Here is a 213,376-nt window from a genome sequence, read left to right on the forward strand (position 1 = left end):
GTATTAACCTGAATGGAAGTGTAAGACATTATTCTTAGTAAAGCATCACAAGAATGGAGAAGCATGAATCCTATGTACTCAATCTTGATATGAGGACAATTAATGACAATTAAGTTTATGGGGGGGGGAAGCAGAAAGAGGGATGGAGGGAGGAGGGTGGGGCCTTAGTGTGTGTCACACTTTATGGGGGCAAGACATGATTGCAAGAGGGACTTTACCTAACAATTGCAATCAGTGTAACTGGCTTATTGTACCCTCAATGAATCCCCAACAATAAAAAAAAAAAAAGAGGGACTTTACCTAACAAATGCAATCAGTGTAACCTGGCTTATTGTACCCTCAATGAATCCCCAACAATAAAAAAATAAATTAATTAATAAATAAATTTAAAAAATTTTAAAGAAAGAGGAAATCCTCCCTAACTCATTGAATAAAGTCAGTATTACCCTGATACCAAAGTCAAGAAAGGATGAAACAAAAAAAATAAAATAAAGTAAAACTATTTAATACAAGGCTGGGCCCAGTGACTCTCATCTGTAATCCCAGCATTTTGGATGGCCAAAACAGGAGGATTTCTGAGGCAGGGAATTTAAGACCAGCTGACTGATATAGTGAAACTCTACTTCTACAAAAAATAAAAATAGAGATTGGGCATGGTGGCTAGCACCTATAATCCTAGCATCTTGGAAGATAAGACAGAAAAACTGCCTGTCCTCAGGAGTTCAAGACCAGCCTGAGCAAAGAGCAAGACCCCATGTCTACTAGGTGTAAAAATAAAAAATTAGCTGGGCATTCTGGTGCATACCTGTAGTCTCTGTTGCTCAAGAGGCTGAGGCAGGAAAATTGCTTGAGCAAGACTCTGTCTCAAAATTAAATAAATAAATAATAACCAAGTGTGCTGGCACAAACCTGTATCTATAGCTACTCAGAAGGTAGAAGCAGGAGGATCACTTCAGCTCAGGAATTTGAGGTTATAATGAGCTATGATGGTGCCACTGCACCTTGAACCTGAGCAACACAGCAAGAATCTATCTCAAAAAATAATAAAAAAAGAAGAGGAGGAGGAAGAAGGAGGAGGAGGAAAAGGAGGAGGAAGAGGAGAGGGACAAGGAGAAGAAGAAAAGAAAAAATGCTGGGCACAGTGGCTCACGCCTATAAACCTAGCTATCTAGGAGGCCTAGGTGGGTAGATTGCTTGAGCTCAGGAGTTCAAGACCAGTCTGAGCAAGAGCAAGACCCCCATCTCTAAAAATAGCCCAGCATTGGGGTAGGTACCTGTAGTTCCAGCTACTAGGGGGACTGAGTCAAGAGGATCTCTTGAACCCAAGAGTTTGAGGTTGCTGTGAGCTATAAAGGAAGGAAGGAAGGAAGGAAGGAAGGAAGGAAGGAAGGAAGGAAGGAAGGAAGGAAGGAAGGAAGGAAGGAAACCACAGACCAATTTCTCTGATGAACATAGATGCAAAATTCCTCAAGAAAATACTGGCAAACCAAATCCAATGGTATATCAAAAAGATAATTCACCACAATCAAATGGTTTTCTATCCCAGGGATACACATGGTTCAGCATACAGAAATCAATTGATTCACCACTTAAACAGAATTACAAACAAAAACAATGTAATCATGTTCCTCAAAGCAAAAAATCATTCAGTAAAATTCACCATGACTTCATGATGAAAAAACCCTTAACAAACCAGGCAGAAAAGGAACATATCTCACAATATAAAATCCATATATTACAAAACCAGTCAACACCATTGTGAAGAGGCAAAAACTGAAATCACTCTCCCTATGAACTAGAACGAAACAACAAGGCCCAATTTCACCATTTTTATTTAACATAGTATTGGAAGTTCTAGCCAGAGCAATCAGACAAGAGAAGGAAATAATTGGCATCCAAATTGAAAAGAGGAAGTAAAATTTTCTCTGTTTGGTGATTATGATCTTATACCTAGAACACCTCTGCAGACTCCTCCAAAAGATTCACAGATTTGAAAAATGAGTTCAGTAAATTCTCCACTTAGAAAATCCATGTAAAAATCTGCACTTTAATGCATCAATAATGATCAAGCACAGAACTAACTCATGAACTCAATCCTATTCACAGTAACTGGAAAAAAAATAAAATACAGTAGAACCTTTGTAAGTTGACAACCCAAGGGACTGTAACAAATTAGTAAATGTATGGAGGTGGTCAAAATAAGATAAGAAACTAAGCCTACTGTACTGATATGTACATGGGATAAATATCTGATTTATGAAAATTAGGTGAATTTAAGGAGGGGGTCAGTGTAGGGAGGTGGTCAACTAAGGAGGTTCTACTGTATTTAGAAAAATATTTAACTGAAGAAGTAAAGGATCTTTATGAGAAAAACAACAAAACACTGATGAAAGAGGTAGCAGATGACACCAAAAAAATGGAAAAATAACCCATGCTCATGGATTGGAAGGCTCAAGATAATGAAAATGACCAAAGCAAACTACATAATGAAATTAAATGCAATTACTATAAAATGCTGAAGTCATTTTTCACAGGTTTAGGGAAAAAATCCTAAAATTATATGGAACCAAGAAAGATAACCAAATAACCAAAACAATCATATGCAAAAAGAACAAAATGGGAGGCATCACATTACCTGACTTTAAATTATACTAAAAAGGCTATGATAACCAAAACAGCATAAAATAGACACATACATCAATAGAACAGAAAGAAACACAGAAATAAAGCAATATTCCTATAGCCAACTGATCTTCGACAAAACAGACAAAAATATACTCTGGGGAACGGATGATCTATTCGTTAAATGGCTCTGAGAATATTGAATATCCACATGCAGAAGAAAGAAACTGGAGTTCTGTCACTCACCAAATTAACTCAAAATAGATTAAAGACTTCAATGTAAGACCTGAAACACAAAAATTCTAGAAGAAAATCTAGGAAAAACTCTTCTGGATATTGGCCTAGGCAAAGAATTTATGAATAAGACCTCAAAAGCACATACAACAAAAAGAGAAATAAGCAAATGTGACTTAATTAAACTAAAGAGGTTCTCACAGCAAAAGAAATAATCAAAGGAGTAAATAGACAACCTACAGAATAGAAGAAATATTTGCGAACTATGTGTCCAAAAAAGGACTAATATCCAGAATCTACAAGGAAGCCAGACAACTAAACAATGGCAACGTGTTTGTTTTTATTGAACAACCCCATTAGAAAGAGGGCAAAGGACACAAACAAGCACTTTCCAAAAGAAGATATACTTATGGCTGACAAACATATGAAGAGAGCAACACTTATCATTTTTTTTGCTTTTTAGTATTATATTAATAATAGCCATTCTGATTAGAGTAGATGATATCTATTGCAGTTTTAATTTGCATTTCTCTGATGATTAGAGATGTTGAGCCTCTCTTCATATCAAAATAAGATAAGTGCAGTGTGCATAGGAATTTGTTCATAGTTTTTTTTTAAACTATAGTCTGGCCCTCCAACGGTCTCAGGGACAGTGAACTGGCCCCCTGTTTAAAAAGTTTGAGGACCCCTGATTATTGCAACTAACTATCCATGTGCCTATCTATAGATATACACTGGATTACAAATTGCTGCTTCAATGTTAGGAACTATGCAATATATTTACCATAATTTCACCAATATATTTTACTTTCTAAAATCCAAGTGTTTCATGTAAGAGAGGCATTGTGCTAGGTACAAACAACAAAAAGTCAATCAAGAGGTCCCAAGCCTTATGTAACTCACATATATGCATAACTATATTACAATATAGAAATCTCATCATAGAAGGCACACGTGCAGAAACACAGATAAGCCTAGACAGCTGCAACTTGCACGGATGAATCAGAAAGCATGCTGTTGACTGTGTTTCGTGGAAGTGAAATAATGGACCATAACGTAGCCTGTCTCAAAACTTTCGTAGTGACCCACATATAAAGTTCTCTGTGAATTTGAATGAGAACACAATGACCTCTTGAGTAAGATGAGGGGAGAAGTCATGGAAGAGGTGCCATTTGCAGTAGATGAGCTAATGCAAGGGATGGGATAGGGAAATGGGGGGCAGGGAGGGGGGGTCAGTGTATGACGCATTTCTTGGGGGCAGGATGCAATTATAAGAGGGACTTTATCTAACAAATGCAATCAGTGTAACCTAATTCTTTGTACCCTCAATAAATCCCAAACAATAAAAAAGAGGTACCATGTGAGCCAGGTCTTAGAGAATGAGTGAGGTTTGCCAGGTTGAGACCCTCCAGCCACAGGCAACTACTCAGACAAAGCCTTTATTTCAGGAGACATTTATTAAGTGGAAGGTATGGGGAACAGTGCTAGAAAGGGAGTTGGAATAAGGGAAGCCCCAGGTTCTTAAGGATGCTTCAAAGCAAAGATTTTTACACTGATTCTAAAACTTTCATGTGCGTTGGAATCCCTAGGGAATCTTGTTAAGGTTTGGATTCAGGAGTTTTGAGATACAGCTGGAGATTCTACCTTTCCAACAAGCTCCAGGTGACACAGATGCTGCTGTTCTCAGCAGCACACTTTGGGACAAAAGCTACCAAAACGGAGCTACCCAATATACACCTAGTAGCCACCACCCATATGTGCTAGTTCAATTAAATCAGAATTATTTATAATTAAGTAAAAGTAAAAACCAAGTTCCTCGGTTGCACTACACATCACTTCAAATGCTCAATAGCTATATGAGGCTAGTGGCTACTATGTATACAGGGCAATGCAGAAACAGAGCATGTGGAACTTCCACCATCACAGGAAGTTCCTTAGTCAAGGCTGATTCTAGAAGACAGCATGGCACCATCAAGCATTTTCAGGCAGGGATATGACATTAGCTAGTAAAAATAGTTAATGTTTAACACGTGGCTTACCATGAGCCAAAAATGGTTTGTGGTAGTTTTCAGACATGTCCACAATCTATGTCCATAATGCTATGCCCCCCATTAAGAGGTACAGCCTGTCTTCTAATGAATAAAGTGTGAGAAATGTGTGACCTGAATCTTGGTCACAAAAAGCCATTGTGATTTCTCCTTATTTTTCCTTCTCTTTCCATTCATTCACTCCAAGAAAAGTCACCTGCTGTGTTGTGAAGACATTTAAGCAGCCTTATAAAGGTGCCTATGTGGTGACAAACTGAAGAGTCAGCAACAGCTACATGATTGGGTTATTTTGGATACAGGTAATCCTCCAGCCCCTGTCAAGGTCAGGGTATCCCCAGCTGACATCTTGACATGTCCAGATGCCCTTCAGCCAATTTCCTTTCAGTGCCATTGACAAGAATTGGGTCACATTCCATTCTTAAATCACTCATGGGAAATGAGAATAAAACTACTACAGTTGGCTTGAGTGTACTAAGATGTAGCTCTAGGACTAGAATGAACTGAAGCCTACATACAGGACACATGAATAAGGTGTGTTCTCATAAAAGGGTGAGGAAGCAGTGACTGCTGATAGGCAACCAACACATTATGTGCAATAAAGGCTATTTGCCCTACCACGTCAAAAGAGGTGATGTCTCAGGTCAAGATTCTAGAAGCAGGACAGCACATGTGGCTCAAAGGAGTAGGGCGCCAGCCCCATATGCCAGAGGTGGGGGGTTCAAACCCAGCCCTGGCCAAAAACTGCAAAAATTAATTAATTAATTAATTAAAAAGATATTAGCCCAACTTATAAAATAATCTTTAAAAAAAAGATTCTAGAAGCAGAGCTTGAAACACAATTTATTGCAGGAGGTTTCTCAGGGAAAGAAGAGTGAAGAAAGAAGTTTGGAGCAGGGAAAGGTATTGAGAAGAAAGGAGGTGGTCTCTCCTGAACTGGACCTTCAGCCTGATTCCATGGGGAGACTGGAGTGTGAGTCAAGCCACAAAATTGATTTCTACCTTGAGGCACAGGAGCCAGCCATTTGTACCTCATTTTGAATAAGTCATGGTACGTGAAATGCTGGTTAGGTCATAAACTCTGAGGCAGGTGACTCCCTTCAAAGGGGGTACAATTGTCTGGAGAAGGGAGCAGCTATGGGTTATTGGCAGCCAAAAGTCATAACATCTAGGGATGTGTGCACCAGTCCAGTAAAGGGGAGTTGGGTAGGGCGCTAACAACATCCACCAGTGATGCCGTCCCTGGAAATAGAGCTAAGAACTGATAGAGTTACCCAACATCCAGAATGGCAGTCTCAAGATGCCTGGCATGCTGCACCACTCTGGACTCTTCCATACCAGGACAATTACAAAAAATGTGGTCTCCCACGCCACTGAGCAAGCACACATGTGTCCTCTGGAGGAGCCCAATCCTACTAGTATGCTCCAAGGTGCAGCACTTAGTTCCCCAAGGTGCAGTCTGAGTTTCAGGTTCTACTTCTAAGCCTTTTACAGGACATGGAACCTAAGATAGAAAGCATCCCATATTCGTTCCTGCCTAGGTCACCCGCCTGTCCCCCTGCCAGAAAGTGCTGCAAGCCACACTAGGTATATCAAAGTTATAAGCTTTTTAAATTGCTGATTCTGGTACTCTTTGTGGGTCTGATGGTCTCATCCTTGAGGCAGAAAAAGCAGCAAACTTGAGAGTCACTTGTTCTCATCTGGGCATACTGGGCTAAAGTGAGGTCAAGATGAATCTCCCAGAGCCTGCGGCTCAGTCTCAGGTCTATGGAGCATCATCAGCCACACACTTCCAGTAAACCTTCTGCAGCCACCACTCTGCTCAAGAAAGTTTAAGCAACTCTGCCACTTTTCAAACTTCACTCCAGATTTCCTCTGGGCTGAGAAGAGCTGAGTTAACAATAATTTCTCTTTTTTAACTAGAAATGGAAAGACTTTAGAGCAATGGTTCTCAACATGTGGGTCGTGACCCACAGGAACTGTATTAAATGGCCATGGCATTAGGAAGGTTGAGAACCACTCCTTTAGAGGATACCAAGACAATGAACAAGTCTTTGCAAATAACCCACCTTAAAAATTTTGGGTAGAATTGCAATGTACAGATGAATTTCCTCTTAAAATACTGCTGGATGTTGTAAATAGGAAGAAAGGAAGCCTGAACAAATCGATTTTGGCAGAAGCTAAAACATTTGAAAACAGCTTGAATATTCTGGCTGCCATCTAAAAGGAAATGGAAAAAAAAATTCTGAAGCCTACCAGCAATTAATATTAGAAAAGTTATGCTCCTAATAGGCAAACATGAAGCAAAAATAAATGTATTTTGTCTTGTGTTTCCATTTCCTGCATTTATGTCTTATCCTCTTTATCGTAAGCTCTTTTTCAGGAAGGTTTGATTCAGTCTCACCTTTGTCTATCCACCCCACCCTGTAACTTGTACACAGAAGGCACTCAATTGGTATTTGTTGAATTTATGAATAAATAATATCAGATAATAATCAAATAAATAATCAGCAGAATTTAAACTATTTTATGATCTGTTACCACCATCATTAATAGTACAACTTATCACTTACCCAACTAAAAACATATATATTGAAACAAGTCTTCTTAACACTTTAGCACCTTGTGTATAAATGACTTGCCAAAAACAAGCTAAACTGCAAAGCCTTTAGTAGCAAAAGCCATTCCCCAATGCACTTCAGTATCTGCAAATAATTCTGAGGGTAAAGAGAAATTCATTACATAAGGATGCCCTCTGCTGGGAAACACAAACTCTTGCTTTGTGGACTCACTTTGCATTCACACTTCTCACCAAAGAAGAGAGCCTACCTAATGTGTAGAAAGTCTTTCCTAGAAAGCCCAGAAAGAGCAATCCTAGAACGCCATCACTCTCTTCTTGGGTAGGATCATTTCAAATGAATGCATACAGGGATAGAGACCTTGAAAGATCAACTTTGGAAAGAATGGTGCTGAGGTCATAGCCACTATGAGAACATTTTATATGCAACCAATTTTATCCTATCCCCGCTTCTAGCTTCTAAGACTGCCTGATATTTGCAGGATTTTTTTTAGGGTCAAAAGCACTAAATCAAGTCTCTTGGCTGAATTTTATCTACAGAAATTATATCCTGATATTTTTCCTTGCATTTCAACTGAAAAGGAGATTTCTCACTTACTGGACGATCTTAGAAATGCTAAAAGACTGATCATTGGGTTTTTTAAGTCTAGGTAGCCCCTTCATTCTTTCTTCTCTCTCTCTTCCTTGCCCTTCTCTCTTTATTCTAGCTGAATGTTTTATTGTCTCATAAACAAATGTTTCTTACAGGCCTTTTGGGGGAAGCTATTCATCTTTCACTTTCTCTCTCAGAAATTCTTTCTTTCCATTAGACAGCAAATTTAGGGGGTTGGAGCCACAGAAAGTGCTGGCATACCTTGGAAATGTCAGAAGAGGCTGGAATGGATGGTTTCTTACTTAAAAAGTGGTTCTTGAGGTTCAGCAAAACTTTCATGCAGATAATTACCAGTTTAATTTCTAGAGAAGATGAAGTTGGGAGAGTTCAAGTCTACAGAACTTGAACTGGTTGGTGAGTTCAAGTCTATAGAAAAAAGAACAACAGTCCTGGCTCTCCCCCCTTCTAGGCAACAAGGTTCAGGCCTATTTATATCCTCTTGGGCAGAAGAACTGAGATTTATTTTTTACTGAAAAAACCAGATTTAAATTTATTGATTTAAAAAAATAACACAATTTTTAGAAAATAAACCAGCTAAAGAGGAAAAACAAATGTAGATATTCTGAGATATAGGGATTCTCTGGTGCAATAGCCTAATCCGATCACCCCACAGTGAAGGTCACCAGTCAACAACCCTTGGCATGCCCAGCTTCACTCTCAATATAACCAACAGTCACCAGGCATTTGAGGGAAACTTCCAACATGAAAATGAGGTAAAAATAAGCTAATAGAATAAAAGAGTATTGGATGAAACATAGACAAAAGAAGGTGGGGATCAGGAAAAACAAATGGGTTTTTAAATAAATTATATTGAAAATCCTTGTAAATAAGGAATGAGATAAGGCATAGTGGTTCATGCTTGTAATCCTAGCACTCTGGGAGGAGGAGGTGAGTGGATTGCCTGAGCTCAGGAATGCGAGACCAGCCTGAGCAAGAGCAAGACCCTGTCTCTACTAATGAGAGAAAAATTAGCCATGCATTGTGGTAGACACCTGCAGTCCCAGCTACTTGGGAGGCTGAGGCAGGAGGATCACTTGAACCCGGGAATTTGAGGTGGCTATGAGCCAGGCTGAAGTCTCTAGACTGAGATTCTGTCTTAATAAATAAATAAATAAATATATTACAGCATCCATGATAACCAGAAGCCTATAAGAAGAAACACTTGGGGACAAAAGAAAAGATAAAGGCTAAGCAGAAATTTTAAAAGCCAGTAAAGTACTTGAGAAGTAAAGATGAGGAACTCAACCAGGAAAAAAAAAGAGAAAAAACTTTTAAGTAGATAAAATGTAAGGAAATCCATTTCTCTTTTCAGAAGGTGGAAGAAAATTATTAAGTAAATTATTGAGGAAATGTCTCAGAACCTAGAGACACAAGTTTCCAGATGGAAAGGGTCCCCTGAGTGCCCAGTACAATAGAAGAAAATAGACCAACGCCAAGGTGAACCACCACAAATTTTCAGAACTCTAAGAACAAAGAGAAGCTTCCAGAGGAAAATAACAAAGGGCTATATATGAAAGATTAGAATTAAGGTGGCATTAGGCTTATCAATAGCAACAGTGAAATCTGAAAACCAATCAGCATTTTTCTATCTAGAATTTTATACCCAACTGGAAGTAGACACCCTCTAAAATGACTGCCACAAATCTTTGCCTCCTGGCGTTTATGACAACACGTAATCTTCTCCATTTGAAATATAGGTAGGACCCTATGCTCTTAGATTGAAGTGTGTCCCTACAAAAGTCGCATATAAAAGCCCTAACCCCCAGTGTGGCTACATTTGGAGCAAGAAGTCATTAAATGAGGTCATAAGACTGAGTCCTGAGATAATGGGATTAACGTCCTTATCAGAAGAAACATCAGAGAAGGTTGGGGGTGCGAGATGAAAAATGATCTATTAGGTACAATGCACACTATTCAGGTGAAGGCTATATTTAAAAGCCTAGACTTCGCCATTGTGCCATTTGCATCCATGTAGCAAAAAACCACTTGTACCCTCTAAATCCATTAAGTGAGAAATGGAAAGAAAGAGATGCTAGAGAGCTCTCTCCCTCTCTATATACCACATAAGGACACAGCAAGAAGGTGGCCACCTGCAAGCCAGGAAGAGAGCCCTCCCTGGAGCCCACCCATGCTCAGATTTACAACCTCCAGAACTGCAAGAAAACAAATTTCTGTCGTTTAAGCCTCCCAGTATGTGATTTTCTGCTACAGCAGCCCAAGCTATCTTACTATGATACACAATGACTCACTTCTTTTTTTTTAATCTACTGTCCAGAATGTTACTTTATTTATCTTTTTAAATTTTTATTTCAGAATATTAGGGGATGCACATGTTTTGTTTACATACTTTTTTTATTGATTGAGTCTAAGTTACACATTGAAGTGTGCCCTTCACCCAGACAGTGTGCACTGTACCCAATAGCCATGAATTTACCCATCCCCTACCCCCACAGCTTGATTTTCATTGAGATTTACTCCTATATGTGCACTTAAGTATTGATTGATTAGTTCAAATTTGGTATTGAGTACATGTATTTGTTTCTCCATTCTTTTTTTTTTTTTTTTTTTTTTTTTGGCCTGGGCTGGGTTTGAACCCGCCACCTCCGGCATATGGGACCGGCGCCCTACTCCTTGAGCCACAGACGCCGCCCTGTTTCTCCATTCTTGTGATGTTTCACTTAGAAGAATGGTTTCCAGTTCCCTCCATGATGTCCAGAATTTACCAGATCACCATTTCTCTATGGTCAATTAGTAGTCAATAGTATGCACACACTACACTTGGTTAATTTATTCATACACTAGTGGGCACTTGGGTTGCTTCCACCTCTTTGCAATTGTGAACTGTGCTGCTATAAATATTTGGGTGCAGATGTAGTGACTTGCTTCTCATGAATCAAAGACCGTGAAAGTGTAGAGCTATCACTTCTGAGATTAGGCTCTTCCTCTTGCTCATACTCTCTTCCTCTCACTTCCTCACTCTGATGAAAGTCAGTTGCTATGTTGTCAGCTGCCCTGTGGAAGTGTTCAAGTACTCAGAAAGACCTCCAGTCAATACAGTGAGAAACTGAGTCCCTCAGCCCAACAACTCATAAAGAACTGAATCCTGAAAACAGGCCCGTGAGTGAGCTTGAAAACACACCTGGAGATGACTGCAGCCCTTACTGACACCTTGAGTGCAGCATGGGGGACTTCATGAGCAGAGGTGTCCAAATCCCTGATCACAAAAAAACATAAAATAAAATAATAAACGTTTGTTGTTTTAAGCCACTAAGTTTTGCGGTAATTTATTATACAGCAATAATTAATGCAAAACCCCAACTATCAATCTAGTCCAGGTGTCCTCAAACATTTTTCCTTTTTTGGAGTTTCTTTTATTAACTCATATACACATATATCATGAATACATTTATGCATATGTGGGGTACAATGTGTTGTTGTTTTTTTTTTATTGTTGGGGATTCATTGAGGGTACAATAAGCCAGGTTACACTGATTGCAATTATTAGGTAAAGTCCCTCTTGCAATAATGTCTTGCCCCCATAAAGTGTGACACACACCAAGGCCCCACCCCCCTCCCTCTGTCCCTCTTTCTGCTCCCCCCCATAAACTTAATTGTCATTAATTGTCCTCATATCAAAATTGAGTACATAGGATTCATGCATCTCCATTCTTGTGATGCTTTACTAAGAATAATGTCTTCCACGTCCATCCAGGTTAATACGAAGGATGTAAAGTCTCCATTTTTTTTAATGGCTGAATAGTATTCCATGGTATACATATACCACAGCTTGTTAATCCATTCCTGGGTTGGTGGGCATTTAGGCTGTTTCCACATTTTGGTGATTGTAAATTGAGCTGCAATAAACAGTCTAGTACAAGTGTCCTTATGATAAAAGGATTTTTTTCCTTCTGGGTAGATGCCCAGTAATGGGATTGCAGGATCAAATGGGAGGTCTAGCTTGAGTGCTTTGATGTTTCTCCATACTTCCTTCCAGAAAGGTTGTACTAGTTTGCAGTCCCACCAGCAGTGTAAAAGTGTTCCCTTCTCTCCACATCCACGCCAGCATCTGCAGTTTTGAGATTTTGTGATGTGGGCCATTCTCACTGGGGTTAGATGATATCTCAGGGTTGTTTTGATTTGCATTTCTCTAATATATAGAGATGATGAACATTTTTTCATGTATTTGTTAGCCATTCGTCTGTCATCTTTAGAGAAAGTTCTATTCATGTCTCTTGCCCATTGATATATGGGATTGTTGGCTTTTTTCATGTGGATTAATTTGAGTTCTCTATAGATCCTAGTTATCAAGCTTTTGTCTGATTGAAAATATGCAAATATCCTTTCCTATTGTGTAGGTTGTCTCTTTGCTTTAGTTACTGTCTCCTTAGCTGTACAGAAGCTTTTCTTAATGAAGTCCCATTTGTTTACTTTCGTTGTTGTTGCAATTGCCATGGCAGTCTTCTTCATGAAGTCTTTCCCCGGGCCAATATCTTCCAGTGTTTTTCCTATGCTTTCTTTGAGGATTTTTATTGTTTCATGCCTTAAATTTAAGTCCTTTATCCATCTTGAATCAATTTTTGTGAATGGGGAAAGGTGTGGGCCCAGTTTCAGTCTTTTACATGTAGACATCCACTTCGCCCAACACCATTTATTGAATAGGGAGTCTTTCCCCCAAGGTATGTTCTTGTTTGGTTTATCGAAGATTAGGTGGTTGTAAAATGTTACTTTCATTTCTTGGTTTTCAATTCGAGTCCAAGTGTCCATGTGTCTATTTTTGTGCCAGTACCATGCTATATTGACCACTATGGCTTTGTAGTACAGACTAAAATCTGGTATGCTGATGCCCCCAGGTTTATTTTTATTACTAAGAACTGCCTTAGCTATATGGGGTTTTTTCCGGTTCCATACAAAACGCAGAATCTTTTTTTCCAAATCTTGAAAATATGATGTTGGTATGTTGATAGGAATGGCATTGAATAGGTAGATTGCTTTGGGAAGTATAGACATTTTAACAATGTTCATTCTTCCCATCCATGAGCACGGTATGTTCTTCCATTTGTTAATATCCTCTGCTATTTCCTTTCTGAGGAGTTCCTACTTTTCTTTATAGAGGTCCTTCACCTCCTTCTTAGGTATATTCCTAGGTATTTCATTTTCTTTGAAACTATGGTGAAGGGAGTTGTGTCCTTAATTAGCTTCTCATCTTCACTGTTATTGGTGTACACAAAGGCTACTGACTTGTGGACATTGATTTTATATCCTGAAACATTACTGTATTTTTTGATGACTTCTAGAAGTCTTGTGGTTGAGTCTTTGGGGTTCTCTAAGTATAAGATCATGTCATCAGCAAAGAGGGAGAGTTTGACCTCCTCGGCTCCCATTTGGATTCCCTTTATTTCCTTGTCTTGCCTAATTGTATTGGCTAGAACTTCCAGCACTACGTTGAATAGTAAAGGTGACAGAGGACAACCTTGTCTGGTTCCAGTTCTAAGAGGAAAAGCTTTGAGTTTTACTCCATTCAGTAAAATATTGGCTGTGGGTTTGTCACAGATAGCTTCAATCAGTTTTAGAAATGTGCCACCTATGCCTATACTCTTCAGTGTTCTAATTAGAAAAGGATGCTGGAATTTATCAAATGCTTTTTCTGCATCTTTTGAGAAGATCATGTGATCTTTATTTTTGCCTCTGTTAATATGGCGGATAACATTTATAGACTTGCATATGTTCAACCAGCCTTGCATCCCTGGGATGAAGCCTACTTGATCATGATGAATGACTTTTTTGATGATAAGCTGTAATCTATTGGCTAGGATTTTGTTGAGAATTTTTGCATCTATATTCATGAGTGAGATTGGTGTGAAATTCTCCTTTTTGTTTGGGTCTTTTCCTGGTTTTGGTATCAGGGTGATGTTTGCTTCATAGAATGTGTTGGGGAAGATTCCTTCTTCCTCAATTTTTTGGAATAATTTCTGCAGTACAGAAATAAGCTCTTCCTTGAAGGTTTGATAGAATTCTGGAGTGAAGCCATCTGGACCAGGGCATTTTTTGGTTGGAAGCTTTTTTATTGTTTCTTTGATCTCAGTGCTTGAAATTGGTCTGTTCAGGAGCTCTATTTCTTCCTGGCTGAGTCTAGGGAGAGGGTGTGATTCCAAATATTTATCTATTTCCTTCACATTGTCAAATTTCTGGGCATAGAGTTTCAGGTAGTATTCAGAGATGATATCTTGCATCTCTGTGGGATCAGTTGTTATTTCCCCTTTATCATTTCTGATTTAGGTTACTAGAGATCTTACTTTTCTATTCCTCGTTAGTCTGGCCAATGGTTTATCTATTTTATTTATTTTTTCAAAAAACCAACTCTTTGTTTCATTAATTTTCTGAATGATTCTTTAGTTTTCAATTTCATTGATCTCTGATTTGATTTTGTATATTTCTTTTCTTCTACTGAGTTTAGGCTTAGATTGTTCTTCTGTTTCCAATTCCATAAGATGGCTTGTGAGTTTGTTGATGCGCTCTCTTTCTGTTTTTTGAATGTAGGCATCGAAAGCGATGAATTTTCTTCTCAAAACTGCTTTTGCAGTATCCCACAGGTTTTGGTAGCTTGTGTCTTCATTGTTGTTATGCTCAAGGAAGTTAATGATTTCCTGTTTTATTTCTTCCTGCACCCATCTGTTATTCAACAGAAGATTGTTTAATTTCCTTGCCTTTGGGTGGGGTTGAGCATTTTTGTTCGAGTTGAGTTCCACCTTTAGTACCTTATGGTCTGAGAAGATACAAGGTAAAATTTCAATTCTTTTGATTCTGTTGATATTTGTTTTGTGTCCCAGGATATGATCAATTTTGGAGAATGTTCCATGGGGTTATGAGAAGAATGTATAGTCTTTATCTTTGGGGTGGAGTGTTCTATATGCGTCTATCAAGCACAGTTGTTCTAGGTTCTCATTTAAATCTCTTATATCTTTGTTTAATTTCTTTTTTTTTTTTTGACACTGGACTAAACTTTTATTAATAATATAAAGGAACAAAACGATTTTCTCCAAGTGTTCAAAGCTAACCAATAAGGCGTTATTCTTTCTACTTTTAATCAGGAAGGGAATTATGATGAAAATCTTTAATCTGTAGAAAAGATGTGATTTGGACGTATTTGGAGTGATGTTATCTTCTTAATTTGGCAACGCAGACCACACCAAACTTAATTCATTTACACATTATTTTGTCCTGGGGTCAAATCATGCCACATTGAGTATCATTGCTCTAATTCTCCTTGGAAATATCCTCACCAACATGTGTTTCGAGGGATACTTCCTTCAGTTATTTGCAGACAATTCTCGATTGTTGAGCAGCTGCTTTGACATGGATTCCAGTTGCAGATGAAGGGCAGCATTAGGGGATGTCCAGTTCTTCTCTTATTATCATATTAAGATAAAAAGCATAAAGGGAAATAGACACCAATGTTATAAGGATAATAATAACTTCCATTTTTCTAGAATTTTATAATTTCCAATGTGCTCACAGCAGTTACGTTGCCCTCCATGGGTTTAAAACTCAGTATATAAACTCTGCAAGTGGAAAATAATAAATATTGAAGATTGAGTGGTCTCTCCCCATTTTATTTTATTTTTTTATTTATTTATTTTTTTTATTAAATCATAACTGTATACAATGATATGATTATGGGGCATCATACACTCACTTCATAAACCACTGGACACATTTTTATCACAGTGGTTAACATAGCCTTTCCGGCGTTATCTCAGTTACTGGGCCAAAACATTTACATTCTACATTTACCAAGTTTCGCAAATACCCCTGTAATATGCACCACAGGTGTGATCCCTCCGATTCCCCTCCCTCTACCCACCCACCCCCTTTCCCACTTCCCCCTATTGTTAAGTTGTAGCTGGGTTATAGCTTTCATGTGAGAGTCCCAAATTAGTTTCATAGTAGGGCTGTGTACATTGGGTATTTTTTCTTCCATTCTTGGGATACTTTACTAAGAAGAATATGTTCCAGCTCAATCCATGTAAACATGAAAGAGGTAAAGTCTCCATCTTTCTTTAAGGCTGCATAGTATTCCATGGTATACATATACCACAATTTATTAATCCATTCGTGGATCGATGGGCACTTGGGCTTTTTCCATGACTTAGCTATTATGAATTGGGCTGCAATAAACATTCTGGTACAAATATCTTTGTTATGTTGTGATTTTTGGTCTTCTGGGTATATGCCCAGCAGAGGGATTACAGGATTGAATGGCAGATCTATTTTTAGATCTCTGAGTGTTCTCCATATATCTTTCCAAAAGGAATGTATTAATTTGCATTCCCACCAGCAGTGCAGAAGTGTTCCCTTTTCTCCGCATCCACGCCAACATCTCTGGTCTTGAGATTTTGTGATATAGGCTAGTCTCACTGGAGTTAGATGATATCTCAAAGTAGTTTTGATTTGCATTTCTCTGTTGATTAAAGATGATGAGCATTTTTTCATATGTCTGAAGGCCGTGCGCCTGTATTCTTCAGAGAAGTTTCTCTTCAAGTCCCTTGCCCAGCCTGCGATGGGATCCCTTGTTTTTTTCTTGCTGATGCGTTTGAGTTCTCTGTGGATTCTGGTTATTAAACCTTTGTCAGAGATATACCCTGCAAATATCTTCTCCCATTCTGAGGGCTGTCTGCTTACTCTGCTTACTGTGTTCTTAGCTGTGCAGAAGCTTTTTAGTTTGATCAAGTCCCAGTAGTGTATTTTTGAAGCTGCTTCAATTGCCCGGGGGGTTCTCCTCATGAAATACTCACCCAGACCAATTTCTTCAAGGGTTTTCCCTGCATTCTCCTCTAGTATTTTTATAGTTTCATGTCTTGAGTTTAAATCTTTAATCCAATGAGAGTCTATCTTAGTTAATGGTGAAAGGTGTGGGTCCAATTTCAGTCTTCTGCAGGTTGCCAGCCAGTTCACCCAGCACCATTTGTTAAATAGGGAATCTTTTCCCCACTGAATGTTTTTAATTGGCTTGTCAAAAATCAAATAGCGGTAAGTAGCTGGATTCATCTCTTGGTTCGCTATTCTGTTCCAGATATCTACTTCTCTGTTTTTGTGCCAATACCATGCTGTTTTGATCACTATCAATTTGTAGTAAAGTCTGAGGTCTGGTAGTGTGATTCCTCCTGTTTTGTTTTTCTTTCTGAGTAATGTCTTGGCTATTCGAGGTTTTTTCTGATTCCATATAAAACGAAGTAATGTTTTTTCAAGATCTTTAAAATATGACAGTGGAGCTTTGATAGGGAGTGCGTTGAAATTATATATTGCTTTGGGTAGTATGGACATTTTGATAATGTTGATTCTTCCTAGCCATGAGCATGGTATGTTTTTCCATTTGTTAACATTTTCAGCTATTTCTTTCCTTAGAGTTTCATAGTTCTCTTTATAGAGATCTTTCACGTCTTTTGTTAGGTAAATTCCCAAATATTTCATCTTCTTTGGCACTACTGTGAATGGGATAGAGTCCTTAACTGCTTTTTCAATTTGACTATTGTTGGTGTATATAAAGGCTACCGATTTATGAATGTTGATTTTGTAACCTGAGACGCTGCTGTATTCCTTGATCACTTCTAGGAGTTTTGTAGTAGAGTCCCTAGTGTTTTCCAGATACACAATCATATCATCTGCGAAGAGCGAGAGTTTGATCTCTTCTGACCCTATATGGATACCCTTGATGGCCTTTTCTTCCCTAATTGCGGTGGCTAAAACTTCCATTACAATGTTGAAAAGCAATGGAGACAATGGGCAGCCTTGTCTGGTTCCTGATCTGAGTGGAAATGATTCCAATTTACCTCCATTCAATATGATATTGGCTGTGGGTTTGCTGTAGATAGCCTCTATCAGTTTAAGAAAAGTCCCTTCTAGACCAATTTTCTTGAGTGTTCTGATCATGAAGGGATGCTGGATATTATCAAAAGCTTTTTCTGCATCAATTGAGAGAATCATATGGTCTTTGTTTTTTAATTTGTTTATGTGCTGAATTACATTTATAGATTTACGTATATTGAACCAGCCTTGAGACCCTGGGATAAAACCAACTTGGTCATGATGTATAATTTGTTTGATGTGTTCCTGGATTCTGTTTGTTAGGATCTTGTTGAATATTTTTGCATCTATATTCATTAGTGATATTGGTCTATAATTTTCTTTTCTTGTTGGGTCTTTTCCTGGTTTGGGGATCAGGGTGATGTTTGCTTCATAGAACGTGTTGGGTAGTCTTCCTTCTTTTTCTACATTTTGGAACAGGTTGAGTAATATAGGTACTAATTCCTCTTTAAAGTTTTGGTAGAATTCTGACGTGAAACCATCTGGTCCCGGGCTTTTCTTTTTAGGGAGGTTTTGTATAGTTGATGCTATTTCTGAACTTGATATGGGTCTGTTCAACATTTCCACTTGATTCTGGTTAAGTCTTGGAAGTTGGCGTGCTTCCAAGTATCGGTCTATTTCCTTCAGATTTTCATATTTCTGAGAATAAAGTTTCTTGTAATATTCATTAAGGATTTTTTGGATTTCTGATGAGTCTGTGGTTATTTTGTCTTTGTTGTTTCTGATTGATGATATTAGAGATTTTACTCTTTTTTTCCTGATTAGGTTGGCCAGAGGTTTATCTATTTTATTGACCTTTTCAAAAAACCAGCTTTTTGATTTATTGATCTGTTGTATTATTCTTTAGTTTTCAATTTCATTTAATTCTGCTCTAATTTTGGTTATTTATTTTCTTCGACTGGGTTTGGGGTTGGAATGTTCTTCCTTTTCCAGTTGCTTGAGATGTCCCATTAAGTTGTTAACTTCCTCTCTTTCCGTTCTCTTGAGGAAGGCTTGCAGTGCTATAAATTTCCCTCTTAGAACTGCCTTTGCAGTGTCCCAGAGGTTCTGATAGTTTGTGTCTTCATTGTCATTTTGTTCCAAAAAATTGGTGATTTCTTTCTTAATCTCATCTCTGACCCAGCTATCATTCAGCATAAGGTTATTTAACTTCCATGTTTTTGTATGGGTATGCAGATTCCTGTTGTTACTCAATTCAAGTTTTATTCCATGATGGTCCGAGAAGATGCATGGAATAATTTCTATTCCTTTAAATTTACTGAGGTTAGACTTGTGACCTAAAATGTGATCAATTTTGGAGTAAGTTCCGTGGGCTGATGAGAAGTATGTGTATTCAGTTTTGTTGGGATGAAATGTTCTGTAGATGTCTGCTAAATCTAAATATTGGATGGTTAGGTTTAAATCTAAGGTTTCTTTGCTCAGCTTCTTTCTGGAGGATCGATCCAACACTGCCAAGGGAGTGTTGAAATCTCCAACGATTATGGAGTTGGAGGAAATCAAGTTACTCATGTCTGTTAGAGTTTCTCTTATAAATTGAGGTGCATTCTGGTTGGGTGCATAGATATTAATAATTGAGATCTCGTCATATTGAGTATTACCCTTAACAAATATGAAGTGACCATTCTTGTCCTTCCTTACTTTTGATGGTTTAAAGCCTACTGTATCTGCAAATAAAATTGCAACACCTGCTTTTTTCTGATTACCATTTGCCTGAAATATGGATGACCATCCTTTCACCCTGAGTCTGTATTTGTCTTTTAAGTTGAGATGTGACTCTTGTATGCAACAAATATCTGGCTTGAGTTTTTGTATCCAGTCAGCTAACCTATGCCTCTTTAGAGGACAGTTTAAGCCATTCATATTGATGGAGAGTATTGATAAGTCTGGTGGAACTTTCGGTATCGAGTTTTTCAAAGGTCCAGTGGACATTTTTAATCCTTTCGCCAGTGTGGAAGTTGGAGTTTGATCCGAAGTTTCTGAGTGAGTTTACTTTTGTGGTATAGGATTGGGTTGGTCATTGTGGAGGATAGGTCTGAGAACATCCTGAAGAGCTGGTTTACTTATGGCAAATTTTTTCAACATATGAATGTCATTGAAGTATTTAATTTCTCCATCATAGATGAAACTCAGTTTAGCTGAATACAAGATCCTGGGTTGAAAGTTTTTTTGCTTTAGGAGATTAAAAGTTGATGACCAGCCTCTTCTTGCTTGAAAAGTTTCAGCAGAGAGATCTGCAGTTATTCTAATATTCTTACCTTTGTACGTTATAGTTTTCTTTCGCCGGGCTGCTTTGAGAATCTTCTCTTTCATGTTAACTTTAGTGAAGCTAATTATGATATGTCTGGGAGATGGCTTATTGGGGTTGAATCGTGCTGGGGTTCTGAAGCTGTCTGCTATCTGAATTTCAGATTCTCTAGGCATGTCTGGAAAATTTTCTTTCATAATTTCATGTAGAAGGGCCTCTGTGCCCTTGGCAGCCACTTCATCGTTCTCCGAAATTCCTATAACCCTTATGTTGTGTTTTTTCGAATTATCTGAGAGTTCTCTGAGTGAGTGATCCGTTTTTGCTCTCCATTTCTCTTCCTCTTTGAGAGATTGGGAGCGTTCGAAGACTTTATCTTCAATGTCAGAAATCCTTTCTTCTGCTTGCTCCATTCTGTTACTGAGGGATTCTACTGTATTTTTCATATCTTTGAGGGCTGTAAGTTCTTGTTTCAGTGTGTCTAAGTCTTTGGTGGTTTTGTCTTTAAATTCGTTAAATTCTTGAGACAATTTTTGAATTTCTCCTCGAATTCCTAATTCCATTTTATTAATCTTGTCTGCAAACCAAATTCTGCATTCGACTTCTGACATCTCAGCCAGTTGTTTATGAATGGGATCTTCAATCACATCTGCCGTATCTTTTCTTGGGGGGGTTGATCTATTCTGGTTATTCATGTTACCAGAGTTTTTCCGCTGATTCCGCCCCATGGTTTACTCCCTTTGGTTTTCCCCTGGGGTTTTATCGAGGGCCCGTACAGTGTTGTGGCCTGAGAAACTGGGGCCCTGTCTGGTGTGGTGGAGCAAAGTGGTTCTGTCTTGTTTTCAGCTGGTTTCTGTTCGATCCTATTGCAACTTCTACTCTGGCTTGAAGTCTCAGCTGTGTGGAAAAATCAGCAATTAAGTCACCCCGCCTGCCCACCTCTGGCCCCAGTTGGAAAAGGAGAATCAAACCTTCCTACAATCGCACACCCAGGGCACCGCCTGAAAAGTCCTCAGTCTATTAGCCCAGTTCAAAAGGTCCGAATCAACTGTCTCAATCGGCACTTGTCTCGGGTGGAAGGGTTCAAGAGGTCTCTGGGAACTGGATCACAGGGGCCTGGTGACTCCTCTGACACAGCTCACCCCAGTGCAGCGTGGAGTCAGGAGGAGCCACCCCGCAAACAGAGCAGTCTGGGAAGGTTGACGTCTCCTTCCCCACTTTGCCCCTCCATCGGACCCAGTCACTGGTATCTCTGCAGATGGCTAACCCAGTTGCCTGCAGTGAACAGACACTCCAGATGTTTGCACCTGTCTGAATCGCAAGGAAGTCTGCCAGGCCCCCGCAGACTGCCGCTATCTAGCAGGAGGAGATGGGGCCTGACATCTTTGAGTGTTTGATGCAGGTGATGGGAAGGAGGTGTTCACTCAGGCTTAGCCCCGTCCCTGATGGATGCTGCTAACAGAACAGAACAGAACAGACAACTTTGTGAGGTTCTGTCTCTGTTCCTGTCGTCGCCTACAGAAGACGGGCTGTTTTGAGTTCAAACGTCTTTGCTGTTGGAGAATTGCGTCTGAACACCTCTCTGGGTCGGCCCCGCCCTGGAAGCTTCCCAGGTTTGTGAGCTGAGTGGCCGGTGGCCTCCTCCGGTTGCCCAGGAAGACAGGGGGTGTGGCCTCAGAATATCCAGAAGTGAGCGTTCTGCCGTTAAAGAAAAAACGGCTGGTGATCTACCTCCAGGGAACTGCTGCTCTGGTGTGGGCACTCAGGCGACCCTTTTCTCCTCTGTCCCGCGCCCCAGAGTCAGCACTGAGCGGCCGCAGTTTGTGCTGGGTCCACACCTCTTAAGAGATCCCCCAAGAATCAGAACTCTTGGGGGATGGGCCCCCAGACCCCGATTGGGAGTGGGGCGGGGGGAAGCTAGAGTTTCATTCAGTTTCACGCAATACTACGGTCCGGGGAGGGCTCCTGCACAGCACCGCAGGGAAGTGCCGCCAAGGCTTGATTTCCCCTCAGCAGAGTGCCCTCTCCTCGCTCACGTATCCCAGAGTCAGCGCTGACCTGACGCTGCTCAGGCACCGTGCACTCCCCTCGAGAAATCACCCAAGGAGCTGAACTCCTGGGGGATAGGCCCTCAGACCCCGAGTGAGAGTAGGGCTTCTCAGCTCTCAGCGGGGAGGCCAGAGTCTTATTCAGTCTTGGGCCCCGTATGCCCGGGGAGGGTTGGTGCACTGCACCACAGGGAAGTGCCGCGAGGCGTGACTCCCCTTCAGCCCGGTGCCCTCTCCTCAGTCGCACGCCTCAGAGTCAATGCTGACCAGTCGCAACTCGGGGACTGTCCACTCCCCTTGAGAAATCACCCAAGGATCCGAAGTCCTGGGGGACAGGCCTCCAGACCTCAGTGGGCGGGAGGGGAGCGCCGGGGATTCAGGGTTGCCGGCAAAGGATTCCCAAAGTTTTATTCAGCCCTATGTCTGGCAGGAGAACGCCACGGCACCCCAGTAGGGGAGGTAGGTCCAGTTTTTAGAAGGTCTCTCCCGTGGAGTGTAGTGGGAGGGCCTTTAATTTCTGCCCGTTTGTTCAATTGTGGGGCTCAAGAGCCGGTCTCATGGGGGAGGGGGACTCCCGTCCGCTTGGTGGTGGATTTTGTACCTTGTGTTTGCGTCCTTGTGATCACAGCTTGCCTCAGCGGTGTTGATGTGCGTTCTTCAGCCTTCTCTCTTGGTGAGGCTCAAGTCCACCAGGATACTTACTAAATTCCTGTCCCTTAACTCTCCTTCTGGATGGGAGCCTTTGTTGAAAGCTGGCTTCAGTCCGCCATCTTGTCTCTATCCCCGGTCTCTCCCCATTTTAGCTTGTCAATTTATTTTATAAGGAATAAGAGTCTTTTTTTTTTTATACTAAACTCCAGAGTATCCACATTTTTTTTAAATGTTTTTTTTTCTTTTTTCTTTTTTTTTTATTGTTGGGGATTCATAGAGGGTACAATAAGCCAGGTTACACTGATTGCAATTGTTAGGTAAAGTCCCTCTTGCAATCATGTCTTGCCCCCATAAAGTGTGACACACACCAAGGCCCCACCCACCTCCCTCCTTCCCTCTTTCTGTTTCCCCCCCCATAACCATAATTGTCATTAATTGTCCTCATATCAAAATTGAGTACATAGGATTCATGCTTCTCCATTCTTGTGATGCTTTACTAAGAATAATGTCTTCCACGTCCATCCAGGTTAATACGAAGGATGTAAAGTCTCCATTTTTTTTAATGGCTGAATAGTATTCCATGGTATACATATGTCACAGCTTGTTAATCCATTCCTGGGTTGGTGGGCATTTAGGCTGTTTCCACATTTTGGCGATTGTAAATTGAGCTGCAATAAACAGTCTAGTACAAGTGTCCTTATGATAAAAGGATTTTTTTCCTTCTGGGTAGATGCCCAGTAATGAGATTGCAGGATCAAATGGGAGGTCTAGCTTGAGTGCTTTGATGTTTCTCCATACTTCCTTCCAGAAAGGTTGTACTAGTTTGCAGTCCCACCAGCAGTGTTAAAGTGTTCCCCTCTCCACATCCACGCCAGCATCTGCAGTTTTGAGATTTTGTGATGTGGGCCATTCTCACTGGGGTTAGATGATATCTCAGGGTTGTTTTGATTTGCATTTCTCTAATATATAGAGATGATGAACATTTTTCCATGTGTTTGTTAGCCATTCGTCTGTCGTCTTTAGAGAAAGTTCTATTCATGTCTCTTGCCCATTGATATAAGGGATTGTTGGTTTTTTTCATGTGGATTAATTTGAGTTCTCTATAGATCCTAGTTATCAAGCTTTTGTCTGATTGAAAATATGCAAATATCCTTTCCCATTGTGTAGGTTGTCTCTGTGCTTTGGTTATTGTCTCCTTAGCTGTACAGAACCTTTTCAGTTTAATGAAGTCCCATTTGTTTATTTTTGTTGTTGCAATTGCCATGGCAGTCTTCTTCATGAAGTCTTTCCCCAGGCCAATATCTTCCAGTGTTTTTCCTATGCTTTCTTCGAGGATTTTTATTGTTTCATGCCTTAAGTTTAAGTCCTTTATCCATCTTGAATCAATTTTCGTGAGTGCGGAAAGGTGTGGGTCCAGTTTCAGTCTTTTACATATAGACATCCAGTTCTCCCACAACCATTTATTGAATAGGGAGCCTTTCCCCCAAGGTATGTTCTTGTTTGGTTTATCAAAGTTTAGGTGGTTGTAAAATGTTAGTTTCATTTCTTGGTTTTCAATTCGATTCCAAGTGTCTATGTCTCTGTTTTTGTGCCAGTACCATACTGTCTTGAGCACTATGGCTTTGTAGTACAGACTAAAATCTGGTATGCTGATGCCCCCAGCTTTATTTTTGTTACATAGAACTGCCTTAGCTATACGGGGTTTTTTCCGGTTCCGTACAAAACGCAGAATCATTTTTTCCAAATCTTGAAAGTACAATGTTGGTATTTTGATAGGAATGGCATTGAATAGGTAGATTGCTTTGGGAAGTATAGACATTTTCACAATGTTGATTCTTGCCATCCATGAGCATGGTATGTTCTTCCATTTGTTAATATCCTCTGCTATTTCCTTTCTGAGGATTTCATACTTTTCTTTATAGAGGTCCTTCACCTCCTTCTTTAGGTATATTCCTAGGTGTTTCATTTGCTTTGAGACTATGATCAAGAGAGTTGTGTCCTTAATTAGCTTCTCATCTTGACTGTTATTGGTGTACACAAAGGCTACTGACTTGTGGACATTGATTTTATATCCTGAAACATTACTGTATTTTTTGATGACTTCTAGAAGTCTTGTGGTTGAGTCTTTGGGGTTCTCTAAGTATAAGATCATGTCATCAGCAAAGAGGGAGAGTTTGACGTCTTCTGCTCCCATTTGGATTCCCTTTATTTCCTTATCTTGCCTAATTGTATTGGCTAGAACTTCCAGCACTACGTTGAATAGTAAAGGTGACAGAGGACAACCTTGTCTGGTTCCAGTTCTAAGAGGAAAAGCTTTCAGTTTTATTCCATTCTGTAAAATATTGGCTGTGGGTTTGTCACAGATAGCTTCAATCAGTTTTAGAAATGTGCCACCTATGCCTATACTCTTCAGTGTTCTAATTAGAAAAGGATGCTGTATTTTATCAAATGCTTTTACTGCATCTATTGAGAGGATCATGTGATCTTTATTTTTGCCTCTGTTAATATGGTGGATAACGTTTATAGACTTGCATATGTTCAACCAGCCTTGCATCCCTGGGATGAAGCCTACTTGATCATGATGAATGACTTTTTTGATGATAAGCTGTAATCTATTGGCTAGGATTTTGTTGAGAATTTTTGCGTCTATCTTCATGAGTGAGATTGGTGTGAAATTCTCCTTTTTGTTTGGGTCTTTTCCTGGTTTTGGTATCAGGGTGATGTTTGCGTCATAGAATGTGTTGGGGAAGATTCCTTCTTCCTCAATTTTTTGGAATAATTTCTGCAGTACAGGAATAAGCTCTTCCTTGAAGGTTTGATAGAATTCTGGAGTGAAGCCATCTGGACCAGGGCATTTTTTGGTTGGAAGCTTTTTTATTGTTTCTTTGATCTCAGTGCTTGAAATTGGTCTGTTCAGGAGCTCTATTTCTTCCTGGCTGAGTCTAGGGAGAAGGTGTCACTCCAAATATTGATCCATTTCTTTCACATTGTCAAATTTCTGGGCATAGAGTTTCTGGTAGTATTCAGAGATGATATCTTGCATCTCTGTGGGATCAGTTGTTATTTCCCCTTTATCATTTCTGATTTAGGTTACTAGAGATCTTACTTTTCTATTCCTCGTTAGTCTGGCCAATGGTTTATCTATTTTATTTATTTTTTAAAAAAACCAACTCCTTGTTTCATTAATTTTCTGAATGATTCTTTTGTTTTCAATTTCATTGATCTCTGATTTGATTTTGGATATTTCTTTTCTTCTACTGAGTTTAGGCTTAGATTGTTCTTCTTTTTCCAATTCCATAAGATCTCTTGTGAGATTGTTGATGTGTTCTCTTTCTGTTTTTCGAATGTAGGCATCTAAAGCGATGAATTTTCCTCTCAAAACTGCTTTTGCAGTATCCCAGATGTTTTGGTAGCTTGTGTCTTCATTGTTGTTATGTTCAAGGAAGTTAATGATTTCCCGTTTTATTTCTTCCTTCACCCATCAGATATCATATTGCTCAGACTGAGTAAGGTCTGTTTCAATAATCTGGGAGCATTTAAATAGGGTGCATAAATATTTAGAATTGAAATGTGTTCTTGTTGTATTTGTCCCTTGACCAATATAAAGTGACCATCTTTGTCTTTTTTGACTTTAGTTGCTTTAAACCCACATGTATCTGAAAATAAGATTGCAATTCCTTTTTTCTTCTGAATTCCATTTGCCTGAAAAATTGTCTTCCAACCCTTGACTTGGAGCTTTAATTTGTCTTTTGAAGCCAGGTGTGTTTCTTGCAGACAGCAAATGGATGGCTTGTGTTTTTTAATCCAGTCAGCCAATCTATGTCTCTTCAGTGGGGAATTCAAGCCATTAACATTTATTGAGATACTTGATAAGTGTGGTAGTATTCTATTCGTCTTATTTTGTGAGAGTCCATTGCTTAGTTTTATCTTTTGCATCAGTGTGGAGGTTAGGTTCTGTCCTTTAATTTCTGAGTTCTTACTTTGCTGCTGATCCATTGTGGTGGTCAGTGTGCAGAACAGGTTGAAGTATTTCCTGTAGAGCTGGTCTTGTTGTGGCGAATTTCCTCAATGTTTGTATGTCTATAAATGATTTGATTTCTCTGTCAATTTTTAAGCTTAGCTTAGCAGGAAATGGAATTCTGGGTTGGAAATTGTTCTGTTTAAGTAGATTAAAGGTAGATGACCATTGTCGTCTTTTATTAGAGAAGTCTGTGGTCACTCTGATGGATTTGCCTCTGTAGGTCAACTGGTGCTTGCTCCTGGCAGCTTGCAGAATCTTTTCTTTTGTCTTGACTTTGGACAGGTTCATCACAATGTGTCTTGGAGAAGCTCAGTTAAGAGTTGAGGCGACCTGGGGTCCGATATCCCTCTGAAAGCAGTGTGTCAGAACCTTTGGTGATATTTGGGAAAGTTTCTTTTATAATATTCTCTAGTATGGCTTCCATTCCTCTGGGGCATTCTTCTTCCCCTTCTGGAATTCCTATAACTCGTATTTTGGAACACTTCATAAAGTCCCATAGTTCTGACAGTGAACGTTCTGCTTTCTCTCTCTTCTTTCTGCCTCTTTTACTATCTGAGTTATCTCAAGAACTTTGTCTGTCCTCAAACTTTTTAAACAGGGGGCCAATTCACTGTCCCTCAGACCATTGGAGTTCAGGACTATAGTTTAAAACAAAAAAAAACTATAAATAAATTCCTATGCACACTGCACATATCTTATTTTGAAGTAAAAAACAAAATGAGAACAAATACAATTCACATCGCTTCATGTGGCCCACGCAGTTTGAGGACGCCTGGTCTAGTCTATAGTTAAAGACAATTTCAAATATTCAAAGTCATGAAGAATTTACCTCCCTTGTTGTACTTGTTCTTAGAAACAAGAAAAGAAACACCTGGGATCAGGAAAATAAGGAACTAACACAAGAAAGGGAAGACAGAATCCCTGGAAGGATTATAGGAGGGAGAAAAAGTAGGTAGGAGTCAGGTGAGGTGATTCCAGGACATGAGCTGAATAAGTAGTGATAACCATTTGTCAGTATACCAAATCTCACCCAGGACCACATACAATAACATTAATACTTTCAGAGGATTAGGAAGCAACTTCTTAAAACATACCATAGTGTCTTTATTGACAACAGGCAACATTTGATTTAACAGAAATGGGAAATACTGTTCTACTATAACCTGTTCATAAATAATAGTGTACCACCTATCAGTTTAAGGACTCTCAGCTCCAAATTCATCCTTTATGTTCTGCTTTGCAAAAATGGGGCTGGACCCTGTAAACATTTCTCTTTTGCCAGCTGGTGTGCTATTAAGTTTTTTCAGTAGAGAGCACAGAGGTGGGAGAGGTGGGGCACTGTAAGAACAAAGAATTTTTCTCTTCCAGGTCTGCTGTGCTGCTCTCACCCAGCTCCTGCAGCATGAGGTAACTCTAGTGTCTGGCTTCTGAAGAAAATGATTTCTTCAATACACTACACTCAGCAGCTCCCAGCAGCCAGCAGCTTCCTTGGCACTGCCAAGGCACCTCTCTGTGGATACCTTGCATCTCAGAGGGCAAATTTCCAGTCAGTCCCCTGGCACACCCCTCAGCTAACTTATTCACCATTCAGAAAGTCATGGCCTTGTGTTCCCAAGAAATCACATCCTCCCTAAGGAGAGGAAAGACACTTTCTCCAAGGTGTTATCTCAGACCCAGGAGCCACAGCTACTCCTTACATCTGCTTTCCTTAAATTCTTCAGATTTCTCTTTACTTTTTACTGGACAATCCTGATTCCCTCTATTCCCTGTTATAGTTAATAATTACACTAAACTTTCCAGGTTCTAATTAATTGTGCTTTTTGTCTCCTGGCTGGACAGGACTCTGATGGATACAAGTAGTTTTCGTTTGTTTTCAAGTAGTTAACACTAAAGACTGGGCAGGAAAGACTTGGATTTAAAGCAAATGTCTGTGAAGAAGCAGCATTGCAATTCCAATTCCAAGTACACACCTGATAGAAACACCTAAATGAGTTCACCCAGATTTGTACAGGATTGCTCATTTCAGCACTCTTTCTTATAACTAAAAGCTGGGAAGTACAGTAAGAGTAAAAATGGATGAATAAATAAATGGAAGAGTAAAAATGGATTGTGGTTTGGTCACACAATCAAATATTGTGCAGTGATGATAATAAGTAAGTGAATTAAACTGAATTAATTTCACAAACATAATGTTCAGAAAAAGAAGCTCATATTAAAGAATACATCATGTATGATTTCAACACATATCTTCTGGTTAGTATGATTGTTTCGTGAACAGGCAAAAGTAATCTAAAGTGGTAAAAGTCAGATAGTGGTTAGCCTCGGGGAGGTGGGAAACCACTGGAAGGGACCATGTCCTGTTTCATAATCTTGGTGTTAGCTTCATGGGTAGGCTCAGTTGGTCACATTCTTTGAGCCACTTATGTATGACATGTGCACTTCTTTTATATACAAGAGGTCTTTCTGGAAAGTATCCAGCCATGTTATATGGAAAACAGGGTTAAAACCCTGGCTGGACACTTTCCCGACAAGCCTCCAATCAAAAGGCTGAGAGCAGCCTGGTGCCAGTGTGGCCTGGCTGTGATAGATCCAGAGGTATGGCAGCTGGAACTGTCAATCACCACTACTCCCACATAAAAATCTCTCTAAGGGAAATGGCCACCCCCAGAGATGGGGGCAAAGAATATTCTTTGTACCAGCAAAGCAGTAAACAATTTCAATGGTCCGGTGATAAAAAGGTAACAAAATAACTACATATCGGGCAGCACCTGTGACTCAAAGGAGTAGGGTGCTGGCCCCATATACCGGAGGTGGCTGGTTCAAACCCAGCCCCGACCAAAAACTGCAAAAAAAAAAAAATAACTACATATCCACACTGCTACTATTGAACAGTAGTTAAAAGGAATCAGCCAAATGGATACAGACTAACATTAACACAAGTTCAAGACATCACAGTGTAAAAAAAAAAAAAAGAAAAGAAAAGAAAGAAGAAAAAGAAATTGCAGAATTCTCTTTCTTCAGTGGCTGCAAAAGCACCTGATTTAATTATGTTTATATATATATATATATATATATTTATTTTTTTTTTTTTTTTTTTTTTTTTTGTAGAGACAGAGAAAAGCATTATTGCTTAGGACAACACATGAATTCTATCTGATAAAATTTCTATCATTTTTTTCTGCTCTGGTTGTGTTTTTTAATATTTTACATTTTAACCAAGTATACATACAAAACATTAAGCCTTAGCTGCCTTTGATTAAACCCATGAATTGATGTGCTAATTTATTTTTTATAATTACCTCTCTATTGTTCCTTTCATATCCACTGTTCAATTCAGGCCTTTGAAAATATATTTCAATAGAAATTTGTATCTTTCAGGGGGAAAAAAAGTACCTTTGTTCTCTGTCCATGGCCTGGTTTCTACCTCTGAAATCTTATTCTTTCCCTTTGTCTATTTTTTCCTTAGGAACAAGATATTCATATTAGGGCATCACCTGTGGCTCAGTGGGTAGAGCACCAGCCCCATATACCAAGGGTGGTGTGTTCAAACCCAGCCCCCACCAAACTGCAACAAAAGATAGCTGGGCATTGTGGTGGGTACCTGTAGTCCCAGCTGCTTGGGAGGCTGGGGCAAGAGAATTGCCTAAGCTCAGGAGTTGGAGGTTGCTGTGAGCTGTGACACCATGGCACTCTCCCAAGGGCAATAAAGTGAGGCTCTGTCTCAAAAAGAAAAAAAAAGGTATTCATATTACTTGGGGTCTTTGAATCCCAATGTTCTGTATTTGTCTTCAAAAATCCTGCTAGATATTGGTGAGTTCACCCTGATTTTTTAATTTGTTTGTTTGTTTCCAATAACTTGAAAGAACTTGCTCCCTTCCCCCATCAGACGGTCCCTGCCACACCTTCCATCTCTGTAACTGGGACCACTTTTACACATCTCCAGGTGGCTTTCTGATGTAAGTGGCCAAGAACTAGAGTCATTTTAAGTTGGAATGAGTCATGGATAATAATAACACGAGCCCTGGTGTCAGACCTCCCAGGGTTCATACATTAGCTATGCCATTTGCTAAATGGCTTCAGCCAAGTTAGCTAACCAGGCCACACCCAAAAATGGAACCAGTAATGGCAATTACCTGCAAATGGCATTGTAGGATTTACATGAAAACAAAAAGTCATATAAAGTTTTCAGAGGTCAACTAGCCTCAGAACTGATCTTTAATAATAGTACTGGACATGAAACACCTAAATTATCATAAGTGGGACCTTGGTGGGAGAGAAGAGACTACTTTGCATTTCCTTAGAGCTAAATTTTACAGTTGGTCTTTTTACTTAGCAATAGGCATTGGGAACAGTTCCAGACACCTGCAAAGTGACCAAATTCTAGTTCTTAGATTTGTGGAGACCTGGACAGAGTTAAGAGAACTGTGATTCAGCAGAGTGGCTCTCACTCTGCCAAGTCAGAATGTCACCATTACCAAATCTCAGCAGGAAACAGAATCCAGGGTGCCTCCAGCTCAATGAATTCCAAGTAATTAGAATCGAGAGCAAAGGATTGGGATTTTAACACAACATGTTTATAACGTTTGTCACTGAAGTAGGTCAGCTGCTGACGGAGACCATAAATAGTTCTGTCATTTCCCAATTTCCAGCTCTCACATTTTAAAAAGTTTCTTTTTTGAGATCAAAACAATAAAAACAGAGAGATCAGAAGATGATATATGACAAGATGTTAGGCAACTATGAATGACCTTTTAATACATGCACTCACTTAGTTATGGCTCTCAGATGGTCAGTCTTTCAAGTTGGGATTACAAATAACTCCCCCTGTCAGCAAGTCACAAACAACCCACTGATCAAAAATTGTCAAATAAATCTGTCGCTCAAGAAGGGGTTACAAGGCATTTGTAAATGTGGAGGAATTCCCAAAGTCCCGCAATACCCTTAACTGTCTCTTCAGAGAAGAAAAAGCAAACGATTTAACAGTTGCTGGAGACTCAAAGGAGCCAAAGACTGATGAGACAGCCAAGGGGCCGACAGAAGCCAGAAAGGCCAGCTGCAGGCTTGCAGGCTCAGCACTTGGCCAGTGCACACAGAAGCTGTTCATTCTCAGAGCCCACCTGTCAGCCAGGCCCTGCAGGTGTTAGTTCAACAGTGGCTTCACCTCTGTGGCCCTTCCATTATTCCTAAAGAGAAAGAGCTTATAAAAGAGGGACCAGAAAACTCATCTGGAGTCAGGGACTCTCTGAACTTTTAACCCAGAAGATTGCTTAAAGATGATTTAGCCCAAACCCCTTCATTTAACTCAGAAGAAAATGGTGCTCTAGGAAGATCACAGGGTCTACCCAGAATTGGCAGAGGCAAGACCCAGAATATATCTTGACCTTCCAAACCCAGCCATTTATTGAGTGCTGTAGGAGATAGTTAAACAAGGGAAGAGAGAATCTGTCTTCAAAGATATGCTCATGTGGTTCAATGTGAAGGGCATAGTATATAATGCATGCTCAAAAAAATGACAGTACCCACCCTTCCCTCAAATAAAAAATTAAATTCTAGCTAATGAAGTTTGGTTTTAACAATTGCCATGTCAGATATATTTGATATAGATTTTTACCCCACATTTTTAATCAAGAAAAAATCATTTAACTGAAATAAACTGTCACATCTTTAGGTCTAAATATAGAATTTTTTTTTTTAATTCCAAAGACTTGCTGGTGGAAGCGTTTCTAGCTCTGATTCAACAAAACAAATATTAACATGATTGATCTGACCAAAAGCTTTTTAGAGCCAGTGCTCACCATTTGAAATAGTCTTCCAGAGAGTGCTTGCCTGAAGCATAATTTTTAGGCTTTTGTTTTTCCAGATCCCTCAAGCACACTTCATCTTTGTCTTCCTGTTAAGTTCCCAGAGATATTATGGTGCGTTCATTTTCTTTCTCACTCACTCACTTAGCTGAAGGATTTATAGTGTGTAAGTGTGGGCTTAAGAATCAAATTACATCTAGATTTCCAGTTGGAGGACTTGAATGAGTCATTCAGTCTTACAGTCTTAGTTTCTTCATCACTAAAACAGAGATAGGCTCTATTAAATTGCATGAGGATTAATTATTAATAAAATAATGCCACTGAGGAATTCAAGAGTTTATTATGTGGCTGGCACTGTACTAGGCCCTAAGGATGCAGTACTGGTACGTTATCAATGCCCTTATTGAAGCCTAGCACAAGAGAGACACAAGCTGTAAACCAGTGGTTGTCAACCTTCCTAATGCCACAACCCTTTAATACAGTTCCTGTGGGTCGCAACTCACAGGTTGAGAACCACTCTCTAAACAAATAATCACATAAAGAAATACATAGGCTGGGCACTGTGGCTGATACCAGTAATTCTAGCCCTTTGGGAGGCCCAGCCAGGAGGATCACTTGAGGCCAAGAGTTTGAGGCCACCAAGGAAGACTGAGGCTCTATCTCTACAAAAAAATTAAAAATTAGCAGAGTATGGTGGTGTTCACCTGTAGTCCCAGCTACTCAGGAGTCTGAGGCAGGAGGATCACTTGAGCCCAGGAGTTTGAAGTTACTGTGAGCTATGATGACACCATTGTATTCTAACTAGGGTGACAAAGTGAAACACTGCCTCAGAGGAAGGAAGGGGAAGAAGAAAGGAAGGAAGGGAGTGAGGAAGGAAGAAAGGAAGAAAGGGAGGGAGGAAGGAAGGACAAATGATGATGACGCCACTGATTTCTAACTAGGGTGACAAAGTGAAACAATGCCTCAGAGGAAGGAAGGAAGGGGAGGAAGAAAGGAAGGAAAGGAGGGAGGGAAGAAGAAAGGAGAAAATGGAGGGAAGGAGGGGAAGGGAAGAGAGGGAAGGGAGGGAGGAAGGGAAGGAAGAGAGGGGAGAGGGAAGAGAGGGGAGGGGAGGGAGAGGAGGAAGGAAGGGGAGGAAGGGAGGGAGGGGAGGGGAAAGGGAAGGGAGAGGAGAGGAAGGGAGGGAAAAAGGAAAGAAGGAAGAGGAGGAAGGGAAGGAAGGAAGGGGAGGAAGGGAGGGAGGGAAGAGAAAGAGAGGAGATTATCTCCATAAGAAGCAAAGTGACTGAAAAGGAGGAAGATGCCGAAGGGGATTTTTAGAATATGTGTGTAAAGTAGAGGGAGCGAGAGAACCACAGGTCCTTCCTTGTGATTCTTCCTCTGGAGCAGGCAGCAAGCTGGTAGGATCTATAATTATGGATGGATCATATCAGCATCTTACCCCAACCCCACATAGGAAATTGAGTAAAGGTCCCTCCAAAATGGAAAAAGAGGCCATACCTATACCAAAACCACGTGAAGGAGCAATCCCATGGTGTCACCTGGATGCAAAGGAACTCTACTGTTGACCTAAGTGACACCAATGAAAGCATTCTTGAGCCCTTTTTCTGCCTTGGCATGGCTAAAGTGGGATAATGACACAAAGCCAGAAAATGAGGAGGTGGGGTGATTGGGTTGTCTGGGGCCCTAAAATCCCTTTGGTTTTGGAAAGGTGGTCCAAGCAGAGTTATAAGAAACTCCGTAAGTGCTTCAAGGAACAACCTCAGCAGAAGGGTTCAGGAGAAAAAAAAACACTTGCAGTGAGTTTTTGGGGATTTTTTTCTGTTTTTTTAAACAAATTTCTGGATTATTCTACTTTGTTTTTAAAAACTACTAAATTAAACTTTTAAAAATAAAATATTTCAGATTGTATATGAAACCCTCACATTGTACCCCTTGATTGCACTAATGTATACAGCTATGACTTAACAAAAAAATAAATTAATTAAAAAATAAATAAATAAATAAAAATAAAATATGTGCAAATGAAAGAGAACTTTATTCAACTGCCAGGGAAGAAAGAGGGCCTTCTCTTGAGCAGAATATCTTTCCATGCCTTTTTCTGCTTCAGGACCAGGAAATGTGTCCATCTCTTGGATCCCTCCCTCCCCATTCTAGAAAATTCCCTGGCAACTGGCTTAAGGAGCTGATTTTGGAGGTCAACCAGACCTCTGTAGCTGCTCCCCAAGGCCCACAAGCAGGGAGCGAGGAAAGGTCAGGCAAAGAGGGGCCACTTGTGGCCTTGCCTTATGTTGGCACCACTCTGGGGCCAGGGAATGTGCAGCCAGAGCAGATTTCATGAGCATGCATTCCAGAATTCGTATGTTTTCCCAATGATTGCTGTCAACTCCCCTTTAAACTGATAGAATGAATGTTTCTGATGGTCAGAGGCCAGTCAATGCTGGACAGGATGTGTGTATGACCAAGGGAGAGGAGACAGGGGAGAAGAGACAGGGGAGAGGAGGGAGGGGAGAGGAGAGAGGGAGAAGACAGAGGGGAGGGCAGAGAGGAGAAAAAAATCTGACAGAAACCAGGTACCAAGCTACTGTTTTTATAAATGTACAGCTGACTATATGAAAAGGGGGCAAGCCAGAAGAGACACAGAAGGACATCAGAGAAAGTAAGTGCCATAGATAGCTGAAGTCTCCTCTCTACCATCCCAGAGGCTCTAATTCCAGGCTGTGCCAACAGTGACAAACTTCACACGTCACATCTGTTCTCCTGCAACACTCTGGGTGGGATGCAAAAGCTCCCTTTTAACAAAGAAAGACGGGGATGTGTCTTGAGGCAGTGAGAGTTCCCTCCAGCTATACCCAAGTCTCCTGACATCATGCCCAAGTGATCCCTCAGATTACCCTCATTCTAGGACTTATGCCTCTAACCTCCTGAACTGATGAACTTGGAAGTGGCTCCAGTTTCAGCCCCGACATGTAAAAAGCTTGAAATACATCATTTCTATTCTTATAAGACAAAGCTAGAAAAGCTAAAGACCAAGACTTCCTGGGATCTATCAGAAAACTAAGGTCACAGAGCCAACCTCCACCTCAAAATACAAAGAGACAGCCACACTCAGAGAACACAGCAAACTGAAACTTGTTTTCAGAAATCAGAAGCCACTGGAGGCAGAAATGGGGAGTATTTCCACAGTGACTTTGATGAATTGCTAGAGACAGAGTGTGGACAAGTAAGAGCATGAGGATATCCCAGGACTTCATCCATGGAGACTCCACACTTTCTCTCTAGGAAGCCCACCAGGATCTCAGACTAAGGATCTGAGAATTAAGAAAGACCTCTTTGTGGCCCTGGTCATGGGGAGGAGAAGGGTAATGATGGTGAACCATGCTCAGAGACTTCTCCATAGCAAGAACCTGCTCTCCAGGAGAAAGAGACTTTGCCAGAGTCTTATCCCACCTGAGAGAAGGAAATTTCTCCCACTCTAGTCCCCTCCAGCTCCTATCTCACCTATGGGGAAAAATATGTCGTCAAAGGGGGATGGGGCTTCAAGGAAACAGATTGGGAACACAGCAATGGGCAGAGCACAGGTAGGTGGGGGGGGATTGTACCTCTTGAGGAGACACAGAAACACTTGCCAAGGTGACAGACCTAGGACATAGGCCCACTAAAAGAGACTTAATCACAGTATTATAGGAAACCTATAACCTACCACAACCTACCACAGCAAGGCTCCAGTATGAAAACAATGGGTTACAGAGAAAAGCACTTCAAGACACAGACTCTCTCTGAAAAAAAGGAGAAGCGTGAGAGCCAAAAGAGGAAACAAAAATAGTCACTAGAAGAACTTGAAGTCTCTGGTGCCGACAGCTGCAGCAGACATTAAACACAGCTCAAGTGATAGCCAGATGAACGTATAACCTCACACTAAAGCCTACTTACTTCAGTTCTTGTTACCAAGTAGCACATGTCAAGCTTGAGACAAAAAACTACAATGCATGTAAAAGGTGAGGAAAAAACACAGTCTAAATAGACCAAGCCCTCATGAGAGGGACACTCGGATAAGAAGCAGACACTGGAATTGTCAGAGAGGGAATTTTAAATAACATTGACTAATATGCTAAGAGCTGTAATGGAAAAAGCAAATAATATGCAAGATGGATAAGGTAAGCACAGAGATAGAAGCTCTCAAGTAAAAGTCAAAAGGAAATGCTAAAAATCAAAAACATAGTAACAGAAATGAAGATTGTTTTTGATAGTATCATCAGCAGACTCAACAATGCCAAAAAACAAAAATCAGTGAATGAGAAATTTATCAAACTGAAATGCAAAGAGAAAAAAATAATAATAATAGAAATGAAAGAACAAACTATCCAAGAACTGTGGACAATTTTTTAAAAGTATAATGTTTATGCAATTAGCATAAAAGAAGGAAAAGAAAGAATTGAGCAGGAAAAACTCTTACAATGGCTGAAAACATTCTACAAACTTAATGTCAAACACCAAACCACAAATCGTGGATAGGATAAATTACACACACACGTGCTCCTAAACCTACTATGTGGTTTTGTCCTAATAAACCCATCATAAACTGAAAATATTGTAAGTCAAAAATGCATTTAATACACTTAATCTACCAAACATCATAGCTTAGCCTACTACACCTTAAATGCATTCAGAACACTTACATTAGCCTATAGATAGGGAAAATTGTCTAACACAAAGCCTATTTTATAATAAAGTGTTGAATATCTCAGGTAATTTATTTTCTATACTGAAAGAGAAAAACAGAATGATTGTGTGGCTACTTGAGGTATTTTTTCTAATGACCGCATACCACACTACCACCATTTTAAAGCCAAAAAATTGTAAGTTAAATTATCATAAGTCAAGGAACATCTATTGTATTATATAATAATTTAAAAGTACATTTAAAAAATAATCATATTTAACTTACTATTTAATATTATGTAATTAATAATTTATATTAAGTAAAATATTTAATATTATTTAATAACATATTGTTAAATAATTACATAATACAGGGTAGCCATAAAGTTCATGGCAATTTACACATAAATTTTATGGCCATCTTGTATGTTTTATATATATATATATATATATTTATATCACACACACACACATACACACACATACGCACACACACACACACACATATATATATAATTCAACCTACAGGAAAACCAAAGACAGAGAAAATTTTGGAAGAAGACAGAGAGGAAAAAGAAAAACTGAACCAATATAGAAACATGGATGAGAATTACCATGGAACAGTCCAGTCCATAAAATATAACCTCAACAAAGTCAAAAGAATAGAAGTCGTAAAAAGCATGTTATTATACCATAAAAGAATTAATTCCAGAAAGATAGCTGGACAATCCCCAAATATTTGAAAGTTATGTAATGCATACTTAAATTAGTCATGGATCAAAGAAGAATTCCCAATTCCCCAGGGGTGGAGGCAAGATGGCTGACTGGAGCCAGCTTTCCACAGAGGCTCCAGTCCAGAAGGAGAGTTAAAGGACAGAAGTTTAGCAAGTAAGCTGATGGTTTGGAGCTGAGTCAAGACAGAAAGTTGAAGAATGCACATCAACCCTGCTGAGGCAAGCTGCAACCCCAAGGATACAAACAAAAGGTATAAAATCCAGCACCAAGCAGGCGGGAGTCCCCTCCCCCATGAGAATGGCTCACAGTATACTTTCTACAAGCAAGCGAGCACAGTTCAAATGCTTCCCATTTTATCCCACAGGAGAGAACCTCTAAAAAACATACCTCCTTCCCTTACTAGAGTGACACTCTCCTGCCAGGCATAAAACTGTGTAAAACTATATATTCTCTACCTGCAATTCTGAACTCCCAGCACTCCCCTTCACTCTCACAGGCTTCCAAAGTCTGGAAGCCTGTCCCCCATGGAGTCCAGATTCTTGGGTATTTTCTCAAGAGATGTGTACAGGGCATGGACTGCTACTGGTCAGTGCTAATTCTGCTGCAAGGGAGTAAGGAGAGGATGGTCAACTGAGAGGGAACCATACAGGAGAAGTGGTCCCCTGAGGCACAGAGCAGTAGCTGCAGTGGCAAAAACAATAGGGCTCACACCCCTGGAGATATTCTGGAATCACACTGGGCAACCAGAGGAGGTGTATAAAATTGTATATATTCTCTACCTGCAATTCTGAACTCCCAGCACTCCCCTCCACTCTTACCCCGAGGTCTGGAAGCCGGTCCCCCATGGAGTCCAGATTCTTGGGCATTTTCTCAAGAGTTGTGGACAGGGCATGGGCTGTTGCAGTTCTGTGTTGATTCTGAAGCATAGGGGTAAGGAGAAAACAGTGGACTGCAGGAACTGGGAAAGGGAGAGCTGATGCCCCCTGGCACAGAGCAGTGGCAGCAGCAGTGGAAACATTAGGGCTCACACAACTGGGGATATACTGGAAGGACACTCCCTGTCTCTCTGGGAAAACAGAGAAAGCCAGGCATCTTCTCTGGTGACAGATGCTGGCAGAATAGATCTGAAACAGTAATGCAAACCACATGAGCAAAGGATATGCCTGAGGCAGTACTGGCCTGGGGTAGAGTGCTGCAGGACAGAGAACTGAAGATGCATCTGCAGAGATGTCATATTCCCAGGGTGGAGCTGAGCCGGAGGACTGCTTTATTGAGCCTAAGAAACACCCGGCCCTCATAGCTGAGACAAAGGCAGGCAGGAAACCAAAAGCTGAGTGTAAGCTCTAACCACGCCTGCACCAACACAGACTGCAGGGGAAACAGAAAAACCAGCTCTGGGCATCGGCACAGACCGGTGTTGAGTCACAGTTTCTGTAAACTCAAATGGGGCCTAGTCCTCAGGGGAATATAGCCAGGAAAGAATCACAAATTCGGTGCAAATATAAGTATCAGCAACATCAACCAGGGGCGGGGCTGGAACTGAACGAACTGCCTAGCTTCCATTAACCACCTGAGTTTGTTAGGCCTCAGCTTCCCCTGTTAGATGGTGACATAGTGTCGAGGCCTGGCCGAGGAGACATAAGGTCTCTCTGTGACTCAGGCAGGCTCAAATCCCTGGAACATCTGTGCATTGGAGGGAACTGGGTCATAGCCCTGTGTGGTTACCAGTGACTGGGTGTGACAGAGGTGCAAGGTGGAGAAGGAGGCATCAACCTTCCCAGACTAATTTCCCATTTGCTGGGGGGATCCTTCTGACTCCATGGAGCACCAGAATGAGTCATACTCGAGCTACCAGCAGACCCCTGCCTTCTAGTTGCTAGAGACCTTTTTAAGTACTTCACTTGAGACCGGGTACTGACTGGAACAATTGATTTGGATCTCTCGAAATGGACCAATCACCCGAGGACCATCCAAAGTGGTACCTTGGGTGTATGGTTGTGGAAAGGTTTGATTTTCCTTTTCCAGTTGTTGCCCATGGGGGAAGGGGTGAATTAATTGCTGGTATTTCTCCATAGCTGAGACTTCAACACAGAGTAATTGATTCACTGGGGTAGGACAGAGATCAGCTGAAAACAAGACAGACCCACTTAGCCCCACCACACCAAGTAAGTCCCCAGTGTCTCAAGCCGTAGCACTGTATGGGTCCTTTGCAAAGCTCTAAGGGAAAAAGGACAGACACCAGTCATAGTTCTTGGGTAAAGAGCTGGTTAATCACTACTCCAGGAGCCCCCCCCAACCCAACTTCACCATATCTGCTCATCTAGCCAAACAGTGTAAAATAATCATGGAGTGGAATCAGTGAAAAACTCTGGTAACATGAATAACCAGAGTAGATCAACTCTCCAAAGGAAAGATACAGTGAACAAAACTGAAGATCTCATTCATAGACAAATGGCTAAGATGTCAGAAATTGAATTCAGAGTGTGGATTCCAAATAAGATTAATAGAATGGAGATAACGTTGGAATTAGAAATTCAAGGGGCATTTCAAAAGTTGTCACAAGAATTCAATGAATTCAAATAAAAAAAATCACCAAAGATTTTGACACATTGAGACAAGAATTTGCAGCCCTCAAAGATCTGAGAAATACAGTAGAATCCCTCAGTAACAGAATGGAGCAAGGAGAAGAAAGGATTTTCATATTGAAGACAAAGCTTTTGAATGCTCCCAAGCACTCAAAGAGGAAGAGAAATGGAGAGCAAAAATGGATCATTCTCTCAGAGAGCATTGGGATAATTTGAAGAAAACTAATATTTGCCTTATAGGAATTCCTAAAGGCAACAGAGTTGCTTCACAAAGCACAGAGGCCATTTTTCATGAGATTATGAAGGAGAACTTTCAAGACATGCCAAGAGATTCTGAAATGCAGATAGCAGACACTTTCAGAACCCCAGCATGCCTCAACCAGAATAAGACAACCCCAGACACATCATAATTAACTTCACTAAAGTTAAGATGGACGAGAAAATTCTGAAAGCAGCCAGACGTAAGAAAACCATAACCTACAGGGGAAGAATATTAGAATGACTGAAGATCTCTCTGCTGAAATCTTTCAAGCTAGAAGAGGGTGGTCATCGACTTTTAATCTCTTAAAACAAAATAACTTTCAACCCAGGATCCTGTATCCAGTGTAACTAAGTTTCATTTATAATGGAGAAATTAAATACTTTAATGACATTCACATGTTGAAGAAATTTGCCATAACTAAACCAGCTCTCCAGGATATTCTCAGACGTATCCTCCATAAAGACCAGTGCAATCCTCCACCACAAAAGTAAACTCACTCAGAAACTTTTGATCAAATTCCAACTTCCACAGTGGTGAAAGGATTAAAAATGTCCACTGGACTTTCAAAAAACTTGATACCCAAAATTCTACCAGGCTTATCAATATTTTTGAATAATGTCAATGGCTTAAATTGTCCTCTAAAGAGGCACAGGTTGGCTGACTGGATACAAAAACTCAGGCCAGATATCAGCTGCATACAAGAATCTCATCTTACCTTAAAAGATAAATATAGACTTAGGGTGAAGGGATGGTCATCTATATTTCAGGCAAATGGAAAGTAGAAAAAAAGCAGGTGTTGCAATTTTATTCGCAGATACAATAGGCTTTAAACCAATTAAAGTAAGGAAAGATAAGGATGGTCACTTCATACTTAAGGGTAATAATCAATATGATGAGATTCCAATTATTAATATTTATGCACCCAACCAGAATGTGCCTCAATTTATAAGAGAGATTCTAACAGACATGAGCAACTTGATTTCCTCCAGCTCCAAAATAGCCGGAGATTTTAACACTCCTTTGGCAGTGCTGGATAGATCCTCCAATAAGAAGCTAAGCAAAGAAATTTTAGATTTAAACTTAACCATTCAACATTTTATTTAACAGACATCTACAGAACATTTTATCCTAACAAAACTAAATACACATTCTTCTCATCAGCCCACGGAACATACTCCAAAATTGATCACATCTTAGGTCACAAGTCTAACCTCAGCAAATTTAAATGAATAAATATTATTCCTTGCATCTTCTCAGACCATCATGAAATAAAAGTTGAACTCAGCAACAACAGGAATCTGCATACTAATACAAAAACATAGAAGCTAAATAACCTTATGCTGCATGATAGCTGGATCATAGATGAGATTAAGAAGGAAATTACCAAATTTTTGGAACAAAACAATCATGAAGACATGAATTATCAGAACTTCTGGGATACCACAAAAGCAGTACTAAGAGGGAAATTGATAGCACTGCAAGCCTTCCTCAAGAAAATGGAAAGACAGGAAGTTAACAACTTAATGGGACATCTCAAACAACTGCAAAAGGAAGAACATTCCAATCCCAAACCCAGCAGAAGAAAAAAATGACCAAAATTAAAGCAGAATTAAATAAAATTGAAAACAAAAGGATTATACAATAGATCGATAAATCAAAAAGTTGGTTTTTTGAAAAAGTCAATAAAATAGATAAACCTTTGGCTAACTTAACCAGGAAAAAAAGAGTAAAATCTCTAATTTCATCAATCAGAAATGGTAAAGACGAAATAACAACAGACCCCTCAGAAATTCAAAAAATCCTTAATGAATATTATAAGAAACGTTATTCTCGGAAATATGAAAATCTGAAGAAATTGACCAACACTCTGAAGCGTGTAACCTTCCAAGACCTAGCCAGAATCAAGTGGAAATGTTGAACAGGCCTATATCAAGTTCTGAAATAGCATCAACCACACAAAACCTCCCTAAAAGGAAAAGCCGGGGACCAAATGGCTTCACGTCAGAATTCTACCAAACCTTTAAAGAGGAACAAGTACCTATATTATTCAACCTTTTCCAAAATATAGAAGAAGAAGGAAGACTACCCAACATATTCTACGAAGCAAACATCACCTTGATCCCCAAACCAGGAAAAGACCCAACAAGAAAAGAAAATTATAGACCAATATCACTAATGAATATTGATGCAAAAATATTCAATAAGATCCTAACAAACAAAATCCAGCAAAACATCAAACAAATTATACACTATGACCAAGTGGCCTTTATTCCAGGGTCTCAAGGCTGGTTTAATATACATAAATCTATAAATATAATTCAGCACATAAACAAATTAGAAAACAAAGACCATATGATTCTCTCAATTGATGCAGAAAAAGCTTTTGATAATATCCAGCATCCATTCATGATCAGAACACTTAAGAAAATTGGTATAGAGAGGGAGACAAGATGGCGGACTGAAGCCAGCTTTCAACAGAGGCTCCCGTCCAGAAGGAGAGTTAAGGGACAGGAATTTAGTAAGTATCCTGGTGGACTTGAGCCTCACCAAGAGAGAAGGTTGAAGAACGCACATCAACACCACTGAGGCAAGCTGTGATCACAAGGACGCAAACAAAACGTACAAAATCCACCACCAAGCGGACGGGAGTCCCCCTCCCCCGTGAGACCGGCTCAAGAGCCCCACAATTAACCAAGTGGGCAGAAATTAAAGGCCCTCCCACTACACTCCACAGGAGAGACCTTCTAAAAACTGGACCTACCTCCCCTACTGGGGTGCCGTGGCGTTCTCCTGCCAGGCATAAAACTGAATAAAACTTTGGGAATCCTTCGCCAGCAACCCTCCCGGCGCTCCCCTCCCGCCCACTGAGGTCTGGAGGCCTGTCCCCCAGGAGTTCGGATCCTTGGGTGATTTCTCAAGGGGAGTGGACAGTCCCTGAGTTGCGACTGGTCAGCATTGACTCTGAGGCGTGCGAGTGAGGAGAGGCACCGGGCTGAGGGGGAGTCACGCCTCGCGGCACTTCCCTGCAGTGCACTGCAGCAACCCTCCCTGGGCAACATTACGGGGCACAAGACTGAATAAGACTCTAGCTTCCCCGCTGAGAGCTGAGAGCCCCTACTCTCACTCGGGGTCTGAGGGCCTATCCCCCAGGAGTTTGGATCCTTGGGTGATTTCTCGAGGGGAGTGCACAGTGCCTGAGCTGCGTCAGGTCAGTGCTGACTCCGGGACACGTGAGCGAGGAGAGGGCACTCTGCTGAGGGGAAATCAAGCCTTGGCGGCACTTCCCTGCGGTGTAGTGCAAGAGCCCTCCCCGGGCGGTAGTGTTGCGTAAAACTGAATGAAACTCTAGCTTCCCCCCCCACACTCCCAATCGGGGTCTGGGGGCCCATCCCCCAAGAGTTCTGATTCTTGGGAGATCTCTTGAGGGGTGTGGACCCAGCACAAACTGCGGCCGCTCAGTGCTGACTCTGGGGCGCGGGACAGAGGAGAAAAGGGTCGTCTGAGCTCCCACACCAGAGCAGCAGTTCCCTGGAGGTAGATCAACAGCCGTTTTTTTCTTTAACGGCAGAACGCTCACTTCTGGATATTCTGAGGCCACACCCCCTGTCTCCCTGGGCAACCAGCGGAGGCCACCGGTGAGCGGGGGATTTCCTGACACGGCTCAAAAACCGGGGAAGCTTCCAGGGCAGGGCCGACCCAGAGAGGTGTTCGGACGCAAATCTCCAGCTGCAAAGAAGTTTGAACTCAAAACAGCCCGTCTTCTGTAGGCGATTTCGACAGGAACAGAGACAGAACCCCGCAAAGTTGTCCGTTCTGTTCTGTTCTGTTCTGTTAGCAGCATCCATCAGGGACGGGGCTAAGCCTGAGTGAACACCTCCTTCCCATCACCTGCATCAAACACTCAAAGATGTCAGGCCCCATCTCCTCCTGCTAGATAGCGGCAGTCTACGGGGGCCTGGCAGACTTCCTTGTGATTCAGGCAGGTGAAAACCCCTGGAGTGTCTGTTCACTGCAGGCAACTGGGTTAGCCATCTGCAGAGATACCAGTGACTGGGTCCGACGGAGGGGCAAAGTGGGGAAGGAGACGTCAACCTTGCTAGACTGCTCTGTTTGCTGGGTGGCTCCTCCTGACTCCACGCTGCACTGGGGTGAGCTGTGTCAGAGGAGTCACCAGGCCCCTGTGATCCAGTTCCCAGAGACCTCTTGAACTCTCCCACCCGAGACAAGTGCTGATTGAGACAGGTGATTTGGACCTTTTGAACTGGGCTAATAGACTGAGGACTTTTCTTATTTTCTTTTTTTTTTTTTTTTAGGTATAAATTCTTACATTTATTTTCTAACAGCTATTTACAAACCCACATTAATACACTAATGTTCACAAAAACCAGGAGATGAAAGCAATCCAAACTACCCTTACTAAGAAATACAATTTGGAATATAATGTATTATTTTTGAGGTTTTCAGAAGCAGATAAACTTATCATAGATGCAATAGAGATATATACCTTGATGACATTATGCATCTTTAAATATAAGTCAAAAATATACAGATGTAGCATATCTGATTACACTTATATAATACTATTTCTGATGTAGTTACACGATTGGAAACAAAATAAAATAATGATATTTTTCAGGGTTTAGGCAATGGTGAAATGGGTTTTTGTTTTTTTTGTTTTGTTTTGTTTTATATCTTAAAATTTCTTTTTTTTTTTTTTTATTGTTGGGGATTCATTGAGGGTACAATAAGCCAGTTACACTGATTGCAATTGTTAGGTAAAGTCCCTCTTGCAATCATGTCTTGCCCCTATAAAGTGTGACACACACAAAGGCCCCAACCCCCTCCCTCCATCCCTCGGCTTCCCCCCCCATAACCTTAATTGTCATTAATTGTCCTCATATCAAGATTGAGTACATAGGATTCATGCTTCTCCATTCTTGTGATGCTTTACTAAGAATAATGTCTTCCACTTCCATCCAGGTTAATACGAAGGATGTAAAGTCTCCATTTTTTTTAATGGCTGAATAGTATTCCATGGTATACATATGCCACAGCTTGTTAATCCATTCCTGGGTTGGTGGGCATTTAGGCTGTTTCCACATTTTGGCGATTGTAAATTGAGCTGCAATAAACAGTCTAGTACAAGTGTCCTTATGATAAAAGGATTTTTTTCCTTCTGGGTAGATGCCCAGTAATGGGATTGCAGGATCAAATGGGAGGTCTAGCTTGAGTGCTTTGAGGTTTCTCCATACTTCCTTCCAGAAAGGTTGTACTAGTTTGCAGTCCCACCAGCAGTGTAAAAGTGTTCCCTTCTCTCCACATCCACGCCAGCATCTGCAGTTTTGAGATTTTGTGATGTGGGCCATTCTCACTGGGGTTAGATGATATCTCAGGGATGTTTTGATTTACATTTCTCTAATACATAGAGATGATGAACATTTTTTCATGTGTTTGTTAGCCATTCGTCTGTCGTCTCTAGAGAAAGTTCTCTTCATGTCTCTTGCCCATTGATATAAGGGATTGTTGGTTTTTTCACGTGGATTAATTTGAGTTCTCTATAGATTCTGATTATCAAGCTTTTGTATGACTGAAAATATGCAAATATCCTTTCCCATTGTGTGGGTTGTCTCTTTGCTTTGGTTATTGTCTCCTTAGCTGTACAGAAGCTTTTCAGTTTAATGAAGTCCCATTTGTTTATTTTTGTTGTTGTTGCAATTGCCATGGCAGTCTTCTTCATGAAGTCTTCCCCCAGGCCAATATCTTCCAGTGTTTTTCCTATGCTTTCTTGGAGGATTTTTATTGTTTCATGCCTTAAATTTAAGTCCTTTATCCATCTTGAATCAATTTCTGTGAGTAGGGAAAGGTGTGGGTCCAGTTTCAGTCTTTTACATGTAGACATCCAATTCTCCCAACACCATTTATTGAATGCGGAGTCTTTCCCCCAAGGAATGTTCTTCTTTGGTTTATCGAAGATTAGGTGGTTGTAAGATGTTAGTTTCATTTCTTGGTTTTCAAATCGATTCCAAGTGTCTATGTCTCTGTTTTTGTGCCAGTACCATGCTGTCTTGACCACTATGGCTTTGTAGTACAGACTAAAATCTGGTATGCTGATGCCCCCGGCTTTATTTTTGTTACTAAGAACTGCCTTAGCTATACGGGGTTTTTTCCGGTTCCATACAAAACGCAGAATCATTTTTTCCAAATCTTGAAAGTACGATGTAGGTACTTTGATAGGAATGACACTGAATAGGTAGATTGCTTTGGGAAGTATAGACATTTTAACAATGTTGATTCTTCCCAGCCATGAGCATGGTATGTTCTTCCATTTGTTAATATCCTCTGCTATTTCCTTTCTGAGGAGTTCCTAGTTTTCTTTATAGAGGTCCTTCACCTCCATCGTTAGGTATATTCCTAGGTATTTCATTTTCTTTGAAACTATGGTGAAGGGAGTTGTGTCCTTAATTAGCTTCCCATCTTGACTTTATTGGTGTATACAAAGGCTACTGACTTGTGTACATTGATTTTATATCCTGAAACATTACTGTATTTTTTGATGACTTCTAGAAGTCTTGTGGTTGAGTCTTTGGGGTTCTCTAAGTATAACATCATGTCATCAGCAAAGAGGGAGAGTTTGAACTCCTCTACTCCCATTTGGATTCCCTGTATTTCCTTGTCTTGCCTAATTGTGTTGGCTAGAACTTCCAGCACTATGTTGAATACTAAAGGTGACAGAGGACAACCTTGTCTGGTTCCAGTTCTAAGAGGAAAAGCTTTGAGTTTTACTCCATTCAGTAAAATATTGGCTGTGGGTTTGTCATAGATAGCTTCAATCAGTTATAGAAATGTGCCACCTATGCCTATACTCTTCAGTGTTCTAATTAGAAAAGGATGCTGGATTTTATCAAATGCTTTTTCTGCATCTATTGAGAGGATCATGTGATCTTTATTTTTGCCTCTGTTAATATGGTGGATAACGTTTATGGACTTGCGTATGTTAAACCAGCCTTGCATCCCTGGGATGAAGCCTACTTGATCATGATGAATGACTTTTTTGATGATAAGCTGTAATCTATTGGCTAGGATTTTGTTGAGAATTTTTCCATCTATATTCATGAGTGAGATTGGTCTGAAATTCTCCTTTTTGTTTGGGTCTTTTCCTGGTTTTGGTATCAGGGTGATGTTTGCTTCATAGAATGTGTTGGGGAAGATTCCTTCTTCCTCAATTTTTTGGAATAATTTCTGCAGTACGGGAATAAGCTATTCCTTGAAGGTTTGATAGAATTCTGGAGTGAAGCCATCTGGACCAGGGCATTTTTTGGTTGGAAGCTTTTTTATTGTTTCTTTGATCTCAGTGCTTGAAATTGGTCTGTTCAGGAGGTCTATTTCATCCTGGCTAAGTCTAGGGAGAGGGTGTGATTCCAAATATTGATCCATTTCCTTCACATTGTCAAATTTCTGGGCATAGAGTTTCTGGTAGTATTCAGAGATGATCTCTTGTATCTCTGTGGTATCAGTTGTTATTTCCCCTTTATCGTTTCTGATTGAGGTTACTAGAGATTTTACTTTTCTATTTCTAGTTAGTCTGGCCAATGGTTTATCTATTTTATTTATTTTTTCGAAAAACCAACTCCTTCTTTCATTAATTTTCTGAATGATTCTTTTGTTTTCAATTTCATTGATCTCTGATTTGATTTTGGATACTTCTTTTCTTCTACTGAGTTTAGGCTTAGATTGTTCTTCTTTTTCCAATTCCATAAGATCTCTTGTGAGATTGTTGATGTGTTCTCTTTCTGTTTTTCGAATGTAGGAATCTAAAGCGATGAATTTTCCTCTCAAAACTGCTTTTGCAGTATCCCACAGGTTTTGGTAGCTTGTGTCTTCATTGTTGTTAACCGCAAGGAAGTTAATGATTTCCTGTTTTATTTCCTCCTGCACCCATCTGTTGTTCAACAGAAGATTGTTTAATTTCCATGCCTTTGGGTGGGTTTGAGCATTTTTGTTAGAGTTGAGTTCCACCTTTAGTGCCTTATGGTCTGAAAAGATACAAGGTAAAATTTCAATTCTTTTGATTCTGTTGATATTCGTTTTGTGTCCCAGGATATGATCAATTTTGGAGAATGTTCCATGGGGTGATGAGAAGAATGTATATTCTTTATCTTTGGGGTGGAGTGTTCTATATGTGTCTATCAAGCATAGTTGTTCTAGGGTTTCATTTAAATCTCTGACATCTTTGTTTAATTTCTGTTTAGAGGATCTGTCCAGCTCTGTAAGAGGTGTGTTAAAGTCCCCTGTTATGATGGTATTATCAGATATCATATTGCTCAGACTGAGTAAGGTCTGCTTCAAGAATCTGGGAGCATTTAAATTGGGTGCATTAATATTTAGAATTGGAATGTCTTCTTGTTGTAGTTTTCCCTTGACCAATATAAAGTGACCATCTTTGTCTTTTTTGACTTTAGTTACTTTAAATCCACATGTATCTGAAAATAAGATTGCAACTCCTCTTTTCTTCTGAATTCCATTTGCCTGAAAAATTGTCTTCCAACCCTTGACTCGGAGCTTTAATTTGTCTTTTGAAGCCAGGTGTGTTTCTTGCAGACAGCAAATGGATGGCTTGTGTTTTTTAATCCAGTCAGCCAATCTATGTCTCTTCAGTGGGGAATTCAAGCCATTAACATTTATTGAGATACTTGATAAGTGTGGTAGTATTCTATTCGTCTTATTTTGTGAGAGTCCATTGCTTAGTTTTATCTTTTGCATCAGTGTGGAGGTTAGGTTCTGTCCTTTAATTTCTGAGTTCTTACTTTGCTGCTGATCCATTGTGGTGGTCAGTGTGCAGAACAGGTTGAAGTATTTCCTGTAGAGCTGGTCTTGTTTTGGCAAATTTCCTCAATGTTTGTATATCCGTAAGTGATTTGATTTCTCCGTCAATTTTAAAGCTTAGCTTAGCAGAGTACAGAATTCTGGGCTGAAAATTGTTCTGTTTAAGTAGATTAAAGGTAGATGACCATTGTCTTCTTGCTTGGAAAGTTTCATTAGAGAAGTCTGCGGTCACGCTGATGGATTTGCCGCTGTAGGTCAACTGGCGCTTACTCCTGGCAGCTTGCAGAATCTTTTCTTTTGTCTTGACTTTGGACAGGTTCATCACAATGTGTCTTGGAGAAGCTCGGTTAGAGTTGAGGCGACCTGGGGTCCGATAGCCCTCTGAAAGCAGTGTGTCAGAATCTTTGGTGATGTTTGGGAAATTTTCTTTTATAATATTCTCTAATATGGCTTCCATTCCTCTGGGGCATTCTTCTTCCCCTTCTGGAATTCCTATAACTCGTATGTTGGAACGCTTCATAAAGTCCCATAATTCTGACAATGAACGTTCTGCTTTATCTCTCTTCTTTTATGCCTCTTTTACTATCTGAGTTATCTCAAAAACTTTGTCTTCTACCTCTGAAATTCTTTCTTCTGCATGGTCTAACCTGTTGCTGATACTTTCCATTGCGTCTTTAAGTTCCCTGATTGACTGTTTCATTTCCTTCACTTCTGCTATATCCTTTCTGTATTCTTCATTTCGTTCATCTCTGATTTGATTCTGTTTTTGGATTTCCTTTTGGTTATTTTCCACTTTATTAGCAGTTTCCTTCATTGTTTCCATCATTTCTTTCATTGTTTTCAACATGTGTATTCTAAATTCCCTTTCTGTCATTCCTAACATTTCTGTATAGGTGGAATCCTCTGCAGTAGCTACCTCATGGCCCCTTGGCGGGGTTGTTCTGGACTGGTTCTTCATGTTGCCTGCAGTTTTCTGCTGATTCTTCCTCACGAGTGATTTCTTTTGTCTGTTTCCTTGCCCTAATTTTCCTTTCACTTCCTCTTGCTCTTTAAGTTCTTGTGCCTGTGGACTAAGGGTTACAAAACCAGATGGGTGAGAAGGTTGAAGAGCAAAAAAGGGATGAAAGAAAGGAGGACCGAGTGATAAGAAAAAAAAGAAAGATAGAGAAAGGAGAGGGGGTGGGGGTAAGGAATATTGACAAAAAGAAGAGAGGCACAGAAAGAGGGAGACAAGGCAATATAGGTGTACAGTAGGGTACTTTGACACAACCTTAAAAAACCCCGCCTTCTGGGTGTGGCCAGTGGGCTGGTTCCCTTGAGGTCAGCAGCTCTTTGCTAACCTGATCAGACACAGTACCCCACCTCCACCAAGTAGAGAGGAAAGACAAAAATGCTATAAATCAAACCAAAACAAGCAAACAGAAAACTTTATGGGGATACAATTGGGTGAAAAACCAAATGATAGTGGTAGAAACACTAGCGAAAATGAAGTTCTAGTTATTAAAAAAGGCAGCAATGGGAAATTATAATTAAACTAGAAAAGTTGAGAAAGAAAAGGGATCTGTATGGAAAAGATTGAAGTTAAAAAACAAAAGAACATCAACAACGTCAAAATAAACAAAAAAAAAAACAACCAAACAAAAAAAAAGAAAAAAATACACAACCAAAAACAAAGCAGTTTGTATATGTTATTGAATATTGTCTGGGCAACACGTGGTCTTCTGGGGTATGAGATGTTAGTCACAGTTCTGATACGACTGGAGGCTGCTGATTTCTCAAACCCCAGCAGGTAGACACCCTAAATCTCTCTTCAGCCCACTTAAAAGGCACTTTGAACTTGTAAACTTGCTGAGCAGAAGCTTTCCCAGCTTTCTCGCTGGAATCACTGCTGAAGTGGCTATCCGCTTACCCAGTGTGCCAAAACCCGTCTCACTCTGCCCCTGAGGGTTAGGGCTGCAAGGCGGCTCAGACCCCACCCTTAGGCTACTTGGTTGCTAGGTTACAAGCTCCCACCCGTTTCTAGCTCTGCGATCCTGAGGGCGGAGCTTGCTGGGGCAGATCACTGGCAATGGTTCCGTGTGACCCACCGCCAAACACTATTAGCTCCATCTGGCTCAGCGGCACAGACTGGGGCCCTAGACAACGGCCAAAGTTCTCCGCACTCCCGCTCAGGCCTTCCCCAGGGCAGTTCAACTCAGTGCCAAGCCCAAGGACATGAAAACAGTTCACAGGTAAGGCCTTTCTGGTTTGCAGTCTCGCTGCTACTGAACTTACAGTTGTGGGCGGGTTTAGACGGATTGAACACACGCAACCACTTGCCAGTTTTCCACTGTTTTAGTCCTCCTCTTGGGGTCCAGAAGTCTCTCGCTGACTCCCTGTATCCTCATAGGAGTGATGATAGGCAGTTCCCACCAGCTGGAGATGCCTGGAGTCCTATCTCCCCAGACTCACGGTGCCCAGATGCAAGGAAGCTGTTACTCGGCTGCCATCTTGCTTCTGTAACCCTCCCGGACTGCCAGGGTTACAACCTCTGCGGCTCCCCCGCGCCTCGCCGCCTCCGCCTCCATCAGCCCCCTAGACTGAGGACTTTTCAGGCGGTGCCCTGGGTGTGCAATTGTAGAAAGGTTTGATTCTCCTTTTCCAACTGGGGCCAGAGGTGGGCGGGCGGGGTGACTTAATTGCTGATTTTTCCACACAGCTGAGACTTCAAGCCAGAGTAGAAGTTGCAATAGGATCGAACAGAAACCAGCTGAAAGCAAGACAGAACCACTTTGCTCACCACACCAGACAGGGCCCCAGTTTCTCAGGGCACAACACTGTACCCTGGGCCCTCGATAAAACCCCAGGGGAAAACACTGGGCCCTCGATAAAACCCCAGGGGAAAAACCAAAGGGAGTAAAATAACCATGGGGCGGAATCAGCGGAAAAACTCTGGTAACATGAATAACCAGAATAGATCAACCCCCCCAAGAAAAGATACGGCAGATGTGATTGAAGATCCCATTCATAAACAACTGGCTGAGATGTCAGAAATCGAATTCAGAATTTGGATTGCAGACAAGATTAATAAAATGGAATTAGGAATTCGAGGAGAAATTCAAAAATTGTCTCAAGAATTTAACGAATTTAAAGACAAAACCACCAAAGACTTAGACACACTGAAACACGAACTTACAGCCCTCAAAGATATGAAAAATACAGTAGAATCCCTCAGTAACAGAATGGAGCAAGCAGAAGAAAGGATTTCTGACATTGAAGATAAAGTCTTCGAACGCTCCCAATCTCTCAAAGAGGAAGAGAAATGGAGAGCAAAAACGGATCACTCACTCAGAGAACTCTCAGATAATTCAAAAAAAAGCAACATAAGAATTATAGGGATTTCTGAGAACGATGAAGGGGCCTCCAGGGGCACAGAGGCCCTTCTGCATGAAATTATGAAAGAAAATTTTCCAGATATGCCTAGAGAATCTGAAATTCAGATAGCAGACAGCTTCAGAACCCCAGCACAATTCAACCCCAATAAGTCATCCCCCAGACATATCATAATTAGCTTCACTAAAGTTAACATGAAAGAGAAGATTCTCAAAGCAGCCCGGCAAAAGAAAACTATAACGTACAAAGGTAACAATATTAGAATAACTGCAGATCTCTCTGCTGAAACTTTTCAAGCCAGAAGAGGCTGGTCATCAACTTTTAATCTCCTAAAACAAAAAAACTTTCAACCCAGGATCTTGTATCCAGCTAAAATGAGTTTCATCTATGATGGAGAAATTAAATACTTCAATGACATTCATATGTTGAAAAAATTTGCCATAAGTAAACCAGCTCTTCAGGATATTCTCAGACCTATCCTCCACAATGACCAACCCAATCCTATACCACAAAAGTAAACTCACTCAGAAACTTCGGATCAAACTCCAACTTCCACACTGACGAAAGGATTAAAAATGTCCACTGGACCTTTGAAAAACTCGATACCCAAAATTCCACCAGACTTATCAATACTCTCCATCAATGTGAATGGCTTAAACTGTCCTCTAAAGAGGCATAGGTTAGCTGACTGGATACAAAAACTCAAGCCAGATATTTGTTGCACACAAGAGTCACATCTCAACTTAAAAGACAAATACAGACTCAGGGTGAAAGGATGGTCATCCATATTTCAGGCAAATGGTAATCAGAAAAAAGCAGGTGTTGCAATTTTATTTGCAGATACAGTAGGCTTTAAGCCATCAAAAGAAGGAAGGACAAGAATGGTCACTTCATATTTGTTAAGGGTAATACTCAATATGATGAGATCTCAATTATTAATATCTACGCACCCAACCAGAATGCACCTCAATTTATAAGAGAAACTCTAACAGACATGAGTAACTTGATTTCCTCCAGCTCCATAATCGTCGGAGATTTCAACACTCCCTTGGCAGTGTTGGATCGATCCTCCAGAAAGAAGCTGAGCAAAGAAATCTTAGATTTAAACCTAACCATCCAATATTTAGATTTAGCAGACATCTACAGAACATTTCATCCCAACAAAACTGAATACACATACTTCTCCTCAGCCCACGGAACTTACTCCAAAATTGACCACATTTTAGGTCACAAGTCTAACCTCAGTAAATTTAAAAGAACAGAAATTATTCCATGCATCTTCTCGGACCATCATGGAATAAAACTTGAATAGAGTAACAACAGGAATCTGCATACCCATACAAAAACATGGAAGTTAAATAACCTTATGCTGAATGATAGCTGGGTCAGAGATGAGATTAAGAAGGAAATCGCCAATTTTTTGGAACAAAATGACAATGAAGACACAAACTATCAGAACCTCTGGGACACCGCAAAGGCAGTTCTAAAAGGGAAATTTATAGCACTGCAAGCCTTCCTCAAGAGAACGGAAAGAGAGGAAGTTAACAACTTAATGGGACATCTCACGCAACTGGAAAAGGAAGAACATTCCAACCCCAAACCCAGTCGAAGAAAATAAATAACCAAAATTAGAGCAGAATTAAATGAAATTGAAAACAAAAGAATAATACAACAGATCAATAAATCAAAAAGCTGGTTTTTTGAAAAGGTCAATAAAATAGATAAACCTCTGGCCAACCTAATCAGGAAAAAAAGAGTAAAATCTCTAATATCATCAATCAGAAACAACAAAGACAAAATAACCACAGACTCATCAGAAATCCAAAAAACCCTTAATGAATATTACAAGAAACTTTATTCTCAGAAATATGAAAATCTGAAGGAAATAGACCGATACTTGGAAGCACGCCACCTTCCAAGACTTAACCAGAATCAAGTGGAAATGTTGAACAGACCCATATCAAGTTCAGAAATAGCATCAACTATACAAAACCTCCCTAAAAAGAAAAGCCCGGGACCAGACGGTTTCACGTCAGAATTCTACCAAACCTTTAAAGAGGAATTAGTACCTATATTACTCAACCTGTTCCAAAATGTAGAAAAAGAAGGAAGACTACCCAACACGTTCTATGAAGCAAACATCACCCTGATCCCCAAACCAGGAAAAGACCCAACAAGAAAAGAAAATTATAGACCAATATCACTAATGAATATAGATGCAAAAATATTCAACAAGATCCTAACAAACAGAATCCAGCAACACATCAAACAAATTATACATCATGACCAAGTTGGTTTTATCCCAAGGTCTCAAGGCTGGTTCAATATACGTAAATCTATAAATGTAATAAAGCACATAAACAAATTAAAAAACAAAGACCATATGATTCTCTCAATTGATGCAGAAAAAGCTTTCGATAATATCCAGCATCCCTTCATGATCAGAACACTCAAGAAAATTGGTCTAGAAGGGACTTTTCTTAAACTGATAGAGGCTATCTACAGCAAACCCACAGCCAATATCATATTGAATGGAGTTAAATTGGAATCATTTCCACTCAGATCAGGAACCAGACAAGGCTGCCCATTGTCTCCATTGCTTTTCAACATTGTAATGGAAGTTTTAGCCACCGCAATTAGGGAAGAAAAGGCCATCAAGGGTATCCATATAGGGTCAGAAGAGATCAAACTCTCGCTCTTCGCAGATGATATGATTGTGTATCTGGAAAACACTAGGAACTCTACTACAAAACTCCTAGAAGTGATCAAGGAATACAGCAGCATCTCAGGTTACAAAATCAACATTCATAAATCGGTAGCCTTTATATACACCAACAACAGTCAAATTGAAAAAGCAGTTAAGGACTCTATCCCATTCACAGTAGTGCCAAAGAAGATGAAATATTTGGGAATTTACCTAACAAAAGATGTGAAAGATCTCTATAAAGAGAACTATGAAACTCTAAGAAAAGAAATAGCTGAAAATGTTAACAAATGGAAAAACATACCATGCTCATGGCTGGGAAGAATCAACATTATCAAAACGTCCATACTACCCAAAGCAATATATAATTTCAACGCACTCCCTATTAAAGCTCCACTGTCATATTTTAAAGATCTTGAAAAAACATTACTTCGTTTTATATGGAATCAGAAAAAACCTCGAATAGCCAAGACATTACTCAGAAATAAAAACAAAACAGGAGGAATCACACTACCAGACCTCAGACTTTACTACAAATCGATAGTGATCAAAACAGCATGGTATTGGCACAAAAACAGAGAAGTAGATATCTGGAACAGAATAGCGAACCAAGAGATGAATCCAGCTACTTACCGCTATTTGATTTTTGACAAGCCAATTAAAAACATTCAGTGGGGAAAAGATTCCCTATTTAACAAATGGTGCTGGGTGAACTGGCTGGCAACCTGCAGAAGACTGAAATTGGACCCACACCTTTCACCATTAACTAAGATAGACTCTCATTGGATTAAAGATTTAAACTTAAAACATGAAACTATAAAAATACTAGAGGAGAATGCAGGGAAAACCCTTGAAGAAATTGGTCTGGGTGAGTATTTCATGAGGAGAACCCCCCGGGCAATTGAAGCAGCTTCAAAAATACACTACTGGGACTTGATCAAACTAAAAAGCTTCTGCACAGCTAAGAACACAGTAAGCAGAGCAAGCAGACAGCCCTCAGAATGGGAGAAGATATTTGCAGGGTATATCTCTGACAAAGGTTTAATAACCAGAATCCACAGAGAACTCAAACGCATCAGCAAGAAAAAAACAAGGGATCCCATCGCAGGCTGGGCAAGGGACTTGAAGAGAAACTTCTCTGAAGAAGACAGGCGCACGGCCTTCAGACATATCAAAAAATGCTCATCATCTTTAATCATCAGAGAAATGCAAATCAAAACTACTTTGAGATATCATCTAACTCCAGTGAGACTAGCCTATATCACAAAAATCTCAAGACCAGAGATGTTGGCGTGGATGCGGAGAAAAGGGAACACTTCTGCACTGCTGGTGGGAATGCAAATTAATACATTCCTTTTGGAAAGATATATGGAGAACACTCAGAGATCTAAAAATAGATCTGCCATTCAATCCTGTAATTCCTCTGCTGGGCATATACCCAGAAGACCAAAAATCACAACATAACAAAGATATTTGTACCAGAATGTTTATTGCAGCCCAATTCATAATAGCTAAGTCATGGAAAAAGCCCAAGTGCCCATCGATCCACGAATGGATTAATAAATTGTAGTATATGTATACCATGGAATATATGCAGCCTTAAAGAAAGATGGAGACTTTACCTCTTTCATGTTTACATGGATGGAGCTGGAACATATTCTTCTTAGTAAAGTATCTCAAGAATGGAAGAAAAAGTACCCAATGTACACAGCCCTACTATGAAACTAATTTGGGACTCTCACATGAAAGCTATAACCCAGCTACAACTTAACAATAGGGGGAATTGGGAAAGGGGTGGGGGTGGGTAGAGGGAGGGGGATCGGTGGGATCACACCTGTGGTGCATATTACAGGGGTATTTGCGAAACTTGGTAAATGTAGAATGTAAATGTTTTGGCACAGTAACTGAAATAACGCCGGAAAGGCTATTTTAACCACTGTGATAAAAATCTGTCAAATGGTTTATGAAGCTAGTGTATGATGCCCCATGATCATATCAATGTATACAGTTATGATTTAATAAAAAAAAAAAAGAAAATTGGTATAGAAGGGACATTTCTTAAACGGATAGAGGCCCTCTACAACAAACCCACAGCCAATATCATGTTGAATGGAGTTAAAGTAAAATCATTTCCACCCAGATCAGGAACCAGACAAGGTTGCCCATTGTCTCCACTGCTCATTAACATTGTAATGGAAGTTTTAGCCATCGCAATTGAGGAAGAAAAGGTGATAAAGGGTATCCATTTAGGGTCAGAAGAGATCAAACTTCCACTCTTCGCAGATGATATGATTGTATATCTGGAAAACACCTGGGATTGTACTACAAAACTCTGAAAAGTGATCAAGGAATACAGCAGCCTCTGAGGTTACAAAAAAACTCATAAATCGGTAGCCTTTATATATACCAACAACAGTCATGCTGATAAAACAGTCAAGGGCTCTATTCCATTCACAGTAGTGCCAAAGAAGATGAAATATTTGGGAGTTTGTCTAACGAAGAACATGAAAGATCTCTATAAAAAGAACTATGAAACTCTAAGAAAAGAAATAGCTGAAGAAGTTATCAAATGGAAAATCATACCATGCTTATGGCTGGGAAGAATCAACATTGTTAAAATGTCCGTACTACCCAAAGCAATATACAATTTTAATGCAATCCCTATTAAAGCTCCACTGTCATACTTTAAAGATCTTGAAAAAATAACACTTTGTTTTATATGGAATCAGAAAAACCCTCAAATAGCCAAGACATTACTCAGAAATAAAAACAAAGCAGAAGGAATCACGCTACCAGAACTCAGACTATACTATAAAACGATAGTGATCAAAACAGCATGGTACTGGCACAAAAACAGAGAGGTAGATGTCTGGAACAGAATAGAGAACCAAGAGATGAACCCAGCTACTACCATTATTTTATCTTTGACAAGCCAATTAAAAACATTCAGTGGGGAATAGATTTAATAAATGGTGCTGGGTGACCTGACTGGTGACCTGTAGAAGACTGAAACTGGACCCACACCTCTCACCATTAACTAAGATAGACTCTCACTGGATTGTGGATTTAAACTTAAGTCATGAAACTATAAAAATACTAGGAGAATGTGCAGGTAAAACTCTTGAAAAAATAGGCCTGAGTGAATATATTATGAGGAGGACCCCCCCTCCCAGGCAATTAAAACATCAAAAATACACTACTGGGACATGATGAAACTAAAAAGCTTCTGCACAGCCAAGAACACAGTAAGTAAAGCAAGCAGACAGCCCTCAGAATGGAAGAAGATATTTGCAGGTATGTCTCTGACAAAGGTTTAATAACCAGAATCCACAGAGAACTCAAACGTATAAGCAAGAAAAGAACAAGTGGTCCCATTTCAGAGTGGGCAACGGACTTGAAGAGAAACTTCTCTGAAGAAGACAGGCGCACGGCCTACAGACACATGAAAAAAATGCTCAGCATCCTTAATCATCAGAGAAATGCAAATCAAAACTACTTTGAGATATCATCTAACTCCAGTAAGATTAGTCCACATCACAAAATCCCAAAACCAGAGATGTTGGTGTAGATATGGAGAAAAAGGAACACTTCTACTTTTCTGGTGGGAAAGCAAACTAATACGTTCCTTTTGGAAAGATGTTTGGAGAACACTTAGAGATCTAAAAATAGACCTGCCATTTGATTCTACAATTCCTCTACTAGGTATATACCCAGAAAAAAAAAAATCACATTACAACAAAGATATTTGTACCAGAATGTTTCTTGCAGCCCAGTTCATAATTGCTAAGTCCATGGAAGATGCCAAGTGCCCATCGACCCATGAATGGATCAATATAAATATGTACACCATATGTACACCATATACACCATGGAATATTATGCAGCCTTAAAGAAAGATGGAGACTTTACCTCTCACATGTTTACATGGATGGAGCTGGAACATATTCTTCTTAGCAAAGTATCTCAATAATGGAAGAAAAAGTATCCAATGTAGTCAGTCTTTATATGAAACCAATTAACCCAATTATATCCCAAGAAGAAGGGGAAAGGGGAGATGAAGAGGAGTGGAGGGCAGAGGATAGGAGGAGGGAGGGTAATTGGTGGGACCACACCTACTGTGCATCTTACAAGGGTACATGTGAAATTTACTAGGTGTAGAATATCAATGTCTTAAACAATAACTAAGAAAAGGACATGAAGGGTATGTTAACCAGTTTGATGAAAACATTTCAAATTGTATATAAAACCAGCACATTGTATCCCATGATTGCATTAATGTACACAGCTATGATTCAATAAAAAAAAAAAAAGCAAAATAAGGACATTTTACCATAAAGACACTTGTACCCCAACGTTTATAGAAGTACAATTCACAACTGCAAAGATATGAAAACAACCCAAATGCTCATCAATACATGAGAGAATTAATAAAATATTGTATTTGTGTACCATCAAGAACAACTCAGCCATTAAAAAAAAAAATGGTGATCTAATATCTTTTCTAACAAACCTGGATGGACCTGGAGACTCTTCTAGGTATCAAAATCTATCACAAGTACTCAATACTAAATTGGAACTAGTCAACCAACACTTATGTGCACACAGAGAAGTAAAAGTCAACAGGAATCAAGTAGATGGAAGGGAGAAAGGTTGGATCAATCCACACCTAATAATACAGTATAATGCACACATTCTGGGTCAAGGGCACATGTATAACTTTGACCAAAATGCAAAATGTTCAAAACTATATAACCAAAACCTATATATCCCTGTAATATTATGAGATAAAGAAACAGAAAACCATATATATATATACATATATTTAACTAAATTAAAATGAAACTACAACTTAATAAGCTTTGTGAGATGCACTAACCCAGTGCTTACAGAGAAATTATTTTTGTTCTTGTTATTTGTTATAATAGCTATAGGAAACTAAAACAGGTAAGAATACAGTCCTGGTCCTCATTAACTCCTTCATTAACTTAAGAAATACAGTAGAACCTCTGTACATTGACCACCCAAGGGACTGTAACAAACTAGTCACATACAAAGGGGGTCAACATAAGGCACTAGGCTGTTATACTGACATGTACATGTGGTGCTTGTCCAGTCTATGAACATTAGGTCAACTTAAGGAAGTTGTCAACTATAGAGGTTCTACTATATTTATTGAAAGCTTTTCTGTGCTTGTCACTGTTTTTAGGCCCTAGAGATACAACAGTGAAATAGAGACATAAAGCCCATGACCCCTTGGAGCCTACATTATACTGACAGCAGACAGACAATAAACAAATAAATGTGCAATGTGTCTGATAAGTCCATGACTAAAATAAATTAAAATATGAGAGATTGGGAGTAATATTGGTAGGAGGGAGAAATGCTGCTTTATATAAAATTTTCAAAGAATGCTATTCTGACACTGTAACCTTTGAGACCTTTGTATCTGCTGCAAAAGCAGTCCATGCAGCAGCAAGTGCAAAGGCCCTGCGGCAGCAATTGCTTGGCCTATTCCAAGAGCAAAGAGGAGCATATAGCCAAAATAAGTAAAGTGGGAATGGGGAAAGATGAGCTCAGAATTGAAGAGGGTGAAGAGTAACGACCATGGGACCTTGCAGGCCACTATCTGGGCACTGAAGTTTCTCCTGATATGAGAAGCTAAGGTGGACTTTAAAAGAGAACAGTGACATGATCTTGTTTTAAGAAGATCTCTCTAGCTTCAGAGTAAAAGAAACCCTGAAGGGGACAAAGATGGAAACAGAAACAGACCAGTGAGAAGTAGATTGAAATATTATATATATAAAAAAAGAAATATTATATGTAAGAAACCATCATGGCTCAGACCAGGGTGGGAACAGTGAAGATGGTGTGAGCTAGTGGATTCTACACATATTTGGAAGGTACAGCTTTCAAGGTTTCCTAGTCAAATAGTCACCCTAGATTAAGGAGTAGATTGAGTTTCAGAATTCATCGCATAGGTTTCCAAGCTATTCTACAAAAGCCCTTTCATGGAAGATCCACGTTACTAGATGCTGAGCCTACACCTAACCAATATTTTAGACATCATTTCTAAGGCCAAGTTCATTTCCTGTTCACAGCTGCACATCTCCATATAACAGCTGTGTGGAGAAGGCTGGTTGCACTGAGACCCAGGGCACTTACAGGGATGTGTTGATGTGCTCAGTATCTTCCTAAAGCAGGATCACTTATGATCTACAAGGTCAAGCTCTATAGATCAATAAGTGTATTTGGAATGATATCATGAACTGAAATTACTCTGTATTTTAACACTACCTCACCAGCCTCAAATACAGTGAATGATGTAAGTCAGGGACTGCCCCTCCCCCTCACTAAAGCCGTGATAACAACATGACTCTAAAAACCAAGCAACAAATTTAAAAGACACAATATTTGCATCACCTTCTCTATATTACGAGCTGTGATAATCCCCTTATATACCTCATCTCAATTTGTCTTCATAAAGACCATACATTATACCCATTTGAATAAATGATCTACATTCTCTATTTAGAGATATTTTTCAAAACAATGAAGGACAGAATGGGTACACAGATGGCCCTGAAAAGAGAATTTGCTGGTTAACATTCGGCTCATCAGAAAATGACCTGGAACACCACTTTCCCTGATTATTTAGTTTTCCATGTTTTTCCTATAGTGTATAGTAATACAATTTAGAATGTTAAAAAAGAGGGTGGCACCTGTGGCTCAGTGAGTTGGGCGGTGGCCCCCTATACTGAGGGTGGTGGTTCAAACCCGGCCCCAGCCAAACTGCCACAAAAAATAGCCAGGCTTTGTGGCAGGTCCTGTAGTCCCAGCTACTCGGGAGACCGAGGCAAGAGAACCACCTAAGCCCAAGAGCTGGAGGTTGCTGTGAGCTGTGACGCCACAGAGTGAGATTCTATCTCTAAAAAAAAGAAAGAAACATTTTTGCCCAAGTATTTTTCAAGAGAAGGCTTAGCTGAAATCCTTCTCAGCAAGATTAACTTTCAGGAGGGAAACAGAAAATTATACAATAAGATTAGAAGCTAAGATTTTGAATTGCATGGGAAAGATTGTGGTAATGTAGGGCAGCTTATAAACAGCAACTTTTAAAAAAGAGTTTTATTCTAAATTTCACTCCCTCACTGATTTTTAGATATATAGTTCTAATATATCCCTTACAGACAATGAAAAGTAAATATATATTGTTTGTAGGTTTCATGGGGGGAAAGTTTGTCAGGGAATTTATTTCTTGCTTTGAAAAATCTATAAGCAGGAAGTGATAGGTTTCAGTGGGCTTCCTCATCATTAAGGAAGAACATAAGATTGACAAAGTGTGATAGGAAAATAATATTTTTTATAAAAGAAGGGGAGATTAACATTAAGATATCAAATATTAAGTTAATTAAATACATTTCTAAATACAAATAAAATGTCTCCTTACCCTTAGAAAGAAAAATTAAAATTTGAAAATAATCAGTAAGCTTTCTTAAAATATTTCACAAGAAAACTTGATAAGACCATCTCTCTCTGCTTTTAATGCAAAATTAAGCATTAAGATGGCATTTTTGTTCTGATAAAAATCTTTTCTTTGTCTCTTTATGTGATCTTCCTCAGATTTGTTTAGCTAATGCGATAAAGTAGGTTCTTTCTATAATTTAATTTATTTCCAAGGAAAACCCCATAGTCTCACCCTTGTTTGATGAACTATATTCGACCTCAGCATAAAGTCTCTGCATTTCATTTTGCTCTATGTCTAGGCTGCTGGAAATGGTTTAGAATTGTCCTGCTGTGATCTCTCTGATGAAGCAGCTACTGCTGCTGGCTTTACAGACTCTTACTGTAGACCAGGCAAAGCTGTCGCCTACGGTTTTGCGAATTTAGGTCAGGAGTGTTAAGACCTAAAATCACTAGTGTATGAGTCTTTCCTGCCTCTTTCCTGCTGTGTTTGTCAGAGTAAGCGAAGCAGCCTCTAAATAGCAGTTTGTCATTCATACAAATTTCAAATCAAGTATACCCCATTGTTAGGTGTCTCCCCCCAAAGCAACAATTCAGAGGTGGAAGTGGAAGGGTCAGACTCCTTCACTCTCTGCCTCCTTCACCATCCTGCCTCTAAGAGTACTTCATGGGTGGTAGCCATTCCAGCCAACCTTCAAGAAGGAAAAAGAACAGGAGGTACAGGGGAGGTGCTACAGGCCTGGGAGTGGCACTCATTTCTTCTATCCCCTTCCATTGGCCAAAACTCAGTCATATGGCCATACCCAACTTCAAAGGAGGCTGAGCCATGTGCCTAGGAGAGGAGGCAATTTGGAAAACAAAATAGCTAAGCAGTCAGTGCCACATTAGTCTCTGTCCCCACACCATTCACTCCTCATTTGAAACTCATGAATGATTCTGTTAACAATCTTCTTTTTTGGCTTTTTATACGTTATTACCCTAAATACCTCTGCAGTGCTTTGAAAAGGGTCCCCCGACCACAAAGTTCATGTCCACCCAGAGCCTCAACTCCGTATGACCTTACGTGGAAATAAGGTCTTTACTTACGTGATTAGTTGAGAGCTAGGATGGGCTCTATATCCCAGAACCAGTATATTGTAAGAAGAGGAAAGAACACAGAGACACAGAGATGAAGGCCGTGTGAAAAGGCAGAGGCTGGAGTTGTGCTGCCCCAAGCTCGGAAGCCCCAGAAGCCATCTGAAGCTGGAAAGGCAAAGAGGAATTTTTCCCTAAAATAATTTTTCCCCTAGAATTTTTCAGAGAGAGCATGGCCCTGCTGACCCTGGATTTCAGACTCCAGCGTCTAGAACTGCGAGAGAATAAATTTCTGTTGTTTGAAGCCACCAAGTTTGTAGTAATTTGTTATGGAAACCCTAGGAAACTAATGCAGTCTCCCTATGCACTACTTCCTGTGCTCCACCTGGTCTGGCTAATTTTACCCACTGGATATGTCTCCTCTCATGACCAATGTTCAGTTCCTCCCTGCCTTTCACCAGAGGGCCTAGCTCTGATTTGCTTGCCGTCAAATCCATAGCAACAAGACCCTGATCTGACGTGGGTCGTTCCCCTGCTCGCTCCGCATCACCCACAGGAAGGGGTAAAGACCACATTCCCCACCACAGCCTGAGGGCCTCCCCTCACCCAGCTCCTCTGCAGTGAATTTTGATCGCTGTGTGTTGTCTCGTCATTTAGAGTGTACGGTGGACTTTCTCATCCCAAGAGCAGGGCTGTCACCCTAGACACAGTTTCCACTTCTCCACCTCAGTTCCTCAGTTCCTCAGTGGGGTCAATCCAGATATCTGCCTTATGCCACCACCTCCTGGTGACCACCCTCCTGTGAGACAGCTGTTTACAACCTACTTGCCCCAAAGACCTCCATACCTTACATGGACCGTGCAGATGACCCCAGTGACCTACTCTCAGTCATAGGGTGACCCCACAGATCTTGTACCTGCTTACTCCAAACCCACCCATTAGAACTCCCCATGGGAAACCTGCCAATGTCTCAGATCCATTAACCAAAAAGACTTAAGAACCCTGATGTAATCAAGGCCTTTACTTACTTTTTTAAAAGTAAATAATACTGAAGCAAGTTAAAATATAAGGACACTATCTTCCTTAAATCCCTACAAACTTCCCTTTTTCACATTTTAAGTACCTACTGTGTACAGACATTTTTCATATGCCCAATTTCTGGGAGAAAAACAACAAAAGTAATGGGAAGTCACTGACAACATGGAAATAAATCAAAGATTCCAAGAATTTATGGGGAGAAATCTGTCCTCTAACTTAAAAAATGGATATATTTGTGTTCTGAATCTAATAAAATCGAACTAAGGTGGGGGAGGGTTGGGAGGTGAGGGGGAAATAGGATCTGCAAACACAACAACATTGACATCTAGTGGCGATCATTGGGGAAGACAGCCGAGTTCACTGGATACTTACTGAGCGCCAGTTAGAAACATCACCTCGGGCCCTGGCTGGCAGCGCACACTTGCTCTCCTGACCTCCGGCTCCATCCCACACGTGAGCGACCTCATGCACATGCACCTCAGCCAAGTCCCAGATACAAAGTAGGTAAAGGAAATGGTTCTGGCTGTTTTTCTCTTTCTATGATTCAATTTGATTTGGGTTTTTATTTTATTTTATTTTATTTTATTTATTTTATTTTATTTCTGCCCAGAATCTTATATTTTGGGAGAACCCAGCCCACCCCCATTTCACAGGAAGCCTGCTCAGTTCATATGGTTTGCTTGAGACTGGTTCTGCCCTCCCAAGAGTGGGCACATGCCTCAGGCCAGGCTTCCAAAAAGCCTTTCCAGGCTGAGGAAGCAAAAAGCCTTTCCTAAACTAGTCTGAAATGAGTCTCTTCACTTGCCCTGAACCTTCTTCCTGGTTTCACTCTTGATGCTAATGAAAGTTGGGGACAGCAGTTGATTCCAAAGCATTGAATCTTACTGTTCCCCTTTCAGAGTTCCTCCCCTCCCAAAAGCTTCCCTAACCCCTCAACCCTCCTGCATGGAAGCCAGTCACTCTCACTTCCGGGTCCTCTCATTTAGAACTTTTTATTTGCAGCAATAACAAATTAAAACCCCATTTAATATAGAATTTTCCAGTTTCAAAACCTTTTTCAGATCCATAGTCAAAACAAGAGTTAAACTGCCTGGGTATAAATTTCAACTGCTGATTTTTAGCTGTACAATGCTGGCCTAGTTACTTAGCTTCTCAGTGCTCCCATTGCCTTGTCTGTAAAATGAGGATAATTATAGGTCCTTCCTTACTCATGAGGCTGCCACGATGTTAGGTTAGTTAATGTATATGCCTTCTTAGAAGAATGCCCAACACATGGCAAGACCTGTGTGTCTGCTATTACTATGACAATCATGACTACTATTATTATTTTATCCCCAAGACAAGCCCTCAAAGTCAGTATTTTTATTTTTATCCTTATTTCCATTTTGTAGATGAGGAGGTTAAAAATGATTGTAAGACAAACTCATTTAAGGAAAAACATTGCTGAGAAAATTTCAAGTCTTCTGATTCTTTGTCCCTTGCAACAATCTTCCCAAATCCTATAGACTCTTATAATGCCAGTAGTTACTTTACTGCTGTACCAATTTTAACGTGTCTCCTCTCATTAGTTAAGTTGTAATCTCCTTGACAGGAGGAACTCTGATTAACACATCTATAAATCTCTCAGCAAATAACAGCAAATAAACAAATACCTGCTAACTAATAATATTTAATGTGATAAAAATATACTATAAATTTATAGTATACTATACTATTTAATGGGATAAAATATACTATAAATTAATCCTTTAAATAATAAGAGCAGTTTACAAAACAATATGTTAGGTAGGGATGGGGGGGACAGATGCTTTCTCTAGGGGTTTTCATTGAGAAATAGATGACTTTGGGAGGTGCTTTGTGTATTAGGAGGAGCAAGCCGACCAGAACAGGGGGGCTTCCAAGAAAGAACAGTTGACATGTCCAGAGGGTCTCCAAGGCCTGACCAAATGTTTGGTCTACAATAAGGGGTCTCCAAGGACTGACCAAGCAGAAACAGGTAGAGAAACCACAAAGTGGAGATATATGATTAAGGCCACAAAAGAGAGTCTTTGAAGCTTGCACACAGTTGAGGTGACAGTGTCCCTAAGTGACCTACCCTCATTAGTATAGTGAAAATCACAGCCACCCTCACCATGACTATTTACAAATACCATGGCAACCCCCAGAAATTGCCACATAAGGTTAAAAGGGGGGAGGATTTGCCATTCCAGGAATTCTCCATCCATTTCCAGGAAAAAAACACGAAATTCTACCCCCTCCCCCCACCCACTTAACATAAAATTAGGAAACCAGCATAAAAGGGAAAATCTTGTTAAACTCAGGGTCTCCTCCACTCTCAGGGGATGACCCATTCCTTCTCTGGAATGTCCTGTGCTTTATGAACCTTGGCACTTTGCCTGCTTGCATCTGCCTGCTCTGCTCATTGACTCAGTGCCAGTAATCATTTTTCCACACCGGGAACCAAGAACCAGGGAACACAGGACCTGACATCTTATCCTCACACCTGGTAAGTATATATGTGAAACCCTACGACTGTCAAAAATATTTGGCTGAAAAAAATTCTATCAAAATATTAACAAGGTTATAACTTCTGAATAGCGAGCAATGGGTAACTTGCTTTGGCATGTCTGGAAATTTATTTAAGAGACTTCCAAAGATTCAATGGCTAGCAGGTATTTACCTACCTCCCTGCTGCTACCTGAGGGTTGCAGCATCCCAGCAATCACCTTACCTGGAACTGGACCCAAGGGATCTTCTAAAAGCTGGGGCTCATATTTGTCAGTATCCCCTGCATGTGGCCATCTGCCCTAGTGTCTCTCAATAGCGTCCTAAGCTAAACATTCTTCTGTTTCCCTTTGATGTCTTCTCAGTTAAAGATTATCAGAGGGACATAAAAACAGCTTGGGGTTCCTTTGGGAGCTCTGTCTAGAAGAGGGTAGAAGAATCCAGGTGGTCCTCGGAGGAGAGGAATGAGTTTCCACACAGGGCTACTCCGGCTGGGCATGTGGGCATTCTACATTTGCCCCCACTGACATGCACCTTACACATAAGAAAATACATTTCAAGAGCAAATATTTGTTCAATAAAAGCATTGAAACATGTTGAAAAGAAGTTATTTTTTGACTGTCTCAGTCCTGCCACGCTTGATGGTGTTGAGAATATTCTTTTCCTAGTTCTCGTTTACTATATACTAGTATTTCTTATGTCCTTTTCTAGTATCAGTACATATTTCTTTGGGAGTTCTTAAAACTCAATCAACCCATATTTATTCTGGATTCTGTAGTGAATACATTCTCTCAGTTTCCTGGGCTGGTTTCCTACCTCCACTATGGCTGGCACAGAACAGCTATAAGATTCTGTAAAAATATTACTTATACAGTCTTAATGCCTTTTACAAAAAGGATTTTCTTTAATCATTTCAGTGAATCTAATCTGAGGAAAGTGCTAAGTACAGTGGCTCACGCCAATCCCAGCACTCTAGGAGGCAAGGTGGGAGGACTGCTCAACCTCAGTTCAAGATGAGCCTGAGCAAGACTGAGAGACCCTGTCTTTACCAAAACAGAAAAACTAGCTTGGCATGTTGGCATGTGCCTGTAGTCCCAGCTACTCAGGAGGCTGAGGCAGGAGGACCACCTGAGCATCAGGAGTGTGGGGTTACAGTGAGCTATGGTGATACCAATGTCCTCATGCCTGGGTAATGGAGGAAGTCCTTACCCCCCCACACACCCTCCACAAAGAAAAATACCTGAGGAAAGTGAGTCAGACTCCTCTTTATTATTTAGCAAATATTTGTTCTGTGCCTACTGGGTGACAAGCTCTGGGGACAAAGTGACAAATTAAGGGCCTGCCCTTGAGGAGCTTGGACTCTGGTAGACGTAAATCCCTCTCACCTCTGGAGGTAGTGTTCTTTTTCTCCAATCCAGTCATCTTTCTGTGCTAATTGCTCTGTAATTTTTCAAATCAAATCTTTTGAAGCACACTGAAGAGAAAGGGGTCTCAAGGGAAAAGGATATTAGGAGAGGGGGAGAAATTGCCTCACATTTTACCTTTCTAATACTGATTTAATGTCTGCTTTTACACATGTATTGCAAAGCCCATGAGGGCAAGGAATATTACAGATTTATTGATCATTTTATCTCTAGCACCCAGAACACTGTCTGGAATTTAGAAGACAGTCAAAAAGTATTGACTGATTGAACAAATAAGTTTGATGAGAGCTTTCTCATATATCCCCAATCATCCACCCACCCATTGACCTATCCACATTTCCACCCAATTCTCTAGTATCCAGACCCTGATAATTCATTTATGTGCTTTAACCAGGGGGTCCCATTTCTGTCTCCTGGAATAGCAACATCACCCAATGAAGAAATGAACTAGAAATATTGCCTAATGGGTAGTAGGTGTTCATTATGGATGGTTCAATGGAAGAACAGGTGACAAAACAGATGAGTGCGCCAATGTAGAGGAGGGCTCATCATGAATGCAGGTCGAGCTGAAGCACAGATAGGTCTGGTGGTTGGATGCTTGTGGCCAATGTGGGTAGTTGGGCAAGTGCATTGTGGTAAGTAAGTGGATGGTTGGGGTGACACATGTGTGGATGGGTGATTTGAAAATTGGAAGACTCAGTAAAGTGAACTGGATCCTTATAATAATGTTCAATCTATAAAGAAACTTTAATTTGTTCCAATCAGGAATAAATCACAAAAACTAGGGTTTGGCATGTCTGTGGCACAGTGCCTGGCACACAAGAAGGTGATCAATAAATGTTTTCTCAATGAAGGAGTGAATGAGATCAAATGAATAAAAGAATAAAGATGACTTCTGTCTTGTTTTTCTCTTTAATCCATTTTCTTAACTACAAATAAGGGTAAGGAGGAGAGAAGGAAATAATTGAGGAAGCTGTTGTGTCCTCAGTAGCAGAACAGAAACCACCAATCACCTGCACCCCATGCTCACTGCACTGTTCACAGTGTCCAAGACATGAAATCAGAGAAGGTGGCCAACAACAGACAGGCAGATAAAGAAAGTCTGGTCCATGTACACAATAGAATGCTCTTCAGCCACAAAAAAAGAATGAAATCTTGTCATTCACAGCAACTTAGGTGGAACTGGAGGACATGATGTTAAGTGAAATAAGCTAGGAATAGAAAGTTAAACACTGCCTATTCTCATTCATATGTGGAAGCCAAGAACAAATTGATCTCATAGAAGTAAAAAGAAGTAGAACAGAGGATACTAGAGGCTAAGAAGGGTAGGGGGAAGAGAGGAATGTGGGGATTTGTTAAAGGATATAAAATTGCAGCTAGATATAGGAGGAGTGAGTGCTAGTGCTCTTTACCACCTTAGAATGACTGTAGTTAATAATAATATAGTTTGCAATAGCTAGAAGGAGAATATCGAATGTTCCCAACACAAAGAAATGGTACATGTTGGGGATGATGGAGATGCCAATTCCCCCTAATCTGATCAGTATGCATTGTACATATGAAACATCACTAAGTATCCTATGAATGTGTACAATTATTTTGTCAATTTAAAAAATAAAATAAATAAAAAGAGACCACTAACTACCAGATCTCTCTCTCTCACACACACACACACACACACACACACACTGTTACAAACACTCATTGTGACCTGCCCACATCCCCTTCCCAAGCTGGCACAGCATCCCCCAGGTTCTTGGTGTGTTGCCTGCCAATAGCTCATAGCTGCACCCTTTCTCCAAGAAGGGCCCTTGACTGATGGCATGACCTTGCCATAAGTTATCATCTCCCTCCCTGCTGGAGGTGCCACATAACCAACGATGGACTGATGTTGGGGCATAACAGGCCAGCCCACTTGCCTCAAGGAGGAACATCTCTATAGGCCAAGACTAGACTGTACATAAGCTAAACCTTTCCTTGGTTCCTGACAATGACTGTCCTTCTCTCCTGTTCTCTCTCTCAAGAGAGCCCACCATCAAAAAATAATGCATCCCTGAATCCCTGTCTCACCCCTAAGTGAGTGCACCCCTAAGTGACTACACCTCTAAGCCAGTCTGTAACCCCAGGACCGTTATCTGCATAATGTTTCTCAGACACAGAATAAAGCTCAGGCCTTTGTCACCATTCTTGTGATGAGGGCTTTCTCATATATCCCGAATCACTGACCCACCTACTGACCTATCCACACTTCCACCCAATTTTCTAGCATCCAAACCCTGATAGAGTTGTGTGCTCTAACCAGGGGTCCCATTTCTCTCTCCTAGAATAGCTACATCCAATATTCCAGAGTGGGATATTTTAAGAAAAGGAAAATGGGAATAACATGGCAAAGGTTGCCACCTGGGCCTTAAAAGTAGAACATTACATCCAAACGACCTGAGCCAGTATCCAGAGATGGGAACATCAAGGTATCTCTCCAGCTAGTAGACGGGGCTCGCTACTTTCCTGTGCTTCCTTTAATTGAACCGTTCAGACATTTGTGTGCTTGTTCTCTCCCTCTCCCCCATCTCCCTCTCTCCCTCCCTTCTTCTGCCTCCTCTTCATTCCTGCCTCACATGACCCAGGCACTCAAAACTGCCCTCTCAATTCATGGGAGCCTTCTGCTCAGGATCTGTAAGTAATAAATCTTTGAACCATCCCATTGTAATACTATATTGATTTTTTTGCCTTCGATATGAGGAATCTGGGGTTTCTCCAGGCTGGGTTTTCCCTGGGATGCCAGAAAAACACAAGGGCTGGCTCCCAGGCCAGAGTGGTGGTCAGGTAGGCATAAACCAGATGTGGGTCAGACAAAAGTCATAGCACATCTACCAATATGAACAAGTCTCCCAAGTGAGAGACACCCTGGCCACAGGTCAGATGAGGCATTAAGCTGCCCATCATGTAAAAGAAGTGTCCTGTGAAAGCTATACTATAAACAACCAGGTCCAGCCCCCCCGCAAGGCTGCCAGCTGCTCTAGAATTAATGCCTCACCAAGACCAAAGGCTTTTGCTACCTGTCCATATCCAGGTCCATTGCTGTGCTGGCCCCTGTCCAGGAGGAAAGTCAGTGCTTAGGGGAGTGGAAGGTGGGGAGAGCAGAGTACTCTGAAGCGCCTTTCCAGCACATCTGAATGTTTTCTCTTGTGCTTTTCAGCAGTTATGGCAAAGCCCACCAGCTCAAGTGCCATATGTGAAGGTTGATCCCAGGGAGCACTTACAGGGAGTCAGGGAAGTGTGATAGGAAAGGGAGAAGCCAGTAATTAGTGTGTTCATGAACCGGTTACTGCTGTGGGCAGCTGGGGTCCCATCTCTCTGGGAACTTTGCAGAACTGTGTAGAAGTAATGTTAGGATTGTCTCACCTGATGACAAGGAAGTGGGGACATTTATCCACCTATTGCTGTCCCTCATGGTTGAAGGCTGCTCCTGGGGGGGGGTGAGGGGGGGTATTAATTTTCCCCAGCATTTTGGCCTGCTCTGCCTTTAGGCCAAGAAAAATCATCACTAGACCCCCCACACACACACACCTTTCAGACAGATGGCCACAAACGTTCACAGTTGAAAGCTGTGGGCACACAGGGAATGGTGGGTGTCCAGGGAATACGGCCAATCACACTCACCCACAGTATCCCTGTGGTGACACACAACAGCATCTTCTTTATTCATACACCTTAGTGACGGTACAAGTGCAGGATGAGAGCTGTCAGGAGTCGAGATGGGGAGAGGAGGAGGGAAACTCCTCAGTATAGATCAGGCCAGAGTTAGGGTGGTTGACAAGGAGCCAGGAAATGCTTCTAAGACACAGCACCCATCTCACCTATACTCCCAGTCGAAGGGGACTTAGTCACCCTATTTCCAAATTAAGACACATTCATGGGTACTGGGAGTTCAGACTTCAACATATCATTCTATGAAACACAACAGACATGAGGCTTGAAACCATGTGGGGGCCAGTCATTCCAAGAGAGGGCCCTCAGGGGACTCTCTAGATTCCCAATTTGCTTTTCAAAGTCTACTCAGAAGATTTTCCTTGATTTTGTGAACAGTATCCCCAGATCCTTACCATAAATTCCAAAACCTCCGTGGTTAAGTTATTATAGGAATTAAGGTGAACTAAGCCTAGCTATTCAAAATGTAGTCTACAGGCCAGCTATTCAAAATGTAGTCTACACCCACATCACCTAGGACTGTACTGGAATGCAGAGTCTCAGGCCCCAAACCAAACCCACGGAATCAGACTCTACATTTCAACAAGGTCCTTGAATGCTTCGCATGCACAATATAGTTTGAAAACCTTGAACTAAGGTATATGGAAATGTTTTATAAACTGTAAAGCAATAAACACATATATTATCTACTTTATTTTCAGTTGTTTGTTATATGACCCACCCAACTTCACCTATGTGTCAAAAGCAGTATCCCAAGGGCCTGGTGAAGTACTTAACACAGTCCAAAGACTTTATATAATACAGTGCCTGATAATAATAAATAATAATCTCAGAGAAGCTCTAACATGTAGGAGACAATATTAATAGGTATAATCTCCTTGGCAAGAAATTTGGTAATCATACAAAATCTCTTTAACTACACATAACCTTAAATCAAGTAACCCTACTTGTAAGAATTTGCCTTAAGGAAGTCATTAAGCATGTGTTCAAGGATTTGCACAGCCTTATATCAAGGGGAAAAACGGAGATAATTCAAAATAGTAGATTCAATGGATTAAAATAAATTACGTTATCTAAATAAGACAAAGCCCCATAATCACAGCAAGTATTATGGAAATATATTTATCACCAGTGCATTGGCCAAGCAGGATTCATGCAGTACAATTAAAAAAAAAAAAAAAAGTTTTACTTGTTTCTCCTTCTGCTGTTTGAGACAGGAAAAGGGGTATTTATTTTCCTCTCCTTGGATGAAAACCAGGGCAGCTTCCATGAGACATCTGGGCCCTCTTAGATCATGAAAAGTACTCCAGACACTGGTGGTCATTAAAAAAAAAAGAAAAAGTAAAAAATATATCAGTAATGGTAATGAATAGTCCAGTTCAATGTAATAATTAAAATGTCAACCTCCATTCAAAGTTAAATTTCTTCTTCCTTTAGTTGATGTTGCCACAGCCTCACCACCTCCAGTGCCAGCTGTGAAAGGATGGGTAGGAATCATATATGGAAAAAGGAAGGCAGGGGCAGTCCAGATGGAAGGAACAATCTAAACAACAAGGAGTACATTGCCCTTGGTGGATGCTGAGTATAGCTTCCTGGAGCGACAGAGCCTCATGATGGCAATAAAGTTTCTGAAGCCGCCAGAAACTCCGCTTATTAAAATAAAATCGAATTGGAAATTTGCAAAAGAGACATTGCATATGTGTGTGGGGACAGTGTTGTGAGCTGTCAAAAGGATTGTCTGGGAAGTTAAATAGGGTTAAATTTAGATCTTAAATATGCCATTTAATAGCTGGGTGACCTCAGGCAAATTGCTTAAGCTCCCTAACTAAGCTTCAGATGCTTCATCTGTGCAATGATATTCTCCTAGGTCATGAGAATTAAATGAGATAATTCATGCAGAGAACCAGGCACTGTAACGTGCTCACAAATGGCAGCTGCTAAAAGGCTGCCTGGGTGGCCCAGGAAATGACAGGCTTGAGCTCAGGCCCCAGTGGTCAAGGACTAGAAGCCACTGGGCCATCTGCAATTCCTACTGTGGAGTTAGGTGGCCCCCACTCCCCATCCCCACCCCATCCCAGAAACCAGCCCCTTCCCAGAACAAAGATGCTTATGGAGGTGTTCACTGTGGCCTTGGAGGCCACAGGGAAAGACCCAGATCCAAACTGGGCTCAGAAGAAAAAATACACTTCCCTCAACTAAGTGCTTAGGGACAACTGACTTGCACAGACCAGCGGGAACTAGAGCCAGAGAGCCCTTTCAGAAAGCTCTGATTTTGCTAAACTAAAATTGGGATCTTCATGAGATGCTGCAGGCAAAGCCAGATCTAATAATGTCAGATTAAATTTCTCACCAGTCCAGTGGGACAAGGAGAGGGAATGGGAGAAGAAGTGATATAAAATACTGTTTTCATTTTTTAAAAATGTTCATGTTAAATTTTTTGACCAATCAAAACCTGTACTTGATTAAAAACAACAGTCCCATGCCTCTGCTCTCCCCATCCAGCTTCTTGCTCCCCAAGCAACCATTTCTAATTCTTTAGCTTTTTCTTCTGGGTGTTAAATTCGTATTTCCAACACACGTACGGTCCATTCTCATTACTCGCAAATTTTGTATTTATTAATTAGCCTACTAGCTAAAACGTATTTGAAAGTCCAAAATCAATAATCATGGATCTTTTGAAAAAATATTGAATCTTCTCCAACGTGCTTTTACCCAACTGAGACGGAGCAAGTCACTCCTGACTTCTCTGTTTCAGCTCACACATAGAGATGACCAGAGGATGAGGCCTCGGGGCAGTGTATTGCAAAAGCCACCGAAGTTTGAGGCTGCAGTGAGCTATGATGATGCCTGAGCAACAGGGCAAAACTCTGTATCTAAAAAGAGTAATCCTCTCCAAGCAACTGTAAGGGGAAAAAAGGAAAGAGAAAACATAGGATTTACTTATGATCAATTTTATTCTATGGGCTATAATCCCTTATTACTATTATTTATTCTGTTGCTCCCATCATTCCAGACTGGCCCTTATATGCTTTTCCGATGCCTCCTGTGTCCGTTGGCCCCCTTTGGTTCTCAAGGACTTCTTCACTGTCTGGCAACACAAGCTGTCCCAGGCTCATCGTGAATTTTTCTGCCCCAGCTTTAGAATCAACCATCTCCTCGAGGCAGAGTTCCCCTTGCAGTGAATGGCTAAGTATCAGAGAGCAAACAGCCACCACACAGGTCCTCTTCAAGCTTTTGCTTGCATCCCACATGCTCATTGGCCAAAGCAAGTGATGTGGCCAAGCCTAAAATCAAGATGCAGGGAGAAACCACAGCAAAGGGTGTGCATGTGTATCTGATTTAGAGAGGGCCTGAGGAACTAGGGAACAACGATCCCACATTCACCTTATTCCAAGGCCTTCCTATAAAGCATATTGAATTCTTTCAGGCTACAAGAAGTACAGACCTGACTCCCCCCACCCCCAAAAAATCAATAATCTTGGCAGCTGTGTCCTTATCCTAAACCTAGCAGTCAGTTAGAAATAGAGACGGCAGCAGATATGCTTAATAATTATAATAACTTGTTACTATAAATCATAACATCTTCTGAACACATATGCAAGTGAAAGGGCTCTTTCACTTACTCTCATATTAGTGCTATTACAAGAGTTCTACTCTTCCTTTCCCTTCAACAGCTACTACGCCAGTTTTTGTTTGAGAGTGGTGGTTTGTTAGTTTTTCATTAAAGTGGTAGTTTGTTTTTTTAGTCCAAATTATGAGACTGTCAGTCAGTCTGGAGTCCCAGGTACAACAGAGAGAGCTTCCCCTGGCAAAGCAACATCCTTCCATCTCCCGTGCCTGCTGGTTACCTCTGGCCTGGCTGCAGCCACTCTATCAAGTCTGCTAAAAGAGCAAGAGGGCATCAATGTAAACTAACATTCTAAATATTCCCTGCTCTTTTCCCCAATACTGCAGCCTCACCCAATATACAGTCGGTATATTGCAACCTTTTTGGCACCAGAGACCACATTCATAAAAGATAATTTTTTCATGGATAGAAGTGGCAGTGGGGAGGACATTAGATTCTCATAAGGAGCAAGCAACCTAGATCCCTCAAATGTGTGGTTTACAGTGGGGTTTGCACTCCTAAGAGACTCTAAGGCCGCTGCTGATGTGATGGGAGGCAGGAGCTCAGGGAGTGGAGCAAATGATGGGGAGCAGCTGTAAATACAGATGAAGCTTTCTGGCCAGCTGTTCACCTCCTCCTGTGCAGCTGATTCCTGATAGGCCACAAACCAGTCCCAGTCCATGGCCTGAGTGTTAAAGTATTGTATATGGTAATTAGAGCAAACATTTTGCCACTGCACAACAAGAGTCACCAGCTCTCCCACCTGCAATGTTTGTCACCTCCTCACCTTACAAAACCTTGCATGCGCACTCAGCCAATTCCACTTTTCTGTGTTGTTACCTGCAGAACCCTCCTTCCGGGTGCCAAATTCTGTGTGAGTCAGGGTTTTTAGGTACAAACAACAAAATCCACTATGACTAGCTTAAGCAGACACACACACACACAAAAATAATAATTAAGCAAATAATAGTAATCACAGAATCTTAGCTCCAAGTCAGCAAATTCTTCTGCTGACTTGGAGCTAAGCACTAAGAAAGGTGTCAGAAGTGATGCTGTAGAACATGATGAGGGAATCACCCCTGCAGCACCTGAACTTTTTACTGCACTTGCTACTGCTGCCAACCACACTGATATCAGTTCTGCTTCAAAATTTTAGCCTTGCAGCCTCCAGGAAACCATTGCCACCTGCCACCACCACCACCAGAGTCACCCCTGCCACCACCCACATCAGGAAAAATGGACACTCTAAGTACATACTGTCTCCTCACCTCACTCCAAGTAAAAGTCATACCTAGGTCATAGGCCTGTGGCCTGGCTGTAAGGGAAAGTGGGAATTTGAGATGCTGGTATAAATTTTATATGGGATAAAAATCTAGGACTTTCCAAAGATGGCGGACAGCCTGAATATGACTGACGTATACTGCATTCACCAGGGTATTTTAAAGTAAGAAAAGCAAAAGGCAGAATAATATGCATAAAATACTATCACTTGCATAAGATGTATGCATAGTCTATGTGCATGGGTGCCTCTGGAAGGTTCCGCAGGAAATGAGTAACTATTATCTCTGGAGATGGGAACTCAGTAATCAGGGGTAGGAAGAAGACTTAATTATTATCACTGTAAACTTTCCTGTACCCTTGGTCAAGATGGATGCAATGTAAGGAAGGAGAAAAAGGGAAGGGGGAAGAAAGGAACGGAGGAAAGAAGGTGCCATGTTTCTTGCTTCTTCCATTCTCAAAGGTGAGCATCAGTATGGCCCCAGGGAAGGCCTTTTTATTGTTCTTTGCTCCTCCTCATCCTTCTTCATCCAGCCCTGTAGAAATAGCAGGATACTGTCTTTCACCCTGGCAAGGAGAAAATTTTAGAACTTGCCTGGGCATAGAAAGTGCTTGTTATCCACCCAGCTGGAAAGGAGGGTGTAGTTATAATAGGCACATTCTGTTTCTTTGCACTGAACAAAAGATGTTCTCCAAGCACATGAACACAGCTCCCAAGTCCTATTTTCAAAGCACTCAATGAAAGTAAAAAATACATTATAGGTGTCTACTGCCATTTCTTAGTCACCTGATTTTTAGATTTATAAGCTGAAGATTCAATAAAGAAACTGATATTGGGTAATACCCTGTTTGTTTTGTCAAATGAAACCATCAACTAAACAAAAATTCCATTTCTTTTCTCCTTCAAGCAGCTTTCTTATTCTCTCTAAATTAATTACATAGAATTTTTTTTTAACTTTGAAGGTTCATCTAGTGGAAATGGGAAGGTGCTACAGGTAGGAAATCACTTGTGTTGAAAAGTTAGTCAGGTGCAGTGGCTCATGCCTGTAATGCTAGAACTTGGGGAGGCCAAGGTAGGAGGATGGCTAGAGGCCAGGAGTTCAGTGTATGGGGAATTAACAACAGACTTTCAGAGGCCCTCCACTCAGTTATTTCCCTTTGTGTTCAATGTACATGGAATATGGCCACATTTCTCATCCAGCCCAATCTACCCATTGGATGACACAGATATGACCTACCTTTTTGAAGGTAGTAATGCACAGACCAGTATGTCAGTGTATAGGTAATTAATAACAGATATTATTTAAACATTTGCACTATTATCCTGTAAGATTTTGAGATCAGGAGATACTGCTTCTCATTATCCTCCACGCTTCTGCTACCTGAAGCACAGTAACTATCTGCTCACTAAAAATTAATGAATACCTTCTGACAGTTCTCTACAAACTACAGGTTGTTATGGGCAACTATGAAGCTCTTATTCAGTGTTTCAAATTCCATCTCAAAAATCACCTCCTATTTGAAGCCTGTTCTCACACTCCCCAACACTCAAACACCTGGAGAAGCAGACACCCTCCTCTGTGTTCATTAGCACCATACTTACCATTTGAAGATAGTCTCTGCCTGGCTAATCTGGGTCATTTCAGCCCGCAATACAGTGTCTAGTTTACCACAATACAGTGGCTGAAGGAATAAATAGGGTAACTAATTCATTGCTGATGAATATGTCTGAATTAATTAAATAACCGACTCCAGGTGTTGGTTCTGCTTGTTTTTTAAGGGAGCTAAGGGTGAACTCCATTTGTTTGTATGTCTATAAAATTGTTAAGTCTAACATACACTTTTTCATCCATTTCTAACCCAGGACCCTTGGAGATGGGTCAGATCTGTGACAGTAACCGAATAATACATAAAAAATTAAAAGCCTGGAACACATAATATGGATGAAAGGCACAAACATAATGTTGAACAAAAGAAGCCAGACAAGAAGGCATGTGGTCTAATTCTATTTATGTAAAGTACAAAAACTGGCAAAACCCATCCAAAGAGTAGAAATCAGGACAGTGGCTTAGCCTGGGCAGTGCAGTTAATATGTTAAAAGGGGCATTAAGGGACTTCTGGGGACTGTTGATGTCCTGTTTCTTGATCTGTGCACTCTTTATACATAGTTGAGTTTGTAAAAATTCATCAGCTATATATTCATGATTTGTGCTCTTGTCTGTATATAATATACTGTATATACATGTATACATATATATTTATAATGCCAATTAAAAGTTTAAAAAATAACCTAGGCCACAAAGAAAGATTAAAATTAGTTGAATTGTTAGCAAAATCCAGGTTATTTTCAACCTAAACGAAATAACATATTGGTATAAACGGAGCCATTAATACTTCAGGGTCACACAGAAGATCTTGAACACCACCTGAGTTCTAATTGGCAGTAAGTAGTCTCCAGAAAGCAAGGAGAGCGTGTTTACTCAGTTGGTTTTGGCATGGAGGGAGGTGGGACCAGATAGCTGTTGACCTCATTCCTATAGTTGACAAAGTGGACCAAATTAGGAAATTCCATTTCAAGTTTTTAAAGATTTTAAGTACAAAACCCTTTATTTGCTGACAATGTTCAACTGAGCTTTTTAAATTAAAAATAACTTACAAAAGGTAACAATTTCTAAATAGGATAATGTTCAAGTGAAAACACAGATTCAACTTCTAAATTTTATAATCTTTTTTATTAAAATTTAAGTTATCTCACGCTTTGTGTGCTGGATGCAAATCTCTAAAGCCCGTATTATTCTGCGTGAAATCCCAGCACGGAACGGTGGGCATTCCATCCCTCTACCCATTTTATGGATGAGGAAATCATGAATTCATCCTCAGAGCCCAGTCTCAGGCTCAGCATGCAGGAAGCATTCAACAAGGGCATGTTATATGACCTTTTATGATCGAAGGAGGCTTGGAAAGTTAGTGTGAATTGCCCACGGACACCCACCCTTCCTGGGTGGCCCAGCTCTCTTTGATATAAATCCAACAGCAAAGTCCCAGCGGAACTGGGTGGTGATCCCCAGGTAAGCCATTCCAGGTGTGGCCCAGACTTTGCCATCGGGCCTGGCCCTAGATCACCCAGAATCTTCTATTGTAGAATGTCTCACCCTTCTTGGGATTTCCATTACCCTCTTACTCAGGGATGACTCTCTTTGGCTTCAGCCCCCTTGCTGATCATACAGGCTCCTGGACAAGTGAGACGGTTGTTCTTACCGGAAGGCAGAAGTCTCCCCGGCTGGACCACGTGGCGGTGGGAGTAATGGATATACCTGGAGGGCTGGGGAAGTGGCGCGGCTTAATCATCTGGACTAGTCCTGGGCGGGTCTGGAGGAACAGGAAAACCACCCGCAGCCCAAGAATCCCAAGCTGAGAGAGAGGTAGCCAGAGGGACCGTAGTGGTTGAACAAGCATCGGTGTTTGCCCCATCTCCCAGCTCAGAGTAGCCTTTCTGCCACCTGCTGGCCCTTAACAAATCAGCTCCCCGCGGTGGCCCACACCTGTAGTCCCAGAGACTGTGAAGGCGGAGGCAGGAGGATCGCTTGAGCGCAGGACTTGGAGGCTGCAGGAGCCAGGATGACACCGCTGCACTCCAGCCTGGGTGACAGGGCAAGACCCTACTTCTAAAAAAAAAAAAAAAAAATCTGCTGCGGACTGCGACTCTTCTCTGCGGGAGCAAGACCTAGCAGGCCTGGGCAGGCGTGCCCTCGCCTGCCCCGCAGCTTGCTGGCCGGAGCCCACCGGGCCGCTGGGGGGCCGCGCAGGGCGGGGACGGCGCACCCGGCGCAGCGCGCGGCTGGGGGCGGGCGCGCAGCCTCGGCGGGAGTTCCCAGCGCCGCTGCGCCCGCGCAGCCTAGACGAGAGTCGGCTGCGACTCGGCGCCCCACGTCGCCGGCGTCCGCCCCCTGGCACGGCCTGCGGTGGTCTCTAGGCGCGCAGTTCTGCAAGTCTGCGAGGCTGGACGCATCAGGCTCCGCGAAAGGAGGTGAGTGACGAGGCACTGCGGCCGGGGAGCTAGAGTTGGGAGGCTGCGATGGGCTCCAGTACTTCCTGAACCCCCCGCCCGCTTTCTTTCTGCAGCCCCCTGCCCTTAAATAGCTGTTACATTGAACATAATTTCTTACGGTTGAGACCACCTTCTCCAGCACGCAAAACTAACTTTCAGTCCAGCCTAATAGGGATAAGGGACAGATTACTGTCCACCCACCATCTGACTCGGGCCCCTGCAGAGCTGGCAAAAAAACAGACCGAGTGGCCTTCGGACACCGAGTTCACTCAGATCCTCCAGGGGAAGAAGCATTGGGGACTATTGCCCCCACTTTTTCCTTCCTTCCTTTCCTTCTTTTTCTTCCTTTTTGCTTGTATGTTTTTTTCATTTTCTGTGAAGGGCTGCTGAGGTTCTTGTTCTCCGCTGAAGTTTGCTGCTCTGTTACTCAACAAGTAACAGCTTGTTGCAGATGAGTTCACTCAAAAATGAAGGCGCAGAAAGATAGGAGAGGAATGCGGGGAAACCAGATTGTCTAATTTTCGCTGTAAAGGAATCACCAGGTATTGCCTAAAGGAGTACTGTTTTGACCGCTCAGGTTAGGAAAGAACAAGACCTTTCCTCTGATTGCCCCCTGAAACCATAAAAGAAGAAAGATTACTTTCTTTATGTACAAAACGTTTTAAATAACAACCTTCAGTCCTGGCACTGGAGAAATTCTTCAAGTCAAGCAGTTCAATGCCACATTATGAGTTTGAAGGGGAGGTACTCGTTGTCTTTTTTTTTTTTTTTTTTTTGAGGCAGAGTCTCACTATGTCACCCTTGGTTGACTGCTGTGGCGTCACAGCTAACAGCAACCTCAAACTCTTGGACTTAAGTGATTCTCTTGTCTCAGCCTTCCAGGTAGCTGGGACTACAGGTGCCCGCCACAACGCCAGGCTATTTTTGTTGTTGTTGCAATTGCATCCTTAGCTGGCCAGGGCCGGTTAACCCGCCACCCTCTGGGCGGGGCCCTGTTGACTGAGCTAGAGTCACCACCCCCTTATTGTCTTTTTGCTAGGAAAGATTTATGTTAATAGATATGCTTAGTCGAAGGAATCTAATTTCCTTCCTGTCGTTTTAGTTTTCATTCATATTGGTGTTGCAACATCATCAAGATCATTTCCCAGTGTGGTGAATTAGAGTTTGGAGTTAGACTTGAATTTCTATCTGGGCTCCCACCATCTAATTTGCTGTGTGACTTTAGACAAGTTGCCTAAACTTCCTGAACCTGGGTGTCCATATTTCTAAGTAAGGCTGCAAAAAGGATGAAGGGGATAACAGAAGTCTGTAGGTAATAAAGAGCACATCACCCAAGGACTGTCTCATAGATGAAGCTGATGGTGACAGAGGCAAGCAGTTAGGCCTAATGCATGCCTCGTGCCAGAGGGCTCTGTGTGAGCCTCTGTGCCTGGAGAGTAGATACAGTGCATCAGTGTATGCTTCTGTCTATGAAAATGTAAGGAGCTACTTTTGAACTCTTGAATTTGGTTAGAACACATAAAATGTTCTCTTCAGACTTACAGTATTCAACTTATCTGTGTAGTGTGTTTTGAGATTCTCTTATGCTTACAAATGCACGCTTTGTAAGCTCACGCTTTGTGGGCTTCAAATGGACACAGAACAGATATGACATTGATTGTTTAATTATTGTTTGTTATTAAAAAGAGTGGTCCTCAGATGTCACCAGAGTCCTCAGTTTAGTATTGATTTGGGTAGGTGGAAGGGAGGAACCGAGGCTTGGAGTTCACTTTTCTTTTGGCAGCATGAGCCGTAGACCAGCATCATCTGGTGCTTGTAGAAATGCAGGGCCCACCCCAGACCTGCTGGATAGAACGTGCATCTTAACAAGATCCTGAGGGATCTGTGTGTACTGTCAGAAGAGCCCTTTCTTGGGAGTGTGAGCACACTGATATTTCCCAAAAATGGGCCTTATGGAAACACAGATTTCTCATAAGCTTTCCTTGCACAGAAAAGTGGAAAAGATTCATTCTAATCATTCAAATGATCTTTATTTTAACTGTTTAAAATAGCGAAGAGCAGAAAGTAAACGAGAGCTGACATTGCAAACTTTGTTTAAATTCTGCCAATTTGGGGTTCTGGTATTCCTGTTATCCTCTGAAACATTTTGCTTAGCTTCTTTCCTTCTAGTTCCTCCAATGAAGAGAAAACCATGGGTTTGAAGTTCACACCCACATCTGTACTTTAAAGAATAAGCTTTTTATGTCTGTCACTCCTCTTTTAAAATCTTTTGCCAAAGGTGTATCCATGGAATAGCATCTTCCACTTGATTCAAACTGGCCAATGAGAAAGGGTACCTGTGGGGTGGAACTTTTTGACTGTCAATAGAAAAGGGAAAGATCAAGCCAGTTGGGGAGTGTAGCCATTTGGAATTCTTCTATGCCGTAAGCTCCAGCTGGTGAATAAAGCCTTTCCTCTTATAAAAAAAAAAAAAAAAAAAAAAGGTGTATCCAAAAAACTGATGCATTTATCTATTGATTTGTATATGATATAAAACAATGACTTCAGTAAATCAAATCCATGACAGTGATTATTAATGACTTGTTTTATTATATGCATTTAAGATAAAAAACGGTATACAATAATGACTTAAATAGAAATTATTCTGCTTTGTTTTATTTTGTGAGCTTTCATACAAGAAAATGTCATCAATATTTATAAAAGAAATATAATAATTTATATGTATTAGGGATAGGGAAAGGTTTTTTTTATTTGTTCTGTTTGTTTGGTTTTTGTTTTGTTTTGTTTTGTTTTTTGAGACAGAGTCTCAAGCTATTGCTCTCGGTAGAATCCGTGGTGTCACAGCTCACAGCAACCTCAAACTCTTGGGCTTAAGCCATTCTCTTGCCTCAGCCTCCCAAGTAGCTGGGACTACAGGCACCCACCACAACACCTGGCTAGCTTTTGGTTGTAGTTGTCATTGTTGTTTGGCAGGTCCAGGTTGGATTCGAACCCACCAGCTCCGGTGTATGTGGTTGGCACCCTAGCCACTGAGCTACAGGCACTGAGCCCAGACAGGGAAAGGTTTTAATGACATCCTTTTAAAAAATACAACTTTATTAAGGCATAATTTTAATACAATAGAATGTATAACTATATATTTAAAATCTGTGTATTTAATTATAGGCAATTATGCCTCGATAAAGTCAATTTTAAAAAGATAACATGAAGGATTGCCCATTGCTCAAATAGTCCAGACACAGTCAAGAAAAGTAGTAAAGAGGAAAAATTAAAATTGGTACATCAGGCTGACAAAGAAAATACATAGCCAAGTGATCCTGGAGGAGTGGGTGAATGGAGAAATAATGTATGTAAATTTAGATAGTCTGACCATTTTTATAAGACTAAGTTAAGATGATGAATTTAGTGTCTGGGGCATTCCTGCAGTTTTTTTTGTAAGAGAAGGCTAAAATGAAAAATAAAAGAAAACACAGTTTTCCTCTGAGGGATCTACTGGCACATTCTGGTTTTCCTTCTCACATTCCTCTCTACGTCTGCCTTTGTATTCTGCAGACACCTGCTTTTCCCACAATGCTGTCATCCAGTGACTTTGCATCTGCTTCCTGGGAGCTGGTGGTCCGTGTTGACCATCCCAGTGTAGAAGAGCAGAAAGACGTGACGCTGAGAGTGTCTGGAGACCTGCACATTGGGGGCGTGATGCTCAAGTTAGTAGAAAAAATCAGTAAGTTTCTCTTCTTTATGGTTTCTCTGTATCTAAAACTCTGCCTGTTGCTTCACCACTAAATGAGTTGCCTAGGTTGTCTGACCATCTTGGTTTTTCTGATCATTCATTTTGTAATGGCCCAGAGAGCAATCCCCACTCCTCTCCCAGGGGAGAGAAAGAAATAGAGCAAGAGCCTCAGACTGAATTCCAATGACACTTTTAAAAACTTGAGTCTTGGGCAGCGCCTGTGGCTCAGTGAGTAGGGCGCCGGCCCCATATGCCGAGGGTGGCGGGTTCAAACCCAGCCCCGGCCAAATTGCAACAACAACAACAAAAAAAAAATAGCCGGGCGTTGTGGCGGGCGCCTGTAGTCCCAGCTGCTCAGGAGGCTGAGGCAAGAGAATCACGTAAGCCCAAGAGTTAGAAGTTGCTGTGAGCCGTGTGACGCCATGGCACTCTACCGAGGGCGGTACAGTGAGACTCGGTCTCTACAAAAAAAAAAAAAAAAAAACAAAACTTGAGTCTTTGGTGACAAACTCAAGTTCCCCAGTAGACATAATGCTGTACTTGCACAAGAACAGGAAAAATTCGTTGGTGACATCTAACTTTAGATGACTTTAAGTGGCATGGCTGTAGACTACTGTCAATTCTCTATCAATACTTGATTGCTGAATGATAAAGTCAGCTTGAAGCCAACTTGTCTTTTAAGGCTTATCTACCATTTGCTCCTCCCCATTTATATAAAGAAAAAAGACGTCTTCAGGGTCAGATTCCTCACATCAGGACTCAACACTATCAACTCAGAATTTAAAAACATTCTGTTTTCTTTGTATTTATTTTACCTTCTACTTAAGGCTTTTCATTGACTCTAGCAAGATAAAGTTGTTGTTTTTTTTAAGTATTTATTGAAGTATATTATACAAACCCAAATTGCACTTATAATAAGGGTACAGTTCAGTGAATTGTCATAAAGCCATGTAACCACCACCCAGATCAAGAAATAGATCTGTTCCTGGCTTAGCGTTCATAGCACAGTGGTTACGGTGCTAGCCACATGTGCCAAGGGTGTCAGGTTCAAACCTGGCCTGGGCCAGCTAAACAATGACAACTGCAACAAAAAAATAGCCTGGTGTTGCGGTGGGCGCCTATAGTCCCAGCTACTTGGGAGGCTGAGGCAAGAGAATCGCTTAAGCCCAAGAGTTTGAGGTTGCTGTGTGCTGTGACTCTATGGCACTCTACCGAGGGCAACATAATAAGACTCTGTCTCAAAAAGAAAAAGAAAGAAAGAAAGAAATAGATCCATTCCAAGCCCCATACCTGACCCACTTTGTGTTCCACCTAGAGCAAGCAGTATCCTGACTTCTAACACCAGCGGAATAATTTGTATAGGATAGGATTTATATAGGATAGGCACAGTCTTAGACTGTTTACATTGCTAGAAAGAAAATACCTGAGGTTGAGTAATTTATAAAGAAAAGAGGTTTATCTGGTTCACAGTTCTTCAGGCTCTCCAAGGAACATGGTGCCAGCATCTGCTTCTGGTGGGAAATCAGGAAACGTCTACTTGTGGCCAGAAGGGAAGGAGAGCAACATTGTGTGGAAAAAAGGAAGGAAGCAAGAGAGAGAGGAGGAAGGGCAAGACTCTTTTCAACGAGTTGCATTCAGCCATTCATGAGGGACCCAACACCCTGACCCAAACACCTTCCCCCAGGCCCAACCTCCGACTTTAAGGATCAGATTTCAACATGAGATTTGGAGGAGACAAACATCCAAACTATAGCGCGCTCTTGCACATCTACTTTCTTTCATGAAATATACTAATATATTAGGTCTGTGAGATGTATCCATATTGTGGCATATAGTTCTTATTAATTTTCATTGCTGTACAAGATTCCATTGCATGAATATGCCACAGTTTTATTTCTCCATTTATCTCTTGATGAACATTTGAGTTATTTTCATGTTTAGGCTTTCACAGATAGGGCTGCTATAACATGTGACTTTTACTGATCATTTCTGTTGGAAGTGTAGCTCAGAAAGGACACGCTCATTCATAGGGTTTTCTAAAACAGTTGTACAAATTTATACTTCTACTAACTGCATTAAACAGGTTTCTCTGATTTGAAAAGAGGAAAACCTGTTTATAAAAGAACAAGTAAATAGACTGGTGGCTCTTACTTTTGCAAGATAAAAGATTGAATATGAACACCAACATAGATACGAAAAAAGATTCTATTTTCATGCCAGCATGAAAGGAGGGGAAGGATTAAAAGTTGATGCTAACATTGAGAGGAGACTGATTTCAATGTAGACGGTTTGGAAATTGGGGGTACGGTGGTACTGATAAGAGTTGTGCATTACTGAGAAGCATGAAATGCCAGTTTTATCACACCTGTGTGGACTTTGATTAGGGGCTATCGATACTCTCCTGTGATACAGTGTGATATAAGGATATATCATGAGAGAAATAATCTGGACTGAATAACATCAAATGATTTTGGCCTTCCCAGAAAAAACCATGGCCTAGGGGAATTTTTATGGATGAGAATTTTAGCATTTGTCATGAACAAAAATTTCATGTTTCTGCTCCTTCCACGGTATTTACTTGTAAATGATGGTAAGGTTCAATCACTGTTTTCTCCCCGCCCCACCTTGGAAACTTTGGAGAGAGGCCAAGAGCTGTTGGATTGAATTGTAAAAGGAGATGGGGAGCTGAAGACCAGTTGCTGCTCTCAGTTTTTGCACATGGTGAAACTGACTCTGGAGCACCTAGACCCTCCATGCCAGGATGTGTCTCATTTTATTTAACTGTGTTTTCAATTCTGCAGACATATCTCAAGACTGGTCAGACTTTGCTCTTTGGTGGGAACAGAAGCATTGCTGGCTTCTGAAAACCCACTGGACCCTGGACAAATGTGGGGTCCAGGCAGATGCAAAGCTGCTCTTCACTCCTCAGCATAAAATGCTTCGTCTTCGCCTGCCCAACATGAAGACCGTGAGATTGCGAGTCAGTTTCTCAGCTGTGGTCTTTAAAGCTGTCAGTGACATCTGCAGAGCCCTAAGTGAGTACCCTGGAGAGGGCCCTGTGCCCTTTACACTCTTTGCAAAGGAGGACATGTGTGCCTTCTGCCTACTTCAAGCAATTGGCTACAGAACACTCCCTTATTCCAGCCCAGACCTGGGCAAAATAACCATGTACGTGAAGTGAAACCAAATAGAACACTATTGGCATAAATCAGATTCATTTCTACAAAGTGTGAAACTATAGTAGAACCTCCATAGTTGACCACCTCCCTCCATTGACCACCTCCTTAAGTTGACCTAATTTTCACAGATGGGACATGCACCACAGGGACATATCTGTACAGTAGGCCTGCTTCCTTCCCCTCTGCATGTTGACCCATTTGTTCCAGTCTCTTCGGTGGTCAACTTATAGAGGTTCTACTGTATTTCAAAAGAGAATTGTAAATAGACTAGATAAAACCCCCTGTTTGAAGATGAACCCCCAAATTTATTTCTCCAAGCTATACTTTAATCACTATTATACAGTATTTAAAATAAACAATAAAAGAGTTTACTAAATCCTTCATCACCATAGAGCTGTTTTTACTGTTTTTTAGATAATGGTGTTAAAATGCTTTATTGCTTCATTAACACCTGATAAATAAATACAGTAGATAAATAAATAATAAATACACCTGGTTTATTGTACCCTCAATGAATTCCCCAACAAGTAAAAAAAATTAAAAATTAATAATAATAATAAATACAGTGGAACCTCCAGTTGACCACCCAAGGAACTATAACAAACTAGTCAACATACAGAGGTGTTCAACATAAGGAACTAGGCTTATGGGTATGTACATGTGGTGCATGTCTGGTCTATAAAAATTAGATCAACTTAGGGCGGCGCCTGTGGCTCAAGGAGTAGGGCGCTGGCCCCATATACTGGAGGTGGTGGGTTTAAACCTGGCCCCAGCCAAAAACTGCAACAAAAAAAAAAAAGAAAGAAAAGAAAAAAATTAGATCAACTTAAAGAGGTAGTCAGTGGAGGAAGGTGAGCAACTGTAGAGGTTCTGTCGTAACTCTGTTTACAAAAATCACCCATGAAATTTATTTTAAGCAAAAAAATATACTTAAATGTGAATTTACACCTAATTCCTTATGGATTTGTATCCTGTAGCTTAACAGTTGTAAGTACCCAAACCATTTTTTCATGAAGGTGTTCTCATTTTATATGTATTTTTAAATTTACATGTATATTCTTTGGTTAAAAAGCCAAAAGTCCACATTTGAATACAGAATAGATCATATGTAAGCAAGCAATCTATTTTTCCCACTAAACTGTAGACTGCTTCATTCACTCATTCAACAAATATTTATTGAGCACCTACTATGAGCCAGGCATTGTGGTGAGTGCTAAGGATACATTAGAGATGGTGACAGCTAAAGTCCCTGCCTTCCTGGAGCTTTTACGCTGGCAAGCAGAGACAGATAATAACAATAAAAATAATAAATAAGAAAAGAATATAGGATGTTAAAAGCACTTCACAGAAAAAGTGAAGATGTGTCAACAGGATTGGGAATGCCAGCATTGGCCAGCAACTCTGTCACAATACCTGGCACACAGTATCTGCAATATAACTGTTTGCTGAGTGTACAAATGAATGGCACACGAATTATAGTCGTGTCCCCATGCATGGTAAACAGATGGCAAGCACAAGGACATCTTGTTTTCAGTAATATTCTAAGGAGGATTTGAAAACAAAGTAATGATTAAATAAAATGGGATATTCCACACATCACTGTAGACTGGAATTATGTATTATACCCTGAGGCCCAAAACTTGAGATTTCAAAATAAAAGCAGTCAAATGCTCTTTTCCTGATTATATCTTCACAGTAGTTGTAAGGTCTTAATTTGGCATTTCTAATCATTGTTTTTTTATATCTAGTCAACTTAAGTGACATCAAATTTAGCAGTATAATGGCTTTTCCCTTGAAACACAGAAAAGACACCAATATTAAGCATTTTGGTTTTTGTTTGTAGTGCTTATCCTGAAACTTTTGTTTCCTTACCAACTTTTGTACATAAATGACACATTTGGGATGGTCATCAGCGCGTGTTACAGCCTGATAATCAGACATCCTTGTTATTGGGTAGAGAGTCAAACTGAACTACCAGGCTGCGTCTTGACACTCAGCAGTGTGTAGACCAAGTGTGGGGAGGGGCTAATGCAATCAATACACTTAACTCCAGTAAAGCTGCCCAGAGGCCCTAAACCAGTGTTTTTCAGCCTTTTTTTATCTCTCCGCACTCTTGAACCTATTGTTAAACTTCAGTAGCACACTTAAATTATGTTCATAAAAGAAAAAGAGAGTAAAACAAATAACACTTACTGCGTGCTTTGAATTTCTTTCAAAAATAATTTAATTAATGATCTTTAAAAATTTTCAGGCATTGGGCGGTGCCTGTGGCTCAAGGAGTAGGGCGCCAGTCCCATATGCCGGAGGTGGCGGGTTCAAACCCAGCCCTGGCCAAAAAACCACAAAAAAAATAAAAATAAAAAAAAAAATTTTCAGGCACACTGGTTGAAAATCACTACCCTGAAATATTCCAATGCTTTTGTTTCTTCTTGGGATGAGAGCTGCTCAGTGCAGTTAATATTTACCTGCAGTTCTGATCAGCAATTATAAATATAGTCAATGAATGGGGCAATGGGAATTATCATAGCTTAGGTTTCCAGAAGCAGAACCTGAGATAAGGATTAAAGTACAAGTAGTCTATTTAAGAGGTGATGCCAGGGGCAGCGCCTGTGGCTCAGTCGGTAAGGCGCCGGCCCCATATACCGAGGGTGGTGGGTTCAAACCCGGCCCCGGCTGAACTGCAACCAAAAAAAAAAAATAGCTGGGCGTTGTGGCGGCCCCCTGTAGTCCCAGCTACTCAGGAGGCTGAGGCAAGAGAATCGCTTAAGCCCGGGAGTTGGAGGTTGCTGTGAGCTGTGTGATGCCATGGCACTCTACCGAGGGCCATAAAGTGAGACTCTGTCTCTACAAAAAAAAAAAAAAGAGGTGATGCCAGGAAAAACTGGTGGAGATGGAGAAATGAGACTGCGAAGAGAAGGCCACCAATAAGAGTGTGTCCCCATCAAGTCACGCTTCAGCAGTTGAGGACCTCTGGGAGACAGTGTAGACACAGCTTCAGGACAGTGTTCATGCACCACTCTCATCAGTCTCTGAGGGCTGCTCTTGCAGAACCTTAATTCCCCTAGATGTGTGGACTGCTGCATGGGTGTGTGGTCAATGTATGCTCTCGCTGGCCAGCAGAGCAAGCGTCGGGCAGAGAGAAACATGTTCTAGATGCCACTGGAAGCCAGGTCAGCGTGTGCTGAAATGATGAGGGCCAAGAAGTGATGGACAGGGCAGGAGGATGTCTGCTACAGGGATGAAATGAGCTGTGGGGCACCACATGAGAGGATTTTCAGGATCTCTGGTCCTTAAAAGGGGGAGAGGGGGCTTGGTGTTTGTTTAAAATATTCTAATAAGAAGGAAAGAAAAAGGGAGGGAAAAAGGGAGGAAGAAGAAGAAGGAAAGAAGATGTAAGGAAGGGAGGGAGAAAGGAAAAAGTTGTTAATTAGATGAAAGAACAGCAAAGTGGTTGAAGCCCTGTAGGAAGCAAGGAAAGGGGTATTGTGCTGTTCGTTTTGTTTTGGTTATGTCTGAAATATTTGCATAATACATCAGGTGTATCCAGATTAAGTAGAATGATTTTGAAGTATTTCTTCTTTTTCTATTGTTTATAAGATTTGGCATGATCTGTTTTTTGAAATTATCTTTTACTTTGAAATTATCTTTACTTATAGATATTAGTTGTCTATTTTTTTGAGACTTTGGAAAAAAAAAATAAGAAGAAGAAGCTAACTGATGACTCCATACTGAACCTCAGAGTCAAAGCATTCTATAATAGACATACTCTTATTTGACAATGTGAATGTTACTTTCTTTGCATTATTATTATTATTATTATTGCTTAATATTTCGATGCAGCAATCGTCTGATTTCTTTTCTGAATGTATTTATCTTTGTTCGTTCTTTACAAGGTTTTTGTTTCTAGTCCTTATCTCAAACATTGTTATTGTTATTAAATTTTAGCCCTTTAATTTTATGAAGGCAAAAAGTGGAAACCTAATAAACGTATGTGTATGTAAAAAAAAATTTTTCATAATACGTTTTAAAAAACTAGAAATTTTATTACACTAAATCTCCCTCCACTATTTTCTCCCCCTACCCACTGTGTGGGGGCTGCTCTAGCCCTCCTTTAATTTCTTCAAAAAAGGATCCAATTTAGCTCCTTTTTCTGCTCAGGCATTTCCTGAGAAATGGTATCAAATGCTCAAAATGATGCTGAGCCTTAGAAGGAATTTTCTTTTGACTTTTTTCTTTTCATTTGTTATTTTATTTCTAGATATTAGAAGATCAGAAGAACTTTCCTTGTTAAAGCTTTCTGGTGACTATTTTAAGAAGAAGAAGAAAAAAGACAAAAATAATAAGGAACCTATAATTGAAGATATTCTAAACCTGGAGAGTTCTCCAACAATTTCAGGCTCACCAGGTAAGATCGGTGACAGGTGTTTGGTTATTTTACTTTGTGAATGTAGAATAAAACCCAAGAGGAAAATAGGCTTCTCTCTACCCTCTTCCAAATGAAGGAGGGATAAACTGCAAGATTGTTGTGACGTGGAAAAGATAAGCAGTTAAACTTAGAACTAACAGAATTTATTTCAGACTTTTTCTCAACAGGTACACTTAATAACTCATTATTTTAATTATATATTTCATGTTGGTGATGAGTTCAAAATTTTAGTACAACTGACCATGAATTTGGGATAAAAGAGTGATATTTAGAAAAAAGATAAGTTAAACCACCCAAATATACTTCCTTCTTCCTGATTTTATCTCTGTGTGATTCTTCCTGAATTCGTATATCCTTTTCTTTTTATATCAAAATAATCAAATATCTAGCTCGCTTGCAAGACTGAGGGCTTTCTTGCATAGTGTATTCCAACATAAGGAACAAAAGGAGTATTTGTACTTTGCTAATGCAAATTAGAGCCAGATGGTTTATAAATCATCCACCTTCTGGATTCTTAAAATCAGTGAATGCTGCTATTTATTTTAGGAGCTGTCTGAAACACGTTGCGTGCATGCATTCTGTGAAGCCTCCAGGCCTCTAACAGCAAGGAGACTCCTGCTAAAATAGGAAAACATTGAATTATTAGAGAAGAGGTGGTCCCCAACATTTGTCTATGTTCATTTTGGGAAGTTTTTATGTATCTAAAATCTTGAGCTTTTCAGAAGCTGAATATACAGATGAGACCTTTATCTGTGTATTACTAATCTCTCCACCATCTGACTCATATTATTACTATTTCTTTTTTGGAGACATCCTCTGTCACCCAGGCTGGAGTGTGCTGGCATCATCATAGCTCACAGCAGCCCCAAACTCTTGGGCTTAAGTGATTCTCCTGCCTCAATCTCCTGAGCAGCTGAGACTACACACGCCCGCCACAACACCTAGTTAATTTTTCTATTTTTAGTAGAGACAATATCTCCCTCTTGCTTAGTCTGGTCTCGAACTCCTGAGCTCAATGGATCCTTCCACCTGAACCTTCCAGAGTACTAGGATTACAGGTGTGAGCTACCCCATCTAGCCAACTCATATTATTTTAAATGATATAAACATTTAAAGTAAAAATTCAGCCAGGTGCAATGGCTCACGCCTCAGGGAGGCTGAGATGGGTGGAGTGCCTGAGTTCAGGAATTCAAGACCAGTCTGAGCAAAGTGAGACCCCATCTCTACTAAAAACAGAAAAACTACCTGGGTGTTATGTCAGGCACCTGTAGTCCCAGCTACTCAGGAGTCTGAGACAAAAAGATTGCTTGAGGCCAAGAGTCTGAGGTTGTTGGGAGTTATGACGGCACTCTACCCAGGGTGACAGAGTCAAAATTCTGTCTCAAAATAAATAAATACATACATACATACAGGCAGTGCCTGTGGCTTAAAGGAGTAGGGCTCCAGCCCCATATGCTGGAAGTGGCAGGTTCATACCCAGCCCTGGCCAAAAACTGCAAAAGAAAATAAAAATTAAAAAAAAAATAAATACAATACATACACACATACATACATACATAAAGTCAAAATTCATTTTAGTGTAAGTAATGTTAGTACTTTTCTGAAGATTTCTGCCCCTGAATCTCATATCACAGCATGTGCCCCCCTTTGCCTTGCAGTAAGTCCTGGTTTATACAGTAAAACCATGACCCCTATGTATGACCCCATCAATGGAACACCAGTGTCATCCACCATGACTTGGTTCAGTGACAGCCCTTTGACTGAACAAAACTGCAGCATCCTCGCGTTTAGCCAGCCTCCCTTGTCACCAGAAGCCCTTGCCGATATGTACCAGCCTCGGTCTCTGGTTGAGAAGGCGAAGTTTAACGCATGGTAAGGACTTGATTCTTTTTCCTTCTCTGAACTGGTGCTGACATAGTAAGAGAAATGGAGGTGGGAGGATTTAATTTCCAAGGCGGTAGGCCTGGGGATTGTACTTCATTATCAAAAGTCAGCACTGATTTTAGCAACAGGGGTTTTGCAGCCGTTGGTCATTTCAGTACATTTAAAGCATCACAAAATGTACACATTGGGGTAACTCAGTGGAATACCATCTATGTATACTAATTTTTTGCCGCTGCAGGTGCACAAAGTGTATTTTATGGGATGTAGAGTGCTTGGTAAGTGTGTTGGTACCCCTGGGTCAGTGGGGGAGACCCAGGAGGGCCCACCTGGCTCACACCGTCTTTTGTGGAACACCCCTTCTCTCCTTAGGTGTCGTGATAAGCAAGTCCTTGAGCTCTGTTTGAAATGGTCTCAGAAAACGTGCCTGAACTTTTCTTAAACTGCCATTTCTTTTGTTGCCCCCTGCCCACCAAATAAAATTGAACTCGTTACCAGCATTCAAGTCCCTAACAGGGGTCCTCAAACTTTTTAAACAGGGGGCCAATTCACTGTCCTTCAGACCGTTGGAGGACCAGACTATAGTTTAAAAAAGAAACTATGAACAAATTCCTATGCACACTGCACATATCTTATTTTGAAGTAAGAAAACAAAACGGGAACAAATAAATCACACCTCCGCATGTGGCCCGCGGGCCGTAGTTTGAGGACCCCTGCAGATCTGATCTCAGTGGGTATCTCTGCATAGTTCTGTGCTCTCCTGTCCCCTCTCCTACCCCAGTGGACACTCTTTCTGTCACCGCCTCCCCTGCAGGGCCACCCCCTTTGCCAGTCCTGCTTGTACTTTAAGGCCCACCCACATGCTATGTCCTTCTCAAGCATACACATTCAGAATCGTCCACTCCCAATTTTGCTCACCCCAATGTCATGTTCTTCCTTTATTATGAGGCTTGGCTTCCCCCACTGATTGTTAACTCCTTTAAGATGGCAGTTATGTCTATCATCCTTGTTTCCCCACAGAACCTAATATAATAGAAGTTCAAGCCACTTTTATTCAGTGGTACTGGATGACACTCATACCTCCTTATTTGGGTGTTAACTTTTAATCTCCACCTCCTCAACTCTCCCTAAGACCGAACTTTTATTTCTTGATTCTAGAACTGTGTTCTCCAGTACAGGAACCACTTCCACATGTGGATATTTAAATTTAAATTTGAATTTAAATAAATCAAATTAAAATGTGGCACTAACCATCTTTAAATATCAAACAGCCACATGTAGCTAAGGGCTACCATATGAGCACAGGTCTGCATATTTCCCTCATTAAAGAAAGTTCTGGACAATAAGAGCTGGTTTGGGGTTGAGTCACCTAGCACAGGGGAACAACAGTGCAGATAGTCAGGAGGCACAGGTTCACATGCTGTCTTTACCTCCAGGCCTGTGACCTTGAAAGGATGATCCACTGTCACTCCGACTAAGTGTCCTTGTCTGTAAAACTGAGATAATACGTAGTAAGAACTGCCCTGGCTCCTTCACTGGGTTATATTATAGTGTCACTGGAAAAAAATATACAAAGCACTTTGAAAACTCTAAGATAAAATGCAAAGATAAGCTATTGTTATATGCTAAATGGCTTGCAGTTATATAAGTGGAATATCCCTTATCCAAAATGCTTAGGACCAGAAGTATTTTGCATTTTATATTTTTTCAGAATTTTTCAGATTTTAAAGGATATTTACATTATATTATACTCACTGATTAAGCATCCCTAATCTGAAAATGTGAAATTCATAATGCTTCATGAACAGTTCCTTTGAGCATCCATGTTAGTGCCCAAAAACTCTTGAGTGTTAGAGCATTTCAGATTTCAAATTTTCAAATTAGGGATCTCAGCTTGTACTATTTACTCTGACTTTTTTCAAGGATATAAATATATATGTAATGTACTGTATAGTATATAACAAAATAACATGATGGATGTATATGGAAAATTTTATTGGCTTTTAAAGCTTATCCTGTTGTTTTCTAGCTGGCTGGATTCCTCTCACTCCCTCATGGAACAAGGCATCCAAGAGGATGACCAACTGCTGCTACGATTTAAATACTATACTTTCTTTGACTTGAATCCTAAAGTAAGAAACTTGTTCTGTTTCTCTCTTTTTTTAAAGTGAATGAATGTAAATGTAAACTTGAATCATTTGGTTATTGAGAATAGGATTAATTGATATGATCTCACATTTCATTCTGCCGGGTTAGACTGATAAATATATCCTAGCCTCTGGATTTTTATCTTTTGGTTTCTAGTGAGCAGGAGTTAACAGGAGTCTCTAGAGGTCTTTGTGGGCAGCTTGGCTTGCATTGCCCCTCTACGTATGCAGAAATGAAGAAACGTGAAGAGAACAACTCACAGAGCTGGAGTCCTTAATGCTTAGGAAGGAAAGGAGTTGTCAGAGGCCAAGGTTAAAGGCAGGTTCTTGTGAACAAACCAGGCTTAACTAAATGCACACAAGACTCTTCTCCACAATGCTTAATAAATCTTCAGTGATAAAAAGAACAATGGGTCCTCTATGCAGACAAAGACTCCAGCTGGTCACTAATTTGCTGGTTGTGCATTTGCAGTGTATAACTCCCACCTTTTATCAGGACAGTTTATCAGGACAACTACTGAGGGGGGAGACAGGTCCTCTGACCTTCTGCCCCTTCCTTGCTCCTCACTAGTCCTTTCGGAGAGTGGTGGCCAGCAGTCAAATGAGCCAAGAGGGACTTTACCTAACAATTGCAATCAGTGTAACTGGCTTATTGTACCCTCAATGAATCCCCAACAATAAAAAACAAAAAAAAGGAAAAAAAAAAAAATACAAACTGAGTGACCCATTCTCCGAGTGCACAGGGTGACCTTGGTGTGCTGTTCCCATCCCGGTTTCGTGCTCTTTGCTCTTTTCCATTTACCTCCAGGCATTTGTTTGCAGAGCAAGCCTCGCTCAGCCTTCTGGATGGTATGGACCCTTTTCTTATCTCCTGAGTAGTTCCCACAGGTCTGGTCTCCAGAGGCCCACCTTGGCTCCCATTGTTTCCCTAATTGGCGTCTTCCTGAAAATAAACCTTATTCCTTGTCATTTCTGGAGATGCTCCTGCTCAGTCCTTGGTTTAGACCCAAGTTAAAGCCTGTGGGGCTGGCTCTGCCTTTGGAATGCATAACTTCCAGTGCCTCATGCCAAAAGGGCAGGTTTTGACTTTTCTCTAATAAAACCTTCAGAAGAAATTACTATACTGCTTTTCCTAAATAATTGGTTTGGTTTGGGGATTTTTTTTAAAACCATATTGTGAATTATACAACTGTTCATGTTTTCTTTATTATATTGGCAGCTAGAATCAAATCCATACATATGCTGTGATTTCATTTTTAAGCCTCATTTCTGATTCATCTTCAGTCTTCCCTTGCTTAATTCTCAGCTAATTTCAGCTATCTTGTATGCTGTCTGTGATAACCTTACTTTTTTTCTGAAAATAGGTAATGTATAATTAAAATATGTTTTATTTTAGTTATTAGAATTTTGTAATTACTAAGTCAGTAATCCGGTCCCACCCTATTCAAATGTATGTCTTATCTATTATTTATTTATTAAGTAACTACCATATGCCAAAAACTAAGCCAAGTAATTAAAATCCAAACTATCATATAATAATGTTCTCAAATTAGTGATATAAAATACACAGGTTTACAAAATGAAACAGTTGACCAGTCGCAGTGGCTCACACTTATAATTATAGCACTCAGGGAGGCTGAGGCAGGAGGATGCTTAAGCCCAGGAATCTGAGGTTGTAGTGACCTACGATAATGCCACTGAATTCTACTAGGAGCAACAGAGCAAAACTTCATCTCCAAAAGGGAAAAAAAATAGTTATATTAAACTGTAAAAATAAAAATCCTTTTCAAAATGGGATTTAGTAATATAGTAATATATATTTAGTTATTTGAATGAATAAGACCTGGCAGCAGATCTCCTAACTACCAAAATTTCAAAGTAGTGATGTATGTGAGCATTCCTTAAAGATAGCAGCAGTAGTTGTGATACAGCAGGAAAAAGTTTGTGGTTCTGGGTATCACAGAGTCACAAGTACTCTGTAATACTGTGGTTTATTGCCTACATTCCTCCTGGGAGGAAAAAATTTCCCATTGTAAATCGTGCAAATGAAGACATAGTGATTCTGCTTCTGAGCTCGGGGACCACCTGTATTCAGACTCCCAAGTCCAAGGAATCCAGATTCAGAACCCATAAGCCAAGACCACACTTAAGTCCTACTCCTTCTCCAAATGGCTTTTCCCTGCTCCGGGTCACATGAGCAATTCTCTTTTTTGAGCCACAGTTGAGTTCTGCACAATTTTAGAACTCACACCTCTAAGCACACCGTATCTGTCAGTTTTTTTCCTACCAAGTCTTTTTGGAACAGGGGACACATATCCAGTACTATCTTTGCCCCACCCCCACCTCCACACGCTGCAAAGATGCTGTGAAAGTCATACTCACCTAATTTGAGTACATGATCAGTGGTAGGGTCCTGGGCCCTTGGGCAACCTGCCAGCAATTTCCTTGCTATGCGAGTCTCCTTTAAATCTCCTGCTTCAGAATTGAGCTTAACCTCAAAAGAGTGTAGCTCAATCACCTACCTTGGAAAAAATTGTCAGGAACACAGAAGTGCCTTCACAAGCACAGAATCCAGACATAGTAGGTCATCAGAATATATATCAAGCAAGGAGGAATAGCATTAAATATGTATTTGTCTGAAAAACAAAAGAAATCAAAGGACTTTTACTCCCAGGAGGGGACCAGGACACTGAAGGTGAGGGTCACAAGGGCTGTTGCCTTGGGCTGTTTGGCCTTCAGCTTGCCTGTGGGTTAGGAGTTCTCTTTTCATAGCCTGTAAAGTGAACCCCGTTTTTAATTTAACATAATAACAACGGCTGTCAACCCAAAGGTGAGAGGCAGAATTGGGCTAGTAAGACACAGCTTAAGGGCACAAGAATGGGGATGCCCAATCACTTTACAGTTGTGACAGTACTCACTCCCCTCTTCAAATTACAAGTGTTATATGTAAAATCAAGTTTAAAACTCCTACTGTGTGCTGAGCAGATAAAGGGGAATGTAAAAAATTTAAGACGTAGCTCATGTTTTCATGTAATCTAAACTCAAATCAAGAAAAGCAAAAAGGATGGGCCTAGTGGCTCATGCCTGTGATACCAGCACTTTGGGAGACCAAGGTAGAAGGACGGCTGGAGGCTGGGGGTTCAAGACCAGCCTGGGCAACATAGTAGGACCTTGTCTCTACAAAATAATTTAAACATTTAGCCAGGAGTTTGAGGGTGCAGTGAGCTGTGATCATGCCCCACTGCACTCTAGCTCAGCAACAGAGTGAGACCTTGTCTCAAAAAAGAAAAGAAGAGCAAAACTCAGCACCATGGAAACACTGCAAACGCACAAGGCACCCTACGAATAGGAGCTGTATTCTCTGGCTTACAGAGGAGAGATATACACAGGCCATATGTCTGCAGAAACAGGAGCTCATTAAAATCTGAGATAGATAAAATACTAGAATACAATATTTCAAAAATAACATACTCAAAAAATGCAAAATCCAGAACCCAAAAAAGAAAAGATTGGTAGATGTTAATAAAAAATAAAAATGTTAAATATTCCAAAAAAACTATGAACCAGGTAAAAAAGTCTTTGCAACAGATACTATAAACAAAATCAATTTCCCTATTAGATAAAGAGTTTCTATGAATCAATAGTAAAAAGACCAACAGCCCTGTAGACTAATGGACGAAGAATATAAACAGGTAATGCGCAGAACAGGAACTAGAATGGCTTATAGTACAAAGGTCAAAATGTTTCACATGCTATCTTAGCAAGAATGTGGAGAAACAGGCTCTCAGAAACTGCTTGTAGGTCAAAGTACAAATTAATCTATCCTCTGTGGAAGGCAATTTGGTAATATCTATCAGAGTTACAATTCTATACAGTTTTGACCCAGCAAATCTGCTCTTGGGTATTTATACCTCAGTCCTACTCACACATGCAAATTGTGTGTGTAGGTGTATGCACAAGTCTCGCTCTGCTGCCCAGGCTAGAGTACAGAGGCGTCATTATAGCTCACAGCAACCTCAAACTCCTAGGTTCACGGGATCCTGAGTAGCTGACACTACAGGTGTGTGCCACCATGCCCGGCCAGTGCAAGCTCTCTTGCTGCTGAGTGGTAGCCCACTGTGGAGACGTACCACACTTCGTTTACTCATTCACCAGCTGAGGAACACTGGATTGTTTCCAGTTTGGGACTATCATGAATAATGCTGCTGTCAGCATTCTCATGTGCGTTTTTTCATTTGTCTTTGGAGGCTTCTGAGCCAGCTCCTAAGATGTTCTGTGCCACCTGGCTAACTTCATAAAACAAAGACAGACTTTCTTAAGATTCTTACTATCCCAGCCTCTTGCATGCCACATACTTGGTTTTGCATTTGTTTTCCTTTCCCTGCAGCATTCAGAAAGTCTGAGAAGTAAGCTGAGTGCCATAGCTGGGTGGTTAAAGCACTGGCCTTGCAAACCAAGGGTCATGAATTTGATCCTCACTTGGACCTGATTTAAAAAAAAAAAAAAAAAAAATGCTGAGAAGGAGTGTGCCTGTGTGCCACAGGTCTCATTTCCCACTTGGCTGATAGTGGCCTTGCTTGCTGGTTTTGGCTTCCTTTAAGTCTTTACATTCCCTGTCACCTTTTTTCTCAGTATTCATAAGGTTAATGCAAAAGGCAAAAATAAACAGATGCTAATCAGCTGGTGATAAATCTACTTAGGTACTTGGAATATCTTTCTACTCTCCCCCCCGTGTTTTCTACAACATTTTTTTCCCAAAGGATACAGGAAAATGTATACTCATTGTAAAAAAAAAAAAAATCAAGCATAGGAGTTGCTGAATAACAGGTACACAATTTCCATTTTGCAATATGAAAAGAGGTCTCTAGATGAGTGGAAATGATGGTTCACAACAATCTGAATGTGCTTAATGCACTGAAGGGCATACCCAGAAAGCGTTAAGAGAGCAAATTTTGTGTGTATTTTATTCTAATCAAAATTAATTTTTTTTTTAAATCAAACATAAAAAGGAATTATTTAGAGTAAAAGCAGAAAATAGTTCCTTACTGTGATCTTTGTCCTAATAGGCAGCCATAGTTAATGGCTTCAATACTAGCCATCCTTGCAGACTTTTTCACACACTTTCATAAACACATTTGGGAATAGATTTTCAAGATTTTGTATTCCCTATGCAAATAGGATCACTTATTTGCTCTGTCCCTTACTTCTTTTTCCTTTGTAATGCCTTGTGGCTGTCTTTCATGTCAATATATATAAGTTTGACTCACTTTTTTAATCACTGCAAAATAATCTCAAAAAAATCTCCTATAACCGCAGTTTATCAGAACCCAGGTATGATGAACATTCTTGGAAAAGTTTCTTTGATGAGTTCTTGCATTTCTTTAGAATAGTAACTCTAGATGTGCTTATCAAATGGCAAAAGAATACTGAAAGATACTGCCAAATTGCCTTCCTACTAACCACATCTGTGAAATTACTAATACTCCCACATCCTCACCAGTATCAACCATTTTTCAATTCTTATCCTTTGGGAGAATATGATAGGAAAATAGAAATTATGTTATCTTGTTTCAGTTTAAATTATTTATCAGTGATGTTAGGCATCTTTTCCAATGTTTATATGGCCATTTTGGTTTCTATAAATTACCTGTTTATATATTTGCCCAAAATTTATTGAACTATTTATATTTATTTATTTACTGAATTATATATATTTTATATCATTTATATTGTTTATAGGAGCACTTTGTATGTGATGGATATTATCTTTTATATTTATTATAAATATTTCAATTTCTGTCTTGTAAAATTATAACCTACTTTAGGAAATGTATTACCATTAAAAATGTTTAATTTTAGGGCGGCACCTGTGGCTCAAAGGGGTAGGGCGCTGGTCCCATATGCCAGAGGTGGCGGGTTCAAAACCCAGCCCCAGCCAAAAACCACAAAAAAAAAAAAGTTTAATTTTAGGTTATCAAGTCCATCTTATGCATTATAACTTCTAGACCTCCTTTCTTGCTCAGAAAGGCTTTTCCTATTTAAAAATTATACAAATTATAGAATTATCTCATCTTTCCTCCTAATAATAGTTTTAGATTTTGTGTTTAGATTTTCTATAACAGTTTTTGAGATGTGATACATATGTACAATTAATATGTACAGTTGAGTAGTTTTTAATATAGTCACAGATTTTTGCAACCGTCATCACTACCTAATTTTAGAATATTTTCATCATCCCAGTAAGAAATTCATATATACCCGTTAATGATCACTCCTCAATTCCCTCCAACCTTCCCAGCCCTGGGCAACGATCAGCCTATTTTCTGTCTCTATTGATTTGCCTATTCTGGACATTTCACATAAGTGAAATTGTCTACAAATTTGTATTTTGTGACTAGTTTCTTTCTCTTAGCATAGTATTTTCAAAGTTCATCCACATTGTAGTATGTATCCATATTTCATTTCTTTGTATTGCCAACGAATATTCCATTGTATGAATATACTGCATTCATGCATCAATCAGTGAACATTTGGACTACTTCCACCTTTGTCTATTATAAATAATGCTGCTATGAACATTCATGTACAAGTTTGAAATTATTTTAACCATTTTTAGATGGACAATTCAGCAACATTAAGTACATTCACAGTGTACAGCTGTTAGCACTGTCCATTTCTAGAACTTTCTCATCATATCAAACGGAAATTCTATACACATTAAATAATAATTCCTGGTCCCCTCCTCCCTTCAGCTCCTGGTAGCCTCTATTCTCCTTCCTGTCTCTGTGACTGTCGTATAAGTGAAATTCATAAAATGTTTGCCCTTTTGTGTCTGACTTATTTCACTTAGACTTTCATAATGTCTTCAAGATTCATCCATACTGTATCATGTATCAGAATTTCATTTCTTTTGAAGACTGAATAGTATTTCATGTGTGTGCATGCCACTTTTATTAATATTTATTCATCTGTTGCTGGACATTTGAATTGTTTCTACCTTTTGGCTATTTTGAATATCGTTGCTGTGAACATTGGTGTACAATGAGTGCCTGCTTTCAATTTGTTTGGGTGTCTATCTAGGAGTAGGAATTGCTGGATGATATCCCAGGCTTAATTTTTTTAAGAACTACCAAACTCCATAGACCCTGCACCATTTTTCATTGACCAGTGCTAATTAATTGGTTCCACATTTCTCACATCCTCACCAGCCCTGACTATTATGTGCATTTTAGATCAGAGCCATTGTAGTAGGGGTGAAATAGTATTTCCTTGTGGTTCACATTCTTATGTTTACATGCTTTAATTCATTTTGAATGGTGCAAAGTTGTTTTTTGTTGTTTGTATTTATTTCAACAGGTAACACATTTTCGGCACTGTACATAGTATTAAATTCTTTCTTCCTCTTACTGTAATAAAATGCTATTTTTATTTCATATTAAGTTTATATAAATATGTAATTCTGTTTCTAGATAATGCTTTATTGACACTTTGTCAATTGCTATACCAATGCCATGCTATTTTAAGTACTGCAGCCTTGTAATGTGTTTTAATGTCTGGGAGGACAAATGCCTACCCAGACTTTGTTCTTCTTTTTCAATTTATTGGCAGTATTTAAACATTGTCTGTTCCAGATCTTGACTTAAGACTCAACTTGTATGAAGTTCCATGAAAAAATTCCTATCAGATTTTGCTTGTGATTAAACTGAATTTGCAGATTGGCTTGGGGAATCCCTTCCCCTTTACATGTAAACTATTTTCACTGTCTACATGTAGAAGTGTCATAAAAGAGAGAGAAAATAATGGAATCTAAATGGTTTAAAAGAAACAGCAGCAGCTCTGAAAAATATTTGGGAAAGAAAATTCTGAATTCGGGAGTAAAATGAGGTGGGGAAGTCGCCTGAGAGAGGCATTCCCTTCAGCACCTGAACTAAAGTTTATTGCATCTGGTTAATAGAGAATGGCCTCAGTTATTACCAACTTTTTGTATTGTAGAATATAAATATACCCCTCCCTACGCATGCACATGTTTTTTTCTCTAGTATGATGCTGTCCGAATAAACCAACTCTATGAACAAGCCAGGTGGGCCATTCTCTTAGAGGAAATCGACTGCACGGAGGAAGAAATGTTGATCTTTGCAGCACTACAGGTATGGGAAACTCAGTATCTTTTCTCTGGAAGGAAACAAACCAAGTTCTCTATACTTAAAGTTTGTATTCTTCAAACTGCTTTAATTCTTTGAAGAAAGAGCCAAAAATAAGGAGAGTGAATTTAAATTTAAATTGCTCATTGTAATCCATGTTTGAGGCATTCATCTCTCAATTCTTATCTCTTCCCTGCTGCAGTAGTGATGGGGAAGAACCAGCTGTGAACATGACTAACCATGTACATCACAATGATTCCCATTCTCCCAGGAGACTGAATATTCCAAGGGAATTGTCTTCAAGGAAGAAATGGCTAATGGATTCGTTTGTGTTTATACAATACCTAAAATCTCTGTTTTCATTTTAGTATCACATTAGCAAACTATCACTGTCTGCCGAAATACAAGATTTTACAAATGACTCCGAGGTTGATGAAGTGGAAGCAGCACTTTCTAATTTGGAAGTGACCCTGGAAGGTGGAAAAGCAGATAACACACTGGTATGAACTTTTCTGATAACCCAAAATTGTATCTTTGCTCTAATTGATTGACAAGTAGAGATGGACCTTTTTTGTTAAAAATAAGAGAATATTTCATCTGATTTTGAAAAGAAAAAAGATGCCCTTCACTTGGCAAGCTTCAACTTAGCAAGGACTCACCAGCTTTTCTGAGAGCGGCTCTGTTAGGGACTATACTTTGTTTCTACTAATGACAATACTTTTGTATTTCTTCTTAGGGATAAGTTGGCACAGGGTGAGGGAAAGGCTACAGAGAGCTCCACTTCACTGGCATGAAATGGGGAATTGGTCCCTTAACTTATATGTGGCTGCATGGCACACCTGTGAGAATAGAGAAAATGTTTGACAGATCTGACATCTTATTATCTATTTATATACTTTGTCATACATTTCACTGGAGGGCCATTTTGCCCTCGGTGAAAGAGGCGAGGGCCTTTTGCTGGGACATCGTAAAAAGTTTTTAAAACTTTTGACTGTAGGAAATAAATAAAAACTCTCCAGCAAAACATAAAGAAACAAAAATTTAAACTGTTTAATCATCTCTTTCTCCTTATCTGTGAAATGTGGCTAAATGTCAGCTTTATAACTGGAATGCCTCTCCTGTTTAATTCACTCATTCGGTGCCACCCTTTTGTTTAACTTCTTTAGTCATAGGAGTAATTATTAATGTAATCACATTGAATCAGAGAGGTGGGTCCTCATAATTGGATCTAACTAATACTATATAAGAATGAGTCACTCTATTCTTATGACTTCAAAGGGTCTTCTCTTATCATGACATGTTTTATTGTTTTATTTATTTATTTATTTTTTGTTAAGAGACAGAGTCTCACTTTGTCGCCCTTGGTAGAGTGCCATAGTGTCACAGCTTACAACAACCTCCAGCTCTTGGGCTTAGGCGATTTTCTTGCCTCAGCCTCCCAAGTAGCTGGGACTACAGGCGCCCGCCACAACGCTTGGCTATTTTTTGTTGCAGTTTGGCCGGGGCCGGGTTCGAACCTGCCACCCTCAGTATATGGGGCCCGTGCCCTGCTCACTGAGCCACAGGTGCCTCCTAATGACATGTTTTAAAATAGGAAATTGGTATCATACAAGAACAAATACCAACTAAATGCCAAGACGCTTGAGCCCCAGGAAACTAGAGTACTCTTTTGCCTACTTTCCTGAATAAATACAACAGGAAAGTGATTCTTCTTAAAATAAATGAAAAATCCCCTCTTTCCTCTTTCAGTATTTTTACGTGGCACTAAGTAAATAACAGGCTCTTCAGGTTGGAAGTGGACAGCAACCTGCATTGCAGATGAACTTTGAACGAGGTTCCTTCTCCAAGTTTAATCAGTGACCCAGATGTAGCTAGAGTTACCCACTCTTGTGTAAAACTCATAAAATATTTTGTTGATACACAAAAGTGGTCATTTCTAAGTCAAACATTTAACTTGTATGGTAGGTACAGGGAATGTTGGTCAACTTCTTTAATCTCTTTTTCTGTTTCATTTTTATGATCTGTGATGCACACAGAGAAGTGAAAGACACATAAATTCACAGCTTAACAAATTAGTATTCAAGTATCACCCAAGTCACCACCCAAATCAACAACTAGCCACCTCAGGAGCCCCTACGTGTGCCCTATTCCCCTACCCGCAAGGGAACTACTAGAAAGGTGGCTAATGTAGCAAAGTAACTGAGTTTTTCATTGTATTTAATTAGAACTAGTTCAAATTTAAACAGTCACATGTGACAAATGCACGTTCAGAGTATAGGTACCACTTCTGAAGTTTCTGCTTATGAAATGTTATCTGTTTTCCTTAGGAGGACATTACTGATATCCCTCAGCTTGCAGATTATCTCCAATTATTTAGGTAAGTAACTTCTAAGGAGAGAAGGAGCTCCTTATAACAAAGCCCTACAGGTAAAGTGCACAGGAGTTTAAAGTCCGCATCCAGGAGGCAGGTTCATGGTCAGAGGTAAGAGCGTGGGCTTTGGCATCAGGCAATGGATTGGATCTGAGCTCCGCCACACTCACTAGCTGGGTAACCAGTTTTTATGTCTCTGAACCTCAGTTTTCCAGTCTAAAATAGGACTATGCCTCTTGTTGGGTTTGTTGGGAGGATTAGGTAAAATAATGCATATGAAGCATTTAGCATGTTGTCTGGTTCATAGCACGTGCTCAGTCTATGGTGATGTAAACATGGCCACTGTCAGCAATAATGAACATATATCTTCCAGACTGGAGTTTCTGTTAGGGTCTGTCTAGGACACTCAGGACTCTGACAGCATTTGAAGGCTCTTTTATAGTTTAAAAATGACTTGTCAAAAACTAATAATAATAAAATAAAAATAAAAATGACTTGTCTCCAAAACTTTGATCCTAGGTTTACAGAGGGGAGTAGTCACCTCAGATAATCTACTTTTGCCTGTTTCTGTTTCGGTGCTTCTGATAAATTCCCTACTCACCTCAGGTTGACCTAAAACTGCTAATAAAGCAGAGAGGGTTTTTTTCCCTTAGAAAGAAAGGACTGCCACCTTTGTAATGGTGCCAAGGTGTGGAGGGATGAAAGAAACAAAAGCCTTTGAAGCTCTATCAGTTCCTTATGTCACTTTATGGTCTGTTGACTTTTCTAAACCCAGCACTTCACTGGGGCAATTAGCTTTAAAAGAAACAGGGTTGCCTTTGTTAACACATGAAGGCAAAGAAAGAATTGGAAAGCATAAACAGTGAATCAGGTATAAATGAGAAATAAGGGTCTAAAGGTAATGACAATAGTTGTCACTAGGTTTCTGGAAGTTGTTTTTTTTTTAATGTGATTATAGAATATAGTCTCCAACAATAGAGTCATTCATTTAACTTCTGTGGCATAAACATTAATAATTGTAGGCTGGGTGAGGTAGCTCACACCTGTAATCCTAGCACTTGGGGAGGCCAAGGCAAGTAGATTGCCTGAGCTCAGGAGTTAGAGACCAGCCTGAGCAAGAGTGAGACCCTGTTTCTATTAAATAAAGAAAACCTAGCTGGGCATTGTGGCGGGCGCCGGTAGTCTCAGCTACTTGGGAGGCTGAGGCAGGAGAACTGCTCAAGCCCGTGAGTTTGTTTGAAGTTGCTATGAACTATGATGCCATGACACTCTGCCCAAGGCAACAGAGTGAGACACTATCTAAAAAAAAAGTTAATTAATAAAATAAATAATAATTGTAACTACAGTTGACTCAAATTGTTATAGTCAGAGCTACACACAAAAAGTAACAATTTGAGTCCACAAATATATCTTTTTCCTTTACTTTTTTTTTTTTTTTTTTTGAGATAGAATCTCACTGTTTCACCCCTGGTAGAGTGCCATGGCATCATCATAGCTCACAGCAACCTCAAATCCCTGGGCTCAAGCGATTCTCTTGCCTCAGCCTCCCAAGTAGCTGGGACCACAGGCCCCCACCACAATGCTGGACTTGTTTTTCTATTTTTAGTAGAGACAGTGTCTCATCTCAAACTCCTGAGCTCAGGTGATCCACCCACCTCAAAGTATTCCTAATTGTTCTACAGAGAAATGTGGTTGCCATATATTCTGTATAGAGAAAATCAAGCATTTTATAAACCAAGTGGTGACATCCTCCTATAGAAGTTTTCAATGAAAAAGCACATCACTTATGCTACTCTGAACTTTTGGTGTGACTGTTATATTCAGACTTACAAAACTGTCCTCATATTTGGCCAATAGAACCTTTATCTACCAAAGATCTCAAACCATTGAATTTAAAATATATTTCATGAACAGAAGAAATAAAGGAAGGGACGAGAGAAAGAGTAGGAGAGGGAAGGAAGCAAGATGGGAGACTGACCTCCGACAGACCCTTCATTTCCCTGGGCCTTCTTTCTTCATTGATACAAGAGGATTGGACTAGACCTTCTATTACAGAGAAGTACCATATTCTTTTCTAAACAAAATTTGTTACACTTGCTATACAAATAGTGGACTTCAGTTGCTGATAGCATGGCATCATCTCTGATGCCAACCCACAGTCTTGCTATAAATATGTATGAATGCTGGATTAAATAAAGATAAAAGAATTATAGGTACAAAATTGATCATGAAGTAAAACAGAAATTCAGACTTGCAGGAATTAGAGAGGAAACTTTGTCCTACAGGGGAAGCCTCAACTGCACAAAACAATTTGGGGCAAGGACATAGGTTCTTATGGCTTGAAGCTGGGATGTTAATTGATATGTCGGGGCAGGAGAAGGAGTGTTAAGGCCTTTGTAATGCAGCAGGCCAGAACTGAAGCTCACCTAAGGGTGAAAACTTGCAAGCACCGCCTTCTCTGTTTAAGGGGGAATAGAAAAACTACCTATCAGCAAGGGAAACCAATAAGGAAGTTCATCTTTGCATTGGATTTTGTGCAGAAATAAAAATTCTCTCCTGAGAAATCAGAGCCAAGGCTGCGCCACACACAGGTGTGGATGTAAATTTAAATGAAATGTATGGGAATGTTATATGGGAATCTTGAAAAAGTAAAATGGAAACTGGTCTAGGACCAGTTTCTTGGACCTTCCTTGCGTAGGAAGTCTTGGCAAATGTAGTTGCAAAAATACTTAGAGGGAAATATCCACACCCAAGAATGTGTGGGCCTTTTGGAGAAAACAAAAACACCCTAAAAAAATGTGCTCATAGTAAAAATTATTAACCATGTGAGTTAATGAATCACGTGAGGTATATAGATCAGCACACAAGAGTATTAGCAGTTTCATTTATTTTAAGTGATCATACAATATGAAGAAACCATAAAGTGAGTATGTTTAGAATCATTGAGTAAATTAAAAATAAAAATTATAATAAGAGAGAACAAGCAATATCAAAAATGAATAAATGGAAATTCTGGAAGTAAAAAATATAGTCATAGAAATTTAAAATTTATTAGATACATTAAACATTGAGTTAAAAAAAACACAAAGAGGGAACTCAAGAAGATAGAAATGAAAAATGTCATCTAGATGGAATGAGAAGATCCAAAGTACATTGACTAGGCATTCCAGAAGAAAACATTCAGAAAAGAATGCTTGAGAATTTTTTTATAATTGTTGAAGACAAAATCTTTAAATTCACTAATTGCAAAGAAAATAATTCAATTTAAATGCACATCTTGTTGGTAAGGCCAAACATTGGTAGGAGAAAGTCTTTAAAATCAAAAAATTTTCCCACAACAATTATGCAGGAAGCAGACCTCTATTTGACAGCAAATACAGCTTGGAAAATAATACAGAAAATTCAAAGAGAAGGAGACCATCAATCTAGAATTTTATGCCCAACCAGTCTTCCAAGAGGCTACTTTTTGCTAATCCCTAAATATAAACCTGACTAGATACAGTCCTACCAGTACAGTACATAGCTAACATAAACAATGATTTATGCCAAACTATAAGATGTACCCAATGTTGGAGAGACTACTTAGGAATAAATAAAATGACAGACCACACATAAAATTCATTCACTGAGTCATTTATGGACACCAGTATAGCAAAGAAGTTCCAGTCACATATACAGTGTTCTACAAGAGTTATCAGTGTGACTCATTTTATAAACAAGACTCTTAAAATGTAGAAGAATATTTATAATACTTCATAGAGAGACTATAAGTAATCGTGAAAATCTTTGATTCCATAGTAAAGTTCATTGTGTTTTCTTTTTCTTTATTTTTTTTTTTTTATTGTTGGGGATTCATTGAGGGTACAATAAGCCAGGTTACACTGATTGCAATTGTTAGGCAAAGTCCCTCTTGCAATCATGTCTTGCCCCCATAAAGTGTGAAACACACCAAGGCCGCACCACCCTCCCTCCGTCCCTCTTTCTGCTTTGTCTCCCCCCAATAACCTTAATTGTCATTAATTGTCCTCATATCAAAATTGAGTACATAGGATTCATGCTTCTCCATTCTTGTGATGCTTTACTAAGAATAATGTCTTCCGCTTCCATCCAGGTTAATACAAAGGATGTAAAGTCTCTATTTTTTTTAATAGCTGAATAGTATTCCGTGGTATACATATACCACAGCTTGTTAATCCATTCCTGCGTTGGTGGGCATTTAGGCTGTTTCCACATTTTGGCGATTGTAAATTGAGCTGCAAGAAACAGTCTAGTACAAGTGTCTTTATGATAAAAGGATTTTTTTCCTTCTGGGTAGATGCCCAATAACGGGATTGCAATATCAAATGGGAGGTCTAGCTTGAGTGCTTTGAGGTTTCTCCATACTTCCTTCCAGAAAGGTTGTACTAGTTTGCAGTCCCACCAGCAGTGTAAAAGTGTTCCCTTCTCTCCACATCCACACCAGCATCTGCAGTTTTGAGATTTTGTGATGTGGGCCATTCTCACTGGGGTTAGATGATATCCCAGGGTTGTTTTGATTTGCATTTCTCTAATATATAGAGATGATGAACATTTTTTCATCTGTTTCTTAGCCATTCGTCTGTCATCTTTAGAGAAGGTTCTATTCATGTCTCTTGTCCATTGCTATATGGGATTGTTGGCTTTTTTCATGTGGATTAATTTGAGTTCTCTATAGATCCTAGTTATCAAGCTTTTGTCTGATTGAAAATATGCAAATATCCTTTCCCATTGTGTAGGTTGTCTCTTTGCTGTGGTGGTTGTCTCCTTAGCTGTACAGAAGCTTTTCAGTTTAATGAAATCCCATTTGCTTATTTTTGTTGTTGTTGCAATTGCCATGATGGTCTTCTTCATGAAGTCTTTCCCCAGGCCAATATCTTCCAGTGTTTTTCCTATGCTTTCTTTGAGGATTTTTATTGTTTTATGCCTTAAATTTAAGTCCTTTATCCATCTTGAATTAATTTTTGTGAGTGGGGAAATGTATGGGTCCAGTTTCAGTCTTTTACATGTAGATATCAAGTTCTCCCAACACCATTTATTGAACAGGGAGTCTTTCCCCCAAGGTATGTTCTTGTTTGGTTTATCAAAGATTAGGTGGTTGTAAGATGTTAGTTTCATTTCTTGGTTTTCTATTCGATCCCAAGTGTCTATGTCTCTATTTTTGTGCCAGTACCATGCTGCCTTGACCAATATGGCTTTGTAGTACAGACTAAAATCTGGTATGCTGATGCCCCCAGCTTTATTTTTATTACTAAGAACTGCCTTAGCTATATGGGGTTTTTTCTGTTTCCATACAAAACGCAGAATCATTTTTTCCAAATCTTGAAAGTACGATGTTGGTATTTTGTTAGGAATGGCATTGAATAGCTAGATTGCTTTGGGAAGTATAGACATTTTAACAATGTTGATTCTTCCCGTCCATGAGCATGGTGTGTTCTTCCATTTGTTAATATCCTCTGCTATTTCCTTTCTGAGAATTTCATAATTTTCTTTATAGAGGTCCTTCACCTCCTTCATTAGGTATATTCCTAGGTATTTTATTTTCTTTGAAACTATGGTGAAGGGAGTTGTGTCCTTAATTAGCTTCTCATCTTCACTGTTATTGGTGTATATAAAGGCTACTGATTTGTGGACATTGATTTTATATCCGGAAACATTACTGTATTTTTTGATGGCTTCTAGGAGTCTTGTGGTTGAGTCTTTGGGATTCTCTAAGTATAAGATCATGTCGTCAGCAAAGAGGGAGAGTTTGACCTCCTCTGCTCCCATTTGGATTCCCTATATTTCCTTGTGTTGCCTAATTGTATTGAACTTCCAGCACTATGTTGAATAGTAAAGGTGACAGAGGACAACCTTGTCTCGTTCCAGTTCTAAAAGGAAAAGCTTTCCATTTTACTCCATTTAGTAAAATACTAGCTGTGGGTTTGTCATAGATAGCTTCAATCAGTTTTAGAAATGTGCCACCTATGCCTATACTGTTAAGTGTTCTAATTAGAAAAGGATGCTGGATTTTATCAAATGCTTTTTCTGCATCTATTGAGAGGATCATGTGATCTTTATTTTTGCCTCTGTTAATATGGTAGATAATGTTCATGGACTTGCGTATGTTAAACCAGACTTGCATCCCTGGGATGAAACCTACTTGATCATGATGAATGACTTTTTTGATGATAAGCTGTAATCGATTGGCTAGGATTTTGTTGAGAATTTTTGCATCTATATTCATGAGTGAGATTGGTCTGAAATTCTTCTTTTTGATTGGGTCTTTTCCTGGTTTTGGTATCAGGGATGTTTGCTTCATAGAATGTGTTGGGGAAGATTCCTTCTTCCTTAATTTTTTTGGAATAATTTCTGCAGTACAGGAATAAGCTTTTTTTTGAAAGTTTGATTGAATTCTGCTGTGAAGCCTTCTGGACCAGGGCATTTTTTTGTTGGAAGCTTTTTTACTGTTTCTTTAATCTCAGTGCATGAAATTGTCTGTTCAAGAGCTCTATTTCTTTCTGGCTAAGTCTAGGGAGAGGGCGTGATTCCAAGTATTGATCCAGGGGACGGAGACAAGATGGCTGACTGAAGCCAGCTTTCCACAGAGGCTCCTGTCCAGAAGGAGAGTTAAAGGACAGAAATTTAGCAAGTAACCTGGTGGATTAGAGCTGCACCAAGAGAGAAGGTTGAAGAATGCACATCAACCCCGCTGAGACGAGGTGCAACACCAAGGATACAAACAAAATGTACTAAATCCATCACCATGAGGGAGTCCCCTCCCCCATGAAAACAGCTCAGAGTGTCCCACAAACAAACAAGCATAGTTCAAAGGTCCTCCCACTACACTCCACGGGAGAGACCCTCTAAAAACTGGACCTACCTCCCCTACCAGGGTGCCACGGCGTTCTCCTGCCAGGCATAATACTGTATAAAACAGTATATGTTCTCCATCTGCAATTCTGAGCTCCAAGCACTCCCCTCCACTCTCACTCTGAGGTCTGGAGGCCGGTCCCCAAGGTCCAGATTCTTGGGTGATTTCTCCAGGGGTGTGGACACGGCCTAGACTGCAGCTGGTCAGTGCTGATTCTGCGGCACAGGAGTGAGTAGAGGGCAGTCGGCTGAGAGGGAAACACACTGGAGCAGTGGTGCCCCGAGGCGCAGAGCAGCAGCTGTTTTGGGCAACAATAGGGCTCACTCCCAGATATCCCGAAGCCACAACCCCTGACTCCCTGGGCAACCAGAGGAGGCCGAGCATCTTCTCAGGTGGCAGCCACCATGGAACAGATCTGGGATTGAAACGCAGGCCCCGTGAGTAAAGGGTTTGCCTGAGGTGGTACCAGCCTGGGTGGAGCACAGGGATTAGAAAACGCACGCACAGAGCCAGGAAATTCCCAGGCCGGGGCTGACCCAGAGGACCCCTTCACTGAGCCTAAGACGCACCCAGCCCTAAGGGGATCATCACCCTATAGACAAAGGAAGGCAGGAGGCTAGAACTGATAGCTCTCCGAATACAAACCTGCAGGAGAATAGACAGGGTCTGAGGCACAGGTTCTGGGTACTCGAAACAGCTTCTCTTCTGCAGGGGAATTTAGCAGGGACAGAAACAAATTCCTGCAAAGTTGTTCTGTTCTGTTCTGTCAGTAACATCAATCAGGGGCAGCGCTGGAACTGAGTGAACACCCCCAGCCTACATCAAGTGCCTAAGGTTGTCAGGCGCCACCTCCCCCTGCTGGACAGAGGCAGAGCACAGCGGCCTGGCTGAGCAGATATAGATTTCCTTGCGATTCAGGCAGGTAAAAACCCCTGGAGTATCTGTTCACTGGAGGCAACTGGGTCACAGCCCTGCGGGGCTATCAGTGACTGGGTATGACAGAGGTGCAAGATGGGTAAGGAGGCATCAACCTTCCCATACTAATCTATTTCCTGGGTGGGTCCTTCTGACTTCACAGACCACTGGAGCAAATCATATATGAGTTGTCACCAGACCCCTGCGATCCAGTTGCCAGAGACCTTTTAAACTCTCCCACCTGAGACAGGTGTTGACTGAGACAATTGATTTGGACTTTCTGACTGAGCCAATCGCCGGGGACTATTCAGGTGGTGCCCTGGGTGTGTGGTTTTAGGAAGGTTTGATTTTCTTTTTTCAATTGGTGCCTGTGAGGGGCGGGGTGACTTAATTGATGGTATTTCTCCACAGCTAAGGCATCAACCCGGAGTAACTGTTTCACTAGGGTCGGACAGAGATGAGATGAAAACAAGACAGAGCCACTTAGCCCCACCACACCAGACAGGTCCCCAGTTTCTCAGGCCATAGCACTGTACAGGTCCTCGACAAAGCTCCAGGGGAAAAAATCAAACAGTGTAAAATAATGATGGGGCGGAATCAGCGGAAAAACTCTGGTAACATGAATAACCAGAATAGATCAACCCCCCCCAAGGAAAGATATGGCAGATGTAACTGAATATCCCATTCATAAACAACTGCACAAGATGTCAGAAATCGAATTCAGAATTTGGATTGCAAAGAAGATTAATAAAATAGAGGAAAATTTGGAATTAGAAATTAGTTGAGCCATTCAGAAGTTGGAATTAGAAATTCGAGGAAAAGTTCAAAAGTTGTCTCAAGAATTTAACAAATTTAAAGACAAAACCACCAAAGATTTTGATGCACTGAAGCAAGAATTTGCAGCCCTCAAAGATCTGAAAAATACAGTGGAATCCCCGAGTAACAGAGTGGAGCAAGCAGAAGAAAGGATTTCTGACATTGAAGACAAAGACTTTGAACACTCCCAAACTCTTTTTTTTTTTTTTTTTTTTTGTAGAGACAGAGTCTCACTTTATGGCCCTCGGTAGAGTGCCGTGGCCTCACACAGCTCACAGCAACCTCCAACTCCTGGGCTTAAGCGATTCTCTTGCCTCAGCCTCCCGAGTAGCTGGGACCTCAGGCACCCGCCACAATGCCCGGCTATTTTTTGGTTGCAGTTTGGCCGGGGCCGGGTTTGAACCTGCCACCCTCGGTATATGGGGCCGGCGCCTTACTGACTGAGCCACAGGCACCGCCCCGAACACTCCCAAACTCTTAAAGAGGAGGAGAAATGGAAGGCAAAAACGGATCATTCTCTCAGAGAACTCTGGGATAATTCGATGAAAACTAATATCCACCTCATTGGAATCCCTGAAAGTGAAGCAGTGTCCTTGCAAGGCACAGAGGCCCTTCTGCAGGAAATTATGAAAGAGAATTTTCCAGAAATGCCAAGAGATTCTGAAATTCAGATAGCAGACAGTTTCAGAACCCCAGCACGACTCAATCCGGACAAGAAATTTTCCAGGCATATCATAATTAACTTCACTAAAGTTAATATGAAGGAGAAAATTCTGAAAGCAGCCAGATGTAAGAAATCCATTACCTACAAAGGGAAAAATATTAGAATGACTGCAGATCTCTCTGCTGAAACTTTTCAAGCCAGAAGAGGGTGGTCATGGACTTTTAATCTCCTAAAGCAAAATAACTTTCAACCCTGGATCTTGTATCCAGCTAAACTGAGTTTCATTTATGATGGAGAAATTAAATTCTTTAATGACATTCATATGTTGAAGAAATTTGCCATAACCAAACCAGCTCTTCAGGATATTCTCAGACCTATCCTCCATAATGACCAGCTCAATCCTCTATCATAAAAGTAAACTCACTCAGAAACTTTTGATCAAACTCCAACTTCCACACTGGCGAAAGGATTAAAAATGTCCACTTGATTTTGGAAAAACTGGATACCCAAAATTTTACCAGACTTATCAATATTTTCCATTAATGTGAACGGCTTAAACTGTCCTCTAAAGAGGCACAGGTTAGCTGACTGGATACAAAAACTCAAGCCAGATATTTGCTGCATACAAGAGTCACATCTTCCCTTAAAAGACGAATATAGACTCAGGATGAAAGGATGGTCATCCATTTTTCAGGCAAATGGTAATCAGAAACAAGCAGATGTTGCGATTCTATTTGCAGATACAATAGGCTTTAAACCAACAAAAGTAAGGAAGGATAAGAATGGTCATTTCATATTTGTTAAGGGTAATACTCAATATGATGAGATCTCAATTATTAATATCTATGCACCTCAATTATAAGAGAAACTCTAACAGACATGAGCAACTTGATTTCCTCCAGCTCCATAAGAGTTGGAGATTTCAACACTCCTTTGGCAGTATTGGATAGGTCCTCCAATAAGAAGCTGAGCAAAGAAATTGTAGATTTAAACCTAACCATCCAACATATGGATTTAGCAGACATCTACAGAACATTTCATCCCAACAAAACTGAATGTACATACTTCTCATCAGCCCACAGAACATACTACAAAATGGATCACAACTTAGGTCACAAGTCTAACGTCAGTAAATTTAAAGAAATAGAAATTATTCCTTGCATTTTCTCAGACCATTATGGAATAAAAGTTGAACTCATTAACAACAGAAATCTGCATACTCATACAAAAACATGGAAGTAAGAGATTAAAGATGGCGGCCAAGTAACAGCTTCCCTGCAACTGGACACAGTGAGTCTCGGGAGATAGGACTCCAGACATCTCTGGCTGGTGGGATCTGCCTATAATCATCCCTTTGAGGATACAGGGAGTCAGCAAGGGACTTCTGGACCCTAAGAGGAGGACAAAAACCATGGGAAACTGGCAAGCGGTTGCATGTGTTTGATCGACCTAATCACACCAGCAGACATCTGTACAAGTAAGTACAAGCAGCAGTGAGACTGCAAACCGGAAAGGCCTTACCTGTGAACTGTTTCGGTGTTTTTGGACTTGGCACTCAGTTGAACTGCCTTGGGGAGAGCTTGACCAGCAGTGCGGAGAACTTTGGGCATTCTCTGGGGCCCCAGACAGAGCCACTGAGCTGGGCTGCAGGGAGCAATTGTGTGAGAGAACTGCCCCAGCAAGCTCCGCCCTCAGGGTCCCAGAGCAAGGATTGGGCGGGACCTTGTAACCTAGTGACTGAGCAGCCTAAAGGCAGGGACTGAGCTGCCTTACAGGCTTAACCCTTAGGGGCAGAGTGAGATGGTTTTGGCACAGTGGAGGCTCGAGCTCTTGCCCTGGGTAGAGTGCCGTGGTGGCACAGCTCGTAGCAACCTCAAATTCTTGGGCTTGGCGCTACCTGGACCTCCATAAGATCTATGCTGCAACTCCACACCCACTGGGCCTCCACATGCCCTGACCAAGAACTGCGGGAGCCGCGCACCCCTGAGTCCTCCCTCTTGTGTCCTCCCAGCCTCCACACTGGCCCGCTCATCTGTCCAGGTATACTGGTAGCTGCGTACCCTCTGGAGCCCTCCCTTCCTTCTCCAGTTGCTTGAGATGTCCCATTAAGTTATTAACTTCCTCTCTTTCTGTTTTCTTGAGGAAGGCTTGCAGTGCTATGAATTTCCCTCTTAGGACTGCCTTTGCAGTATCCCAGAGGTTCTGGTAATTCGTGTCTTGATTGTTTTGTTCCAAAAATTTGATGATTTCCTTCTTAATGTCGTCTATAACCCATTTATCCTTCAGCATAACGTTGTTTAGCTTCCATGTTTTTGTATGGGTATGCAGGTTCCTGTTGTTATTGAGTTCAACTTTTATTCCATGATGGTCTGAGAAGATGCAAAGAATAATTTCTATTTTTTTTAATTTGCTGAGGTTAGATTTGTGGCCTAGGATGTGGTCAATTTTGGAGTATGTTCCATGGGCTGATGAGAAGAATGTGAATTTAGTTTTGTTGGGATGAAATGTTCTGTGGATGTCTGTTAAGTCCAGATGTTGAATGGTTGAGTTTAAATCTAAAATTTCTTTACTTGGCTTCTTTTTGGAGGATCTATCCAGCACTGCTAAAGGGGTGTTATAATCTCCAACTACTATGGAAGTGGAGGAAATCGAGTTGCTCATGTCTGTTAGAGTTTCTCTTATAAATTTAGGTGCGTTCTGGTTGGGTGCATAAATATTAATAATAGAGATCTCATCATATTGAGTATTACCTTTAACAAATATGAAGTGTCCATCCTTATCCTTAATTATTTTGGTTGGTTTAAAGCCTATTGCACCTGCGAACAGGATTGCAACGCCTACTTTTTTCTGCTTTCCATTTGCCTGGAATATAATTGACCATCCCTTCACCTTGAGTCTATATTTGTCTTTTAATGTAAGATGTGATTCTTGTATGCAGCAGATATCTGGCTTGAGTTTTTGTATCCAGTCAGCCAACCTGTGCCTCTTTAGAGGACAATTTAAACCATTCACATTAATTGAGAATATTTATAAGCCTTTCGAGAGACTGGTGGACATTTTTAATCCTTTTGTGACTGTAGAAGTTGGAATTTGATCAAAATTTTCTGGGTGAGTTTACTTTTGTGGTGGGGGATTACACTGGTGTTTATGGAGGATAGGTCTTTATGAGAATATCCTGGAGAGCTGGTTTAGTTATGGCAAATTTCTTCAACATGTGAATGTCATTGAAGTATTTAATTTCTCCATCATAAATGAAACTCAGTTTAGCTGAGTATAGGATCCTGGGTTGAAAGTTATTTTGTTTTAGGAGATTAAAAGTCAATGACCATCCTCTTCTAGCTTGAAAGGTTTCAGCAGAGAGATCTGCAGTTATTCTAATATTCTTCCCCTTGTAGGTAATGATTTTCTTTCGTCTGGCAGCTTTCAGAATTTTCTCCTTCATATTAACTTTAGTGAAATTGATTATGATGTGTCTGGGGGATGTGTTATTTGGGTTGAGTCGTGCTGGAGTTCTGAAACTGTCTGCTATCTGTATTTCAGAATCTCTTGGCATGTCTGGAAAGTTCTCCTTCATAATCTCATGGAGAAGAGACTCTGTGCCTTGTGAAGCCACTTCATCACTTTCGGGGATCCCTATAAGACGAATATTGGTTTTCTTTGAATTATCCCAGAGCTCTCTGAGAGAGTGATCTGATTTTGCCCTCCATTTCTCATCCTCTTTGAGAGTTTGGGAGCATTCGAAAACTTTGTCTTCAATGTCAGAAATCCTTTCTTCTGCTTGCTCCATTCTGTTACTGAGGGATTGTACTGTTTTTCACAGATCTTTGAGGGATGCAACTTCTTGTCTCAATGTGTCAAAATCTTTGGTCGTTTGGTCTTTGAATTTGTTTAATTTTTGATATCTTTTGGGTTACTGCTTGGAGTTCTAGTTCAATCTTATTTTCTATCCAGATTCTGAATTCGATTTCTGACATCTCAGCTATTTGTTTGTGCATGGGATCTTGTGGTGTGTCTGCCCCATTGATCCTGGAGGGGGGGGGTTGATCTACTCTGATTATTCGTATTGCCAGAGTTTTTCTGTTGATTTCACCTCATGATTGTTTTTCACCGTTGCCTCTGGCCGTCCTCAGAGTTGGGGAGGTGTCTCTCCAAGATTAGATCCAAGCAGGATCACTCTATTGTTGCTTGATCTTTGTAGGGAGTGACCCTGTGTAGTTCCTCTGGGGCTGCTCCAGCTAGGGAGTTCTGGTTGTGGAAGCAGCTCCGGCGTGTGACACACTCGGATCCAGCAATAGGGCAGGAGGTGGTGCACACAATTCTGGGAGTGCCTGGCACCAAGCGACTTTGGCACAGAGAGCCCAAGGTTCCAGCAGTTTCTGGCCAGGAGAAGAGCTCTGTGTAGAGGCAGGGAGAGCTCCAGAAGGCATGCAGCTAGCAGTATTCCTGGTCAGATGAGCGGGCCAGTGTGGATCCTGGGAGGACTCAGGAGAGAGGACGCAGGGTTGCACAGCTCCCGCAGTTCCTGTCAGGGCATGTGGAGGCCCAGTTGGTGCAGGGTTGCGGCACAGATCTTATGGAGGTCCGTGCAGCGCCAAGCCCAGGAATTTGAGGTTGCTATGAGCTGTGACACCATGGCACTCAACCCAGGGCAACAGCCCGAGGCTCCAGTATGCCAAAACCGTCTCACTCTGCCCCTAAGGGTTAAGCCTGTTAGGCAGCTCAGTCCCCACCTTTAGGATGCTCAGTCGCTAGGTTATTAGGTCCCGCCTGATCCTTGCTCTGGGACCCTGAGGGCGGAGCTTGCTGGGGCAGTTCTCTCATACAATTGCTCCCTGCAGCCCAGATCAGTGGCTCTATCTGGGGCCCCAGACAATGTCTAAAGTTCTCCGCACTGCTGGTCAAGCTCTCCCCAAGGCAGTTCAACTGAGTGCCAAGTCCAAAACACCGAAGCAGTTCACAGGTAAGACCTTTCCGGTTTGCAATCTCACTGCTGCTGGTACTTAACAGTTGCCAGCGTCATTAGGTCGATCAAACACACGCAACCACTTGCCAGTTTCCCACTGTTTTTGTCCTCCTCTTGGGGTCCAGAAGTCCCTTGCTGACTCCCTGTATCCTCAAAGGGATGATTATAGGCAGATCCCACCAGCCAGAGATGTCTGGAGTCTTATCTCCCCAGACTCACCTTGCCCAGTTGCAGGGAAGCTGTTACTCGGCTGCCATCTTTAATTCAATCCCCAAGCCTTTAATGTTTATTGAGATAATTGATAAGTGTGGTAGTGTTCTATTCATCTTATTTTGTGAGAGTCCATTGCTTAGTTTAATGTTTTGCATCAGTATGGAAGCTAGGTTCTGTCCTGTAATTGCCGAGTTCTTACTTTGCCATTGATCCATTGTGATGGTCAGTGTGTAGAATAGTTTGAAGTATTTCCTGTAGAGCTGGTCTTGTTGTGGTGAATTTCTCAATGTTTGTATATCAGTAAATGATTTGATTTCTCTGTTAATTTTAAAGCTTAACTTATCAGGATGTAGAATTCTGGGCTGGAAATTGTTCTGTTGAAGTAGATTAAAGGTAGATGACCATTGTCTTCTTGCTTGGAAAGTTTCATTAGAGAAGTCTGCAGTCACCCTGATGGATTTGCCCCTGTAGGTCAACTGGTGCTTACTGCTGGCAGCTTGCAGAATCTTTTCTTTTGTCTTGACTTTGGACAGGGTCATCACAACGTGTCTTGGAGAAACTCGATTAGAGTTGAGGTGACCTGGGGTCCAATATCCCTCTGAAAGGACTGTGTCAGAATCTTTGGTGATATTTGGGAAATTTTCATTGATAATAATCTCTAGTATGGCTTCCATGCCCCTGGGGCATTCTTCTTCCCCTTCTGGGATAACTATCACTCGTATGTTGGAACGCTTCATAAAGTCCCATAATTCTGTCAGTGAACATTCTGCTTTCTCTCTCTTCTTTTCTGCCTCTTTAACTATTTGAGTTATCTCAAGAACTTTGTCCTCTACCTCTGGGATTCTTTCTTCTGCATGGTCTAATCTGTTGTTGAAACTTTCTATTGCATCTTTAAGTTCCCTAATTGACTGCTTCAGTTCCTTCAGTTCTGCTATATCCTTTCGATATTCTTCGTATCATTCATCTCTTATTTGATTCTGTTTTTGGATTTCCTTTTGATTATTTTCCACTTTATCAGCAGTTTCCTTCATTGTTTCCATAATTTCCTTCATTGTTTTCATCATCTGTATTCTAAATTTCCTGTCATTTCTAACATTTCTTATAGGTGGAATCCTCTGCAGTAGCTACCTCACGGTCCCTTGGGGGGGGTTGCTCTGGACTGGTTTTTCATGTTGCCAGGATTTTTCTGGTGATTCTTTCTCATGAGTGATTTCTTTTATCCATTTCCTTGCTCTAATTTTTTTTCACTGCCTCTTGCTCTTTAAGTTGCCGTGCCTCTGGACCAGGTTTTCTATGAGTCCTTTTGGTACAGAACCAGAGAATTAGAAGGTTGAAGAGCAAGAAGGGAAAAAAGAAAGGATAAAAGAGAAAGAAGAGTGTGTGGGTAAAAGGGAATATTGACAAAAAGAAGAGGGGCACAGAAAGAGGGAGACAGCAATATAAGTGTACAGAAGAGTACTTTGACCTAACCTTAAAAGCCCCTCAACCTCTGATGCCAGGTTGGGTGGTTCCCTTGACGTCAGCATCTCTTTGCTAGCCTGTTCAGACACAGTACCCCACCTCCACCAAGTAGAGAGAAAAGACAAAAATGCTATAAATAAAACCAAAAGAAGCAAACAGAAAAACTTTACAGGATAAAATTGGGGGAAAAAACAAATAACGGGGAGAAACTAGTAAAAATGAAGTTCTAATTGTTGAAAAATACTACAATGGGAAATTGTATTTATACTAGGAAAATGAAGAAAGAAAAGAAAAAAAGGAAATGAAAAATCTATAGGGAAAATGTTGAAATTAAAAAACAAAAAAACAACCAAGAAAAAAAAAACAAAGCAGTATATATCTCTTCCTGAATATTGTCTGGGCAACAGGTGATCTTCTGGGGCATGAGATGTTAATCACAATTCTGATACACCTGTACAAGATGGAGACTGGCGGCCTCTGCTGATTTCTCAAACCCCACAGGATGGAAAACCTGAAGTGGAGACTCTAAATCTCTCCTCAGCCCACGTAAAAGGCACTTTATACTGATAAACTTGGCTAAGCAGTAGCTTTCCCAGGAAAGTGCTTGTTGCTGGGATCACTGCTGAACTGGCTATCAACTTAACCAGTATGCCAAAACCAATCTCGCTTATGCCCCTGAGGGCTAAGGCTACAAGGCGCCTCAGTCCCTGCCTTTAGGTTGCTGAGTCACTAGATCACTAGCTCCCACTAAATTACTAGATCCTTGCTCTGCGACCCTGAGGGCGGAACTTGCCCGGGCACTTCTCCCACAATGGCTCCGCGTGGCCCACAGCTGAACACTATTAGCTCCGTCCAGCTCAGCTGCTCAGTCTGGGGCCCTAGACAATGCTTAAGGTCCTCCGCACTCTTGCCCAAGTTCTCCCAAGGTAGTTCAACTGAGTGCCAAGTCCATAAAAACCAAAGCAGCTCACAGGTAAGGCCTTTCCAGTTTGCAATCTCACTGCTGCTGTACTTACAGCTGCCTGCGGGGTTAGACCCAACTAACACACGCAACCACCTGCCAGTTTTCCATTGCTTTTGTCCTCCTCCTGGGGTCCAGAAGTTTCTCCCTGACTCCCTGTGTCCTCAAAGGGATGTTTATAGAAAAACTGAGGCAAGAGGATTGCTTGAGCCCGAGAATTGGAGGTTGCTGTAAGCTATGATTCCACAGCACTCTACCCAGGGTAACAGCTTGAGACTGTCTCAAAAAATAAATAAATATATAAAGCGTTCTAAATTTATGACCTACATTTTAAGAGTGAGCCCCCAGATGTTTTAAAAATAATAAACACAATTAATCTTTCCTTTAAGGAAAAGGCAAAATAAGTGAGAACATAAATCAGTTTTTGAAAGATAATAATGTTGTAAAGAGAGCCTCTGAAAACAGTTATCTGGAAATATTTCCAAGGTTACATTGTTGCCAATAATGATACTGCCTATTATCATTGATGTATCAATGATACTGCCTATGATCGCACTTATATACAGAATCTGAAATAGATAAACTCACAGAGTAGAGAGGAGAATGGTGAATGCGAGGGGTTGGGGGTTTGGGAAAATGGGAAGAGGAGAGTTAAAGGCATAAAGTTTCAATTACACAGGCCAGGCATGGCTTACACCTATAATCCCAGCACTTAGGGAGGCTGAGGCAGGGGTATCATTTGAGGCCAAGAATCTGAGACCAGCCTGGGCAACACAGTGAGACCCTGTCTCTACAAACAATAATAATAATAATAATGGTAATAATTATTACCATTATTACCATTATTAAAGTTTTAGTTAAGATAAATAAGTTCTGAAGATCTACTACATGGTGTAGGGCAATTTGTTAAGAAGGCAGATCTTATGTTAAGTGTTCTTGCCACAAAAAAAATGTAAAAACAGTCACAAAAATTAAACTAGCAGGAAGGAACTCTGGGAGGCGATGGCTATGTCTATGGCCGTGATGGTGGTGATGGTTTCATGGTGTATACTTACCCTAAACTCCTCAAGATTTATACACTAAATATGTATGGCTCTTTGCATGCCAATTATACTTAAATTACATAATTAGTGGTGCACACCTCTGTAGTCCCAGCTACTTGAGAGGATGCTTGAATTTTGGAGTTCAAGGCCAGTCTGGAAAACATAGCAGGACTCTGTGTCTTTAAAAAAAAAAAAGACAATATTATCTGTACACTTTTAAAACTTGTAAACAGAATTTTCCTGTGTTAAATATCAGCCAAATGAAGAAGAGAATATGTTCTAGTGAGAATATGTCTCGTCCTTCTGTACATCATTCATTTGACACCTGGTATCTCCTCCACTCCCCTTTCTCACCCTGCCCTCCCCCCAGCCTCTCAGCACAGAATAGGAACAATAACCATTAGCTTTCTTAGTGTGTTGGAAGCAGCCTGGAAGATCAACCAAACCAGAAGGAAATAGAAGGAATTGCACTTTTAAGGTCCAACCTAAATGATTCCAAAGAGAAATTCTGTCTCTTTAGAGAGATGCTATCCATTTCTTTTGGTTATAGGCTGTGTCCTTAGATTTTTATTTTGAAAATATTGTTCATTTTGGAGAACATGAGTCCTAAAGAATCTTTTAAATACATTCCTTAGAATTGCATTAACTACATCCTTCAGCATGGTACTCTCTTAACTCAGTGGGTGTTTTTAATCCTGTAAACTCTATATGTTTTCTAATTTATTTTATAATTTTTATGTAATAGTCTTCTATAATACACTGTTTTTGTTTTTAATGTGCCCCTTCCCCATCATCTTAGTTTTATTTTATTTATTTATTTATTTTTGGCCGGGGCTGGGTTTGAACCCGCCACCTCCGGCATATGGGACCAGCGCCCTACTCCTTGAGCCACAGGCGCCGCCCATCATCTTGGTTTTAAGAATAGCTCATTTTTAGCTAAAGAAAGATGAGTACTGATGTGTTAAAAAAGACTTTATATTATGGATGATATTAACAACAAGCTTCATCTCTTTCTCCCATTCTTTTTCTTTCTTTTTTTTTTTTTTTGAGACAGAGTCTCACTATGTTACCCTCAGTAGAGTGCTATGGCATCACAGCTCACAGCAACCTCAAACTCTTGGGCTCAAGCGATTCTCTTGCCTCAGCCTCCCAAGTAGCTGGGACTACAGGCACCCACCACAACACCCAGCTATTTTTTGTTGCAGTTGTCATCGTTGTTTTAGCAAGCCCAGGCTGGGTTCGAACCCACCACCCTCAGTGTATGTGGCTGGCACCATAACGACTGTGCTATTGGCGCCAAGCCACTTTCTCCTATTCTTGAAAGCGGAAGTTTACTCCTCGGCATGAAATACCCTGATCACCCCCAAGGCCAAGATTGTTCCACTGAACCACATACAACTCATTTTTCTTTTTCTTTGCCTATCTCTACTCCCTTTTAACCCCCAGTTTCTCTCCCACATTTCCTATTTTGAATGACCCAAATTTTAGGGCTGCCGTGGCACCATTGACCTTGTCTAATCCAGAGTACAATGTTTTATACTCGAACAATACCACTGTTGGACTTCATCCCCCACCCCTTGTATTGATTAGCTGTAGATATCGTTGATTTCCATGACTTATTGGGAATTCTGTGGTGGTTTCTCTTAAGAGTCATGAGGAAGCCAGGTGCAGTAGTTCAAGCCCGAAATCCTAGCACTCTGGGAGGCTCAGGCAAGAGGATTACTTGAGATTAGTCTGAGCAAGAGCAAGACCCCATCTCTACTAAAACAGAAAAATTAGCCAGGCATTGTGGCAGGTGCCTGGAATCCCATCTACTCAGGAGGCTGAGGCAGGAGGATGACTTGAACCCAGGAGGTTGCTGTGAGCGAGGCTGATGCCATGGCACTCTACCCATGGAGACAGAGTAAGAAAAAAAAAAATTTTTTTAAGAGTTAAGAGGAAACTACAGAAAAGATACTTCACTTTAAGATAAGATTTTTCTATCTGATAACTTCAAGCTTGGGTGATACTCACACTGAGACATTTTTAAGATCCAAGAATTATGCTGAGATTTTAAATGTTAACAGATTCACATAGGTTTCTCACTTACATCATCATAATTTATTGAGCACTCTTATTGTGTCAGGCACTGTGATAAGCATTTCAATAGATGACCTCATTCCATTCTCACAAAATCCCTAGGACTAAAGATTGGCCACATCACATAGAGGCAACACATGATGGCCCAGGCAGGTGGAGTATCCTTCTCAGGAACACACAGTGGCAGATGCAGAGTGTGGTCCCAGGTGGTCTAACTCCTAAGCCTTTGCATTAAAATCTCTACCTTATGTCCAGGCTCAGTGGCACACACCTGTAATCCTAGCACTCTGGAAGGCCCAGGCGGGTTGAGCTCAGAAGTGTGAGACCCCTATTCTCTACTAAAAACAGAAAAACTAGCCGGGTATAGTGGCACATGCCTGTACTCCCAGCTACTCGGGAGGCTGAGACAAGAAGATTGCTCAAACCCAAGAGTTTGAGGTTGTTGTGAGTGATGATGATGCCATAGCACTCTATCAAGGGTGACAGAGTGAGACTGTGTCTCAAAAAAATAATAGTAGGCTCAGCACCTACAGCTCAGTGGCTAGGGTGCCAGCCACATATACCAGAGCTGGCGGGTTTGAACCCAGCCCAGGCCTGCCAAACAACAATGACAACTGTAACTAAAACAGCCAGGCATTGTGGTGGGTGCCTGTAGTCCCAGCTACTTGGGAGCCTAAGACAAAAGAATCGCTTAAGCCCAAGAGGTTGAGGTTGCTGTGAGCTATGACACCATAGCACTCTACCCCAGGGCGACAGCTACCTAGGGTGACATAGTGAGACTCTGTCTCAAAAAAATAATAATAATAATAATTAACTAATTAAATAAAATTCATATCTCGTATCAAGACCTCATTTCTAGTTTTCTGAAATGAGTTGGCAATTTGAAAATTACCTAAAAAAAAAGTCTGTGGCTGGTCAGGGCCTTTATAGTATCTTGATCTGCTTGAATTTTTCAATGTTTTCTATGTCTCTGGATAATAATTTAAACATTTACTGTACTTTAATTTACAGGCCCAAGAAGTTAATATTAAAAACTTTCAAACAATATTGGTTTGTTTTTAAAGACACATCTATAGCCTACTTTAAAAATAAGGAGCTTGAGCACGGAGAACCAGTAGAAAAACTAAACCTTAGAGGTAAGAGTACTCCACACCTTGCTGATTACAAGCAAAGCCATAGCACTCTACATGAAGTGAGGTTTACTCCTAGAGGAATCATTAGATATCTTCTTTTCCACATGGCAGCCTGCTTGCAGCTCCTCTACCTTATGGAGGGTGGCCCTCGTTGCAGTCTGGTGAATGTGGTCACTCGCATTCTGCTGCCCCATCTTACTCGATGTATCCAGAGTCAGGGATGTGGTGGTGATAACTGGTGCCCATAAATGTAGCACATATGCCATACATTGTAAGATCCTGAAAAGCTTCCTGAATTCAGAAACAGTTCATTTTTATTTCAGCACCATTTTGCTGTCTATTCGAATTTCTGAAAGTCACCATGAGTAACTCTATTAATTGAAATATTTAATTAAGCAATGCACTCAACTGTCATCATTGTGACCATTAGATAATTCCCTCTGCTTTGATTTATTTTAATATTCATATTCATAATTGTTCCTTTGATTTAGGATAGCCAACATCAACCTGAAATATGAATTCCACTGGTTTCTCTTATTTATGAAAATCATAAGAGAGGGCCAGGCACAGTGGCTCAATCCTGTAATCCTAGCACTCCGGGAGGCTGAGGTGGGAGGATCAGTTAAGCTGAGGAGTTTGAAACCAGCCTAAGCAAGAGCAAGATCCATCTCTATTGGTGCCCATAGCTCAGTGGGTAGGGTGCCGGCCATATACACCAAAGCTGGCGGGTTCGAGCCCATCCCAGGCCAGCTAGAACAACAATGACAACTGCAACAACAACAAAAATGACTGGGCGTTGTGGTGGGAGCTTGTATTCCCAGCTACTTGGGAGGCTGAGGCAAGAGAAATGCTTGGGCCCAGGAGTTTGAGGTTGCTGTGAGCTATGACACCATAGCACTCTACCCCAGGGCAACAGCTGTAGACTCTGTCTCAAAAAAAAAAAAAAATCCATCTCTATTAAAAATAGAAAAAGTAGCCAGGCATTGTGGCAGGTATCTATTACAACCACCCAGGAGTTTGACGCAGGAGGATTACTTGAACCCAGGAGTTTGAGGTTGCTGTGAGCTATCATGATACCACTGCACTCTACTTGGGGCAACACCATGAGACTATCTCAAAAAAAAAAAGAAAAAAATCATTTGTCTTTATCTGTGTTAATTGTTCACACATCCTTAGTTATACTTTAATGACTGTTATCCACTTGCTCCTTCATTTTTCAGAAGAGAAGCAAATCTGGGGGAGTTGTGTTCAAAGTCTTCATTTTATACGCACACTTGATATTTACCTAACAGATTCCTCAGTGCCCAGTCCTGTCTCTGTCTTTTGCCTTTCAGGCTGTGAAGTTGTGCCAGATGTAAATGTAGCAGGGGGAAGATTTGGAATCAAGTTATTAATCCCTGTTGCTGATGGTATGAACGAAGTTTATTTGAGATGTGACGATGTAAGTAAAACCAGAAAAATGTTCACCTTCATGAAGCCTAAAAAGCAAAACCTATAAGATGTTTTCTATAATTAGAGCATGGTTGTGTCAGCCAGCTGTTGCTTTGCAACAATCACAATGTAACAAAATCCCAGTGGCATTCAACAATAAACATTTGTTTTTGAAAGATCCCCAGATGGGGACGGTGCCTATGGCTCAAAGGAGTAGGGCACTGATCCCATATGCCTGAGGTGGGGGGTTCAAACCCAGCCCCAGCCAAAACTGAAAAAAAAAAAAAAAGAAAGAAATATCAAGATCCCCAGATGGGCTGGGAGTGGAATGATCACCAAGGGTCCTCAAACTACGGCCAGCAGGCCACATGAGGCAGTGTGATTGTATTTATTCCCATTTTGTTTTTTTACTTCAAAATAAGATATGTGCAGTGTGCATAGGAATTTGTTCATAGTTTTTGTTTTTTTTTTTAACTATAGTCCGGCCCTCCAATGGTCTGAGGGACAGTGAATTGGCCCCCTGTTTAAAAAGTTTGAGGACCCCTGATTCTAGGCTATTGTCAGCAGGTCAGATCTGCTTTGAGACACAAGTTTCTCAAGACCTTGCCACAGGTTGACCTGATTTTATTTATTCTTGATCCCAGGCTGCCTGGGGGAAACTTCTGGTAGTGATGGCAGGTGAGCAAAAGGACAACTAAAGCCTAGGCTTAAAATTGATGTCACTTCCACCCACATCCATTGGGCAAAGCAGATCACATGACTCAGCTTGATGTCAAGGGCCTGGAATTGCATTCAGTTACAAGGCAAAAAGTGTGGATCCTGGGAGTGCGAAGAATTGAGGCCAGTATTCAATGTACCACACCCACTGTTGGGCTGAAGAATTCCCCCTCCTATTCACTTCTAGAGCTCAAAAATGAGCATAGACAATAAAGAACAAAAGAAACCACTACTAACTTGTTCAGTTCCCGTAATGGCCCTGATGGCTACTTTTAGATTGGAATCTCTACTAAGGATAGACCAGCAAATGAATAATACAGAAAATCAGTTAATGATTTCTTCACGCTATTTTGTTTTGTCACTGAGATCAGACATGATATGAAACTGGAAGGCTCTCCAGTAGCTTGGGGGTTTGCCTGTCTGTGCTTCATGGCACTCTTTGGTGTCCTTGGATCATCTTTAAATGCAAAGTTCTCTGCGTGAAATTTATCAAAGCCAGCATTCCTGTCCTGTAGATGCCTCTTTGCATCTAGAAACTCAGCACGAGTCTCTAAGGTTACTGTTGGGTGTTATATGAGGTGGTGAACAGGCAGTTAGAACATGTGCCACTTCACAATCTTTCCTTGCTTGGAAGGTGATAGTTTTTTACTATCATGGAGAAGAAAGCCAAATCCTGCTGTTTAGAGTGGGGTGGTTTGCACTTGAGCTTGCTTCTCAGCCCATGGGTTTTGCTACAGGAGAATCAATATGCCAAATGGATGGCTGCCTGCATCTTGGCATCGAAGGGCAAAACCATGGCAGACAGCTCCTACCAGCCAGAGGTCCTCAACATTCTTTCATTTCTGAGGATGAAAAACAGGAACTTGGCATCTCAGGTGGCTTCAAGTCTCAAAAGCATGGACATGAACCCAGAATGTTTTGTGTCGCCTCGATGTACAAAAAAACACAAGTCTAAGCAGGTACTGCTAATCTTCTTGGGCAATTGCTTGCAGTAGATTCTGTATGTTCTGAAGTAAAAGGATAATTCCATCTGATTAATGCCATCATGGTGAAAAACTAGTTGATAGAGAAGGTTGACTACTGAGTATTAGATGATGTTATGAAATTATCGTTAATATTATTAGAGGTGACTGCACTTGCTGACTGGACATGATGATATACCCAGATTGAAGTTAATTTTGAAAAAATTACTTAGTCCCCACAAATTGAAAATTAAAATGATCCTTCCATAGGAGTGGGTCAAAATTTGCTCAGATAGACTGAGCTCTCTGTGGACACTCCATGGACCTCAGAAAGAAGGACCCCAGAGCTCTCCATCTGCAACCTCAGAAGCTTTGGGGGGGTTGTTGTTGTTGTTTGTTTGTTTGTTTTTGAGAATTTTACTTAGTCACCCTCAGTAAAGTGCTGTGACATCACAGCTTACAGCAACCTCAAACTCTTGGGCTTAAGCAATTCTCTTGCCTCAGCCTCCCGAGTAGCTGAGACTACAGGCACCTGCCACAACACCCGGCTATTTTTAGAGACGGGGTCTCACTCTAGCTCAGGCTGGTCTTGAACCCATGAGCTCAGGCAATCCACCTACCACAGCCTCCCAGAGTGCCAGGATGACAGGGGTGAGCTCACAGGGGTGAGCTCACAGGGGTGAGCCACCTGGGTGAGCCAGGTTGGGCCTGGCCCAACCTTAGAAGTTTTTGCATTGGTCGATCTCATTCCTGGGATTTTTATGTCTTGTAGAATGAGAGAGAGAAAATAAATGAACGGGAATAAATTATCTTAGAGCTGTAGTCAGGCCTTGCATTTATTGTTGTCTTTGGGAATCTGAGGCTAATGGGATGTTTACAGGGCAGTCGGTGCACACTGAGAAAAGTTTGAAGTCTCTCTTTTCTGCTTAGCTGGCAGCCCGGATCCTGGAAGCCCACCAGAACGTGGCCCAGATGCCCCTGGTCGAAGCCAAACTGCGGTTCATCCAGGCGTGGCAGTCCCTGCCTGAATTTGGCCTCACCTACTACCTTGTCAGGTGATGACAGTATTCACTTCCCTCTCTCCCAGTTTATTCTCAATTAACATAGAATACTGCTCTTTCCAAAGCAACCTTCTTTGGGCTACTCACAGAAATTTTCCATGCCTTCTTTCCACATGGCAATGCCCCTTGAAACTCAGCTAAATGGGGAAGGAAATTTTTAAAGGAGGAGATTTGGGTCTTTTCAGATAACTCCCCTTGCAAAGCCAGAGGGACAGTGTCACCTGTTGACTTCATGAGAGTTGTGGATTTCTTTCATATCAGCTTCCTCCCTGCTGTGTATCTTATACTGTGTCTCATGTTACGGCTTTGCAGAATTTTTTAGGTTTCTAGAAAAGTTCCCACAAACCTTATGTCTTACCTTCAGCCAACTATATCAGGTAGCTGGTACCAAAGTTTCCTTACAGGAGGCCTATCTATTACCCACTTCAGTGTTTTACAGATAAAAACACTGAAACGTAGAAAAATAGCTTAAGTGATTTGTCCAAGTTCACCTCCTGGTCAGGGGTATGCCTTGGCAGAGTCCCGTGTCCTCGCTGTAATCGGCACCCAGCATGATGTTTCTGCCCCACCATTTAAAATGAATGTTTTCTAGAAATGTGTCCACAAGTATGCTGGTAAATCAAATTACATATTCCAGTTCCGTAAGGAAGGCCGATGTTTAAGTAAAATCTAAACTTAATCCTGCAGTGTGGTAAGTCCTCTGTGTCACTTTTCTAACTTGGAGGTTGGAAGACTGCTTTGTATTTCAAAACACTGACTTACAGGAAAATAGAGTTTCTTAGCTCTTTTCAAAGACTCGGTTTCTTCAACCCCTTCTAGCACTGGAGTCTATTCGCTGAAACAACTCCTATCCCCAGTGTTTGTCTTTTTTTTTTTATTTTTGAGACAGAGCCTCACTGTGTCACCATCAGTAGAGTACTGTGTCATCGCAGCTCACAGTAACCTTAAACTCTTGGGCTTAAGCAATTTTCTTGCCTCAGCCTCCCAAGTAGCTGGGACTACAGGTGCCCACCACAACGCCCAGCTACTTTGTGGTTGTAGTTGGCCTAGGTTGGATTCATACCAGCCAGCTCCAGTGTATGTGGCTAGTGCCCTAGCTGCTGAGCTACAGGTGCCAAGCCCCAGTGTTTGTCTTAAACGAGCAACTCCTGCGTAACTCACCTCAGCAAAAAAGGGAAGGAGAGTGAAGCTGTGCTGGACACCCACTTATGCTCATGGACATGTGTGGGTGTGTACACACACACACTCACCTATAACTCTGAAGTCAACCGCATGCTGAAAAGAACACAGACACTTGAGCAAGGCCTAGGAAGAATTTCTATGTCTTGGGTAGCTTGAGTGTCCTCCTGCGCTCTGTCGCGGTGCAGGCGACCACGCCCGGAGGCTGTGGGGAAGTAGGCAGGTGATGTGGGGTTAATGAGCTCGGAGGCGATTTTGCAGAGGTCCGTGGTCTGTGGCAGCTCTTGCGGCGGGGGGTGGGGGGAACCCAGAGGTGGAGCAGGGCGGTGTGTGGCCGCGACCATGACGAGTAATGCCGGGCAGGTGGTGCCTCATGGAAAGCGCACTGAGCTCCTTAAAGGATTCGGTGAGAACCAAGGGGACCGTCCTGGGCCGGGGTCACGGGTGGAGTCCCAAGCTGGGCATGGAGAGGTTGGTTCCCTGCAACCACCGCCGTCCAGTGTCTTAAGAGAGGTGACTCCAGCAACTTGGAGTCAGGGCAGGGGAACGTAGATCTTCCACCTCCCTCCTCAGCCCGTGGGTCACTTTTCACGGTAATTTTGAGAGCCACACCACGGGGGAAAGGACCGTGCCTGTCTTTTGCCCTGTATCATCGTATCTTGGCACTCACATACTTTAACTGACCTGAGGACTTCTTTGCCCAATCCCTCTGCACATATATTTTCCTTTCCACTGCCCCTTCTCTGGGAGCGCTCCCTGTTGCCGGCAGGGACATCGCTTCGGCCATCAGCCCTGCAGGAAAAGCCATCGCAGGGATGGGGTGTCAGAGGCCCAATCCGCCAAGGAACTCGGGATTCAAGTTATTCAAAGCAGAGCACCTTGAATGTGTGACTAGCTCTTTGGGACAGAACGTGCACACAGGCCGACTGCGTGGGCCTGAAAGGGCCACTTGGCCTGTTCCGCTCGCTGCTCTTCCTGGCTTCTGGGGAAGTGAGTTTTCTTGAGCTAGCTCTGTACTAGAGAACACAAGACCCACGCTTATCTCGTTATTTCTTTGGGGCTATATTTATTGCCTTTTGACTTTTATCCTACCCAATTTCTTTGTTCCCAGCCTTTTCTTTGGGCATCAAGTGTCTTACATTTCCCAAGTACTATTAGTTCTAGCTTAAAATCTGAACTTGAGATAACAAATGTTGATACAGATTTTGAATATTGGAACATATTGTTCATCTGCTATATCATATGCACAGTGGTGATGATTGGCAATTTTTAATGTGAATAAATTATGACTGCTGTTCTGAACAACTCAACATCAAACTATAATATGGTGTGTTAATTGCTATGTTAGAATGTTTACAAAATGGGCTCGGTGCCTGTGGCTCAAGCGGCTAAGGTGCCAGCCACATACACCTGAGCTAGTGGGTTTGCATCCATCCCCGGGCCCTCCAAACAACAATGATGGCTACAACCAAAAAAAATAGCTGGGCACTGTGGCAGGTGCCTGTAGTCCCAGCTACTTGGGAGGCAGAAGCAAGAGAATCGCTTGAGCCCAGGAGCTGGAGGTTGCTGTGAGCCATGATGCCATGGCACTCTACCAGGGTGACAGCTTGAGGCTCTGTCAAAAAAAAAAAATAATGTTTACAAAATGTAAGAACACAGGTTGTGCACAAATAGAAGGAAAAGCATGTCACTTGAATGCTCAAATGACATTACTTTTATATTAATAAGTAAGGTGTGCTATGCTTCCATTGAGCAGAGTGGATTGGAATGAAGGGAGAGAAGCTAGAAATCTCTTAAAATGGTTAGAGTCTGAAGTAATTGTCTTGACATAAAGTCATGGTTTAGAGAGGAGGACATAGATTCAATAATTTTGATGAATTTAAATCAACATTTGCATGTGGAAATGTCTGCTCCTCATTCCTTTGAGAGCAGAAATATATTCATAACATGCTACATTAAAAAGGGAGTTCTCAGGGCTGCCAACCTTATAGTAGAGGTTGAGTTGTAGTATATTAATCCTACAGAAAAGAAAAAAAGAGGAAGAAAAAAAAAAAACAGACACTTGCACCAACCTAGACCCACCTGTACCTCTCTAGCTCTGTGACCTATGGCATTGTCACCAACTTCACCACACCTCAGCTCCTGAGTTTGTTCAGAGGGCATTTTGAACCTACTTGGTGGGTTCAAATTCATTCAATGAAACAATGCAAAGGACGTGCCTGATGAAGAGTGGTGCGGGCCCTGAACTAACTTCCCATCTTCCCATGCCACTTACTCCTATACCCCACTGCCCTTTTGCCAGCTGTTTTCCCCTGTGCTTCCCTCTACTTCCAGCATCTGTATGCATAGAGGTGAAGCTACGAGGCAGCAGCCCTGGGTGTAACAAAAAGCTCCCTTTTCTGAGGCCAGTCAGAAACAGCAGCTGGGACAGTCCCCTGTGTGCAGGGTGACAGACAGAGTCAGGATCTGCCCACACCTAAGAAACCTGGGTCTTCGCATCATGGCTCCTCAGACTCTAGAGAGCAGCCCGAGGAGTCCTGATGCATCAGACAGAAGGGAGCAAGAAAGCTACACTAGCTACTTTGTGCTATTAAATGTTAATGTGGTAGAAAGAATGAATAGTAAAAGGTATGGGACTAATTCCAGGAAAGTACATCATATGAAAAGTACAAAACTTTCATCATATGAACATAACATGTGAAAGGGATAAGATTGATGTGGAAAGTGGCTTATTCAGCTGGGAATTTTTTTTTTCTCCAATTATACTTTTCTTTCTCCTACAACCTGTATTGTCACATCATTGTCCTCTGGTCACATCCTCCTTTAGTTGCTGTCACTGTTCCGGGCCCCTTTCACAGCAGAACTTCTTAAGCATGGTGTACCTACCGCTGTCCCTCCTTGTTTCCATTCTGTTTTGAGTCTACTCCAAACTCCACTGCCCTTGCCACTTCCTCTCCACACTCCACTGCCCTTGCCACTTGCTCTCATCAAGGTCACCCACTGGTCACCTGTGACCTTCATAGTGCTGACTTCATAGGTCAACTTTTGCCAGCTGACCGCTCTACAGCATATGGCCCAGTGAGTCCCCCCTGCTCCCCAGCTCATTTGCCTCACTTGCCTTCCTGGCTTTCCTCCGCTGTCAGGAGGCAGTCCTTTGCTGCTTCTTTCTCAATCTTTCCAACTTCTTATGATACTGGAGTGCAAAGGCCTCAGCTCTGAACCTAGACTCATTTTCCTCTCAATCTAGACTCATCCTCTTGGGTTCAGTCATTCTTTCGACTTCATTTATATGCTGATTACTCCAAAATGTGTATCTTGAGCCTAGAACTCTTTCTTGACCTGCGGATTCATAAATCCAACAATGCTTAGATCAGTGGATTTCAACCACAGCACCCTGGTGTGCCATGAGAGGATCTTAGGTGTGCCGTGAAAATTTTAAAGATCATTAATTAAATTATTTTCAAAAGAAGTTCAAAGCACGATAAGTTTTCTTCTTTTTACTTTTTTTTATCAACATAATTTAAGTGTGCCGTGAAAGTTTAACTATAGGCTCAAGTGTGCCATGAGATAAAAAAAGGTTGAAAAACACTGGCTTAGGTGTCTAACCAGAATCTCCCCTTAACATGCCCAAAATTCCTGATCATCCCCCCTGAATTAGCTCCCCCAACACTCTTCTACATCTCAGTAAAGGGCAATTCCTCCCCCTAGATGTTCAGGCCAAATTCCTCGAAGTCGTTCTTGACTCTGCTCCTTATCCCGCACACGACATCCTGTCCATTGGCAAATCCTAGTGATTCTGTCTTCAGAGTATCCACAGAATCAGACCTCTTCTCACTGCCTGCACTACCACCTCAGTGTAGGGCCAGAGTGATTCTACCCTGTCTTCCTGCCTCTATCCGGGACCACTCAGGTTTCAACTAGGGATCCTTATGGGAGGGGATGGGGGAAGTTTGATGGAAGGAGGATAAATGGTGGGACTACACCTATGTATAATATACCTATGGTGTATATTTCAAGGGTACACGTCTAATAAGTATACAGTATAAATATCTTAACACAATAATTAAGTAAATGAGGTAAAGGATATATTAACTAGTTCGACGTAAGCATTCCAAGTTGTATATAAAATCAGCACATTGTACCCCATAAATGCATTAATGTATACATGATCTATGTGGTTATGACAATAAAAAAATAAAAAATTATAATAGTATATACCAATAACAAAAGGTGAATACAAGCACGTTGAGCACCTCTTATAGTAGTAGAATTCAAACGTAAAAAAAGTTAAATATTAATTTCTTATTATTTAATAATAATAATTTATTAATATTAAATAAAAATAAATATATAAATAAAAATGTGAGGCCTCTGCTCAGAACCCTTTGCAGGCTTCTGTCTCTATCAGAGGAAAATCCAGATCTTTCCAATGGCCTGCAAGCCCATACATAACTCCCTAACTGTCTAATTCACACCCCTCTCCTGCTTTGTGCCAGCCACACAGGCCTCCTGCCAGGCCCTTGAGCACATAATAAAAAAATAAAGTTTTCATGCATGCCCTCTGTCCAGAATACTCTTTCTCCAGATAGCCACATGGTTCATTCCCTCACACACATTAGTTCTTTAATCAAATGTCACCATCTGACTGACCTTCCCTGACCTCCCTGTTTTAGATTGTGACTAATCACCTTATTGCCAGTATTCCCAATACCCCATCTGTGCTGTATTTATCCTCATAAGCTTATCTGGCATATTTATTTCACACTTATGATTCTCTCCCCGCCACTAGTCAGTAATTTTCTGTTTAGTTCATTACTATATGCCCAGTGCCTGGAAAGGTGTCTGGCACATACTGTTGGTGCTAATTTTGAATGAATTAATTTGACCTCCTCTTATCTTACTGTCCTCTGATGTCAGTTTCACGTAAAGAAAGTCTGCAGAATAATCTTCATTGTCTCCATTCCTTGCTTTCTTAATATCACAATAAAAATGCCCTCTTGTAGAAAGTAAACCCCTCATTGTTCATTCTTCTAAAACAATTCAGAAATGTTGGTGTTATCTTAAAGAGGTTGTGAATGAACAATATCATTATTATGGCTTTTCTTAACTAATATTATTGGGTTTTTTGTTTTTTTTTTCAGATTCAAGGGTAGCAAGAAAGAGGACATTCTGGGAGTCTCATATAATAGGTTGATTAGAATCGATGCAGCCACTGGGATTCCAATTACAACATGGAGATTCACAAACATGAAACAATGGAATGTCAATTGGGAAATCCGGCAGGTAAAGTGAAAGTTTTTGGTATTCAGTATGGGGCCTATAAATGTGTGTTCTCTCAGAATTGCAATTTAAAATTTGCAATTTTTAAAAATGTGTTCTCGGCTAGGCGCAGTGGCTCACCCCTATAATCCTAGCACTCTTGGAGGCCAAGGCAGGTGGATCACTTAAGCTCAGGAGTTCAAGACCAGCCTGAGCAAGAGTGAGACCCTGTCTCTATTAAAAGAATAGAGAGACTAGCCAGGTGCCTATAGTCTCAGATATTCAGGAGACTGAAGCAGGATTGCTTGAACCTGGCAGTTTAAGGTTGCTGTGAGCTAGGTTGTACCACAGCACTCTACTCTGGGCAACAGAGTGAGACTCTGTCTTAAAAAAAAAAAAAAAAAAACCAAGCACTTAGTAATTATCTGGTGAAATAATCACATGCAATGCAATTCGGGGCAGTTTCCTAACCAGCACAAGCCAAATGTCCTTGAATTAATACTGCAAGTTGGCTTTCTCTCCAGCATAGCTGTTCTTAACCTGTGGGTCGCGACCCAGAGGAGCTGTATTAAAGGGTCACGTCATTAGGAAGGTTGAGAACCACTGGCTTAGCGGAAACTACCTGAGTTGTAACTGCTATGCAAAATAAAAATCCCAAAAAAGGGCTCATCTGACTGGCTGCCAAAGGATCTAGGAGATTGAGGACTCAGAAGCTCAGCTGCCCAACTGACGAACACTGCAGTCCCAAAAGGGAAAAACTTCTAGAGGAGTAAGGTGCACAGAGATGACTGAGAACAGTGTGGCCTCCAGAGCCAAGGAGACTGCAGACCCTTAGCCTGTGTTACAGTTTCCCATCACCTCCCATCCTAGGAACAAGCCTGTGTCATGAGAAATTCTAGATGAAGTTAGAGGTAGCATCCCATTGCCAATTGAAAATATTCTGATGCTGCTGGTATAGAATCTATCCTCTCTCATTCCTTTTGCATCCTCATTTTCCCATTAAAAAGCCATTAACACAGAGGGATACGTGCTGGAAAGCAATGCCAATAACCAACCACTGGGCTCTCAATTGTAAAATGAAGGTTAGAGATTGGGTGACCTCTAAGACGATAGCGCTAAAACCTGGATGTATATCAGTATCACCTGGAGAGCTTTAACATACTACTGCCCAGACCACACTCAAAACCATTTACATATAAATTTCTGGAAGTGGGATCTAGACATCAGTAATTTTTCAAGTTCCACCTGTCATCCCACTGAGCAGCCAAAGTTGAGAACTGGTAAAGTATCTAAGTCTTTTTTCTAGCTCTTAGAGTTTATGACTTTCAACTGGCTGTAGGGAAATTGAGGCAAACCATTTATTCTCCATTAATGAATACACACAGAGTGCTTGGGAAATTGTTTCATCTAAACAACAGAATATACTGGTTTAGCAGTTGTGCGGTAGAGTTGACACCACAGGGGCCGCAGAGAGAACAAAGACGAGTTTTCTAAGGCGTTTAATTGGGCGCAGTGGTTTTCTGTGGTCTTGTGGGCCGTTCTCTGTGAGTCACCTCAGCCGTCCCCAACTCCAGAGGCCCCTTCAGCGGAGCAGTTTCATTCTCATCACTGCATGTCGGGGTTTAAGCTGATCCATGCCATCCTCTTCCAGGTGGCGATCGAGTTTGACCAAAACGTCTCCATCGCATTCACCTGCCTGAGCGCGGATTGCAAGGTGGTGCACGAGTACATTGGCGGCTACATTTTCTTGTCCACCCGCTCCAAGGACCAGAATGAAACCCTGGATGAGGACCTGTTCCACAAATTGACTGGCGGTCAGGACTGAAGTGAGAATGCCCTCTAGGCCTGCATAGGCAAGCCAAAGGCTTTGGGTCCTCCCTAAACGGACAGGACCCAGGGCTTGGCTTACCCAGTGTGTAGGCTCCAGACCTACGAACAACATATATGCGCTCAGATCATCCCCCCATTTCAAATACACAGCTTCTTATCACATCACATCCCTTACTTTGCCCCATGCTGTTAACTCTGGAAGGGGCCTCACTTGCCTTTTCCACAAAATGGGCAGGAGAGGGCCTGGTACTCCAGGGTTGCTCCAGGTCGGGCCCGGCGGGTAGGTACTGTTCAATGACTTGCAGAACCCGCCAAGTGCGTGGCTTGACGTTGTCCTGGCGCACATCTGCCTCCGTGCTAAGTCAGTCGGGAGGACAGAAAGATAAAAATTGCATGCATCAAGTACAAATCTTACTCTTCAAACTCAGGTATGAAAAAAAATCTTAATGTCTCTTCTTAATGAAACTGCTTTAGCTCCTATCTTAGGAAAATGGCAGAGGGATTCCCCCATACTCACATTTTTTCCATGGAGGGCAGATCGAAGAGCAGAGCTACCTGGCAGCAATTGGTGGCAAGGTGTCAGGGAAGGGTCCCTCAGTGCCCTCCGTCCACAGTGACATCTGCCAAAGGGACCACTGACCTGTCTGGTCTTGGGTCATCGGTCCTCTCAGGTGGCTGTTGCCATCCACAGTCCCATTCCATTCTGGGAGATCCCTTGGCCACCTTCAAGTCTTTCCTGAAGGGGTGGGTGACATAGGCAGGGAAACCTGTTTGTTGGCCCAGATCCATGTCTCAGCTGCTTCTGCTCTGGGTTGGGGCTCAGGGAAACAATGCAGGTCTCGGTGTTCATAAAAACTGCTTCCCAGCATCAAGGAACCCAGGTGGGTCTCCATCCTAACTGGTCAGGAAGGGCTACCATGTTCATGGTCTGACAGCTGCCCACTGGCTGCCACCGCAGGGCCTTTAGCTTGTCTAGGTGGTGGGGGAGCATTCCTTTTACCACCAGCCAATGTTCTCTGGGATTTCCTGTCTATGATTATTGGCTCCCAGCCTTTTGCCTAGAGGCCATTGGCTTTTGTAAATCACAAGCTGATAACAGACTATTTTTCCTCTGCTTTTTTGCTGTGTCATCCTTGCCTTGAGACATAATTATGAGCCAATTCACGGCTGCCTGATTTGTCATTTTCTGTTTTGGTTTGTTAGCCATGCATGGGGTGGGTTTTAAGAAGGTGAAAAGCAATACCAGAGGTTAAGGAAACTATCAGATGATACTTTGTTATGCTTTTTATAAATGTTCTCTTGCCACACAGAAAACTTGGGGTTGCAAGGATATAGAGCAAAGGCTCCAACTCCAATCTGCATTTCTCTGAGGGTGCATTTTCATGAGGCCCAGCAGAGCCACATTCCTGCAAGCATCAGCTGTTGATATTTTTTCTTTTAACAAAGCCATCTGAGAAGTGAGATCTCAGCAATTCCGGGAGCCACATAGCGACAGCCTTGGCTAGGGATCTCTTGGTCCTGAATCAGAGGCTGGAAATTCCTCTTTTAGCCTCTCCATAGAGGTAAATGTTGATGAAACCTCCCAGGCACCAGCTAAATTTCTAAAGCCTACTTAAAACTCAGAGGTGGCTGAGGCCCTTGGAAAATCAGGTCCACATCATAAAGAACTTAATTTGAAATGGTTTATGTACAAAGCAATGCCAAGTGAACTGTTTTTAAGTTGGTTGGTCATTTCTTTGTAATCCTGGGCTCTGTTATTTAATATTTAAGATACTAGTCAAGTTTTTAAGATTTCAGTGAGCCCTACATTAAAATAATGTTCCTTGTCAGATTTTAGCTGTCTGCTGCCAAGGACTGTGCTCCCTAATTGACCAAAGTCAGACCTTCAGTCCAGACCTCTTCCTTAGCTATTCATGGTTTGTCTGACATTTCCATGAAAACACTAAAAAGAATTGCCTGGTTTTAACCAAACTTTCTCTGTTGGTTACAACTTTCAGGGGAGCATTTCTTCTGTAACTACAATAGCAGCGTCTCAAAGGAATAAACAAGTATGACAAGAAAACTTTAAATATTGCTATTTCAAAGCAAATCAACCTTAAGGACACTTTTCTTTTTACAATGGGTACAAAAGGTCATCTGACTTCCTAGGATGAATTTTTAAATGAATGTATCCCTTTCAACCTCATTCGATTTCTTAGCTATACTTGATGCAGAAATCTGCATTTTTTATTATCTTATATGACCTTCTTTTAAGTAAAAGATTTGTATGCATTTGAGTGCAGTGTGTCCTTTCCAGCCTATCTCCAGAAAGGTAACTATTTTCACAGTTATGAAAAAGGAATGCAACTCCCGGGTCTGATACACACCTCTCCTCACACTGCCAAGATTCCAGTTAATTCTCCTGGGTGCTGTGGAGAGCAGCTGACCATGTGGGTTGTCAGAGGTGAACTTAGAAACTTCACTTAACTGTTGGTTCCAATTCCTTTCTCACTGACTCTGTCACCCACTTTCCTGACATCTCCTGCCTTATCCAGAGCTCTGTTGTCTTTTATAACAAAACACCAGAGAGCAAAAAAAGTATCCGCAGAACAGATGAAGCCTCTGACTGATGGCTGGGTGTCGAGGGTACTTACTTGTTTTCAGTGATAGGTGGTCCCTAATGGTGGTGGCACAGTATGTGGACGTCCCTTTGTGTGCAATTCTCACATTAGCCCATAGAGGGCAGGAACAGTTTGCTTTCTCATTTTGCAAAGGAGAAAGCAAGCTCAGAACATGAAGTAACATCCCCAGGGTCACACCAATAAGCAGTGAAACCAGCATTCAAAACCACGTTTGTCTTAACCCAGCAAACCCCACCCTTCCTTCCCCAGCCCTGCTCAGTCTTGAAATGCCCACCTCCAGCCCCAGTGCAGGCTTCCCCTGCGCTGTGTCCCAAAGTCAGGCTCACACCCAGGCATCAGGTAGAGCGCCACTCGGGAGTTAGCTGGGGAGGAGGGGGTGGGCCTAAGGTATCTGGGAGCCAAGGAAATGAGGCGCTTTGAGAGCATTTTATTTTTAATTCTGGAAAAGTTTTTATTATCAGTCTTTACATTAGAAAAGCAAGAAAATGAGGAGTCTTTCATCTGAAAATTCATCTTTTAGGCTCAGCGTCCATAGCACAGTGGTTACTGTGCCAGCCACATACACCGAGGGTAGCGGGTTCAAACCCAGCCCGGACCAGCTAAAGAAGTGCAATAAAAAAACTAGCCAGGCATTGTGGAGGGCACCTGCAGTCCAGGCTACTTGGGAGGCTGAGGCAAGAGAATAGCTTAAGCTCAAGAGTTTGAGGGTGCTGTGAGCTGTGATGCCAGGACACTCTACTGACAGAGACAGAGTGAGGCTCTGTCTCAAAAAAAAAAAAAAATTCATCTTTTAGTTGTAAGCACTAGAAGGCAAGATATTTTGTAATTATCTATTTTCTGACATCACTGAATATTGTTTAATTCACGTATAAGATTTGTTATTTGCTTCTACAGTGAGTTTACATTCATGTTCTTTATTTCCCCACACAAGCTCAACTCCCCTGCCTCCTCTCCACCCCTCCACCGCCCCCTCAAGTACCCAGAATCTCTCAGTGATTGGGGGAGCAGAAACACATCCTTATTTGCTACTTCACCCCTCCCCACCATCATTCCCCTTATGTAGAGGACTCTTGTGTCCTGGAAATCATGGATGGAAAATCTGAAGGTCAGCACTTGGCCCTTGCTGTTGATTAAGTTTTTCCATTTCCTTGTGCCTCATTGAGGTTGTGAGGATAAATGTTGATTGCTAATAAAAAAGAAAAAAAAGTCAGCCAGTCTCTGCTCTGGCCTCACAAATGCCTGTTCTGGCCGTGAACTCCAGCTGTCTTTGGAGTGGAGGTCCTCAGGCTTCTTCAGCAGTGCTCCTGACTAACGACTGTGGAAAAGATTCAACTAAACCCATTTACCTGCTTCCTCTGATTCACTGGATGACCTTGAATTCCCCTGTATGCTTCACTTTCTTTCTTCAGTTGTTACAAAGGAAAAATCCTGTAACCTCTCTTCAACCAGTGCAAATGACAAATTCTTCCTGAGAACTTAACAGGGTATAGTTTCTCCTCTTTACCCCTGGAAGTTGGGAGATGTAAGGTATTTGGCTGCTCCCCCAAGATCACAGGGGTACAAAAGTGGACCCCAGGAGGGAGCAGAACCCTTTGTGAGTGGAGCAGAGGGCCTCTGGGAAGGGGAGGGGAGGGCCCAAAGCTCCAAGCCTGTGGAGCTTCTCTGATTCAAGAGACATGTTGTAAGAGGGATTGGTGGCTGACAGGGAAGGCAAATGAGGTTTTATATATAAATACGGAGGTTGGACAGGCAGGGCACAGTGGCTCATGCCTGTAATCCTAGCAATCTGGAAGGCCGAGGTAAGAGGATCACTTGAACTCAGGAGTTCAAGACCAGCCCAAGCAAGAGCCATACCCAGTCTCTAAAACTAGCCAGGCATTGTAGTGGATTCCTAGTCCCAGCTAATCTGGAGGCTGAAGCAAGAGGATCACTTGAACCCAAAAGTTTGAGGTTGCTGTGAGCTATCATGCCACGGCACTCTACCAAGGGGGACAAAATGAAACTCTGTCTCAAATAAATTGATTAATTAATTAAAATACAGTGAAGCACGGAGGAGGTAGGACAATTAACCTTTTGACAGCAAACAATGCCTATAGGTGTTCAAATGATGTTTGGTGCGAATGAGACTTGTAGGCATTGTTCATTTTGCAAACAAAAACTTGAGGATACATATTATTGTTATGTTACCTGACTTGAGTCTGTAAGCATCATAGGCCTTGTTTTCAATATTTTGCACAGTTGTGCCTGAAATAACTGAAACCAATTTGGATGAATCATTTTGATTAGAACATGCAGTAGTGTGCCGTGTACCCTAACAGCTGTTGCAGTCATTGCACACCTCAATTGGCACATTTTGTTTTTGAGCACTCCACAAAGGATTAAGTTTGCAAACTCACCTAGAAAAAGTGCTCCATACTCATTGCTGAATATCAATAAGGTCACCTTCAAAATACTTCTGTTGGCTACCTAGTGACTGTGGTGATATTCTTCAATGAGGTAGGGAGCACTTTTTCCAGGAAGAGTTTGCAAACTTAATTGTCTGACTTCATATATTACCTTAAGAAAAGGGTAGGGGGTTGCAACAGGCCTGAGGCTGGACATACAGGCGCAAGTGCTGGTGATGGGTACCTGGTTGGGCCCAGCACTTGGCTGGTAAAGGGTGGCTACTAAGAGAGAGCAGGGACGCTGCCAATGGCGCTGTGGAGGTAGGAGCCAAGGCTGTAAGGGTGGGGTGCTCTGGGGCAGCAGGGAGCACTGGGGATAGACGTCAGACCAGGTGTTTACACAGGGCCCTGGACCTCTGTACTAACACTCACCCTTGCTGAAATGTTCCCAAAGAATCAATATTGGTAACCGGACAAGCCTACAAGACCTAATGTTATCTTAAAAAAAGAAAAAAAAAAAAAAATTGGTTCGGTGCCCTTGGCTCAGTGGTTAGGGCACCGGCCACATACACAAAGGCAGGCGGGTTTGAACCCCGGCCAAGCCTGCTAAACAACAATAACAACTGCCACACAAAAAAAAATAGCCAGGCATTGTAGCCGGTGCCTGGAGTCCAAGTTACTTGGGAGGCTGAGGCAAGAGAATCTCTTAAGGGCGGCACCTGTGGCTCAAGGAGTAGGGCGCTGGTCCCATATGCTGGAGGTGGCGGGTTCAAACGTAGCCCCGGCCAAAAACCAAAAAAAAAAGAGAATCTCTTAAATCCAAGAGTTTGGGGTTGCTGTGAGCTGTGACACTATGGCACTCTACTGAGGGCAACATAGACTCTGTCTCAAAAAAAAAAAAATACGTAGCAGAACCAGTGTTTCTTTTTCAGGAATTAAATGCACCCAGCTTCAAAATGGAAATACGCTATTGAGGGTCCGACACCAAGCATTAAACTCACATAGACTGCAACTTCAGGCCTTGCTACTCTAAACTGTATGACTTGGCCCAGCAGCCTTTCTCAGAAATGCGGAATCTCTCAGTGCCAGGACTAGGGTGGCACAAGCAAGGCACCCAGGGCACAGCATTTAAGGAGGTCCTCGCTGTCAGGGCTGTGTGTGCCAGACACCTCCTTGACTTACCCAGCCCCAGCACTGAGGTTCACCTGGACCTTCTGAGTCAAACTAGGCCTTTTAAATGAGAATCTCAGTGATGTGTCTGCACAGTGACATTTCAACAGCTGTGGCCTCAGATGTGGCATGCATGTAGCAAGGAAGACACCAAACACCAAAGGAGTTTGTGTCAATGCAGGGTATAGATGTCCTAAACTCTGCAAGCCATTGTACTAGGTTGAAGAGCATCTCCCAAAATCTGTGTCTACCTACAACCTGTAAATGTAACCTTATTTGGAAGTAGGGTCTTTGCAAATATAATCAAGATAATGTCACAATGGATTAGGGTGGAGCCAGTATAACTAATGCTATAAAAAGAAGAAAAGAGATTGGAAGCCATGGCTCAACTGTAACCCTAGCACTCTGAGAGGCAGAGGCATGAGGATTGCATGAGGTCAGGAGTTTGAGACCAGCCTGAGCAAAAGTGAGACCCTGTCTTTACTAAAAACAGAAACACTAGCTGGGCATCGTGGCAGGTGCCTGTAGTTCCAGCTACTCAGGAGGCTGAGGCAGGAGGATCACTTAAACTTGAGAGTTTGAGGTTTCTGTGAGGTAGGCTGATGCCCTGGCACTCTACCCAGGGCGACAGAGTGAAACTCTGTCTCAAAAGACAAAAAAAAAAACAAGCCCCAAGAGGAATACCACGAGGTTAAGTGGCTACACGAACCTATGTCAGAGCTCCCACCTCCCCAAGGAGTAGTCTCAACGTGACACAGCTAACACTGCATGGCTGGGAGGATTGGAAAGCTAGCATGTATTAAGGGCTATCACTTGTGCTTCCTGCGAGTTCTCTCAAATCATCCTCTGGGTGAAGAAGGTATTATCAGCCCATTGTACAAATTAGAAAATGTGTAGTGGTGTGCTGGTAAATGTTTGAGACTCTGTGGGAAGGAGGCGTGCTTATTTGATGATTTCTGTGGTATCAAGGCTATATTCCAGCCAACATGCCGTCAGTGGACACTGTTGGGAAGAGATGTGAACGTCCCCCTCTCTGGGGGGATAAATCAGCTCCAGCACACATAGGAACTGTGCCCAGAGAGGTCATCCACCTGGTATGTGGGAAGCAAGGATTTGTCCCCAGATCTTCTGACTTGAGCTCTGCTCCTCAGAGTTAGTCTTGATTGCCATGTGAAGGCCAAGGCCTCCTGAGCCAAGAATCCTAGATGGGCTTTATTTGTGACAATGTCCCTGAGTTGATTTTTCTCACAATATATTTGGGTAAGGCCGACAAAACTCCATAGACAATTTTTCCTTCAGCTACTTTACACTGGGTTGCAGTAAAATAATAAAAGTTTCTACCAAAAAATTTTTGGATATTGGCTCGGTGCCTATAGCACAGTGGTTACGGCACCAGCCACATACACCAAGGGTGACGTGTTCCAACCCAGCCCAGGCCAGCTAAACAACAATGAGAAATGCTACAGAAAATAACTGGGCATTGTAGTGGGCACCTGTGGTCCCAGCTACTTGGGAGGCTGAGGCAAAAGAATCATTTAAGCCCAAGAGTTTGAGGTTGCTGTGAGCCGTGACCCTATAGTACTCTACAGAGGATGACATAGTGAGACTCTGTCTCAAAAAAAAAAACAATTTTTTTTTGGGATCCCAGCAATTGGCCCAAAATGACATTTGTTTGCAAGCATGTATCAGTGGTGAGATTAAGGAAAAAAAGAGTCCTGCCCTTTTCTCAACCGGGAGAACACCAAACCATGACCAGAGATGCCTCCTGCCCACAACTGGTTGACCCAGCTCTCATTACCACATACAAATGGTCAATGTCAAATCCCACGAGGGATGGATGACTTTTCTCAGGAACCAAGATCTTTTATCCCCCTCCCTTTATAAATCATTCTTTGAATCAGGTAGACGTCAGGTGAGCAAATGGGAAGCCAAACGCTTGTCAAGAAGCTGTGGGATGATCCATTGTTTGTAACCCAAGCAAAGTTCATTGTAGGATAAGAGGCCAACAGTTTTCAATCTGTTTTAGGGTTCAACCAATAGTAATTAAACTAAATCAACTTTTTTTAAAGACATGTATTTTTTTTATAAGAATTGTTTAGGTATAGGTGACAGAAAACCCGGTTCAAATAACACAGAAGTTTTTCTTTCTTTCCCGAGGTAGGCAAGCCTAGACCGTAAGGCTTCCAGGAACCACATCCTTTGTTAGCATCGCACTCTAACCAACTGAGCTCGCATCCTTTATCTTTTTGCTCTGTCCTGACTGTGCAGCTTTTACTCAAGAAAAGGCATCACGTGGTCCAACATGGCTGCTATAACTATAGGCATTAGGTCACCTGTCTTTAGGTAGCTGCTAGGAAGGTTGAAATAGTTGGTCTTTATTCAAATAGACACAACTAGAAATCAAGATTATTTCACTGCAGGGCTCCCATAAGCACAGTGGTTACATCGCCGACCACATACACCAGGGCTGGCGGATTCGAACCCAGCCTGGGCCTGCTAAAACAACAATGACAACTATAACAAAAAAATAGCTGGGTGTTGTGGCAGGCGCCTATAGTTCCAGCTACTTGGGAGGCTGAGATGAGAGAATTGCTTAAGCCCCAGAGCTTGAGGTTGCTGTGAGCTGTGACACTACAGAACTCTACAGAGGATGACATAGTGATACTGTCTCAGAAGGTGAGAATAGACACTGTGGACACTGGCTGCCCTGTCATAAGGACCTATGAGGTGCTGGACACTATGCTAGAGGCTTAGGTTAGTAAATTGAGCAGAGTTTATGATCAAGCATAAGACACAGACCTCTAAGATATCAGTCCCTGACTTACGCTGCTTCAACTTAACAGTATTTACTTGCAATGGGTGAACGTACTTTTTATTATGATATTTTCAACTTACCATGCGATTATTGGGACATAACCCTACTATAAGTTGAGAAGCATCTGTAACCCTATAATGCTGTATAATCAGCATTATTCTTGATATATAGAAAAGACATATGCGTATGACAGCAAAAAAGAGAGAATAATTAGTTTTGCTAGAGTCAAAAGCAGATTAGGGAGGATTTCCCAGAGGAGGGGACATGCAGACTTGGCCTTGAAGGATGAGTGAAAGTTTGCCAAGTGGAGAGAAGGGCAGCAATTAGGCCAAGTCTGGCAGAGAGAGGGAGCCAGTGGGGGTTCTTATCCTTGAAGTGCCATCATCCTCATCAGCTGATAGAGGATGAATGGAGGGGAGGCCCCCCAGTATCATGGAGGACCAGTTCAGAAGCTGCTGTGACAGCCTATCAGACACAGTGGCTGGGAGCTAAGCCAGTGGAAAGAGTGGCAGGGAGATTTGAGAGCTGTCTCAGAACTGAAATATAGACTGTGGCCAGGCACCGTGGCTCACACCTGTAATCCTAGCACTCTGAGAGGCCAAGGCGGGTGGATTGCCTGAGCTCACAGGTTCGAGACCAGCCTGAACAAGAGTGAGATCCCATCTCTTTTTTTTTTTTTTTTTTTTTAAGAGACAGAGTCTCACTTTGTTTCCCTCAGTACAGTGCTGTGGCGTCACAGCTCACAGGAACCTCCAGCTCTTGGGCTTAGGTGATTCTCTTGCCTCAGCCTCCCGAGTAGCTGGGACTACAGATGCCTGCCACAACACACAGCTATTTTTTTTTGTTGCAGTTGGGCCGGGGCTGGGTTTGAACCCGGCACCTTCAGGATATGGGGCCGGTGCCCTACTCACTGAGCCACAGGTGCTGCCTGAGACCCCGTCTCTTAAAAAAAAAAAAATAGCTGGGCATTGTGGTGGGCACCTATAGTCCCAGCTGCTTGGGAGGGTGAGGCAAGAGAATCACTTGAGCCCAAGAGTTTAAGGTTGCTGTGAGCTAGGTTGCTGTGCTAGATGCCACAGCACTCTACTGAGGATTAAGACTCTGTCTCAATAAAATAAAATACAGACTGCAACATTATTATTTACTTACCAAATCATTAAAACCATGTTCCTTCTTTCCTTGCTAATAGAACTTGATTTTGGCAGTCTGTGTGTCCAGACACAATAATAGATGTATATTGATCTACTATGTGGATCAAGACAATCTTATTCCCCAACTTCTCAGCTTCCTTCCTTCTTATTCCTTCCTTCACGGAACCCTGTTCTGATTAGAGAGACTTAAAAGGCATTATGCTGTGGAGATTTCTGGGAAATAATAGGAAGGCGAAGCTGGTTTTACCCTTTGTCTTTCCTCATTCTTCCTGCCTTAGATGTGGATGTGATGCCTAGAGGTGCAGCAGCTCTCTTGCAACCAAAAGGCAACATGCATGAGGATGAAGTGGATACACTAAAGATGGTGGAGCCTGAAAACAGAAAACCTCTCTGTCACGATGGACCAGCTAAGGGGCTTAGGGGACAACAACCAGTAGCTCTAGTTTCAGGTATATTTTCATTATATTAAAAAAATGAATACATATATTTGAATTACCATTAGGTGGGTTTTCTGAAACTTGCAGCTGAATGCATTCTCCACTGAGTGTGAAGAAGAGTCAGTGAATTTGTAGAGTAATGGAGCAGAGAGCCAACCTGATCCTTCAATTTCTAGCTTGGCTAACTGGGTGAATGGAAACCAAGTTGTTAGATAAATATAAAAAATATAAAAAGGAACAGAGGTAGAAGACACTCTCACATGCTTATTGGACACATGCATTTCTTCATTCAACAAAATAGTCATTGAGCATCCGCACTGCACCTACAAGTTGCTGCAGCAACAAGGAGTAAATACCACTCAAGCTCCAGGAGATTCCAAATCATTGCTTTGTTTCTGCAACACGAGCATTTAAAAAAAAAAAAAATCTCTTAACATAGTAGAAGTCTAAATAAACCTATAGGCAAACCTTGACTTCTATTCGGTGGAAAATCCCAAATAAAGAAATATAACTGATGAGAAACGGAAGAAAGGAAGGGCAGAGTTCTACTCATTCATCCAGCAAATCTCTTCTAAGCACATCCTGTGTGCAGGTACCTCCAGATGCTGAGGCTGTAGCAGTGAGCAATCTGGACACGTTCCCCAAAAGAGCAGAGCTCACATTTCTGCCCTTTGTGACTTGGCAGCGAGCTCACACTACGCATGACTGTTGTCTGTCTTCCACCCCTTCTAGAGTGGGAACTGCTCGAGGGCAAGTCTTGTTTCTTTCTAAGACCCCCATTTTATATTCTTAGCACTTGGGACATGCACTAGGGCACACAGCAGCATGTTCTCAGAATATGGGCGCTGAATTGCTAAGCCAATTCATTTACTTTGCAGATGAACAACAGGAGACAGGCAGAAGCTTAAGGATGCGATACTGTGCTCAGTAAGAGGGCAGCAGCGTTGAGATAAGAACCCAGCATCCCGGGTCCCAGTTTAAGGTCATTTTCCCTTAGTGTGCTGCCTCTGGCTGTGGTAAATTACAGAACATGGTTTATAAAAACAGCCTATCTACTGCCCCGTCCCACCTCCTATGGTCACATACAAAATAAAGTGGCAGATTAGAGTTTGACCTCTCATTTCAGCTTGAATCTTCTTTTTTTCACACTAAAGTTGTTAAAGGATCTCAAAGGGTACCTTTTAAAAGTGTAAGCATTCTATTCCACAAATCCTTGGCCTGAAACCTTACTGTTAGTGAGTGACACTTTATAGCAAAATAAACATAAGTCACAATCCATTACTGTTTCATTTACTCAAGATCATTTCCTTATAGGCAGGTCGGCCACGTCAGTGAGCTCACTCAGATATCTCAGTTCTTACCACTTCAAAGCCTCTTTTCTGCATTCCATTCCCAGAAGCTGGCTCTTCCTGGAGCCGTGACAACCTGGTACCATCTCCTCCCACAGTTACCCACCCTTCCATTCCTCTGGCTTATCTCTGCTGTCAGAGAAGAATGTAGTCTTTAGGCTTTTACATTCCAACCCCATTATTTGGGAGAAGAAGCCTCAGCAGAGTTTGCTGGCATCTGGAGGGCAGGGCAGAGGCAGCTGGCTGAGCAGTCGCCTATCATCTGGGCCCATCCCACTAACCCCACCCCACGCTATCAGGGCTGTCAACAGAGCTGGAAGATGCCAGTTCTACATCTCTGGGGCAATCTGTCCTGGGGGTGTTTATTCCTGGAGTCCCAGGGGTGAGATGGGAACAGCAAGAGTCAAAACCCCTGGAAACTCTGCCCAGTGGCCTGATGCCAACCAGGTGTTTCCTTAGCCATACCTCTTAGAACAGATCCACATGGCTAAAGCCATACAGGTCTGTCCTGCTCAGCTGTGCAAGTAAACCCAGAACCCAGAATGGAATCATGAGAATTAGGTCACCCTTCCTTCTTCCTGGATAACTAGGAACTCACCACCACATGACCTCAGATAAAACAATTTCCCTCTCTGGGGCTCAGTTTTCTCCTCCTAAAATGGACAGAGAGGGGTGGGACTGACAAGTTCTAAAGTCCTTTCCAAAGTCAAGGATCTATAATTCTCATTTTTATCTAAATCCAGAAAGTGCGGCCAAGTGTGTTACTCCTGGCTTTCCTTTCCATAGTTCTCTGCAGGCTATGGTTTTACTAACGCTGTAACCTTCTCATCTGCCTCCAGGAGATTCTTCCCTCCAAAGATCATGATTGTGTCGGGAACCTGGAAAGCACTTTGTGACTCAATTTCCTGCCTCCACTTCTGCTCCTGTCCCACCTCAACCCTCACTTTAGCCGTTGTCAGTGCGGGGATGCTAAGAGGCCCTTGAACTTAATTTGTTCCCTTCTGAGCTCTGTCCCTTCTATTTTTCAGCACAGTGGAGGATGTCATGATCCTCCACATCCTCTGCCATGCCTTTTCTCTGGGCACTGGGGCGCTGAGATGAATTATGTGGCCCAGTTCTCAGGAAGTTACATAAAAGCTGCATCAATCTGCCTGATGGCAGGTAGACAATGTCCCCTGGGAAGGAACACCAAGGAGAGGCACCAAATTCAGCTTGGGACAGGAAAAGGGGGGTCCACTTGGGGGAAATCTTAGAGGGTGCTTCATCAGATGCTGCTGTTTTCTTTTCCCATTTCCCCCCTCCATGGAGTTGCTTGTTCTGCACGCAGGAAAAACCAGATTTGTTAGGGAGTCAAAGCTACAGGAGGAACCCTCCAACCAACCACAGGCAGAAGCTGGTGGGTAGAGGCCCCCACTTCCTCCTCACTTGATGGAACAAACCAAGGTGTGTTCTACACATCTCTCAAGGGTCCCCAGCAGGAGATAGCCCCAGCTTCCCAGGGAAGTCCCTGCTCATTCACACATGGTCAGCACCTCCCCTTCTCTGTCTCACGTCTTTACTCCCTCTCTGTGCTTCCTGGGATCACCTCCCAAATAAACTACGTACACTCAGTCCTCATCTCAGGACCTTCTTCTGAGAGTGTCCATACTAGGTTTAGACAAACAAGCTAAAATGGAAACCAAGATGATCAAAGGAGGAGCACCCAGTGGGGGGATCATCATTCGGGGTAGCATTTGGGGAGGCATACTTTCGGGTCCCAAGACTGTCTCACAACTTAGCATCCTTCTCCAGAGGGGACAAACTTGTCAGTCATCTTTTTCTGACTTCCAAAAAGTACTAGAAGAGAAGAAGGGATTAAAGAAAAGGGCTAGGCCTCCCTGGAAGGTGCCCAGTAGGCCCTGTCCAGTGGTCCTCACCAGTGCTGGGCTCACTGTGACTCTGTTTCTTCTGAGAATGAGCTGCTCAACTGTGCAAAAGGATGTGTCCTGACTATCTGACTTCTTGCATGATTTGTGTCTATCTAAATACCTGAAAGGTTCTCTCATACTTAGGGAGAATACTACAGCATCAAATGCTGAGGTCTGCAGAAGGTCACTTGGCACAGCAGTTGAGTCCAACAGCTCACTAGGAGTGTGCTCCAGACTCACAACTGCAGGGAAGTCCTGAGGGCCAAGCTCAGACACCTGGCCACTGGCATGCAGCAGTGACAAAAAGTTAGCCCAGAGGGCCCAGGGCTCCAGGCAAGAACTGCATGATGACCTCAGGAGGATGCCTTACCTAGGGCCTCTCCAGCATCCTTGTCTCAATGGTGCACAGAGGAGTACCCCTGATATGGCTCCCAAGGCCCTATTTTATAGGCCTCAGTGGTGGACTGACTTCCTTCCTCATCAGGTTCTCTGAACGGGGTGTGTTTTGGTAGATTCAGGCCCCTCTCTTCTGTGGCTAGTCGCCTCACTGAGTGGGGCCTGGTTGGCTTAACTCTGAGGGAAACCCAATGTTTTGATTCTTGGGTGTGCAGCTCTCTGTGCCAAAGCAGAGGCGAGGCCGCCAGGAACCTGCCCCCACCATGCACCTCCCCTACTCTCCCTAACTTCTCCCTGGTCTCCTGCTTCATCCATGGCATTTGTTTCTATCTCTGGGACTTCCTGGGTGGTTACGGCACTGGCCCAGAGCAGGAAGTGCTGGGCAGACGAGGGAACACTCCTGAATAGCAAGGCTCCCCTGGCACTGAGACTGGAAGGGTATTTTTGAGGTTTTGAGAAGTGAAGGCATCAAAGGAGACCCTAAGGGACTTAGGGTTAATGCAGCAGGCCAATTTCCAGGTGTCCTGGGATTCCTCAGGACTGACAGGAGGAAAGATACAGGCAGTTCTGGTTTCAAGGCTCTCACACAAAACTGGGTATCATTAACCCTGGCCTGCTCTCAGAGCCTCAGTGGGGCCAGGGAAGTAGGGAGAGGGGCAGATCAAAGCCTTCCGATGAAACCACTGGTCTGTGTGCTTGGGACTCTAGGGCAGAGAAGTGCTGTCTGCTTTAAGCAGATGAACTCCACACAATCTCATTCGGCATCACTACATCTTCAGGGGGACTTGGGGCTGGTGGTAGTCAGGATCCATCGTTCCAGCTGCAAGGCAGGAACGTTCTTTCTGCATTTCTGCCCTTTCACTGAACTGAGTCCCAGAGCAACCCAAATTCTCCTTGAGGACACCAGGATCTGGTCTGAGCCTGAGCCCACTCCTAGACTCCCTGACAATTCTGTCTCCTGCTACTTTTCCCGGAAATCCCCACAAGCCCTCCTCTGGACTGGGGTGTCTCCCCTCCTGTGGAGAGGAGCCTCCTCCTCTTACAGGCTCACCTGTCAGCCTTGCACCATCATGGGGAAATGGACCCATCCCATAGGGAGGATTGGATACTTGAGAGGTGACAGTGCTTCTCAGCCTCACTGAACCCCATTGGCTCTCATCATGGCTCCCTGCATTTCTCAGACCTGGGGAAGATGGGGAGAGGTGAGGGGAGGTGCCAGGCCTGGAAAGGGGCAGGCCCCAGCCCCACAGGCGGAGGAGAGAAGAAGCAACAGGGTGTTGGCTAAAGACAAGAAGCCTTTATGGAGAAGGAGGGTGGGGGGAGGGGTGTCTGAGAAACAGACCTCCCTCTTGAGTTTAGAGCTGAGTTTTGCTCTAAGCCACTCATACCTGGGATCTATAAAAACAAGCATCCAGGGGCACCACATTCCAGGACAGCTTCTGGGTGAGTATGACACACTGCTGGACAGTTCCCAAGACCTTTCTCACTGCCTTGATCTCTAACTAGCAAGGGACAGGCACTTCCCCTGCAGCATGGGCAGTTGCTTAGAAATAGAGTGCTAGGCATGAGAGCGGGCAGAAACATACATCTGCAGCACTGGAGGGGTAGCAGGCAGTGGTCTCAGAGGCAGGGCAGGGTTGGAAATAGCTTTGCCACTCCTGAACCAGCTTATGACTGCCTAATTTACCCCTACCTGATCTCCACTGCCCTGGGGAGCAGACTACTGGAGACTCAAGAATCTCCCCACTTAGCAGCTCTCAGCCATCATCACTCTGGGGCTGAGCTAGCAATAGAGGTCCTGGCTTTTGGAAATTCTTGACTCTGGGGTCTCAAGTCTCACAGCCATCTGGGGGTTCTTTTATCTCCTAAAGACAACCCTTACCACACTCCCAAGAAAGGGACCCCAGAACTTATTTTATGCAAACTAGGGCTCACCTGTGGTTGAGCAATTCTAATGGGAAAACTTGGGGCAAGTGAGTGTCATTGGAAGTGGCAAAATCTTTGAGTCCACGTTTCTATGCCCATTAGCTTCTTCCTGACTAAGAGGGTTCACATTTGTGGAGAAGGGACTGTTTGGTTAACAGCAGTAAAGGGCACATCCCCTCCCTGCCAAAGTTCATAAGATGGGGTCAAAAAAATGGAGATTCAGGCCCAGACTGGACAGGTGAGCAGGCATGTCTCCCGCGATGGGCATCCCCAGAGAAGGAGGGCAGGCGGTGCCACCGTGCACTTGGTGAAGATGATAGGGGGAAAGCAGGCAGCAGCAAAGTCACTGCACACACAGCGACGCTGGGACTGTCTGCCTGCCCTACATCCAGAATCTGTGCCCCTCTTCAGAGCTCAGCCCGGGTTCGACGTTCCGCATTTGCCCCTTTGTTCAGGTGTTTCTTCTGGATTTCACGAGCCTCCTACTCTTCTCTCCCAAGCTACGCCATGTGGCGGACCCTGCTGCCGCTGCTGCTCCTGCTGTTGCCGACCGTGTCGCACCCGAGCAAGGCAGAGCCTCTCCAGGAGAGGGTCCCGCTTTTCCGACTGACTCAGTCTGGCTCCTGGGGCAGCGGCGGCAGCAACGCCACAAGCTCGCCCTGCGATGGGCTCCTTGCCGCCGGGGCCACGGCCTTGACTCTGGTGAACCGCAGTCTGGAGCGCCTGCCCAGCTGCCTGCCGCGCGCGTTGCACAGCCTCGACGCCAGCCACAACCTCCTGCGCGCCCTGAGCGCCTCGGACCTCAGCCACTTGCCGCAGCTACAGGTGCTGACTCTGCGCCACAACCGTGTCGCCGCCCTGCGCTGGGGGCCCGGAGGGCCGGCGGGGCTGCACACGCTGGACCTCAGCTACAACAAGCTGGCTGCCCTGCCGCCGTGCCCTGGGCCCGCGCCGCACGGCCTCCGCGCGCTGGAGCTCTCCGGGAACCCGCTGCAGGCGCTGCCGCCCCGGGCCTTCGCCTGCTTCCCCGCGCTGCGGCTGCTCAACCTCTCAGCCACCGCGCTGGGCCGCAGCGCCCAGCGGGGCATCGCCGAGGCCGCATTCGCTGGGGCGGATGGAGCGCCCCTGGACGCGCTCGAGGTCCTGGATCTCAGCAGCACGTTCCTGGAGCGGGGTGAGTCCGGGCTCCATGTGCATTCTGCACTCCTGAGCTGAGAGCCTGGCGGGGCTGCGCTCCTCTTTGACGGGTGACAGGGTGGCTCAGAAATAACGCCAGGCCCGGCCTCGCTGTCTCACGCCTGTAATCACAGCATTTTGGGAGGCCGAGAAGGGAGGATCACTTGAGCCTAGTAGTTGAGGCCAGCTTAGGCAACGTAGCGAGACCCCATCTCTGCAAAAAATAAAAAATAGCTGGGCATGGTGGCATGTCCCTGTAGTCCCTACTTGGGAGGATAGCTGGAGCCCGGGAGTTCGACGTCACAGTGAGCTACGATGGCGCCACTGCACTCCGACTGGGTGACAGAACTAGACGTTGTTCCTAAAATAATAACGCCAGCTACATTGCCCGGCCCTGTTCAAAGCGCCACACAAGGATTAACTCCCGAGTCCTAACTGGTGAGAACTGTTATTTTCCCCATTTGTTTGTTTGTTTTTGTTTTTTTTATTTGAGAGTCCCAATGTTGCCCTCGGTAGACTTCTGTAGCGTCACAGCTCACAGCAACCTCCAATTCCTGGGTTTAAGCGATTCTCTTGCCTCAGTCTCCCAAGTAGCTATGACTATAGGCTCCTGCCACAACCCTCCGCTATTCTTAGTTGCAGTTGTAATTGTTTTTTAGCAGGCCAGGGCCAGGTTCGCACCTGCCACTCTTGTGTATGTAGCTGGCTCTGTAACCACTGTGCGGGGGGGGGGGGGGGGGGGAGAGGGGGGAGCCATTTTTCCCCCGTTTTAAATAGGAGGGAACCAAAACAGGGGACCCTGAAGTGACTGGCCTTATCTCACTTGATGCCTCCAATAGGAATCCAGGCATTCTGGGTCCAGAGTCCCAAGACTCCAGCCACTCTGTTCTGCCTCCCACCATAGCTGGATAAATGGTGTGGAATAGAGAAGTGAATGCATCCCTCTGGGGCCAATGAATACATGAGCTTAGCACTGTACATGCAGTTAACCCATCTTTGCCTCAGGGCTCATTATCAGAATGGTAGTGATGTAGGAGTCACATATAGCCTACTGCTCAAGGTCATCCTGGAGGGCTGATTTTTCTCACATCTGCCTCCTGAGGGCTCATGTTATTACATGGTGCACAGACTTAGTTATGGCTGCAGATACTGGCATGCTGGGAATTTATCAAAAAGTCATGCAAAACTTAAATGTCAACCTCTCTAGCATAAATCAGTTAATGTGCATTAACTTAGGCTCTGAGAATGAATTCACTGATTTTTCTACTCAGTTGCCTAGAAGTGCTTCTGTTAAGGTTGCACCATTTAATCAAGGTACAGAGGGGAGATGAGGATAATGGTTCTCCTGGACTTGGTGTTCTGACTTTGATTCACAAGATCAGTTTTATTTTTTATATATATATATAAAACTTCATGTGTTTCACCTGTTCCATCGCAAACAAAAAGAAAAAGAGCAAGCACAGGAGCTACAGAGGGGGAAGGCGCATATTCTCCATTTATTAGGAGAGCTGCAAAATCAGGTTATTCCCCACTTACAGTCCTTGGAAGCTCCCCACTCCTCAGGGAGCCATCAGAATGAAGTTTGGTTACTGTGTATTGGGGGGGAGGCATTTAGCAAGAAGGTGGGGTGGCAGTGGACTTGGAGACAGTGTCCTGGGTTCAAGCCCTGTCTCTGTCCTTTCCCAGCTGTGTGGTCTTCGGCCAGTCATTTCCTGTCTGGCCTTGGTTAACCAGGATTCTAAGAAAAAAGAGACTCTTGGTTATCCCCAAGAGCTCTCCCTGCAGAAATGGCCAGCCTTCTGAGTTCCCCAAAGCTGCTAACTGTGCCGCTGCTCGGCAAGAACATTCTTCATGACTCACTTTGTCACTGTGTTTATTTCCTTATGCCACGTTGGCCTCCTGGGTTTGTACCTTCCTGGGTAGTGGACAGCTTCCCCTCTGTGTTTCAGTTGAGCCTGGGTGGATCAGAGACCTGCCAAAGCTCTCGTCCCTCTATCTGAGGACAATGCCCAGGCTGAGGACCCTGGAGGGGGACATTTTCAAGATGACCCCCAACCTGAAGCAGCTGGATTGTCAAGACTCCCCAGCACTTACTTCTGTCCACACACCCATCTTTCAAGATACTCCTTGTCTGCAAGTGCTTCTGTTCCAAAAGTAAGTAACGGAGCCATACCTTAATCACATGACTGATTTTTGTCCATTATGCTGTGTTGAACTTTATAGAACAAATTAGACCTTAATTTTCCTCCTACTGCTCCTCCAGTACTCCCTGGGTCTTTGTTATTCCTCACTCTTTTTTTTTTTTTTGAGACAGAGTCTCACTGTGTCGCCCTCAGTAGAGTGCTGTGGCACCACAGCTCACAGCAACCTCAAACTCTTGGCCTTAAGTGATTTTCTTGCCTCAGCCTCCTAAGTAGCTGGGACTACAGGTGCCCGCCACAACGCCAAGCTATTTTTAGAGATGGGGTCTCTCTCTGGCTCAGGCTGGTCTAAAAACTGTGAACTCAGTTAATCCATCCGCCTCGGCCTCCCAAGTGCTGGGATTACAGGCGTGAGCCACCATGCCCAGCCATTCCTCACTTTTTAGGTGATATGTTGGGCAGATCCCCAGATAGTTGACCATGCAACTCAGTCTATTCAGAGTAATATTAAAAGTCCTACGTATTTAGAGTTTCTTTTAAGCTCAGACTGAGAATTTTGCAGTGAAAAAAATGGCTGAGGACCCCAGGTCATCTCTATCTGCATTTGTCTCCTTCCCCATATGTTATGCAATTTCAGTCACGTCCAGGGTTTGGGCAGGCCTAGGGAAGAAGTATTGTTATCATTAGAAAAATCCTTGGGAAGTGTAGGGGCAGGTTTTGTTTGTCCTGCTTTACATAATTCAGCCACTATAGATGGAATTATTCTTCTGAAAGCATGAACAGTGCAGCACCTGTGGCTCAAGGCCCCATATACTGAGGGTGGCGTGTTCAAACCCGGCCTCGGGGTGGCGCCTATGGCTCAGTGAGCAGGGCACTGGCCCCGTATACAGAAGGTGGTGGGTTCAAACCCAGCCCTTGACAAACTGCAACCAAAAAAAAAAAACTCTGGGCAGCACCTATGGCTCAAAGGAGTAGGGTGCTGGCCCCATATGCCAGAGGTGGCGGGTTCAAACTCAGCCCCGGCCAAAACTGAAAAAAAAAAAAACCCTGGCCTCGGCCAAACTGCAACCAAAAAATAGCCAGGTGTTGTGGCGGGCGCCTGGGGTCCCAGCTGCTTAGGAGGCTGAGACAAGAGAATCACGTAAACTCAAAAAAGCTGGAGGTTGTTGTGAGCTGTGTGACGTCATGGCACTCTACCGAGGGCGGTAAAGTGAAACTGTCTCTACAAAAAAAAAAAAGAAAGAAAGAAAAGAAAAGAAAGCATGAACGGTTGTTCAAAGCAAAGATAGAACTATTCACTCATTCCTTCCTTCATTCCATAAATAGCTATCAAGCACACAATGTTGTGAGGGGAAATGCTTTCTATCTCCCTGGCTTGGACTCCTTCTTTAAGCTTGATTTTAAAAAAGAAAAAGAAGAAGAAGAAAAACCTAAGAGCTATGTAAAGCACCAAAATATAACCATTGTGAAGTTTCTTCATCTGTAAAACAGAGATACAGCAACAGGACTTCACTGCGAGGTTTTTCATGAGGGGGAAAAAACATGGTACATGGTGAGCACTTAGTTCTGTGCCCGCATATGGTTTGTGTCCTACAAAATTAGTGAAGATGATGGTGATGATATAAAGGCAATGGTGATGATGCTGGTCTTGGGGGTGAATTGGAAACAGTGATGGTGGTGGTGATAATGACAATGGTGAGGACCGTTACCACCGTGTGATGTATTGGTGGTGATCGATAGTGGTTGTGATTTTCGTAAAATTATAAGGGTGATGGTGATGATTGTTTTGGTGATGGGGATGTTGACAGCATGGCCCCTGCTTTCAGGGGGCTCACAGTTCAGACATTTGCCAGTTATCACAATGCATTGTAGTCAAGAGCAGAGATATTTGACACATGCCGTGGGGGAAATGATCCATCAGACTGGATAGGGAGGCTTCAACAGGAATGTGATTGAGCTCTATCTCTAAAGGAGAGTCCAAGTTCACCAGGTAAATGCAAAGGAGAACAACAGCCCAGACCCAAAAAGAGCAAGCATCCCAGGTTAGAAGTGGTGACCACTTCCTCATCCCTCCATCTGTCAATCCCCATGTTGGCTGCCAAGTCCAGTGGGCACTTCTCTGCCTGTTGAGCTCATTGTTCTTCTTCTCCCTCTGGACACTCTCTTTCTCCTTGGCCTCAGAATGCTGCCTTGTTGCTTCTGCTTTCCTGGCGAGGCCTTCTTAAATTCCTTGTCTATTTCCACCTCTGGAAATAGAGTTTTTTGCAGGTTATTTCTCAGCCTCCAGGCCTACTCCAGCACCATCCCATTCCCCCAAGCTCGATGCTAACTCTGCTGTCTCTGTGGTGAGGATACCCAGTCAGGTATTTCCATCTGAGGCTTCTGATGAGCCCCAGACTCATGTGTCTAAGTGCCTACTGGATACTAAAGACCTATGAGAGATCCAGTGGAGATGTTCAGTAGTAATAATCAAATGAACCTCTTGTTCTGTGGCAGACATTGTTCTACGTGAAGTATTGACCCTGGCAGCCATCCAGTGAAGGAGAATTCAGTCATTATTCTCATTTCACAGATGCAGAAACCGAGACATAGGATGTTAAGTAACTTGCCCCAGTTCACACAGCTAGTAAGTAGTGGAGCAGAATTTGAGCCCAGGAAGTTTCACTCCACATCTAATACCTCAAACACAACACTGCCTCACAGTCTGATGTTTGAAGGAGATCTTTGAGCCAGAAATAGAAATTTGGGAGCATAAAGATGATGTTTGAGTTGAAGAAGTTCATGAGATCACCAGGGAGAGGGTAAAGTGAGAGGCCCAGACTGAGCCTGGAAGAACCCCAACTTTTAAAGTCAGGAAGAGTAAGAACTGGGAACAGGCACCAAGAAGGTGTGACCAATGGAACAGGAGAAACCTCAGGAGGGTATGATGTCCTGGAGGCCTACAGGAGAGATGTTTCAGGGGGAGGAATTGTTGGCAGAAAAGAATGCCCTCAGGAGGCCCACCAGGTGAGGATAGGGTGGCCTTGAAATTTGGCAACATGTGGGACAGTACTGAAATGCGTCCCCAACAGAGCCAGGTGGGAGAGGGGGCAGAACCATTGCCAGTGCAGATGACCCTTTAGTCTGGCTTCCCAGTCCCCAAGTCCATTCTTCTCCCCATCCCTAACAGTTACCCTTCCAGTCTCTCCCATGTACCCTTTAGAGAAGCTCCAGGTCAAGTCTACTCCATTTACTGCCTTTAGTGTCTGCATCATTAGGGCCTCCCTTTAGTATAGAGGGTTTTATTTATATCTTGGACCCTTTTGACAATATGGTGGAGCCTGTGGGTCTGCTGTTCTCAGGAGAGGGGGATGTGTGTGTGTGTGTGCCTGTCTGAGTTTAGCTGCCCCTTTAACACTTAACAGAATCTACCAGTAAGTCTAACAACTTTCATAATTTTCATGATCAAAAAGGACATGAGACTACTAGAAAGTGATACACTGTATATGGAAATGTCTGTGAATTCTATTAGTATTCTCTAATACAGATTATTACTGAGAGAAAATGGAGACTTTTTCCACGATAGGGCCCTGTCTGTTCAAGAGCAGCAAATACCTAAATGTGGCCATTCATCAGGATACCAGCCAGGCCCTCTTCTTCCTCAGAATGTGGGTGGTAATGCAACTTGTCTTTGTCATGTACAGGTGGGATGGGATTGAAGAACGATCCACCCACATGAATTGTACCTTTTGCCCTAGAGTCATTTTCCTTATCTATAAAATGAGTAAAATATTGTCTACCTCACTGAACTGTGTAATCGTGTCAATGAGGAAATGTATGTAAAGTACCCAGCAATATTCCTTGCTCAAAAAAAATATATAGAGGGATGCAAGGCTGGTTTAACATACGCAAGTCTATAAATGTTATCCACCATATTAACAGAGGCAAAAATAAAGATCACATGATCCTCTCAATAGATGCAGAAAAAGCATTTGATAAAATCCTTTTCTAATTAGAACACTGAAGAGTATAGGCATAGGTGGCACATTTCTAAAACTGATTGAAGCTATCTATGACAAACCCACAGCCAATATTTTACTGAATGGAGTAAAACTGAAAGCTTTTCCTCTTAGAACTGGAACCAGACAAGGTTGTCCTCTGTCACCTTTACTATTCAACGTAGTGCTGGAAGTTCTAGCCAATACAATTAGGCAAGACAAGGAAATAAAGGGAATCCAAATGGGAGCAGAGGAGGTCAAACTCTCCCTCTTTGCTGACGACATGATCTTATACTTAGAGAACCCCAAAGACTCAACCACAAGACTCCTAGAAGTCATCAAAAAATACAGTAATGTTTCAGGATATAAAATCAATGTCCACAAGTCAGTAGCCTTTGTGTACACCAATAACAGTCAAGATGAGAAGCTAATTAAGGACACAACTCCCTTCACCATAGTTTCAAAGAAAATTAAATACCTAGGAGTATACCTAACGAAGGAGGTGAAGGACCTCTATAAAGAAAACTATGAAATCCTCAGAAAGGAAATAGCAGAGGATATTAACAAATGGAAGAACATACCATGCTCATGGCTGGGAAGAATCAACATTGTTAAAATGTCTATACTTCCCAAAGCAATCTACCTATTCAATGCCATTCCTATCAAAATACCAACATCGTACTTTCAAGATTTGGAAAAAATGATTCTGCATTTTGTATGGAACCGGAAAAAACCCCGTATAGCTAAGGCAGCTCTCTGTAACAAAAATAAAGCTGGGGTCATCAGCATACCAGATTTTAGTCTGTACTACAAAGCCATAGTGCTCAAGACAGCATGGTACTGGCACAAAAACAGAGACATAGACACTTGGAATCGAATTGAAAACCAAGAAATGAAACTAACATTTTACAACCACCTAATCTTCGATAAACCAAACAAGAACATACCTTGGGGGAAAGACTCCCTATTCAATAAATGGTGTTGGGAGAACTGGATGTCTACATGTAAAAGACTGAAACTGGACCCACACCTTTCCCCACTCACAAAAATTGATTCAAGATGGATAAAGGACTTAAATTTAAGGCATGAAACAATAAAAATCCTCAAAGAAAGCATAGGAAAAACACTGGAAGATATTGGCCTGGGAAAAGACTTCATGAAGAAGACTGCCATGGCAATTGCAACAACAACAAAAATAAACAAATGGGACTTCATTAAACTGAAAAGCTTCTGTACAGCTAAGGAGACAATAACCAAAGCAAAGAGACAACCTACATAATGGGAAAGGATATTTCCATATTTTCTTTTTTTTTTTTTTTTTTTTTTGTAGAGACAGAGTCTCACTTTATGGCCCTCGGTAGAGTGCCGTGGCCTCACACGGCTCACAGCAACCTCCAATTCCTGGGCTTAAAGCAATTCTCTTGCCTCAGCCTCCAGAGTAGCTGGGACTACAGGCGCCCGCCACAACACCCGGCTATTTTTTGGTTGCAGTTTGGCAGGGGCGGGTTTGAACCCGCCACCCTCGGTATATGGGGACGGCGCCTTACCGACTAAACCACAGGCGCCGCCCGGATATTTGCATATTTTCAATCAGACAAAAGCTTGATAACTAGGATCTATAGAGAACTCAAATTAATCCACATGAAAAAAGCCAACAATCCCATATATCAATGGGCAAGAGACATGAATAGAACTTTCTCTAAAGACGACAGACGAATGGCTAACAAACACATGAAAAAATGTTCATCATCTCTATATATTAGAGAAATGCAAATCAAAACAACCCTGAGATATCATCTAACCCCAGTGAGAATGGCCCACATCGCAAAATCTCAAAACTGCAGATGCTGGCGTGGATGTGGAGAGAAGGGAACACTTTTACACTGCTGGTGGGACTGCAAACTAGTACAACCTTTCTGGAAGGAAGTATGGAGAAACCTCAAAGCACTCAACCTAGACCTCCCATTTGATCCTGCAATCCCATTACTGGGCATCTACCCAGAAGGAAAAAAATCCTTTTATCGTAAGGACACTTGTACTAGACTGTTTATTGCAGCTCAATTTACAATCGCCAAAATGTGGAAACAGCCTAAATGCCCACCAACCCAGGAATGGATTAACAAGCTGTGGTATATGTATACCATGGAATACTATTCAGCCATTAAAAAAAATGGAGACTTTACATCCTTCGTATTAACCTGGATGGACGTGGAAGACATTATTCTTAGTAAAGCATCACAAGAATGGAGAAGCATGAATCCTATGTACTCAATTTTGATATGAGGACAATTAATGACAATTATGGTTATGGGGGGGGAACACAAAGAGGGAAGGAGGGAGGTGGGTGGGGCCTTGGTGTGTGTTACACTTTATGGGGGCAAGACATGATTGCAAGAGAGACTTTACCTAACAATTGCAATCAGTGTAACCTGGCTTATTGTACCCTCAATGAATCCCCAACAATAAAAAAAAGAAAAAAAAATATATAGATAGATAGATAGATAGATGTATATGTAATCCTCTTCCTCTCCCACTTCCTTTGCACAGGGAGCACTAATTAAACTCTCCTCCTAAGATTTCCCCTCTAGATTTCCACTGTGTATGAAATCTGCTTACCCCAAGCATGCACACATATATACACTTGTATATGTGAGTATGGCTTACATTTTATATAAATGGAACACATGCATAGCTTTTTTAGAGGTAACAACTGTCATCTCTCCACTGGCCAGAAGTGGTAGAGCAGATCTGGATGATATGTCCTTCCTCACCCAAAATGTCAGCATCTCCCCCAGAGCAGCAGGGGCAGGCAGGTTCCCTTCCTTTGGTCAGAAGAGCCTTGACGGTAAAGCACAGCTTCTGTTATACGTGATGAATTATAGCTACATATGTGTAAAGGAGGCAAAAGCTGGAGGGCCAGGAGACTAAGGGAGTGGAGGGAGTTGCAGCCTGGCTAGGTGTGTAGCAGTGATCCCTCCCTTCCCTGTAGGCACAGCCCTTTGTGGTATGATTGCAGCTCCTCTCATATTTCCAGGAGTCTGTTTCTCCACTTTATTTTTTTTTTTTTTGAGACAGAGTTTCACTTTGTCACCCTCGGTAGAGTACTGTGGCGTCACAGCTCACAGCAACCTCCAGCTCTTGGGCTAGGACAATTCTCTTGCCTCAGCCTCCCAAGTTGCTGAGACTACTGGCACCGGCCACAATGCCCAGCTATTTTTGTTGCAGTTGCCACTGCTGTTTTAGCTGGCTGGGGCTGGGATTGGACCCGTCACCCTGGGTATATGGGGCTGGCACCCTACCCACTGAGACACAGGCACCACCCAGTTTCTCCACCTTTTGAAGCTGGGCTTGGCAATGTGACTTGCTTAGGCTAATGAGACATTAGCAAATGTGATGTAAGCAGAAACAAGAAGGCAGGTGAGTACTGGAACTTGCCCTCTCTTTCCCATGGGGACCTGTCCACTGTCATGTGAACAAGCCCAGCCAGCCTCTTGGGTGATAAGATACATGTGGACAAAGGTTCCAGGACACCCCATGAAGGATCCGTGTACATGAGCTCATCCTAGATCACCTGGCCTTGCCTAAGGTGGCCCAGATCATAAAAACCATTGAGTCAATCCATGGAATCATGTAAAAGAATAAATGTTTATTGTTTTAGGCTACTAAGTTTTGGGGATATTCTCTAGCAAGAGCTAATTGGTACACTTAAGTGAGGCATCTTCCAAATTTCCAGCATTGAGTGTCGTCTCAGCCACAGTCCAACTGCAGCAGTGTATGTTCAGTTGTGTTCTCATGAAGAATTTGTCATTCCTTGTCACTGATCTATAACAATATCTACATTTGTATATAGATTTACCTTTATAAACACTTTCATCATCACAGACTCATCACGATATGATCATTCAGCATGGGTGTGTTGTCCCCCATTTGATACAAGGGGTGACACTGCCTAAGTTGGACTGATACCTCTATGGATGATAAAAAATGAAATCTGAAGTTATTAAGGATTTTGCCCAAAGCAACATCCTTTAACCCCTAACAGAATGGTTTTCTCATGACACTACCAGGCCGCTCTGGGAATATTGACTTGAATGTGAAGGCCTGACTTAATTGATTTTTTGTGTATTTCAGCTGCAACTTGAGTTCCTTCCCTCCTTGGACCCTGGCTTCTTCCCAGGTCCTATCCATCAACCTGTTTGGGAACCCCCTCACTTGTAGCTGTGAGTTGTCCTGGCTCCTCATGGATGCAGAGAAAACTGTCCTAAGCAGGTAACACATTTACAAAGCAGATGGCGGAGGAGTGAGGGTCAAGCTTCAGGAAGTTATGTTTTGCTCATGTGATCATTCTGGGCTCTTTGACTGAGTTGGGCAGGGTGACCCGACCCTGTGTACTTAGATGATGGAGGCTCTGCTTCATTCTGGCCAGCCCGAAGGGCAAAGGGCATGGAGGAGCAGACATGGGAGGTTTTTAGTGGGTCAGGTGGGAAAGTGGTGCTCACATTCATTGGCCAGGGGTTAGTCAACAGGCCACACTCACCCGCAAGGGAGGCTGGAAAATGTAATCTGTGGAAAAGGAAGTATGTGAGGTCTCTGACAAAGCAGTTGCTATCATTTCCCTGTTTCGCAGACAAGGGGAATGGAGGTGGGGTGCTTGGTTAAATTCATGCAGTCACTGGATCTACCTATCTTCCTCCACAACTGTGCTCTGCTGAATCTCCAAGATGCATCCTGCCCTCCTACCCCTGGATGAAGCTAGGTTAAAGGGTGTACAGAGTTCACATGAGACAGGAAAAAAAGAATTACTATGAAGGCTGTTGGCTAAAAGAACTGTTTTTGCAGTGGGGGACTACATCCAGGCTGGCCACCAGGGGAGGATGGGTTGGGGGACTGGGGACCCTAGTCCTGAGAATTCTCAAACCATCTCCACCAGTTAACTGCCCCTCCCCATCCAGCAGGATTCTTTCTTCAGCTTCCACCCAGTCCTGGCTGTAAAGTGAAGATTGCCTACAAACACAAGCACTCGGACCCTTAATAGTGAAGGATCTCCCTCTGGCATTAAGGAAGAGGTTAAGAGTTCAGGCTCTAGAGCCAGAGTCTGGCTTCACACGGCTTAGTACTGCCAATGTGGGTTGAGCTTCTTAAGCTCTCCGTGCCTCTACCTGCTCATCTGTAAAGTGGGGATAAAAGTGCCTACCTCATATAAGGTAGTGCAGGTTAAATTAGTTGACACAGTCCAGTGTGAAGAGTAGTCCCTAGACTAGTCCCTAACACGTGGTAAGAATTCAGAAATGGCAGCTTGTATGACTATTAGTACTAATACCCACTGCCAGGAAGCAGGCGGGATAGAACAAAATGGCAAAGTCTCTTCTTAGAGAATCGAGACTCTCTCTCGCAGCGCCTGCCTGGGTTAGGCTCTGCCACTTGTAGCCACGGTATCTCGGCCAGCTAGTTCCTCCTCCTTCACTTCTACTTCCTTATCTGCCCACTGGGCGCCATGAAGGGAGCCACCTTCAAATTTCCCACGCGGTTAGTCAGTGAGGGTATGTGCTTGGCGCGTGCACCCGGTGTTGACACCACTTGGCCGGAGGGGCGCCCCCGCACTGAGGATTCAAAGCCCAGCACAGAAGCATTCCTGAAGCCAGACATCTTCTAACTGGTTGGCTTCCTCTCTAGGGCAGCAGACACCGTGTGTGCACCCGTGGCGGGATCCAGCCGCCCCTTCTCGGCCCCAATTCCACTCTCCTTGCTGCCTGATCTGTGCCGGTCGGACCAAACCACCACTGTCGGCGCTTCAAACCCACCCTCCTTAGCCCAGTGGGCCTATGCACCGCCCGCACAGGGTCCCTCCAGCCCGGCGAGCACAGCCCCAGGCGGACAGAGTGTCCCCGAGGCCACCTCCCCGCCTGCGGACTCCTTCACGAGAACTGCGAGGCTGCCCAGCTACGCAGGGGAGGGGACCGCCCCCTTCACTGCCAACTCCACAGCAGGGCACAGCAACTCCGGCGTCCCACCCGGGGCTGCCAGCGCAGCCGGGACAGAGCAAGGAGAACATGCTGCCAGGCTTGTCCCGGAGCCTCACATCTCAGCTGCCTCCACGCCACTGGGTGGCAAACACCTCGGCACAGTTTCTACCTGGTGGGACGGCGTGAGCACACCCCAGCCCCACCAGAGCACGCGGACCACCCCCCAGGCTCTCCACCCGAGTCACTCCGGGAGCGGGATTCCAATCCTCCTGTTAGACGACTACAGTGAGGAGGAGGAGCAGATGCAGGAGGAGGGAGCGCCTCTCCAGGATGCCCCTTGTGATTACCACCCCTGCAAGCACCTCCAGACACCGTGCGCGGAGCTGCAGAGGCGGTCGCCGTGCCTATGCCCTGGCCTCAGCGGGGAGGACACCATCCCGGATCCTCCCAGGCTGCAGGGGGTGTCGAAGACGACTGACACGTCGGCACTCGTCCACTGGTGTGCCCCTAACTCGGTGGTGCACGGGTATCAGATCCACTACTCGGCAGAGGGCCGGGAGGGGAACCAGTCGGTGGTGGGGGCCATCTACGCCACCGCCCGGCAGCACCCCCTGTACGGGCTGTCGCCAGGCACCACGTACCGCGTGTGCGTGCTGGCGGTCAACCGCGCGGGCCTGAGCCAGCCGCGGGCCTCGGGCGGGAGGAGGGCGTGCGCCGCCTTCACCACCAGGCCCAGCTTCACGCTGGTCCTCGCGGGGCTGTGCGCCGCCTGCGGCCTGCTGGTGGTCAGCACCCTGGTGCTGTCCGCGTGTCTCTGCAGGCGGGCCCGGGCGCCACACCCGCAGCGCTACGACACGGACCTGGTGGCTTACAAAAACCCTGCTTTTGACCACACCCTGGAGAGCCAGACCTTCCGTTAACACAGCTTCCCCTTGTCTAATCGAACTCTGAGTGCCGGGGAAAAAAGACGCAGAGGGTTAAAAACAGCCCTGTCAAGGAACAGATTCCCTTCCTTCCACTTGACTGTGTTCCCAGAAATCCGAACAAGGTCAGACCACCAGACATTCGGAAGCTTCAGCAGGTAGCGCCCACCAGTGCCCAGTAGAATAGTGCAAGAAGAAGGAAGGGATAAAACAGAAATCGCACAATCCAGACTCCCCTGCCCTATTAGAAATGCCATCCTCAGGTCTTTGCAGCGGAAGTTCCTTCATGGTCAAGCTCTGGCTAAGGCACAATGAACTGCATGTAATTCAAGGAATAAATTCCAGTGGATTCCAATTCCTGAGAACTGGGGGTTAAAGGGAGAGCTATTTCCTAAGGCCTTCTGGGTATTTATTAGTTGCATTTCAGGATACAGAAAAAAAATGTACTTCCAGTTTTATAGTTAAAACCTCAGTTTTCTGGGAATAATTGTAAAACACAGGAAAGGGCTGTCCTTTTAAAATTGTTAACTGCGTTTCACCTGACACTAAGTAGACAAAATGAACTATGAATTCCTTTTTTAGAAAGCATATGCTTACTTTCAGGAACTTTATTATTTTTTAATTAGAGGAAAGAAATCAGAAGAGAACCTCCAGGCTCTAGCTAAAAGCCAAAGCATTTCTCTGCTTCCAACTGATCAAACAATGCCTTAACACTTTGTGTCAAAATTGTGGGATGTGTCTACCCTTTTACACAAACAGGAAAAGTGGTTCCATGACATTATAATTGAGGCCATATTTCTAGATTTTAATTTCCTATATGAGCATTTAATTTTCTGTAGCTGCAGTAACACATTACTACAAACTGGTAAAACTGGCTTGAAATAAATTTATTTTCTTACAGTTTAGGCCAGAATCCAAATTCAAGGTACCAGAAAGATTGATTCCTGATTAGCAGCAATCCTTGGTGTTCCTTGGCTTGCAGACATCATTCCAGTCTATGCTGCCATCATCTCGTGGCATTTGGTGTTTATGTCTAAATTTACTTTTTCTCACAAGAGAACTAGTCTTTGGATTAAGACCCACTATAATCCAATATTAGCTCATCCTTACTTGACTGCATCTGCAAAGACCCTATTTCCAAATAAGGTCACATTCACAGGTATTAGGGGTTAGAACTTGAACATATCTTCTTTGGAAGACACAATTCAACCAATCACATTTACTGTCAGAAAAATTGAAGTTTGAATCCCATGTATCCTTTGGTTCCAAACCATGCTACAGAAAATCAGCATATCTCAAGTCTGCCCTAAATAAGCAAATTGTACTGTATCTTTCTAGGTGTGTGAAGCTTTGAAAGAGCTTCCCAAAAGCTCTTTAAGGTAGCCTAGTTTCATCACAAATGTAACCAAGAGTTGTAACCAACTAAGTGATTTAAAAATCTCTACCAGCTCCTGCTTAAAAATTGCAAAGCAAGCCAAGTGTGTTGTCATATGCCTACAGTGTCAGGAACTGAGGCTGAGGAGGATGGATTGAGCCCAGGAACTGGAGTGACCGGCCTAGGCAACATAGCAAAACCCTTGTCTAAAAAAACAAACCAAAAAATTGCAAAACAAGAGCCAAAAATATGATTAGGGTCTTGAGATGTGGATCAGATGATCCCAATGCTTTTTCTTTTTTAGCCTATTGTCAATTCTGTTCTGTGGAGACATTGAAATAAATTTTCATTTGAGCCTGCATGCATGAATATACATTTGAAGATGCCTAATACAAATCCAACATGTTTTATAAACTGGCAAAATATATATATATTGTAATAATTCAGTATCCAAAAATATGAGACTTGGAACATTTTTCTAAGGGTTGAGGTTCAAAAAGTGTATTAACCAGAGCCAGACTAAGACCTTAATGGTAAGATTATAAGTCCAACCTGTAAATCACTCCAAATGGAATCTACACCTAGCCATAAATAATCATAACAAAGTGTGGAGTTCTAATTTTTTCAATAGCTAACTCAAGTCCTTCCTTCTTTAAAGATTTTTGTGTGCTCACTTCGCTGGTGCCAAGACATGCTCACTGTACCTCCTCAGTTGTTCTACAATAGCACTTTCACCTGCAGCCTTACCACCTCCCAGGTATGAAACTGTATGCAAAGTCCCAGAGGACTGGAGCAGCCAGCCCGACACACTCCTTCTCTTCTCTCTCACCCTCTCTGTCTGATTCAGTGGTAGTGTCTCTAGCTACCGGTTTATGTGTGCTCCAAACCAAGAGTGGCTGGGCTCCCAGGCTGGGAACAAGAAAGCTAACAAGCCATCAGCAAGCCACAGAGGGGCACACTGATGCAGAATGCTACTGCCAAGAGGCATGAGTTTTACTTCTAAGTTCCCATTTTAATTTAACACAGCCCAACAGGCTGTGACTGGATAATTTCACTGTGTGAGTCCATATTACACTTGGGTTAAAACCAGGGGCACTGGGCAGCAATAGGTCTCTAGTGTTCAGAGGAAGAAACCAGCAATCAACACTGCCATCCAGGGTGTATCTCCCTCTTTCTATCCCCCATTCTCCCAAACTTGATGGTGTAGTGAGGATGTCTTTTAAAGCAGACAGTCCCAAACCAGTTCTTTTTACAATGTAAGTGAATTAGAAAACTTACGCAACAGCAGAAAATAAGTAGCTACCTGGAACAATCCAAGTTGAAACTACATTTTTTTTCCATTTCTTTTATTCCTTAATTTCTTAACAAAAGAAGATTCCCCAAAGCTTAAAAAAAACTTCAAAAAATATACAGTTTCACATTATTTACAGAATATATGAGTACAGGTTCCAGTATCAAACAAACATTGCATGTTAGAAACACAAAAGGAAGGCATGATGTAACTCACAGCCTTTAGATGCAAAGGCTAATGGACATGTTCTCATATTTCAACTACCTTTGTTTTTTGTTATCATACATAAACTATTAGGCACCTGAGAAGATGGAAGGCTGATGAACATGAACTTCAACACTTACTGCATTTTAAATCCCTTTATAACTTAACTTCATCCAGCTAAGCTAACTTCATTTTCATTATCCTAAACGATCCAGTGTTAACCACATGAACTGTTAATATGTACCTATGTTTAAAAACCAAAATTACATAAAAATGTATAGCTGAGCCAAATTGTTTAGAATATATATATTTAAAGCCAGGAAATTCCCTAGTGCTTTGTAAGCAATGTAAATTCTATTTAAAGAGAAGTGTGAGAATTCTTCAGTTTCCATATTCTGGACTATGTTTTTTAAAAACATATAAAAATTGACAGAAAATAATTAGAATAATTGAACTCTCATAAATTAATCAAGAAACCTAAGATTACAAATTCTAAATTTTAGTTTTATTTGTATTTAAAAATACATTGGAAATTCTGCATATGCCCATGATCAAGCTTATTTTCAAAGCACATTACTTAAATTTTGATGACATGGTTTGTTTTGACAGGTCCTTTTTCAAGCTGAACACCCAAACTGGGAAACTCCTGTAGATTTCCACAGGACCTGCTGCCGATGATGTATATTGCTTCCTCGCTAATGGTGATGGATGACTTTCATCAGCCTTTTATCACCTGAACAGTTTTCCTACCATAATGGTAATAACTGTACGCTGATGCAGCTGTGGTGAAAGCTGTAAAACACCTTTTATGGAAGGAAAGAAATAAAATTTAGTTGGTCAAGTCTGAATCACAGTAACAGTAGGAATCACAATGAATACATATAAAAGCTATAAAAAAGTAAAAACGCTGGGCGGTGCCTGTGGCTCAGTGGGTAGGGTGCTGGCCCCATATACTGAGGGTGGCGGGTTCAAACCTGGCCTGAGCCAAAACTGCAACAAAAAAATAGCCAGGCGCTGTGGCAGGCACCTGTAGTCCCAGCTACTCAGGAAACTGAGGCAAGAGAATTGTCTAAGCCCAGGACCTAGAGGTTGCTGTGAGCTGTATGACCCCACGGCACTCTACCAAGGACGACAAAGACTCTGTCTCTACAAAAAAAAAAAGTAAAAAGGCTATGTGGAGTAATTCTTTTCAACCATAAGAATCTAAGACACTGCCTTCCTTCGAGACTTCCTGTGAATTAATAATGTCAGCAACAGTCTTCCAGTGTCTTATGTTCTCATTCCACTCTCACCACAACCTCCACCTCAATCCAAGAGAATAGAAACCCAGTGGGTTGGAGCCTATGACAGAACTGTGTCTGAGCCTGGCTGGTTTGCCTCTAAAAACCAATGTGCTCTTTCCACTGCTCCTTGCTGCTTGGAGCATCAGACCCTATGTCCTGAAGCTTTTGACAATTTTAAGGATATCTGAAGTCATTTTAAATAAATTTCAGCTTCCTTTATCAGTTTTTCCTTAACCAGATTCTTCTTGATACGACAGGAGTCATGTCCATGGCATGCCGAACACTCACAGAACTCACACTTCTGCCAGGTGAGGCACAGTCATTCTACACTAATTTCTGTTTGATCCCAATCCTATTCATGCCAGTTGGATATCCTAAATTCATACATAAACCAGTGAGACATATGAGTAAGAACAACTGCTATGTCAGAGAACTAGGCTGGATGTTTTGGAAAGACTTGATAAAGGTGAGTAAGTGAGATGACCATGAAGAGACTGGAGAAAAATGTTAAAAAATCTAGACTGTTACTAAGATGGTTTTGCAAATGTCCTAAGTTCTTGCAACACCTGAAAGAAGAAAAAAATGAAAATTGGAGAGGTTGTATTACAGACATAGTTTATTCAAGAGAGGAAAAAAAAAAAACTCCTATTAATGGATCTATAATTTAAAAAGTCTTCATTCTATATCAGAAGGTATTAATGCAAGATCAATCAGAATGAATGTACACTTACATATATTAGGGTAAAATAATTAGTTTAGAGTGGGTGCAGTGGCTCCTGCCTGTCATAACACTTTGCGAGGCTAAAGCAGGAGGATCACTTAAGTCCACCTGGGCAACACAGCGAGACCCTGTCTCTAAAAAATTAAAAAAAAAAAATTAACCAAGTGTAATGGCACATGCCTATACTCCCAACTATTTGGGAGACTGAGGCAGGATGATCACTTGAGCCCAGGAATTTGAGGTTACAGTGAGTTATGACTGGGCCACTGTACTCCAATCTGGGCAAGAGGGGGACCCTGTCTCTAAAAAGTTTAGAGTATGTTTCCCTTATAAAGATTTCTTTGGCTTAACTGACTTTGATTAACCCATGATTTTCTGACCCAGACTGTATCAAGAAAGTTCTAATTATACAGTTAAAAGTGTGCCAAAGTATAGTACTTCAATATCAATGTGGCACATCATGAGCTCTGAAAATTTGAATTTGACACAAATTTCAAGACTATAAATAAGCAACTAGCATAATAAAATAAAATTCAAATTCCTTTCTTCAGTTTCCCCTCTGATTCTATCCTTTTTCAATAGAATAACTCACTTGCCTTTACCCACTCTGCTATACCCTGACTCTGCTGAGGATCATCCTACATCTGAGGGCCTCTGTTCAGACTCTTCCAGTACAAGATCCACCTACACCTAGTGGCTCAAACACTACTTGCTCCCTGAAACCTTCCCTCTTTTCCCTACCTGGAAGAGTATCTTTTCCTCCTGTGAAACTATAACACGCCATCAGTACCTCTTGTCCCTTTTAATTGGCATGAAAGCTAGCTTCTACATACCAGCCTTACTAGTAAACTTTTATAGGCCTGGTGCAGTGGCTCATAACTATAATCTTAGCACTCTTGGGAGGATGAGGCAGGTGGATTACTTGAGTTCACATGTTCAAGATCAGCCTGAGCAAGCGTGAGACCCCATCTCTACTAAAAATAGAAAAACTGAGGTAAGAAGATCACTTGAGCCCAAGAGTTGGAAGTTACTGTGAGCTATGATGATGCCATGGTCCTCTACCCAGGGGAACAGCATAAGACTCTGTCTCCACTTAATAAACACTTTAAGAACAAAGTCAAAGTCATTCCAGGGCTACCACAATAAGCCATTCTCAGAGAGTAATTCTAAATTTAGTTTACCCTGGCCAGGCACAGTGGCTCACGCCTGGAATCCCAGAACTCTGGGAGGCCAAAGCAAGAGGATCCTTTGAGCTCAGGAGTTTGGGACCAGCCTGAGCAAGAGCCAGAAATAGAGAAATTAGCTGGGCATAGTGATGGGTACATGAGGTCCCAGCTACTTGAGAGAATGAGGCAAGAGAATCACTTGAACCCAGGAATTTTGAGGTTGCTGTGAGCTAAGCTGACATCATGGCACTCTAGCTTGGGCAACAGAGTAAGACACTGTCTCAAAATATATAAACAAATTAATTTAGTTTACCACAGCATCTGAAGATAAATGCTATCAGCATAATTAAAAACTGGAGCTGCCAAAGAAGCTGCCACCAAGATTAACTGGACTGCTGTGTTTACCTGAAAGAAAGAAAAGGAAGAAGTTATAAACAAATGGTGCCAACTGGATTTTATTTCAAGCTTGCAAGACAGAGGCAGCCATAGCCTGTCCCATCACAATGTAACATGACAGACCCTCTGTGTGTTTGACACTGGTCTACAATATCCATGCCAAAGAAGCTGGTGTTCACAAGTAAGAACACACAGAAGGGTCAGCTTCACTACCTGCCTGGTCTTCTGCATAGCTGCCCTTTACAAGTGAGGGTGATGGAGCAATGAGTTACCTCCTATCACAGCAGACAACAGAGACAAAGCTGGAACCCAGTTTTCCTGGTGCCTCGGCCTATGATCCTCTCACCTGTCAACCCCTGTGAGGCCAGAAAATTAAAATGCAATCATTTCCATAAAAGAGCCTCTCTGGAAGAAATGAAAAGCTTCCCTACCCTAAAATACAGCATGAGGAAAAAAAGATCAGAACCAGAAATACACTGGTGACTCCCACTATCACTGTCAGCTGCCTTCTGTGGAAGAGTCTGTGAGGTAAGAAACAGTGGGTAAGCTCGGTGCTTGTAGCTCAGCGGCTAGGGCATCAGCCACATACACCAGAGGTGGCGGGCTCGAACCCAGCCTGGGCCTGCCAAACAATGACAACTACAACCAAAAAAAAAAAAAAAAATAGCTGGGCATTGTGGTGGGTGCCTGTAGTCCCAGCTACTTAGGAGGCTGAGACAAGAGACTCACTTAAGCCCAAGAGTTTGAGGTTGCTGTGAGCTGTAACATCATGGCACTTCTACTCAGGACGACATAGTAAGACTCTATCTCAAAAAAAAGAAAAGAAAAGAAAAGAAAGAAAAAGAAACAGTGTGTAATGTGTGTAGAAAAGCACCTCCGTTTTATCATCCAATCTGTAGCTAAAAGACAAAGGTTCTCCTTCATTTTTCAAACAAAATCAGAAATTTTGTCTGGAGGACTTCTCAGAAGAACAAGGATTTGTTTGAGGCATTTGTCCCTGCACCTCTAAGCCACTTTTACAGTGCTACATAAAACGTTGCTGTACTTGATATAAATAAATACAAGTCACTTAAAGCCAGAACTCAATGCGTGTAGGTTAAACTCCACCAGAGGGAGTCTTCTATAAAAGCAATCACACCTGTTTCCAAAGTTGATCAGCATCCCTAACCTGTGAAATCCCTATCTTAAAGATGTGATAAAAGAATGACTTGAGTAAACTTATACTTAGCCAGGCTCCTAGAAAAATAAATGCCTGAAGCCTTGGGAAAACAGCAGGGAAGACTAAGAGTAGCAATTATTTATGTCAATAAAACTTTCTCCAGTCCCCTTCTACTTAAGGGTCAAACTGAAAAGGAAAGGACCATAATATATGGAGTTTTCACCACTGGGCAGGAGGCAGAGAAACCACAAGTGACTCTACAACATCTCTGCATCTCAATCAAGAAGCAATTCCATTTCAATTCCCTTCCCCTTTCCTGAAACAGTGGCCCAGTTACCTCATTCAGAGTTTTAACTCTCCACCAACCCAAGGCATAATACATACCAAAAACTCAAAGAACCAAGGGCAAAAGAGCTGGGTTAAGGTTGTCTGCCTGACTCTACCCTCTCTCCTTTACAGGCAAGGCATTTAAATTGTCTCATTTTCAGAAGCTCTTGACTGAGGTTTATATTCATTATAATAAAAATTCACAAAAGAATAACTTAAAATGACATTGGGTATCTCTTACCTTGCTGATGAATGTTGGTTTTAACCTAGCAGTGGCATAGCAAGGGTTGAAATACTTAGCAAGTGTTCTCTGGCAAAGGACCAAAAAAGATAAAGTATTCAATGTATGGTTCAAGTATAAAAGACACTTTGTTATAATATAGGTAATAATTACTGCCTGGCTCTAAGCTGAATAAGCCTTTGTATGCATCTTCTTTTTTTTTGCAGTTTTTTGGCCGGGTCTGGGTTTGAACACAGACGCCGCATCTTCTTTATCATGTTAAATGACTATTATCTACAGTCTTTATAAATCACATATAGATTCAATACATACATATATTCAATATAGAGTGAAAATTGATTTTTTAAAATTTCCAGATTTCTCAATTACTATAAAATTCTAAACAGTTATCATGAAGTTTGCTTGATCACATCCTTCCACCAAACTCAATAAAACTCCCTATCACTATTTTCTTTTATAGATTAAAAAACAAAATGAATAAAATAATGCTCTATTTTCCCTAGATTGGGAGTCAAAAGATTATTTTATTGCTTATGTGCTCAAATATTTATGGAACCAATGAACAAATATACAAGCAAACTATCCCATACTAATACAACTATAATTTTAAAAGCCAATTCTAGACTATCCACAGTAGAGGCTAAATTAGACAATAATATGGGTTGGGTCTATGCAACCCGCCCCCCCCCAACAGTGTTTGCTGTTAGGAATGGAGTTGCAGGTGGTCTGGGTTTTATTTTGGCTTAAAATAGAAACATAGCTTTTTAAAATTGACTATTCATGTGTTTATTAAAGAGCCACCTTAGTGGATGATTCAAATAACAAGATACTTATTTCTGTTTAATTCCTGGTAAATGGCTCAAAAAATAATTGCCATAAACTATTCCATAATATATTACATATAATTAATATAAACAAAAACAGAATGAAGCTTTACTTTTTTTTCTTTGCCTTAAGTTACATGTAATGCTGAAAGAATAATTTTTGTAAACAAACTCACCGGTGTTGGAAGAGTTCGATATCTGACATAAAAAACAGCAGCAATCAACATTACATCTCTTGAAATTATCATATAAGTAAGTGGAACTGAAAATCAAATATAAAATAATTTTAATGGGGATTCTGAAAATTACTAATAAACATTATGAATACAATGAAGCCTCATTCAGCCTTATCACAAATTGGTGTTTTCCATAAATGAAACTTTTATAATAAACACTTATTGATAGTTTACAGTCTTTACAGTGAACCACTGATTTGCATGTTCCTTAACCTGCCATCAAAAGACAGTCAAGGACTATGGCTCGGAAAATCTACGTCTGCCTTTCAGAGTGCTAATTCTTTCATCTCTGTTTTTTCTTACATACGTTTTAAGTTATAAATCTGCAGTAGTCAGTGTTGGCTCTGCTCTATTTCATCTCCTTTGCTGATTTCAGCTTTGTGGGCTTGGAAAAAAAGACCACAATGCTCACTAGAATTACATGGAGTCAAAGAGGTTGTGGGGGCTGCTGGAGAGCTCAAGCTCTTTTGGACAAAAATATTTTATTCTTATTCAATCTGTTCCTACCCAGGCAACAGCTCTTTTTCTGCCTTCCCAGTCATTCAACGATTCAGCTTGTCAACAGTTTTCTCATTATTCCTTAGGTTTCACAGCATGGTCCCAGAGCCAGGGCCAACAGAAGTGTATTTTAGATTAAAGTAACCAAGGAACCCTTACTCCCTTCCAATGAGAGGGCAGAGAACTTGTTTTACTTCATATTCTTGTGTACTGCAGAGTTTTTGAACTGTGAATATGTATCTTTTATAAGAAAAAATTGCTTTTGAAAGAAAGCAAAACCAAAAGAAAAAAGAAAAAATATTTTTAAAAGGGAAAAAAATCCTGAGTTCACTCAGTTCAAACTGTTTCAATTACTAAAATAAAAAGATCATGCACACACCCCCATAATACTTCCAGACAATTCTTACGAATCACTTGTGACTGTGCTCCTGGTCCTTTCCAGTTCTGACATTTCTACTGGCTTTGCAATTTGAAGGAACTAATTAATTACAGATTTAAAATTTAAATCTATGCTGGTCATAGCTATATTGTAAATGTTGGTCTAGTCCTTGATAATACACTATTCCAAAGAGAAAATGCTTATCCAATTCAAGTCACAGCATTTTGAGCAAACAGAGATATGCCCACAGAAGCCATACAAGAAAACAGTGAGCCATGACTTTTAGAAGCATTTTTGTATCTATAAAACAATCATTAGCTGGCAAGATCTAACAATCACTCCTTTAAAATGCAGCAAACCCAAGCCAATTAAACCTCATGTAAATGTGGAAGAACATGCAGGAACTGTATAGATAGACAGGATATCCATAAAGTTCATGTGCAATTTTAAATCACGCACTATTTTAAATTGCATGTGAACTTTATAGCTACCCTGTATATGCAAGAATGCAGGTATACAAAATTCAGGCTATGCCTGGGGCAGTGCATTAGGCTCCAACCCAGCAGTGTGACCTCACAATTAGCATCTCTGCTCTCAGTTTATCATCTACAATAGCCTGGTGAGGGTTCCCAAAACTAACTGCCCACTCAAAAATCACCTCAGGAGAGCTTTCTAAAAAAACCCAGATGAAAGCTCCTTGGGGGATCTGCACACATAGGTAGGCTGGGACCTTTTTGTACCAGATAGTCTCCACCAACTTACAGTATATGGGCTCCTACTGTGGTTCTCTGGGCAATTGTTTTTTTTTTTTTGTTTGCTTGTTTGTTTGTTCGTTTGAGACACTCCGTTCCCAGGCTAGATGGCCTTGGCATCAGCCTAGCTCTCAGCAACTTCAGACTCCTGGGTTCAAGTGACCCTCTTGCCTCAGCTCCCAAGTACCTGGGACAACATGTGTGCACCACCATGCCCGGTTAATTTTTCTATTTTTAGCAACAGGAGCTTGTCTTGCTCAGGCTGCACTCAACTCCTGAGCTCAAACGATCCTCCTGCCTCAGCCTCCCAGAGTGCTAAGATTACGGATGTGAACCACCACACCCAGCCTGGTTCTCAGGGCAATTTTATCTAATTCTCTGACATTCTTTCTTTGCTTCCCCTTCTTTTTTCTTCCAGGGCCAAAGCAGCTTCCATTTTTGCCTACTAGAATATGATAGCATGTTAATGGTGGATAGGACAGTGTAAAATGTGTCAGGGAGTTGCTGCAAAATTTCTTTCCCTATTTGCTAACTCTGTCTGAAACATAGATAATGTTTCAGCAAGGAGGCACATCACAGGCAAATTTAATTAGCATTAAAGGGAAGTATTTTATAAAATCAACTCATTTTTATATATTAAAAGTGGCCAACATCAATATCATAGGTATTAACATTGAAAACAATACATTTAATAGAATTATTCTAGAAATCAAAACCAGAAATAACAATTTACCATATGGTAAACCAGAAACAATATGATACAAAAAATGGGAATAGATGGTAAACATGGCAAAACAAATGCCTATGAACAAGTAGAAAGTATCTTAGATTTGTAATCTATACTCTAATAAATATAACAAATTAAATAATTTGTTTTCATCCTTCTCCCCCTCCATAAAAAAAGAAGATAAGCAGAAAGATTATTTTAGCTAAGGAAGAAAGTAAACGTCTTACTCCTAAAGAAACAAGGTTATTAAAATCAAGATAGATATGACTTTTCTTTTTTTTTTTTTTTTTTGTAGAGACAGAGTCTCACTTTATGGCCCTCCGTAGAGTGCCGTGGCTTCACACAGCTCACAGCAACCTCCAACTCCTGGGCTTAAGCGATTCTCTTGCCTCAGCCTCCCGAGTAGCTGGGACTACAGGCGCCCGCCACAACGCCCGGCTATTTTTTGGTTGCAGTTTGGCCAGGGCTGGGTTTGAACCCGTCACCCTCGGTATATGGGGCCGGCGCCTTACCGACTGAGCCACAGGCACTGCCCCAGATATGACTTTTCAAAAATGTAGTATGAAAGCAAGACCATCCCAGACTGTACATAGGAACCCCTCTACTATCTAAAACCCTGAGATCGTAAGAGAGTAAAGGAATGAAAGGATGTAAAGTCACAAAGTGAATGAGAAGACAAATTTCAAAGTTTAAACTGAGTTTATTAGGAATAGGGAGGGGCTAGACAAAAACTAAGTAAGTCCTGCAGAAAGGAATGCTCACAAGCTACATGTTCCATGTAAAGAGCAGTTAGATCCCAGGCACCTGAGCCTTCCTTAATACCTTCCTTTCCACTAGGCCTCTATACCAGGGCTCCTTGTAGCCAAGAGTGATTTTTATATTTTTAAGTAGCTTGAGGGAAAAATCAAAAGAATAATATTTTGAAAAATGTGAAAATTCTATAAAATTTGATTTCCAGTGTCCATAAGTAAAATTTTATGAGGAAACATTCACACTCATTAATTTATATACTTTCCATAGCTGCTTTCACACTACAACAGCAATAGTTGTAACAGAGATCACACAGCCCGCAAAGCCTAAGACATTTACTATCTGGCCCTTTACAGAAAAGGTTTGCCACCCCTCACTCTGCATGACCCTGTCTGAACCTAGGGGCGCTGCACTGCAGTGGAGACCAAGTGAAGGTCTAAGGCCAAACACTGAGACCCTAGCGTCCTCCCACAGCGTAGCTCCCAAACACTGATGGAAAGCCCTCTGTAAGCCCCAGGAAGCAGGTGGAGTCTATGATCTACAGAACAGACCTGAGAACTCAGGGCCCCACACCCCGGTGGCCAGGTTCTGGGCTGGTCAGCGTAGACAGAAGCACCACCTGATAAGTTCCACCAATGCCGAAAAGTTCACAATGAATTTTTCATACCTCACTCAAATGTAAGTAAGCAGCCGTGGATCCCCAGACATTTCAATAAATTTCTCCATTATGAAAGAGAAGCCAAAACAAATAAAAAATAAATTTAAAAACAAACAAAAAATGCTTTTAAAAAGCCCTTAATGATAAATATAGGCACATCTTAGAAATACCGCAGGCTCAGATCCAGACCACTGCAATAAAGAAGGTATTGCAATAAAGCAAGTCACATAAATGTTTTGGTTTCCCGGTGAATATATGAAAGTTATCTTTACACTATACTGTAGTTTGTTAAGTGTGCAATAACATGTCTAAAACATTCATTCTTTAATTAAAATAATTCATCTGGGGGTGGCACCTATGGCTCAGTGAGTAGGGAGCCAGCCCCATATACTGATGGTGGTCGGTTCAAACCCGGCCCCAGCCAAACTGCAACAAAAAAATACCCCAGGCACTGTGGCGGGTGCCTGTACTCCCAGCTACTCAGGAGGCTGAGGCATGAGATTCACCTAAGCCCAAGTGCTGGAGGTTGCTGTGAGCTGTGATGCCACAGCACTCTACCGAGGGCGACAAAGTGAGACTCTGCCTCAAAAAATAAATAAATAGTTCATCTGAGCTTCAGCACATCATCCTTTTGCTGGTGGAGGGTCATGTCTCCATGTTGATGGCTGCTGACTGATCAGGGCTGGTGATTGCTGAAGGCTGGGGTGGTTGTGGCAATTTCTTTAAAGAAGACAATAAAGTTGACCACAATGACTGACTACCTTTTATGAAAGATTTCTCTGTAGCACATGATACTATTTGATAGCATTGTACTCATAGAACTTCTTCCAATATTAAAGTCAATCCTTTCAAACCCTACTGTTAATATTAGCTAAATTTTTGTAATATTCTAAATACTGTATCATCATTTTAACAATATTCACAGCATCTTCACCAGGAGTAGATTCCATCCCAAGAATCCCCTTTCTTTGCTCATCTAAAAGAAGCAACTTCTCATCTAGTAAAGTTTTATTGTGAAATTGCAGCAATTCAATCACATGTTTAAGCTCCACTTCTAATTCTAAGTCTCTTGCTATTTCCACCATATCTGCAGTGACTTCCTCTGCAGGTCTTGGATCTCTCAAAGTCATCCATGGAGGTGGAGATCAACTTCTTCCAAACTCTTCCCATAAACTGTGGATGTCCTTTTTTTTTTTTCGTAGAGACAGAGTCTCACTTTACTGCCCTTGGTAGAGTGCCATGATGTCACAGGACTCACAGCAACCTCCAGCTCTTGGGCTTAGGCGATTCTCCTGACTCAGTCTCCAGAGCAGCTGGGACTACAGGTGCCCACCACAACACCCGGCTATTTTTTTGTTGCAGTTTGGCCGGGGCTGGGTTTGAACCCACCACCCTTGGTATATGGGGCCGGTGCCCTACTCACTGAGCCACAGGCGCCGCCCAACTGTCGATGTTCTTAATGACATCTATTTCAAATAATACATCTAAACAGTCAAAAATAACAAGAACAAAAAAAAAATCAAAATACGAGTAAAGAATCAATAAAAACAGCAAGCAAAAGAGATCACCAACAAACCATCAAAAGGTATAAAATTTTAGAGTTATCAGAGTCTGTAAAACAACTAAGTTATTGTGTTTAAAGAGTTAAGACCTAAGGTTGAAAATCTCAGCAGGAAACTGAAAACTATAGAAGTTGACTTAGTAAGTCTGAAAAAGAATAAAATAGAAATTATTATATAATTGGAGAATATAACAGAAGATTAAACAGACTTGGCACTGATGAAGACAGAATCAGTGAAATAAAAAATAGTGAACTCATTAGTAATTACTCAGAATGAAGCCCAGAAAGATAAAATGAGCTAATACAAAGGGGATGGGAGCTTCTCACCTAAAGGATACAGAAGGTCTAACATAGATATATTGCAGTCCCAGAGTACAGAAAAGAAAGAATAGGCAACAGTAATATTTGAAGGAACTGTGGCTGAGAATTTTTCAGCACTGATTTAAAGATATTAATCTAGACCTTTAAAAACCCAACAAATTCTAAGCAGGATAAATAAAACTCATATGAACAAATATTATTGTGAGACTGTGAAAAACAAAAGACAGGAAATCTTAGAAGTAGAAAGAAGTAGTAGAAGAAAACTGTCTTCAAAAGAAGCAATGGATTAACAGCTGACTGATTTCTTATTACCAAGAATGGAAGTAAGAAGGCAGTTGAGCCTAGCATCATCTAGCCCTAGGAAAAAAAAAAAATACAGTATAGAACCTCCATAGCTGACCACCTCCTTAAGGTGACCTAATTTTCATAGACCAGACTTGCACCACCTGTATGTATCGGTACAGTAGGCTTAGTCCTTATGTTGACCACCTCCATATGTTGACCAGTTTGTTATGGTCCCTTGGGTGGTCAACTTACAGAAGTCTGTATATATGAAAAGAAAAAAGAAGACAATTGAGCAATACCTTAAATGTTCTAAAAGAAAATAACTACCAACTCAGAATTCTATAGCCAACAAAAATCTTAAGAATAAAGGCAAGGCGGCACCTGTGGCTCAAGGAGTAGGGTGCTAGCACAATATACCAGAGGTGGCAGGTTCAAGCCGGCCCCGGTCAAAAAGTGAAAAAAAAAAAAATCAATTGCTCTTAAATTATTGGGCGGCACCTGTGGCTCAAAGGAGTAGGGCGCCAGCCCCATATGCCGGAGGTGGCAGGTTCAAACCCAGCCCCAGCCAAAAACTGCAAAAAAAGAAAAAAAAGAATAAAGGCAAAAGGTGGCACCTGTAGCTCAGTGAGTAGGGTGCCGGCCCCATATACCGAGGGTGGCGGGTTCAAACCCGGCCCTGGCCAAACTACAAGAAAAAAATAGCTGGGCGCCTGTAGTCCCAGCTACTCGGGAGGCTGAGGCAAGAGAATCGCCTAATCCCAGGAGTTGGAGGTTGCTGTGAGCTGTGTGACGCCACAGCACTCTACCAAGGGCGATAGAGTAAGACTCTTGTCTCTACAAAAATTTAAAAAATAAAAAAAGAATAAAGGCAAAATTAAAACATTTTCAGAGGGCGGCGTCTGTGGCTCAGTGAGCAGGGCGCCGGCCCCATATGCCGAGGGTAGCGTGTTCAAACCCAGCCCCAGCCAAACTGCAACAACAACAACAAAAAAATAGCCGGGCATTGTGGCGGGCGCCTGTAGTCCCAGCTACTCAGGATTCTGAGGCAGGAGAATTGCCTAAGCCCAGGAGTTGGAGGTTGCTGTGAGCTGTGTGACGCCACAGCACTCTACCGAGAGCAATAAAGTGAAACTCTGTTTCTACAAAAAAAAAAAAAAAAATTTTTCAGAGAAATAAAAAGAATTTACCAGTAGTCCTACATTAAAAAGAATTTTAAAAGAATCTACTTCAGACAAAAAGAAAACGATCACAGGTGGAAGCTCTGAAATCCATAAAACAATATAGATTAGGCCAGGTGCAGTGGCTCACGCCTGTAATCTCAGCACTGTGGGAGGCTGAGGAGGGAGAATTGCTTGAGCTCAGGAGTTCAAGACTTGCCTGAGCGACAGTGAGACCCCCAACTCACGAAAAAAATGGAAAAACCCAGCCAGGCGTCTGTAATCCCAGTGGCTTCCGGAGGTTGAGGCAGCTGGGTGCCCATAGCCCAAGTTTGAGGTTGCAGTGAGCTACCACGCCCACTGCGCTCTGCTCAGGGGCATAGGATGGGACACTGTCTGAACAACAACAACAACAAAAAAAACAATATAGATTAGAAAAACACTGTAGCCAGGTGCAGCGGCTCACATTTGTAATCCCAGCACTTGGGAGGCCAAGGCGGGTGGATTGCCTGAGCTCACAGGTTTGAGACCTGCCTGAGCCAGGGTGAGACCTCGTCTCTAAAAATAGCTGGGCGTTGTGGCCGGCACCTATAGCCCCAGTTACTTGGGATGCTGAGGCAAGAGAATCACTTAAGCCCAGGCATTGGAGGTTGCTGTGAGCTATGATGCCATAGCACTCTACCAAGGGTGACAAAGTGAAACTCTGTCTTAAAAAAAAAAGAAAAGAAAAACACTATAAATAAGAAGATAAACCCAAATTAACACTGACTACATAAATAATATTTTGTGGGTTTAAAAAGTAGGTTTAAAAAGTTTACAAAGTAGGACAACAATGACCCAGGGAAAAAGAAGAATAACTGGAGTTAAAGTATTCTAATGTCTTTAGTACCCATAGTAAGTACAGAATTATTAGCGTTGTATCTTGGTAGGGATAGAATGTTATAATTTTGAGGAAAATTAAATGAAAACAGGGTATTACACTTGCAAACTGGAATAGTGAAAGAAAATATAAAAAAAATTAAAAAGCAGAACAGAACATATGTGCCAAATAAAAGGAAGAAGACTAATACACATATATTAGTCACAGTAAATATTAGCAGGTTAAATATTTCTATTAAAGAACAGACTGTTTAAAATAAAGAAAATCCATCTATATTCTATTTACAAGTGACATCTAAAAAAAGATAGAGACACTGAAAGTAAAAGATTTATCATGCAAACACTAACCAAAAATAAGTTGGAAGACTTGGAGACAAAAAATCATTACTAGTGATACAGAGAGTCACTTCACAATTAAAAATTCAACTGACCAAGCAGATCCAAGAATTCTAATTTGTATATAGTTAGCAGTACAACTTCAAAAGACACACAGCAAAATTGGAATTACAAAGAAAATAGTGAAAAACCAGTTTTCCTAAAGGTAGGAAACTTTAATTGCCAAACAGACCAAAAGGGGGGAAAAAGAAACCAGTAAAGAAATAAAAGATTTGGGCCGGGTGTGGAGTCTCACACCTATAATCCCAGCACTTGGGAGGTCAAGGCAGGTGGATTGCCTGAACTCAAAGGTTGAAGACCAGCCTGAGCCAGAGTGAGACTTCATCTCTAAAAACAGCTGGGCGAAAAAAAAAAAAAAAACAGCTGGGCGTTGTGGTGGGGACCTATAATCCCAGCTACCTGGGAGGCTGAGGGAAGAGAACAGCTTAAGCCCAGGAGTTTGAGGTTGCAGTGAGCTATGATGCCACGGCACTCTACTAAGGGTGACAAAAACAAAAAAACAAAACAAACAACAAAGAAATAGAAGATTTAAACAGTAGGATAAAAAGTTAGTCTAATCAATACCTATAGAACATCACACCCAAACAATGTAGAATATATACATTGATTTGAAGCATCCATGAAATGTTTATAAAATCTGACTGTACAATGGAAAGGCTGTAATCCCTGAGCATGCTCTCTGAATACAAGCAATTACGCTTGAAATCAGTAACAAAAAGATACCTAGAAAATCCCTATAAATTAGCAACAAAGTACAAAATACTTATTAACCTAAAAGGTCAACAAAAGACTTTTAATGGAAATGAGAAAATATTCTATATTGGACAATGACAAAACGTCAATATAAACATAGGAAATACAGCCAATGCAGGAGACGGCAGAAAGTGATACACAGGGGAACATGTACAGCCTAACACGCAAACTTTAGAAAAGCTAGAGAACAATGAGGCAAGTATCCATCTACAGGTGCAGTTCAAAATACACACGAAGCTTTGGAGACGTAGTATGGAAAAAGATCTCATTAATAATTTTTTTATAGTTTAGGAGGGGCCTCACTATGTTCCCCAGGTTAGTCTTGAACTCCTGTCTTCAAGGGATCCTCCCACTGCAGCCTCCCAGGTACCTGAGATTATTATAGTGAAGTCCTGTAACTTGGAGCCAGTGCAAGAAAAAGAACTTGCCAGTCAATGAATCCCCAACAATAAAAAAAAAAAAGAAAAAGAACTTGCCAGAACCAGCCAGAGATTCTATAGGAAGAAGTTGTGCAGCAGAACGCAAAGGAGCAGGATACTGGCAGAGAACACCCCCCACCACCCCCGAGAGGCCTGGAGTTGAGTGAGCAGGGGGGGTGGAGTAGTTTATTTCTACCTCCAGAGTTGCTGAGGAGCTCTTGTACCTTCACCCCAAAGCAGCTGCCACCAGTGAACTGTGAGCTTTTTGAGGACAGAGCACCAGGCTGCCAGTGTCCTCAACACTTCCCATCACTGCAGATGGGAGCCAAGATGGCAGGCACTATATAGCTTCATCCAACCTTCCACCTTCATCCTTTCATCTCCCTCATTCCCACACAGTTCTGAACTCTGGTCCAGCCTGTGGGAGCCAAGGGGACAGTGGGTCCTGGAGGGTCTGTGTGACCCCAGAGCCTGCATTCTGAGTGGGCTGCCTTCTTGAGAGAGGGACAGACGTGACTAAATGCTAGCTTTCTCAGACTCAGACCCTCTTCCTCCCCCAACCCTGCCCCACCGATATATCCACCACAATAGGGCAGAGAGTGGGACTCTAGGCCTTTCCAGACTCTTATTCTTACTTCCCTCCAACCTGTAGCCACTGCACCCAGATGATAAATTTTTCTGTAATGTAGACAAAATGGACAAATTGCTAGAAATATATCATAGCATAAAAAATGGTAAAAAAAACTATTAAACCTGAATCATCCTGTAACAAAGAAAATGAATTCCCTATTTTAAAACTCTTTCCCAAAGAAAACTCAAAGCTTCAATTACTTCAACAAATTCTACTAAACCTTTAAAGTGGAAACAACTATATTTCACACAAATATCTCCCAAGAATGAGGGGAAAAAAGCAGTCTGTAACTAATTTTGAGGCTAGTCATAAATCTGATACTAAAATCTAATATGGATATCCAGAGAAAAGAATTCCAAACAATCTTGTGAATCTATTTTTTTTTTTTTTTTTTTTTGAGAAAGGGTCTCATTATGTGGTCCTGGGTAGAGTGTCCTGCTGTCACAGCTCACAGTAACCTCAAGCTCTTGGGCTTAAGCAAGTCTCTTGCTTCAGCCTCACAAGTAGCTGAGATTACAGGCATCCGCCACAATGCTTGGCTATTTTTTTTTTATATAGTTGTCATTGTTGTTTTTAGCAGGCCTGTGTTGGGTTCGAACCTGCCAGCCTCAGTGCATGTGGCTGGCACCCTAACCACTTAAGCTATAGGCACAAAGCCTTATTTATTGTTTTTGAGACAGAATCTCAGTTGCTCTGGGGTTGAGTGCTATGGTGTCGTAGCTCACAACAATCACAACTCTTGGGTTTTTGCCTCACTCTCCCTAGTAGCTGGGAGTATAGGCACCTGCCATAAAAATGCCTGGCTATTTTTTTGTTGCAGTTGTCATTGTTATTTGGCAGGCCTGGGCCAGGTTTGAACCCGCCAGCCCTGGTGTATGTGGCCAGTGCCCTAGCCACTGAGCTACAGGCATTGAGACAATCATGTGAATCTTAATGTGAAAACTTCAACAAAATATTAGCAAGCCAAATCCAGCAATATCTCTATAAGATATCATGGCCATGTTGGATTTATACTAGGAATTGCAGATCATTTTAGCATTAGAAGATAACAATGTAATTCACCACACTTTCAGAGCTTAAAGGGGAAAAAATGATATACGATAATATGAAAATGGTAATACATACTAAAAAAGTTTGATGAAATTCAAGATTTAATTGTGATAAAAACTCTTAACTCCTAATAGAAGTGAACATCTTAACCTGAAAAAGGACATCTACAAAACCCTACAGGAAATATCATTTTTAAATGAGAAATGTTGGCTAGGTGCAGTGGCTCACACCCCGAATTCCCACACTTTGGGTGGCCAAGGAGGGAGAATTATTTGAGGCCAGCCTGAGGAAGACAATAAAACTTCTTCTCTGGGGCGGCGCCTGTGGCTCAGCGGGTAGGGCGCCGGTCCCATATGCCGGAGGTGGTGGGTTCAAACCCAGCCCCGGCCAAATTAAAAAAAAAAAAAAAAAAAAAACTTCTTCTCTGAAAAAATAAAATTAAAAAATTAGCCAGGCATGGTGGTATGCACCTGTAATTGTAGCTACTCAGGAAGCTGAGGTGGGAGGATCATTTGAGCCCAGGTGTTCAAAGCTACAGTGAACTATGTCATACCACTGTACTCTAGTCTGAACAACAAAGTGAGACCCCATCTCTAAAAAAACATAAATAAAAATAAAATAGTAAAACATTAAAAGCTTTCTCTGTGAGAGTAGGAATAAGAAAAAGACCCCACTCCTATTCATCACTATACTTTTTACTTTTTCAGTAAAAAGACTGGAAAAGAAATACACTCATTAATTATAGACATAATTGAGGATGTAGAAAATCCAACAGAATTTATATTATTAGAATAAGAGTTAGCAAGTTTTGCTAGGCACAAAAATCAACAGTAGAAACAGAACTGGGAATACTCATTCTATTTTATAGAAAAGGTGTTGTCCAATCAAAAAGAGAATTAATTTTCATCATATCAGCAAGGAGTTATCACAAAATGACATTTTAAAAACCACTGTTTAGGGCGGCGCCTGTGGCTCAGCGGGTAGGGCGCCGGTCCCATATGCCGGAGGTGGCGGGTTCAAACCCAGCCCTGGCCAAATTAAAAAAAAAAAAAAAACAAAAAAACACTGTTTATAAAAGCATCAAGAACCATCATGTACTTAGGAATAAGTCTAACAAAAATAACATTTATCACCTCTCAGGAGAAAACTATAAAACTCTGAGAGATATTAAAGAAGATATAAATAAAGTAGATTATCAGTTTGTGTACTGGAAGATCTAATATTGTAAAGATGCCAAATCTCCCAAATACCAAATTTTGCCATGTATAATGTACTCCTATGTATAATGTGCACTCGCATTTTTTGGCCCAAACTTTCAGGAAAACGCCCTTGGGAAAATGGCTGGCTCTCAATAGAGATATACAAATCTAGGAAGGGCTAATGCTCCCCCTGATAAACATGCAATGGAGAACCCTCCTGTAGCCACTTGCTCTTTGAAGGCTTGCCTCTTTCCCTCTCTCCTGGAAGCCCTTCCCTCCCTGTCACATTGATGGCCATGGCTGAGATGGCCGCACACATTGCCCGTGGGGTGGGAAGATTCTAAGGCTGCTCAGCCTGTGGGCTGTCAAGCAGGTTCCTGGGGCCTGCACAGGGCTCCTGGTCTCCTTTGCCCAGCCAGATCTTAGGCCTTGGCCCTCACACTGCACAGCTGCAGCCAGCCGCACCAACCTTGCCAATGCCCCTTCCCCTGACTATGGCACTTGGCAGGGGCCATTCCAGCCCACTTCCACCAGATCCCGGATCCTTCTAGACTGGAACTCCATGTGCCCAGCAGGCCCAGATGGGAGGGTACGGTGGCCCCAGGAAAGCCACTAGGCTCCCCCCTCCTGCTATACTACCCATGTACATATACTGCACATCCGTCTTTTTCCCTCAAAAATTGGGGCCAAAAAGTGAGTATGAAGAGCCCAGCACCGAAACCTAACCCATGGTGGGCGGGGGAATTTGGTGTACTGAAGACCCACTCTTACAAACCTGAGAAATGCCAAGTGGCTACAGTTTAAAGAGGACCATTTTTTTTTTACTTTAGTTCCAAATGAGTAATTGACCTTGGGTCTCTTGATGAAGGCCAGAGACTATTTGTAACATAGCGACCAAAGGTTTTTTTGCAGCCAGAAAGAATAGTTTTTAACAAACTCTGTAGTAACTCCTTAATTGCTGGAAAGAGAGGGTTTTAACTCCAAGTGGGTTATTTACACTACAATGTTAACTAACTCTCACCCAGAGATGTTAAAGACAGTTGGAGATATAGGGAATATAAGAGAGACAAAGAAGGTAAAAAGGCTAGTTAGCAGGATGAGGCAGGGGCGCAGAGTCGCTTTCGACTCTGGGGCGGAGAGATTCTCAGCGGCCGCCTCCCTGGGTGTGCCCTTGAGCCCCAACCAGCCACAACCAGCGAGGGCCCGCCCTCCCCAATCTCACAGCGGGGGGTGGGCATGGGGCAGGGGGTGTGGGTGGGCAGGGGTCCGTTCCGGATAGAGCCAGCCAATCCTAAACCTCCTGAGTTACCTCAGTCCCTGAGCCAACCAACCCCCCAACTCGGTCCCGGTTTCCCCCGCATTTTATTACAACCCAAAATGCATCATGCCAAAGAGTATAAAACCTGCCATCATTTCTGCCTCGGGGTCGTCCTCCTCTAAGCAGAGTTCTGGCGGAGGTATGGCCGGAGAATGCTTGAATAAAGTCACTCCTTTGTTTTTTGCATGTGTGTCTGGTGATCTCTCAGTGGCGGAATTTGGTCTTAACAAGTATTATACATAGTAAAATACAGTAGATCAGAAATTCAATGAAATCCCAATCAAAATTCCAAAGAGATTTTTCTCAAAAGAATTACAAATTCTGGGAAAAGGTGATTCTAAAATTTATATCCAAATAGAAAGGGGTGAGAAGATCCAAAGTCAAAGGACTTGTTATGCCAGGTAACAAGGCTTCTAGCAAAGCAATTAACAACAATGGCACTGTTGCAAAGATAGCAGAAATCAATGGTGGAAAAGCCAGACAACCCAGAAATGGACCCATTACAACAAAAATGTTGGGTGCTAGGTGTGGTGCTTCTAATTCCAGCTTTCTGGAAGGCCAAGGCAAAAGCATCACTTGAGACAGGAATTTGAGATCAGCCTGGGCAACATAGTAAGACCTTGTCTCTACAAAAAATAATTTAAAAAATCAGCCAGGCATGGTGGCACCTGTAGTCCCAGCTACTCAAGAGGCCGAGACAGTAGGATCACCTGAGCCCAGGAGTTTGAGGTTGTAGTGAGCTATGATTGCACCACTGCAATCCAGCCTGGGTGATAAAGACTTTGTCTCTTAAAATAAATCACCCTGTTTGTTTAGCAGGCCGGGGTCAGGTTCAGACCCACTGGTCCCGGAGCATGTAGCCAGCACGCTAACTACTGAGCTATGGGCGCCCCACCCTGTTATGAAAGCCAGGGAAGGACACAATGAAAAAACTACAGCCAGTGGTTCTCAACCTTCCTAATGCCACGGCCCACAGGTTGAGAACCGCTGCAACAGACCAACATCCTTTCTGAACAGATGCAAAAATCCTCAACAAAATAGTAGACATAATCCAACAGTACATCAAAACAATAATTTACAATAATCAAGTAAGCTTCATCCTAGGAATTCAAAAATGGCTCAATATACAGAAATCAATAAATGTGATTCACCACACAAGCAAAATTAAAAACAAAACCTATACAATTATCTCATTAGATGCAGAAAAAACATTTCATAAAATCCAGTACTCCTACATAATGAAAACCCTTAAGAAACTAGGCACAGAAGGAACATACCTCAAAACAATAAAACCCACATACGACAAACCCACAATCAACACAATGAATTGGGGAAAACTGAGAACAGGAACAAGACAAGGATGTCCACTTTGGCCTCTTCTATTCAACACCGTACCAGAAGTCCAAGCCAGAGCAACCAGGCAAGAGTAACAAATCAAGGGCACCCAAATCTGAACAGACGACATCAAACTATCCTTATTTGCCAATGATATGATCTTATATCTGGTAAACCCTTAAGACTCATCCAAAAGACTCCTAGAACTGATACATGAATTCAATAAGGTCTCAGGTCACAAAATTAATGTACACAAATCAGTAGCATTTCTATATACTAATAAGAGTCAAGCTGAGAATCCATCAAGAACTAATACCATTTGTGATAGCTGCAAAAAACAAACTGTAATACCTAGGAATATACTTAATCAAGGTAAAAGATCTCTATAAGGAGAACTACAAAACATTGACGAGAAATCATTGATAACACAAAGAAATAGAAAAACATCCCATAATTGTGGACTGGGAGAATCAATATTGTTAAAATGTCCATTTACCTAAAGTGATTTTTAAATTCAATGCAATTCCCATCAAAATGCCAATGTCATTTTTCACAGAATTAGAAAAAAAAAATTCTAAATTTCACATGGAATTGAAAAAAAGTCCAAAGAGCCATGGCAATCCTAAGCAAACAACCAAATCTGGGCTGGCCACTGTGGCTCATATCTATAATCCCAGCACTTTTGGAGGCTGAAGTAGGAAGATCACTCAAGGCCAGTAGTTTGAGACCAGCATGAGGAAAAGCAAGATCTTGTCTCTACAAAAAAGAGAAAATTGAGCTGGGTATGGCAGTATGCACCTGCAGTTTCAGTGACTTGGGAAGCTGAGGCAGGAGAATCACTTGAGCCCAGAATTTTGAGGTTGCACTGAGCAATGACAAGTGAGACCTTGTCTCAATAAATTAAATTAGATTTTTAGAAACCAAATCTGGAGATATCACATTACCCAACTTTGAATTATACTACAAAAATATAGGGGCAGCACCTGTGGCTCAAGGAGTAGGGCACCGGCCTCATATATCAGAGGTGGCAGGTTCAAACCCGGCCCTGGCCAAAAAACTGAAAAAAAAAAAAAAAAAAAAAAAAAAAAAAAAAAAATAGTATGGTACTGGTATAATAAGAGACACACAGAGCGGCGCCTGTGGCTCAAATGAGTAGGGCGCCGGCCCTATATGTGGATGTGGTGGGTTCAAACCCAGCCGCGGCCCAAAACTGCAAAAAATAAAATAAAATAAAGAGACACACAGATCATTGGAACAGATTAGACAACCCTGAAAATAAAACCATACACCTACAAATGATCTTCAACAAAGCAGACAAAAATTCACACTAAGGAAAGAACATCCTATTTAATAACTGGTGCTAGGAAAATTGAAGAGCCACATGTAGAAGAATGAAACTGTATCCCTGCCTTTCACCATATACAGAAATTAATTTAAGATGGTTGAAAGCCTTAAATACAAGACCAGACACCACAAAAATTCCAGAAGAGAGCTTAGGAAAAACTCTTCTAGATGTCAGCCTACGCAAGACCCCAAAAGCAAATACAGTAAAACAAAAAATAAATGGGACTTCATTAAGCCAAAAAGTTTCTACACACCAAAAGAAATAACCAAGAGTATATAGTCAATCCACAGAATGGGGAAAAAATATTTGAAAATTATCCAACGAAGGACTAATATCTACTCAAACAAATCAGCAAGAAAAAAACAAATAACCCCATTAAAAATGGGCAAAAGACACGAACGGACATTTTTCAAAAGAAGATAAATACAAACAGCCAACAAACGTGAAACATGCTCAATATTATAATCACCAGAGAAATGCAAATTTAAACTACGAGATACCAGCTTAACCCTCTCAGAACAGCCATTATTAAAAGTCAAAAAACGGGCGGCGCCTGTGGCTTAGTCGGTAAGGCGCCGGCCCCATATACGGAGGGTGACGGGTTCAAACCTGGCCCCAGCCAAACTGCAACCAAAAAATAGCTGGGCGTTGTGGCAGACGCCTGTAGTCCCAGCTACTCGGGAGGCTGAGGCAAGAGAATCGCTTAAGCCCAGGAGTTGGAGGTTGCTGTGAGCTGTGTGATGCCACGGCACTCTACCTAGGGCCATAAAGTGAGACTCTGTCTCTACAAAAAAAAAAAAAAAAAAGTCAAAAAACAACAGATGTTGATGCAGATGCGGTAAAAAGGTTAACACTTATATACTGTTGGTAGGAATGTAAATTAGAACCTCCTTTATGGAAAACAATATAGACCTTCCTCAAAGAAATGAAAAGAACTAAAGAAGAAGCAAAAAAGAAAAAAAAGAGAGAAAGAAATGAGAAGAACTAGGGTGGTGCCTGTGGCTCAAGGCATAGGGCGCCGGTCCCATGTGTGGAGGTGGTGGGTTCAAACCCAGCCCCGGCCAAAAATCACAAAAAAAAAAAAAAAAAAAAAGAGAAGAACTAAAAGTAGACCAACCATTCCATCCAGCAATACCACTTTACCCAAAGGAAAAGTGAGCCCCCCCAAAAAAACAAAAATAAATAAAAGTTTAAAAAAGATGCATGCACTCATGTCTACTGCAGCATAATTTGCAATCGCAAAGATGTGGAATCAACCGAAGTGCTCACCAGCTGATGAACAGACATATATATATAGAAAAATTAAAATCATGGAATACTACTCAGCCATAAAAAACAAAATGTCTTTCACAACAACCTGGAAGGAATTAGAAGCCATTATCCTAAGTGAGGTATTTCAGATATGGAAAAATAAATGGCATATGTACTCACTCGTAAGTGGGAGCTAAGTGACAAATATATGTGGTCATACAGAGTGGTGACTTTGCAGACTCAGAAGGGGTAAAGGTGGGAAAATGTGAGGGATCAAAAATTACCTATTGGATACAATGTATACTATTCAGGTGATGAGTACACTAAAAGCCCTCACTGCACTACAATGTACTACGATTCATCCATCTATCAAAAATACATGCATACTCTCTATATCTATTGAGATTTTTAAAAATTATGCTTAGTTCAACTGTCAATCACATGTAGAAGGTAAAACAAAGAGACTGTAGATGTCTAAGACCTCTAAAAATCTGGCTGCCATACTGCAGCCTTTTACAGAAAATAACTAGAGAATGTACTTTGCCAAAGGGAGTATTTTAACAAAAAGGAAGACATGGGAACCTGGAAGACTGACCCAATCAAAAAGAGAGAAAATGGAATTTTCAGAATGAAAGTGAAGTCTCAGTTTGGAAAGCAACCTACACCAATTATGTAAAGCTGAAAGCAACATCATCCATAACACCAAAAACTCAGAAATGTCCGTGTTCAGGGCCAGGCATGGTGGCTCAAGCCTGTAATACTAGCACTCTGGGAGGCCGAGGCGGGTGGACTACTTTGAGCTCAAGAGTTCGAGACCAGCCTGAGCAAAAGTGAGACCTTGTCTCTACTAAAATAGAAAAACTGAGATAAAAGGATCACTTGAGCCTAGAGTTGGAGGTTGCTGTAAGATATGATGCCATGGCACTCTACCCCGGGCAACAGCTCAAGATGCTGTCTAAAAAGAAAAAATGTCTGTGTTCAATAGGGAAATAATCCAGACAAACTTTGTAAAATAACAAAATAAAATGTAACACTGAAAATGGGAGGTGTAAAAACACACACACACAAAGATCATTTGAATTTTGAATGTCACCAGAATGTGTGTCCAACCTGCAGTCAAAGGGCCACATGCTGATTTTGTGAGGACTTTTTTTGTTTATCTATGGTATTGGGTATCACCAAAAGCATGCAGGTACCTATTTTTTGCTAATCAGCTTTCGTTAATGTTTGTGTAGTTAATATGTGGCCCAAGACAACTCTTAGTTTTTCAATGTTCAGCAGGAAAAAAAAAAAAAGTTGAGCACCCCCGCATAGGATTTTTCCTAAAAATTATCTAAAGTCATTAGACTGAGAATACCCCTGCCCTTACAACCCCCCTACTGCCAACCACATACACACCTCAATTCTACCTTTCAAAACAGCATAAAAATATAAACATTGGGCTCAGCACCTATGGCTCAAGCGGCTAAGGCGCCAGCCACATACACTTGAGCTGGCGGGTTCAAATCCAGCCTGGGCCCACCAAACAAAGACAGCTGCAACCAAAAAATAGCCGGGTGTTGTGGCGGGGCGCCGGTGGTCCCAGCTACTTGGGATGCGGAGGCAGGACAATCGCTTGAGCCCAGGAGTTGGAGGTTGCTGTGAGCTGAGATGCCACAGCACTCTGCCCAGGGCAACAGCTTGAGGCTCTGTCTCAAAAAAAAAAAAAAAAAAAAAAGGATATATATATATAAGCATTGGTCCAACTTATTTTTTAATTTGGTATGAAAGCTTAGAAGACTAATGGTAAGAAAAAAAAAAAAGAGGGCCAGGTGCAGGGGCTCATGCCTGTAATCCCAGCACTCTGGGAGGCAGAGGCAGGTGGATTGCCTGAGCTCACAGGTTTAAGACCAGCCTGAGCAAGAGCAAGACCTCGTCTCTAAAAAAAAGCCCGCCTATAGTCCCAGCTACTCGAAAGGCTGAGGCAAGAGAATTGCTTGAGCCCTAGAGTTTGAGGTTGCTGTGAGCTATGACATCACAGCAGTCTACCAAGGGCAACAAAAATGAGACTCTGTCTCAAAAAAAAAAGAGAAAAAGAAAAAAGTAAAGGAATTTCTACCTTGAAATACCACTATACTCCTTCCTACCAATCTGTGAATAACAACATGATACTGAAGGAACACATAGTGGCTTCTTCTCAGATCTGATTTCTAACTCTTGGGTAAAAAAATCCAGATTAATCTAGACTAAGGGAGAAAAACTGAGAAATACAATTGAAGTACAAAATGAACAACCACAAAAGCACATGCAAAATACAAAGCAAAAAAAAAAAAAAATCACAAAATTTTGTTAGAAAAAGTATTTAAATAATGGACAAAGTACATGTATCATTTGAATATTGTATACTAGGATCTAAATAATAGTAATAAGTTTAACAGACATCTTCAGGATTTCAAAGTTTTCTTTTACTATGATTAAGCTGTATTTAATATAGGTAATAATAGACTTAGGAAATTTTTAAATTGCTTTCAAAAAATGAAGCACTAAAAATATATAATATAGTGCCCCCAAATTCTAGACAGAGTAACATGAATTGGCATTGTGAAATATTTGCTCAATTTTAATACTAAATAATCTTACTAAGAAAACCACTAATTCTACAAGTGTAATGTGAACATAAACTCTAAAATAAACAAAGATCTTGGCAATCAAAACACTTCAATAGTTTAAAATTAGGGAAACAGTTTAAAGTTGAAAAATATATTTTTGGAACAAAAACCATGTGTCTCAATAGAAGTCCTAAGCTGACTAATGTCATTCTTCCCTGTGCTATTTAAAAGCACATATGACAGCGTTCTTACCTGGAATAAGATCTGCATAGGTCAAGCTAACATATAAGATACTGATAAGTATTTTATCAGCAAGTGGATCAAGAGCACTTCCCAAAGCTGATTTTTGATTGGCCCAGTTTCGAGCAATAAATCCATCCAACTGAAAATAGAAGTTGTTTTTTTATAAATGTCATAACAGGAACAGAGTAGATATCTTGAAGCTTAAGAGATACCACATTAACAACTATACTTTCATAAATGTTAACAAAATCTCTTCTGTTTCCTACCCCCAAAACATTCTCATTCTTTTGCTGGCATACATTTAGCTTTTAAATTAGCAACTGGTCGGAAAATAATTTCACATTTTTATAAAACCTTTTTTTCCCTCATGGGCTTCCAGGTACTTTTTGGTATTTTCACTTTGTAGGGAAGAACGTAGATACATATTTAGAGAGGAAAAAAAAAAAAAAAAAACTCACAGAGTGTAGCACTAACACAGCCTGGTCGAGGAACCCTGTCTTTTGAGCCTCAGACTAGTTTCGCCACAGCCAAAATAGCTGCTTTTACTTGCAAGGACTACTCTTTAACTGTGAGACACTCAACTTTCACTACCTCTATCAACTTTTCCACGATCCAGTTCTCTCTGTTATAACTTATTACTTTTCAATTTACTTTGTTCAATACCTGTTAATTCCATATCCTGAGTGTGTCTGCATTACCTGTATTTGACTAAAAACTCAATCCTCTGAATCTGGCCTAGTTAAAATTCTGACATTTAAATTACTTACTTTTACTACTTTTTGTTATTAGAAATAAATTATATTTTAAATCTGAAGTCGTACCTAATTGCTAGAAGGACAAATGGGTCCCTCAGGCTAGTTTTATTTGACCTATCAGAGCTTTTTAAAGTTATAATTCGTTACCAACATTTAAATATTCAAAATTTTCACATAAAAAAATCCAGATCTCCAGCCTAGCTTCAGAAAGGAAGAGATCTGGCCACCTGGAGGCTACATGGACTGAAACCGTGTATTGCCTATCCAGCAAGTGTTTTCTGGTTTACCTAAGTCCCTATCTGGCTTTTATCCATTTTAATTCTCTTCAAGCATCAGTAAATGTTTGAATTTCCTATTCCTATTTCTAAAGAAAAGATAAAATTAACTTAGATATAATTAAACATTGTACATTTTAAAGGATAGGTAAATTGTCCATATATCAGGTATTCCGATGAGACAGGGGAAGACAGTTGTAGTAGTGAACAGTGGTTAACAACTTTGTCTTCGCAGCAGAAAGGAACTGGTTCAAGTCCTGGCTCGGCCACTTACTAGATGTGTGACTCTGGGCAAGTTATTAGGCCTCTCTTAAAGCATAAGTTTCTTCATCTATAAAAACAGAGATAGCATTACCTACCTCAAAGGGCTGGTTGTCTTCAGCACATAATGTGATTAATACTTGTTCAGCGCTCAGCACTTAGAAAATCCTCAAAAAAAGCAGTTACTAGCTATTACTATCACAATGGTAAGAATATATTTTCTTCTTATGCATTCTAACAGAAAGTACCTAGAATGGGGAGCTGGGACCTTGGAAGTTCAGGTTTAGTTCTGTTTCTGATCTCAGAAAACTTGACTTCCACTTTTTTACCATCATCCTCAGTATTCCTATAACCCACATGAGATTCCAAAGGTCATCAACATCATCATTCCTTTGCAAACATCTGTCACTCCCTCACTCCACTCTCCTTCAACACTGCTTAAACACAACTGTCCGTGTACTCCAGGCCTGTATCCAAGCAACTGAACACCCAAAAGAAAACACAAAATTGGGCTGACTGTTCTCATTTCAAATAGGTGACCACAAATCTCCTATGGGCTCTCAATACTTCCTGCCAATCCTATACCTACCTACTATATTTATCTTCTCTTTGCACACTGTCTGCTCTCACCTCAGACCTATTCCATCCCTCTAGCCTATGACCATTTCTATTATTTTCCTGGAGAGAAAAGAAAAACATGGTCAGCAATTCCTTATATTCTCATCATCAAATCCACTGCCTACCTGTATCTACTCCTCTTCTCTGTCCTCCCTAGAGCTTGATCCCATGTCCTCACCTTATCAGACCTTCCGTCTTTTCTTCCCCATCTACCCTGCATCATCAATCTCTCCTTTTCTACCTGATCATTTCTTTATTTATTCATTTGATATTTTTGAGAGAGGGACTTGATCTGTCAGCCAGGCAAAAATGCAGTGGCATCACCATAGCTCACTGCAACCTCTAATTCCTGACCTCAAGAGATCCTCCTGCCTCAGCTTCCCAAGTAGCTGGGACTACAGGTGTATGCCTCCCTGCCCACCTAATTTTTCTATTTTGTGTGGAGACCAGGTCTTGCTCTTGTTCAGTTCTTCAACTCCTACTCTCAAGCAATCCTCTAGTTTCAGCCTCCCAAAGTGCTAGTATTACAAGCATGAGCCACTACACCTGTCCTCTACCTGATCACTTAATTAATCAATCAGTTCATTAACAACAAAAATCCCCCAGTATATATCTTTAAAAATGAAATGACCCTTCCTTGATCCTATTTCTCTATTCCCTCACAAAGCAAAATACCTCAAAGTAATATCCATAGTCATTACATCTTACATTTGCTCATCAACCCATTCCAAACATCCCTGTCCCTCAGAGAGAACACTCATAAAAATCACCATTGAACTGTGCATTTTTAAATTACCTAACCACAACACAATTAAAGCCCTTTCTTCACGTACCCTCTAGGGCACCCTATTTCCTAATTTTCACCCTTCCTTGCCAGCAATTCTTTCTCAGAGTCCTTTACTGGCTTCTCCATTGTTCTACTGGTTGAGAGTAGAATTTCTCTGACTCTCCATTTCTATTTTTTTTTCCCTCAGCCTAGATGAATTTACCTAGACTACATCTGATAATTACCAAATAGGTTTCTCTGTAATGAGGACTTCCTTCAACTCCCAACTACTATACTTACTTTCTCAACTGAAACCTCTAAGTGGTCAGCCATCAGAATTCTTGGTATTCTTCCCTAAACCCCGTGTTGCCTATCATAGAAAAGTTACCTCTGTGAACCTGGTTTTTGAAAAGAGAATGTTTTTTAAAAAGTATACTATTCATATTTGACTCCTCCTCTCACTCCACATACCCAATCCATCAATATATTAACTCTATTTTTAAAACACATCCCAAACCCATCCACTTCTCTATAACTCCAAACTTAAGCCTCCTAACCAGTTACCCTTGCACTCTTGCCTTTTTATAATCCATTTCCTATGCATAACACAATCAGACCTGTTATTCTCTTGCTCAAACTGATGAATCCAGCCTTCTGTCCAGCAGCCAAGATGTAGGCATTAAACCTTCCATCATATAAATGTGAAATATTTATGGTACCAGTTAACTCAGGTCTCCACAGATATTATCTTTTATACAGTAGAACCTCTGTAAACTGACCAACAAACAAGGGACTCTAACAAACTAGTCAACATATGGAGGTGGTCAACATAAGGACCTAAGCCTACAGTAATGATATGTACATGTAATGCATGTCCAGTCTATGAAGATTAAGTCAACTTAAGGAGGTAGTCAATGTAAGGAGGTGCTCTATAGCAAGCCTCCTAACCAGTGACTCTTTTAATCTTGCCTTTTTACAACACAATCAGACCTCAACTATAGAGGTTCTACTATACTTAAAAAATGTTAATGGGGCCTTTCTCTCATTCAATGAATATTGTAATCTCATGAGACAGCTTAAAAAACAACAAAAAAACAAACAAACAAAACTGCTAGAAGACCAAAAAAGGTGAATCCACTAACTGAAAAGGATTGTGTCTGTTACATTAAAAAAGTTTTCATTAGGCCTTGAGCCTTCAGAGATAAAAGCAGGGACAAAAGAAAAGGAGAGATTTTGAGAATGGAGACAGATGGTGGAAATGGAGCTAAACTCTGGAAAAAGAGAGGGAAGAGCCGATTTGAGGTTACATTAGATGCATATTTGGAAATATCATCTAAGGATACAAATGTTCTTCTCTATATTCCCTCCAGAATCTTTAGCTTTTTCTACATTCTTCCCCATAGTGCTGCTAGGCAGGTGGAATCTTTATTTCTACAATCCTCAAACAGCATAGCTGATGATACAAAGAAATATGTACTACTTTTTTTTTAACAGCACCAGAGAATCTACTATGAAACTTTTGTTAATAAAAAATTAGTTCCTCTCTAGTCTTACTACATAAATACTGAGTAAAGCTTTTCAAACAAAGTTTGAAGAGGGACCCATCACTGGACTGTCTAGGTGCTCACATGGACTTCAGACCAGCCTTATACAAAAGTATAATGTCTGTTTCCCCAAGTTAATTTTTGTCTTCATTTAAAATTTCCACTACCTTTTCATCTTTCCCTCAACTGTGTGTTTACAGGACATGCAATTTTATAAAGCATTTCAAATCTTTTATAAAACAAGGTTGGCAATAATACAAATAATGTCACACATAATAAGGGTCAGCCAGTCCACTAAGGCCTATTTAACACATAATGTAGCCTTGTGTTATAAAATTACTTCCCGATTCTAGTTTGAGATCACTGAAGTAAAATCCTCCCCTCCCCCAATCTGAAATTATGTGATACCATACTCTTCTCTCCTTTGTTCCAGGTGCTAAGGGAATGGAAGAAAGACATTCAAAAAGGCCAGCCCAGGGCAGAGCCTTCTGTAAGGGGGTCAGAGTGGGGTGGAGCAGAGAACAGGGACCACGCCTATGGGGTACCTACAGCCTCCCAGCAGTAAACCTGAGCAAAGTTCTGACCTCTACAAGCTCCCTGAACACATCCCAGTTCCCCAGGTCATAACAACTGGCTCACTATTTTTTTTTTTTTTTTTTTTTTTTTTTGGCTCACTATTTTTCTTTCCATCAGAAAAACCAACTCTTATTACATATTAGAGTATTTGCTTCTGTCATAATAAAAAGAAAAATAGTTGCAGAGACTCTCCCCTTTATTTCTATCCCTAAAGCAAACACTCAGCTCTTAAGGAATTTCTAAGGGTATTTCTTCAACAAAGAATTTAAAAATCAAAAGTACAAAGAGTCCCCTCCTATTCTTCCCTACAACTTTCACTTCTTCCTTAGATTACATGCAGAAGAAGAGTCCCACACACATGCTAAAGACAAGTCCTTACACAAAGTACTAGGTCAAATTCATCTTGAGGATTTCTCTTCAAGGAAAAGCAGACTAAGGCTGTGCAGTACAGTAGCAGAGACCCTGGGATTAAAGACAGCAAAAGGGGTGTGTGTTTACAACTTACCAAATCAGTTAGCCCAGCTAAGGCAAAAACTCCTAGTGCAATATTAAAATCTTCTTCAATAATCAAATAGCCCAGAACTGGGGCCAAGCCAATTCTTGTCAATGACAACATATTTGGGATTGTCCATGGGTTTTCATACTGAAACACAAAGATAACAAAATTTAAATGAAATACTATGAATTCATACTTTAAACAACTATGTATGTTAGAAAAATACAGTTCAACAACATAAGGGTCAGAAGCTACACAAACATTTAAATTTAATACATTAAACTGAGTTTTTAAATCCATTCTGTCTTTTTCATGGTTCCCTAAAACCATCTTCTAAGAATACTGAAGATGAAGATGTGTCATGCACCCAAATACAGCCTAAAGAGTCTTACAGTTTTCTTCCTACAAAGAGGAGACAAGGGCAGCGCCTGTGGCTCAGTGAGTAGGGCGCCGGCCCCATATGCCGAGGGTGGCGGGTTCAAACCTGGCCCCGGCCAAACTGCAGCAAAAAGAAAAAATAGCCAGGCGTTGTGGCGGGCGCCTGTAGTCCCAGCTGCTCGGGAGGCTGAGGCAAGAGAATCACGTAAGCCCAAGAGTTAGAGGTTGCTGTGAGCCGTGTGACGCCATGGCACTCTAGCCGAGGGCGGTACAGTGAGACTCTGTCTCTACCAAAAAAAAAATAAATAAATAAATAAAGAGGAGACAAAAGAACATATCCTCTGTCATATAAGAAATCAGAACTTTCGATTTCAATACTCTGCTTTCAAAAGTGAAACTTCAGGAAGATCTTGTAAGTAGACAAATGGCCTTCTGACACTTTCTAGACCAAATTACCAACCCCAGGCATTTTAGCTTCAAACATTTATTGCAAATGACCTCTCTCATTCCCTTACACACATCGATCAAAAGAATGATAAATGCTGTACACAATGAATACGAGATACGAATGAAGAGGAAAAAAACTGATTTAATTCTTTAACCTTGTCACTAAGTCAGTGAATTGCTGGAAGAAAATGGAGATGGGATAGGGATTGAAATACTTGGAAATAAAAGTTTTGCAACTCTACTCAAAACAGGCATAGAAATGTTAAGATCATCAACTAGAAACTAAGGGGCTCATACAGCTCTTATATGGGAGCTTTACAATTCCTTGAAACTTCACTTGGAGCCAAGTTGCTTGAAGTTGGCACTAACAAAAGAACTCTTTGGCAGCTGCTCTGAAGAACATCCCTTCCTTGCCAAACAAAATCTGATTCGTGAGAGGGTATTTCAACTTTAAAAACTCTCTGCCCAGTAGAGAAAAGACACCCTGCACAACAGGATACAGAAATAACACCAAGAAAGCCTAGATTTTTTTTTCCTACACAGAGTCAAGAGTGCCAATTCCACCCTGGGACTTTCTCTTCACAAGAACTAACCCTACTTAACCTCTTTCTTAATAAGTAACCAACTTGCCTAAACCTTAATTTTGGTTTTTAAAAAAGTGGCAGAGTTCATTTCTAAAGATACATGCAAGAAAGCACCTCAGCTTACAGGCGTAATTCTGTGGTTGCTGTTGGGGTTAGGTGGCAGAATACTGTCACTGAAAGATATAGAAAAGTTTCAAATTTTCCAGGAACACAAAATAAGAATCAATACAAACCTTTGCCTGGGATCTTTTATTGAAAGCAGAACACATTATATAATGAAAAATATTCTTGGAATATATTCCAAATTTCAAGTTCAAAGATCAAAGTTTCAGAGACCAGAGAAAAGATAAGTCTGCTGACCATACTGTGGCAATGACTATCAATCTGATATTACAGCAACTCACGGGGAGGGAGGGAAGAGGGAAATGCAGTTCGTGATTGAGAAAAAGGAACAAAGAAATCAAAAGATCAGAAACAAAAGACCCAAAATTAACCTTGGAGGTATCTGTAAGCCAAAAATAAAGACAAAGTTGCAAACAGCAACATAATTTCATTTGGTGAATGAATAAATTGGACTAAATGTTGAACAGTAAAGGGGGTTCTTTTTAGTTTCACATAAAACATTTCCGTTAAAATACCTCATTAATTTCTAATCATTAAATTTGTAAAAGCTTCAAAGTTAACATTAGGAGAGTTAATCTCAGATTACCCAACCAGATAACCTGTGGTATACTCGACCAACTACTGCCGTCTGGGAAGGACATCAGCCAAGATATGACAACTTCAAAGCATCCAGCGTTTAAACCCCAACATGCTTTAGCTATTAGTGGAGTTGAGACTCCCGCCAGGATGTGGCCGCCTCAACCCATGCTGTACAACTGATGAAAGCAGTACAGGGGCCACTGCAGACATAACAATTGAAGATGTAATAATTGCATGAGTCTTGCTAACATGACATCAAAAGCTCTCCCACATTTATGCTCTGGTGTCTTCTACTTGGGCAGTATTCAACAGGTAAGTGGGCGAACTTCCCTCCGTTACCTCAAGAATAGTGTTAACCTTTTTCTATAATTAGAGTGTAAGAATCCTTTAATCATGACCTATATTATCTTTCATCCTATCATGTGTAAAGTAACCATCAAATGATCTGACCCACACAAGGACAAACAAAAGAGCCCGTGTTCTTTGTTAAATGATCCCCACTGATTTTCCCTAAGCAATGAGGATTCGCTTCCTAAAATTTAAAAACAGAGTTTGAATGAGACAAGCGAAAACTACTTTTACCAATGCAATATGCAGAGGCCCTTCTAGCACCGGATACGAATAGAAGGGCGATGAGAGCACAGTTCAAATCTGAACACTGATACGATAGGCAGAACCTACTGGCGCCCCTGAAATTCATCCCGGCCGAAAGACCTGCCCGTAACTTCTCTTCAGAGAACGGTTTAAACGTTCCGAAACAAGCATCAGAGCTAGACTGGCCGGAGCACTTTACTCGCCTCCAGGGCCGACGACCCCAGGCCAAGGACAGCCCTCCGCCGCCTCCTCGGTACGTACCAGGCTGGCCGCAGTCGCCGGGCTCCACTGGCCGCCGGGGGCCTCGGCTGCGGCGCCCCGCCCGGTAGCCGGCCCGGGGGCCGCCTTCTCGGCGCCCGAGCAGTGGTTCCGCGGGCCGGCCCCACGCAGCCGGAGACCCAGCGCGGCCGGGCGCAGCCACCGGCGCTCCGCGAGACAGCCCAGGCAGCAGGGCGCGGGCGGCAGCAGGGCCCCTCGGACGCGCACCTTGCCCGGCCGCGCTCCCGACGCCCAGGCTGCGCCGCGCAGGACCCCCCACCAGCCGCGCACCACACGCAAGGCCAGCATGGCCCTATGGCTGCGCCGCGGGAACGCAGGCGAGAGCTCAGCAGCCCGGGACACCGAAGAACCGCTTCTCCATGGAGTCCCAGCAATCGCGGGGAATCACGGCTACAGCTGCTTCCATACCCGTTTTCAAACCCCTGCACGGTCTGCTTATACAGGTGGCAGGGAGCCGCCAAGGGCGGACGGCTTCGCGACGCTTTTGCGACACCGCCGCTGTCAGACTTCCCAGGATGTTAGGCGGCAGCGGGAGGTGAGCGCCGCGCACTGGCCGCGTCCCCTAAGCCCACGAGGCCTAATGGCACTTTCTTGTCTATCCGCAGCCGGGCCAAGACGACCCTATGGGTGGGAAGGGACGGAGTAAACAAGGTGGAATGACTGCGCAGCCGACGCAATCGCGAAGGAGGAGCCATCCCATCCCACGGCCTGAAGCCCTCCGAGCGGGTGGCCTGCAGAAGGACTCCCTCCGCGGTGTGCGCGGCGGTCTAGGGCGCTCGCGTCCAGTACAGAAGTAATAAGTACTCTCTTCCTATCCTTTTTTTTTTTTCTTTTTTGAGACAAAGTCTCAAGCTGTCGTCCTGGGTAGAGTACCGTGTCGTCATAGCTCACAGCAACCTCCAACTCGGGCTCAAGCGATCCTCTTGCCTTAGTTTTTCTATTTTTAGTAGAGACGAGGTGTGTGTGTGTGTGTCGGGGGTTGGGGTGGTGTCTCACTTTTGCTCAGGCTGGTCTCGAACTGGTGAGGTTAAGCAATGCAACCGCCTCAGCCTCCCAGAGTGCTAGGATTACAGGCGTGAGGCACCGCGCCTGGCCTACCCTTCTTTTGGAATGAAGATGCATATACCAAAATATGCACATTAGAAAATGTCAGTAACAATCACTGTTTTCCAGAAAACAGTGCTTAGTGTGTAGCCAGACTATAGTGCATTATCCCATGTAACCCTCCCAACAATTCTAAAATAGTTTCTATTTTTACCTTTACTTTTAATAGATAAGGAAACTTGGATTAAGAAAGTTGCTTATTGGGCGGCGCCTGTGGCTCAGTCGGTAAGGCGCCGGCCCCATATACCGAGGGTGGCGGGTTCAAACCCGGCCCCGGCCAAACTGCAACCAAAAAATAGCCGGGCGTTGTGGCGGGCGCCTGTAGTCCCAGCTACTCGGGAGGCTGAGGCAAGAGAATCGCTGAAGCCCAGGAGTTGGAGGTTGCTGTGAGCCGTGTGAGGCCACGGCACTCTACCGAGGGTAATAAAGTGAGACTCTGTCTCTACAAAAAAAAAAAAAAAAAAAAAAAAAAAAAAAAGAAAGTTGCTTATTGTAAGAGTATCCAAGATAGTTATGAATCAGTCCATTAATTATTAATATAGATTAATATGCATGTTAACCATAGATATGTTAATATTAGTTAATTTACAATGTTACAAAACATTTTTCTTGTTGAGATGTGTCCAGCTGAATTTGAGTGGTTCTTGCGGTCTCTTCTCTATCTCCCCCACTATTCTCCCAGTGTGATGGCCTACCCACCTTAAAGTTGTACTTAAACTCTTAGTTCAAATAGGTGGGAAAGGGAAAGACCAACGGAAACTGAACGTAAAAATTCTACCCCTGGAAGTTGGTATTCTCTTGCCACTTACGCCTTGGATGGTAAGTTGCGAAGTGCTGCAGTATCACAGTGATTACTGGCACATCTTACCTTTTTGCTAAAAATTCCTGGAGCCTGTATCCAGGCTATATGAAAATTCTGCTTCCCAGTCACTCTCACTTGTCACTTCTATTTGAAGTGCAGAGTTTTGAAAAGAAAATCCTATTCCAAATCCATTATGAATATTTTCTATTCATCAATTGACAAACTCTAGAAATATATTTGCCCTGCCTTATGTCAGACGTGCAATGAAGCGTAGTGTTTATTATTTATATTAAGTTGTTCAGTCTTGGATACAATAAATTTGATCTACTTTCTGTTTCCTGGGATCAGGTGAAATAATGTTAATGTAAAGAAGATAGTTTTGCAAATGAGTCTTATGTAGTCATTAACGGTTGGAAGTTAAAACAAACTAAACAAAGCAATTTCTCCAGGAGTCAAGGAGCATTAACTCTTACAAGAGTAAGCTGTAAGTATTGGCACTAAATCCAAAGGTGGGGCTCGGTGCTCATAGCTCAGTGGTTACGGCGCCGACCACATACAAAGGGGCTGGTGGGTTTGAACCCAGCCGGGCCTGCTAAACAACAGTGACAACTGCAACAAAAAATAGCTGAGCATTGTGGTAGGCACCTGTAGTCCCAGCTACTTGGGAGGCTGAGGCAAGAGAATAGCTTAAGCCCAAGAGTTTGAGGTTGCTGTGAGCTGTAATGCCATGGCATTCTACCAAGGGCGACATAGTGAGACTCTGTCTCAAAAAATAATAAAAATTTAAAAGGTGACAAAGGACCAGGCATGGTGGCTGATGCCTGTAATCTTAGCACACTTTGGAGGCCAAGGTGGGTGGATTGCCTGAGCTCAGGAGTTGAAGACCAGCCTGAGCAAGACTGATGTCCCATCTCTACTAAAAATAGAAAAAGTAGCCTAGCATAGCGGCGGGCACCTGTAGCCCCAGCTACTTGGAAGGCTGAGGCAAGAGGATTGCTCAAGTTCAAGACTTTGAGGTTGCTGGAAGCTACAATGATGCCACAGCACTCTACCCAAAGTTACAGAGTGAGACTCTATCTTAAAAAAAAATTTACGCCTGTAATACCAGCTGCTTGGGAGGCTAAGGCAAGAGAATCGCATAAGCCCAAGAGTTAGAGGTTGCTGTGAGCCGTGTGACGCCACGGCACTCTACCCGAGGGCGGTACAGTGAGACTCTGTCTCTACAAAAAAAAAAAAGTCTAAAAAAAAAATTTAGACTACCCTGAGTAAGTTCAGGACTCTAAAAATAGAAAAATCAACTGGGTGTCATGTAGTTTCTGCTACTCAAGAGGCTTAGTGGGCTGGATGCAGTGGCTCACGCCTGTAATCCTAGCACTCTGGGAGGAACAAGGCAGGTGGATAGCCTGAGCTAGAGATCCCATCTCTGAAAATAGCTGGGTGTTGTGGCAGGCGCCTGTAATTCCAGCTACTGGGGAAGCTGAAGGAAAAGAATCACTTGAACCCAAGAGTTTGAAGTTGCTGTGAGCTATGACACCATAGCACTCCACCAGGGGTGACAAAGTGAGACTCTGTCTTAAAAAAAAAAAAGAGTCTTAGGCAGGAAGATCACTTGAGCTCAGGAGTTTGAGGTAGCTCTGAGCTAGACTGAGGCCATGGCACTTTAGCCTGGGCAA

At 41.8% G+C, this 213,376-nt stretch overlaps 3 protein-coding genes and 1 non-coding gene across 8 annotated transcripts; 3 read left to right on the plus strand and 1 right to left on the minus strand.

The window, feature by feature from the left end:
* The first annotated feature begins 81,306 nt into the window (after positions 1 to 81,306).
* FERMT1 (FERM domain containing kindlin 1) lies at positions 81,307 to 145,299 on the plus strand. Its single transcript, XM_053574552.1, has 15 exons — positions 81,307 to 82,017; positions 85,591 to 85,759; positions 88,570 to 88,803; positions 93,206 to 93,352; positions 95,032 to 95,245; positions 97,284 to 97,386; positions 105,441 to 105,548; positions 105,911 to 106,042; positions 107,870 to 107,919; positions 128,908 to 129,032; positions 130,364 to 130,470; positions 131,915 to 132,136; positions 133,070 to 133,194; positions 139,521 to 139,662; positions 141,290 to 145,299. Exons 2-15 carry the CDS (start codon positions 85,609 to 85,611, stop codon positions 141,461 to 141,463), a joined length of 2,034 nt encoding a protein of 677 aa, XP_053430527.1. The 5' UTR covers positions 81,307 to 82,017; positions 85,591 to 85,608; the 3' UTR covers positions 141,464 to 145,299.
* LOC128574414 (small nucleolar RNA U109) lies at positions 136,271 to 136,405 on the plus strand. The gene has a single exon (XR_008376775.1). It is a non-coding gene; the product is annotated as a small nucleolar RNA U109 (small nucleolar RNA).
* Positions 145,300 to 157,039: 11,740 nt separating the features above from the next.
* LRRN4 (leucine rich repeat neuronal 4) lies at positions 157,040 to 175,024 on the plus strand. 5 transcript variants are annotated; one of them, XM_053574021.1, is made up of 6 exons: positions 157,190 to 157,862; positions 158,125 to 158,798; positions 160,750 to 160,954; positions 169,050 to 169,187; positions 170,592 to 171,407; positions 173,838 to 175,024. In XM_053574021.1, the coding sequence occupies exons 1-6, from the start codon at positions 157,822 to 157,824 to the stop codon at positions 174,019 to 174,021; spliced, it is 2,058 nt and encodes a 685-aa protein (XP_053429996.1). In that variant the 5' UTR covers positions 157,190 to 157,821; the 3' UTR covers positions 174,022 to 175,024. The 5 variants fall into 5 exon arrangements, 4 of the variants coding, with proteins under 4 accessions (XP_053429994.1, XP_053429995.1, XP_053429996.1 ...); XR_008376510.1 differs by having other exon boundaries at positions 157,192 to 157,862; positions 170,592 to 171,962; positions 173,838 to 173,906; XM_053574019.1 differs by lacking the exons at positions 157,190 to 157,862; positions 173,838 to 175,024 and adding an exon at positions 157,040 to 157,141 and having other exon boundaries at positions 170,592 to 172,662.
* Positions 175,025 to 175,161: 137 nt separating this feature from the next.
* CRLS1 (cardiolipin synthase 1) lies at positions 175,162 to 210,565 on the minus strand. Its single transcript, XM_053574022.1, has 7 exons — positions 209,780 to 210,565; positions 206,823 to 206,960; positions 201,532 to 201,661; positions 180,968 to 181,053; positions 179,968 to 180,036; positions 178,158 to 178,249; positions 175,162 to 175,477 (listed from the first exon to the last, which is right to left on the minus strand). The coding sequence occupies exons 1-7, from the start codon at positions 210,083 to 210,085 to the stop codon at positions 175,393 to 175,395; spliced, it is 906 nt and encodes a 301-aa protein (XP_053429997.1). The 5' UTR covers positions 210,086 to 210,565; the 3' UTR covers positions 175,162 to 175,392.
* Between the last annotated feature and the right edge of the window lie 2,811 nt (positions 210,566 to 213,376).

Source organism: Nycticebus coucang, chromosome 21, assembly GCF_027406575.1.
Source record: "Nycticebus coucang isolate mNycCou1 chromosome 21, mNycCou1.pri, whole genome shotgun sequence".
Classification (NCBI taxonomy): domain Eukaryota; kingdom Metazoa; phylum Chordata; class Mammalia; order Primates; family Lorisidae; genus Nycticebus; species Nycticebus coucang.

What these genes read in the sequence shown, in the direction of transcription:
- FERMT1 (XM_053574552.1), top strand. Translation starts at nt 85,609, where the DNA reads ATGCTGTCATCCAGTGACTTTGCATCTGCTTCCTGGGAGCTGGTGGTC. An exon ending in AACAATTTCAGGCTCACCAG is followed by an intron (nt 93,353 to 95,031) that starts GTAAGATCGGTG and finishes TTTGCCTTGCAG; the next exon opens with TAAGTCCTGGTTTATACAGT. An exon ending in TCAATTGGGAAATCCGGCAG is followed by an intron (nt 139,663 to 141,289) that starts GTAAAGTGAAAG and finishes ATCCTCTTCCAG; the next exon opens with GTGGCGATCGAGTTTGACCA.
- LRRN4 (XM_053574018.1), top strand. Translation starts at nt 157,822, where the DNA reads ATGGGGTCAAAAAAATGGAGATTCAGGCCCAGACTGGACAG. An exon ending in TTCAGGCCCAGACTGGACAG is followed by an intron (nt 157,863 to 158,124) that starts GTGAGCAGGCAT and finishes TTCTCTCCCAAG; the next exon opens with CTACGCCATGTGGCGGACCC. An exon ending in CAGCACGTTCCTGGAGCGGG is followed by an intron (nt 158,799 to 160,749) that starts GTGAGTCCGGGC and finishes TCTGTGTTTCAG; the next exon opens with TTGAGCCTGGGTGGATCAGA.
- CRLS1 (XM_053574022.1), bottom strand. Translation starts at nt 210,085, where the DNA reads ATGCTGGCCTTGCGTGTGGTGCGCGGCTGGTGGGGGGTCCTGCGCGGC. An exon ending in CTATGCAGATCTTATTCCAG is followed by an intron (nt 181,054 to 201,531) that starts GTAAGAACGCTG and finishes TTTGATTTTCAG; the next exon opens with TTCCACTTACTTATATGATA. An exon ending in AACCAACATTCATCAGCAAG is followed by an intron (nt 178,250 to 179,967) that starts GTAAGAGATACC and finishes TCTTTCTTTCAG; the next exon opens with GTAAACACAGCAGTCCAGTT.